Genomic DNA, 276,095 nt, shown 5'->3' on the forward strand with positions numbered 1-276,095 from the left:
AGACAAGCAGCAGCCCCTGCCCACACTTGGGAGTTTTGCAAATGTTCAACTTGTACTAATTTTTTTATGGCTGTATTCACAGTTGTTCTCTGTAAAAAATGGACCTGTGTTAGTTTATTAATAACCTAAACATTACGTATTAAAGACCTATGAGTGACACAAGATGACAAAAAGCTGTATTTTTCCAATATACACAAGCACACATTTAATAACCTTCTATTGCATCTCAGCTAGGCCTTTTCTCTGATGGTTCCCATAGCAACTGAGATAAAAAAGCAGCCATTTTCCATATCTCTATGAAAGTCTATTATATTGCAGGATTAGTTCATCTTCTGCTAAGGTCAAACACAAAGTCATACAACCTGAAATATTTAGAATCCATGTACATTCATTTTTTTATATGCCCTTTCATTTTCCACAAAAGACTGGGCTCCTCTAAGGTTTTATTCCCCAGAAAATGCTAAGCAAAGCAATAAAAAAAATCATGATTAGCAGCTGATGAAAAGTTCAATTGTTTTTTTTTTCCCCCTCCTTTTTTTTTTTTTTCCCTTTAAAAAAAAACCCACTATTGTTGGGCAGATAGTGCCTTCCCCATTTATCTCTATCAGCAGCCGTGATTGCAGCCGATACCGGCCGCCTAATTGGGCTGGGAGCGATTCGCAGGCGGACGGCGGCACCTTCTGGCAGCGGCGGGTGCGACGCGGCCGAGCCGGGGGTGCCGGGGGTGCCGGGGGTGCCGGGGCCGCCCCCGCTCAGCATCCCCCGGCCGCGGACCGCCGGGGATCGAGGCAGGAGCCCGGCTCGCCCGGGGGTCCGGGCGGTCGCCACGGGGGTACCCCGGGGTCGCGCCCCGGGACGGCACCGCTCGACTCTGCGCCGAATCGCAACAATTAATATAAAACCCCGCTGCGGGCTCGCACGCACGAGAGTCTGCCTCTGCTTTTTTCGGCGGTGATTAAACATTTTTGTTTAGTAGCGCAGGTTCCCAAAGCGTTTCACTGCAAGTTTTAGCTGTTGCACGCTTGCAGGAACAAAAAAGGCGTTGTACACATCGGAGTGGCTCCCGCGAGCTCTGATCTCCGCGTGGTGCGGGAAAGCAAAGTCACTTTTCTTTTTTTATGAAGGAGTTGGCAACGTAATTCAACCCGGTCTTGGTGACACCTCGAAAGGCAATAAACTAAAACCTGGGCAGCCTTCAGACAGTCTGAATGGTGACAAACATGTTATCACCCATGCCATGAAGAACTACGGCTCACTCTTCCTCCAAGGTCACTCCTGAAAACCTGGGAAATCAGGGGAGAGAACGTGTGCACGTGGCCATTCACACTTGTGGCTTTGTTCACAGATATATGCTGCAACGTGACATTTATTCCAGCCCCTTTTAATGTGGAAAAACAGACACTCTGGAAATATGTGGAAATGGGGAGAAGCTCGAGAGTGGCAAAAGGATGGAATAATATTTTTTTCCTTCTTTTCCCCATCCCTCCATCCTCAGGAGGCCCCACAGGGATGTCCCAGTGGCCCCAGCCATGCTGTTGGAGCAGCTCAGGGGGGCCAGGTGGAGGGGGTTAGCAGGGATGGTGTATCCCAGTGTATCCCTGGAGATGATCTGCACCTGCTGCAGAGAGGTGGAATGGGTCTGGGAGATAGGAGCCAGTGTGGGCAAAGCCAAACCCCAGCCTGACCCTCCATTCCCCCACTGCCTCAGCTTCCCCCAGCCTGGGTGAGGGCACAGAGGTGTTGCCAGAGGTTGGCACGCGCCCAAGGGTGTTTTCAATAAACTGCTTGCAGGTAGAGGTTGTGCAGCAGTGGCCAGAGCTGTGCTCACCTCCAGAAAACAGGGAGCAGCCCTGCTCCCAGCAGCACACCTGGGAGGGGGATGCCGGAGTGGCTTCCCCAGCTGGGCACCCACTAGCCTGAGGTACCTGTGCGCCCATAAAAACCCACACCCGCACCTTGCCTTCCCCTTCCTTTGCTCTCTGCTTCCTTCTGCTCCTTTGTGGAGAGGGCAGATGGCCGCATTTTTAGGGCTAATACAGATATATGTATTTTTAAACTTTGGATCCTGGGATTTGGATGTTTGGTGGTTTGTTTTTTTGGTTTGGTTTTTTTTCTTTTTTTTTTAAGGTGGCTGTATTTTTAGGCTCGAGGTTTGGACTAAGGAGAAGAAGGCTGAAAGAGTGGCCTGAGCTGAATATTTGAAGGAGGTGTTTAGAGCATCACCAAACACAGGTGGGTTTCTTTTTTAAGTTTTGTGGTTTCTTTTCTTCCCTTCTTCATCCTTGCCATCCTAGTCAGCAGCTGTTCATGGTGGTTGCACACCTGAGGTCTGCAGTCCTGAGAAAGCCTTTAGAAATCTGGGAGTAATTGTGTCCTGCAGCTAAAAGAAGGTGTTCCTTTGCCTAGGGTGTTAGCACCCTCTCCTCGGGGTAGTGGTGTTGATCTTTTCTTACAGCTCTGGCTCTCTTGTGATATCAGGTAGGGGCTGAGCTGCCCCAGTGCTAGCAGTGTGGGTGTTATGGAGGGGCTGTGGCAGAGTTCACTGTGAGCATTCCTGTCCTCCAGCAAGTGGGGATGTTTGTGTGCTGGTGGCCACTGGGGCTGTTGGGAACTGGAACTGTGCTGGGTACCATGCCGAGTGCTGTTCAAACCCAGCAAAAATGGGAAAAACAAACAAGTCTCCTTTGGGCTGCAAATATTTAGATTATTTCCAGTGGCCAGTTAGTGCTGGGGGGAGCCTGGAGGATGTGGGTCTGCTGCCTTTTTCCAGGAGCAGGGTGGCTGTTCATGCTGGGAGAAAGGGGCTCCTTCCAGCCCCAGGGGCCTGGGGGGCTGGCAGTGCCCCCAGGGGGGTGCTCTCTTCTCCCCTCCCCAGTGAGCCAAATGCCATGTGGTTCATTCAGGGCCATGGTGAAATGCCCCAGTTTGGCCCCTGGTTGTTTTTCTGCCTCTCAGTGACATCTGGTGCATTGCTGTGAGTTCCCAGAAAGAGGCCCTGATGGAGGATGTCAGGGTAGGAAGAAAGGAGCTGACCTTGCTATTAAAAGGCAACAGAAATGGAAATGTTTCAGGCTGTTTCTAGCAGACATGTCTGAGAAGAAAATCTCCTTGCTCTATTCCATCAGGCCCTCGTGGGCAGCTTTTCTCTGCTAATTGTTCACTTGATGCTACACTGGAGATGCATAATTTATCCTTGTCCCCATTGCTGTGCCTGAAAAGATCTTGTGGAGTTTGAGAGGGATTTAAGTCCTACTGATCCCTCACGACTTTGTACGTTTCTGGTCTTACAGTGACACCAACAGCCCTGATGCTGTTGGATCAAAGATGCTGGTCTCGAATGAGAAGAGTTCGGGCCCCGATTCTGCTTTGAGTCCTAAGAAATCCTGTTGAATCCAGCTCAGCAACCCCAGCAACATTTCTTTAATGAGGGAATTTCTCACAAATCTCTGATCCCTGCTCTGAGCAGGGCCCTATGGAGGAAGGAAACCTTGCCATTGTACGGCTGCTCTCGTGATGTGGGAGGAATTGAGTAATTATTGAGATTAGCAAGAATAAGCTTTGCTTACCACTTGAGATGAATGAATGTTTTAAACCCTCTTGGCTTTTTTGGCTGAAATCAAATGTGGCATCAGTGTAACATCTGTATCCACGATCTGGGGAGTGGAAGACTAACCTTTCTTGATGCAAGGGCTTTCCCTCAATTTTGTTCCCCAGTGCTGAGCGATCCTGTGGGGAGCAGGGACTGCTCTGCCTGCCTGGAATGGACAGGGAGGAGGGAGGACAGTGTGACAGGCTGTGCTGGATATTTGGAGAACGATGAGAGCAGCGCCTGTGAAATGTGACTGGGGGTCAGCCTGTGTGCTAGAGGACAGTGTGGGTATGGTGACAGCACAGTGACAAAAGGCAGCCATTGGGAGGGAGATGTACAGATAGTCCCTGCTGGCCACAGAGCCATCGTCTCCCTGCTTCAGTCTCCTCTGAGCTCTTGTCCGCTGAGCCGTGGCTGACAGCCTATCTCAAAAAACCCGAACAGTACATCAGCAGCAAAGGCATAAATCATCCCAGGTGCCACCTACCTGTGCCCCTGTGTGTGGTGCACGACAGGGAGCTCGGGCTTTGCCCTGGGAAGCGCAGGGCCCGGAGTGAGTTGACAGCCAGCACTGGCCGAAGTGTGGGTGGTGCAGGGGGCTTGGTAGCAGTCACCAGAGCCAAGGATTTAAGTGAGTAAGGCCAAGAGCACAGGCAGCTGCTCTTGACTTCAGCCACAGTGCTTCTATTGTTCAGACCAACGTTTTCCAGCCACTGCCTGTGGACATGCCAGTGGTGCTGCCAACAGCTGTCTCACCAGGACCAGAGCAGTGGGAAGCATCAATGAAGCAGCTTCCAGAAGCTGTGGGCACAGAGCAGGGACAGCCAAAGGCTTTCTGAGCTCTGCCTTCAAATGCTTTTTGATGATGAAAGTGGCTCTTGTGAGATACCACGATCTCTGTGATGCTGAGAATGGGTGGGCACTGCTTGGGCTAGTGGCCTGTGCTGCTGTGGCAGTGGCCAAGGTTGGGCAGGGAGGTCAGTGTGCCCTAAATGGAGAAGACTGATGTGCCCCGTGCAGGAGCTCAGGGGTGAGCTCTCCTGTGGGGTTTCTCCATCCTCACTGCATTTAATCTGTACTGGGGTGAAAGCATCAGCTTCACCATTGTTTTCACTTGGCATGTTGGTCTTGGTCTGTTCTTACTTAACAGTGACAAATCCCTGAGCAGAAGAGCACCTAATGACTTTGTTTTCTATTCCACAGAGAGGGGAGATGGCATTTAAGAGAGCCCAGGAGCCTTTCACCACTTCAGGGGCCTGGCCTAGGGCTTGTTGGAATAAATCAGCCTGGCATGCCTCTGCCTGTCCCTGCAGAGTGAACCCCATGTGTGTTGGAAGGAGGGTTTTTTTGCTGTGCCAGAAAAAGTGGAACACAACCTGAGAGCAGGGTAGGAGCCCAGCTCACCTGCCACACTCAGGCAAGTGGCACATGAAGGGGCAGAGCTGCATCCCTCAAAGCCCCTGCACATCTGAGCCACTTGAAGGCTTGTTGCTCCAGCCCCACACAGGTGCCACTCAGGTCAGTGGGTGGATGCAATGTCCATAACTAGGGAGTCTCCAGCAAGGTCCTCTCCCCTTCAGGGACTAAGAGAGCTGATGCTGGGAGGCAGAGCACATTGCCTTTGACTACTGTAGGCTCTTAAGACCTGCTGGAGCATCTGGTTGAGCCACTGTTGGGGGCAGGATATGGCAGCAGGGGATGTTGGAGCTGCTCCACCAGCCAGTTCCTGTGCTGTGTGGATGTGTAATGCACACCAGCACAGTACACACTGTGCAGAGTGTGTGACTGGGGATGCTGTATTTATTTAGGTGGTGAAGGTGAAATGAATCTCTGCCATTTCCCTCTGGGCTGAATCTTTACCTGCTCTCCCAGCTAAAAGCAAACACTGCTTCTCTGCACCACGGGAACCTCCTCCCAGCTCAGTGGGATGTTTCCTGGATTTGGGGAGTAAAGCCCTTTTCCCCTCCACACCCCCTAATGCCAACACTCACTCCCCCTTCTCCCCCTTGCCCTTCTTCTCACTCACTTTTGCTTTCATTTCCACAGGTCGGTGGGGCTGCCACTGCTCTGCCTCTTTCCCTTGTTTTTCCCAACTGTTTTGAAGCCCAGTGGGTGGCTTGGGACAGAAACCTGCCCAGCTCATGAAAGCCATAGAAACACTTCCTATAGGGCTGATAAAAGCAGGGTGGTGTTTCTCCTTTTTTTTTTTTTTTTTTTTTTTTTTTTTTTTTTTTTTTTTTTTTAACCAGAGCCCAAAATAGCCCTTTCCACTGCAACAGGCTCATCACCACCGAGTCACCTTGGTGCAGTAACTGCAGATCCTTCTGAATGATGATGCTTGATGCTCTGGAGGAGGCAGCCAGGCTGCTGTTCTTCCCTGGCATGCACAGAGAGCAATGGCACTGGGATGGGTGGAGTCACTGGGAGCATCCTTCAAAGCAGTGCTTTCCTTAACCTGTTGATCTCAACCCTTGCCTGCTGGGCTGTTCTCAAGGCTCCTAAACAAAGCCCATCCTTCATTAGGTGATGTGGCTACATTTTCTTCAGAATTGGGGGCTTTCTTCATAAATCACTTTTTTTTTTTCGCCAAACTAAGAGGGGAAGAGAAGGGGAGGAAGGGAAACCCCACAGCTCTTGTCTTGGTGGCTTGTCATGCCTGCCTTTAATTGACAGACCTTGTTATTAATGTTTTCCAGCCGCCTCTCATCCAGGGCTCAAACCCCCCTTTTAAAGCCCTGTCATGTTAAAAATTGACATGTGTTGACTTTGGCCTGGGAGAAGCCAGGCCCTGGCTGTAGGTAGGAACTGCATGTGTTTAGTCTGGCTTACATTTTATTTTCCCCTTTCATCAAATTAGTTCAGCTGTATTTTTTTTTTCTGAAGGAAAGAAAAGAAAAGAAAAACTGTTTGACAATCCGAGGCTGTGGGTTAGAATTGCAGCATTGCGTTAAAACAACAAAAAATAGCTTACAAATGTGGGCTGCGTCAGGTCGGGTGGAGATGGGGCCACTGGAGCAGGGATGGGAAAAGCTGCTGCAAGTAAACACTATCTCTGAGGAAGCACAGAGGTTCCTCCTGCAACCCCTCAGCCCAGGCTGCTTGTCTGATTTATTCCAGTTGAGCTTGTTGCATTAGGCTTTCTAAAATTAGTGCTATCCTAACTGCACCAGGTTTATTCTCCCCCTTCTCCTCGCTCAGCCCAGTTAGCAGTCCTGCTGTGGGTACCCCAGTTCTCCACCCCAAAGCTCGGCCAGGGATGTGCTGCAAGCCCATAGAGAGACCGCTGGGCTGGACTGGGGCTGGAAAGCCAAGGAAATCCTGCTTCCTGCCCACTAAATATCTGGGATTAGGGGCTATCTGGCACATATCATTGGGATAGCAGTTGAGATGCAGACTGCATCCATCAGGGATGCTCCTGTCTCTGAATGTGGAGTGGAGGGGTTCCCAGATACTGAGGAGGGCATGTCCTGCCCCTGCTATCCCAGGTCTTTACCTAAACCTTAGTGCCTCGCTGTGGGAGGCATTTGGTTCTCTCTTCCTGTATTTCCCAGGTGCTTCAGAGTTAAATGCACCTGAAAGGTCCGTGGGGTTCATTTAACACATCTCTCCAGCCTCAAGTCACCGAGGAGCAGGGAAGCACCAGGTCCTGTTTTGGTGCCAAATGGAAAGAAATAGCTGAAGCTTCAGGGAGTTATTAATGTGCTCATGTCACTGTCCTGCCCACACTGAATCCAACCCTGCTCTGCCTGGGGCAGATGAGATGCCAGCCTGGGGCTGGGAACAGTGAGGGGGGAACCTCAGGAGGGGCTGCCAAGTGGTTCCATGGGGGTAAGGGGGAACACCACTCCCACCCCTACAGTGGCGTGTTCCCGTGCCCACATCAGGGCTCCTTCTGTGGAGCCTGTGGCGTTCAGCACCTCCTGTTTGGTTGATGCCACGTCCATGCAGAGCTGGTGTTGCTTCTGCAAGGAATGACTGTCCTATCGCACCCAAACAGCACAAGTGAAGTGGAAAATAAGCAGAGAAGGATCCTACTTTGCTCCAGGGCATGCTGCAGACAACCAATCTTTGCCTCCTGAGAGGTCTTGCAGGTAGGTGCTGGTTTACCATCTCCCCTCTTAGCAATTCCCCTGCATCTCCTTTTTTCCTGCATCTTGTGATTGTGTTTCTGTGCGCCCCATCAAGCAGCCCTGTACCCTCAGTGCCCACCAAAGCTATCCCACACTCACCATTCCTGGCAGTCCCAGGCCCCCCCAACCTGGATTATCTCCCCATTTTTTGTCTGTATGGGCAAACAAGAAAGAGGTCCCATCTGTGATGCTGGCTGCCCCACCACTGCCAGCTGGGGGACCTGAAGGGTTCCTGCCTCCCTGATGGATCCACAGGAAAGAGTTGCACGCAGGGACGTGTGAAGAGATTTGGCACCGAGGCCTCTTCTCCCCACAGCCCCAGTCCCTTTCCGAAGGGCCCGTCGGGGCAGCGTGCCCTTACACACGAGGACCTGACTCCTCGTGGGGGGGGGGGGGGCTGAAATATTTTCTAACAGTTACTTTTGTAACATTAGTGAAATCAAAGCAAAACGTGTCAAAATTCCCATTAAGACACATTTAACTTCCCTTGTTCCAAGACAAAGTGCCTTTGCCTGGAGGCAGGTTTCGGGTTTGCTGCACGGCCGTGGGAGACTATTGGATTACAGGCAGCACTCAGCCAGAGTTTGCTTTCTTCAGGGTAAAGGCTTTTCCTAATCAGGATCAGTTTAATTCTGTTATCTGAATTATTACCTTGGCTCTGTGTCTGGCCTGTGCAGGAAGGCGATGAGGGAAAGGAGACTGTTGCTGGAGAAGGGGAGGGGAGAGGGTCTGAGCCCCAAAGGGCAGAGTCTCTCCCTGCCTGGGGCTGCTCTTTGCACTACAAAAACTCTGTGTTCATGTTGTAGGCAATGATGGATGGTGGAATATGTGAAGGCCTCCAAGGGCTCAAGGACTAAGCAGCTCCAGGTTACGGCTCGTTGTCTGGCTCTGCCATAGGTGAGCATCAACCTGATTTACTGGTGGGGAAACTGAGGCACGGGGCAGCAATCAGGCATGTGGTGCTAAGCTGCCCTCACCTGTAGAGATGTAAGATAAATTCTTCATTAAGTGGAGGAGATGGCAAAATCCCTTCTTTCGTCCTGGAAAAAACAGCATCTCGGCATCCTGGCTCATGGGTCAGGGGAGCATGTTTGGGCCTTACCACATCCTTGCTTTGAAAAGGATCCTTCTTTCCCCTTCGTTTTTTTTTCCTTTCCTTTTTTTTTTCTCCAGGGAGTGAGGGTGTGTATGGAAATTTGAAGGGAGTGTTTTCCATGCTATTCCTCCAATGTCCTCACTCTGTGTGTCACAGGTTCTGTCTGTGGTCCCCCACTCCCTACTGGGTCTGGATGCTTGTGCTTGAGACAAACACAATTACACTGCTTTGAGCCCAGGTCCCCCAGGGAGCATTTTGGCTGTCAAACCTGCTCAGAGGGCAGCAGGCAGCAGCAACAAAAAATAACATGTTGGGTACTGCTGGTGGCATCATAAGGAGAGTGGGATGGGAAATGTTAGCATGGTGGTACTGGGAAGGGTTGGCCCTGGATGAAGGGTCTGGGCAAGGCATCCCAAGTGGCCAGGGAATGAGGTTTGTGTCATCTGTGCCTCTGAACGGGATGAAACCAGGCTGGACCGAGGCATCAAAGGAAAGCTGGAGCTTGCCCATGTGGGGAGCAGCCAGATTTGCTGCCTGAGTGTTCCAAGGTGGTTCCTCAAGATGAGGGTAAAGTTGCTACCATGAGGATGATCCCAGTTTTGTTTCACCCATGCAATTCAGGGGAGAGGGGAGCCTCACTTCAGCCCATGAGCTGGACACCTGCTTGCCCAAAGGTGGCACCAAGACACTGAAGATGAGAGAACCCAGGTATAGGTGATGTGGTCAGGACTGACCAGGTCATCAAGGCACCATTGGGGCAGCTGAGACTTACAGGAGCATGCAAGGACTCCAGTGCATCTGATATAAGAGGTACTTCATGAAACCTTCCCCATCCCACAGCAGTGAGACACCTCTGCTTAATAAAATATCTGCTCTTTGATTACACTCAGGCCGTGGTTATTCCAAGGTCTGAGCCCAGGTGGGACTGAGGGTGTGTCTTGGCAAAGCTGTGGAATATGGATGAGCTGCAAAAGACTTGGGGAGCCCTTAGCAGATCTACCACCGAGTTGTGTCTTACTGGGTTTTTATAAGGTTTCCTTAGCACCCATGAAGAAGAAGCTGCTTGTTCCCTTGGGAGTGGGAGCAGGGAGATCCAGCACAAGGCAGGGGAGTGATGTGAACAGCACCAGTTCTCATCAGTGATGGGGAACCTGTGACTGGACCTATATTGGTCAGTATTTAGTGGTCCAACACAGGGCAGAACTCAGCTCCAAGGAGATGGAGGCACTGCCATTAAGTTTTCAGCTTTGTTTTTTGCTGGCATAATCAATCTTTTGCATGAGATGCTCTCTGCTTGGCTTTCTGACATTATCTCATTCCCACTGTCAAGTGCAGGCTGAAAAAATGTCCCAGAACTTTAATTTTCAGCCACTTAAACTCTGAGCATCTTTGAAGCCTTGGCTCTGTGCTCCTCTCTGCATCCACATCTCCTTGCTGATGAGAAGCTGTTGCACAGGGAATTCAGCCCCTGATTTTGATGTCCTGTCCCTGTAAGTTGCTCCTGTCCCCATGGCCTGCTTTGGTCTATCAAGTCTTACAGGTTCTCTGTGTCAGAGATCATCTCTCTCCTCCTAAATAAGAAGCTGATGGTTTCATGTGTGAGTCCAGGAACACAGTGATCCTGGAGTTCTCTTTGCTTGGCCTCCTTAACCTGATGGAATCAACAGGCTGGCTCTTTTGCTGGGCCCAGTTTTTTTCCAAGGAAGGTAATTTTGTGGGGATACTGCTGTGGGGTGCAGTAGCTTGCATTTGTGATTGTGCTGTGAATGTTAAGCTTGTTGAGGGTTTTGAAGCGTGGTGCTGATGTGCAGCTTGGTGTTGAGAATCACTGTTACCGTCACTGCTGGGGGCTTCTGCCATAGAGCTGCTGATGTCCAAGATATGTGTGGTACCAGCTAGGCTAGTGTCAATTTGAACATCTTCTCCAACATTCTTCAGTCCAGTCATGTGTCCTGAAGTCCTTTCTCCTCCTCTGAAAAGAGGACAAGAAGATGGGAGGTGGCATGAGCTCAAGTCGTGGGAGTTTTGACCCTCAAGTCATGGGAGCTGCTGAACCTGGATGACGAGGATGGCACTTCCAGGGCCATCAGCTGGGACAGCCCACAGCCACCCTCAGCAGCTGTCCCCATGCTTCAGCAGCACTTCTTCCCCAGGGAGGCTGGTGCCACCTCAAGCCCTGCCCTGCAGCTACTCCTGGTGAGCACAGTCTTTGTCTGCAGTTCCTGTCTGGGTGTTTCATGGTGCACTGCCACCCACTCATGGGAAAGGGACCTTCTCCCAGCTGGGGGTGGGCAGAGCTCTGAGCAAGCTCGCTGGGCTGTTGTGCCTCCAAAGCTGGCTGGTGCCAGCCTCTCTCACCCCAGGGTGCCCACCAAAATAGCTGCTATGGAAAGAGGTTTGTTGACTTTTTTCTTTGCCTTTTATTTTTCTCTTTTTCTTCCTGTGCTCAAACTTCCCCAGACCTCCTCAGAAGACCCTGGCATATCATCCTACAGATGTGGCATAGAAGCCTTGGTTGCAAAATATATCCGGCATGGCAGTTGGCAGTGTTGTGCAATCTCCATCAACTTACGGAAACCACTGTGAGATACTCTTAAAGAGGGACTCCGGCCCCATCCATCACTCCAGCCACAGTCACATGTCCTGCTGTCAGGCAGAAGGGCACAGGCAGCACAGGGGCTGTAGGCACCAGGAGACCTTTCCCTCGCAGTGAGTGCTCTTGTGCAGGAGTGGATGGGATATGAGCTCTCTTCCGGCACCCTTTGCTTTTCAGACCTCCTCTGTTGTGTTGCCACCAATATCCTACCATTAGATATCCTCCTTCAGTGTCTGTCACTGCTGCTGGTTTCACACTAGCAGTCAAAATCTGGGTGGTTGTGAATGGCCATGGAAAGTTCAACAGTGAGACATGGCAGAGATGATGGTTATAGTAGCCCTGAGAGGCCAGATGTGGGATGGCAACAGGAAAGCTGCTGTTCAGATCCCAAGTTTCCCTTTTCTTAACCCAGCAGAGACTTTCCCACTGGCTCCATGGCCCAGCTGTCCCCTGTGGCAGTCAGGGCAGGCAATACAGCACCCTTCCTCCCAGAGGTCCATCCTGCATCTCTGCTCTCTGGGGCTCTTACTAAATGCCCTCTCAAATAAGCAGGGCCTTGACTGCAAGGGGGCACTTGTGCAACAACCTGGTTCTCCTGGATTGCCAGGAACGTGAGCATGGACTGGCAGCATTCAGCTGTGGCCAGGCTTGGGCAATGGGCTGCAGCACACAGCTCTCACCACCTTTACCCATCCTTGTCCTTGGGGCACCTTCCTCAGTGCCAAGGGCTGTGGCAGAGCACTGGGGAGGGACTCAGTGCTGGTGCAAGTGGCCGCCACTTTCCCTTTGCTGCTGAACCCTGCTCAGCCTGGCCAGCTCTTAATCACTGTGGGTTTATTGCTGGCACCTCCTGGCCCAGCTCACTCTCTCCTCCTGAGCTGCCTCTTGCCCTTCTCTCTCTCTCTCTCTCTGCAGGCATATTAAATCACCAAGGTCTGCCCAGGAGAAATTGCTGCTGCTCCATTACCCTGCTGTCAGCATCCACCGCACTTGTGAGAATCAGGCTCCACATCAGAAAATAATAAAGGCAATATTATGAGCAGAGGGGAGAGGAGATTAAAAAACCTGTTTAAAGAGCCTTCTGGTCCCCATGTTGTTTATTGCACTTCGTGACTTTGGGTTATTTTTGTTGTCACTGAAGCTGGACTTTTAATTTTCCTCTGATCATCAAGTGACGGGCTTGTAATTTCCCTATGGCTCCAAGGATTAAAATAGGCTGTTCTTAAAAATACCAGTTGCTCCCCAAGATCAGCTAGTGATACTTTCTTTGCTAGTTGGAGTGCTAATTAAATCCTTTCTTTAGCCCAGCCACAGATGTGGCGTGCACGGAGTCCAGCCCTAGGGCTGAGCCAGACTCTCAGTGGCAGTGACAGAGCTGCTTGGGGAGGACTTTGTGTCCCAGTGCTCAGCTAGTTGTGTTCTCCTTGGGATCTTGCTGCCACTCTCATGTTTATCCAGGATTTTTTTTTTTTGACATGATTTACTTTCCAGGGTGTTTTGGTCAATTTTCACCCTTAATGCCTTTGACTAATGAGCCTGTTGAATTTCACAGAATGATTTTCATGCACTGACACATTTGTGCTGTGGATTGGCAGCACTATAAAGGGAAGGTATTGAAGTCCTCCAGCCAAAACTGCTGTCTCTTTCACCCTTATGCCAAGTGCTTTATCTGTGATAGGACTTCTTTGGCAGTAGTAGTGGTGGTTTTTAATTAACGGATAACTGCATACATAAATCCCATGAGCTGCAAAGCAATGCTGGGTGATGGTTATTGGGACCATGGGGCTGTAAGGGCACGTGGCAGCCCTAGTCCTGGAGATGGTGTGGTGTCCAGCATGGACATGTGGCTGCTGCTGGGTGCTGCCTGCCTGGATGGCAGTGCCAGTCTCTGCACTGGGCAGACTGGGTGGATTTGTGTTATACTTCCCGAGCCAAGAGGGTCAAGGCTACTTGGGGAGGTTTAACTCATTTTATTGCAGTGCAAGTCTGTGGCAAGCCTGGCGAGTTTCACTGATGTGAGTCTGGGATCCATCACATAAGCAGCTCTGTCTGCTGCTCCAGGGCAGGCATTGCTCCAGCTGGCATGGCCACAGGAGAGGGGGATCAGTCTTGGAGATGTTGCCTGGAATCAACTCCTGGAGGGCTCCAGACCGAGAGTGCAGGACTGTTGCTGGTCCTAGATCAGCTCAATGCTGGCTTCGCTCAGCCAAGGCCTGAAAACCTCCAAGGATGGCTCTTCTCAGCCCCCTGGGGAGCCAGCCCACAGCCACACTCTTGTCCTGCCAGCTGCAAGAAGGAGCAGGTAGAGACTAGAGCCATGTTTTGCACAGCGCTTGGGCATGGGGTGAAGGCAAACACTATTGATGGGAGGGCCTGGTGGAGGAAGATGGGCTGTGAGAGATGTAGCCACTGGCCTCTACATGGCAGAGCTGCTGCAGGCACTGTTGGGGTGCCCTGGCCATGTGTCTGTGTTGGATTTACTTATTGCCTGAGATATGAGTGCAAGTGGAGCTGTGCTGTGCATGCTCCCAAAGGGAGCAGGTGGTGAAAACCCTCCACAGGAGGGTGCTTCATTTTGCTCTGCCATCCCCTTTTTCCCCACCCTGCTCCTTGGGCATTAGTGTGGGCAGAGTTCTGCCACCTTCCCAAGAGCAAAGGTGCTGCCTGGCTTTGCTGGAGATTAACCCAGGTCCAGCCCCTGCTCCCCTCCCACTGCTACCCAAGTGCCACCACGGTGCTTTGCTTGGCTGGTGGGAGGAGAGCAGAGCCCTGTCTCACCTCTGGTCTATCCCTCTCCCTCCCCCCAACGCCAGGAAGCCACGTTTGAGACCACCCCAGCAACAAGTCATGCGGAGGCACCAGAGACTAAAATTAAAAAAATTATTAAAAAAAAAAATTCCACATGTTTCTAAAGAAAACTCCAAAGTGAGCTTTCCCAGCTGGAGGGTAGGGGACGGTTGCTTTGTAATCACTCCCAGCTTACTGTTGAAAACATCTTGGTCAGATTTTTATCAGTGCCTGAACAGGAACAGCCTTGGAGGACTGTCTCTGGGGAGATTAGGTGGTTGCCTAGTGCATAGTGAGACGCTCCTGCCCAGCTGAGGCGCATTTTAGATGACACTGATTTGATGTGTGGCTGGGGTCCAGCATCCCTGGTGTCCCATGGCAGAGCCAGGTGCCTGCTGTCTGGCCTGGGAAAGGCCTTTAGCTGTCAGGTGATGCCCACAGTGGGGTGTAAGCATGTAGTTAACCTCTGTTCATGGTGTGAAGGAAGGGCTGGGAATACCCAGAGTTTATCCATCCTCAGAGTGTTGTGAAAGGACAAAAGGGCAAGAAGGCTCAGGGCTGCCTTGTAGGAAGAAAAGTGATACTGGGGATGCGACCTGAGCTGTGCAGAGAGAACCCTGCAAAACACCTGACAGGGAGATGTCTGCGCTGCAGAAACAAGGTCAAGATGAGACCAAATGGTGTGAGGAGGGCTGGGCTGGAAGTGGTGAGATTTGATCTGTGGTGTTGCTAAGTAGCTTTGGGGCTAAGGTGGGTCTCAAGAAGGTTGTAGCATGTGACAGCAACCAGGGCTGGGAGAGGAATCTGCACAAGAGGAGATGGATTTGAAGAGCAAGAAAGCCTGCTGGTGCAGGCTGGGATAGATGCATGATGGGCAGAGAGGAGGTGAAGCCAGCTCCCTGGAGGGCAGGCTGGGTGTGGGTCTTCGGTGATGAGAGGGAGTGTGGGTGGGAAGGCAAGGAATGAAGAGCCGTGTTCCCATCAGGCAGCACAGCTCTGTGAGCCCAAACCCTGCAGCCATGAACCCTCTGCCTGGCTGATGCTCCTGCAGACTGGGAGAGCCTGCTAGAGGCTCTCCATGGAGAGTGACTGCCCCATGAGCCCAGGCACCAAGTGGGGACAGATTGGCTGACACTCCCCATGGCCCCAGTGCCAGTGTCATCTCCCACAGCCAGGGTTTGTGCCATTCCTCCCCTCTGCTTTCACTGTCCCATCCTCTTCCATATCCCCATGGAAAGAGCACAAGCACTTTGCTCCAGCAGCAGCACAGAGTAGAGGGGAAGGGTGAGAGCAAGGCCATGGCTCGCACCAGCCCATGGCCACCTGGGCAGCGCCGGTGACAGGGCTGGGAACACTGAGCAGCACTCAGGGTTTCCAGTAAGGCTGAGGCTGTGGCGGGGGGCAGGGATAGGGGCAGGAAACATGCAGCAGGAAGCTGGCTGCTCCTGCCCGGCATTCCTTCACGCTGGAAACCCGAGTCATGCTTCCTGTGGCGTGCCGGGACAGCCTCCACCCCAAGCAGCGCCTGCCACCGGGCTGGATGCCACAGGAGACAGCGCATGTGTGTTTTAGACCCCTTTGGTGTGGAAATGGGCAGTGCCCCATGGCAATGAGCTCCAGACAGAGCCCTGTGACCCCGGGGCAGTGCCCTGTTGCTCCTGTCCTATCTCAGACTCTCACAGTGTGTCTCCTCCATGCCAGGCATCCACGCTGCCCACAGAGATCCCCTTTTCATGTGCACCTCTGCTCTGCACCTCCTGGGCTTTGGCCCTGGAGAAACCCAAGCTGTTGTGTTTTACAGCAGTTGGCAACAGACCCAGCCCTAAGGGATGGTGTTGTTTCCTTTCCTCCACTCATGTGTGGCCTGCAGCTAGGCCATGGCCAAGAGTGGGGCTTGTTACCATGTTCCCTCCAGCTTTCCCCATTTCCTCCTGTCTGTCCTGCTGCCTGCAATCCAGGCAGGAGGATGAGGCTTTGGGCTTTTCTCCCAAAACTTCTTCCACACTTATGCTTTGGGTTATTTCCAGTGTTAAGGTGCATGTGTTTTAGCCAGAAAGACCTCAACTGATCAATAATTATCTTGATTCCTTTTGCTTTCCTCCTGGACCCCTGTGATTCCCCTTTACTTTTGTTCACAGATGCTTCCATTGATCCATCTGCCGATTAAGCAAGCTTGGGCTCTGTGCTGGCACATCAGCATGTCTCCAAGAGGGCTACCAGCTTTGTTCTCCTCTGCCAGCCCACTGGGTGAATTCAGTCCTCAACAAGAGGCTAATATCTGAGTTTACTCTTGCTCCAGAAAGTCCATGCAGTGGCCATGTCCTGGCTCATTTCTCCTGGCATCCTGCAGTCATGCAAAGCCACTGCTGCACCTACTTGCAGCGTTGCTGCTCTGTTGCCCTGTCCTTTCTTTCAGCGTGCAGGTGAGAGTTGTGTCTCGGTGTTGGTCTCCGTTCTGGATGGACTGTCTGTGGAAGTGTGAGCAGTGGGATGGCTGCAGGAGCCTCTGCTTCAGAGTTGGACTGGCGCAGCTGGCAAAGTGGGAAAGCAGATGGGCACAGGTGATAAGGAAAGTCTCATCGGGCAACTTTTTGGATAGAGAGTTGTGGTGTATGTATTTGAAGCTGATACATACCAACATGGCTTAAGGGTGCAAACTGGAGCTATTGAAACCCCACAGTTCACAGCAGGGGAAAATACAATATTCCCAGCCACCGCAGCTGAGACCAGTGCCATGATTCTCTAGGCCCACAAAGCCAATTTTTCTGGTTTTTTCCCATTACAATATAACTCTACCTAGTCTGGAGTATAGGACAAGTGTCTTCACTGCAGAGTTTTTCCAGCACAGCTCTGCCTTGGAGAGGGTCAGTGCTTTAGCCTGCAAACCCCCAGAATGTTTTCCTTGGCAGTCCTCGTTCTGGCAGCATAAGCCTGGCCCACCAGTGACCTCTGCTACCTTGGCTGCCTTTCACAGCACACCTGGAAGCAGACTGATCCCTGTTGGAAGGCCAAGCTCCACCTGTGACCTTCACCAAGCCCCCCCCGAGTGCGACCCAGCCTGCTGGCTTTGATGGCTCCGAAGCGACTCGCAGCAATCCACAGTGAGCGTGGTCCCCGTGGCCCTGCCACCTCCATCCAGCAGCAAGCCCCACTGGATAAGAAAACTCCCCAAACTACCTCCCCCATCCCCCCCCCAGCTTTCCCTTGGCCAGTTTCCCCCTGCAGAGGGATCAGCCCTCTGCCAACCTGCCGCTGTAGGAAGCGGGAGCGCGGCTGGTGGCTGCGGTTTCCCACGCGGCTGCTTTCCCAGCCGAGATTGCAGGGCTGGAGTAATGAGTTACCCAGCCCTCCGAGGAGAGCAGAGCAGAGAGCACCGTGGAGCCAGCGGGGTTTCCAGGGGAGGAAATCCCAGCGCTTCGTGAGCTCCACATAATCACAGGCAGCAAGGAGCAGGAAGCACTTGTTAGGAAGGAGCAAGGAAACAGAGCTGCTGCCTCGACCCAAGCACACTTTTTAGGACCGGAAAGTGGGAGTAGGAAGGCATAAAAGTGCTTTGAGCTTTCGCAGAGGATTGCAAAGGGCAAAGGGTGAGGGGAGAGGGAACAAACACCGGCAGGGCTCTCGAGGAGGGGGCAGCCAGTGTGTGCGTGCTGTGAAGGGGACTTCACGGTGGAGCTGCTAATTAAATAAGAAAGGCTCGTCTCCATGCTTGTTAGGTTAACTCAGCAGGGATATTGCAAAAGCAAATTCTTCCCAGCAAGTGTAATTAGGGGGCCGGAATTCCTCTGGTTCCTTGTCCTCCCTTCGAATCCTGCTAAAGCCATCAGGTGAGGACACCGGGTGAGGGGGGAACATGCAAGTCCTGTGCAATAACAACCCCCCTCCCAGCATGGCAAGGATTTCAAATCAAGGCTTGACTTTTTACTCTCTCATTATTCCAGGGTGGAAAATACACATTCAACAAAACAGGCCCTGTCTCCGGGCTGGGTCGTAGGGCTGCTTCCCCCAGGACTGCATGCTCACGTTGAAGATGGAAAGAGGACTGTGAGGGGTCTGGGCAGGGCACCGGCAGCTCCCAGCCCACAGGATTTGGGAGGTGTCCGCTCACAGCACGGTTGTCCTGGATGGTGCTGCTGACCCGCTTCATCTCCCTTGCCCACAGCTCCACCCCAGCACAGCGGGACATCTCAGGGTTTGCCTGGCACTTTGTGGCATGTGTTGCTGTGCTTGTGCCAGTGCTGCCTGTGCAGGCAAAGGAGGATGCTCGTGGGAGACAACACGTGAAGATGTGCCCTGCCTGGCACTAGGGGACACCAGGTATGTCTGGGAACACAGGGGCAGTGGGTGTTATGTGGCGTGGATGGAAGGGGAGAGCTGGCTGGAGGGGATGGAGGGCATGGATGGAGGGTGAGGGGTTGGGAGAGGAAATGTGGGGGGAGGAGAAAGGGTGAGCCTGGGACCTTAAAGAGCAATTAGTCAAAGCTGAATTGTTTTCCTAAACTCTTAATGAAAACAAAGAGTAGGGCATGGCCCAGATGGTGCCAGGGGATCAAATAAATGTCGCACTCAGGAAGCAGCTGCTACTGGGAATGTTTCCTGCCAGCCCTGCTGCTGCTCACAGCCACTTTTATTATTTGTTATTTTTCAGGACTGCAGCTGGGGTTTCCCTCCAGCTGTGTGGAAATATGCTTAAGGCTGGTCCATGTAAAGGGCCTGCTAGGGCTGGTCCCTAGCCCTTGGCAGCCCTGGGCATGCCACCTCCCTGCCTGGCATCTGCCACCACCCTTTCTCCATGGCAAAGCCTCTGATGGAGGAATTTCATCCTCCATCTCCTACCCAGCCTGGTCCAGCACCATCCTTGTCTCATACCTTGTGTGCCTTTATCTTGTGTAGGGTTTTACCTTTTTTGTCCCGTTTCCCTGCTGAACCCAAGCATCTGCCAGTGGGAGTTCAACATCTCTCTGTTCCATGTCGGTGTGAATGACCAGAATCAAGAAATTTGACCAAAATGAACATTTTGGATGTTGTTTTTATCTGTCTGCTGGGTTTTGGAGAGAGAGAGAGAGAGGGTTTTTGTTCCCCGTTGTAATTCCAAGTGCTAAAATTGCCCGTGTTTTTAGGTCAAAAATATGGATCACAACCGAACCAATGTTCTCCTGACTCTAGCAGCTGAGATTTAAGAAAAACACCAAAACCAGGCAAATGAGCTCTCTGGCCATGAGCTGGCAGCCATGTGAGCTGGCAAAAGATAGCTGAGACAGGACTTGTGCCCCAAGCGAATTGTGGAAGCTGGTGTCCCTTTGATGGAGAGGAGGGTGGCTGACTGGAGGGGGACTGTGTTCTGTCTCCCATGATGGCTGGTCTCATCCAGTCCACCAGCAGACCCTCTGCTCCCTTTTCTTGGAGCACAAAAGCCAGTACTATCCCACATGCTCTGTTTTGTGCACATCAGTTATGTAAGCTCAGTGTGCCTTTCTCACTGTTTTTCTGGGTTTTTCAAGGCCCCTGAAAGTGTGAGTGCAAAGAGCTGAACTGGTAGAGAAAAGGGCTTGTTAGTGCTACCACAGAGGGGAAAGAGCATGACGTGCACTCAACCCTTTATTAGCCAGCAGAGATTCTACATGGGCTGCGCTTTTGTGGCACCAAATGGTTGGACATTGCTTTGTAGGGAAGCTGCTCCCAGACCAACACACTTCTAAGACATATGGAACATGGTGGTTTATGTATATCCAAGTATTTTATTGGGAGATGAGGTATAGGGACCAACTCAGGTCCCTCCTGAGGAACTGTGTGCTCAGCTCCTGTCCCTTGCTTATTATATGTGGAAAAAATATGTCAAACACATAAAGTTGTGGTAAGCCTGATCTTTGAGAATCTAATTTTCCACCCAAGCCCTTCTTTGTGTGCCCAGGATGATGAGCATGGACACTTAACTGAGGCTGCCTTTCATCCAGGTTGGGGTCAGATACCACCGAGCTGGCTCTGCTGCTCAGGGATGGGGATTGCCCCATACAGCAGGTATGAGGGCTGTTTGAGTTCCCAAAGATGGGGAAGGAGCTGGGCAAAAGGAAGCAGCCGTGGAGCAGTCAGTACTGACTGGGATGGTGAGAAAACCCTCCGTGTGCCTGGGGCTCGGCAGCGCAGCGCAGCGCCAGCGCTGTGGCCCCGCGTGCTGGCAGGGCAGGAGTGTTTCCCTGCTGAGCCTTGTCCCAGGAGCTTTGCTCCAGCCAGACCGTCGGCTGTGGCCATTGTGGCAACCTGGAGATGCCCACTGGGGGTTTTGGGCTGGGTCAGGGTGGGGGGCTGTTTCCTGGCTGTGATGGCCAAGGCTTTGCCAGCTCATGCTGGAGACACCGCTTCCCTGCCCGTCATAGCATGTCCTGGGATTTGTGGTTACGTCCTCAGAGCTGTTTGATCCACTCAAATCACAGCTGATCAAAGGGGCAGTTTACGAGAACAAAACACTGGGTGACTTCCTCTGGTGGTGCCAGAGGCAGCCCTTTGGAGGCGAGATATAAGAAAATAAGAAATCTTTTAACTACTGAGTGTCTTGGCTCCTCAGAATAGCAGCTTCTGTGGGACAGCCCTGCCGCATGGCCCAGGCAAGACCCCAGTGAGGGAGGTCAAAAAAATATAAATGAGGTATGTATATTCTGACGGATGAGCTTGGATTTCTCTTCTACACATACACATTTAAAAAACTCTGAATTCCTGTATTTCCAGGTTTGTGAGCCAGCTTGGCTGCTGTAGTAACTTAAAAGTGAAAGCCCTCAATTGCTCATCTACTGGACGGGTGCAGAGCAAAAGTCCAGTGGGCCCATTAGATTTGGGGTTTGCACATCAGCTGGGAAAGGAAAATGACAGAAAAAGCAGGGGCACCTGCCAGCCAACCATGATCACCCCATTCCCTCTATTTTGATGAATGCTTTGCTTGCTAATATAGGACAGTGCTCTCAGGCACATGGTGGGATTCTTGGGGTTGTCCTGTGCAGAGCCAGGAGCTGGACTTGATGATCCTTGTGGATGACTTCCAACTCAGGATATTCTCTGACTTTATGATTTAATTATTTTTTTGGTCAGCAGAAGAAAGAGGTAGGTAGTGATGGCTTTCTTGCAGCAAATAAGCATGCAGTGGTGACCATACATTGCCATCCTGCCTGAGACTTTGGGAGTGTCACCAGGTGGGAAGAAGCCTGTCCCAGGTAGGTGCTGCCAGGCTGGATCTCAGCTGTAGACTCCCCTCTGGTCCCTGTGCTGGGTGACCCTCCAAAGCTTCGTGACTCTCTTTTTGACCTGTCCAGTGAATTGGGAGGTTTGCTGATGAACAGAGATCGTGTTAATCATCATTTCTGGAAGCTGGAACATCCTCTGGGATGGTCGCACTGACCCTGATGGTCAGGAGTAAATGGAATAAATGGACTTTTCAGTGGAATTTTGTAGGAGTGACCACCGCTCCAAAGGGAGCTCAGGTAGAGCTTAGGGACCTTTCTATGCTGGTCCAAGTGTTACCAGAACATCAAAGGCTGAAAACTGAATTTCTTGTTGCATGGGAGTGGGAGGAGATGGGCAGAGAGTGGAAAGTCACCCGGTGGTGGGAAGCATTAAAGAGGGCTGGGCAGAGGGGTGCTCCCCACCCACCCCCCATGCTCTGGAAAAAGCCTGCTCCCCAGGTGGAGGAGGAAACTGGTGGTGATGATGTGCTCCGGATGTCACTGTGCAATCAGGGAGGCTATTTATAGGTCACTAATTGATTAGGGCAGCCACAGCAGGAGGAAATGACTTTCAGGAGAGACAGAAAACCACACTGCCCAGCCAGCTTTGGAAAGGTCTCAGGGAGAGTAGAAAGTCCTGAAACAATCAAAATGCTTTGGAAAGAGGCATTTCTCTTTGTGCCATGGTGCCTGACTCAGGATATGGCCTGGAGAGAAGGTGCATACCTCCCTGTGCTGGTTTTGGGGACCCTGGGGTACAGCAGAGCTGTCGGTCTGGGAAGCCCCATGGAGATGCTGGTGGCTGTACTTGGTGGTGCTGGGGCATGAGATGGAGCTTTTGGCTCTCTCTGTAGCCATCCCTCAAGGGACTTTTTATCTCTTCTGAGCTCAGTCTAAGAGACTTTGTCCCCAGGAGTGGCTGTCAGGATTAATTAATTAAAAGCTGATAAGTAGAATGGACACCAGAGAATGCCTTAAATGCCAGTTGATGTCCTCCAAGGCAGGATGCTTTTTTTTGCTTGATTCCTTGAGACACACATATTCCCCTCCAGTCAGAGGCTGACCTCAGAGTTGGCCGTTGGGCACTCAAGCCAGAGCATCTCAGAGCAAGTAGAAGATGCCAAGCTGATCTCAAAAATAAACTTGGGCACTGTCCTGTGCTGTGACAAGGGAAGAGCAGGTTTCCTGGAGGTCCTGAAGGGAGATCCCAGCCTGCAGGGATGAGTAGTGGGGAACTGGTCCCTACATGCTGGGGCTGCCCGAATCGAGTGTGCTGAGCTGGTGAGAGTTGCAGGAATGCACTGTCTCCGAGTCTGCTTGTTTGGAAATGGTGCTCTTTTCAACGATTCTGTTATCAGATGGAGCATTTCCTTCATCAGTGTTAATATCCATGTAGTGAAACAATGAAAGGGCTTCCTATCAGTTCCAAATAGGACGTGAAAAGCTCTCAGCGTTAAGAGTAGAGGATGCTGGAATAGGGCAATGGGAAACGCCTGAGTCACTGAAATGCCTCTTTGATTCCATGAAGCTGATATGTTCAAAAGGGAAGAAGAAAAAAATAAAAAGAGAGAGAGCAGAGCTAGTTAATGATCTGCGGGACAGAGAACAGGAAGGGCCAGCAATTGCAGCGTGGGCTCTGCAGAGGAGGGGAGTCACAGGGGGATGTCTGGCAAAGGCTTTGGAAAGTGGAGAGTGCAGCAGGGAACTGAGCACAGTGAGCTGCCTAGTTTGTTTTTGGAAAGGGGGAAGGCATGATAGAGAAATCCTCTCCCTGTGCCCCTTGTGCTGCTGCCTCTTGGCCAGTGTGAGCCAGCTCAATGTGGGAATCAATGAACTGCAAAACAAACTTTCAAATCACTGTGATTTAATGGTGCCCAAAGCACTGCAGATGTGGAGTAGGGGAAGGGAAATACTGCTTTGCAGAGCACCCAAGGCCACCAGCCCACTGCTCAGAGGAACTGATCCTTTCCATCATCTGTTGTCCCAACTGGGGGACATGCACGGCTGCTTGTGCCAGAGCTGTACCTGCAGGCGGGAGAGAGGGATTTGCTGAGGTTGGGCAGCACCTGCTATCCTGGGGCAGAAGGAGCAGGATATCCTGAGCCCACAGAAATCCCTGGCCTGGAGTGCAGCAGGCAGCCAGGCCAACACAGACACTTTCTGCTCTTTGCTGGGACTGAAGGTCTCCCTGCCTGTCCCCACTGGCCAGGTGTGAATCTCAAGGCCACCAAACAAACACAGGGGCTGTGATCTGTGCCAGGTCAGAGGCTGCGGGCAGATTCTTTGCTGTTACAGGAAGAGCTGCAAATATTTCAAACATAACCTGTTTTCTCTTTCTGTTTTGCAAACCAACCCCAGTTGCCTGCAGGCAAACAGCCCGCTGGTCTTAATGGCAACTGCCTCGCTGTTCTCCCTGGGGAAATTCCTCAGTGGAATGAGTTGGAAACTGTGAAGAGGAGGAGGTCAGACTTGCTCCTTCATGGTGGTAGGAACCCTTGGCACTACAAAGCTCAGTAAAGAGCAAACCACACAGAAGCAGTTTTCTCCCCTCCCGGAGAGACACCACGGTGGGCTGTATCCAAGGCTGCTCCCTGTGCGGGGTGATGGAGCAGTGCACACCCAAAATCACTGCTCTCCTGGCTTCATGGCCACAGGTGGGACGTGTAGAGGTGTGCAGGAGTCAATGTGAGCCTACTTTTCAGGGCTGTGTCCCGTGCCCCATCCTGGCTTGCCCAGGAGATTCACCTGCCTCCCTGTTTCCCTCCCTCCGTGGGGAGCCCAGCCCCAGGGACACCCATCTCGGGGCAATGTGCAGCACACGCCATCCCACCACAGCTCCCATTCCCACACAGGACAGGGCTGCCCTTTGTGACAGGAGAGAGGGGAGGAGATGAAAAGCCGGGGAGAGACATGCCAAGGCTGGAGGGAGCCCAGCGCCAGGGGCGGGGGCAGCTGGGGAAGGCTCACACACAAAGGGCCGTCCTGTCTTCACACCTGCGGGGCGGCCGGGCGCTGACAGGGGGAACGACACCACTGACAGGGGCTCGTCGCTGGCACGCAGTGGCGAGGCGCTTCAAATAAAGGCAAGCGGCGCGGTGACAGGAGACAGGGGCTTGGCTGCAGAAGGGAAGGCAGCTGCTGTGGGCATGGGCTGGGGACAGGGACGGGTGGAGGTCGGGCACTTGTCTCTCCTCCTCTGTCTCTGCATGTTCAAGCCTGGAGAGTAATTTGGTGTGAATCCACAGCCACGCTGTGCCCTTGGCTTTCTGCGTCATATCCAGGGCACGTTTACACCCAGGACTGCAGGTGGGGCTGGGGTCCTGTGGGAATGAGTGTACAGAGTTCAGGTGGGTGCTCAGCAATGTTTTGCCCCTACCACACTCGGGTGAGTTTCAGCATGGGGCTGTGCTGAGCACCCATCACCAGAGGGGGATAAACCCGGGCTACCCAGCCCTTTCCTTACAGCGTGCCCCAAACCTCACCACTTCTAACCCCGAAGTACTAGTGTGGCCCAGCACTGTGAGACTTCTCTCACTCCACAGGAGCTGGGGGTCTGGTGCTGTGGGATTGCTGCCTCTCACTAGGGGCAACATCTCTTGGGTCCTGCTCCCTTCTGCCCCTTGTCTCCAGTGTGGGGATGCCTGTGACCGCTTATCACGCATTCCCCCGTGCCTGGGGTTGGGCAGAGATTAGGGGTGCTGGAGAAGGAGGGTCCGTGCGTTAGAGAGCAGGTTGTAGATGTGAACAGCTTTCGTGTACCTTTGAACAGCTTGGCGTCCCGGCTGCTCTGGGGACAGCCGGGCCGGGGCTGGTCCTCGGGAGCTCCAGGCAGCCGGGGAAAGCGGGCGGATGGTGCCCTCCGGTGGCCCCGGGGCCGGGCTCGCCGCCAGCCCGGAGCGCAGCCGCTGCTGGCGACCCCCAGGCTCTAGGCCAGCGAACTGGGATGCCACTTCTGTTCTTTTAGTCTGTAGGTGTGCTTTCCCTCCTCTGGGCTCTGCTTTTCCCTGGCTTCCCTTCGCTGGACTCCCCTCCCTGTCCCTCAGCCCGGGGAGATGCTGTGCGGGCATCAAGCTGCTCCTGTGCTGTGGGGCCAGACGCCTCCCTGGAGAGGAGCCGTGGGGTCCCTGCAGCCCCAGCCTCTGGATCGCCCCCAGGATCCCGAGCCTGGCCGGCTCCCACTGGAGGGGTGGTAACAGAGCCTTGTCCTTAGGTTCAGGAAATCTGGGAATTATCTGGTCCTGGGTGGGCACTGAAGGGGTTGTAAAGGTGTGGGGATAATCTGAGAATAATCTGGTGGGATGGACACCCCGGGGTGGGCTCTGTTTAGTGTTTGGGTGTCCCCATTGTGGCTGCCAGCGCACCCGACTTGGGCCCTGAGTGGGACCCAGAGTGTCTCTTTCCTGTCCCAGCTGGAAAGGGCTGGGTCCCTGAGAGTTTTCCTGTTTGTGTTACACCCCACTGTTCCCCAGCAGCCTGTCCCTCACAGGGTGGGTGGGGAGGGCAGCTCCCCTCCTGCTAGCACCGGTGGCATTCCCCAGACCTACAGCAGGAGGAATGGAGGAATATTTGGGCTGGGCAGATTTAGTCCCTTCTGAGGTCTGAGCAACCTCAGAGCCCCTTGCAAGGCTTCCTGAGCCACTGCCCCTTGGGTCTCTGGGGAAGGCACATCCCAAAGATGCCTTGGAAGAGCCTTTCCCCTCCAGCTGGATTTGCTGTGGCAGGGGAAAGGGGGGGCGAGGTGCCCAGAGCCCCCTCCAACAGGCTGTGCTGGCTCAGCCACGCACTCGCACCAGGCCAGCGGTGACAGATGTCTCCTGGAGCTGTCACAGGATGACAACAGAGGACGCAGGCTCCCAGCCTTGCCCCACAGATGGGCTGAGGCAGGGCTACCTTCAAAGCAAAGCGTACATGTTCTCCGGCCTGCTGGGATTACAAAGTTAAGGGCTGGCATTGTTTTCCCAGTCTCAGAGGGGGTGGATACCAGGCAGGATTAGTCTGGCAAAGCTTCCCAATGTGCTCAAAGGGGCACAATAGGACCTTGAAGAGAAGAAGCTGCACCGATGACAGGCAGAGGAGCGTCTCTCAGCAGCCTCTGCCTCCTGACGCAGGCAGGATGCGCTCGAAGCAGGTGCTGCTGCTTTGTGGCTCTGTCCCTTCCAGGACACCCTTCCTGTGTGCCCCGGGACCCCCCAGCACCACTGGTCCTGTGGGCAGGCAAACAGGGCACAGGGCTCTCTGCAGGGCAGAGAGGAGAGGTGAGGGAGTGGTGGTCTGGGCTTCTCTCTGCTGCTGGCAGTCCAGGTCAGCCCTGCGAGCCCCTGGGGTCTGTGCTGCCCACCACTCACTGCACACGGGTGAGCCCTTTGCCCCAGCAATGTCTGTTCACTGAAGCTGCCTGTATTGTGGGCCAGATGTTTGTTTTTCTATTTCTTGGTTTTATAAATGATATTTGGCTCAAGAGGAACTAAATTCATTCTTGGACTGGGGGACTCTGACAGTACCTTGGAGCAGGGGGAGCCCACAGTGGCAACCAGCTTTTTCCCAGAGCATCTGTGCTGCACAAGGCCATCACTGCCATCTAGGACCTCTGGAGACCCCTGGGATGATGGGATATGTGTGGAGGCACTAGGAGAGCCTGGGAAAAGGGGGGACATGCAGGTAAACAGCTAACATGTGCATGGGGGTTATTTTCTTTTATTTTTAATCATCTGCGATCAGGAGCAATCAGAAATAAAACCTGGAGAGCCACAAAACCCCTGTCTTCCTGAGCTGCTGCTCCCCAGGGCTTTCCTGCCCAGAGACCCACATCAGCACTGCAAGGGCTGCTCTGTGCTTGGTGCAGCTGTGGAAAGTGTGGTCACTAGGGCACCGGCAGCCTGTGCAGGCAGCCAGCACTGAGGCAGCACCTTCTGCCTGAAAATGGGTCCTCTGTGGGCATGGGTAGGTGGCTAGGCCTCCTCAGGGGGCAGGGGTCAGGCAGACTGGATGCAGCTCCAGGAGCAGGGCTGTAGGGAGGGTGTTACCTGCAGGGTGTTGTCTCCCTGGGGTGACAGGTGACTTCCTGAGCAGGCACTGGGCAGAAAGGAACCTGTGTCCATACAAAGAGTTTCCCCTGGCTGCTCTCCTGCTCCGTGCAGGCCCTTTTGTGCCTGCTCAGTCATGTTCCTTCTTATGAGATTTTTGCTGAAGTCTCAGTCCCCAGAAGCCAAATCTAACTGAGTAAAACATGTACCTGAACAGGGGTGCAGAGGTCAGCAAAGCAGTGCCAGGGGCATTTACTGCAGCACAAGGAGCTGCTCCCTCAGTCAGCTGCAGTGATTGCCTGGGCTTCTTGCTGAAACCACAGCCTGCCAGCACCAGCACCAGCTTTTGTTTGTCTGTGATAACCTACTAGCCCTGATAATGCTTTAAGTGGCAGGGAACTTGAGCATGTGCCATTACCTGCCTGGCCCAGCTCTGCCTGCACGGGTCACACGTGGGCTTGGCACCATCCTGTTCTGCAACAGCCTGTGCCTGCTGGAGGCAGGTGCTGTGGGTGCACCCAAGCTGCCACCGCAGAGCCTCTGCTGTGCTCATAGCCTGCCACGTGCTGAGACACTGCAAACCAGCCTGAGAACCAAAGAAGCTCAACACACCTCAGGCTTCCTATCTACCTCACCTCAGGATGACTAGCCTGGACCAGAGACACCAGATGCAGGCTGGGCTCTCTTTGGGGTGGCTGCAGGGGCTCTTGCTGTCAGCATGGTCTCATGGAGCAGCCGGAGCATCCGTTAGGCTGCATGGGGCTGGCATGCCGTGTTTGTGAAACCCGCCGCACTTGCGGTTGACCAGAGCACTGAAATAAGCCCGTCCGGAATTGGTTGTTTCTGCTCTGTATCCTGATGTGGTGAGCAGCTCCGACTGGTGAGGGTGGGGGCAGCCCCACTGGGGTGACTGGTGGCAGCGGGACTGCGGGAGCTTGGCAGCACCGGCACGAGGACCACACACTGGGCCCCGCCGGCGCCCGGAAAGCTCAGCCTGGCACTAACGGAACTGTGATAAAAATGAACGTGACCAGGACAGCAGCACTGGGGAGATTAATGTCAGATTGTCAGAGGGGAGGAAACTAAGGCAGACAGCACTCAAACAGATACTGGAGCACACTGGGGGGCCAAAGGGGGTAGATGCTGCTTTCCTCAGCATTGCTGCATCTGCAGATCTGCATCCCTCCTACAGCCTTTGAGGAGAGAGGAAGGGACAAAGGGTTTACCTGAAGTGTGTGCATCACCCTTGTCAACCCTGTCCTGCAAATCCTCCCACCTCTGTAAGTGGGGGACCTGCCCCTCTGTACCAGCCTGAACAGGAACCTCAGCAGTGCTCGCTGCCTGAGACATTGCTGCACATCTCTTGTGGATTCCTGCCCAGGCCAGGTTTGCTCTGCTGCCCACCAGCAAAGCTTTGACTCTGATGGGAGCACTCTTGGCTGCAAGAAGGTGCTTCTCCATGGCTTTGTGAGGAACAAAGCTCCCCTTGTCATTGGTATCAGCTGCTCCGGCCTTGCCCATGTTGCCAGAGAAGACTGATTGTTCAGTATCTCCCCCACTGCTTGGTCCCTGGTATCACCACAGCTTCTTCAGGACCCCACAGCTTCCAGCCATGCAGGTACAAGAGCCTCCCAGAGGCCTCTTTTCTCCATCACCTTTGGTGAGGTGGTTTTCTCTCTGCCCTCCTTCCTGCTCTGTCAGGGAACATTCATGTCTGATGGGTCACATGCTCTTTCCCACCCGAATGAGGCACTCCATGTCCTTACCCAGCCTCCAGTGCCTCACCTTCCCTCCCTATTCCTATCTGTGCCCTGGGCACTTTGTGTGTGTCTCCCAAAACGGTATCCAAGCCCCTTAGCACCTGTCCATGGCATCATGCCAAACAAAAGTCTCTCTGAGATAAATCAGAGAAAAAACAACCCCAAAGCAAGGCTTAAATAAGTAGTTACAGGAGCTGGGGTCCAGTGGGGCCATGTCCAACTCATTCACATCTTTGCCCTGTGTCCCTCCCTCATCCTTCCTATTTCTGCCCTGCATCCCTTTGCGTGCCTAGTCTGGCGTTCAGCTCCGTGCTGGCCCGGCTGAGCCAGCAAAACCCCTCGGATCGCCAGCCCAGGGTGGGCCGAGGCAGGGGAACCAGGTTGTCCCCGTGGCCCCGTGGCGGGCGAAGCGCGGGCCTGCAGGGACCCCTGGTGGCGGCCGGGAGCCGGGGGACCCTCGGGGGCGGCCCTGCGTCCCGCGGAGCGGGAGAGTGCCGGCATCCTGGGAGCTGCCGCGCTGGAATCTCAGAGCAAGGAGGGGGCTCCTACCCACAGCATCCCCCGAGCAGCCGCAGCTCCTGCTTTTCTGCCGTAAGAAGGGGAACCAGGGACTTTTCTCTCCCCTGGGCTGGATGAAGAGTCAGGGAGAGACATTTTCCATCTCAGTCCCCTTCTGGTCCGGTTTACTTCTTCCCTCCTCGCAGGTCAGCAGGGGAGTGGGCGAAGGGGCCAGCTGCAAGCACATGCTCCTGTGCCGGCCGAGCTATTGCAAAGTTGATGCTTGCTCCTAGCTATGAGGCTGGAGGTGGGCAGTGCCAGAGTGGGAGCTGACAGTCATGGCCATAGAAAGCAGGAATGGGTGACAAAATCTTCCGTGAGCAGTCAAGGTAAATCCTGCAGGAGCAAGGGGTGCAGCGCCTGTCTGGGCTGCCTTGTTCTCTCACTACATGTGTTGGGTATCCAGCGATGCTGAATACACGTGATGAAAATTGCAGTCCACTTGCAAGTCATCAGCAAAGTGAAAGAGTAACAAATTCCGGCACTGCCGTCTGATAGAATTGTTGCCAGTTCATAAAGCTGCCATGCGAAGGCGCCCTGTGGCGCAGCAACTGCTGTCCCAAAGGTAGCAAAAGCTGCTGCCTGTTCTACTTCTCTGGCATTGGAATGTCCCAAGGTGGAGGTTACACCAAATCTTGTGGGTAGAGCTGACCTAGGACCCCGCATGGGCCGTGCAAGCGAAGGCAGGGGGCACTGCGGGCGCAGGAATCAGCAGGGACGGAGTGAGGAGGGAGCGCAGGCAGGGTGCGATCCCAGCTCGCTGCCCCTGGGACGAGCATCCTCCTGTGCTCCCGGCTCCTGCGGCTGCTGCCCATGCTCTGCACCCACAGGGTTCTCTCGGACTGTTGGCTGGGATAAAGCCAAGAGGTTTTGGTATCCACCCACCTTCTGGAGAGCTGCAGCCTCGTTCGGAAGCGAGTGTCATTCATTTATCTGGATGATGAGGAATCCTTCAATTCCTGTAGTTTTGTCCCACGAGCTCCTTTTCAAACGAGCCAGGTCTTATATATCCCAAACAGTACCCCCTGATATGAAGGACCAATCTATCAAGGACACTCAGCTAGCATGCTTGCTCTGATGCTCTGGTTGTATTACTCCTTTTTAGCCTTAGCACCTCAGTAATTCACCTGTCCAGAGCTAGTTCTCACTTGATCCTCCATTCCTGAGCTCACACCTTGTCCCTGCTAACGCATATCACGTGGATGTGCTCTTCCATCACCAGCTTCTCTAAATCCTCCTCATCAACCCTCTCTGAATGCCTTGAGCTTGTATAATCTCCCTGGGTGCCAAAGGTTATGCTAGAAGTGTGTTGGCATGTACATTGAGCAGCAGGGAAATGTTGTTTTGGCTGCCTGGGACCCTGAGCAGCTGGATCTGGCTGAGGACACCATCCTGCCTTTTAGTGGCAGCAGCCCTGGGGGCTGGCCCTGAGCTCCTCACTGTCATTTCCTACACCAGTCCCTTTTTCTCTGCACAGCATGTTTACCAGAGAGGTGCCAAGCACTGCCATCACCTTCTCCATCCCTGTTCCGAACCATTGCCACTGTGATGCTGCTCTGTAGGCGATGAGCATGAAAATTTCACCATGGGAGGATATTTGGTTAGCCAGCATCTCTGGTCCTGGACCACTCTAGTCTGGACCAGTTCAAGAGTGAGAGGACGAGACATACCCACGGTCTTTTTGCTTGTGTACCTGGCTGAGAGCAAAATACTGTCCTAATGACAAGCTCCAGGCAGAGCCTTGCACAACCACCCACTCGCCTTGTACAGCCAGGAATTGTGAAGGATGGGGAGAGAGCACCAGGCTGTGTCCCCTGCAGCTGGATGTGGCAGAGCGTGATGTTCAGAGGCACAAAGACACGGAGGCAGCCAGCAGAGCCTGCATGCCTGAGCCAACATCTCCCCTCGGTGGGGAGGGACCCAACACAATGTGCAGTGTGGCTCCTGCTTTAGCTGTGAGCTCACAGCTTCTCTGCTTTCTGTCGCTGTGCTCTCCTCTCTTTTGACTGTCCCACGCCGTGCTGAACTCAGAGGTCTCTCGGGTCGCTCTTTGCTGGGGTCGGCTTTCTCCAGCCTGCGCTGTCGGGCTGAGGCAGCTGCATCCCTGCTGGCCAAGCGATGCTCTGCACCTCGCGGCTGTGCCTCGTGAGCCACTGCCATGCTCAGCCCTCGTGTCCCCATGGGAGGAGGATGCTCCCCACTGCCTTTGGAGCTCCTGGCACAGCAGAGGCTTCAGGCTGGGCACTACGGAGAGCCACGCAAGTGACACCAATGGAGGACATCCCCTGACACCAGAGCCATTAAAGTTGGGTCTGCCGTGGCAGGCAAGGCCCACACCAACCCTGTGGTGCTCCTCCAGCTTCAGCGTGCATGTCTGCTGTCCTTGGGAGGAGGAGGCAGCTCAATAGTGCAACTTGGAGGCCTGAACAAGATGGCAGTGGGCCTGGGCAGGGAGGACGGGGGTCCCAGCAAGCCCACCATGGCCCCAGTGGGGTGGGCTGCCTTGGCTGTGCCTCAAGACCCTGGAGCAGCCCCAGAGGAGCTCCCTGTGCCCTGAGGACGTTTCCTGTTTGCTGCCCGTGCTGAAGCATCGGCCCTTCAACCGCCACCAGTCCTCTGCTTCCGGCAGGGGCTCCCGCCCGGAGCCCCCCTGCACTATCAGCTCACCAGATGCCTTTTTCAGGATACTGTGGTAAAACTGTGCCGGGCAGGCGCTGTCATTTGGGGTTTTCTCTCATGTCAGCTTTGAAGACAAATTGGACAAGGAGGAGCAAGAGGGGGGGAAAAAAAAATAAATTTAAGCAAAAAAAAAAGAAAGAAAGAATGATGCTCGCCGCCATCCTAGGCCAGGGCTGGCCCATGTGCCAGCGTGGCAATGGGTCCCCCAAGCGGTGTGGCCAGCAGTGGCCAGGGACAGAGCAGGTGGGGGTGTCCAGCTTGGCAGTGCCACTCCCCTGGCACTGTCGGCCTCTAGTGGCAGTGGAGGCAGTGAGGTGCCGTGGCAGCACCCTGGGCCTCATGGGCCCCACCAGCACCATGGGGATATTCTCCCATCCCTCTGGGCACTGCCACCCACTGGGACATGGTCCTCATCTCAGTGCTGCTGCCTGGTAGGACATGGTCTCCCTCTGGGACATGGCCCACCCTGTGCTGGTGAGGGAGCGGGTGCTGGCAAAGAGGGTATGGGATACCCTTTACCTTTTGGCCAGAAACAGCTCAAACTGGCCAAACCACTCTCTGGGTCACTGGTCCACAGCCACCAGATGGTGCTGAGCAGCTGACAGACTGGGTAGACTGGGAGCCAGGCAGCACTACTGGGGATGGAGGGAGGGAAATGGTGAAACAGCATGTGGGAAGTCTGTCTTTCCATCTGTGGAGCCCTGCAGGGAATGTTCACCAGGTCTGCCATGGTGATGGGGTACCCAAGGTTGTGTGCCCCACTGCAGGAATGGTCCATGGACTGATGAAGGGGACAGACCATGGATGCTGTTGAACAGGAGAGCTTGCCAAAACTCCCTGTGCTGGTGCAGGGTGTGCACAGGTGCAGTGAGGGTGTGATCCCTGAGGCTGTAACACAGCAGGCAGCATTAAAGCATGGCTGCTTGCATGGCGCTTGGCATGTGCTCCAGCTCTGCTTCTTGCTGAAGTGGCAGGGTCAGGTCAGCTGGAAGAGACACTGCTAAACCAGGTGTGCTTTGAATGTGCTCCCCAAGGTGTACAGAGACGTGGCACCTTCAGAGCCAACCACAGACCCGCAGGATTTGCTCTGAGTTAAGCCCGGTGATTTTCTTCTGTTGGGTGAAAAATAAATAAAGAGGTGGTTGGTCCCTGCAGAGCAGAGGGGAGGTGTCAGCATGGGGAGGGGAGAAAGGGTCAGTGGTATGGAAATAGTACTGGGCTATCCCCACCCACAGAGATGAGAGGCTGGCTAGGGCCAGAGGCTGTGGGTGGGAGTTACCATGCACCTAATATAAAACCTGATTTTCTTTCCAGCCCTTGAGTTTCAGCACCCACTGGAGGATGGGTTGGAGCTCCTGGGCTGGTCTTCAGTTCTACAGTTTCCCTTGGAAGACTGTAAACAAGAAGCCAAAGAGGGAGAAGTTGTTCTCTGGCTGCCCAGGACTCCCAGAGAAGCTGTGGGTGTGGGTATCACCCTGGTGAGCAGGGGAGGTGTGGGGAGGTGGTGGGAGCAGTGAGATGCCCGTGCAAGGCAGGTGGCTGTGCTGTGCTGGGATCTGAAATCATGGCTGCTCGCTTTTGCCAGCAAATCTTGCATTTGTGTGGTTTCCTTTTCCTTCTGCTATGTACACTTTTTTTCTTCTCTCTTCACTTTGTTCCTTTTGCTGCAGAGGCAAATTTCAGCCCTTCCAACCTTTTGGTTCCAAACTCTGCAGAGGAATAAAACTAAACACGAACTCCCAGCAGGGCTCAGCTTTAATCACACATGAGATGTTAATCTGCTGGAGGGTCTCAAGTGCTCCTAATATTTGAGCCTTTCTTTTCCTTCTGCTGCTCTGCAATTCCCCTGGCAGATGCCTCCCAACTCATAAGAGCCTCCCCAGGCTATTTTTTTTGAGCACGATCACAAGTGAACTTTCTCGCTCAGAAAAACTTCTGTGAAGAGCAGCAGAGACAGTCCTTCGGCGGCTCCCAGCACTCTCTTGAAGGCCTGGCTATTTTTGGAGGCAGCAGGAAAATGGAGATGGTCCTCTCCATCAACTTGGGATTCCCCCTGCTCACCGGTCTCAGGTTAGATGGCCACGAGCATGGCTAAAAGGAAGAGGAGCCCTCATGCCTGGATTCCCTGGTGGCAGTGCCTACATCCCTGCTTAACATTGGCTGTGATGCATTGGGAAACCTGCTGGCTCCAGCTCCTCACACTTGATGAGCTGCCAAGCCTGGAAGACATAAGGGATATCCTTACAAAGCAGCAGCTGGAGTTCAAGGAGATCCCAAAGCCAGCCAAAAATGGTGCCTGCAAGGCCACCCCTGGCCAGGGACCTGCTGGAGTAGCCCTGGTGGCAGAAGCCTGCATGGTGACAGTGGCTGGAGGAATAAAGCAAGCCCCACCTGAGCCACATAGATGAGAGACTGAGCTCCCTGACAGCTCCATTTGGGCTGCCCTGCAGCAGCTCCTCCAGTCTTCAGTGGGCACCTTGGGTCACCCATCTGGCAAGGGAGAGTACCTGGGCATGTCATGGAGTCTGAGCAGGGAGACCATTTGGAAACCTCCTTGGATGTATTTATAGTTTGTAAAACCCAACCATGGGAGAGAGATTTTGAAGCCAGGCTCCTTTGAGCCCTCAGAGCTGATGGGGAAGACAGCAGCTGACCACCTTCCTGGCCCAATAACCCTTTCCCCCACCCCAGGGATTGGGAGCTGCTCCCTTTAAATTTGGCAGACACAAACAGCTACAGCCCTAATTGGTCCATTTGCTGCCATCAGGTGTTGCTGCTCTGTCTCTCCCCTGGCTCCTGGAGATTCTAAGCTCCTGGTAGGTGCTGTGGTTTTTCTTTTTTTCTCATTTATTCTCAGTAGTAAATGTGCAGGAATCCAGAAATGGCTCAGGTTTCTAGGTCACTCTGCTGCTGTGTGTTTGTTAAAAGGTTCCCTGATGTATGTACTGCTGCAGGAGCAGCACTGGGGCAGAAGGAGCTCAGGGAGCGCAGTGTGGGAGGCCGTGTACCCCCAGGGAGGGTGGCAGAAAGGAGCTGTGTGGAGAGGAGTGAGGCATCACTTCAGCACCGGCTGTTTTATTCTCAGCCTCAGGAACTGGGGCAGCTCTCCTTGGGGACAGGAGGCCTTTTTAGCTGGGGCTGCCTGTGTTCATCCTATTTAGAGCTGCTGTCTTTGCAGATGTGGTTTCCATTAACAAGCAGGATCTGAAGCTGTCCAGTAGCTGTGTGGGTTGAGGTGTGTGCTGACTGACCAGATCCCGTTGGGATAGAAAAGGAAAGACACAGACACCATCAACCCCTGTTACAGGGCTTTGTAACAGGTGCCACAAGCTCCACTGTACCCTCGGGGGTCTGAGCTGCCTGTCCAGCCAGGCAGAAGTGGTATGTGGGAAGGAAGGGTGGCACTGCTTTTCCTCTGCTGGGGATGTGGAAAGTTAAGGGTGACTTTGGGATCACGCAAGTCTAGTTTGATCCCTTTTTTCATCCTCTGGACCTGCCTGCTTTGGCTGGGTGCAACAGGCAGCCCTTGTTTGGCTTTGGATGCACCTGGTACTCCCTGAGTATGGTGTGTGTTCTGGCTCCATAGATTAATGACCATTTGTTTGATTTTAGCTGGTTGCAGCTGGTCGGGTAGGACTCACTGTCTCAGGGCTCCCCATAGCATCTGCACAGGGAGCAGTGAGGCAGGGATTTAAGCTTGCTCACTCTGCTGCAGGGTGAGGTTAGTGGGCATGGGACAGAGCTGGCACCTGGTGGCACTGTGTTGGGTGCCTGGGCTCAGGCCTACTGCAAAAAGCTCCTAACTAACAAACCACTTTGGAAGCTGTGTGGCCAGGGCAGAGGGCTTTCCAACTAAGTGCATCCTCTGTACAAGGATAAAATCATCACAGGAGAGGATAAAGACAACTTTTATCTCAGATAAGAGGGGCTAGTAAGGAGCAGAGACAAGTGTGTCTGTGACAGATCTGGGCTATGTGGGTCCAGGACAGAGGGACAGCAGTGCGGGTGGCCTGGCAAAGGGCTGGCAAGTGTCCTGCTGCTTGTGCACATCCAAGCACAGGGCTTGCAGGCAGCCCTGAGCCACAGGGGCTGTGTTTGCCCCAAGCCTGACAGGGGGCCAGTGCAGGTACTGTGGCAAACCTTCACTCCCCAGCACAGCCACGTTTGGCACTGGTTCCTCGTGAGCCACTGCTCTGTGGGGCAGCCCTGTGCTTTGCCGAGTCTGCAGGCAGCCTCCAGACTCTCTGCAGAGTCTGCTTCTGACACGAAGCTGCAGGTGCCCAGTGGAGAGGCTGCACACACACCCACCCTTGGGTAGCTGCCAACACCTGCAGCTCGGGGCAGACAGAGGGACACACAGCCCCTTCTGGTTTTTGCTGTATGAGGATCTCTAACCACTTTGGCCCAAACAACTGTGCCAGGCAAAGGCAGTTGGGGAGAACCATAGTGCTGTCCCTGCAGCTATGTCTGGGGTATTCAACAGTGAATTGAGGCAGCACCCCCCAAGGTATCCAAGTGTGAGTGAGGACCTACATGGGCAGCACAAGGGATGCAGGGACTTTTGGCACATGCAGCACACAGTAAGAGGCCGGCAGGGGTTCTGTTGTTTTTCTCCCCGTAAGGGTGTAAGTGCATGCACATCCCTGAGGAACAAGGGCTTGGCTTTCGCCCCTGTCTGGGTCAGGGCTTTGCGGGGTGGCAGAGCTCTGACCTCAGGGCACACAGCTGACAGGAGGCAGGAGTGGTCAGGGCTGAACTCTGCTCCACAGGGAACTGCACTTCCTGGCCATGGGCAGGATGGGGCTACCCAGCCCCTCCACCTCCCCCCAGCCCAGCACAACACGTAGAGGCGAGGCAGTGACGGTTTTATTTCAAAAGTAGAACAAAGGTATTTTTTATTCTTTCCAGAGCTGCAACATTCAGCTTTGCCATGAGCATGTCTGTGCTCAGACCGGCTCCTTATGTGCGCTTACTCAGGGCACATCTATACAGGGCAAACCAAAAGCAGGAGACTCTTTCATAACTTGGCTGAGTCTCACCTCTGGTAAAGAAACCCCATTACCCAGCCAAACATGATGGCGTGGTCCCTTGCACAGCACGTGCTGCTGAGCAGACAGGCTCTATAGAAAAATCTAAAACCAAAATGTACTTTCAGACATTCCATATCAACTTTTCCCCTAATTTTGCTGGGAAGGAGTTTTGACTCAAAGTGTATCACTCTCATCTCCCTTCATACCTCTCCCCTCGGCATGGTTGCTAAAGCAGAGTTACAGGGCATCGAGGATGTTGTCGATTTTGGAGACCAGGTCCTGGCGCTTGTTGGAATGCATCTTCTCGTTCTCGATGTACGTGTCCTTCTTGAGCTTGCCTGCCACCAGCCGCTCCGCCTCCACCGACGACTTCAGGACCAGCTCCTTCACTTGGCCATCCAGCTTCTGAATCTCACTTACCTGGCAGGGTGACAAAGCAAGGGAGTATTAGAGGAGACAAAACAAAACAAAAAAATCCCTACAGTGAAGCTGGAATAGAAGAGATGGTAGATGAAGTCAGTGCTAAGTAGAAACATCTCCGATCCCTGAATGTTGCCTCCTGAGCCATCACCTCTCCCTGGCATCACATTATGAAGAATATTCCATGAATGGGTAACTAAGCAGTGCAGATAAAAGGGGCTCCAAGGACCCAGGAGCCATACTGGCAAGAGACTGTTAAAGAGTATTTAATGACAGATTTTAAAGGCTTCAAGCTAAATCACAGCTCTAACAGCTGGAAGCTGTGTCCCTACACTTAACACTCATGGTGTGTGAGTAGCAGGTCTGCAATGACAGAGCTACTCTTAAGAGTTAATAACAGATTAACCAAGCTGGCTGTTGACTAAATGGACCTTAGAGACTAAAGTGTCCCTCACTTGGGGTTAAGTGGCTGTTTTGGGTAAGTGTTAAAACGTATTTGAAGGGCAGGACAGTGGGTGTACGTTCATTGTGCCATGGCTTTCAACATGGCACAGCAAAACACCCCCCGAGGAGCATCATGTTACCAAAATTCTGTCACCACCAAATGCAAACGTGCAAGAAAATAAGAGATGAGAGAGAAGATTTTGGGTTGACTGGTGTGAGTAGTAAAGTCAGAACTATTAATGTGTGGATAGTTGCCATTTTTGCCTAAATGTCACTGCCATGAGCTCAATGAGAAGCATCAGGATTGTGTTACAAACTCAATAATGTGTACAAATGCAGCTGGTTCAAGGGCTACTTAAGAAACAGCACAAGCAGCTGTTTACCAGCAACACTTACACAGCTGCATAACTGAGATTACTGCAAAAATAACACTTGTCACACCCCCTTGCAGAGATCAAGCCATTTTCAGATAAAAAAAACAACCTAGACTGGCTGCAGAAACTAAACCCCCAGTTAAAACTCATGCAGAATACTTGACAGAGCCAAGAACAGGAGAGCTTATAAAATAAATTTTAATTTCTCACTTTATCACATAAGTCAGAGCCTTCTGTCTTCAGTTTAGACTGCAGAGAGGCTATTTCATTCGTCAGTGCCTTGTGCTCCATCTCCAAAGACTTTTTGCCACTGTTCAGGGTGGAGATGTCCCGTGACTGCTTGTATTTATTCACTGCTTCATCAAAGTGACGGTACAGCCCAAGCCTCTTGTTCACCAGAGTAAGCACCTGCTCTGTGATGCAGGCAACCTTCATCCTGGCTTCAGCAGCTGGATCCTGCAACAGGACAGAAGGGAAGATCAAAGCAGTTGTATCTTTGACCTGCATCAAGCCATGCCTGCAATCTGCCACAGGACTGTTATAGAAACTGTTCCTTTTGCAATTAAGTCAACTGACAGTAATTAGGTGAATGGTGCAAGTGCTGATTAGGGCAAGCACCTTTCAGCACTTAGCCCAGCCCAACAAATAGTTTTAACAGTGAAAACACTGCAGAGGGAGATACCAGATCAGCCCTACATTGGAGTACCAATGCTCAGGCTGAACAAAAACAGGACTTCAAACAAGTAAAACATCTGAACAGTAGGAACATTCAGTGAGAATTACTGGTATGAAAAATCTCCATTCATCAGCTGAGAAATCTGCTTATACTCCCACAGGGCTCTTCATCATACAGACCTTGGTGATGGAGAAATCCAGCCTGACATAGACGATCACAGTGAAGAACAAGATGTAAAAGGCTCCAACCACCAAGAGAGGCTCTTGCAGCATCAGGATTTTGTTGAAGGTGTAATGAACCTACAAGGTAAGTTCCAAACACTGAGCAGAGTCCCATGTTACTGCAGGGGTTAACCCCTCTCCTCAGGCAGCAGCAGAACCACCCATGCAGTCCAGCAAGTGTTCATTTCTTAGGTGTTTTGACCATGCTGCTGAATTCAGAGGAGGCACAACTGCTGAGGCCACACTCACCACAATGTCCTGGATGTGCTGCTCCACCAGGTTGCTCTTGTGTGCCACAATAACAGGACGTCCAAAAGTGTCCAGATATGTGTAGTGAAGCTCGTCTGAGGCACGATTGATTTCATAGGGGCTGTCCACATGGATATTCCTGTGGATAAAACCAGACAGTTCCACATGACCCTATGGTGTTTGAGATGATGTAACCCAGGACTTGTCTGGCCAATTGTGGCCTCTAGCACAAGGTAAATTATGCACTTTAAACAAGGCTCTACAAGGAAGCAAAGCTGTGTTCCAAGATCTCCTCCATATGCACAGTCATGGTTTTGATTCACTGTCCCCAGGCCATTAGAGCAGACTGGAGAACTGCCACCAACACAGCACTGTCCGCAATAACAAGCCAGGAGGAATGACACTTACTTGGCACCTTCTGGCAGGACAATCTTGACAGTCAGAGAGTCTGTAACTTGCTCATCAAACACGTGGTCAACAAACCTCATCTTCAGGGCATACTGATCACCTAAGAGTGCAGAGCAGAGGGTGGTTACAGTTCCTCAGAGAACAAGAGACAACCTTGAAGCTCAGCTCCCACCCAAGGCAGGAGCACAATTTGCATGGATAATTGTGCAGCAGGGGGCACTAGCTCACTCAGATATAGTTTAACCAGATGTCTACAAAAACCTGAGGGAAGCATAAAAAAAGTGGATTTGCATATTCTAGAAAAAATAGCTGGCAACTGTTGTTGTTAAGGTGCAGTGTATCACAGCTTTCAATTCTTTACTGTACAGCAACCACCTTTCAACACACAAGAGGGCAGTTTTTATTCCCTTCCCCTCAGCCACCCACCAAGATTGTAGAGGTATTCGTAGCTTGGCAGGTTATAGCCAATGATGTAATGCGTTTTCCAGCCCCCAAAAAGCGGGAATCGGGGACGGATCTCCATCTCCACAGAGTCATCCAGGACAAGGAGGTGGCTGGTGGAGATGTTCCCAATTTCATCTCTGTAATAGACGTCCTGAGCAGCAGCTGGGAGAATGGTCTGTATGGAGAGAAGCAACAGTGAGTGCACAAGATGGGTGTTACTTTCAGTGAAACTGGCAAAACCAATAAAGGCTGGTAAGCATTGAGAAACTGTGCTCCCACGTGAGACATGACAAAATGGCCATTCAGTTGCACTGAGTGGTAAAATTGTGCTGTTACAAGCAATCCCACAAGTGGCTGCCAGCACTAAAATCACTTGGCCTCCAAATGAATGTGCTTTCTCCAGCCCAGTTTCAAACTCCCTAGACAGCAAGGATCTCATCATGCCCACCAGGACAGCAATCCCCTCTTCACTCCAGCCTGCTGCCCTAGCTCATTGGGCTTGCTGGCTTTGCACTCAGCAAAATGAGATTTCTGTTTGGCTGCACCACCCTAGAGAATTACAACAATCAATCTTCGAGGCTTCAAGCAGCAAGAAAGATTTTGGTTCAGATGAGAACACACAATATTTTTTACATCTGGCTAGCAGAGCCACAGCTTTAATTCTTGTTGAGTGCTTTGTGAGCAAGGAATGAATGGGTGAGTTTCCAATTAATACTGTTCAGCATGAGGAGGATGTGACAGAGAGGCAACTCTGAAAACAAGGAGGTGGGGACAGAATAAATGGCCCATGCACAGTGGAAAACCCAAAGCAGACATCTCAATACAGGGGGCTAAGGGGTTTAGAGGGTCCCTGAGATTGGAGGGGTGGGAGCATGGAGAACACTACATGCCCTGGTCTGTGCAGTCTGTTGGACCAGCAGATGCAATAAAGTGTATAACCTCCTAATGCTGCTTCTAAAGTCTATTCCTAAGCAGCACAAACTTTCTCTGAAAATAGACCAGAGTTTTAATATTCCCTTATTATTGGGGTATGGTTATTAAACAAAAGGCAAAGGACAACTGTATCTTTTTTCCTCTGAGGATCTAAAAAAAGGGGGAAGCCACAGTTACAAAAAAAATACATGTGCAAAATGTCAACCTTAAAAGACTTGACAGAAGAGATCCCACTGTCTGGCTGTCTCTGGTAGTCGTATCTGGAGAAAGGCCCTTTCAGCACTGCTCCTGTGTGCTTTAAATCAACCGTCTCTTCAACTGCAATGTTACCCCAGTGAGACACCTCAATGACTCGTGTCATGCTGGTGATGGTCAGGAATGGACTGTTATTTTCATAGTGCACCTTCAGAGTGTCCTAATGAGGGGAAAAAAGATAAACTGTCAGACCCAAAGTAAGGAGCAAGCTCCCCTCACAATGATCCACTCCATGTGCCACAGAGAACCCTCCTTGGCACATACACACGTTCCTGGCCTGCACACGGTCTAACTCGTGTTTGACCTGCAATTTCTACGTGAAAGCCTCTGCTTCCCACTCTCCAGCCTCTGAGACACATCTTCCATGTCTGGAAGATGCTCTCTGCAGAGCCACAACCCCTTTGCACAGACGTTTACCTGGCTGTATGGAGGTATGTCCTTGAAGGGGCCATATTCAATCATGTCCTCAGTGCGGGAAGGGTTGCCCAGCTTGGTGTAACTCTCCACATTCCTGGAGGCCAGTTTGACACGGGTTGTTTGGGTCTTGGTGACGTACGGTGAGTAAAAATAGTGATTTCCTTCAAAGACCACAAACTGCTTCTCGCTTTGGGTGATGTGGGTGGGATAGGGCTGCAAGACGTGCGTGAAAACCATTTCAACAGAGACACGGACCTTGGCTCCTGGGGCCAAAGGAGATGGCAGCTTCACGGAGAAGAATTTCCCACTGGAAGGGAGAAGAACAGGTAAGTTATGTGGGATCTCCCTTGAGAGAGCATTCAGATCCACCCACTGCAACATCCCCTGTGGAGGGGTGACCATGTATCACATGTATAATGTGTGATTTGGGCAAGTATTTTACTTGCTCCTCCAAGACATAGAGATGTCTTCTCCCAGCAGGTGTGATTACTCTAGACTGGGGAAGCAGCCCAGGGTGAACTGTGTCCAGGCACAGTTACAGTCTTTGCTTCACAAAAAAACCACCGCGTTCCCTTTTTGGAAGAGGAATGGTGAAACACCACTCCTTAATCCTGCATTTATAAAGCTTCAGCAAGAGTTTTTTCCATTCTTCTCCAGATGACAGGAGTGATCTACATCAAAGGAAGCATGGGCACAAGTCCAGAAGACTAATCACAAACATCTTAAGCACCTGTTCCCAAAAAGTCTGTTCATTCTCAGATTTTTGCCCAAAGGATCTGAAATTAAGGATGGCCAGAATAGGAGCAACGTTTTGGATGGAGGTTCTACAGAATGTTTTACAAATCTGTAAGGATGCACTGGACAGACTGAGGTGATGCCAGAAGTGAACATACTTCATGTCATGCCTGGTGGCCCAAGGGCAGGATCATATGAGACATCCGGGCACGTCAGAAGCCAAGGTCTACCCTGGCAACTTAACTCCACAGCCACTGTACTCTTGAAATGCAGCTGCACTGTGCTTTTGAGCCACTTTACAGGCACGGCTCAGCTCTCATGGCTCAGAAAACACCTGCGTGCCCAGCCTGCAGCACCCACATAATATTCCAAGCTTGGCAGTACAGAGCCTGATGCAAACTGCAGCATCCTCTCTCCCTGCAGCAGGAAGAGCCTGTGCTGGGCCATGGTACCCAGCACTCTGTGGTGCCCTCCACACAGGCACAGGGCACTAAGCTCTCTGGAGTCACCCCTGCCAACCATCTGAGAGCTCAAAAGGGAGTGATGGGTAAGAGCATGACCAAATGCTTGTCTCACCTGGTGTCCCTTAATAAGGGGCCAGGGCATTACTCAAAGCCAAAGCACTGAGTACAAGAGACTGAGCACAGCTGAGGAAGAAAACACTCGTGATCTCTAGGTACGTCGAACTGGGGTAGTATCTCTACTTCACTGTGAAGACAATTATGAATCCCCCATGCACAACTCTAGGTGTTGACCTTAGAGGGTGATACTCACGTTTTGCCCTTAACTTTAGTCTCTTTCACTTCCAAGGTGTTCTCCTCCTCTTCCTCACCTTTCACCTGTTCCCAAACAACAGATGGATCAGTGCGCTGCTATTTAATAGACTTAACACATCCAGGGCAAAGTGTACAGTCCCTGTAAGGAGTTTTTAGGAGGCATGTCCCCCGGAAAGTACAAGCTTATATATAATTAATTTATTAAGAAAATTCTTTTTAAAAGGCCCTTTCATAATGTTGTTCACGAATACAAACTGCAGTGTGGTCAGTGTGCAGAAACAGGTACTGGAGGTTTCTGGTAACTCTCATGTTCCCATGTTCTCTCAGCCTGGTTCCCAACCAGGCACAGTCACCATAATTTGCAGAAATGACAATATTGATCAAATGCTTTTGTGATTTCCCCTGTGACTGGGGAGTGAGCAGGCCGCGGGAATATGGCTTGACCAGTTGGGGTATACTACAGAACCCTGTATATAGATATACTATAGAGCGCTGTTACGTACGTCTCTATGCTGTATGTAAAATTTATATAAAGTGACAATACTTCTGGGGTTAGGACAGAAGTATTGTCCTACTTGCTCCTTCGTTCCTCCTGTGGGTAAGGGCCAGGTCCCCCGTCCCGGCACTGCCTGGGGCTGCCAGCCCTGCTCCGGCCGTGCTAGCGGCGACTCCCGCCCAGCCGTGACGGCGTGAATCGCCCTCCTCATCGCCTGCCAGGCCTCCCACCTCCGCCCTCACACCGCGACAGACAGCCCCATTCCCGGCCAGCTGCGGGATCCGGGAGCGGCGCTGCGGGATCCGGGAGCGGTGCTGAGGGCCCGGCAGTGCCGACGTGTCCCTCCGGGCGAGGGGCCGGGCAGCGCCCGCGGCCCCTCCGCGGCCCCCGCGGGAGCGGCGCTCGGTGCCTGCTCCCCACGCTCACCTGCACGCCCAGGTGGGCCAGGCGCGGCTCCAGCCCGGGCTCCAGCGCCAGCAGGAAGGCGGAGGCGGCCGCGCCACCCGGCGCGTTGGCGAGGTTGAGCTCGGCCGAGACCTTGGCCAGGTGCGTGCTGAGGTCCAGCGAGCGCCGCACCTCCTCCAGCACCAGATCGGCGCTGGTTGCAGCGGCCGCCAGGCAGAGGAGCAGGAGGTGGCACAGTAGCCCCGCCATGACCGGCACCCGCGTGGGGAGGGCAGAAGATGGCGGCGCCCGCGCTGTACGGGGAGGGCACAAGATGGCGGCGTCCAGTGGGGGAGGAGGCTCGCGATGGCGGCTCCCAGCGGTGCTGGAGGCCCGCCCCCCTCCTCCCCGCCTTCCGCGGTGCCTGAGGGGAGAAGCTGGGCGGGCGGCTCCGGAGTCCCGCGGATGGCTTCGGCTTCGCGCAGCCCCGGCCCTTCCTCGGCGCCCAGGTTCTGTCGGCGAGCTTGGGTGTTTCCGCGGGGAGCTGGGCCCGTGCTCTTGCTGAGCTCTCAGGCCTGGGCAGGCCTTGGGACCGGCCAAGGGCTGCTTGTTGGGCCCTCCTGGGGTCTCCCACTTCTTTTTCTGCCCGAAAAAGAGCAAAAAAACCAACTTTAACAAATATTCCGGGATGCTCAGGGCTTTTACGTGCTCCTCAGCCTCCTCTCCAGCCACGGCACAAAGCAGCTCTGTTTCTCCATGTTTTTAGCAGTGGCCGGTTCCTGCCAGGGCTTCCAGGGGCCAGAGGTGTCAATCCTTGTGGAAGTGCTGGGCATAGGATGGCCTGGAGGAGCTATTGGTGTGGGTGACACTGAGATCACGGAGCACAGCACTGGGAGCACTGCAGAGGGATGGACTTTGGTGCTTTTGATTATGCTGTTGAATTAATGAGCCTCAAATTGGGACAGTTCATCTCACTGGCCTGGCACACAGATCATTGTTGCTCAGGAAGGTGAGGTTTAACACAAATAGAGTTTAAGCTGAACCCAAGTTTTCTGCTAAAAAGCACAGATAATTGACAGCTAGGTGATGCCAGAGTAGAAGTGCTACAGGTAGCCAAGGCATGGTAACCAGCCCTGAACTGACTTAAGGCAGCTGGGGAAAGGAAAATGTTAGTGGTTTAACACATGACTGGGGAAGAGGTGATTGACACTTTATTCCCAAACATCTAAGGCAGATAAAAGCAAGGAACGGATGTTATCTGCTGTGATTGCCGGAGCAGGGCTTTTGCCTGTGAGCCCTGTGGGACAGCAGACCTTTCATGTTTGCATAATGGGATCCAGGACTCAATCTTTCAAGTTCCTAATATGAGTCACAGAGATAATTCTTTGATTTGGCCTGAGATTGCCAAGTATCGGAAGAGGATTTCCTAAATTATGTGTTTGGATATGGAGTCAAATAGCCCCTTGGCAAAGGCTAAATAGAATGGGATGTCTCCTGGTGTGCTATGTTCAAAACAGCATCATTTCTCAACTAGCTTTCTTTTTCTCCCCTTACCATTCCCCCACCCCCCCAAATTCCAATCATGGAAATTTTCTTGGCACATTACTTCACTTTCCCTTTGATTTATGTAGGCACCAGCCCTGTGAATTTGGCAGTTTGCCCTGTAGCATATCCTAGCACAAGCAGGTAGTTTGTCACCGTGTTTCGGGTGACAGTGGTGCTCTCTTCCAGCAGCACAGCAGGAGATGGCTGCAGGGGCGGGTTCCACCTCCTCAGCCTGATGCTTCCAGCCAGGGAGATGTTCCAGGTCCCTCTGCTCTCCAGGAAAAGCCTGTTTATCTTGGCCTTCTCCAAAGAGCTGGGCTTTGGGGCCTGGAACTGTGTAGGCACGTTCAGAGGGAAGCAACCATGAAACATGAGAGGCTGAGCAGAACAGACGTTTCTAATTTAAGGCTGGCCAGCAGTGCTACATCTGGGAACGCCTTCCAGTTGTCCAGGTTGGGTTTGCAAGTTCCTCTGCTAGGAACGGCTGTCACTGTCCTTCCATGTGTCACAGGGAATAAATGAACTCCAGTCGGCCTCTTTAATAAGACACGCAGCTACAGCTCTTATTTCCCTCTCTCCCTTAGGGCAATTTCTCCTGGTAAATGGAGGGAAAGAAATAAATGCATATGTCCCTTGTGTCTGGAAATGATTGGGCTTCAGTTGTTACATCCTGGGCCAAAGGTTGCTCTCCAAGGAGTTCATCCCATAGGCTGGATTTGAACTCGCTGGCAAATGCCAGTTTCAATATGTGACCCATCCAGACCCTGGTGAGCTCTGAACCATACTGTTGTACACTAACCCTGTATTTGAATCCATTTCTAATTGTGATAATTGAGTCATGCTAAGCCTGTGCATCATCTCTTTCAAGACTTCAGCCCTACCACATAGGCTAAATTTGTCCTTGGGTTGAAAAGCTGCTGCCTTTGGGCTTGTTCAAGGCTACGTTTGGCTCTGCAGGCCCCTCTTGCCACTGCTCTGTGAGCAGTGCCAAGCTGTTCTTCATGCATGGGGTCAGTCACAGCTCCTCGTAGCCCCTGGCTGGGTGTGCTGGTGATGGTGGCTGGGACAGCTCCAGGGACAGCTCAGGGACAGCTTGCAGGCTGTGTTCAAGCAGGGACAGGCTGCAGTGCCCGTGTGCAGATCTGGCCACCCAGGCCTGGTGCCAAGTAACAGAGAGAGCCAGGAGTTCAGAGCTGCTTTTTCTCTCTTTATGTGTTGTTTTTTTAGTTCCCTCATTGCAAGGAATGTCTCCCTCCAGCAGTAACGTCCCAGAGAGCTGCAGGTCAGGAAGCAGCATGAGAGAGGTTACCAGACCCTGCTGCCATCTGGCAGAGTGCCCCAGCTCCCCGTGTGCTGTGGAGGGAGCGTGTCACCCCCAGGGCCAAGGAGCAGTGGGAGGGGGACAGCCGCGATGGAGCCGGTGCCAGCCCAGCCGTCTGCCAGAGCTGAGGGACCAGAGTGGTCTAATAAATGCCTCTGGCAGGATAAACCATGGACAGAACCGCACCCCAGGAAAAGCCCTGCGTTCCTCTGTTTTTACAGGGCTGATGCCAAACTCAGAGCTGTGTCATCTGTCAGAGCAATTTGTTCTCAAGGAGGGAAGGAGAAGTTGTTTTCTGGAAGGAGGGGGTTGGCTGTGACCACAGAAGCACACTGAAGCCTGTAGCAGCAGGGAACAGGATTTATTCTGGTGTGATCCTCATACCAGTGGGGAGCTTGCACCAGGAATGTGCACGGACCATGAAACAGTATGTTGCTCTCTGAGGAGCCCAGGTCAGGGGCAGGAGAGAATAAACAGGGCTATGCATATGTAGCAGAAGTCATCCTGGCAATACCTTGAAGATTTTAATACAAATCTATCGGTGATCCTGAAAAAAAACCTCCCTGCTTCAGACTTTATTGGTGTTTCACCATTTAACCTTAATCCAACAGCCTTTTGGCTGCCAGTGGGAGGCACAGGGCACTTCTCTCTCTGTTTTCAATCCTGAGCAAGGTGTTACACTTGCCAGTCATGAGAGCACAAGTATAAGTTTGCTTAGCCTTGCTAAGGCCCTCAAAAAGCAGCTGGAGAAAAAGAAAAAAAACACTCTTCCAGTTTCATTATTTTTACAACCTCATTTTTTAGCTCGTCAGCACAACTCACACTGAGCCTCTGCCAAGCAAAGCACACCGTTATTCTTATTTGGGGTTTCCATAGAATGGTGGACTTGGAGGGGGCTGTTTGGAGCTTGGCTCCTACTCTTTGTTCAGCTACTCTGGAAACACATCCTGCCTTAGCAGAGAGACAGTGGTGATGGGGTACTGTCTTCCTAGGGGCTGCTCCTCTGGGTTTTTTCAAGTTAATTTAGTGATCTGCAGTAGCCCATCCCTCCTCCCTCCTTATAGTGTTCACCTTTCTTTAAAATAATTTCTTCCTGGTTTAAAAAAAAAAAAATCTGGTTTTGTCTCCTTGTCAGACCACAAGACTCAGAAAAAAAATAATGAAAAAACCTGTCTGTGCACAGCAATTGTCTGAAGCATTGGGAAACACACAGGGAAAACCTCCTGGAAGAATATGGGAGAGCATCTGTGAGTCCTGCAAGGAGGTGAGACCACTGTGTGATGAGTGTTGTTGAAATAAGGAGAAAAAAAAATGTGGAAAAGAGGACACTTCATAACTTTAAAAAGTACTTTTAACTCTTCTTAAAGCTTACTAAAAATGTAACTGAAATAGCCATAGGCAGGCACTGGCAGGCTGTGAATGAAAAAAATCTGCCACACATGTACAGTTGAAATGCAAAACCTGAGCAAGGTATGTGGTCCACACAAGGAGAGCTGCTTTGGGCTGGGAGTGTCTGGATTTTGTCACAGGATCAGAGCATGTTTTGGATAGAGGGAACAGTGCTGTTTTAACTATATAAAAAATTGAGGGTGTGATTAGCGCTGCAACTCAAGCACTTCACAGTTCACGTAGGACCTGGGTACCCCACAGCTTGAAAATGCCTTCGGTGGACTGGCATCTGCAAAGCCAGAGGAGGAAGAGAGGAGGACAAAAGTGCGTGTTTTGGAAAAGACAGACGCTGCCTGTCACTGAGAACCAAGGAGGCAGGGAAGCTGCTGTGCTTCCCGGCTCCAGAGGAGAAGGCTGGGGGTCCTAGCTGTGGGCAGAGGGGAGACCTGCTGGCTCCTGGGGCAGCAGCTGAATCTCACCCTTGTGCTGCAGATGAGGGCTGTGATCACCAAATCCTTGCAAGGCCTCACACAGAATCACATCTCTCCATCTGCTTGTTTGCCCCAGGGTTACAACCTCCCAAGGCCAGTGGTGGAGGCAAGAGCACCCGCGTTTGGCTGAAATCACGGAGATAAATACAGTGAAAGAGCCCCGCAGTGGAATCAAGGTAGGAACACCTGAGAGGCTGGTGCTGAGATCCCTGACCTGCGCTGGGCGTGCTGCGGTCCTGGCCGGCAGCTGCAGGAAGCGGTGCCACTTCTGTCCCGTCCAGACTGGGCGATGGAGCCGGTTCCCAGCTGTGAGGGGGGACAAAAAGCCTCACCGGCCCCCCGGCCATGTCCCTCCGGCCATGTCTCCCAGCCCGCCATGGCCGCGCGGCGCCGCCAGGGGGCGCGCGGGGCGCGGCGGGGTGGGGAGGGGCGGGGTCACCCCTTAGCCCCGCCCCCGGGCCCGCCCGGCCGCGGCGGCGCCGCCCCGATGGCTGCGGCCTCACCTCGGCAACAGCGATCCCTCCCGCAGCATCCCGGCTGCAGCCCCCGGCGAGGCGGCACCTCCGGGCTGTTTGTGATGGGCAAGAGCCGCCCGGACCTGCGGGGATAGCGGGCACCTGGCGCTGCAGGGATCTGCAGGTTTCACTGTGCCCTCCCGCTGCCTGCCGGGCTCTGGGGCGGGCAGTCCGTCTGCTGGGGTCACTTCAGGAGGTGGTTTGTCCCCGGGGTGAAGGACGGAAGGTGAGGGAAAGGCTGTGCGGTGATGCAGTGCCCGAGTGCCACGGGACTGACGTGGGATTTAGTGCCCATCTCTCTGATAAGTGCTGTTGCATTTTAACTCCTGACCCTTTAAGGTCTGCCAAATGTGATGCCAGGACCCACCTGAGACCAGTACAGTTCTGTGGTCCACGATCCTGTCCTCAGTGAAGTCTGGCGAGGAATTGTCACTGGCCACTCAGCACAATAAGGAAGTTTCCATCTTCACATAGAGCAACTCCTCTTTCTCAGCTTGTTTTTGGAAAGGGAAGCACTTGCTGGTGTATCTATGTAGGAGCCTGTTGCTCATGTAGTGTTTAACCTGGATTTTAAAGCTTCAGTTTTGCAGGATCTGCCACACACAGCAGGAAGCTGAGGATCCCACTGACAGCAACAAGAGGGGGTCATTTACAGATTGGCAGCTCTTTTGCTCCCTCCAGGAGGCCTGAGTTCAAGCAGTGAGATAATGCAGATTTCTCACCAGGTTACTAAATTTTTGAATCCGTCAGCAGGGACTTCCCTGAATCATGCTCTGTGAAGTGCCAGCTGGGATTTACATTTCTCCAGCAAAGGCACCCCTGAGCCCCTGCCTGGCTGAATCAAAATCTCTGACCCAAGCCCAGCTGTTCACGGACCTCAGCATGTGTGGACCTGGCGGTCAGCAGTGGCCCCTTCCCCATAGACAACCTCATCATACCCTGCCAGATGGCTGGTGGTGATTCCTTGCTATCGAAGGTCTCCCAAAGAGAAGGAGCATTAACCCCTTGTGAACAGCATTGGTCTGCAGCAGTGTATGCAGTCACTTTCCTGATAAGAAAAACATCAATGATCAAGGAAAAAAGAAATGTGAGGATCTTGTGATCCTTTGTTCTTATTTCTTTCTCTGAAGGCTTGGGCTCCTCACACGTAGCTCTCCTGCCTGCCTGCTAAGAAATATTTGATAAGACATTTGTGTTGTTTTTCCCTGAGTCAGAGAGCTGATCCACTCCAACAGAAAGGATGGCAGCCAGTGGCTCACTTAACCCCACACAGGTCACCCAGAAAGCAGCTAAAAGACAGCCTTAGCCCCCAGAAGGCCAGCCCCAGCTCTGATGTTGGTGTCTGAAGCAATTGGGCAGAACAGATGTTCCTCAGGCTGGTGTTGTCCTGGGGTAGATGGGATAATGCATCTTCTGTAGCCTCATTGCTCACAGGTTGGTTGAGAACTTCACTGAAGGAGACAAGCCCAGAGAGATCCTGTTTTTCTAAAAAAAGTAAGAGATGCTGATTTCTATTTGCCAGAAATTCCGGCAGCGATATGGAGCCAGTCCTGAATGCTGGAACAGAAAAACTGGGGCTGTAACACCCACTTAGAAGCATTTCAGTTTAGGATCATGCGAGGCATACCTTCAATTTGGTGGCTCAGAGATTTGCAAACAGTGAGTCATAACTCCCTGGGGTCAGAAATGCAGCTGCTGAGGCACAAGGCATTGAAAAGTGTTGTCCAAGATAAAAGCAAAGCAAACCTCACTGCCCACACACCCTTATCCTTCAAGGCTGAGTATCTTTGTCACAGTCTTTGAAAATATGCACTCAAAATTATACCAGCTTCTTGTGGTTACCATTGATACGGGATTTGCTTCTCCTTTTAGAGCAGACAAGAGGGGATTGCGAAAATCTGTCACTTGAAAAGAGTTGAAGAGATCTGAAGCTAATATGCAGAACCCCGTGCTTGCAGAGAGGTGCCTGGGGTTTGAGGTGGGAATCCTGCTGTGGGACATGTCTGAGTCCTTCCCATGGAGAGTCCCAGAGGAACTCCCTAGGCCTCTGCATACAACCCCTGTCTCTTAGGATTCAGGATGGACCTGCAGACCCCAGAGAGCATGCTGCATTGCAGCCAGTTTGGTTCCTACCCACGGAGAGCTGTCTTTGGGACATCTTTTGGCAATGACTCACTGTTAAGGAAGAGGCAGCATGCAAGTCACCTGTTCCACAAAGTGTCCCACTCACAGAGGTCACGTGGCACCGGGCTCCTGTCCCATGACACATTCTGGGTGCAACAACAGCATGACATGGCCACCTTTGCCACAAAACGCCTGGATGCAGAGCTCATGTGGCTGGTCCACCCCATCGCACAACACCCTGTGCAAAGAGGAGCAGTGGCACCAACTCTGGGTCCTGCTGAGTGTCCCAAGCATTGCCAGCCATCGGCCTGTCCTGCCTGTCCTCATGGCTTCAAAGGCACTAATGGCATGAGCTGACAGCTCTCAGGCTCTCTAGATGTTCACTGTGAAGGCTTCAGTGCTTGGTAACAGCTCACAGAACTTGCTGCTTTGGTAACACACTCCTCATGCAAAACCTCGATCCCTGAACAAAGGCCTGTGCAGTTCTGTGCTGGCTGTTCACCTCTCTCTGTACCTATTTTTATGCCATTCCTACGGTTTAAAAAGCCTTTCAGAAATGTCTGTGTTTAGAAGGACACGGATCTGACAAAGTAACTGACTCACTCTGGCCTCAGGGAAGTTACTTCACTCTCTGGATCATCTTCTCCACTTGAGTATGAGAACAATCATATGAAATTACCTGGCATACCTTCAACACAGCTGTAAAAAAGTAATTAGCTGGTATTTAGGACTGGCTGTAAAAGTGGGAAGGTGCTGGTGGTGGTGGTGTTGGAGAACCTCTGTAGCTGGGGACGCAGGACAGCTGTGAGACCTGCAAGAGGCTCAGGTGATTGTCACTATTTGTGTGACAGCTCGTGGGTTTATGGTTATAAATAGTTTGTGGATGCCTCTCTGGCCCTGAGCACAGTCTGGCACATGAAAACACCCCTTCCTCTGTGACACTTGACTCTTCCATGGGCTTTGGTTTCCACCAGTCTAGGCCCAGATAAATACAGTAAGCTCAAGGCCGTGTGGTGCCCAGCTTACACCATGACCAGCAGCATGGGGTTGTTTCTTCCTGCCTGTCTTGCCAAGGCCAGCATAGATACTTGTCCAAGGGTGTCCCCTGTACTCAGCATGTTGTCCACAGCCTCTGCAGGAGGTTAACTCAAAGGCAGAGCAGGTGTTTGGACCTTCTCATCTCAGGGAGTGAGCTGGCATCTAAGGGAAGATGCCAGCATTGCCACCTCCCAGTATCAAAGAGATGACAACTCTGCAGTAGTCTTGTGGCTGTTGCTATTGAAGAGAGGGAAGCTGTCAAAATAGTCCAAAGCCATTTTTTCATGTGTCTCTTGTGTCTGGTGTGAGGGGACTTGGCACAATCAGGCTTTGCAGCGCTGCAGGTCGGCCCCACCCTCCCTGTGGGGCTCAGGCTTCCATGGCTGCATTTAGACCCTGTACTGGTGCTTTGTCTTTAAGATGTTCATCCTCCAGCAGATGCATTTTCTCAGTGAGCACAGACGTAATCCCTGCACTGTGTTCAATGTCCTCTGCACCACAGATTGGAGATCTGCCATGAGATAACGTGATTGCAGTTGCTTCCTACAGTTGGTATCTGGTGATCTAGTCTTGTCCAGAGCTACCTTTTCATTTTCATGTGATGCTGCTCTATGACTTGGAACCTATCAGAGGATTGCAAAGGTGAAAGCATTAGTAGATTACCAGAGCAGTATTTGTACTGCAGGGAGGGATTAGGGGACAGGCCTGTGCTCTTTCAAGTGGAAATGCATAGGTGACCATGCAATAGCAGATTTCTAATGAACAAAATGCCAGCAGAAGCAAGGGGAATCTGCTTTAGACAAGATAAATCAAAGAATGACACAGCTTGGAGTACCAAAGCAACATTTTGTGTGTTTGCTGCATTTAAGTTCCCTTCTTTAATTTTCATATGTTGGATCATTATAATGACAGTTTGAGGAAGCTGGTCTGGAAGGCCAAAGGTGACAAGGGAAAGCATTGCACAGCCAGCTGAGAGAAGACAGCTACACACAGGGAGCTCTGGACAGTCAGTTTTCACTGAGGCACAGCCACTGTAGGCTGGTGCTACACCTTTCTGGGCACAGAGGCAAAGAAGGGTCCCAGAGACTGCAGGACTCTGAAGAGCAGAAATGTGCTGGACAAGTACCACGGGAATAAGGGGACCTCTCTTTTAATGTCACAGATGGCCGGGGGTGGGGGTAGCTGTGTGTCCACAGGAGAGGGGGAATACATTAAGCACTGTGGGGAATGTCAGATGCTCTCAGCTCACGTCAAGGATCTGTAGGTGCCACAGCTGAGGTGATGTCCTCCCTGGGCCTCTCTGCAGGTGTTTTTGTACTGCTGTTCACTCCGTCATCTCACAGATGAGAAGGGAAAGGGAGAGGCCCTTTTGGTCCAAGGACAAAAGCAAAGAGGTGGGTGAGACATATAATGTTTTATTGTCTCTAATTGGATCAGGAAGATTAGTAAATAGAGATTAGGTGACACAAAAGGAAGAAAATCAAAGCAGGAGACATTCTCACTTCCTGGTTTAGAGGAATGAGTGCATGAAATAGGTTGAGGTTTCTACACCAGTAAATGTCTAAAGACCTGTTATTATAACCTCAGAGATCCACTTAGCTGTGTGAAGGCCACTCAAGGATAGAGAATGGATTTCTTCAGAGCAGTGTTACTGATTGGGAACGATTGGCATTGGGTTTCAAACTGATCGGTTTTTATGGGTTTTCATTGGGTTTTGACATTCTACAGTTTCCTTCAGAGGCTGCTGAAACTCAGTGTGCTGGGCTGCTCACTGCAGCACGCTCTGGTGTCCCGCAGGACACGTGTTTATTTTGATTTGGGGGGTGGGGCATGTCAAGAGCCGCAACTCAATACTTCCATTTGCCAGCTCGTTACCACCATTCTTCCACTTTCACTCTGCCTCTGTGAATGTAGCTCCCATCGTGGATAGCAGGGACCTGTCTGCTGCCACTGGTCCTCTGGAGTGCCAGGATCTGTCTGTTCTTACAGGCAAGCAGGATGTCGCCTCATCAGCTTAAGAAAATGCTATGTTCCCACAGAGGGTTGGAAAACAGCTGTTGGTCACGTCAAGAGCAAGCGGCACAGGAACTTGATGTGAAGTTCTGCATAACAAAAGTCTGTAATAGGTGGTGCCAGGATTGCTTTGCAGTACAGGAGGAAATTTCACTCGCAGATTTTGTTTGCTTTTCATATTGTGTAAAAAGCAAATAAAAAAAGGGAAACTTTTAAGAGAAGAGAGCTGAGGAACACGCAGTAATTTGCCATTAATGTCTGCCCATAGCAGCCCAGCATGTGGGTCTCTTGTTAAAGGCAATTGGCTGGGACACGCCAGTGCTCTGCTCCACCAGCTGCTGATGTGCTGAGGGCTTTTCCTCTTTTGTCCAGTTTGCATTTTAACTGGTACCAGGTTTTTCTGCAGCTCTTTGCATGCAATGGGGCACCCTAAACGCACTAATAAACTGCTGCTACAAGTTCCTTCTCTGGAGTCTGGAGCATCTCTCTTACGAGGAGAGACAGTGGGAGCTGGGCCTGTTTAGTCTGGAGAAGAGAAGACTGAGAGGGGATCTCTAATCCATACAAATATCTCAAAGATAGGTGCCAAAAGGATGGTGCCAGACTCTTCAGTGGTGCCCAGCAACAAGATGAGGAGCGAAGGCCATAAACTAAACCACAAGAAGTTCCTCCTCAACATGAGGGAGAATTTCTTCACGTTGAGGGTGGCAGAGCACTGGAACAGCTGCCCAGGGAGGATATGGAGTCTCAGCAGACACTCAAATCCCACCTGGATGTGTTCCTGTGTCACCTGCTCTGGGTGACCCTGTCTGGGGCTGGGCTGCATGATCTCCAGCGATCCCTTTCAACCCCAGCAGGTCTGTGATTGTGTGATTTTCTTTTTAATGTTGCTGGAAGTAGCCTCGGTCCTTTATTGTTTTTCATTAGCTTTAAAAATACTTTTTTTTCTCCGTGGTTGCTTTCCTGAGGTCATGAGCTAACTAACCCACAGCAGTCACATGACTTGGATGACCACAGAAGAATATTCAAGAATGCCGAGTAACAAAATGAACTTGCTGTCAACAGAGAGTAGAAAATACGGATTTCTCTTGTATCACTAGGATAATTGTTACCCCATGGAATATGGTCCAGAGACTTCAAAGGGTCCCGTTTTACTTGCCTGCACTATTGATCTTGGTGCTGGCAACTGCCAGGTTAATCAATCTGAATATATATTCAACTGGCATCTTGTATCTTCTTTCCTGACAAGTGCTGTTGCTACTACCCCAATTTCGATTACAGCTGCGAGTAAAAATTCATAAATATTAAATATATGTAATCTAAAATATAGCCTCTTTATTTCTAATAGCAATAACTAAGGTATTTTTTTCCACCCACTAATTTAACTATAGACAACTCCCTGCTAGTTCTTCAACACATTTTAGAAGAGACCAAAGAACAGACTTGTGCCTGCGTGTCCCCAGCCTTTATTTCTGAAAACATGAAGGTTTCTCTGGTCCTTTCCTCCTCCCCTCAGCCCAGGGCGCGGTGTTCGCTGCCCTGCTGCGATGGAAGCCCGCGGGGGAGGCAGGTCCCTTCCCACCCCTCCCCTCTGTGCGGGTTCCGGTGGTACCTCAAACATTTATTTTCCCACAAACACAGAAACGGGGCCCGCACTGGGCCCGCGTCCCGCACACGGCCCGGCCTCGCCGGCCCAACATGGCGGCGGGGCCCTCGCGGTCACGTGAGGCCGGCGCGCGGTGACGTCAGGGCCCCGTGAGCGGAAGTTGTCGGGGAGGCGGAAGCGGGCGCGGGAGGCGGCGGGGCCCATTAAAGCCGACGAGGCGTGCGGGGGGCGCAGCGATTGGGGTCGGGCCGCGGCGGCAGCACCAGGTGAGCCCGGCGGCACCGCGGGGCCCGCGTGCTGCCGAAGGGGATGGGGGCGGCGGCCTCGCCCCGGGTGAGGGGAGCCGCTTGCGGCCCCTCCCCGGCACCGGGGGGCCCGCGGTGGGGAGGTGGCGGGGGCGGCGCTGTCTCGGTGCTCCCGGCCGGCTCCGCACCGGGGCCCGGCTCGTTTGCCCGCCCCGAGGCGGGCCCAGGCGGTCGCGCTGCCGGCGCCGAGCTCCCTGGAGCCGGGCCCGGCACTGCCCTCGGGACAATACAGGGGGGGGTCTCCCCGGGAAGGGGCTCCTCCCCGAGGGCCTTTCCCGGGATGCGCGTTTCGCCAGGCCTTTGTGGAGCCTCCTCTGCTGAAAGGCTCGCAGAGGCCCGAGCAATGCCTCCCGGGGAGGGAGCGCATTGTCTGTGGCGTGTGGAGCTGCTGTGTAGCTCCTCACGAAGCCTGAAGAGGCTCCGGGGCAGCCGGTGGCCGAACGAGGGCCGGGGCCGTGGCGGGGCGCTGGGTCGGGACGGTGAAGCGCTGCTCTGGGGGTCGGTGGGGATTGCTTTTAACATGAACCGGCAGCCTCGGGAGCAATTAATCGGACCAAAGAGGCGGCCGAGGAGACTGGCAGTTATTGCGAAAGTAGCTGTTGGTGTGTGTAAAGCCTGAGTCAGTCCTAAGAAGTATTAGAGTGGATGTTAGAAGTGCTTTTGTCTGTAAGTGTATAATAAAGTAAATTAACTGATAGCTGCATTATTAGTTTCCGTATATATATATATGTAGATTAACAAATATGGAAATGCTCGATGGTTGTATTTAAGACAATTGCACTCCTTGTAAATAGAGGGGTTATTTTAGTAGTAAAAAGGCGGTTTTAATCTGAAGTAGGATAGGTAACTTCAGCATCAAAATGAGTATGTCTCACTTAGTAACTCCAAGCCTTTTGTTCTCAAAGCTGGAGATTTCAGCATTATCTCCTGGAAAAGTAGAAGTGTTTGCTGATAAGCAGAGCTGTTGTGACCTGTGTATGAGGTTTTTATATGTAAACTGAGAACACATGACAGAACGAAGTCTTCCCAGCTATAAGCAAGCTGATCTTTCTTTGATACTTGCCAGCATGGAACCTTTAAAGTTTCCAGTACTTGTCACCGGCTGGCCTGTGCCTAACACTCTGTGTCCATGTAGAAATTGGGGCTGTGGGAAGTGGCGAATTCTCTTTTTAGGGGAATGGTACTTAAGTACCTATGCCACGGTGTTTGGCTGGCTGTGACTTGAAGGCTGTGGTGGTACCAGTGGTGTGTGAATAGAAGCTGCAGCCTGGCTGTGCTTCCAGTAGAACCAGGCTGCTGGAGTCGGTGTACCCTGCTCTCTCAGGAGCTGAATCTGAGGTTAAAGTGGGTGGAGTCATTTGAATATTCCTTGTTAAATAATCAAGGCTCCGTTGCTGTACTTACTCAGGAAGAACAAGTATACTTGTCTCTCCCCCTCCCCCTTGTGACTCCGACAGCTGACTGAACACATGACTTGCCCTCCATGCACTAATGAGTGGACCCACCATGCCTGGCCTGAGTCCTCAGAATTAAAGCAGCTCTAATACTGTTAACTTTCAAGCGCTGCCTTTTTTAGTTTTGTTTTATTTGTTTTGGGTTTTTTTCCTTTTTTCTTTGTGCTGTTATATTAATGCTCTACATCTGGTGTAGAAAAGCTGTTAAGATGGGTTAATCTGACCCCTCTAAAAGGAAAACTTCTGAAATCTGATAGCAGTTTCTTGTTCTCCCAATGTGCAGTGCAAAATATAACTGATAAGATGGAAAGGAGTAACTGTGTTAAACGTTCTTCTTCCCTGTGGTGTCATGCAGTGGTCCCTGTCCTCAAACTCAAATACCCTGATAATAGTTCAGCACAGAATCAGAATATTCCAAGTTGGAAGGGACACACAAGGATCATTGCAGTTCAATTCGTGGCTGTGTACAGGACACCTCCAACAATCCCACCATGTGCCTGAGAGTGTTGCTCAAGTGCTCTTGAGCTCTGTTAGGTGTGGAGCCATGACCACTTCCCTGGGGAGCCTGTTCCAGTGCCCAGCCACCCTTTGGGTAAAGAACTTTTTCCCTATATCCAGCCTAAACCTGCTTCAACAAAGCTTCATGCTGTTCTCTTAGTCCTGTCACTGGTCACCAGAGTGCCAAGTTAAGGATTTAAATAACTGTGTTGCAGAGTCTGCACTACAGGTATCTTGGCCCTCCTGCTAAAGCCAGGGAATCAGACTCTTTGAGTAGCACAGACATGTCACAACATTGATAAATCCTTAACTGAAGTGGAGAATGTTCAAGCTCTGCTCTGAAGTGACCTGGGGAAGATACAACTTTGCTTGGTTTGCTACTCAGAATGAAAGCTTGTAAGCAGGAGGGTTACCAGATTTATTTTCTGCAGCACCTTCTTAAAGCTCGTGTTTTAAGACAATTGTGTTGGAAGGTTGTGAGAATTACCTGTTGGAGTAAATCTCTGGCAAAGCTTGTCCTTGAGGAAACATGACAATTACAATCAAACCATCTGTGCAAAACTATAAATAGCTCTGTCTCTAACATGTATGGGATTTTGGTCTGACTTCTGTGTGAAAATGAGACTAGTTTATGCAGAACTTAACATTTGGCTGTAAACAAAATTGTCTGTGCTTGATTAGGGTGTGTTTTTAAATGCTGCATCATGAGAGAGGGTTTGCAGGTACCTGGCTTGAGAATAAGGGCTATAAATAGGGCACTTGGATGTTTGCATTCTCTGAAACTGGTAGATGATGTGGGTTCACAGGTACTCACAGGCATGTCCCTGCCTCTAGAATACAGCAATTTTGTTAGTAACTGAAGTAAATTGAGCCTTTGTGAAACAAGTACAGAACCCTCACCTTGTATGTTACCAGTGTTTCCTTATGTCTTCTGGTCTTCTCCTTAGCTATGACCTGACCTACTCTGAAGTCCCTGTTACCAAGGCCTGATGGAGCTAAGATTCTCTTGCAGAGCAGTAGAGTAGTTTAAAGCTTGTTGCTTCCTTAGAAGGAAGTCCAGCTAAGACCTTAGCTAAATGCTGAACTTGGTTGGGCACTAGCATGTGCTACTTGTCTGACAGCAGTCTAGCATCCTTCAGATGCTGAAGTACTTCATTCTTGCACACCATTGTCTTGATAATTGCAGTTTAATTGCCTGATGAGTTAGAGTTGAGTTGGCTTCCTTCTGCAGCTTCCTAAAACTATCTTTTGTAGTTGCTGTGTAACAGTCTGCCTTCAGATATAGCTGTGATCGGAGATTGTGGGGATAAAAGGGTCGCTCTCTGCAGCATCAATCCAAACACGTGCTGTGCATCTCAAAATGGAATTAGGTATGGATAATTAATGGAATGACAATAGTTAATATACCATGCTTAGCTCTGCAGTGAGGGGCTCGATCGAAGGTCCCATTTCTCTTTAAATGCACCTTGAATAAAGCTTGCAAATGAGCGCTCAAGGTCAGGAACTGCACATGTGCTGCTCAGAAATAGCAGGCGGTGAAGGGATACCCCTGTGTCACATGGTTCCCCTCTGGCTCCCGGCTTGTTGCTTTTGCTCTCTGTTGGTGGGGATGCAGCTCTCGAGCCCAGCGTGCTGCTGCATTTTGTGCTGGCGGAGATCTGCCTTGGTGATGTCATCGCTGCTGTGAGCGCTGCTCCTGCGAGGCTGCTCCTCCTCTCCGGTGCCAGCAACCAGCGCTCTGTCTGTGGGAGAGCTTTGTCAACACTGCTGTTGCTACCTCATGGTCAATGACCCTGGGGAGGGAAGCAAGCTCATCAAGGCCACTGGAGTGTGTTGATTTGCAGCTGATCTCAAATAGCCTTGACTTCCCTTACCAGGAAACCTGTTATTGGGGCCACGGCTGCCTTCACAGGGCAGTGAAGCTTCAGGAGGGGGTGCACTGCCTTTGAGATGGGATTGAAGTGTAAACCTATGGCACAGATTTCTATCTGTATGATTTAAAGGCACTTGATATAGTGAGTGATTTGCTCTTTCTTCTGTATAACCACTTAAAATGCCAATTTAAGGTGACTAATTGTGTCTCACTATACTTGCATGAGTTTCAAGCAGAAATTGTTAAATGAAATTGAGTAGATCCTCTTAATTTTTCTTGAGTCTGTCCTATATACTCTAACTTCTGTCATTTGACAGACAAGGTGGACTAGTGAAGTGGTGAACAAAAGTGGAGGCCAGCAGCTGGAGCTGCCTTTGGAGCCAACCTGCCTGGAGTACCTGGACCTTGGTTATTGGGGCTACCAGTTTATCTAACAAGTCTGTGCTGAGCCCTTGAACTCTTTCCAGCTGGAAGCAGAATCCTCTTCAAAGTAACCTGCTTGGTGCTTGTCTCCCTCAAGTGGGCTGAGTCACTCGGCTCCCAGACATGGGTAATGATATCTGGAGTCCAAACTGGCACGGTGGTGACAGTATCTCGAGCATGAGCAGTGAGATGGTTTTAGCTGAAACATGCCTAAGCCTGAACCTTTCCCCCTGCCTAACAAGATGGCATTTGCCCACAGAGTCCTCTTAATCTCACCATGCAAGTGAGGTTTTTATCAGACCTTTGTGGCACTTCATCAAGAGAATAGGTGACATGGCAAAGTATTGATGCAGGATCTATGCAAGAGGTATGAGGGTATGAAGTATGAGTGTGAAACTGAGTATCCGCAGTAGGAATTCCTTGTTAGTCACTGACTCAGCTGTCATGGCAAGCTACATGTTACACTCCCATCCTGGTACTGAAATACTTGTCCTTCCTGCTCTGCAAGCCACATTAGCATAGTAAGAGGTATTGAGTGTGTGTAGGATCAAGGGTTCTGCTCACAGATCAAGGTGTAGTTCTTAGATTACAACCTGTCCCTAGAGAAAGTTTCCTCTCTAGAAGACTCTTTACTGAGAACAGGACCTCCTGGAAGGAGGAGTGAGGTTTTTGCCATTAGTGTTGGTCTGGTACTTCACTACATCTGCTAGTCTGCTAGTAGGAGCTCCCATCAGTATTTGTCCTGTCTCCTCTATCAGGCTTCTCATACTGCAGGACACACAATATTCACTCTCAGATCTGAATATCAGGTGTAAGTTACAGGATCTGGCAGACCTCCTAAGGGCTGTCATTTGACTTGGTCAAAGTCTCCTTTCAGTCTCTTGTTTCCTGCCCAGCCTCTAGGAACTGTGGCAGCCAGGAGTGGATAAACAAGGCTTGTTTACCACTGACAAGGTCTAAGATCTGTGGTTTGCTTACTACTGCAAAAGTTATCTATCTGTGTTTCTGAAACTGAAAGCATGACAGGAATGTGTGGAAACTTAGAAAGCTGTAGTCAAAACTAGAAATTAATCTGAGCACTTAAAAATACTGTCAGATATGGTAAAAATCTAACAACTCAACTGTTTGTCAGTGGCCTGGCTAACTTAGAATATTTTGAATTGGGCAGCCTTATCTTCTGGACACACAGATTAAAACTCAGCTGCCTCTGGCACTGTGCTTGTTTTATGGAAAGCAGTTAAGGGAATTGTCACTCAGGGTATAGCCTGATGTGAGAACTGTGCTGGGTTCTTGGTATTCATGTCAGGGTTACTAAAACTGTTGGGTGGCTCCACTAGCTGGGTGGCTACATGCCAAAAGGCTGACAGACACCGCTGTATAAACTGGACTGTATGAGCACTATAGCTGTGTTCCAGTTAGTTTAAGATTTATTTTACTGATTGGAAAGCTGTCCACCAAGGAGGCCGTTGTGGTAGAGGCATCATGGAAGCTGTGCTGGTGTAGCTGCAGCACTTTGTGTAGGCAAGGCCCTTAGTCAAGACACATGGCTTGTTGCCTAGTGTCTCCCAGCAGCCAGCTATGTGCTCAACTCTCCTCCCACATCCTGAGATTGTCTCCCCCAGGGCAGAATAGGGGAAGTTGAGCTTGCTCTGATAAAGGGGGAGGGGTGTTAAAGCAAGCTTGTCTGTTCCTGTAGCGGCTTCATCCTTGGGGGAAATCTGCTGGGAACTACCTGAAGTCCTGTAGGATTCAACAGGGGAGCTGCTCCTTCCTGGAAGGTCAGGGCACAGCAATACTGATTCTTGAATGATGACATGATTTGAGCCTCCAAGAGAAGGGTAGCAGAAGATGCTTGCTATCAGTCTGTTAGGGTATGTCTGTCCAGTCCTGGGAGAAGGATATTTTGTGGTGTAAGGGCCGTTTAGCTGCTGGAGGAAAAGGTGGACTAAAACTTCAGGACTGGAAACATCCAGCTTTCAGTGAAGCTTCTGGGTATGGCTTTCTTGCACAGCTCTCTTCCTATAGCTGAAGCCTTCTACTTCAGCAGCCCTGGCTTTCTTCCTGGGAATCCTGGTCTTGTTAGTGTGTGGCATTAGCTCCAAAAGGATCTTCCTGGACTCCTCTCCTGCCACAGCTACAGTCTCCCATACCTGCTACCTGCTGTGAAGATGATGGAAATCATCCTCAGGTTATCGAGGAGCAAAGTGATCCACCCAAGGTGGCTGCCCAGCATAGCTGACTGCATCCCTGGGGACATTTCCTTCACTCCCTTCCCTCCACCCCTTTGGCTCAGGGTGCTTATCACCTGGAAGATCCTATGCGTGCTCCTGTGATCTTAGGCTAAGCAGCAGCCTGGGCAAAGCAGTGTTCCTGTAGACAGCAAGAAATGTCTTCCAGACCTTTCCCACTGCTCCTAAGCACACTGTTGGTCTGATTGAACATGGAGAAACATCTGCCATGGTACTGTAAGCAAAGGCATTTTCATGCTTGTTTTGCCCCCACTTGCAAACCATGTAGTCAGATCAACATGATGCCTCCTCGTGAGAAGGTGGCTGTTGTGATGTCTAAACCAGTAGAGATTAGAGATCAGTTTTTGGCACTAGAGGTGAGGTCTAGTCCTATGTAGTTTGGACTTTTCTAGCATAGAGTCACAATTCGTTATGGCAGCTTTACAGCCAAAAATCTTGTTCAGTTCCACAATTGGTATTTAAACTTTGTGCAGCATAGGACAACTCTGATCTGGAGAAATGCCAGGAGGTGTAACAGGGCTGTGAATCAGTGAGGCTTGGACTGAAGAGCTTGGCTTTGAGAACTTGGGCTTTGAGCGTGACTGATCATATGCATCAGTGCCTCTCAGAAATGCAGTGCTCTCCAAATCTCAGCCCTAGGGGAGCTACAGCTGAGCTGAGATCTCAGGCAGGGCAGACCCCCTCTCATGTGCAAGTCCTGTGATTTCATTGCAGACATGGCTCCTACCAGTGGCATTGCTTCTGCCTTCCCTGTGTTGTCTGGACTCTGGCAAGCTGGATGTTGGCATGTCCTCTTCCAGTGAGTTCTGAGTCCTTGCCCACATCAGGGATGTGTGGTAGAGCCTTCAGCTGAGGATTGAGGGGATGTCCTGAGGCAAGCTAAAACCTTACTACCACTGATAGGAGTGTCTTACCCAGCACTGTCTCTGGAGCTTCCTTGATCACACCAAGAACCTATTATGTTCAAAACTGTTCTAAAGCTTCTGTTTCCCAGCTGGGTTTTCTGCCTTTTCTCCAAGCTGCATGTTGCCCCATCATTCTCTTCCTTTAGCACAGAACTGTCTTAAGAGCATGTTACCCATGAACAGGATGCAGCAGAATATTTGTGTAGGCCTGGTGTCAGCTCCATCTGGGAGCTACTTCAGACCATGTCAGCTGGCTTTTAGCACTCACGCTGGTTTGGTGCCCATGTTGAAGCAGACAGTGAACAGAGCTTGCAGCCATGTTGCTGAGCTGGTGCTGGTTCCTGAGCTTTGCTCGGTTCTAGAGCAACCGCTCCAGCGCTGGAGGCTGCAACTCCACCCTCAAAAGGAGGTGCAAACTTACTGCAGACAGCTGTAGTCTAAAAAGCCAATTCCTCTGGGATACTGAAACATGTTCTGAGGTTCTATTTTGATCTGAGCCATGTCAGTGTGCTAGCAGGCATCTGAAGCTCTAGGGTGTTCTTCAAGAAGGTGAAGCTCTTGGCATAGAGCTCTCAGATGGGGGTAGGATATACTGGACAGCATATTTGCACCTGACAGCTTGCTATATAATGTTTTACACAAGGTATCAAAAATTAATTTGTAGCTGAGGCTTCCAGCTCTGTGAACAGAGGTAATTTCTGCCTCACAGGGCTGTCTGGGAAGGGTACCAACTGGACAGCAGCCTGCTCTTGGTGGAGCTGCAGTAAGTAGCAGGCAGCCGAGCTGCTCCTCTTGAGGCAGGAGTGAGGAGCTGTGCTTGAGCTTTTGGCTGGGTACCCGGAGGAGGGAATATATTGGTTAGAACAGCAACATAAATGTGTTGGGAAGAAGGAGGTGGAAATCAGTTTTGAGATGGTGTTGATAGAACAGCAGCTAGAGTGTACCCTTCAGTGAAGCTGTCAGAGGAATATCTTGCCAGCTGATTTTGGTGTGGGCTCTGCTTGAACTGACTGCTGCTCTGTGGTGCATCTGTGAGGCCTGAAGGCACCTCTTATTGTATGGACTGTAGGAGCCCATTGCCCTCACAAACAGCCTTTTTACAGACAGCAGTTCTTGCAAGTACTCAGCCTGAATGACAAGATGTTCCTGTTTTCTGTTTTAGACGCAAGTGTCCCCACTAAATGTGAGGCTTTCCTTGATGGTATCTTCCAGTGAGCTGGAGAAGCTGAGCTCCTAGTAGTCCTGTTGTGGGAGTGGAAGGGAGTACTGTCCTGCTCGTGCAGCCTTTGTCAGTGCAAGATTCAACCTACTGTTTAACTTCCTATACTTGTGTTGTAGTCATCAATGTGAGGATGCTGGATACATGCTCTACCTGTAGAGCACCCAAGTTTGGTAAGGAAAATATGCAGGCTCTGTAGCAGTCAAAAACATCAAAGGCAGACTTATTTCTAGTTTCTTCCTTGAAGGTAGCTTGGCATCTCTTAAGCCATGTTGATATGAAATTAATAGCCCCTGCTGATTGTCCTCTGGCTACTGCTGTGCTTTTGCCCAGCTGAAAAGATAGGACTTCTGTCCTCCTTGTGCGCTGTTGTGTCACTCTCAGGAGAATGCAAGTGACACGTTAAAGGTTGGTATCTGTTGGTCTCAGATTTGTGTTGAACTGCTCAGGCAGTTACTTGTAGCTTTGTATTGGCTGGCATCGTGTTAGCAATGTCTGTGTGACTGGCTAGTGGGAACCAAGATGTTGTTGAATTGTAACTGGTAAAGCATGTTCAGCCCAGTCTGGGGCTCTACTGCAGTTGGAGTTTGAGGCTTCAGTACTAAGGGTGTCTGTACCACTTGGACATTTTGCAACCAGGAACTGTGATTCTGGTCAACTAATTGCCATAACAGGCTATGCATTTTCTCAGGATGAGGCCTTGCTTTTTCAGAGTAGCTGAAAAATTGGAGCAAATTCGTGTATCTACTCAAAGCTTTAGCTAAACTATGGCAAGGTACAGTGTGACCAGGGGGCAAGTGGTATGTGCCAGGCTGTTTGGTGTGCTTTGCCCTCTAAAAACAGGATAAACATTTGGTGACCATCTCATTTCAGTGGCTGAAGATCTAAGACGACATAAGCCCTTGAGGGGCCAAATATGCTAGGGAACTTGCTACTTTTGAAAGGGAACTGGTTCAGTCTGACTGAGCTGGTCCTGAATCATATTTCCAGCTTCAGTTTCCTTGAAAAAATGCAGAACCCAGTAAAAGGGGAGGGAGGGAATAAAAATAGCTCTCTGTAGTACAGAGACATAATGGTCTGCAGCCTCCCCCATGCAAGAGAACATTTAGTAGAGGTGCTGTTTCTGTGTCAAAAGTGCACTTAGCTGCATTTTGGGACACTTTTCCTGCATTTCAGGGCAGAAGGTTCTTCCAGTCCACAAGGGCGGCTCTTGTCTGGTCACTGTGCTGAGTGTGTGGCAGTGTGTGGTAGCCCATAATGGAGACCTGATCTGTCCACATCAGCTTGTTCATGGTGGGTGTTTCTGCTAAAGGTCCTGTGGTATAGCGGGCTTATCAGCTCTGCTTAGCAGCCACAGCACCCAGAACAGAGCTGCAGTGCTTCTGGTTCAAATACACCTTTTTGTGGGACACCTGCTTACTCTTGTGCTGTATGCTGGGACAGGGGAGCAGAACTAGGCATCCATAAGTGCCACTCTGAGTTTAACTCTGCTCGATGCCTGCTGCCCTACCACTCTGTGCCTTGTTGGTGTGGTGTTAAATATTCCTGGCAGAGAGAGGACACAAGGCAAGAGGTGCTGTTCAACATCCTTATTTCAGTGCTGAGCTGGTTTCTGGTGGAAGGTGCAGGTGGCAGGCTGATAGCTGTAGGAACAGGGAACTCCTGGTCAAACATTCCAGCCTCTATAGACATGTTAGGATTGTGACTCAAACTGTTCAATAGCAAAGCTGAAACAGTAAAGACTGCTCAGCAACTTCAAAATTGGTATGGGTATGTTGCTGCTTAGGGAGCTGTGTCTTCCATGGAGGTGATATTCCCCTGAGGGCTGGATGCTTTCACACTAAAACTGTCCATGAGCAACTTAGAATGTTCCTTTTGCAAGGCCTGTTTCTGTAAAGCATAGCTAATCTGAGGTCTGGTGAGCCATCAATGCAAGCTACTACTGTTCTTTGCTTGTACCAACCCAATTAATATTAAAATGCCTGCATTGTGACTTGACACATGTGAACGTCTCTAAGGAATTCTTAACCATCCACTTCTGCTTTGAGTTAAAGCAGCTGTCTTAATATAGCAAGGGAAAGGATAGTTGTACTCTGAAGCAACAATTAGAGAAACCTAATTAGACTTGGCATAGGCTTTATTTGCTCTTGCATTTGAGCTGTAGTGCTATGAAGCTTCATAGGATGGGTTTTGACTCCTTCAGATCAGCTAAGCCAGTAACACTTGCAGGTCAGGTGTTAGGGATTTTCCCTTGCTGCTCCCACAGGTGAGCCTTAAAGGTAATAACAGTATTGTGGGAGAGAGTGTGCTATACCAGCTTAATTTTCTGAGGGTCAGCATATTTGTAATGGCTTGTTTGCTTAGAGGATAGGCATTAAAAATGGAGTGGAAGGACTCCTCTCCTGTTTTAGAGACAGCTGTGTCATTCCTTTGGCACTAGTTAAGCCAGGAGGAGGAATGATGCTGACTGGTCTCCTGGCTGATGTGGAGTGTCTGGTGGCTCCTGAGCAGGGCTGGCTGGGTGTGCTGCTGTAGGCTGTGTTCTGAGCAGTCATGCAGATGACCTCACTCCAAAAGATTTCATGCAGTGTGAAACAGAGCTGATGTCTTGAATCAAATCTTAACGAACAGGTTTTTCTTCATGATATCTCTGAAAAAGGAGGTGTTGTTCAGAAGTGCTCCCAGAAGTGGACACAAGCCCCATGTGAGCTCTCACACTCGCATCTGAAGGATGTGTGCCTCAAGAGGGTGCTGCTCTGGAGTAATTGTGTCAAATACCAGAGAGCAAGACAAGCTGCATTATATAGTGCAAAATAGTGCTGAGTCAGTGGGACCGCAGCCTATCTCAAGTCAACCAGTTTCTACATGACTTGAAGATGTGTTTCCTTGTTGTACTAAGCAAGGAATAACTGAAGCGTTCATCTGTTTATACCTGCAGTGAGAAGATTATTAAGAGGGCTTTGCCCATCAACTGGCTGGGCTTCAAGGCAGCATCAGTCAGGGCTGGTAGAACACGGGTGTGAGTCTGGTCAGTGTCCACTGCTGGTCCCTGGCAGGGCTGGAGTTCCTCACTGTCTCATGGCCCATACCAAATATGAAGCTGCAGCAGCTCCTCCTGTGCTGTGGCTCACATCCGTTGCCTCACCTGGGATGGAAGCCGAGGTTCTCACCTGACTGGTGCTGATGGGGCAGTGACAGCCCTTCACACTGCTGGGTAGCCTGTCAGCTATGACAAGAAGGCAGTGTCAGCTCTGACTCAGCCTGGCTTCCTATGTCTGCAGGTGGCTGCACAGCTGAGTTACTTCCAAGGCAATGAATCTTGACAGAGCAGTTTTCCCTCCCCTCATAGTGGGACTTCAGGCTATGTTGAACTTGGGAGATAAGCATCCAGTGTGATTTAGTGTTGCAATTTAGGGCTCTGCAAATCCCTCCCTAAGCATGAGAACTAATGCCAGCTTGTCCAAAGCTGCTTCAAATACCAGGAGTCAGTGAGCTGCAGCAGCAAGTGATACTGGAAACACTCCGAGGAAAATAGAAGCAGTTCCCAGAAGCATGCTGAGTTCTGGCACAGCCACTTCTGGGTGAGTTGTTTTCCTCTGTCCTGAGGAAATCAGGTGACTTGCACTGGACCTGAACCTATGCAGATGTTTGTCATGACAGTTCAGTGTACACAGCTGTCTTTAAGCAGTTTTAAAGCTCTGTGCACTTGCTTCTTGCTCCATCTGGGCTGCTTGTGCTGCAAAAGTCTCTGGCTTGGTTGGCAAAAGTGTCACTTGTTACATGCTTTGCAAATGCAGGAGATGCAGACTGCTTGAAGGAGCTTCTGTGGCCTGTTCTCCCCATGGCTATAGGAGAGACAAGCTATGGTGTGTGGATCTTGGCAAGAGCAGAAGCAGAACTAAATGTTGGTGTTGTTGACAGCTTTCAGCTGGTTCTATCTCGGTGAGCATAGCTGGGCTGCCAGTTGGATCAGTGAACTATGCAGTCCACTGGAAGAAGAGAGGTGTTTGCAGGAGAAATTGTCCTGCACATGCTCTCTGGCATCTGCTAACACCCATCTAAGGGTAGCATGAGCCCTGTTGGTGACCTGTCACTGCTGCTCACACCACAGCCCCTGGCTGTTATCTCCTTAGCACTGAGCCCTGTTTAGATGCATCTCAAGGATCTCATGAGTTTATGGAGGAAAAAACCCAGAAGGGCCAAAGACCAGCTAGCACTTATCTGGCTTCTGCTGTAAAAGGCAATAAAAAGTGTTTTTATACATTAGGGACAAAAGGAGAGCTAAGGGGAATGAATCCACATCCTTTATTGGATGTGGAGGGAAACATAGTGACAAAGGATGAGGAAAAGGTCTGCTACATGACTTAGACACAAACTCAAGACTCTGTGGGTGGATGCTGAGGGAACTGGTGGAAGTGCTCCCTGGGCCCCTTTCAATCCAGGTGGTCTAGGTCAATGGTGGAATCACCATTCCTGGAGGTGTTTAAAAGTCATGTAGTTGTGGCACTGAGGGACATGGGTTAGTGGTGGCTTGGCAGTGCTGGGTTAATGGTTGAACCCATTGGATGATTCTAGAGGCCTTTTCCAACCCTGTGACTGTGAGCTGGGTGCAGTCCAGCAAGGTGTAGCTGTAGGTGCATCACTACTACAGTGGCTGCAGGGGTGCTCCTTCAGCTTCTGCAGCATTCACTGGCAGCAAAGGCTAAAGCACTTCATGTCTTCTAACCCTCAAAGCTTGAGATTATTAAGATCTTTTGGAACTGGACTGCATCTAGTAAGAGGGCTTTTACAGCTTGGAGCCTCCTGTAGTAGTGGGGTGAAGTGGGTGCAGTTATCTAGCACCTTAGGCTGTTGTGTATGCCGGGAAGCACATAGGATCAAGCTGCTTGGAAGACATAAATCCCTGCTGTAGAAGCAAAGGCCTCCTTAGCTGTGAAAATCAGGAATAGCTCCTGAAGAGTAGGAGTTGTGTGCTGCAATGAATGTGGTGTAGCAAGATGGGAATTTTAGGGTAAGCAAGTCCATAAATAAGGGTTTAATACCAAAGCCTGTTTTCAAGGATCTTCGAAGTCAAGTAGCACAGCTATAACTCATCATCTAACGGAGTAGATGACCATCAGTAGGTTGAATGTTGACGTTTGTCACTGTAACCTTATTACACCAAAGCTGAGGTGGCAGTAGTCAGCCTCCTGTGCCCTCAGAGAAGCCACAGAGTCTGGTAGCAGTTTGCTTTGTAAGCCAGCTGCCCTGTGTGGCTGTTGCAGCTGCTTCAACCACAGCACATCCTTGGGATTCAGTACTTTCACAAAGCACAGCTGCTAGAGAAAGCTACCACTTATCCAAGCTCATGATGGAGGAAATGTTTCTCTTTTTTTGTTCCATATATTTTGCTGGGAAACTACTGAACAGCACAAAAAAGCTTGCGTGGTATTAAACACTTGCCTGCTTACCTCTCACTTTGTGGCATGTGTAAGAATTACTAGCCTATGGTGGGAGCGGGTATGATTTACTGCACTGCCTCAAGTCAAGGGAGATGGCCTGTGCCAGTATATCTACTAAAAGGCCTGGAAATAGGATTCAGAAGGGTCTTGATAAAGGACAGGCACTCAGCTCATCTCCCTCTTGGTATTAAATTGCCACTACTGGTCTGACATGGGCCAGCCTGTACAGTGGGCAGACACCTGGTTAGTGCTGAGTGTAGCCTTGAATTGGAGTCTGGTTTCAGGAGTGCTGGGCCCTGCCTGTTGCTGGCTCCTTGCTGGGAGTCAGGTTTCTCAGACTCTAAACTTGCTGCTTGCTTTCTTGAGGAATGACATAACTAATGCTTTGTGATGGGATTGTTCTTCCTTTCTAGTGTGAAAGATGACGTCTAGGAAGAAAGTGTTACTGAAAGTCATCATCCTTGGAGACTCTGGGTAAGTGGAAGAGCCTTTAAGATGCTAATCTGTATCTGGCTAGAGCAGTGCTCTTGACTAGTGGGAGCCTGAGTGCACTGTAAGAAATCAGCAGTGCTGGGAGGAGAGATTTTACAGCCCCTGATAGCTGTGTTACCTCACAGGTCTAAGAACTCTTCACTGCCCTCTGTCCTGAATGTGTCCCTGTAGTCTAGTGTCTTGAAGTCCTGCCACAATATTAAATGGGGAAAGTATGGTGGGCAGACCACTGGAGTAGCAGAATTTAATAGCTTTCTGCAAGGAGGACATGTGCTGTTGGAATGTGTGTTTCACTTAAAAAATCTTCTAAAAAATAAAAACCACAAAAAACCACTAGTAAGTGTTCTTAAGTGACTTCTTAAAACTGTCAGAGACATAGTCTGTACCAAGCCATCTGCTTTGCTTCTCTGGGCTGGCTGGAGCCTGCCCCTTGCAGTGAAAGGCTTTGCTCTGTGCTCTCAGCAAGGAGTCTGCTCTGCTGTCACAGGTTACTTGCTGTGCAGGCTGTAACCTGATTCCCATGACATAAGGCTTATTTATACCACTGTCCCCAGCAAGCTGTTGTTCAGGGAGTGTTTCTCAGCCACACAGAGGGCATGTGAGCCTCTAAGCTTGCTCTCTGGGGAGGATCTCCACCTCTGGGTGCCTAGCAGATGTGTCTGTGAGCTGTTGCCATCTGAGATTGTCTGTTCTTCCTCCTCCTCCTCCTGCAGAGGCTGAAGATTACTGTTTGTGATGGGTTTCTCTGAAGCATTTCATCTTCCAAAATTGCCTTTATGATCATAATGTCTGCTCCTTACCAAGGATCAGACTAGTGATGGGGGAGCAAGGTTTCTCAGGATGTAATCCTTTGTATCCTTGGGTAGCTAATGCTCCTACTCAGCTGGTGCCTCAACATCTCTTGGTGTGCAGGCCCCTTCTTGCAGAATTGGGTGCTTCTTCCCTGGTTGAAAGGGCAGGAGGTTATGGAAAGAAAGTGAAGGGCACTGGAATGTTCTCTTCAGGGTGGTTAACTCAAACATTGTTGTAGAAACAGCCTACCAAGTCTTTCTTTTTGTGTTCCTGTGCAGGGTGGGAAAGACATCACTCATGAACCAGTATGTGAACAAGAAATTCAGTAACCAGTACAAGGCTACGATAGGTGCAGACTTCCTGACAAAAGAGGTGATGGTGGATGACAGGCTAGTGACAATGCAGGTAAGGAGGGACTCTGCTCCCTGCTGCAAGGGGTGCCTTCACCCCACTTGTGTGGAAGCATCTGCCCTGCTGCAGCCCACAGTGGTGTAGGGGTCAGAGTACTGGGTGTGAATCTTGTTGACACTGAAATTGTTAGACATAAGTGCTTCTGGCCTTCTCTACAAAATTTTGCCTGGGCTGAACAAGGGAAGGCAAAGATTAATCTGGGTTCAGCCAAGAGCAGCTTTGCTAGGCCCTGTTTAAAAAGCTGCATTTGGTACTGTCAGTAAACTAGATCTTTTAGAAATATTCACTTTCCTAGGGTTCAAGAACTGGAAAGGGCTGGGAAAGGACTCCCTAGGTCAACCACTTGTGTTGCCCCAAGTCCTATGGGTGTGGTGTTAACCTGCCAGCCTGCTTATGTCTCTGGTATCTGAAGCTTTCATCTCTCCATGGTGAAACTGACTGCAAGGCAGCAAAAGCTGCAGCCATCAGAGAGTTGTTTGGACTCTGTTGGTACCCAGTGTGTCCAAGCACTTCAGGCAGGTCACCTGCTGACTCTAATACCCATGTCCTGCTTGCCCAGAACAAGGATATGTCCTCGGCTGAGGCTGAACACAAAAAGGGTCAACTATCTTTAGAAGGTGTTTCTGGCTCTTGATGCTTAGTGCCTACAGAAATTCCCAAGCCTTCAGGTGCTGCTATCTGCCTAGCTGGGGACTACATATGCCTGGTGGGGAGTTTTGGAATTAATGCCCTAATTGCAGACTGACTGTGTCAGAGCAGAGCTGGCTTATCTGCCCTGTCTTTTGCTCCAGATATGGGATACAGCAGGCCAAGAACGGTTTCAGTCTCTGGGAGTTGCCTTCTACAGGGGAGCAGACTGCTGTGTGCTGGTGTTTGATGTCACGGCCCCCAACACATTCAAAACCCTAGACAGCTGGAGGGACGAATTCCTCATTCAGGCCAGTCCAAGGGATCCTGAGAACTTTCCTTTTGTTGTGCTGGGAAACAAGATTGACCTAGAAAACAGACAAGTGAGTACTGGGCCTTGGTAACCTCCTCTTGAGAAATTGCTGGAGTGGGAAACCTTGTAGGAACCACGGGAGGGTTATCTGAGAAATGGGAGTGGGAGGTGCCTGAGAGTGGCTCAGATGTTGTCTGCCACCAGAGAAGGGTTTCCTGTGCCTGGAGAGGTCAGACCCCTGTGCACAGCATGCTCCTGCCCACTGGTGGAAGGATTGCAGCAGCTTCCTGGGGAGGTGTGGGCAGAGGAGCTGTTTGTCCTCCCCCAGATGTGCTGATGGTCCTATAGGAGCAAGCCAGTGCTCTGTGCTTTCATCTCCCTGGGGCATGGTGCTCCTTGCCCTGGGACTGGGTCTGTCTGGTGGTGGGCAGTGGTCTCCTATGTTCTGTATCAAGGCTGCAGCTTTGATGAGGTCAGAGCTGCTCAGGTTGGATATGAGGTGTCTTTGGCCTTGCTCTGAAAATAAAACCCCTCCCTGCATAGCAGAAGGTCGTGATGCTGCTCTCTGTCCACCCAGGTCACCACAAAACGGGCACAAGCCTGGTGCTACAGTAAAAACAACATCCCCTACTTTGAAACCAGTGCCAAGGAGGCCATTAACGTGGAACAAGCTTTCCAGACGATTGCACGAAATGCACTTAAACAGGTAGGGAGGGGGCCAGTGTGCAGCCCTGTGCTGGTGCTGTGGGCAGCCTGGGGTTCACCCCCAGCCTGCCCTAGCCAAGAGCAGCTCCTTGCATGCTGGGAACTGTCTGCAGAGCTGTGGCATTAACTCCTCCTTCTCTCCCACTAGGAAACCGAAGTGGAGCTTTACAATGAATTCCCTGAACCCATCAAACTAGACAAGACTGACCGAGCGAAGGCTTCTGCGGAGAGCTGCAGCTGCTGAGGGGAGAGGGAGGGGTTGAGCACAGTCCTTCACAAATGAGTATCACACTTAGGCCTTCAAACACATAGCCCCTCTTCTGTGTTTAAAATGAAATTAAAAAAAAAAAAAAATTGCATCTCCAGCTGCCAAAATCCACCCATCTCCCATGAGCATCTGAGTCCTGCACTTCAGAGCTCATGTCCCTACACCATCCACATCACACTTCATGGTAACAGACCTTTCTCTTAGTTTAAAATGGAAACTCTTATGTATGTTTGGAACTGAATCTAATTCCGGGTGTCCAATGGAGAGAAACTGTTTACAGGTAATCTGTGTAACAAGTTACATACATTTTTAACTGTCTCGTGTTTTCCCCTGTGAAGGCTGCAACTGGAAAGGCTGATTACCCATAGTTCATTGCAAGCTCAGCACTCAGTCTGACTAGGTTGAGTTTTGTATGTATCTCTGTTAATGCTTGTTACTTTTAACTAATCAGATCTTTTTACAGTATCCATGTATTATGTAATGCTTCTTTAGGAAAAATCTTATAGTACATGTTAATATATGCAACCAATTAAAAATGTATAAATTAGTGTAAAATTCCTGAATTACATGTTCAAGTACTGAAACACAGGTTGTGTAGAAAGTGAGGAGGACACTTGTGACCTGCAGTGTGCTAGCAACGCAGAGTCCAGATAGAGGAGGTATTCTGTACAGTAGAGATGAACCTATGTAAGCCTTCTTGTTTTGAGGCCAAAAAGGCTTCATCTTCTGGAAAAATCTGTCTGGCTTCCTTGTATCTAAATTCTCAGATTTGCATAACAGCATTGATATGCACACTGGATTATTGGATTTAAAATTAAATACGGCTATGAAATGACCTCATTTGTTCACCTCCCCTACTGCTTAACTCCTAACATCCTGGAGCGAGCGTGAGGAGCCGGAGCTGAGGTGTCCCTGTGGCTCTTTGTGCTGTGGAAGGAGCTCTTCTCCCACCTGGGGTGTGGTAGCTGTTTCTTGATGAATGACCTGGACTACAAATCTTCCCTTTCTTCTTACTGACTGCTAATCTGGATTTTTGGTATGGAAAAACTTGTCAATCTAGTCCCTTTCCTCTCTTCCTTTCTTCCTGGTATTTGTTCTTGCGTTTGTAGCTTGCTTAAATGGAGCCCTTCTACCTGTTTTCCAGAGGTCTACATTCTAGTACGTAGGGTGAGCTCTTATGTAAAGAGACAAACATGATGCCAATAAACTTAACAAGAACAAACCTTCTTGTTTATTCCTGTTTCTGACTCTCTTTTTTTTCCTCCACTAACATGCTTTCTTTCCTCTGTTCAGTCACCATTCCAGCAAGCCAATGCCTGCTATAACTGAAGGACATTTGTGCTTCTTCCTCACTATAAAGTTTGTGTCTTCCAGATTGCTTTTTGAGAGTGGGGTGAGCTGTCCCTGCTTGCTTGGCTGGGGCACTGCTAGAGAGTTACCCCTCTGCTTCTCTGGAAGCTGCTTGCAGGGACAGGAATGGTGCTGGATCAGATCCCTCAGTGAGCACAGTCCTTCGGCCGTGCTCTGGGCATGTCCTGGACAGCCTTTGTTTTTTGGGACAGGCTCTTAAAGCTCTTGCTGCCCTCCCCTGGGAGGGGTTGTGTGAGAAGAACAGGCTCAGCCCTTCCTGCTTACCAGCAAGGCTGGCCTGGGGTTTGTTGGAGTGAGCCTTGGTCCAGCCTAGTCAAAGTTAAGCCTGGAATTTCTAGATGATGGGCATGACCCTCTGCTTGCACTCACCAAGGCTGAGCTGACAACTGTACCCAGAGGAAGGTGGAAAACAGAGTTTATAGAAATGAGGGCAGTTATTTCAAGAGCTTTCTAACAGGTCTTTGTGCTCCATATCCTATTTTATGGTGCTGTCCTATCACGCTTTTCTCACTTGACTGCGCTTTTGCTGTCCACATCAGTCTCAAATAACTGCACTCACAATGTGTCCTGGTGGGACCACTTTTCTATCTACATTCTTTTTGAAAGACTTGGACCTTCTGCTCATATCCATTTAAAGCATTGCTCTGCACTTGTTTTCTGTGGACACAGCTGTGGTGTGGGGAAAGCCAAGCTGGGGGAGGGGGGAACAATAACCCTGAAGTTTTGGGAAAAGGGGATGGTCTGAACTTTGCAGGCTTCTGCCTGCTTTGGCCCTGGGTGGTGGAGCTGAGGCTGTAAGGGCTGTGGCTGAGCCCTCAAGAGACCCTGTGTTTAATGTTTTTCCAGTCAGATAAACTGGCAATAACCCAAGGCAGAGGGAGAGTGCTCCAGATGGGGTAGGACAGCTGTGGGGCTCCTTGCTACAGAATGTGATGGATGCTAAAGGGGAGGGGAGGTTTCCATTTGCCACCTACAGATCAGTGTTTTTACAGGTGGGAATACACACAAGCGTACAAAAACCAGTGCAGAAGGCAAGCAGCGTGGGAATTGGTGCCTTGCTGTTACACTCAGGGGTGGTGGTGTCACAGATGGGGACTGGTGTTTTGCAGGAATCACTGTGGTCTGGAGAAGCCGGCTGGACTGACTGTTGCTGCAGGGAACACACATGCTTAAAACCACTCCCTGCACCACTGGAGCCTCATGGCTTTTACTTCTCTGATGACCTCTGTTGCTGGTGCAATAAGGAGGGTGCAAGGGGATCTTGCTGCTGAGCGAATCCCAGAGGAAACCCAGCCCTGGAAGAGGCTGGGGCGTTCAGCTGGTTCATGGAGGCAGCTGAGCTCAGGCCTGGTTTTGCTCTTTGCCGAGGTCCTGGCAGGACAAGAGGGAAAGACCTGAAGAAGGAGCCTAGCTGGGCGAGGGGAGGGGGTCGGTTCCCGAGTCCACCGTACCGGCGTGTAACAGGAAAAGCTCCAGCCAGCTCAGGCTTGGTGAAGGGGATGAACCCGAGTGAGGTTGCGGCAGGGCAGGCGGGTGTGGGGCCTGGCGGCGGCGGCTGCTCCCAGCAGGGCTGGAGCTGCTCGAAGGCAGCTGTGTTGTGCGAGGTGCAAATATGAAAGCTGGGGAATCACACAACCCCATCTGTGCTGCAGGGGCTGCGTGGGGGGAGCAGCGTCAAAGGAATTCCAGGCCGAGCACCAGCGCTGGCACGTGGAGAGCGGCACGGAGACGCCAAGCTGCGAAGCCCGGGGCAGGAAAACTGCACGCCTTGGCAGTGGCGCCTGGCTGGGCTTTGGGGCCGGACGTGTCCTGCACTGCAGCCTGCCCTGACCCCGCAGCAGGAGCCCCCCTGCCAGCCCAGGGCCTGCTGCCGCAGCCACCGCGGCGGGCTCGGTGCCAGCCCCAGCCCCGCACACCTGGAGCCCCAAACGGCTGCTCCGCCGCAGCCCCAGGCCAGGTGTGCAGGGACCCCCGCCCGCACAGAGCCCGGGGGAAACGTGCCATACAAACACAAAAACATGCTCGGGTTTCTGTAGGTACACCAAATGTTTTTAGGGAAACAAGGGTGTGTTTGCTGTTTACATTCTCAAGCACATTTACACCAGCAGGAGTGTGTGTGTGTGTGTGTGTGTGTATTTATTCACCAGGACACATCTTCTGGAGAGCAAATCAGCAGGGAATCAGGAGAGCACAAAGAAGCACAGGCACGGAGTTGTGCGTGTATGAATTGCTGTATTACACAGGCAAATCTCCCCAGGCTCAGAGACAGAGCACGAGTCAGTTACAGGTTTCTATTTATGAGACACACGTGGTTGCAGCCTTACCCATGTACACACATGAAGCATGAAGTATTTCTTTCTTCTTATACATATATACACTCAGAGGAGGAGAAAAAATTACCTCACACATAGATCTGACTACACCCATATATACTTTATTTATATAAGAAAATCTAAATGTGAATTACATGGATATACACATATACAAAGGTGTGTATGCCCATGTATTAGTTACTGCCCCCATACATGGAGAGACAGAGATGATCACACACATTCAGACGCATTTTAAATTATCTTATACATATATGCTTGTATTTTTGTGGGTGTGGGTTTTTTCTCTTTGTCTACACACAGAGATTTTTCTTACTATTTATACACTTCTCTGAGTGTATTTCATACATATTTAAATATTTTATATAGTTGTATATTATTTTTTTATTTCTATCTGGTTTTTATATAAAAGGGTCATTTACATGCAGCTCTATGTGTGTAGTTTAGCTATTTTTATATTTCTTTGAGAAAGAGAGGAGGGGGAGGGAGAGAAAAAAAGTGAAAGAAAATACAGACACATAAATATCTAAATAAATTGGATATAGAGATGGATATGGGTATATTTGTGTTCGAGTTGGGAGGGGGAATGACTGGCTCCCTTGTACTTGCTCTTCATAAACACACATGCATGCAGACAGAGAATATATGTCTAGATCAATACATGCACACACACACACTGTATATGCATCCCAGATACCATGCATGGGGGCAGAAAAGAGGGTGGGAAAGGCCAAAGCCTCACACACACAGATACCCCACATGCACTTTTACAGGGCGAGGGATGTGATGGGGATATTTTTTACCATGCTCTGTGTAGGTCTTTCTCTCCCTCCTGGGGGGAAAAGGAAAAGACGGGAAGAATGGCAGAAAATAGACACATGCACAATTAGTTACACGTGTAATTAAATGTTTAAATAAAGTGTGTGTGGCTGGAGATCTGAGGAATGCTCTGTGTGTGAATAGTGCGTGTATGCTTCATATATGTATATATGCACGTGTGTGTGTGTAGCAAGAGAAAGACTGAGCAGCTCACAATCTCACTGTATGTATATATGTATATATGTGCATGCGGGGAGAGAAAGGGCATGGTGTGCCTTTAGGGATACAGTGTGTGCGTGTGAATATCTCTAATTGTATATGTAATAATAGATAGAATATATTCATATGGATGTGGACATACAGCAAAAGATATTGTGTGCTGGTGTGAACACTTGGCGAGTGTATATTTATATTTACATTTATATTTATATTCACACACATACATGCAGAGAGAGGTGAATGAAGAGGTCACTCTTTCTCCCCTCCATACACAGTATATATGCATATATGTGTGTATATTTGTAGAAAGAGAGAAGTGTGTGTGTGAGAACAACTCTCTCTCTGTAGATGCATATGTACCTATGTGTGGGTATATGTATATAAATATATATATTTCAGGTGAACTTGTATGCAAAGAGCTCTCATCCCTTTCTAAGCACATATCTATGTATATACATGTGGTGAGAGAATTATGCACATTTCTGAACAGCTCACATGTTCTTGCTCTGTATAGATATATATATATATATGAGTGCAAACAGTGCTTTCTCCAGTTATGTATGTATACATGCTTATATAAAGAGAATTCTCTGTGTGAACAGTTTATATATATACACAAATATATGTATGTATATAGGTTTATCTATTACCAAAAAAAGCATTTTGTGTGTGAGAACATACGTATACACATACAGAGAGAATATACATGTCAGAGAGTACTGTATGTGAGAACAGTTCTCTGAACAGCTGTTTCAGTGTGTGTATATATGCACTTCTATAAATATACAAATAGTCTATATAATATATAAATATAATACTTTGTATATTATATATACCATACCTGCTACCTCATCCCCCCAGTATCCATGTATATATGTATATACATGTATGGAGCATGTGCACGTGTCTGTAGCAAGAGAGAGTTGTGTAATTGCATGAATGAACAACTGTCTCTCTGCATATATGCATGTATATAAATATGTATATCTGTGTGCATATATAGGAAGAGAACTGTGAGGGTTAACAGCTCTTTAAGTATATCCATATATCTGTAGGGAGAGAAGTGCATGTGAGAGGAAAGCAGGCTCTCTGTATGTACAGCACACATGTATGAGTGTGTTTATATGCATACATATGTATCCATGTAGAAAGAGAGAGGAGTATCATGTGTGAAAACAGCTCACTAACTGTACATATGTATGTGTACAATGCAGAGAAAATAGTGTTTCTGTGTAAACAGGATGTGCTTTAATTATGTAGGGATATATGGACATATAGAGTGAGAACTGTGCATGAACAATCTGTATATACATGTATATATGCATCTATATATGCATATGTAAGGCAAGAGAGAGTACTGTGTGTGAGAATGGCTCTTACTATCTCTACCCATGCGTGTGCATACAGAGAGAGATTGTATCAACATACACACATAGATATGCATGTATTTATGCATCCCAGAGAATATAGATGGGGGGGAGGAGGGCGAAGAGAGTCATGGAAGCTGTGTTTGTGTGTATGAATTGTTCTCATGCATTTTGTTATTTATATATGTCTAAATATATGGCAAGAGGGAGAATGTGTGTGAACAGACCACTGTTAGAGTGAACTATTCACAGACTGTTGCAGTGTGAGCAGCTGTGTGTGTGTAAGAATGTATGCATTTATTTATATATAACGAGAGAATTGTGTGTGAACAGCTCTCTCCTTAATGATACATGTATGTATAAATACGTAGAGAGAGAAATATGTGAGAGAACAGCTCTATCTACACATAGAAGTGTATATATATACGTGTCACAACAGAATCTGTGTTTCAACAGCTCTCTTTCCAAATAAATGTTTGTATACCCACGTACTGAGCAAATTACGTGTGTGAACAGCTCTCTACCCTCTCTGTATACACATGTATATATGTGTGTATAGCAAGAGAACTGTGTGTGTGGACAACTCTCCCCTAACTTTATATATTCTGTGAAAATTACGTGTGAACAGAAAATTAAGTGTGAACAACTGAGTATATAAGAGTACAAATGTATATATGCATATATATGTATCTATACAGGAAGAGAAAGGACTGTCGTGTGAAAACAGCTCAGTATATAGGTGTATATATATGCGTATCTATGAACAGAGAACAAGGTGTGTAAGCAATGCTCTCTCTAATTGTATTTGTATAAATTCATATGTGTGTGAACACTCTCTGTACACGTGTCTTTACAAAGCCAGTCCTCTGTGTGTGAGAAAAACTCTTGCTCTCTACAATGTATCTCACACAGAGAAAGAATTATACAGAGATTACACAATTATATAGGGCAGGGAGAGAGAGAGTGATAGAAAATGTGTGTGTGAGAGACAATAGCTCTTGCTCTTTTCCTCAAGTATATATGCACATGTACCTATAGACAGCAAGAGAGAATAATGTGTGTGAACAGCTCTCACTCACCGTGTCTGTGTCTCCAGGCATATAGGGATGTACATAGTGAGAGAGAGTAGTGTGCATGTATTTGTGTGCACACAGAGAGGTCAGGAGAGAAGAGCATGAGAGCTTATCCCCATATCAATATATATTGCATACATTATGCATATATGTCTCTGTGTGTGTGCATAGTGAGGATGTTTGAACAGCACACTCACTCGCTCATCCCCCGTTTCTATATATGCCAATATGTGTGTATATATAGCAAGAGAGAACTGCCTCTGAACCTGTCACACTCTCGCTGTTGATATGTATGTATGTATGTATGTATGTATGTGTGTGTGTATGTATGTATGTGTGTGAACAAGGCTCCTGTCTGTGTCCATGTAAGTGTGGATGTTCATGTGGGGACAGAATGTTTGTGTGTTGGGGCTCTTTTTTCCCATTCTCTGTGTTTCTCTCTCTCTCACACACAAGCAGCCTCCCCCATACACTCTATTCACATACCTCCATACATTTCCACGTGTGTGTTCCATTCCCTGCCCTGTCTTTGGATGGGAGGGAGAGGAGCCCTCACGGACAGCCCTGGCTCTCTGTGGCGGGGGATTGGTGCCAGATCCCTCTGCTGCTCCCAGCCACACAGCCAGGGTGAAATCAGTGCACTCACTGCCCAGCCCTGCTCACACATCCACCCACCCACCCACACATATTGTTCTTAAATTTTCATATTTGTAAATATTTGTAAAATATATAGCTAGGTCTTTATGTGTATGCATGCACTTACATTTAATGTAAATTTACATGTAGTTATTACATTAAATAACAACTATTAGATATCACACATCTGTAACAGACACGTAGCATACATACCAACCCCAATCTACAGACGGCTTAGCTGCAAGCTTCCATCGGGCTACAGCCTTACATTTACACGGGAACAGGTGTGTGTTTGCATGTTACACACACGTACACACCATACTCCCCCCCCGCCCGGTGACAGCCGTGCAGGCGGTGGGTGCCGTGTCCCAGGGGTGGGTATTCGATGCTCCCGAAGCTCCGAGAGGCTCCCGATGGGGGATCCCGCGGCCGCTCCCCTGCTGCTGGGACTGCGTCCCCTCTTCGTGCCCGAGCGCCTCGCAGCCCCCAGAGGCTGGGCACAACTCATCACAGGGGTGCCTGAGCACGGCTGGGGGGGCAGAACCCCGCTGTTCTGGGGGGGCTGTCTCCTCGGGGTGGGGGAGCTGAGGGCAGGACAGGCCACCGCGCTGCGAGGTGGGGACACACACGGGGCTGGGCAGGATCCTGCTGCCCAGGGACCCCGAACACGGCGGGCAGTCGGGGCTCGTCCCCTCCGGCGGCGGGGGCTGGGGCGAGGGAAATGGCGGAGAGAGTCGGGGGATGGGGAGAGGGGGAGGAGGAGGAGGAAGGGGAGGCGGCGGGGCTGTGCGGGCTCGGCGTGCGTGGGCAGGGGGCGGGGTGCGACAGTGTGTGTGGGTGTGACCGTGTGTGTGTTCATGTATGTGCGTGTGTATGTAGGCGTGTGTGCACTGGTGTGTGTGTGCATGTGCAGGGGGGTGCGCACACCCGGGCACACCCCCTGCCTGTGCCCCGCGTCCCAGCACACGCGTGTGCCGGCTGCGGGGGCGCCCCGCGCACTCACACCCCCGGCCCACCCTCGGCGGGGGCACACGGATCCCACTCCCAGGGGGAGAGGGGCCCCTCCTGGCCCGGCCCCAGGGCTCGGCCAGGGAGGCGTCGTGCACTCACTTCCCCCCTCCCCCGAAGCCGCGTTCCCCCGGTGGGATTTAGGGGGATGGGGTGAAGTGGGGGCGTTCAGAGCACCGCTGCTGCCGCCCCCCCCAGCCCACACAGAGCTGCGCCCGCAGCGGGGCTCGATCCCCCCGCCCCGCTACCACGGCACGCAGAGGCTGCGGGGGTAACCACGCTTCCCACATTCCCCCCACACCCACGGCACTGAGCCAGGTCGGGAGGCTTCCCGGCCCCTCCCCAGCCCTACCCCGGCCCCGCCGCGCTTTCCGCAACCTCCGCTGCGGGGCGATGGCCGCCGGGGGGGGGGGGGGGGGGGTCACACCAGACACACAGGGCTCCCCCGGGGGCCTCCTCCCGTTGGCCACGGAGGTGAGAGTCGATGGGGGGACGGCCCCAGTCGCCGGGGCGGGGACCCCCGGCCTCGGCGCGGCGTCTCCGCGCTGCTGCCGGCGGCCGCGGGAGGGCGTCGCCTGTGTTAGTTGCCTCCGGAGAACCCAGGGCCAGCGCCGCCGCCCCCGCCGCCCGCCCCCCGCCGCCTCCCCCTGCCCGCGGCGGCCCCTCTTGGGCGGCGGGCGACGGCGACGGCGACGGGCGGGGGGGCCGCGGTGAGGCCCCAGTCGTCGCCGCGCCGGGCGCCCCCCTCCTCGCTGCCGCCGCTGCGCCGGCCGCGCCCCCAAAATCTGGGCGGGGGTCGTCGGGCGGCGCGCGGCGGGGGGCGCGGGGGCGGCGGCGGGCCCGGGCCGGGGGGCGCGGAGCAGGCGCGGCGGCGCGGGGGGGCCCGGCGGCGGCGCGGGAGCCTCGCGAAGGAGCCCCAAGAAGCACAAGTTGGGGCTGGCGGAGGACCAGGCTGTTGTTGTTCTCAACGTGGTCCGCCCCGCGCCCATATAAAGGGCGGCGGCGGCGCCCGCCCCGGCAGAACGCGGACTGAGGGGAGCAGACGCAGCGCGCTCGCCGGGCCCCGCCACGCCGCCGCTGCCCCCGCCCGCCCCCGCTTCGGCCTGCGGCCCGCGACTGCCCGCACCATGTCGGTTGAGGTAGAAGAAGCCGATCTGCCCCTGACCGAGGCAGAGGAGGCGCCGCTCTCCCCGGAGAAGAAAGCAGCTGCTAAGAAGGCGAAAGGAGGCGGCGGCGCCTCGCTGTCGCCATCGAAGAAAAGGAAGAACAACAAGAAGAAGAACCAGCCGGGCAAATACAGTCAGTTAGTGGTGGAGACGATCCGCAAGCTGGGCGAGCGCAATGGCTCGTCGCTGGCCAAGATATACAACGAGGCTAAGAAGGTGGCCTGGTTCGACCAGCAGAACGGCAGGACTTACCTGAAGTACTCCATCAAGGCACTGGTACAGAACGACACGCTGCTCCAGGTCAAGGGCACCGGCGCCAACGGCTCCTTCAAGCTCAACAGGAAGAAGCTGGAAGGCGGCGGCGAGGGGGGCACGGGCAGCAGCGCCCACAAGTCCCACAAGAAGGCGACGGCCTCCTCGACCCGGCGGGCGGAGAAGCCGGCGGCCAAGAGCAAGAAACCCGAGAAGAAATCGCACAAGAAGGGAGCCAGCGGTGCGCCGGCGAAGAAGGACAAGGGCAAAGCCAAGAAGGCCACCAAGAAGGGAGCCGCGTCCCCCGGGGGCAAGAAAGTGAAGAAGTCGGCAAAGCCCAAGGCGCTCAAGAGCCGGAAGGCATGAGATCGGGGCGCTGGGAGCCTCCCGCCGCCCCCCGCACTGTGAGCCCCGCGGCACAGACTGCTCTGAGGACGGACCCCAGGGGACCCGCTTTGTCTTTGTGTTGCTGACTCGCCTCCACAGCCGCCGCCGTGCGCGGTGAGCGGGGCTGCGGCTGCCCCAGCCCCCCTTCCCCTGCTCTGTCGCCTTATTTTTTTCCACCCCCTTTCCCCCCCCCCATCCCACTCCGCGGCTTTTCCCCGATCGCGCCCTTTTGTTTTCGGCCGTGCCCCTCCCCGCCTGTAGACGGTTCCCGGCCCCCACCCCCTCCCGCGTCCCCCCGGTTCTTCGCAGGGATTTTTCCCGCCCGGTTTCCATAGCAGCCATTTTGCGGCGGGGCCCCCCCCGCGCCACGTGGGCCGGCCCCGCTCCCGCCGCCCGCGCGCGCCCCGCCCGGCCCCGCCCCTCCCGCCGCGCGCCCCGTGCCTGCCCGCGGCCGCACCGAAGGGCCACGGCGCCCCCTGGCGGCCCGCGGCCCCGCCGCCATGGCAACGGCCCGGCGCGCGGGAATGGCCGCCCCCTGGCGGCCGCCGGCCGCACCTGCAATGGCCTTTAATGTTTTTTTATGGGTCTGGGGGTGGGTGGGTTGGGGAGGGTTTGGGTTAGTGGGGTCTTTTTTTGGGTTTATTTTTTTTTTTCCTTTTCATTTATCGTCGTTTCAAATAAATTGGTATAAAATGCCGCTCCCGTGTGCTCCCTGCAGCTGTCGGGGAACGGGCGGGGATGGGGCTGGTCCCAGCAGGGCAGTGGGGCTTCCGCGCTGGCCGGGATCGTCGGGGTGATGATGCCCAGAGCCCACATCCTCCTCCGAGTGGAGAACAGGAGCAGAGGAAGGAGGGTCCCTCGCCATGGAGGCAAGGGAGGAGCGCGATCCTTGCGCAGCTGCGCTCGGCTGAGCTCCTTGAGCAGTGGGGGAGGGCCCCGGCGGACACGGCAGCACAGACCCCTGCCCCAGTCGGCATCGACTCCACCACAGGGGCAGCTCCCAGGGCGCACCCCCGCCGCCCCTCCGGCCCGGAGCATCCCTCATCACCCGAGCCGAGTTCCTGCAGGCGGGAGCGGCAGCGGGGGGAGCCGCGGAGCCCCCCCGGCTCTGTCTATTTATAGCGCACCCGGCGAGGTTGCGTAAATCCCGACGGGGATCTGGGCCATCTTGTTCTGCCTGCTGCGGGAGGGAGCACGGGACGAGGGATGAGCTCCGGCTCATCGCCCTCCGTGCCCCGGGGACCCGGGGCTGCAGGAGAGAGAGGGGACAAGATCCGGCCCCCGGCTCCCTGCAGCGGGGACGGGAAGCGGGGCACGGAGGGCAGGAGGAGGTGGAGGTGCGCGGTACCTCCCAGGCCGGCTCTGGGTAAGGCCGTGGCAGCGCTGCCATCACCCCAACTCTCAGCCCCACACCAAGGCCCTGCCCCACTGCTTCTGCAAGCCAGAGAGAGTTTCAGGCAGGAGCATCGCCTGAGAGCTGCTCCAGCCCTGGCGAGCTGCTGTGCTGGAGCATCAACATGCTCTCCCGTGCCTCGGGAACACAGCATGGATCAGGCCCATATGCAACATCCCCAGGAGGAGGTGACAGGGACAGCAGCCAGTGATGCCTAGGGACTGCCACACCAGGCCATGGCAGGGCCTTTCAGCACTCCTGGGAAAGGATCAGCCCCTTCAGGCTCAGGCCCAGGCCTCGGGCAGCTGCTTGATTCCCTTTGTCCCTTGGAGAACAGTTAGGGAGAAGGGAAGCAAGTTTTACTCCCTGAAGAAAGGTCCTTCTGCTACACCTGTAACCTCTCCAGGTAGATCAGCAGGCATATTCTCTGTGGGCAGGTAAGAGCAGAGGGAAGGCAGTGACCCCCCAGCTGCCCAGCACAGGGAAGGCAGCAGGGTGACACACTGTGCCAATCCAGCTGGAGCTGTCTTACCTCACAGGCTTAGCCTGCCAGGAGCCGTGATGCTGGAGCACCCCTGAGTGAGCTCCCATGGGTGCTGCCAACCGTGAGGGCCAGGCTCTGGAGAGAAACCCAAGCCCTGGGGACTTCCAAGAGCCAGTGACTCATCTCATCAAACTGCCAGCGCTGAGGGACACAGCTGGCAGAGGCTCTGCTGCACGTGGTGAGATGCACAGCAGCCTCCTGCAGCAGGCACCTTTCAGCTCTCAGTCTGTGCTCATCTCACCCTCAGGTACCCAAGAGGAGGCAAGGGAAGAATCCTGCAGCCTCCCAGCCCTCTCCCCTTAAGGGAAGCACAGACCAAGACACACCTTTCCAGGCTCACTTGAGCTCTGGGGAAGGCTCTACTCAGCCAAGTCCTTCACATTTTATGAGCTCAGCTGCTCTGGTGCTATGAAGCATTCCGAAGAGCCAGGACCAGTAACACCCCTCCAGAAAGCGACACGACCCATCCCTGGAGCTGCAGGCTTGACAGTGACCACATTTATTCCAGCTTTATAATAAAGACCAAGACTTTCAAATCTCCTGGTCACAACAATGTTCAGCTGTGAAGTTCATGAGGTGATAAAGGCCAAGCACTTCAGCAATGCTTGCTGTGACAGACAGGATTTCCTTCGGTCTGGCTTGCAACATCCCAGCTTTCCCAGCTGGTCCGTCACATGCCAGCAGAGGAAGTTCAGAACCCAGCTGGAGCTCAGTGTTGAGGGCACTACATGTGCCACCAGCACCCAGTCATAGCACCCTCAGCACTCCACCAGCCTCAGCAGAGCCACACAACATCCAGGGTGACTGCAGAGCCCCTGGGCAGTGGCCCCCCCCCACCAGTGCTTGTTGCTGCCCTGTGCTGGCAGCACAGTTGGCAGGGCAGCAGGTGACACTGCCCTACAGGGACCAGCCCAGCACCCCCAGCCCGGACCCACACTACAGCCCTGCACAGACCGACCACACCCAACCCTAACACCACTGGGAGTCATCCAAGCTTCCCACAACCCTTCCTCCCTAAAAACCAAGCAGAGTGCAATGCTGGTTTGTAGAGTAGCCTCCAGGACAGCCATCTGGGAATGTCCAACAAAGGAGAGGGTGTGAGAGTAACAAACAGCCTTGCATCTCCAAGTTCCTTCCTTCTCTTCAAGATCACCTTTTCTCATCTCTGCCTACCTGCCTGCAAGGGCACTCAAAGGGTCCTGAAGCAGCCCACGGGGCATCTCCAGCACTGGGGGAGGGTCCTGGGTCCAGCCTCACTCCTCCTCCACTGCACCTAGCCAGGAGCAGCTGAAGCTTCCTGGCACTCATGACAGAGCAAGCAGGCAATGTGGCATTCCCATAGCAGGGAAAAGAGCCAGACAACAGTATTATCTGCTCCCAGGGTAGGAAAAGACTCTCTGTCTGAGCGAAGGGTAAACACACAGTCTAGCAGTGGTCCTGTCTGGTGTTTTACTAGTCCTTCCCCTTGGAGAACACAGAGCCCAGACACCAGAGAGCCTGCCAGATTCCGTGGGTTTGATGAGGTGACAACACACAGCACATTTAAGAGCATTCAACAGGGAACCAGTTTAATCAGATATCAGGTTTGCACCATTCTTTTCAGTATCACAAGTACTGCATTTTTCTAAGAAATACAAGCACTCTCAGGTTTACAGAATGCTGGTCCTGGAGAAAACAAGAGGAAGAGAACAAGACACTAGGATACAGACACATTGACCACCACACTGGGCAGCAGAAAGGAAACTGCTCATCCCCCCCTCGCTGATGGTAACAGTCCCTTTGCAGGAGGCAGAGAGATCCCAGGGGATCTGTGCTGCTGCAGTGGGGCTGTGCCCTGCTGCCCCCACCCACCGAGGTCAGGATACCCCAGCAGAACCATGGGACACCTCCACGCCCCCATCAGCATGACACCAATGAACACACCGCTCCCACGTGCCAGAGTGAAAAACCCCTGCATAAAGCCAGCTGACAAGCATCCAGATTCATCTACTCTAGATAACATTAAACTCAGAGCCAGGGTAAGTTACTTCATCCACAAGATTAACAGCTGATTCAATAGGTTGAACACATGCTACTTACAGCACATAAATAGAAGATGCTCTTTTTTACTTAAAAAACATGTGATGAAGGTCTAGGTCCGATTGCCTCGACACTGCCGCATGCACACGACTATTGGCCTCACAGAAGCGGCTGCGCTGGGCAGCAGGAAAGCTGTCTCTGCATCAGCTATTCCAGGGGTCACGGGACAGCTATCCTGCCCCCATGCTCGACACTAGCCACACAGCCAGGAAATAAACACGGCACTAGCCAGGAGTGCGCTTCAATACAAACTCTAGTGGTTTTCAAAAGAAATATTAATCCATAAAGGGTTACAGTTAACAGATATCATCATCACTTTATTTCTCAGAGCCAGAAATAGTGCTGAACAAACAAACAACAACAAAAAGGAGACACAGTATGTCATTTCCAGAAGTGAAACCAGGGTACAGGGTAGCTCTCAGCGAGACGAAGGGCTTCTGCAGCTGGGAGAGGAGGGGAGCCATGGCAGAAGATGGCAGCTCCCGCTCCCGGCGGGCGCCTGACCTTGCGACGCTCTCCGAGGGGATTTGTCACCGCAGCCTCCACCCCACCCCGCTACCAGGGCCCACAGCATGTGGGAACACCGAGTACCCCAGCACCCACCGAGCCAGGGAGCTGCGAGGAGGTGACTTTACAGGGAAGTACCCAAAAATAGAGACCTTAAAATAAATAGGACCAAAGCTTCTTTACAGTAGGCAATGCACTAGTTTTACCATGAACAAAACTAAGACTAACAGCCACTTCTTGCCAATGGAGAAACTTTTCCTCCTCTTCACATATTCCAGCCCCCTGCCCTCGCAGCTGCAGTGCGGCCGGGATGGCATTGCTGAGGATGGAGGCGGGGGCACGGCAGCAGCGAGTACACGCCAGGGCGAGCAGGGCCAGCTGGGGGGGCCCTGCACAGTCCCAGGGCTGGCGGAGGGGAGAGGCAGCTGGGGGTGCCTGTGTCCATTCCTGTGCCAACTACAACAATCCTCAGCAGCTACCAGCAGCTCTGCACTGTGACCTAACCACACGGCTCCAGATGTCACCACCGCAAACAGCTGTGATCCAGCTGCCTCCTCCAAAACCACTTCTTCCAGAGGGAAGAGAGGCAGAGTAGGGGCACAAGCAGGGCCTGACCTCACCCATGCTCGCCCAGCACCCTGCCGCAGCCCAGGCCAGGGGGGCTAGTGAAGAGCTGGTGGGGTGCTGCCAGGGCTCACCAGCCAGCCCGGGCTGAGAGGCAGGACGGGGAACCCCAGCCACGTTGAGAGGAGAGGTGAGGCAGTGGTGAGAAGGGAGCTGGGGGCAGGGGACGGGGGGCAGCGCTCACTTCTTGGAGCTCTGCGTCTTCTTGGGCAGCAGCACGGCCTGGATGTTGGGCAGGACGCCGCCCTGGGCGATGGTCACGCCGCCCAGCAGCTTGTTGAGCTCCTCGTCGTTGCGGATGGCGAGCTGCAGGTGCCGCGGGATGATGCGCGTCTTCTTGTTGTCGCGAGCCGCGTTGCCCGCCAGCTCCAGGATCTCAGCCGACAGGTACTCCAGCACGGCCGCCAGGTACACCGGCGCCCCGGCGCCCACCCGCTCCGCGTAGTTACCCTTCCGCAGCAGCCGATGCACCCGCCCCACGGGGAACTGCAGCCCGGCCCGCGACGAGCGCGACTTGGCCTTGGCCCGCGCCTTTCCGCCGGATTTCCCCCGGCCCGACATGGCCGGCAGGCAGCGGCCCCTCGCCCCCGCCTCTCAAGTAGCGCCGCGCACAGAGGGTCCCGGCGCCTGCGGGGAGACAAACGCCGTTACACCGCGCGGGGGCCGCGCCGTCCCCGCCCGCGCCGCGCCGCCCTTACCCGCAGGAGCCGCCGCCGCCGCTCCGCCCTGCGCGCCTCCCGCCGCCGCACTGCCCGCGCTGCCGCCGCCGCGCCGCGGATATCGCTGCCCGCCCGCCGCACGCCTCGTCCCATTGGCTGCCGCCGCTGCCGCCGCGGCGCTGATTGGTCACCGTGCCGATCCCTGATTTGCATAGGGCTCGCAGCGCCCCGGCTGCGCCGCGGGCCGGCGCCCAGGGCGGGCGGTGACGCGGCCCTGCCCGCGCTCCGGCCGGTCCCGGCTCCCGCCGGCGCTCCCCGCGCCCCGGGAGCTGCTTCGTGGCTGCGTCGGGCCGAGGATGTAGGGAGAGGGGGGGTTGGCCGAAGGCCCCGTGGGTGTCCCGGCAGCACTGTGCCCGTTTGTGCCTTGCCCGAATGGCCCCGTCCTCGGCCAGCGGGATGTCTCTCCTGAGAGGATACCAAAGTCTGCGGGCCAGGGCGACGCTACGGGGGAAAGATCCCCCGACAGGGAGGGCAACCCGCAGCAAGTACTACCGTCCCTTGTCTCCTCACGTATCAAAGGGGAAAGTTTCTCCCAAATCAGTTTCTGTGGACAGGCCAGGTTGATTGGGGTCATCTCCACACCAGGTTAGAGCAAGGGCCTCAAACAACCTTGGGCAAGCAGCCAGACACCAGTTTAAAGGTGATGTAGCTCAGCAATAACACCTCCTCAGTAAACACTCAGTCTAGGGTTTTTGGGGTTTTTTTGGCGATGCTGCTGCTGGTGCTCACAGTCTGGAGGGAGATAACCTGTACCCTGTGCCTTTGCATTGCCCCTGCATCCCCAGGGGAAGGATTATGTTCTCCAGAGCAGGGAAAGTTGAGCATCCCCCCACTCGTGCTCAGCATCTTCACGCCCTCCACAGCAACTGGAGACCTGAAATGAATTTGAGATGAGCTGGTGACCTTTAGAAAAGCCTGGTCTGCAGTCAGCACTGACTAGGCTGGGGCAGCTGAGCAGCACATCCTGGAACAGTGATGGGCAGGCAGGGAGAGAAACCGCCTCCTGTGGCTCCTGCAAGGACCATCAAGGTGACAGTGCCAGCAGCCAAAAATCTATTCTGCCAGGAGCTGCTACCACAGTGATTCTCTTGCCTCAAGTCATGGTGACAGCAATGAGGAGCCAGCTAGCAACAGGCTTTCTGGATAGAAATCCTAATCCCACCTGTTTCCCATAAGCCAGGAAACCTGGGCTCAGCTGCCTCTGTAGCACGAGAGGGATTCAGAGGCAGATTTCACTCCAAGAGCACTTGGGTCTCCCCAGGTGTCCATCCTGTGGCTCCTGCCCGGACCATCAAGGTGACAGTGCCAGCAGCCAAAAATCTATTCTGCCAGGAGCTGCTACCACAGTGATTCTCTTGCCTCAAGTCATGGTGACAGCAATGAGGAGCCAGCTAGCAACAGGCTTTCTGGATAGAAATCCTAATCCCACCCGTTTCCCATAAGCCAGGAAACCTGGGCTCAGCTGCCTCTGTAGCACGAGAGGGATTCAGAGGCAGATTTCACTCCAAGAGCACTTGGGTCTCCCCAGGTGTCCATCCTGTGGCTCCTGCCCTGGCTCTGCTGTCCCTCCCCAGGGACAAGCCTCAGCTACAGCCACCCCTGCAGCTCCCCAGGGACAGACAATTCTAGAAGAGCCCCAGAATCAATCCCCAGGGAGTATTTACCACTGGCAAATGGAAATGCTCCAGCAACACGGCCTTGCCCATACCCTCAGACCTCAGCAGTGGGTAGGTGGTCTCCTCCTCAGCAGATGACAGGAGGTACAAGCTCTGTCTGCAAAGCAGGACTGGGGCTGCAGTGGGGGAACACAGACGCGCACATGGACAAGGGCACGGCGCAGCCAGCCAGTGAAGCCCATTTTATTGCTTCCAACACAAAGAAAGTACTGATTTCTAGCAAAGATTTCACCGTGTAAGGCTTTTGGTCTGTAACATCTGGCTCTGTTTACAAAATCCCTGACCTCAAAAACAACAGCCCTATGTTGCTCTGGAATGGCACTTCGGTTATCTGGGCTTTAATGACTGACCTTTTCGAATAAGGCAGAGTGCATCCCTCCCCCGATCAAGGAAATCCTCTCTAAGTCTTCAGATCCCATTAACAAAATGATTGTACAAACAACGTGACAGACATACTGTTCCACCCTGCTGCCTGCAGGGAAACCCAAGCAAAGTCCAGCTCCTCCCAGGAGCCATTTGAACATCTCCCTGTTTAAGAGCTATGAATGCATGTAGCAATGCTGGTGCAGAGCACAGTGGATCTGGCAGATCTTCCCAGCCTAGGGTTTCCTCATAATACTTACTGCTTGTTCCTCTGTACTGCAGCCATCTTTTGAGGGCAAGAGTATTGGAAAGGAATTTGCACAGAATCAGTGTGGAATTAAGGGGAAAAGAGGTATCAGTTTAACACCAAAAAAAATGGAAGAGAAAACCAAACAGAAGGAGACATAAACATTGTCAGGAGGCAGAAGCTGTTCCTCCCTGGCAGGCTGAGATTCTTCTCAGGGCTTTATCTTCATTTGGCATGACTGGCAGAGAGGGGGGCCAATAGGTTATATTCACTCCTGTCTGCACAACACAAAGCCAAAATCTTTACAGACAAACATCAACCTTTAACAAAACACAAAGAAGAGAGACAACAACCTAGAGCAGCAGATCAACACCTGAGAGGCTTGGATGATCTCAACAACAGTCTGCAAAGCCTTCTTAAAAATACCATTTCTCACTCTGCTGAGGAAAATCAGGGGTAAAAGGGATGGCCAGCCATCCCAGCTGGTGCCTAAGCCTTGCGCTTCTTCGCAGCTGGCTGTCCCTGCTTCCCCAGCCACTGCTGCAGGACATCTGCGCTGGTTTTCTTGGGCGAAGGGCTGTGGATGAACTGACTTGTCCACTTGGGCAAATCGTTTTCTTTCTTCTGGGGAGAGCCCTCTTGGGAGCTTTTTAACCAGCCCAGCATCACTTTGCTGCTTGGGGTGGCTTTAACCTCCTGGAGAGACAAAAGACAGTGTGTGAGAAGTCAGAAGCACAGTGAGAGCAGGGCAGCCAGCCGGCTCCGAGAGCTGGTCCAGAGCGGGATGTGGAGGCTGGAGCAATGTGCAATCAGGCACATCTGTGGGAGGTTCCCCAGACTGCTGGGAACAGGCTTGTTCCAAGACCCATTTCACATGGAATTTGCCTCATTTGGCAACAAAATCCTGGCATGGGCTGACGGTTTATTTCTGGAAGCAGAGGGAAGGGAATCTGTCCAGGGCTCAGCACTCCAGCATCAAGCATGGGCATGCCCTGCAGACATTGCCTATTGCCACCCCCCCCGAAACCTGGCAGCTCTGACCCGCCTCAGGGACATCGTCGTGGCTGAGCTCCCCCTCACCAAGCCCCTACCAGCACCCACCTTCTTGGCTCCCAGCTCGATGGGTGCAACACACTCGGGTGCGTTGTTGCGGATGTTGTTGACAAAGGTGGACACTGGGTGAAAAACAATGTTCTCCGTGGGCTGGATGAGTTTAACAGCTTCTTGGGTTGGCACTTCAGCAAAGTCCAGCCATTTCCTGATGGCTTCATCCCCATCCAGGATGGCTGGCATCCTAAGGGTTAAGACAGACAGGAGCCAAAGCTCAGCACCAATATGGCAGAGTGTGGTGGCAAAAGCCAGACTTGTAAGCTAGCAAGGAGCTGGCAGCTTGGGGAAAACAGGGAAAACTGAAGCAGCAGGATGCTCTTCCACAAGGCAGTGTGCATTCACTTCACCCAGGTAGCTGATTTGCTGGAAGAGGCAGACGGGTCAGGCAGAGAGACCAATTCCAGAAAGTGATCCAATTCCAACTGCCACCCGTGGGGCACAAAGATGGTGATTTATGGAAAGGGCACGAGCTGGTGACCAGAAATGAGTCAGTAATGTTGTAGCACTTTTCTCTGAGAGCAGGAGGAGGAGGCTGCACTCTGTGCCTGTGAGCTGCCAGGCTGGTGTCTAATGGTGCAGTTCTCCTCCCTCATCCCCCTCCACCCTGAAACCCCCTTGCCTGCTCTCACTTGCCTGTGATGGATGAAGCTCACATCCTTGGAGGCATCCACGGTGATGATGGTGTAAGTGTACAGCATTTCTCCTCCTGATGGTGGCTCCCAGCAGTCAAAAATCCCAGCCATAGTGAGCAACCTCCATCCTTTCCATTCCTCATCTCCCTCTGTCTCCTTGTCCTGCAGGAGAGAGGCCCCATTGTCCTGGTCAGTGCTGGCCCATGCACAGCCAAAGCAGCACAGATTTGCCAGTGCTGAGGCACGTCAGTGACTCAGATCTAAGTCACAAACAGAACTACTCTTGAAGCTTTCCAGGAGTCTTTCTACTGATTTGAGGTAACTCCAGGAGAGGTACCAGACCCTCACCTTCTCACAGGCAAGCCAGTGCTTTCCCCCCCTTCTGAACATCCCAGCCGCTGGTTCAGCCAAAGGAAAGAGGTAGTGAAACTCCCAGCCCAGTCCCCTGTGAGCCACACTGCCCACCCATGCAAATATCCGGCACGTGGGGAGCAGTGACCGTGACAGCGGGGACGCTGTGTCACCTTTTACAGCCTGGAGACCGCTGCGGTGGGGACCGCCAGCCGCAGAGGGATGACAGAGTGCCGAGCCCAGTGCAGAACACAGCCCTACTGGGAAACAGACTCCTAGAAATGGTCACAGCGGGAGGGAAGTGGGCTGCTCCCCAGGCAGCTGGATGGAGCAGAGGCCCAGAGCTGGGTGCAAGTGCTCAGACACAGTGAGGGACTCCCTACCATGGCGTCCTTGGTCTGGGGGAAGTAAATGAAATAAGGTTGCTTCCCCCCACTCTGCTGCTGCCACTCATAGAAACCATCTGCCAGGACCACGCAGCGCTTGCCCTTGAGGAGAGCACCCTGAGGAGAGACAGCACAAGTGAGCAGTGAACAGCAGCCTCAGGCAGCCTGCAATGGAGAACAGGGCTCCTACGACCACCCGGCCCTCTCACTCCCTCCCAGGGCTTTCCTAAATTATCCCTGGGACGCACAAATGCCACCACTAGTGCTATGATGAGCTTTGCCAGTAACTGCCTTTTCAGTTCTTCTGTTTTAGTGAAACCCCCAGCTTTGCAGTACAGGGACTTGCTCCCCTGTGCAACAGCGAGTGGTGACCAGCACTCACACTCGGCAGATGTTTCAGCCCTGGTTTTGCCAACTATAACATTTCTTCAAGCAGGACACAAAGGTGGCAGCAGCTCACCTTGTAGGAGGACTTGCTCAGCATGGTATCGCTGCGGCAGTTGGAGGTGTTGAACTGCAGTTTGGAGGGGTTGTCCTGTTTAAACCAGGACGGCACCAGGCCCCAGCGCATGTCCATGAGAACCCGCTCAGAGGAGTCGGCATCCTTTCAAATGAGACACAGAAACACCTCAGGTCAGAGCCACGTCACAGAGACCACAAGCATCCCCACAGCTTGAGAGAGGGGCTTTGGGAAGTCCTGTGGATGTGGCCTTTCCTCCTAAAAGAGCAAATCCGGCCAGCATCTCTGCCAAGAGACAAGCTGGGGCTCACTGCCCCTCCCTCACAAGCCATGCAGAAATAGCCACTAATTATAACCCTTTCAATATTCTTAACAGCCTTCCTGTAGAATTAATCTTCAGTAGAAGGCACATGAATATTTTGCAGGAATAAAGAACTGTCTCTGTGAGGCTCACTCAACAACTTTCTGGAAGAAATAACACAGGTTGTTTTTAGTGGAAATGGCTGGACACATGAACTCCTGAGCTCTTGAGTAAACAGCCATGTCAGGCTGGTGTCAAAGTCCTCAAAACCTCCCCTGGTGACACCAAACATCCCAAAGGGGTAAAAGCCTCACTTTCATTTAATAATGTGATTTCTGCTGACCTGGTGCACTTTCACTGCTTGTGCTTTGCATATTACCTGCCTTTGGACAAAGGAAGCAGTTTGTGGCTTTCAATTCTCCCCCAGCTTGCTCTCACTTTCTGCCCACAGCCCTGGCAGCACCTCCTGGGCTGTTTGCTCCCAAAGGACTGCAGTAGATAGACACACACATACACCTACTATTGTGTGTATGCAGGGATGTGTATGTGTCCAGTTCTGCACAGTCTTTTAGAGCCTCCCTCAGGGCAGGAGTGGCAAAAAGGGACACCCAACACCGCACCAGCATCCCAACAACTTGAACAGTGATGGACAACTAAGCAAGTGTCTGCCTGTGACCTGTACCACATTCCCTGCCCCATCAGCTCTATTGCCTACTCTCGGGGGCATGTGGGACTCCCAAAGCAGGAAAGGAGCGCACGAGGGATGCCTGATGGCATTGGCCACGGCCCTCCTGAGTGGTCCCACCTGATCACCTGCGCCAGTAACGGCTGCAAAGTGCAGGTGCCCCACCAGCTGGGGAGGGAGAGCAGAGCGGGTCCAGATCGGGGTGTTCCGATTGAGCACACCCCGTTTCACCCCGCTGAACGCCAAAGAGCAGCAGTTGGCCGGGCAGCCTTTCTGTGTGAAACCAAACGAGCAGCACCAACAGCCGTAGAGGTTGCCCAGGTTGTCCGGGGGAGGTCGGGTGAGGCTTAAATTAGCCGGGACAACGGTCAGCACAGGTGTACAGCTACTGTACCGCTCCGGAGTTGAGATTTTTAATTTTTTTTCTCTCTCTACTCTCCCCTACTACCAACGTGACCTGGACACACGCCGCAGAATTATGAAATTAAAAAAAAAAAAAAAAAAAAAAAAAAAAAAAAAAAAAAAAGCGCCTCAGGAAAGCCGATTAAAACCAGCAGAGCAATTACAGGCCTTTGGGAAAAAAACTCTACCAAGGTTAAGCACTTATATACGCATTTTTGCAGAAAACATAAACACTGTGCTGGAAGCACGGTACCGATTCCTCTCCTCCTTCTGAACATGTAAATGTTAACAAGAAGCGACATTTTTGCAATTAGAAAATTCAATACCTGCCACGTACAGCAAAGCGAAACCAAACAAATCGCGCCCGCTCAGAGCGAGTCCCCCACCCCTCGGGAGGCACGGCCTCCTTCCCTCCGCTCCGATTTGAGCCGCAGGATGCCCAGCACCCGCCCCCCGCCGCAAATGGCCCCCGCCGGAGCCGGGATGCGGCCCTGCCGCCCGTGTGGCCGGTCCGCGAAGCCAGGGAGGAGGTACCTGGTGGAGGTGGCGGCGGGAGAGCAGCACGGGGCCGCTGGACTGCGGGCCCTTGTTGTAGGAGGGCTGGTACCGCTCCCCCCGCACCCACTCGGGCTGTCGGTGCCGGCCCCGGCGGTCGCGGTAGGCGCAGGCCCGGCGGAGGTTGTCGGCGCCCAGGGAGCAGGCGGTGCGCCCGCACATCCCGCCGGCTCTGCGGGGCACCGGGCGCCGCGCTCCGCTGCCGCCCGCCCGCGGGGAGGGGCTGCGGCCGGGGGCAGGGCCGGCCCGCGCCGCGGAAACGCCGGTCCCGCCCCCGACACAGCCAGGAAGAGCCACAACACTGCTTTATTGGAACGACAGCAGGAGGAGGACAGGGAGCGGCGGCCGCGACGCTCCGGTACGGGGGACAAAGCGCGGCGTAGCCAGAGCTTAAAAACATGGTGATTTTATAGACAGAGCCCCAAGTACAGCTGTACTGCAGAGAACACAAAAGCTGCTGTAGTGACCGTGATCCCTATTCTGCTGCCCGAGAAAGAAGCATTGCCCGCGGGGGCTCGGAGTCAGGACAGTCCTGGAAAGGGGGGTTTATCCGACGGAGGCCATGATCACATCCACAGGGAGTTCCTCTGCGCTGCGGGCCGTGACCTGCATCGTCACCGTGTCAGTGAGAACAAGACGAGACCGCACCAGGAGGTCATGGCCACCCCGGAACACACCTGGAGAGGAGAGGGCGAGGAAGGGGTGAGCACGTTGCAGGCTGCTCTCCTCTGCCAGTCTGAAGATGAACACTACTGCTTGGCACAGGTAGGTTTCCCACAGGTAGTCTGGCAGATCCTAGTACTGGGCCAGGGGAGACCCTAAAGCAGCTCAGTTCCCATTCATTGTAACATACCTGGGACTCCTGCTACTGTAAAACTCATGAAAGCAAAGCGTACAATAAACTCCAGGTGAGAAGAGATCCAGACATGTCTAAGAGCTCTGGTACTCATCTGCTGTGTAAGGCTGCTGTCTTTCCCACACCAAGCTTGCTCCAAAGCAGGTGCCACAAATCCCGAAGACAGCAAATTCCACCCAGCTGAGCCCGGGGCTGATCCCAATATCCCCACCACAGCACCCTCCCTGATCCCAAGACCAGTTGCTCTGCACCGCAGAGACAGAAATCATGGCAGGAACAAGCCTCAAAATCCAACCCAGAGCACAGTGGGCTCCATCAGAAACTCCTGCCCTGATTTTCAACAGGCAGCTCTGTGCAACCTCCCAGAGTTGCTCCTCACGCAGATCCTCACCCCACAGCTCACCTGCGAGGTACAGTGTGTGAGAGTTCTTGTTATCTGGCACTTTATCTGACCGCTCACAGGGCTGCATCCCCAGGAACTTCACAATATTGCTCACTGCCTCTGTTTGAAAAAATAAATAAAATGGGCTCTGTGTCACAGATATCTTAACTGGGGCACATAAAGAGCACCTAAAGGAGACTCAAGCCCTTCCTACAAGTTAGAGTTTATGTTCCTTGTCCAGAATCATGGTTTTGGAGGCCACAAGGATGCAAAGACAACACACAAAAACCCCCACCACCGTGGGAGAGTTCTGTTATCTGATGTAGCAAATGTGCAACAGAAAGAAGAGGGGGAACGAGTCAGGCAAGGGCAGAAGGAGAGTGCAGCTGGCTGCACTTACTGCACAGCCCTGACAGCCTGCTCGCTTCTCTGGGGACATGCAAAGGAAGGACATGTCTTGGAGGAGACACAGGTCTTCAGGAGAAATATGGAAAGGCCTCAAGGAGAGTATTTCAAACCCCAAGGGGCTGTTCAAGGGAACACAGAGATGGCTACAGGACAAGGACACCCTGTTAAGGCATCAAAAGAACTGAGTTTTGAGGCTTCTGAGTAAAAATAGAAGGACACTTTAATACATGATGAAAGAGAAGAGAGCTTACCCCAACCAGCCTGCCCACCAACCTCATGTCTTCTGCTGTTTTCATTTTTTCTTACAGGCCTCAAGAAGAATGGTGGGAGTTCATAACTGAACTATGGTCTGTCTGCTTGGAAGGGTAAAGTGCAAGAGCAAACCAAGATACTCTCTTGCCTCCACAATCCCGCCTGGTCTCCACTGGTCCCAAAACACTCATTTGCTTTTTTGAAACCTGAACTAACTTATCACAGTTACTGTAGCTCCCTATTTAACAGCTGTGGTGTAAAGCTTGTGAAGGGTTTTGCCCCATTAGCCTTTCTGTGACACATCTAAAGTGACCCAGACTGGGCCTCTGGACTCTGTCTGCTGGAGGGAAAATAAGAGCTCTGCTGTGCTCACACACCCTTCCTTACCTTCAAGGGTTTTAATAGCAGATAAAGTAAAGGTCTCTTCCTTTTCAAACTCATCACCCACTTCATCCCAGGCTGCTCCAAAGTTTGGCTTCAGAACTCGCTGGATGTGATCAGCCACTGTTACCTCCAGGTCTTCAAGCTGGTGGTAGAAGAGGTTAAAGTGAAATGTGGTTGTTCTTAACCCTGTTATCCCCAGAGTGAACTTTAGACTGGATTCCCTGAGATCAGGTGGATGCAGGAGATTGCCTCCACTTCCACTTCTGGTTTGTTACTGAGCAACTGCTAGGCCTGAGAAAGGCACCGTGATGCCATTTCCAGGGCTTACAAACCAGGTTCCTGCTTTGAGCACAGCCCTTGGCCTGACAAAGATCAAAGCACTGGACAAATGGCCAAAACAGAGGGAAAAACAAAAGCTTAGAAATAGCTGCTTGAGCATTTGCTTCCCTGGAATGCATGTATTGTCTTTCTGGCTTATCATTTTGTAGGCTGGTAAAGTGAGACACTGTCACATGTGTGTGATCACCTAACACTGGCACCAGGGTAGCTGAGCTGCTGCTGTGACTGCACCTGTGCAAGGCAGAAGCAGGCTTGTCCCTCCAGGGTGTGTAATGAAGGGCAGGCAGTGCCCTGCAGGACACCAGCCTGCATTCATTCCAACAACTGCTGCAGGAAAGAATCTCCTCCTGATTCTAGCTGAAACACATTGAAGAGTTTGTTTAAGTATCACTCAATTGCCTTGGTGACTGGTAGGAAGCTGAGAGAAGGGTTAACCTTGCATGTTCCATTGAGAAAAACCATCCCCACTCCTTCTGGGAAGACAGTGACTCACTGCACAGCAGCGCCTCTAATCAGATTCACAGCAGTGACAGGCAATGCATAGAAAACAGTCTCTGGAGCTAACAGGCCAAGCTGAGGCTGTGAACAACATCCCTTCCTCTCCAAGGAAGAGAGGTGCTTCTGCAGCACTGCTGCTTTCAGCAGTGTCAGTGCTGGGGAGGGAAGAGCTCCACCTCCCCCAGAGTAAGAACAAGGATGGCAACTTTCCTGGGCCAGGCAAGCTTCTAGGCAATTAACCACACCACCACAGGAGCAACTCACAGAACAAAAGATGCCCAACAGCCCTCTGTCTCCACAACCCTGAGTGTGCCATTGCTGGAGCCCATAGGGCACAGTCAGCCAAACCTGGAGGTTGCACCATGGCCTCCCAAAACATACATATCCTGCACAGTCAGGTGTCCAGCTACAGTGCAACAGGATAATACTCCAAATGAGACAAAGCAAGCTCAGCAAACTCCCATCTGCACCAGAGACAGCAAGAGCTCCCTCTACGTGATGCTGCCCACTTTAGTGTCAGTGGTCACATCACTGCTTGCAGGGATCCGAGTTCAGATCACAAAACCCCACAAAATGACAGCAGTTTCCATGATCAGGCACACGCCCAGCTCCTTACCACATACTCATCTTCGTAACCCTCGTCATCCGTCTCACCCGTGTTGGGATCACAGTCTTTGACAGTGAACTTCATCATGCAGCTGAATGTGCAGGCCACTGGAGACAAGAAAGTAAAGGCAAAGCTCACATTACCACCATATCCACACTTCCCTGAGGTAAAATGGGGCTGGGAGGTTTGGGGAAGCCAGGCTCTCCCAGTCACTGTCAGCAGCACAGGCTTAGCCACTGACCTAGAGAGAGCTCTCCAACAGTTTCTGTCTCTCAAGGACAAGCTATTTATTTATAATATTAAGCAAACAGTGATAAAGACAGGCTCATGATGGTTGTCCAAGACCATAATCCTCAGATCAAGTGCTATTACTAATGAACTTCACATTGTGTTGGGAATACTAACTAAACGTGTCCCACCAGCACCTTGTGAAGAGGCAATGCCCGTATCTAGGGATCTGTTCAAGCGCCTCTGAAATGAAAGCCCCTCGCACTGAAATCCTGCAGCTCTTTAATACCACTCAGCTGAGAGAGGAAGCGATGACTCATCCCTCGAAGATGGGTACTGTTGAGTGAAAGCAGCAACACAGCAGGAGAACAGTTCCAGAGCACAAACCAGGGAGACCAAAGCATAGGTAAAGCCTGGTTCATGTTCTGGATAGTGGCAAACAGGGAGGGGGATGTTCAGTTCAAACAGACATCACTGAAATTCTAGCGGTTTGTCTGAAACACCCCTTTGCTACTCAGAGCATCTGGGCACTCTCAGCACTTTACAAGCGCCAACCTCCCCATGTCTAACACAAAGAAAGGCTGAAGGACATGCCAGGATGCATGAAAGACAACTAATCTGCCAGCTCTCACAGCCCGACTTGGCAGTACTACAGCACAAGGGAACCAGCAGAGGAGAAGGAAGGCTTGACAGCCCCCAAAACAGCAAAGACAAGTCATGCTCAGCATCACTCAGGGCTGCACCCACACACAGGCTATAAATATCTGGCTGGGATGCAAGGTAGAATGTGTGGGGATAAGCAATACAGTAAGAAAGAGTGCAGACTGTTTACCTGCTGTTGGATCCTCTTCAGACAGTGCCACCAGTGTGTAGCAGGTACCTGGCTGGTTGTACACCAGGGTTTTGGCAGGTACGTAGCCAATGACCTCATATCCCTCTGTTGGCTCCATCTGCACTGTAACATTCTCCAGGATCTGATCATTCAGGGTGTTCGTGCAGTCAAACTAAACAGGAAAGGGGAAAGCAGCAACAGCTTGAAGCTGCTCACTACGCACCGAAGATCAGACTTAGCTTAGGCACAGTGGGAGTCTGGTGTCAGCCCATGAACCCCCAGCTCTCTATGTTTTCATGGTGCACCTCGCTATCAGCTGGCTCATTACAGAGCAACTTGACTAAAAAGTGCTCATTTAAATGCTTTAAGGGAGAAACTAAAACCCTGCTGGTGAGTTCAGTGCTCCAGCAAACTTTTTTTTTAAGGAAACAAGACTTAAAACAAACACCAATCCAAGGCCTGCCCTCTGCAATCCAAGCAGGACCACAAATTCAGTGAGGGCAGGGATGTGTCAGCTTCTGCCTGTTTCAGTTCACCAGTTAGTATGGAACTTTTTGCTCCAATGTCCTGGACAGTCATTCCTGGGTTAATTCTTTGCTCTATGGAAATGCAAGTACTGTGTTGCCTACATCATCCCACTTGAAGCTACAGGGACACAGTGCCTTCACAGAAGATAAAAGATGATCCTTTGCATGGCTAAAACTAGGGGCAGCTTGAGCAAGTTTCAGCAAGCTTGATGTTTTCAACAAGTCTAAACTTGCTGATTAGACTTCGTTCCAGCTGCAATGCCAAGTCTCTTAAGCTCATACAATTGCATCTGGTGGATGGACAACAGAAGCAAAGGTCAATCCCTGTGAGGGCTGTGTAAGCAGTTCTGAGCTTTGAGGAAGGAGCTGGCTAAAGACAAAACACAAAGCTAGCAAAGGACTCGCTGTGCCTCGACTCCCTGAGGTACAGGCAAGGGGGACTGGCACATCAGTCCTAACATCTCACACACAGCAGCAGGGTGGTACAGCCAAGGCCAGGATGTACAGAAGAAAGCACCTGTGCTACAGGCTAGAACAAAACATAGCGGGTGAAGAGCCCTCCCCCACTGGATCCCTTTCCTGGGTACCCTTTTCAGCTTCTCAGATGCAGTCACTTCACTCTTTCATGCCCAAACCACGTGCTTGGGGACTCTGAGGAAACAACACAGATCCCCTTGCCAACTGCTCCGTGAGAACAGCCCCATCTAGTGCTTGTTGGATTTGACTGTACCTGTAAGCATTGCTCAGACATACCCCCTCCCACCCTTATTAATTTTCTTTGGGGTTCTACTGCCATGGATAAGAAACTAAGGACTACTCATTGCAGTGTCATGCTTTGAACACAGGCTGTGGGTGCTGCATCTCTGGAAGTGTTCAAGGGCAGGTTGGATGGAGTTCTGAGAAACCCGGTCTAGTGAAAGGTGTCCCTGTCCATGGCAGGGGGGTTGGAACTATATTATCTTTAAAGTTACTTCTAACTCAGGCCATTCTAGGATTCTATGATATCCCTGAGATATGTCTTCACAATGAAGCTTTCAGCCAGTCAGGAGCTTATTTTTTAAGAGTCTTCAGCACCATACCCCATAGCTACCCACCTGGAACACCATGTGGTTGACAAAGGTGTGCTTGGTGCAACGAACCACATACTCTGTCTCCAGCTCTGTCAGGGCCACAGGCTCTGGGGAAGACTTGAAGAGTGGGCCCAGCTCCCGAAACTCTGGGATGGCCCCCAGTTGCTCTGAAATAGAGGACACAAATTACTGCCTTCCTCAAGACACAAGGACGTGTTAGCAGTTTCAAACCCCTTGTTTCAGCTGCCAGAAGCTGCTACAGCAAGGAACTATCCATCAAATACCCATCAACATTCCCTAGAGTCTTTTAAAATTAAAAAGAGTCATCCTTTGCTCACATCTACTGCAAGACAGAAAAAAGATGAGTGCAGGCACCCCCACCCTCCAGGAGTGAACAGTTGACCTTAAGTTGGGAGCCCCTGCAAGAAGGTGAGAAGAAGCCAGAGGGGCTAAGGCAGGCTCAGCAGGAGACTGGCTACAGAGTTCTCACACATGGACAGAGGAGTGGCCTTGCATCAGTTTACCTTGGAATATTTCTTGCCGTGTTGCTGCCACCTTCTCTGGCTGTTTCACTACAGCAATGGGGGCATTTTCTGCAAACAAAAACAAAACCCCAAAGATTTGAAGGAGAAGAGTAAGAAATTACTAAATCAGAAGACAGATCAGTGTCTGGAGAGGGATTTGATTAAGGAAAGGAAGGGAGCTCATTTTTCATTCGATATTGACTAGACACCCGTATTTGGCTTCCTAAGCAGCTTTAGAACTGCAGCAGCTCCAGTGAGGATTGCCAACTATTACTATTATTAGTAGTTGCACTAAACTGAAATATTAATGTGGGAGCAACCAGATTTGCAGGCCTTAGTCTTTCCAGAAGAAGCAATCTCACAAAATTCAAATAGGATGGAGCTCAGCAATTCCCAGCAAGCCCAAAGCAGGGAATCACTAGCATTCAGGGGACCCGGTTCCTCACCTGCTCTTTGCTCAATGATAGGAGCTGTTGCCAAAGGAACAGATTTCAAGTCAAAGGGTTTCTCAGAAGGCTCCAGGGTGTACTGATGCAGAGCCCTCTCCAGGCCAGGGATGGACACCGTCAACCCTGGGGACAGAAGGGACAGGTCACCAAAACCACAACAATGCCAGGTCTTTAGTCTCTTGTTCAAGCAGGAAAGAGGCACAGACTTGTTTTAAGGCCTTCCTACAGTACCATTCAGGATGTAGCCAGCATTGAGGGCCTTCTGCTTCTGCTCCAGAACATTTAGGTAGAAGGTGGCTCTGTCTCTCACTTCATTGTCATCATCCATCACACACCTGAGAGGAAAGTGGAAAACTTTGTTCAGAATCCACATGACTAAGACACATCACAGCGCCAGAAAAAACATGCCATTGGGGAGATCCAGCAATCTCCTAGTAATTGTAATAGAAAAGTAGTACTCTGCCACACATGGCTTCTGTCCACTTTGTGGTGCTGAATGCAGTGGTGATCCTATCACAGGACCACGGGTACCCCCTGCACCTTCTCAGACCCACAGCTAGAAGAGACTAGACAAGCTCTCAAACAAACAGGTTTTTTCACCTAGAATGTTGGAAAACTCTGAGGCACAACTGACCTTTTAAGTAACACCAAGATACTGGGTAACATCTCCTCATTCTGAGCTCCAAACTTGGCCAGGGCACTTACAGCACCTGTAGCAGAAGAATTAGAAAGCAAAGAAATAAGCTGAAGTTTGCTCCATTTCTTGGCCTTGATCAAATGCCATGTCAGAGATGCTACATCAGTAAACTGTGTACATTAGTAAAACTGACTAGAAAGAAGCAGGGGTATTACAGTGAAGTGCCTGCAAACCTCTGTCTAGTTTCAGAGCCAGTGCATATCCCTTCCCATTTCTCAGCCACAGGCCACCTCTTCCATCAACACTACTGCAGGATCTTTGCTGTGTAAAATGATCTGCTCAGGCCTAGAGGGAATCACAGCCCTCAAAAGCAGAGGCATTCATACACTATGGCTCCCTGAAGATCTGTCCAAGAGCAGAGAGCTTCCCAGGTCTGTCACTTACCTGCCCGGACTTCTTCATGCTCCAGAACGACCCTGTTGTAGATGAAGCGAATGTATTTGGAGGGGTTGTTGGTTTTGGGCCCTTCCTGCCCCAAGAGGTGGAGGATCCGGGTGGCCAGCACAGTGAACTCGCAGTCCTCGATGAATTCGCAGAGGTGAGACAGGCCTGTCTCTTTGCTCTCTGAGTTCTCCTCAATAATGCTGATGATGCAGTCCACAATGGCTCTCTTGTATTCAAAGCCGCCCTGAGGAGCAAAAGGGAACTGCTCAGCTGGAAATCTCAAAGTATTTTAGAGACTCTGAGCTAGCCAGACAGGAAAAACATTCCTTTGAAAAGGTCATTCACACTCAGTGCTTTTTAATGTGTGTTTGAAAGGAGGAGGGCAGTAATTCTGCCCTCACTTTTGACCCTCTTTACACCCAGAGGGCCAGCTAATATTCAAGCTCTCTTGCCAGCTCCCTTCAGAATGGCTGCACTGAAGAAAAAAACCCAAGTCCTAACCCAAGAGTAAAAGAATTCATCTGTCTGAAGGGCTTTTATCTCCATCAGAATCCTCTGCTGCTAGAATTAGTGCTTAAAAACAGCCATATGGGAGGAGAAAAAGCCCAGCCCTCTCCCCTTTAGCACTAGACATCTGAGGATGAATCACAAGAGAAAAATATGAAGGATCATATCTGTCACAGCAGGACGCAGCAAATAGCTCCATTAGTGTGGGGTGATAGGCAATCAATACCTCCCCAGGTACAGACACAACCTGATATGCCAGTAATGCTTGGTTATCTTCAGACATTATTTACTAACGTCCTCAATACACACCAGGGGATTAAACTGCACGCTACCCTCTGCCAATTACATGCAGAGTGTTGGGCATTTGGCTCTTTCTGGAGCTACTTCAGATTTAAAAAGCTTTAAAACAGAATGGTTTGAAGTACAAAACCACATTCAAAATGATACCATCCACCCACAGAAAATCTGGGAAACGAGAATGGTCCATTTTTCACAGGAGGAAAATGAGATGCTCTGGTTTGTTCCCAGCTGAGAGGCTGTAATTGGCAGAAAGTGATGTCAGCAAGCAGTGGTGCCAGCTGTGCTGCAGGCATGTTTGCTCTTTTAGAAACAGCCTCGGCAAACTCTGTAAAGCTGTCTTTCTGCAATTTATGTCTGACTGAATGCAGAGAATGGTTGTAGGTACTCGTGATCCCTTCACTGCCACAGCACAGACACCAGAACAAAAGTGGTCCCCTGTCATCAATAAAGAGGTTGTTATCGAAACTTCTTGGAATTTGCTGTCAAAGGATAAAAGAAAGCTGGTTCAAATGTGAAACACACACAGACTGCCAACAGATCTGCTGTTGCCTGCATTTGCTTGGAGAGTTAATAAACCCCCAGAAAAAAAATCACAGAATGAAAACCACACTAAAAATACGCCTAGCAGTATGCTTATAACTATTGTGCACAGCTGGGCATTTCTGCAGTTAGACTGCAAACCTTTTCGAGAGAGGCTTTCACTGCACAGCCTTATCAGGAAAAGCTTGACACTCACAGGGAGTACTGTTCATGCACACAAGCAAGGCACACATAGCTGTGGTGCAAACTTACCTCCTCCCGAAGCATAGTGAAGAGGAAGTTCATGAGGACAGCATGTTTGCGAGGGTACTTCTGACACAGAGCATTGATTGCCTGCACCACGACCACCTGCAGGAAAAGGGGGCAAGTAAAAAACAATTCTGTTCCACCAGGCAGGAAAAAATAGACAAATTGTATTAATTTTATTCTGGTCTCCCTAGTCCAGAAATCATGTTTTTGTCATTACTTACTCAACAAATGCAGTTCCAGGAGGTACAAGCCTAGGAACTGGGGGAGACTGATCTTTCTGCACTGGCCAGCCCCTAAAGAAAGCCCACACCCACTGGAAAGAAGGAGATTTGATCTCAGAAGGCATCTCCCCAGAAGAGAGCATGTGACTTTGGAGCTGTAGGACTGAGGCATGGCTTAGGCAGAAAACCTCAGATTCTTTCTCTTCCCTGCAAATATTCTGCTGCTTCTGGAAGCAGCTCCATGCAGGTTTAGAGCACACACACAAACATGGACATAGACTATGAGGTTTCTTCAGGAATCTGGGTGTTCCTTCTCCTCCCACTTACTTACTTTGAACTCATCTGAGATTTCTGACATGAAAGAGGAGATCTGCTTCATGAGCCGGTCAATGCTGCTCTCACTGCCAGTTTTCAGCAGTGTGGTGATGGCCAGAGTGGCTATGCTGCGGTTGGAGTCTGTCACAAGGTTCTCCAGGTCCAGGTTACAGGCAGTCACAGCAGATGGGTGCTTCATGGCCACCTGCAGCAGTGAAGGAAGAATGAAAATCCAACAGATGCAAAAGGCCCAGCTGGCAAAACCCAGCAAAACTCACTCCTTCCCATCGAAGTAAGTGGTATAGACTGTAGATGAGGGACATCTCAGACAAACAGCTAATCTGGAGTTAAGGTAACAAGCTCTTGTTTCCTGCAGAATTGCACCCCTTGCTGGAAGAAAAGCAGTAGTAATAAACAATCTTCTACTATTTTTAACTCTATATAGTAAGAAAAGCAAGCTATGAACTCCCAACAAAAATTCAGCCAGACTAGCTGTGCAAAACAGCTCCATGGGTGGAAGCACAACAGTTACCAGACACTGCCATTCTCTCTTTTCCTTTTGTAGAGTTTATAAGCGGAAGGGAAAAGCTGGAACGAAGACTGCCATGGAGTGGCAAGAAGCATCATCAAGGTTTGATCCCTGTTTTACAAGGAGCTTCCTCACCATGGGAAGCTCAGAAGGGAACGCAGTAGCACTAAGACCAGTGACATTCTAAGAGACCAGTGAAAATTATCAGGGTTTTTTTTTCCTTCTATAGAGTGTTCTTTGAGGTTTTATTCCAAGCAGCAAGCAATGAAATATAAGGTTGTAGCACAAGGAAGAGGTTATTCACACAAAATCATCACATAATCTGACCCCCTGCTGCTGAAGTCTGCACCTCCCTGCATATGAGACACTATTGGAGCTCCCAAGAGACTGGCTCCTACCTTGTTGAGGGTACGGACGGCTGCATATCTTAGTGCTGCTTTCGGGGAGCTGCAGAACAACTGCAGAACTGCAAGGTGGGAAAACCAACAAAGACATGTTTAGGCACTCTATTATTGAGAAGCATTTCATATCTAAAGCAAGAGCCTCAGTGAAGAGATAGCTGCAAGCATAAGGTAACTAGAAACATGCTTAAGAAGCAGCTGTACCTTTAACAGATTCCTCCCTTCTTCTTGTCCCCTTTGCCTTTGTCACATCCCTGCTGACAACTAACTCTTACCCACCTCCCTCTTCTTCCACAGTGCTGCTATACTTTGCTGCCTGTGAAAGCCAAATTCATCACCTTGTCATCTTTCCTATTAAGTCAATTTGAACTGCTGTTCTCCATTTCATGCAAACGCTGCTCCTTTTCCAGAACTGACCCATGAAGTAACCCACACTTGAACACACCAGGAAATACCTTTACAAGAACAAAGCTATTCACACACACCACAGGCTCTCAGCAGCAGCATAAAGCAAAAAAGGATACAGCAGCACAACAAGCCTGAAACTATACATGTTTCTTAGGACAATCAGCAGGTGTCACCACTGGAGGCTCATCATTCCCTCACCATGACCATGAGCACCCCACTTACCCGAGACAGCCGGAGCCAACTCCTTGGCAGTGCAGTTGGGCAGGTTAACGATGGCAGATGCAGCTTCATACACCACCATCTCGTGCTTGTTTCTTAGGCAGCTCTCAATGAAATCAAACAGGGGGCTATCGCGGCTAAGGGACAGAAGACCCCACAAGATTGAATTAAAGCAAAGGTACTAACAGAAATTAAGAATTCAGCAGCAGAAATGGGCAGGTCCCATAGCCCATGGAAAGGTAAAAGCAGCCATAAACTCACTCTGTCCCCAGATTTTGCACTGGTCATTATACTGTACTTCCAGCATGCTTGAAAGTCAGGCTGCCTTCTGAGAAGACACCCTCTGCCTTACAGGCTAAAGGGAATCTCCCTCAACTCTCACACAGTGAGAAATGACTGTACACACCACAACCCTTATCTACCAGGAAGCCACACTGCATACCAGGTGGATAAGCAATTACAGAAGACAGAGAAAATGAAGTAGAACAAAGAACAGCTATGCAGAACAGTCCAGAGAAACAAGATAGTATTTGATGTGCAAGCAAGACTCACAGAAGCCATCTCAAAACAACCACGAAGACATTCTGTATTTTCTCTGCTTTTACCCAACAATAAGAGGGTAGAAGGTGCATGCTGCTCTTCAAAGACAGAAATAATGAGATGACAAGTGAGCCTGCAAGAGGAGATGGAAGCAGGACCAGGAAATTCTTTCAGCAGGGCAAAGGAGCCTGCTCACCTGCCAGCCTCCTCCTCCAGCAGCTTGCTGGCTATTCGGATCATCAAGCAGTAGGCAAATGGGGACTTGAGACCGTGGCGTGTGAACTTGCTGAGCATCTTGTTGACTGCCAGGCGGTCGTTCTTCCGCACATGGTACAGCAAGCCCAGAGCATGATACTGTGCAGGGAAAGAAAACGTCACAAACTCATGGTGGGTTCTTCTCCCTTTTGTCCTGTCACCCAGAGGTGCCTGGTGCTCCAGCAATTTGCTCCATGCCCAGCTGCTGCTGGCTATTCCCCTGGTGGCAGTGGGTGTCCTACCTGCACCATGATATTGTCACTGGAAGCTGCCTCCTGAGCCTCGTTCACCCAGCGCTTTACCACATCATAACTGGTCTTCAGCAAGTGCTGAAAGGAGATGAAGCCACAACAACCCATGAGATAAGGATGGAGGAAGCTTTGGGAATTTCAGCTTATGTTAAGAAGCAATCAGCCTTCCCCATGAGTGTGCTGGCAGCAGCAACTTATAGAAGAACAAGGGATCAGCATGCAGAGACCTGGCCATTACAGCTGCAGCCTCAGGAGGCTGATGATCTCTTGCAAAGTGAGCACCAGTTAACAAAGACAGGAATAGTAACAAAACCCTGAAACTCCCAAGATGTCCAGTCCCACCACAGATGACTGCTTCCCTGCTTGACTGTCCCTCAGGCCCGTGCTTCAGGGAGTACATACCAAGGAAGACACAAGAGCAGAGCTGGACACACTTGGCACTTTGTCAACAATCGCCTGCTTCATATAGCGCTCAATGGCCTGCAACATGGTACTCTGCAGGGAGAGGGAAACAACAGCTGATATGGGAAAGCTGTTAGGAGTGTGAAAGGGGAGATGCAAAGGCATGAAATGCAGAGTAGAATGTGGGATGGGGTAAAGTAGGAAAAAGTGAAGGGCAGAGAGCTACCCCACAGGAAAAGCAGCACTTACATCAGTGATCTGACAGAGTGCTCTCACAGCAGGGCCTCGGTAATTGTCATCCTTCCCAGTCATGTCTTTGGTTAAGCTGGGAAAACAGGAAACTCTCAATACTGCACTCCTGAGCCAGCAGCTCTCAAGCACACACACAGTGCACACAGAGCAGCAGGCAGCCAGCATCACAGCTGAATGCCAAGCAGGCAGCTGCAGGTCTCAGGGAAATCCCACTGGGGTGGGAAGGCCGGAGGAAAAGATCAGTACTCAGGTCCCAAGCCCATCAACAAGTTGCATCAGCTCCTGTTCACCAAGTGAGTCTGGAGCATACACACACCCCTGAGGCATTTGTCTTTCTTACTGAACACTCATTCCTGCCCTTTTCCCAGGGTCCTGCTCAGTGTGAGACCATCTGCGAAGGGCCGGGAGTTCATCATATCACAGCACTTGAGACTGGCTTCTGCCTCAGCCCTTCACAGACCCTGTGCCCTCAGGCTCCTGACTGCCTGGCAGGGCATTTCACTGGGATGATCAGCAATTCAGGAATGACTCACAGAGGGAATTTTGTTCCCTGGTGAGGTCGTATTCTGTGCTGCTACAGGAGCAGTAAATCCTTGTCTACCTGTTGAAAGCCTTGAGGTTTGTGCCAGAATTCTTCAAAAAGTTTCAAGGCATTCAGTCAGGAGTTAATGAAAAAGCCTGTGCAAAAGGGGAAAGAACAGCAGTGCTACCATATCATGTGACCAAGAGACATTCCAAACACCCATGGGCATGGCATATGGGGACACAGCTCATTTTACATACATCACTATGAGTTCAGTGTCTGTATTTTAATGGTCTTTTATAAAGGAAAACTTTTTCCTCACCAAGGGCATTCCCTATCATCACCCTGCTTAGGGACTACAGTTATCTTCAAGACGCTGGACAGACATTACTGGAGGGCATGTCAGTATTACAGCAATAAAAGTGAAGTGACTGACCTGCTAGTAACAATGATCACATCTTCTGCAATAGAAGACATCTCTTTGATAGTCAGGTAACACATCCTGCGAAGAGTTGGCTGGCAAGAAAAAAAGCAAGAACTGCATCAGCTGAGATGATCCCAGATAGGAAAGGATCTCAGTTTTCCCTGCTTACATAATTTTATTGTGAAGATCACAAGAGCCTGATACCTTCAGAGAGCCCCACTCCCCGAGTGTAAAAGATGTACAAAATCCATATTGATTAACAAAACACCTCTTCCTCTTCTAAATCCCTCAGTCTTAGGGTGAGGCCATAGAAATACCAGATTTAGCTGGATCTACAGTTTCATCTTCCTCTTGTCATTCACATGAACAAGGAAAAAACCTTGAAACCATTTGCTGGTTTCCTGGTTGAAAGCCTTGTGTTGCTTCAAAAGCAAGAAAGCCAACAATTTATATTCCTGAGTCTGGGGATTTCTACACTGGTCTCATGATTTTAATGCCTTGCAGTTTGGGGGACAACTAATGACAGTGCTACTGCTGTGGGTAGGCACTAACTCCCAGCCTCCTCCAGGACACACAATTGTTGACTCTCAGCAGGCTCTTTTAATGCTGGGGACAAAGCACAGTAAATTCCACCAGTGTACCACAATCTCAAGAGTTAAACAACAATTCAGAGGGAGGAATCTTGCCTCAAGAGCACAGCACACTTCAGTTAAGCTGCTACAAGATCTGGGAAGGGCTAGGAAGCTGATCACCATTTCTAAACTTTCACCCTACTCTTCCTACTCAGATCAGGTAGCTTCAGACAGGACAGAAAAGTTGATTGTATAAAAATGCATTATCTCAAGGGACAACCTGTCCTACCAGGTAAATAAAGAAAACAAAAGGCAGACTTACATCATTGGACTGAAAAAGCTTGGTCATAGCAAAGAAGGACTCGGTAGCTTCCATGACACCAAGGTGCTCCCCCTGGTTGTTTGGAAAGAAGAAAGGAAATCCCAATTACCACAACCAGCTTTGGGCCTGATGCACATGTCTGTATAGATGTACATTTTCTCTCTCTTACCTGGTTTATGAGGTACAGGATCTTGGTGAGGATATGAGCACATTTTCGTGGGTTTATGGGAGTCTCATTAAACACTCGAGCCTGGAAACAAAGCACAGACAAGGACTGACACCAACACCCCCTTGCAAACACTGTCCTGCCTGGTCTTGGCCAATGATAGAAACAACACTTTTTGAGTGAGGTATGGCAAGATCTTCAATGACTTTGGATCAGATTTTCCCTTAATTTCTGTTAAACACAGGCCCCTTTAAACAGCTGGTTTTGTAGTCTGGGATTACAAATCCAAGAGCAATAAAGGTTAAAGGCCAAATTCTCATCACACTTTCACTCACACAGGTCTGGATTGTGTGCTAGCTAAAGCACCACTCTTCCAACAGATGAACTTGAGCTTGCCAAGGCTACAGGAGCCAACACCATTCCCAACCTCACAAGCAAACAGAGAATGCTGAAACAACAGGGGCTGGGGATTGAGATGTTCACCTGCTCTTGAAAAGAATGGCATTTCTTCAGAGAAAATTCAGAGACTATTTAATAACCACTCGCACCCCTCTCATTAATTTTGTCATCCACAAGACATTTGGGGTGTCCAAGGCCAATTTCCCAATCTTCCTGGTTCAAGGTGATTCCCAGATATTTTTATTCCTTTTATTTATAGTTCACAGTCTTTAATTTGTTACAGAGACCATTTCAACCTTCTCCCTTCATATGTCCAAAAATAAAATAAGAACTGCTGTCCATTTCTTTCAGAGCAAGCAGGACTGTAACAAACCCTCATTTCCTTGCTAAAGTTCTCCAGTGACCTGATCAAGAGAGGGAAAGACTCCATCCAGAGTGGGGTACACAGAGGACATGGTTGGAAGATTTACCTCTTGCAAAACTGCACTCTTCTCCAGGTGCTGGAATGGGTTGGAATTCCCACCTGCAAAACAAAGAGAGTAAAAATCTCTCCAGGGATAGTGCCATGGGAAAGCAACTTTTTAACCATGCCCATACTTTAAAAACAGTCTGAGCATTTTGGGGCGATTTTTTTTTCATGAACACCAAGCAATCAGAGCACCCTCTTTGAAGTTATTAACTGGATGTCCTCAGGGCAGTCAGGGAAGGCAGAACAGACAGTACATTCTTCAATTTGTCATCCCCTCCAGAAGTAACTGACTGTGAGCTGAGGTAGACTGATTATCTGTAAAATAACTGTGCTCCACTGTATCCCCAAAGACCTATTTCCACCCCTGGGCTGGGAGCTTGCTGGCAGTTAGAGCATCAATAGGACAGGCTTAGACAGAAAGAGGTATTGCTTGCCAGACTGGTGAATCAGGAGTGTTTTATCCCTCGCATATAAACCAATCAAGAATCCACCAGTAAAGTATTTTTGGCTCTATCACTAATTAAGAGTACAAGACAGCAGACTAGATAGGCTGGACACAATTGTGTTGTTGACTGTTGACACAATTGGCTCTCATTGTTCCACTTAACAAAGTAAATTACACTAAATAATTAAACCCCTGGCAATTAAGGATGAAATAATCAGAGGGAAAAGCACTATCATTCTGCATGGTCTCTATTAGATTGCCTCCCAAGCATTTGTGAGCTGCAGCTTTTCAAAAGCTCCTAGTTATTGATAAGCAGGTTTTAATTAGTACCTATGTTCAGCCTGGCCCTGGGACAAAATGCAGCCTTTTCCAGGGTTGTTTCAGTGTTTGTTCCAAAGCCTGATCCACTAGAGAGAACATCTCCTGGGCCCAAATCTGACCTGACCCAAGCTTGAAGCACCCTAGGCTGATGCCAGGAGCCCTTTCTAGAGTAAGCCTTACATACACAAGCAAACACATCTGCACTCTGGCTCCTTCCTGGTTCATAAACTGCCCTCCTCTGGCTCAGGAGAAGTTTACAAAGGCAGCAGGTGGCTGAACAAAGCACAGACACTTATGTGAGATTGAAGAGGTAAAGAAAACAAGGAGAAAGAGCAAAAATATTTTTAGTATGAGTATGAACCAGTTCTAGTATAAGCATGTGAATGTGCCCCAAAAAACCATCCCAATATTCCCGTGGTCCAGCATGTCTACAATCCTTAAATCAGCCATGAACAACACAGCATCACCTCTTTATGTTTCACAGCACACAGGATCTTGCAATACATTGTACATGGGGTCTCAGTCCTCACAGCACCCTGCGTCAAAGTTTCCTTCCACAGAGAGGGAAGATGTAGGGAGAGCAGAGGTTGTGTGTTCATAAAGCTCCTAATACTGGATACCTAACAATTTATTCTGATTTGTAGAGAAACATCATTTTGTGCTCAAAATAATATGTCAAAGGGAGCGGGGAGCAGCTCATCCAGGGCTAGCTAAACCATCTGTGGAAAGCAAAGACACAGAAGCCAATTAACTGGATACTTGCATCTCCTAGCCATAGGTAACATCAATATCTCGATGGGTGTGGCAGGTGCAAATGAAGAACAGCCCCCAAAATTAAAGCCAAGAGCAATTCCCTTCCAACAGCTGCCTCACTAAATTCTCTGCTTATCAAGACGTCACTGGAGGCTTTGGACAAGGGAAACAAGGGCAAAGCATTTAATGCACATTAAGATAAAAAGCAAGCACAGTCACACAGAACAATCACCAAGATTTAAGCTGAATCAATTTGCTTCAGGACACACTGATTTGTTATGCAGAGCAAGATGTATAGAAAGTTTCATAGGAAGATGAAAAAGATACCACAAGGCTCAACCGTGAAACACTGTCTTATGAAGCATCACTTCCATCTGAATTACACACCACATAAAATATCAACCTCTTCCTTACTAACCAGCCTAAAGTTTTGAAAAGTTGGGCAATCACTTTGTGTTTACTTGGTGCTCTCAGATTTTCTGATCCACTGAAAGTAGCAGTGATCGTGTTGGAAGAGCAGACCACATGTGTCAGAAAAAGGGCCAGAAACGATGAATTGGATTCCACCTGGCTTTAGCACCTGGTTTGAGAGCTGGGCAACAGTGAACAGGGCTAATATGGTCAATATTTAGTCTCAGGCTCTGCACCTGGTGATGTGGCAGGCAACCTCGGTGTGGTGTGCCGATGCCAGCAGTTTAGCCTCTGGGTGCAGCTGTGAGAAGGCGGCAGCACACTGCTCTAATGCTCCCACAGCGCTTCCACAGTGCTCCCACAGTGCTTCCCACTGCGCTCTGTGCTCACTAGCCAGCCCCCGCTGCCAAGCTGGCACCGAGCCTCCCCTCACAGCTCCCTCGGGGGTCCCCCCCCTCACATCTGCCCTCATACCCACAGGAGAGGTTCCCCCTTCACAGCTGCCCTCATTTCCAAAGGGGAGTCCCCCCTCACCGCTCCCCCCGTAGCCACGAAGGAGTCCCCCCTCACCAATCCGCTCCGAACCCACAGAGGGGTCTCTTCCCTCACAGCGCCCCCGGCCTCCCCTCACCCGACTCCTCGTCCTTCTTGTCGAACTTCTTCAGCATGGTGCTGCCGAGCGGCCTGTCGCTGCGGCCCTCCCGTCCGGTGGCAGTGGCAGTCCCAGTCTAGATCCCGGTCCCAATCCTGGTCCTGGTCCCGATCCCGATCCCGGCACCGCCCCCGCCCCTTCCTGCCCCCGCCCTTTCCTGCCAGCCTGTCACTGTCACCGCGGCCGCCGCACTGCGCAGGCGCGGGGCCGCCCCCCGGACGTAGCGCAGGGCGTGGCGCGGGGCCGTGACTGACAGGCAGGGGGCGGGGCCAATCGGCAATGGCGCGGCCTGATTGGCGGAGGGGCGGGGCTGGGGTCAGACCGGAGGGGTCTGGGACGGGGCCTGCTCTGGGGACACTGGGGCTGGAGGGGACACTGGGACACTACTGGAGACACTGGGGTGGGGAGGGCACTGGGACACTACTGGAGACACTGGGGTGGGGAGGGCACTGGGCCTGGGGCAGGAGGCACTGGTACCAGGGGAAACACTGGTGATGGGGGGTGGCACTGGGATCCCTGAGCTGGGCAGGGGAAGGGCGCTGGGGAGGTGAAGGGACGCTAGGGGTAGAGGACGCTGAAGTATGGGGGCACACTGGGCCTCGGGGACGACAGATGGGACACTGGGGTAGGACATGGAAAGGAGGAGATCCTCAGCGTCCCAGGGACAAGTGGGGGTGGCAGGGGAGAACCCCCTTCTTGTGGTGGACAGTTGTCACCCAGGCTGCCTGCTCTGGAGTGTCCCACTTGGATGCACCATCTCTGGCAGGTCCTCTTGTGACCCCTGTTCCCACTGCTCCTGGTACCCTGTCTGTACCCTGGACCACAAACTCCAGGCTCAGCCCCACAGCACACACCCAGTGGGTGCAGGGGGGTGTCTGAAGGGGCCAGCGCTGCCTGGGTGTCACCTGAGCCTCAGGTCAGGCAGAGATGGCAAAGGACCTGTTACCCACCTTACCACCTCACCCCAACCCACCATCTGCTGGCACATCCCTTCCTGAAATCTGTCCCTCCCATGGAACGTGGGGTCACCCCAGTTGCTTCTGCCCCTTTCCCAAAGCCAGTGCCCACTCCAAGCCGAAAGGGCTCACTCACCCTGCATCAAGTACTCTTCAAAGAGCATGGCTGTGTCCCCCACCAGCTCCAGTGGCCCCTTTGCAGGCGTCCCCCGGCCTCTGCCTCGCTCGCACCACCCTGTACTTTGCACGGGGCGGCCACACTCTGCTCTGCACTGCTCTTATCTCCCAGCTGTGCTGAAAGCAGCAGCTCCGGTGGCACAACACCGTGTCCCTGTTGGCCCAGAGCTGCTGTGGGCTCCCTGGGCCAGGGGCTGGCTCCGCTGTCGGTGCAAGTTCTGACATCCCTCGTTTGGAATTTAATGACCTCCTATGCTGACCCCCGCCCAGAACATGCCCTCACAGCATCTCTGGGGAAAGGGAACATAAAATGGGAGTATAAAGGGGTGCAGAACCTATATAAAGCACAACAAGTTGTGTTTGATGCTGCATTTTATTGTGCACGCTCACGCAAAACTCCGGCTTTGAGGCTTGGCCAAGCTTTGTGGAGGATTTTGGGTACTCCGGTCACCCAGAGAGAAGCAGCACACAGGAAAAGCTGCCTGGCTGGATGCAGCCCCTTTGGAGACATCTCAGTGGTGGATGAGCAGGGAGCAAAGCCAAGCATAAAAATCCCTGTAGTGCCTGGGGCTGGGAACAGCTGTGCTCCAGCAGCACTGGCCAAGGTAAACCCAGCTCTGTCTTCTCCAGTGGTGCTGAGGTGATGGTTATTAAACCAAATCCTCCCGTGGCTGCTGCTTGTGCCATGAGCTCCAAGACCGGGGGAATGAGCTGCCATGTCCACAGCCCCCTGTGGACACACCGATGCCGCTCCACGCTTCCCTCTGCCTGTGCCCCGGGCAGCCCCCTGCCCTCTCTAGCCCAGCTGTGTCCCAGCCAGGACAGTTTATCTCCTGCGCCCAAGGCGGGCCATCAGCTCGGCATTGGCAGCTGCCTTGGCCTGCAGCTCCTTCTCTCTGGCCAGGTCGAGCAGGATTTTCCGTAAGTGAGTGTGGACATCGAGGGACAGGGACACCTTCCTCCCCTTTTTCCTGGGAGCAGCTCTCTTGGTGGCTGGGCTCATTGGCCAGGGCAGTGCTTGTCTTTCTGATCCCTCTAGCAGTGGCAGGCTGGCTTTGTCTGGATGAGACCCTTCCCCAGAGCCATCGTTGCCCCTCCTCATTTTAGGGAGACCTGGCAGCATCTTGTTATCGCTGGTGGTTTCCTGCCTCATCAGCTTCCCTCCATCCACGGCTTGGGGTCCCGGCGGGAGCTGCTCATGGCTCGTTCCCTTCCAGGCTCTCGTTGGTGCCCCGAGGACCACCAGGAAGATGAGCAGCATCCTGCCTTGCAGCGTGGCTGGGAGTGCCTGTAGGGAGCACGTGGCTTGGCGCTGAGCATCACCCCCCTCACCCTGCCATGGCCCCACAGCCCCCCAGGCAGGACATGTCCCCACCAGCGTGTCACCCACAGAACCCCTCCACTCCCTGCACCAGCTGGTGGGGCTTCACCTTCTTTTCAGGAACCCTTCATTATTCCACCTTGATTTTAATCCTCTTGAACAGGATGGGGAGTTTTGTGGAGGCTGAAGGGGACGTGGGAAGCAAATCACCTGGGTGTCCTTGTCCTTTCATACAGCCCCATGCCAGATGCTGGCTGTGCCCTCAATTTCACCCCCTTCCTCTGTCACCCAGAGGAGGAGCCAATCCTGATCCAGAGGGTGTCTGCTTGGGCACTGTGGCTGCTCCCCAACCCATTCCTGCCCTTTGGCCAGGGAAATGTAACGTGCCTGGGGTTTCAGGGCTGGGCGGGATGTGGGGCTTTGTTCCTCCCACACCTTCCCTGGCAGATGTCATTCATCGCAGTGTTGCTGGGCTCTCTGGGGCAAAAGTCACCCACCAAGGAGGGACACGAGCCATTTGGCCTAAAATATGCAGCATATTGATCGCAATGGGGTGACAAGGGCAGGAGTCTGGCCACACGTGCTGAGTTGTGTCAAGCCTCAGCCACTTTCTCCACCCCATCCCTCACCCTGATGCAGGGAGGGCCCCAGGGATTGCAGGGTGCTGTGCCACAGGGTGGGGGTCAGGGTGCTGGGATATGGGTCAGGGTCAGAGCTGGTGCAGGGGCACTGCTGCACAAATCCTGCTGTATGGCTGCCTCTCCCCAAAATCAGTCACCCAGCAGGGTTTGTCCAGCTGGAAGCAGAGCAGTGAAACCAACCTCCTGCAACATATCTCTGGGGTGGAACCCTCTGGAAAGTACCAGAGTAGGCAGCCAGAGGCGGTTAACCTGCTGGGAAGTGGGGAATGAAAAGCATCCAACCCCCCGCAACCCATTTCCCAGCTAAAAGCCCCTAAAAAGCACTGCCGAGGGCACAGCCTCACCATTTGCAGCAGGTCCTCGTCTCCTCGATGTTCAGGCAGTGCTCCTGGGGTGCAGGGACCACAAGCTGGGGATTTGCTCTGCTCTCTGACAAGCCCTGGCTCTTATCCTGTCCCAGCTCCACCTCTGACCCGCAGAGGGGGTGACGGTGACGGAGGGGTGGAAATGCTTTTAATATATTTTGCCAAATAGGAGATGAAGTCATCCTGGGATGTGGGTTGGCGTGTGCCCCCTTGCAGCTCTACCAGCTGCATTTGGAGGGGATTGCGGGAACCTGGGACAGCTCAGATGCAATTGTTTCATGTCTGACTTGCAAGATGTTTTTTCTCTGTCTAATTAGGCCTCCCTGCTCCTGGGTAATTACTCAAGGAAGGGAGAGAACAAGCATATTGCTGCTGGCCAGTAACCATGGGCAGCTCTCTGGGCATTGTGCCTCACACGGCCCCCAAACATCTCCTGGTACCAGTTTGGCAGAGTGTCCTGACAGACTCCCTGGTCACATGGAGGACATATCTAGAGACATGTCACCTCCCTGCTGTGCCAAACCCAAGCATTGCTTTGGCTGCTGGTTTGCAGGACACCAGTGGCTTGCAGCTCACCTTAAGGCAGTCCAACTGGAACACCACTGGTTTGCAGGCACCTGCACCAGTCCAGCCTGGCCCAGCCCCTCTGCCAGCTGCCCAAGGTGGGTAGCAGCCTGTAGGCCATGCTGTGGGGTGAGCCCCATATACAAGGGTTTTGACCAAAAGTTCCCCCCTTAGGGACTGTGGGAGCATCCCAAGGCTCTCAGGCTGGGTGAGCACCTGCATGAGATGAGTTGTGGGCACTCAGCCCCGTGGGCTGGCCAAGGCCAGGAGTCAGGGTGCCCAGGGTTCAGACCGCTGGGGGTCTGCCCACCCCTGTGGCCACAGGGTGACCTATCCTATGCCACCCTCCCCGGGATGGCAGGGAACGGAAATAATGCCAGCTCTGTTCCTTCTCCCAGGGACAGCCAGGAACTCACACCCAGTAGCCAAAATTAGCTGGCAGCACTGATTCACACATTACATCATGCAGCACCACAGACCCACGTGCTGACACGTCAGGGCCTGGACAGGGGCTCATGGCCTGGCTTGTGTCAGCTGGGCACGTGCTAGGCATGGGGATGGGGCACTGGATTCCCTGGAAGGGGTGAGGAACAGTGGGCAGCTGGAAAGGGCAGCCCAGCTGGGGTGAGCAGGAGGCATGCCTGACTCAAGAGCTGTCCCCAAACTCCACAGGCAACTCCAGCAACGTGCCAAGAAGTGTGACATGTCCCTGTGAGCGCAGCTTTAATACACATCCCCCCCGCAGTGGTACACATATACATTCGCTGTATACAGATATACACAGAGAGCAGCGTACGTGTGGGGGCCACAAAGCCCACCCGGCAGCCCCTGCGGCTCTGGGGCAGTGAGGGGCATCTCCCTACTCAGCCCTGGGGCTGGGGGGGAACCAGGGGCTGTGACCCCGGCAGCCAACATCACTTTCACAAAGCCTTTGAGAGTAAGCGTGGGCGAGCAGGAACCTCTTCTAACATAGCACCATCCTCAGGGTTTCCCTGACAGGCCTGGGGGTGCAGGTGAGACTCCCCCGGATTAAAGACAGATGGGCTGCTGGCAGGCATGTGAGCTGGAGGATAGCACATGGAAAGAACCTCCAGTCTCCCCACAGGTCACTGCCAAACCATCGCAGCCACAAAAGGGGAACTGGGCCCCAGTTGAGGTTAAGGTGAAATTTATTCAGATGGAGTTGATTGCAGGATGGGGGTGAGTGGTGCTGTGCAGGGAGGCACTGCCCGGCACAAGGATGTGGGCAGCTCTCCTGGCAGAGAGAGGGGAGCAGAGAGGGAGTTTGGGGGTTTGTGGGGGGCAGGAAAGAGTACAAGGGTATTATGTGAGGGGAGGGAGCCCAGCTATGCCAAGTCCCATCTCTGCTTCCAGAGAGAGGGAACAGGGCTAAGAACTGTGCTGTTGGCAACAAATAATTTAAAAATCAAACTGAGAACAGCCCAGGAAACCTCCATATGGGAAAGGGGGTTCAAAGCCTTGGTGGGAGGCAGTTTCCCATTTGATATAAATTTCACCTTAATGACAATAAACTGATATGAAATGAAAAACCCATGAGCAGCATAAAGACAGGTTAGAAATAGCACCAGGTTCCTGCTGGGGCTGGTGGGTGCGTGGCCCCCGCCACCACGGGCAGCCCAGCCCCGGCCGGGGCGGCAGCTGAGCCCCACTTCCAGGCAGCCCTGCCTGCCGAGACACTGCCTGCACCTACACCTTTGGCTGCCCTCCCACCTTGCTGCCGGCACTGCCACGGGAATCTGTGGAGAGAAGCAAGGCGCCGTCAGAGCTGAGGTGGGGAACCAGCACTGTCCCCCCAGCTCTGCATTGCTGAGCCCACGGCACGGGGTGGGGATGCTGCTGGACTTGCCGGTGCCAAGCCGTGCCCAGCTCTGCCTACCTGCCCCTGGGCGCTGCCCGCAGTGCAGCTCACACTCCTCCTTGCTGCCGAAGCGGTTGAGGTTGCCCCGGCAGCCGCTGTACACGAAGGGCCGGCACTCGGTGACTCTTTGGTTGTAGTACCACCGCAGGGTGTAGCGCTGGCAGTCCCCCTCGTCCAGCGGCAGCCTGCAGGGCTCAGCTGCGGGAAAACGCTGCTGGTGAGGGCAGGCAGGGGCTGGCAGCACACTGGCGGCTGCCAGACCCACTTGGCAGAGGAGGGGAAACCCCAGAAGGGGAAGGCGGGGGATGGCTCCCAGCTGAGCATGGGAAGGGTTTGGCAGCTCCATGGTTTCCTCCAGTGGCTTCACCCTCAGTGCCAGGTGAGTGCAGGGAAGCTCACCATCCAGTGTGGGCTGCTCCAAGCTGTCCACCTCCCGGACCTCATCATAGTCCTCCTCCTCTCCATCCACGCTGTCGTACTCAAGGTCGTCATTGTCAAGCATGATCTGCCTGTCCTGCCCTGGGAGACAGCACCATGCATGAGCAGCGCACACCACACACACGGAGCACAGAAAAAGGGGGACAAGGACTAAAAGCACAGGGATGACACACCCTCCTCCTCCTCAGTGTGTGACAGCTTGAGCACAGGGACTGTGTGAGCGCTGCCAGCAGGGAACGGCTGGGTGGAGAAGGACCCTGTGAAGGGGACACAGGCATCAGGGAAGAGGCAAGGGAGTCTGGGGTGCTTTCCCCTTATTTCCCAAAGGAAAACCACCCCTTTCAGGTGTGGAGCAGTCCAGCACTGCCCCAACCCTGTTGGAGCCTGACAGGGTACACGGACAGGGATGATGGACCTGGAAATACCCGCTCCTCTCTCTGTACCACAAACCAGGGTTGCCATGGGGGCTTCTAGAGGAGGGACAGGCAGAGGAGGCCCAGAGAGACGGCACCCACTTGGAGCCCATCAGGATAGGGACAGGGGAGGGCACAGGGAAGCACACATGCCCATGGGGCCAGATCTTACAGGCCCTCCAGACTCTCCATCACCTGTTTGGTCATGCTCTCTCTCCTGGCGGACAATTCTTCCTCCTCCCTGGGCAGAGTGGAAGCTGCTCCTGGGCTGAGCCCCCCAGCCTCCTTGGAGAGAAAGCACCCACCTCATCCCAGCCCACCCCTTGCCTCCAATCCCACTCCTCCAGCCTACCCTCCCCTCCAGCACTGCTGACCCCTGCAAGACCCCTGCCCCAGTTCTGATACCCAAGCATAGATGGGGTGCAGTTCCTGTGACCCCTTCAGTTGGGCAGACCCTGGCAGCACCCAGACCCCACTGGCACCATCCCAAGCCAGCTGCCCCTGGGGATCCCTGTTGCACCATCACTTTTGCCACACACCATCCCTTCTCCCTGTGCAGGGTCCTACGCTGATGCTGACCCTGACTGAAGGGTCATGGAGAGTGCCAGCCACCTCCAGCTCCCCAAAACCAGTGGCACACCTGGGTGCCGGGGCCCCTTCAGTGCCACACGCGTGGGGCAGGGGGGTAGGAAGGAAGAGCCGCAACCTGAGTGCTCACGTGAATCCTGGTGCCGTGGGAAGTGGCCACCGCAGGCTGTGGGAGAGACAGGGTGGGGGTCAGGGGCAGCAGGTGCAGACCCCCAGCCCCAGGGCAGCAGCGGGAGATGCTCACCACAGTGCTGGCTCATCTCCTGCCTGACGAAGGCACGGATCTCCTCCTCCTGCCAGGCACACGAAGGGGCAAAGGTCGCACAGAGTAACGGGGGATGGTGCAATTAAAGAGGAGAAAAAACCCTTTCCCAAGGTCCAGAAGAGCCCAGAGGTGAGGGCAGCCCCTCCATCAGTGGCAGTGGGATGGATCCAGCATCCCTTCCCACCCCACTGACCTGAGTGCCACAAGCCTATGGGTCCTGGCTCCTTACCGTCATGCCTGGCTCCCCCTTCTCCCCACGGAGCCCGTGGCTGCCGGGACTGCCCTGGAGACAGCAGAAAGGAGGTGGGAAGCTGGCCCTGGCTGGAGCTCGTGCAGGCAGGGGCAGGCACCCCTGCACTCACCTGCTCTCCTCTCTCGCCGGGGATGCCGGGCACACCACGTGCACCCGGCACTGACTGTCCAGGGGGGCCTCTCTCCCCCTGCAAAGGACATGTGCTCAGGATCTGGCTGGTGGGTGCTGGAGCCTCTCTGCTCTCCCCAGAACCAGGGATGTGCTGCTTTTCCCACCCCTGCACCCCAGGGGTGCCATTGCAGGTGGGAATGGGGACAGGTCCAGCTCAACTCAAGGACAGGCAGGGTCCCAGACCCCTCAGACTCCCATCCCCTGGGCAGAGGGACACAAGGGAGGAACCCAAAGCCAGAAAGCTGGCAGGGCAGGACAGAGCTGGGACATGACTCCAGATGCTACCCACCCCTCACCCACTAAGGGGACTGGGTCCTCCCATCCTCACAGCCCCAGAGGGGGACCAGTCACCTGTGGTGAGGACTCACCTTCTGGCCCTGCATGCCCTCGGGACCTCGTGGGCCAACGCTGCCTGGGGGCCCGGGGGGGCCAGGAGCACCGTCACTGCCCCGGGGACCAGGGCCACCAATAACACCCGGGGCTCCCTGGAGGAGAGGCAGAGGGTGAGGCCAGAGGTGTCAGAGTCCCCAGCTCCAGAGCAGATGCCATGGACATCCTCTGACCCCACAGCTGGGCATCCCCAAAGAACTAGCACTGGTGCCTTCTTGTGAAGTGCAGGGAGTTGTTGTCATTCATTGTTTAGTGACACAATTTAGAGCAGCGCCAAATGACTCCTCTGGGAGCATCAGGCTCTGATATGCTTCCAACCAAGGCTGTATCCTGGTACAAGCAATGTGGTGCAATGCATCCCATCCCTTTCCAGCCTGCTCACCCGGTCTCCTTTCTCCCCCTGGTCTCCTTTGGCTCCCTGCTGCCCGTCAAATCCCCGGTCACCCTGCAAAGAGGAAGGGACAGGCAGCAGGGGACAGACAGTGGGGGGCAGGCAGCGAGGGAATGAAGTGCCAGCACAGCTTTTCCCAGCACTGCTCTAACCTACCTTGGGTCCCATGAGCCCTTCCTTCCCAGGAATGCCTGGTGGTCCTGATAGACCCAGCTCTCCCTGGGGGACAGAGCAGATGTCCATCAGCCACCAGCCATGGTTCCTGTCCCACCCCAGTGTCAGTGCAGTGCTTACCGGCTCGCCTTTCCGCCCTGACAGTCCTGAGCGCCCCGGGATCCCTGGCTCTCCCTACAGCGGGCAGGAGAGAGGCAGGGCAGTCAGTCCTTCACCCCTCAATGCTCACCCCAGAGCCCAAGGCAGAAGAGGGGACCCCATGACCCTGTCGCGGGGTCAAGGTCTGGCCTCAGCCATCTCCCTGCTCCCGCTGGCTGACGGAGGGGATCCAAAGGGCCACAGCCTCCAGGCAACATCCAGGCTCCTGCAGCACCCTACAGGCACCCACTCACCTTCTCACCCTTGTCCCCATTGAGGCCACAGGCACCTTTCATGCCCCGGTCACCCTGCAAGCATGAGGAGGGAAGTCAGAGTAATGCCAAGCCAGCACTTGTCCTGGCCAGGAGAGCACTGGCAGCCAGAGAGGCCAACCCACCTTGAGGCCACGCATGCCCAGGGGTCCCATGTCCCCCTTCTCTCCCCGGGCCCCAGGGATCCCATTGCGGCCAGGCTGACCCTGTGGGAGAGCACACAGCATGACGAGGGTCTGCTCCTGCCCTGCAGTGACGTGGCAGAGGCACCAAGACACAACTTCTCACCGGCTCGCCAGGCTCTCCCGGCACTCCAACCTCTCCCTGGGGAAGGCAAAGGCATCAGTCAGGGCAGGCAAGGGGGATGGTGCCACCAGCATCCCCCAGCAGTGGGGCTGCCCAGCTCCGTACCTTCTGCCCGCTAGGGCCACGTGCCCCAGGGAAGCCCATGGAGCCCTTCTCTCCTTGTTCACCCCTCATCCCCTGCAAGCAGAAACTCAGATCAGCACAGGGCAGGAGGGAGAGCTCCAGCCACTGCATGGCCACTGCACAGCCATGGTCATCTCCGTGGCCAGGTCTGGCAGCTCCCCTTGCACCATGTCCCCGGTGCCTACTAGCACCAGCACATAGGGCACAGGGATGCCATCATGCCCTGCTTCCTCTGTCCATCACGCTGTCAACAGCCCTCCATGATCCCTAACCCAGCAGCTCCCAGCCTGGCACAAGTTCCCCCAGCCCTGTACCTTCTCTCCGAGCATGCCTTGCTCCCCCTTGTCCCCCTTGTCCCCTTCTGTGCCCTTCAGGCCACGCTCTCCCTGCAAAGGAGGAAACACAGGGAGGGGCCAGGGAATGAGGAGACGCTCAGACACACATCAGGGTGGGGAGGACAGACCTCGCTGGGGGCAGGAACATGGGGGTCTGTAGGGTGGCTGAAGGAGAGGGGACAATATGTTTTGCAAGGGAGAGTCCCTGAGCAGGAAGAAGCTCCCCCAGCTCCTCCCAGAGGGACAGGGAGGATGGGGAGAGGGAGGACAGGGACAGCTCTTACCGGTTCCCCCTTGCTGCCCCGTGCTCCAGGCGGCCCCTCCACCACCACAGTATCGCCCTGTACACCCAAAGCAGAGAGAGAGGTGGGGGTGAGCAGGGGGGCCAGGGCTGCTGCCTGCCTTCCCACTGCCCCCCACCCCAAGGACTCACCTTGTCTCCTTTGGGTCCTGGGGCCCCAAGGTCCCCCTGTGAGGAAGGTGAGATGCTGCAAGGATGCACTGCAGGGAGCAGGCAGCACCTCCCAGTACCTGGAGGTGCATCATTCTCCCCCCAGCTCCTCGGCCCACAGAGTCCCTTACCTTGTCCCCACGCTCCCCCCGGTTCCCAGGCAAGCCCTGTGGAGGAGAAGAGAGGAGTGGTCAGGAAAGGGCCTGGATCAGGGTGCAGCTGGGGAAGGGGGGTACTTACTGCTGGCCCACGATCCCCTTCTGGCCCTGGGCGCCCATCTTCACCCTGCAAGAAGGAAGGGATGTGAGAAAGGGGTTTAGGTTGGGGGCTCCCCAGCATCACCCCATCCCAGGGACAGCTGCAGCTCTGGCGCAGAGTCCTGTCAGGGCTGGTACCATGAGCCTTCCTGTCCCTGGCTGTGGGGACCTGGGGGGACTGTGGCAGTACCTACCCGTGGTCCCGGGTCACCACGTTCACCTCTGGCTCCTGGCAGCCCGGCCCCCGCAGCCCCCTGCCAGGGGAACGCAAGAACTCATCCCCATCCTCACTGCCCACAGCTCCTCCCAGCCCTGCCAGGTACCCCCCATGCCAGGGAACACCCCACAGTCCCCACCACCTCTCTGGGTGCCTGGTGCACAGGAAGCTCCCATGTGCCACCGTCCAGAGCGGGCTCAGCACCCTCAGGGGGAGGTGGCTGCAGGGACACTCCTCAAGAGAAGCAGCCTCCCACCTCTCATGCTATAGGGCTGCCCTTAGTCCTACCTTGTCTCCCTTCAGGCCAGGGGCCCCTTGTATGCCCTAAAAGAAAGGAGGAGGGTGAGCAAGCCGCAGGAGGAAGGCAATGCCAGACACCCTTCAGACTCCCACCGCGGTGCCGGACACTGCAGCAATGCCCCGCCCCAGGGGCCAGGGAGCTGCGGCTGGGTCCCTGTCAGCCTGTCTGACACAGCGGGGAGGCGGGGGCAGAGCCTGCACCCCCGGGAATGCTGGGGCACCATACTCACGGCCGGCCCTGGGGGCCCCACAGGTCCTGGTGGTCCAACGGTGCCATCCCTGCCTGGAAAGCCGATCAAACCCTGGCAGAGAAAAAGCAGGGAGTGGGCAGAGGCTGTGGCTGGGAGGCAGTGGGGCTTGCAGGGGCCTCACGGACACTGCACAAGGGTCCGGGGTCACCAGGACCAATGATGCCACGTTCTGGTTGTAGTCTTTACCCTCTCTCCTGGGGAACCCGGAGGGCCAGGCTGTCCATTTTCCCCTCTCAGGCCTGGCTGTCCTGGCGTCCCAGCAATGCCTGCTAAGCCTGGGGGTCCTGGTAATCCTGGCAAGCCAGTGTCACCCTGAAGCAGGGAAGTAAAAGATAAAGCCCACAAAAGCAGCTCCTCAGGAGTGTGGTTTTCACTCAGGCAGCCAAGCTAGAGCATCACTGGGGCATTAGGGACGTGATCAGAGCCAGGGTGACACGAGGACCGAGGTTACCTTCAAACCTGGAGGCCCATCCTGTCCTGGTGGTCCCCGTGCACCGACACCCGGTGATCCCTGTGAGGTGGCAGTGAGTGTGTGGCACATCACCTGGCTGGTGGGCATGGGGGTGCCAGGGCCACCAGGCCAGCCACAGCATCCCCCAGGGTGGGGGATCCCCCGGGGGGCAGGGGACACGTACCTTCTCCCCTTTGGCTCCAGAGGATCCCTTGGCTCCCTGTGAAGACACCAAGCCCCCAGAAGACCTGGGCAGTAGGTGGCAAGGGCACAGATCCCAGCCTCTGCCAGCATCCACTGTCCCCAATATCCACCCACCACCCCCATATGCCTCCTACTCACATCTTCCCCAGGATCTCCTGGCTCCCCAAACCTTCCTGGCTCCCCCTGGCAGGGGAAAACAAGGAAAAAGCAGATGTGTGGGATTATGAGCTGGGGGAGCAGCTGCAGCTGGATCCCCACACTGTGGCCAAGCAGCCAGGGTGTCAGGGACCCCACAACCCAGAGGGCAGCGCTCACCTTCTCGCCCTTGGGGCCTGGCAAGCCTCGGTCACCCTTGGAGCCCTGTTGGGGACAGCAGTGTTAGGGGAGGGGGCAGCCACAGGGCTGGCTTGCTCCCCAGAAGGCAAGGGTGGTGGGAGGGGATGAGGTTAATGGTAGGGAAAGGTTAATGAGGGGAGATGGGGGTAATGGGGGTGTCGGGGTTTACGGGGTGACTCACGGGCTCTCCCAGCAGCACACCCTCCAGCAGCGCCGGCTCGCCCTGCAGGGACACGTGAGTGCTCAGATGTGCCTACAGAGGATGCCAGTGCCCAGCAGATCCCTGCCCATCCCAGCCCTCACACCCTGGCTCCTCACCTTCTCTCCCTTGGCTCCGGGGGGACCAGCGATGGCCTGGGGCACAGATGAGAGAGTGGGCAGGTGAGTAGGGCTGCACAGGGATGCTCCCCCTCATCCTGGCCAGGAACACTGGACAAGGCAGCTCTGCACTCACCTGCCCTGGGGCTCCAGCATCCCCTGGCTCTCCCTTGGGACCAGCAGGCCCCGAAGGTCCCGGTAAGCCCTGGGACAAGCGGCACAGCCCTCAGCCTTAGCTGCAGACAACCCAGGCTGAGCTGCGTGGGGGTTCCCCTGGGATGGGGCAGGGTGAGCATCAACATACCATCTTCCCAGGCATTCCTGCCTCACCGTCCTTCCCTGGCACACCATCCCTGCCTGGCATACCTGGCTTCCCACTCTCCCCCTGCAGGCAGTAAGAGTGGGGCTGGGGCGTGGGGATCCTACAGCCCCCCAGGCAGCCCCAAGCAGCCACACCGATGGCAGCCAGATGTGGGGGGCAGCACACTCACCACTTGTCCTGGCAGCCCAGGGACACCCGGTGGGCCCTGCAATGGAGACATGAGCAGGAATCAAGCAGTATCCCAGGCACCAGGAACAGCCAAGGGGCGGGTTTGGGGTGTTGCAAATACTCACCCCTGGACCGGGGGGGCCAAGGGGTCCTGGCAGGCCCATGTTGCCCTGGGGGCCAGGCAAGCCCTGCAATGGAAACAGCCACATCAGAGAGGGGATGGCACAGCCAGGACCTTGGCTGCCCCTGTGGGAAGGTGTATTGGAGTGTGACTGGCTGATTTTGGGGGGGTCAGGTGGGTGCTGGCAGGGAAGGTATGAGTACTCACACGGATGCCAGAGCCAGGGTCCCCCGGATCACCCTGTGAAGAACATGCTGCATCAGCCCCACCACCCCAACCCACCAGCTACTGTGGTCACAGCCATATCTGCATACCTGGATCCAGGAGAGGGCCCAGCCCAAATATCCCTCCCTCCAGCCCAAAACTTCCCAAAATGTGGCCCTCCCTCCAGTCCCCAAATCTGGCAAGGCACCATTTTCCCTCTGCCAGGCTGGACATGGCAATGCTGATGCAGATGCCAATGCCTCTGCCTTACCTTGGCACCAGCTGGGCCCGGGGTCCCTGGTGGGCCAGTGCTGCCCTGCAGGGGACAAGGGGACATTATTGGGGTGGTGCTTGCTGGTGGCACAGGACAGGGAGGGGGCAGCAGGGCCACTCAGTCCCAGCACTGCCACCCCAGCTCCACTCCCTGGGGGAATGCCCACCCTGGCTGACATTGCCCTGGCACGACAGTCCCCTGCACCTGGTGCAAGGTGGCTCCTTACCGGAGGTCCTGGGGGTCCTGGGTCTCCCTGATTGCCCTGAAGGGAGGAAGAAATGGGATCACTGCAGAAATGGGTTTTCCCCAGTGGGGGCATGGGGTGTCCCCAGGGAGAGCAGACCCTGACAGTGCCAGCGGCTCTTGTAAGCACCAAGTAAGACAAGCCTGACAGGTCCTGCTAAGCTGTGGGGGGCCAAGGACCCAGTCCAGCAACAGGGTGACCCCCATGGATTCAAACACCAAGCACTCACGGCCACGAGCCCCCAGCTGTGTGCTGAGGTGGTGGGGCACAGGGACATGGGGGACACACAGACACCTACCGGGCGTCCCAGCACGCCAGGGAAGCCTGGCAAGCCCTGCAAAGAACCACATCAGGGTCAGTGGACAAGCAGAAACCCACCACATCCACACAGCCCTGCCTGCCCCCCAGGGATGCTCCCCATTCCCAGTGTGTGGTAATCAGCCAGGAGAGGCCCCCTAAAGCTCTGCAGGCCCTGCATGGGGTGAGGGAGGTGAGAGGGGGCAGGGAAGGAGGTGAATGAGGCACAAAAGCTCCTGCTGGTGCTGGTGATGGCTCGTGTGACACCACAGGACCTCCCCCAATCCCAGCCTGCATCCCCCCACCATGTCCCCACTCACCGGCTTCCCCTCAGGGCCTGCCAGCCCTCTCTCACCCGGGAGACCCTGGAGCAAAAGACGGAGACAGGGAAGGGGTCAGTGCCAGGCAGGGGCCGGGGTCAGTGCCAGGCAGGGGAACAGTGCAGTACCCACCGGGGCGCCGTCCCTGCCCTTCTCGCCAGGCTCCCCTCGGTCACCCCGCGAGCCACCTTCACCCTGCAGTGGGGACAGGCACAGGGTCACAGGACAGACAGGGATCTTCCCATGACCTCCCAGGGCCTGCTGACACCCAAAGAGGGGTGTGCCCAGCAGTGCCCCCACGCAGGGCTTTGCTCCCTTTTGACATTGGAGACTTATAACCTCAGACCTTATCTCCTTTGGGTCCCCGCTCGCCCTCGGCTCCTGGCTCACCCTGTGTTGGGAAGAAGACAGATGCCATCAGCCCTTGCTGCCCCTCTGTACCATCACCATCCTCAGTCCCAGCTCATGATGTTGCCCCAGCTCGGCTGCCTTGGCTGCCCTTCTCCTTTCAGACCAGCCACACACCTTCACTCCCTTGGGTCCGATGGGGCCGCGTTCGCCTGGGAGGCCCATCAGGCTGCCCTCCACCACGTCTACCTGTGGGCAGGGCGCAGTCAGGGCCAGCACCCAGGGGACTTCAGGAAGGTCCCCTCAGGGGCAAAGCCCTCCCCAAGCCTCTGTGCCAAGGGACTGGATGTGGCCATCCATCCCCAGAGGGGCAGGCTGGCACCTTGATGATGGTCCCCAGCAGCAGCCATCACCTACCTTGGGCCCTGGGGGCCCTGGGGGTCCAGGCAAGCCATCCCTTCCCTGGGAAGGGTAGAGAAATAGGTTGAGTGTCAAAGGGCGTGGGAGAGCAGAGCCACCCTGGTATGGGCACTCCTGGCCTCTGCAGGGCATGCGCCTGCCCCACGGAGAGCCCTGCATCCCCTCAAGAGGGGCACAACACAAGAGGGGATGGAGGGCACCATGTCCCCATCCCAGCTCACCTGCTCACCTCGGTCGCCCTTCTCGCCCCGGTCGCCCTGTGAAAACACCACGGTGGCTGTCACAGGGCTGTCCCCAAGCCTCTAGACCAGGTCCCCCAGACTTCACCTCGCACCTCCACACACACTCACCTTCTCACCAGACCGCCCAGACTCCCCCAGCTCCCCGGCCCGGCCTGGCACTCCGGGAATGCCTGGCTTGCCAGGCTCCCCTGGCTGCCCGGGCGGGCCCTCGGGACCCCGCTCACCCACGGCCCGGCCCATGGGGCCCTGCGGGCCGGGGGTACCAGGGTCCCCCTTGTCACCTTTGGGTCCTCGCTCGCCAGGGAAGCCTAAGGAGCCCTGCAAAACATAAGCTGCACTGCCAGAGCCAGCCCTGAGGCGGGGCTGTGAGCCTCCCCCAAACACCCCAGGGCTGAGCTGGCTGCATGACCCCCGCCAGCCAGCCCAGAAAGCGGGAGTGGGGCAGAGCGTTTGGGCTTGGCATCGAGCCTGGCTCTGCTCACCTCTCGGCCTGGGGGCCCCCTTTCTCCTGGATCCCCCCGACTGCCCTTCTGGCCCCGCAGCCGCTCAGACACTGGCAGAAACGAGTCTGAGCTCCCGTCATAGGCACCCGTGAGCTCCTTCAGGGATGAAACCTGGGAGGGAGGAGAGAGCCACTGGTCAGGGCATAAGTGGAACCCAGCTGTGGCAGCACCCCACAGTCCTGCTAACCCGCCCTAAATTGCTTGGATCTCCCACCACTGCCCATGCCCTCTTCCTGCTGCCATGTGGCAGGAAAAAGCTCCAGCCTGACAGTCAGGAAATACACACCTTGATGCCAAGCGCTTCCAGGCTACGTTCAATGTTCTGCAATAGAAAGACATGAAATACAAAGCAGGTGCTCGTCTGTTCCCACCCTGGGGACTGTGGACAGTTCTCCATCCCCCAGGGCTGATGCTGCTGTCCCAGCACAGTAGGTCAGGGTAGGGACTCACCACTGTAGTCCCAGGGTCTCCACGTGCTCCAGGGTTGCCAGGTCGCCCCTAGGTTTACAGGAAAAGAGGGAATGAGAAGATGTACAGAGGTGCAGCCAGAGGGGTGAGCAGTGAGGTTTCAGAGTTAACCCTTTGGTGCTGCCTGGGCAGGGGCTGTAGTTGTGATTAGGGTGCTCGCAGCTTGCCAGGCTCAGTGCTGGGTACTCACCGGCTCCCCTCGCAGTCCAGGCTCCCCTGGGTCCCCCTGAAACACAGCAAAGGGGTCAAGGGGAGCAGTCAGGCTTCCCAGAACCAACTGCAGCACCAGGGTCCAGCCCCGTCATCATGGAGGTGGGGACTCCTGCCAGGGATTTTTTCCCTCTGGCATGTGGTCCCCCCAGACCTTGGGGGGCTGGGGGGCAGGGGCACACTTACCTTTGGTCCGGCTACCCCACGGAGGCCTGGGGAGCCCTGGAAGACATGGAGGTGACACAGTAGCACCCAGCAGCCATGGACACAGGGCAGTGCCCTGAGGGAGCCATGGATGCGGGTCCTGCCTGCCTCAGAGCAGTCCGGACGCCAGGGTCTGGTGCTGAGTGGCACCATGGGGTTGAGAACTACACACCTGCCCTGGGGGCCCGACCAGCCCTGGGACACCGGGAAGGCCAGGGGGGCCGAGGGGGCCTGGCACTCCTCTGTCCCCCTGCTCGCCCTTGGCACCGCTGCGGCCCTGCCGAGAGAGCAGTATCACCCCCAGAACCTGGACGCAGGTTTGTCCCTGATGGGGGCAAGTACCAGCACCCCCCATCACCACACTGCTCTCTGGGGAGTACTCACCTCTCTGCCAGGGACTCCTGTATCCCCTTTGTCTCCCTAACCAAGAGAGAAAGGAGTTTGAGGGATGCTGCCCCATCCCGTGGCCCGAAATGGTGCTCCTGGTCCGAGCAGGGAGCAGCCACCAGGCTTGTGGGGATCACACAGGGACCATGCAGGAACCACACAGGAACCACCCATGGATCATCTCCTTACCTTTCTCCCATCCTCTCCTGGCGTCCCATCTTCTCCCTGGGGACAAAGGCTGCCTGTCAGCACCCCACTCAACCATCTCAGCATGGGTACAAACCAGGGGATGGCTCAGAGCATGAGGATTCTTTGCCACTCCTCCCCTTGCCTTATGTTGTACTGGGATCACTATCCCTCAGCATCCTGGGAGAGCCCCAAAGTCAAGCCCTGCTTCCCCTACTCACATTCTTGCCATTCAGGCCAGGTTTGCCATCCTCACCGGGTTTGCCCTGGGAGGAAAAAAAGGCAGTGAGGCAGCCCCTCAGGTTCTCCACCAGCCAGGGACACCAGCAGCCAGGGGTGCCTGGGCCCCACTGGAGCCCCAAGGTGCAGGGAAGGGGGAGCTGGGCACAGGGCGAGCCCTGCCTGATGGATCCAGCTGGGATCCAAGAGGGCATGGGGCAGGATGTGTCCCCAGGCTGGCTGGTACTTACAGGGACGCCGGGTGGTCCCAGGGGACCCACAGGGCCAGGTGGTCCCTGCTCCCCACGCAGCCCGGGCAGCCCCTGTGGGGAAAGGAGATGGTGGGAGCACAAGGCAGCAGGGCACCCATCTGCCACAGCCAGCCCTGGGAGCAGGGAGTGTGTCTGGCAGTGGCACCCTGCTGGGGACAGGGAGGGTCGGGTCCTGTTGCACTGCCCTGGGCCAAGTAGCATGGGACAGGACATTGGTCCCTTGCAAGTCTGATGGCCCCAGCAGGAACACAACCTAAAGCTGCTCTCTCCAGAGGTACTTACATCCCGGCCAGGATCTCCCTGCTTTCCTGGGTCCCCCTGCAAACAAGGAGGAGGTGAGGACAGGGACATTCCCATCCTGCCAAAGGCCCCCCCTCGAGAGCATCCCCAGCCTGGAGCAGAGGGTGTGCAGGGGGACAGCTCCTCCCACCCCATCATCCCTCCATCCCACGTGGCACCCAGGGACAGACATTTCCCCCACCTTGGACCACACTCACCCGCAGCCCAGCAGGCCCTGGGGGCCCAGGTTTGCCTTCCAGCCCGTTGCGGCCATCCAGCCCTGGTGGGCCACGGTCCCCCTGTAAGAGAGCAGGGCAGGACAGTTGGAGTTTTGGGTGGGATGGGGGTGCTGTGAGGCAGCCCTTAGCCCCCAATCCCCTCACCTTCTCTCCTGGCAGGCCTCGGTCCCCAGGGTCACCCTACGGGGTGGGAAGAGAAAGTGAGCATCATTTCCCATTAACAGAAGCTGCACAGGGCACGGGTCCCCCGTTCAGACCCCCACAGGAAAGGGGACACTTACCCGTGTGCCAGGGGCGCCACGGGGGCCCTCCACACCCTGCAAGAGAGAGACATGCTCAGCAGTGGGGCATGGGGGGAAAGGAGGGGATCCTGGGTGCTCTGCAGGCAGTCCCTGTACACCAGGACCCCCTGCAGAACATCCCCCATTGTGCTGTCCCAGTGCCTCCCACACCAGGGACCCAGCACCTACCCTCTCTCCAGGCACTCCAGGGGAGCCAGCATCACCCCGGGCGCCCTTGGCACCATCCTCGCCAGGGTCACCAGGGTCCCCCTGCCAGGGAAGGGCACAGCGGTCAGAGGGCACTGCGCTGTGCCAAGCCTGTGCCAGAGTGCACAGTGCTGGTGCTGTGTAGTTTAGGGGTGAGGTGATAGAAAAGGTCTCAAAAGAAGAGGCACAGGCTGAAAAAGAGGTGACTGGGCTCGATGCAGCTCCCGTTGGGGGAGTGGAGGCCAGAGTGTGGTTGCAGAAGGAAGGCACCAAGCAGCACTGCTGAGCCAGGAGCCAGCTCAGCCACAGCTGGGGACCACAGTGCCACCCAGCACAGAGCACTGCCTGTGGCCAAAACTGTCCTGAGCCTAAGCTGGTTTGTAAAAGCAGAATGCCCAGAGCGTAGGGTGCTGCCGTGGGACCCCTGTGGGGCTGGGGAGCCAGGAGCACACCAATTCTTTTGGAGACCTCAGCCCTACAGGGCCTCCTCCCAGCACCAGCAGGAGTGTCAGCCCATGTGTCCCTGGATCCCATGTGCCTCTCAGTCGTGGTGCACATCAGCTGCACATGGCAGAGGCTGTTTTGGGCAGGGAGGGCTTGATGGACAATGATCCCAGTGCCCAGGCAGAGCCCAGAGGACAGCAGAGGGTAGCCCATCACAGCATGCCAGGGACTCACTCATTACCTTCTCCCCCTTTTCCCCAGCTCCTCCGAGCCCAACATCGACCTGTGGGGCAGAGAGGAGCTGTTGGAACACATGGGGCTGGACACCAGCCCGTGGGCAGGGAGAAGAGGGAGACAGAACGTACAGTTCTTCCTGGGGGTCCAGGAGGCCCCTGAAAGAAGGGCAAGGAAAGCAGGTTAAGGGGAGCTGGTGCAGCCCAGGGGAGGGCACAGCTGGCTCCGGGGTTGGGGGGCCACACGTGGCCCAGTGTCACTCACCGGGTCCCCACGGTCACCCTTGCTCCCTGGTGCTCCAGGGCTGCCCTGCAGGAAAGAGGGGTGGAGTCAGAGGGGGAGGGAATGGGGGACCCACGGGGTGTGGGTCCTGTGGGGTGGGGGGTACCCCTGGGGTAAGGGTGGGTGCGGGGCAATGGAGTGTGAGGGGTGGTGGGTGTCCATGGAGCAGTGGGTACATACAAGGGGGGTACTCACATTCCTGCCTTCAGGTCCTGGGTCCCCCAAGTCACCCTTCTCCCCAGGGGGGCCACGGTAGCCAGGCAGGCCCTGGGTGGAGGGCAAAGGGAAGATGAGCATTAGCAGGAGCCACCCGGAGGCCATGGGTCTCTCTCCTGCCCCAGGGTGCCCGGCAGCCCTGCACTTACCCGGGGACCCCTGTCTCCAGGCTTGCCAGGCAGACCCACTTCACCCTGTGGGGAAAAAGGGGGCGAGTGGGGGCAGTGGGAAGAGGGGCAGTGGGAAGAGGGGCAGTGGTCCTGGGGACCCTCACTTACCGGGGTGCCTTCGTCACCTTTCTCTCCTCGCTCTCCCTGTGGCACAAGTCAGTGGGCACCAGCCAGGGGAGAAAAGCACAAGTCACCAGCATCCCCCTGCTCCTTGCCAGCCCCACCTCTCCTCGGGGCCACAGTGCCCCATGGCCCCTTGTCCCACACTACCTCCTTGCCTCGCATCCCGATCTGCCCTGGGGCGCCTGCTCGGCCTGGCTCCCCCTTCTCCCCTGGCTCTCCTGGGTCACCCTGGGCAAAGGAAGGGGCAACAGTCAGGGCAGCGTGGGGGCAGCACAGGGGCTGCTGGGGGGAGAAGGGGCACAGCCTGCAGGGACAGCCTCTCCAGAGCCGGACAGACAGACAGATGGACGTACAGATGGATGGAAGGGCAGTGACATTACCTTTGGGCCACTCCTGCCTGTGAGGCCAATGATACCCTGATTGTTGGAGAGGAAGAGCATGTGTCACTGGGAACCTCGGTGACTCCTTGACAGCGGAGGGACCAGGCCCATGAGCTGGTGCCCCCAGGGTGCCCCCAGACTCACCCGATCGCCCTGCTCGCCTTTGGGGCCGGCTGGCCCTGGGATGCTCAGGCCAGGGGGACCCTAGACATGAAAGGATGTAGCATGGAGCAATGGCACAGGCACCGTGAGTCTGGGGAGGGCTGTGCCATGTGCTCTGTGCTTCCTATCCTCAAGGCAGTACTCACGCGAGCACCTTTATCTCCTGTGTCACCCTTGGGGCCAGGAGGTCCTTCTGGTCCTGGGAAACCTCTGTCACCCTGGAGCAGACAAAATCAGCACCCCAAACCACCCATTTTTTTCCCCACTGAATCTGTGGACAACCAGGCCTGGGGCCAGGATGAGCCCAACTGTGCAGCTCATTGCCCAGTTGTGCAATCCCCCTCCCCAGCCCATGGCCATGCCCAGAGGGTGGAGGGCACAGCAGGGCCAGGGTTACCTTCTCTCCTCCAACACCGGCCACGCTGGGAGCCTGGGGGAGAAGCAGAGGAGACCATGCTGGGCACTGCCCATGGCTCCCCGTTCTGGGGCTGGGGCAGGCAGAGGTGGACCCGCTGGGCAGCATCACTTACTGGCTTGCCGGGTGGTCCTGGATCGCCCTGCAGAGAGAGGTGTCACTGCCAGTCCCTTCCCCAACAGACCCCTGCCACCCCACTGGAACCCCACTTTGCTCTCACCTTCTCCCCCCGAGGGCCAGCCGGTCCTGGAGCTCCCTGTGGCAAGATTAGAGACCTCAGGGAGCTGGCAGTGCTTGGGAACATGGGGCATGGCAGCTCCCAGCTCCACAGCACCACACCTACTACCCTGACTCACCTCTCTGCCCGATGGCCCTGGGCGCCCTGGGGCTCCCGTCTCACCCTGCAGGACGGGAGGGAGAGGAAGGTGTCGTGGGCATCCTGCCAGGCCCTGCCAGGGTGGCTGCTCCAGGGCAGATTAGGCTTCACTCCACTGTGCCACAGCTGCCCCACAGCACACCTACCTTCTCACCCTCGGGGCCCGGCACACCACGGTCTCCCTGCAGAGCAAAGAAGAGGAGGGTTTCAGGGAGCCTTCCTCCCTCTACATCACACTGCCCCCACCCCACACACTGCCCCAGAACTCTTCGTGATTCAGCCCTGAATCCCATCCAAGCCCATTGGGTTGAGACAGCAAGCCCCAGGCACAGCCACCACCAGGTCTCAGGGACACCAGGACCTGCCAGTGCTGGTCTGCTCTGGCACCATCTCACCTTCTCGCCCGTCTCTCCCAGCTCGCCTGGTGCCCCACGGTCTCCCTGGTGTAGGAGAAACAGGGTCAGGGGCACCAGGACCTTTGAGGGACATCCTGGGTCCTGGAGCAGAACCCTTTTCTCCCTGCCAAAGGCATGGCAAGAGTGTCCCTTCGGTCCCTGCACCACTCACCTTCCTGCCCTGCTCCCCTGGTGGTCCACGAGGACCCTGCAAAGAAGGATGGAGACGTTGTCACCTGTGGTGTGACAAGGCAAATGCCCAGGCTGTCCAAAGCAGGAGCCCTCCAATGTGCCCTCAGGGCTTGGCTCTTGGCATGGCCAGCTCCTGCCTGTCTTACCTCCTCTCAGGAAACTCACCCTGTCTCCTGGGTCTCCAGGGCGGCCAGGTGACCCTGGGAAACCTTCTGTGCCATCACCCTAGGGATTAGGAAAGGTGATAGCCATGCTCATGACATGGGGATGCCCATGCCATGGGAATCTCCACTGGAGAGTTGTGTGAGGTCTGGCCCCAGTGGGGAGCATCCCTGCCACCTTCTTACCTTCTCTCCCTTCAGGCCAGGGGGCCCAGCAGGTCCCCGAGGCCCGGGGTCCCCAGGCAGGCCCTGTAAGGGAGAACATCTCAGCCCCTGGGGATGCAACTCAGCCCTGGGCACACACAGCCATTGCAGCCCTGATCCCCTCTGCCAACCCTGTTGGCCTAGGGGCTGGACTCACTGGGGGTCCAGGCTCCCCTCGAGGTGCTGCCCCATCCACGAGTCCAGGGGGGCCCTGCAGAGACAAGTGTCAGCTCCTGTGTGGTTGCCCTGAGGGCTCAGTCCTCCCCAGCACTCTGAGGGGCTACAGCACCCTTGGACACTCAAGGGACCTCCGTCCAGGAGGGAAGAGGAGTCAGGGAAATGCAAAGCCACTCACCCTTTCCCCTCGGTCACCCTTTTCTCCCTGCAAGGGCAAAAAAAGCAAATAAGGGCAGTTCTGGGCTGTCCCCGTGACCTCCTTGAATAGAAGAGGAACAGACTGTGTAGAGCCCATCATCAGTGGCATTAGGGTGTGTGCATGCCATGTGCCTCGCCCCACACTGCCCAGTGCCAGCAACAGCTCAGGCATGTGCCTGTGTGTGCAGGCACAGCTGCTGGGGGGCACAGCCCACAAGCAGGGCCAGCAGGAGTCCACGGGGGAGCAGATCTAAGCTCCTGGCTGCTCCCCCATCCGTCTGCCCACACATCCCCCCAGCCATCCCCATGCAGCACCGGGCAGATGTACCTTCACAAACTCTCCAGGAGGTCCTGGTAGCCCCATGGGTCCGAGTGGACCGGGAGGGCCTGGATCACCAAGGGGCCCTCGTGGGCCGGGGATCCCAGGCGAGCCGGGGCTGCCCTGGAGGACGGAGGTGCTCCATCAGCTGAGGCTGTGGCATGGGTTAGGGGAGCTGGAAGAGACCCTTCACACCCATATTCCCACACCTACCGGCACACCTGGCTCCCCTTTCCGGCCCGGCAGCCCCTGTTCTCCATCCGTGATCATCCTGGGCTCTCCCTGCATGAGGAGGGGGAGGAGAAATCAGTGACTCCATGTGCCCTGTTGTGGCCACAGTGCCACAAGGCCAGGAGTCTGGCAGGGAGATGGGGAGACCCTGGGGCCAGGATATGCCAGGTGCCAAGATGTGCCCACCAGGGTCCCCAGTGCTCCCCAGTGTGGGGCAGCCCCCTGCCCTTCACCTACCGGTTCACCTTTCTCCCCCTTTGGGCCAGTAAGTCCCATGGGCCCCCGTGTCCCCTGGGAAGGGAAGATGAGAATGAGAGGGGTGTTGGGTGTGAGAAGGGCCGGGGAGGGCTGGGGCCATACTCACAGGATCCCCTCGAGGACCAGGGATGCCCTGGATGCCCTGGAAAACAACAGCTCAGGAAGTTAACACGTCCCTGCCAGCCAGGGGAGTGAGGATGGGAAGAGATGGAGTGGAATGGGGTGGCATGGCATGGCATGGGAGCTCCAGCCAAAGCAAGGATAGACAGTACACTTTGCCTGGGATACACACACCAGAGACAGCAGTGACCCTGCCAGCTGCTGAGACTCCTCCAGCACAGGGAACAGGGAGGCAGAGGCTGGCTCAGGCAGCAGGCAGGGTGATGGGAAGAGCCCATTGTGAAGCAGCAAACCCAAAGGACACCCTTACTCACTGGCTGCCCAGGTGATCCAGGATTCCCAGGGCGTCCTGGGCTTCCTGGTGTCCCATCAGCTCCAGGGAATCCCTGCAGGACAGAGGAGCATCATGCCAGCATCTGGTGTACCCCAGGACTGCCAGACTCCTTCAGTGCCCCAAGCAGTGCTGGTCCCAGTACTGGGAGCCCAGGGCAGCCCCAAGGCAGAGCTTTGGGTTCCAGGATGCCTTTCCCTTGTGTGCTGAGCTGGGGTATGAGGGGACAGTATGGGGCTGGACTGGGATTCTTCAGCAGGATTCCCCCTCAAGCATAGGTGTGGAGGAGAATGAAGGGACAAGGGGCAGTGAGAGGGCCCAGGGAGGCAGGTGACTGTGTCCAGGGATCCTGGGGTGCCTGGGTGAGGGGCCAGAGGTACTCACCCTGTCCCCCTTCTTGCCCGGGCGCTCAGCACTCTCTCCTGGTGGACCCTGTGGCCCTGGGATACCTGGAGGCCCAGGAAGGCCATGGCGACCCTGGAGACACAGCAGAGAGGACAGGTTGGGTGGCAGGTGCTGGTCAAGAGGTGTTCCCTGTCCACCCCTGTAGCAAGGGCTGGACACGTCCTTGCCCCACACCCACCCACCAGCAGGACAAAGGGACAAGGGAACATGAGGACATGGGGAGCACGTCACTGCCCTCTCTGGGGAGCTGCCCCTCTTTTGCCCCCTCATCAGGATATTACCGGCTGACCAGGGGGACCCGGTGGTCCCATACGTCCTTGCAGTCCCTGCAGAGACAAAGCCAGTGGTGAGCATCCCCTGTGAGCTGGTGTTGGCATGGTTTGGGGGATGCAGACTGCCCAAAGCCACCAGCTGGTGGCAGGGAGTCACCAAAGCACTCACTGCCTCACCGCGGTCTCCCTTCTCGCCCTGCAAGGGGACAGAGGGAAGGGGTTACGGGTTGGCACCCTTGTACTTGACTCCCCACTGGGCCTCTGCCATTGGCAACTGGGGGTCCCTGACCCATGCTGAGCACCTGTGGCACACCATGTCATGGCATAGCATGGGGAGGCTCACCTTGGGGCACTGCACAGGGCAGGGCTTCGGCTTTGGCTCTGGCTGGCAAGAAAAGACAAGCCTGTGTGAACCCAGGGATAAGAGAACCCCCTGGCTTATTGGGGCTGCTCCCCCTCCACACCCCCTGAGGTACTCTGGCCCTTACCCTGGTGGAGATGATGGTGCAGAGGTCATCGGTGAGCTCTCCCTCCAGCTCTGCCAGGCTGCTGCCATGGTAGACGTACTGCTGGTCCTCACTGGTGACCATGCGCCGGAGCTGCTCCCGGTCTGCCCCCTCCATGCCCACTGCCAGCACCTGGACCCCTGAGCCGAGAGCACCCTCAGCACCCCACAGAACTCCCTGCACACCCTGATGAGACCCCATTCATCCTCACCCCCAGCCTTGACATCCCTGGCCGCAGTGATGGCATCATCCCCGGAGGGGCCGTCAGCCAGAACCACCAGCACTGCTGGCACCCCGGGGCGGCGCCCTGCTCCAGGACTCAGCAGGTAGGTCCTGGCAAAGGTGATGGCTGCCCCTAGAGAGGGAGAAGGAAGAAGGGACAGTCAGCAGGATCCCAGAAGCCGCTGCCCCAGCTCCTAGTGCTGCCCCTCACCAATGGCGTTGCCGCTGGGCTCCTCGTAGCGCATGGTGCGGATCTGTTCCAGCACGGCCATCAGGTCACTGGAGCGGTTGAGGAGCAGCCAGGGCAGGCTGCGGTAGCTGTACGTGGCCAGGGCCACCTGCGAGGGTGCAGGGGAGCAGTGGGCACCACAGCCCACCCATGCCCCCCGTGCCCCAGTGCTGTGGCAGCAGCCTACCTGTGTGCCCTCGGGGCCCAGGCGCCCCAGGGCGGACACGGTGTTGGAGAGGAGGGTGCGGACAGCATCGGCACCAGAGGAGCTGTCGCGGGTGCCGTGTACCAGGAAGACAACGTCACCGAGGGCATCCCTGCAGACTGCAGGCAGGGAAGGAGTGAAGCCACCACCAGAGTGGAGACGAGCCCAGCCCAGCCCTGCAGTGACCCCACAGTACCTGTGCGCTCACTGACGGACGCCTCGGCACCCGGTGCGCTCCCCAGGAGCGGGCGGAGGGAGAAGGTGTAGCGCTGGCCCAGGCGCAGCCCAGAGACCTGCTGGGAGCTGGCAGTGCTGGGCAGCGTCCGCCCCTTCTCCCCACCAGCTGCCACCCAGAGGACAGTCAGAGGGATCAGCAAGGCCCTGCGGGGATGCTGCCCGCCGTCCCGGGGCCACCCACTCGTCTCACCTGCAGGAGGGCTCCAGGAGAGGGCGTAGCCGGAGGCACCAGGGACTGGGGTCCAGGTGAGCGTCACCGAATCTCTCTGCACCTCTGTCACCCGCAGGCTGGTGATGTGGCCTGAGTCACCTACCAAGGAGGAGGAAAGGCTGTCCCAGCTACATGGGGCAGCCCCCAACCTGCTCCCAGCTCCCTCCCCAGCCCAATGGTGGGACAGTCCAGTCCCTGGGTGCCCCTCTGGGCTCAAGCCATGTGTCAGGGGGATGCTGCCTTGGCCCCAAGCAATCCCTCACCGGTGATGGCAGTGATGGTGGCTGGCTCGCTCTCCCGGCTGCCAGCCAGGCTAGTGATGCTGATGTGGTAGCGCCGGCCCGGCTCCAGTCCCGACAGGTCATAGGTGCTGGAGGTGGCTGGGAGCTGCTGGCTGCGCTGGGGCCCCCCTGGCAGGGGCAGAGAGGGGTGAGGGGGTGCGGGTGAGGGCTTGCAAGGATGCAGGAGTGCCGGCCAGCTCTGCTCACCTTCAGCCAGGCGCCAGAGCAGGCGGTACCCAGTGCTGCCAGCCACTGGCAGCCAGGTCAGGCGCAGGCGGTGCTCCGAGGCCTCTGTCACCTGGAAGCCACTGACGGGGCGTAGGGGGGCTGCCTCTGCTGCAGGGCAGAGGAGCAGGCATTAGGGGCAGGAGTGCCCAGTGCCACCCTGGGGTGATGCCCCCTGCCCCAGCACTCACGGGTGGTGACAACAATGGAGACGGGGTTGCCCTCCCGGTTGCCAATGAGTGCCGCCACCTTCACAGTGTAGGAGACGCCTCCCTCCAGGTTGGGGATGTCAAAGGAATTGGTGTGGCCAGGAACTCGCCGGCTATTCTCCAACCCCCCTGCCAAAGACTGTGGCATCAGGCCCCCCGCCCTGCTGCCCTCACAGCCTGCCCCCATCCCCGTCCCACAGTACCGTCCCTGCGGCTCCACATCACACGGTAGGCAGTGGCTCCCGGCACACCGACCCAGGTGACACGGGCAACGTTGCTCCTGGATGCCTGCACCTCCAGCTGGGTCACCTTCCCCACCTGCTCAGGCACTGTGACACCAAGAGGGCCATTGTCACCAAGGTTCCCAGCAAATGGCACCAGACAGCACTGTCAGGCAGGGGTCACCTCACCTATCCGTCCCGTGGCAGTGACAGGGCTGCCCTCACGGCCATCCACAATGGCTGACACACTGACAGTGTAGACAATGTTGGCGTGCAGCCCCTCGATGGTGAAGGTGGTGGGGTCGGCAGGGAGGAAGCGAGATTTCTTGAGTCCTAAGACAGATGGCTGGGATAGGAAGGGCTCCAGCACTGCCACCACAGCATCCCATGGTCCATACACTCACCGTCACTGCCTTGCCACGTCAGCAGGTAGCCCCCGGCGCCCGGCAGCCCTCGCCAGGTGACCCGCAGCTGGCTGGGACCGGCCTCCATCACCCGCAGCTCCGAAACGCTGCCCACCTCTGGATACTCTGCACCACCCCACAGCACCACAGTGTCACCTTGGGGAGTCCAAAGGGACCCCACAGCCACACTGCCCCCCCAAGGGCTTGCGGGGGGATAGACGACAGATGCATGCCAGAGTGGGAACATGCAGTACCAGGACTCCTGGCGCCAAACCCTGATGTGGTCTTACTGAGGCGGACGGTGAGCGTGGCAGCATTGCCCTCCCGACTGCCTGCCAGCGCCGAGACACGCACCAGGTAGGTGATGCCCTCCCGGAGGTCACCAAGCTCCAGCCCCGTCTGGCTGCCTGGGATGCGCCTCGTCCTCTCCGTGCCATCTGCCAGGAGCAGGGCAGTGTGGTCACTCGGTGTCAGCTGGTCAGGGTCCCCCAGGTGCCACCCGTGCCCCTGCCCACAGACTCACCCTGGTTGTTGCGCACCACCACTTTGTACTCGGTGGCACCGGGGACACCGGTCCAGCTCAGCCGTACCCGCCTGCCCGATTCCTCCACGAGCCGCAGGTCTGACACAGCACCCACGGGTGCCTCCACGCCTGTGAGGGGACATGTGAGGCATGGCTGGAGCGGCACAGCCTGGACAGCATGGCCCCCATACTCATCCTGGGCTGTGACCAGACAGCTGGGGGGTCTCATGGCCAAGGCAGTCTCAGGCTGAGCAACGCCCCGCAAGACATCCCTCCATGCCAAAAGCTTGGGACAGTGGGGGACAACTCAGGGGACCCACAGCAGCACTCACCTGTCTGAAAGGTGGTGACAGGGGTGGCCACCTCCCCACCATCGTAGAGCGTGTAGAGGGTGATGCGGTACTCAGTGCCCGGCTTCAGCCCCGTCAGCTGGTAGGTATTGGTGCTGCTGGGGAGAGACACCATTCTGGGGGGCTCTGGTCCTGCAGGAAGGGAAGGGTCACAGCCAGCTGCTGGCATGGAGGGCCCAGAGGGGCAACAGGCACCCCGAGCCCACCTGTGGCTCTCTTCCACTCCAGACGGTAGCCACGAGCATCACGGGCACTGGTCCAGAGCACCTGGATGGACGTGGGGCCCAGGATGTTGGTCTGCAGCGTCTGGTCTGTACCTGCCTCTGCAAGAGGGACCCCATGGGCCCTGTGCCACTCTGCTGCCAGCCACCCAGCACATGGCAGAGTAGGGGCTATGAGGGCTGGTCCCTGCCTGCTCCCATGCACAGCAGCAGGATGGCATCACCTGTACCCAACACCTACCTGTCCTCTGCCGCACAGTGGCTGTGGGCCCCTCCAGCTGCCCGAAGAGTGGGGCCACCATCACCACGTAGTGGGTGTTGGGCTGCAGCCCCACCAGTGCATGTGACATCTGCCCAGCATCCAGGTCCACCCTGTGCCTGTCCTGCCCTGTGGGAGCCAGTGCAGCAGTCCCTTGGGGGGTTCAGGCAGCAGGTGCCACCAACTCCCTCCTGTCCTTCCTCACAGGGGCCACCAGCAGAAGGGGCACAAGCTCTGGGAGAGGCACCTACCTGTGAGGGTCGCCCAGGAGAGCCGGTAGCCGGTAGCACCACTGACAGACTGCCAGGCCAGCAGCATGCTTTGTGCTGAGACATTGTGGACAGTCAAGTGCTGCACGCCCACCAGGTGCCCTGTGGAAGTGAGGTGACTGTCCATCTCCCACAGGAGAATGGGGCAGGGGGCAGCACCTTCACCTGCAAACTGCCTTCTCCAGGAAGCCCCTTTGCCCCTGCTCACGGATGCTAACCACACTGAGGTCACTGAGTGCAGCCCGAGCTCAGGTGGCTCCTTCAAAGCATCAAACTCATACAAACTGGAGCTCAAATGTCTTCCTCTTAATGCCTTAAATACTTTCTGTGGGTTAAGACTGCCTGGGGCAGCTCAAGGAATTGGTTTGCCAAAATCTGATGCTTGCAAAGGTGTTGCCCTGGGGCCTCACCCCCAGTCCTACCCAGAGATGCTTTCCAGCAGCCTCTGCCGTGGGGGAAACCACACTTTCATCCTGCAGAGCGCTGTACTCACACCCTGCATTTTTTCAGTCAACATTTTTTACGTCATGGGAGGAAAGCTCTGGTGGAAACACTCCCAGAAGGCTGCAAAGGAAATTGGGAGCGCACAGTGCTGCACCCTGCCCTGGGAGCAACTTTTGGGGCCCAGAGCATCACCTTGTAGCCATGCTCACCTGCATCCCCATCCTGCTCCCACAGGCAGCAATGGGCCAGGCAGCCCCATCCCAATGGGGCACAGTGACTGGAGGGAAGCATCCATGTGCTGGGAACCCGTTCCTAACCCCAGCTGGGCCCAGGGCTGGGCACAGTACTTACGTGTCCGGGCGGTGAGGGTGGCAGGGACAGCGGGCTGCTGTGCATAGCGGGGCTGGAGCATCACCACGTACTCAGTGTCGGGCCGCAGGTTGCTGAGTGTGGCTGACTGTGCACTGGCTGCCAGGCTCTTCTCCTCCCTTTGGGGTGCTCCTGGAGGGGTGTGGGTGGGCACAGGGACATGGCACACACCAGACCCGGCAGGGAAGGGGTGTCTGTGGGCCTGCACCCTGCCCTGAGGATGCCAGTCAGTGCCAGGGGTGGGGAGCACCAGGAGAGGCTGGGACATGAGCCAGGGTAGGGGCACCCCCTGGAGAGCCTGAGGCCAGGGTGGGGCTGCCAGGTGTGCGGCTCCAGCCCTGTCCCTGGCTGGGATGGGGGTCTGCTGCCTGCCCTCTACGTGCAGCAGCCATGGGGGCACACGCCAGGCCCCCAGCCATTGTGCACACCCAAGCACACCCCCTGAGCCTTGCGCATGAAGCCTCCGGGTGTGGGAATACACAGGCTGCCTCCGCACCTCTGCACACACGCCCAGCGCACGCGTGCCGGCTGCCGTGGTGAAGGTGGGTGTGTACACACCCACAGCACTCTGGGCATGCATCCCTGCATTAACCCTCACCCATGCGCCCCTGTGCCCGTGGGGCTGCACAAAGGCACGGTGTCCGGGAGCACAGACCCCCGCAGGGACCGTCCCCTCACCTTGCACAGCATAGCTGAGGCTGTAGCCCTGGGGGGGCTCAGGACCAGGCTGCCAGGCCAGCCGCAGGAACGTTGGTCCAGTCTCCACCACACGAAAATCCAGCGTGGAGCCAGCACGGCTTTCTGGAGGCACACAGAAGCAGGGATGAGTCCCCAGCTCCATGTGCTGTGGGCACCCAGTGCCTGCACTCACCCCTGTCCCTACGGACATGGACACTCACGGGTCCGTGCTCGGCCAGACACTGACTCGCCGATGCTGTTGGCATACTGCGCAGTGACGGTGACCAGGTACTCTGTCCCCATGCGCAGTCCCCGTAGCACAGTGCTTGTGTCCCGTGGCCCCACGCTCACCTGGACAGGAACAGTGTCACCCCCTCATCTTCCCCAGGTCACACCTGGGGCCACCAGGAACCCCCTGGAACTCTGAGCAGTCAGGTGGGGGCACTCACCTCCTGCCTCTCTGCCATGATCGGCTGCCCTAGCCCTGTCAGTGGCACGTACTGCACCCGGTAACCGGTGATGGGACCGCTGGCTGCTCTCCAGCGGATCTGTAGCTGGTCAAGGCCCTGCTCTGGGATCTCCAGGTTGGAGGGGCCAGTGTGGCTTGGCCCATCTGTGGGGTAGCAAAGGGGCTGTTGGCTCCACAGGGCATGAAGCAGAGGGGAGGACTTGCTGGGGCAGCACAGATGTGTGCCCGATGTGATGGGATAGCCAGGAGGTCATTTTGGGGAGAGCGGATGGATGCTAAGGGTGCACAGTCTGGCACCCAGCACTATCAGCACCTGTGGCCCTCAGGGAGGAGGATGGGGGCCCATACCCAGCAGGCGCAGGGTGCCCCCGACACTCGTGCACACCCTGCGTGTCATCAGCGGCACCAGCGTGTCCAGCAGCTTGAAATCACCGACATAGAAGAAGAAGGCGTCAGTAGGCATCGAGGCCACACGGATCAGCTCCTTGTGGTCAGCATTCTTAATACCTACACAGAGGGAGATGATGGGTGAGGGAGGAACCTGAACCAAGTAGAAGACTCCTTCACGTGGCGCAGAAGCTTTGCTCACCCACGGCAAAGACCTTGATGCCCTGGCTCTTCAGCTTTGATGCCGGCCCTTCAGCATCATCCTGGGACTTGCCATCCGTGATGAGGATACAGATCTGCGGGGCCAGGCAAGAACTGTGGGATCCAGCATGGGGCCCATGGACCTGACACTTCTCCCCATGTTGCCAGGGACACTGCTCTGCACATACCTGGGGGACCCCAGGCCGGCGCTGCGTGGGACCGAAGAAGTTGTCAGCAATGTAGCGGAAGCCAGCACCAGTCCGTGTGTTGCCACCCTTGTAGCTCAGCTGCTGGATGGCCCTCCGGACACTTGTGCCATCATTGTGCTGGGAGAATGGGAACTCCACCCTGGGGAGTGCAGGGGACACTGTCACGTCCCAGCCCTGCCACCCTGCACCCCACATGCCCCCTCCCTTGGGCTCACCGTGGGTCATCACTGTACTGTGCCACAGCAAAGCGCACTGCCTTCTCGCCCACCACCTGCACAAAAGGCCCCACCAGCTCGTCCATGAAGGTGCGGACAGCACGGAAGTTGTTCCTGCCGATGCTGGATGAGCCATCCACCAGGAAGGCGATGTCAGCCTCCAGCACATCCTCGCACACTACTGGAGAGCAGTGACAGCACTCAGGGCACAGACTGGCAGTGCGGCGCATTGATGCTGGACCCCTCTTATTGTCCCACCCACAGTGTGCACCCAGTGCTCAGCACCCACCTTGGCTCCTCTTCTGTGCCATGGCAGCTGGAGGACCCAGGAGTGCCGGGAGCACAGCCAGGAGCAGGAGTTGGCTGCTCATCGTGGGAGCCTGCAGGAGAGGATGCTGCCACCATCGTCTCACACCAGCCCCACGCCCTGGGGACAGCAGTCCGGGAGATTCCCAGCACCACCCGTGTCAGAACGCCTGGCAGCGTTGGGAGGGCAGGGTGCCAGTACCGTCCCAGGCACCCCACGGGGCAGGGAGAGCCCCGCTTCGGGCCGGGGCAGGCGGACAGCAGCTGGTCCATGAACAGCCGGTGGGGCTGTCCGCGGTGCGGGGGGTACAGGGAGCTCCCGGCCCCCTCCAGCCCGGTCTCTACCTCCGCCACCCCTTCCCCTGCCCCACGCCACGGCAGCGGTAGCGGCGCACCCCGGCCGCTCCTGCACCCGGCCCCCCCGCCCGCAGGGGCTCCTCCCGCCCCAGGAAGGTGCTCTAAGGCAGCGGGGAGCCAGCGTGGGCAGCCCTGCCTGCCAGCCTCCTGCTCCGCCGCGGGCGAAGGGCACCGGGCCCGATCCCCCGCGATGGCTATGCCGGGTCCCAGCCCAAGCACAGCCCGGCCCAGGCGGTGCGAGCCCCGCCGCGGGAGGGTGGGCAAGTGCCCACGGGTGCCCGCGCAAAGGCCCGGTCCTGCCCCGCAGTGCCCCCCACCCGCGGCGGGACCCCCGCCACAGCCCCGCGCTCACCCGCCGCCCCGCGGGGCCGCTCCGTCCCGCAGCGCTCCGAGCCGCTCCGTGCCGAGCCGAGCCGGGCGCAGGCGGTGCCGGCGCGCACCGGCCCCCGGCGCTCCCGCCCCTTTATGGAGGGCGGCCCGGAGCACGGTCCGGGGGGGGAGCGGAGCGGCGCGGCCCCCGCCCAGCCCGGCCCCCCAAAGGGCTTTTCCTACCCGCTCCCAGAGAGGGAAGGAAGGAAAGAAAGCAGCTCCTCGGGCTCTTCCCCCTCAAGTGCCACCCAGGGCTGCCCCGCGGCTGCACGACGCGCAGCGGCTCCGGGATAGGGATGAAGCAGGAGAGGGCTGGACACCCGGGAACGGTTGCTGCTGGGTTTACCACCGAGACCTCCGTGAGGGGCTGAGTGGGCTCCAGTAAGGCTCAAGGCAGTTTTCCTCCCAGCATCGACATCTTCCAGGAAGGTGAGGAGCTCTGGCACCTGCCAGCCAGGAGCTGGCCACCCACATCCATCCATCCATCCATCCATCCATCCATCCATCCATCCATCCATCCATCTCAGGGGAATGTGTCCTGGAGACCTGGGGCCTGGCCCCAAGCAGAGCTGGATAGAGCTGCCACAGCAATTTGAGCCCTGGCACCATCTGGGTTAAAGCCTGGCTCTGAGCAATAGCCGTGGGAAGGACACTGGTGGTGAAGGGCTGGTCCCCATGCCAGCGCAGCTCCCATGAGGCTGCAGGACAGCCAGGCCTCGTCCAGGACCTTTCCTGCACCCATGGCTCAGGGTACCCATCATGTGGGACCCTAGCCACCCATGGTTCTAGTACGGGGGCTCGCTGGAACCAGCTGTGAGACATCATCCTGCTCTCCTCAAAACACCATCTCACAGCAGCTACCACAGCAGGCTTGTGGCTGAAACCTATCCCAGAGCTGGAGAAACTGGCTGGAAAGCCACTGGTGATGCGGCTGCAGTTGCTGGGAGGAGGCGAAAGGGAGAAGATGCCCAGCAAGGCAGGCAGGGACCTCGTATTGCCCTGGTCTCACTTCCTGCCCATCCTGTGACTGGTGGAACAGTCCCCTGAGGCTCCACCTCAGTCCAGGGTGCACCCCTGACCCTCAGGGTGCTCCTCATCCCCAGGGCACCTGTGGGACCGCACTGCTCCTTGGGGCACATCACACAGCACCCCATCCTCCCCACTGGTGCCTGTGCTCACCTGGGGTTGACCCTGGCTCAAGGAACCTGCCATGCACCCCATGCCACCTGCCCTCTGTCCCCCTGACCACCCTGCATTCCCCTGTCCCCAGCGCCCCACGTACCTGTGTCCTCCTGGCCACTGGCCCAGGAGCTCCCCTCCGGCTCCTGGCAGGGCAATGGACAGGTCCAGGGGCATCTTCTTGCGGGCAGCAAGGGGGGCAACAGTGGGGATTGCTGGGGCCCACGGCCACCTCACAGCTGGGGGCCCGGGGCAGGGCCACCGGCCACCGAGCAAAGATGCTCCAGGGTCGGCTACAGGCAACTTTCCCAGGCACACGCTGTTCCCAGGCAGGGGAGGAGCGGCGGTGCCCTCGCTCTTCTTAAAGGCACAGCAAGCAGTGCATCCCCTCCTCTTCATTAGCCTTCCTCTCCTTAGACCCCAGCCCTGGCCCCCAAACCTGGCGGGCGGGTTCCGAAGGTCGCCGTGGCCACAGGTTTCCCCCTGCCTGCCCTAGCCCTGTGGGTCCGGCCGTGAGTCCAGCATCCTCAGGTCAGGACCATCCCCAAACCCTCCTCCCGCCAGAGCCCGTTTAATGAAGACAAGGCGGCCTGTCCCAATTAGACAAGGGGCTTCGTTAAACAGGGAGCGGAGGGGCCTGCCAAGGGCTCTGTGGCTGGCCCCGGGCCCGGAGCTGGTGGAGCAGCCCCACGGGCGCGGTGCCGGAGACAGGGCACGGGCGGCTGGGGGTCACCCCGGCCAACGGGGGCAGCGCTGGGGCGAGCATCGCCCAGCGGGCACCGCAGGCAGCGGCACCGGGGCAGCGACACTTCACAGCCATGCCGGGGGCTCTGCCCACCATCTCGGCTCTCAGGACTGGGGCAGGCACTAGTTTGGGGTGGTCCCCAAACCCCAATCGCCCATGGAGAGCCCGGCAGCATCTTGACCATCTTGCCAGCAGCATTCCCCTTACATTTGCACTGGAGTGGGGCGCGCAGGGGTGCTGGGTCCCCAAAACCAGAGTGTCTCCCCCTCCGCGGTGTTTCCCAGCTTCCCTCCGCATACCAGGGCCAGGTATGGAATCTGCGGCCCCCGGCGCGGGACGGGGCTGCCTCTGCAGAGCGAGAGCACCAGGTGTGAGTGACTCACGCACACACCCCCGCGCTGCTGCACGCCAGTCCCTCCGGGAACATCCCGAAAGGCTGTACACCCTTCTTAAAGCCTGCAAGGCTGGCAGCCCAGCCACTAGTCATTCTCACAGCCCAGACTTGGGGTTCCCCGTCTCCCACAGGGCTCAGCCCCAAAGCATGTTGATTCCTCTACATTGACACTGACCAAAATGTGTAGGGCTGACCCTGACCCCAGCTCCTCGCCTGTGCATACCAGCCTGGTTCCCAAATGCCACTCAACAGCTGGCCAGATCACAAGACATTCCAGGACACCTCCACAGGTCCCAACAACCCTGGTCCTTGCAGGGCACTGCCCAGGCAAGCACTAACCCTGAGCCCCACAGGGGTCATGCCACCCCCAGGGAAGGGAGCCCCCTGGTTTGAGAGTATGCACAAGGGAAGCACGGGAGCTGAGCTTCTCCCTGCTTGTGCTTGCCGGGCATGAGGCCTCACAGCTGCCTTAGTGGGAAACAAGAAGGAAATCTTCAGCCCCAGGTGAGGTTTCAGCTCTCTGGGACGGGATGAGTCACGCATCACGGTAAGATACAGAGCCAGCTGCACTTGTGGTACTGTGGGGAGTGTGCCCCATCGTCTGCCCACCCTCTCCACCCCCTGCCTCTGGTGTTGGGAGCTGAGATTCAGCACAACCCTTACAGGATTTTAGTTTTCTGGCCCTACAGTGGTCCTGCAGCGCTCCTCGCTCCAGCACAACATGAGCATCCCCAGCCAGAGAGGATGCACGGGACAGCTCTGGAGCTGCTGAGAGGGAGAAGCCACCTCTCCCAGCACTTTGAAACTGGGGAGCTTTCCAACGGAGGGGAGCAGCAGCGGGCTGGTGCTGAGGCGGGTGAGGAGAGGAGGAGCTGGCCAGAGCCTGGAGGGGGAACCTTGTCTGCCACAGGGGCCAGTCAGGACATGCTCCAGGAATGTCTGCCAGCACCAGCCACCGCCAGCTCCATGCCCAGCATCCTGGGAAAGGGGCCCATGACCCTTGGCCACTATCACTGGTCAGCATGGGGAGAGGCCAGAGGGCCAGGGTGACACTCACAGTGCAGCCTTGGGGAACGCTTGTGCAGCCTGTGGGACAACCCAGCAACCCAAGAGACCACAAAATAGACCAGGGTGGGAAATGATCAGCCCTTACCACCTGCTGATCTAACCCAATGGGTCTGGGGTGGGAAAAAGCCATGCCAGCCCTCCAGGCTGCACTTCACAAGGAAAACAGACAGAAGCCCCCCAGCTTCTCTGTGCCAGAGGGGACAGCTTACAGCATCCCCTTTCCTGCTGCTGCCCAAGGCCACATCCCTCTGGCAAAAGGAATCAAAGTATGACATCAGGATGGAGTCACGATCAGTGAGCTGCCCTCTCTGCCCAGTGGCTCTTGGGATTTCTAAAGTGAAGGGGATGCTACCAGCTGTGGGAGACCACAGCTGCTGTGGAGACAGCAGCTGTCTGGTGACTGAAGGATGATGGAGGCAAGTGGTCCCATGGCAGCCAAGCTTGGGGTCAGGCTGAGCCTGCTGTGCCCCCACACCAGGGCTCCATAGGGTGGTTGTGTGTTCCAGCTCTCCCACGACTGCTGTGGAGGGATGGAAAGCTTTTCCTGCCCGTAAACTGTTGTGTCTGGAGGCTGCTGCCAGCACAGCCGCACACCAGCATCGCACGAAGCTGTGCTGGACTGTGGCCAGGCCCCACTGGCCATGCAAAACGGGCTCAGGAGGGAATGGTGACACCACAGGGATGTAACCCCCCCTTGGCTGAGTAGTACTGGACAAGGCAGCCCTGGTCAGCGTGACTGCAGAGGCCAGGCTGGTTCTCAGGGACAGCAGTGAGGGGAGAGCCAGGCACCACCAGGGCTCTGCCAAGGGCTGGCGGTGCTTTGCAATGGCATGGGGGCAGCGTGCCAGAAAGGGAAGGTGACGATGATGGAAGCAGGATAAGGAAGGGATGATGGAAGCAGGATAAGGAGCCAGCAGCACTGAATGGGGCTCTAGAGTCCCTAGTTGAAAAGCTGCCCTCAGCTGCATCCTGTGGCTGGGCTTTGGGTGATGCTGGGGATGCCCAGAGAGGCTGCACAGTGGCTGGGGCTGGGTGTCAGGTACCCAGGGGGTGGCAGGGGGAAGGGGTAAGCAGAGTGCAGGCAGGGGCTGAAGTGCCCCACGCTGCAGGTGGCCACACACACAGCCTGGATCTTCTGCAGGAATCCAGCTTCTCGACTGATTGAGGCACGAGCTGCTCCCCTTTGCTACTGGCCCTACAGCCTCCACTTGCAGCAGGGTCCAGGCTCAGTGAAACCAACCTGCCTTGCCCTTGAGAATGCGCATGTAGGAGATGGTAGAAACGCAGGGACCAGGTGCAGCAAAGCTCCCCCAGAACCCCTGCATGGGGCCAGTGCTGCTTTTCCTCAAGCTGACAGTCCCATGGGGTGCTTATGCCCCAGAGATGCCTCAGCCAGCCCAGCACACGCAGCTACGGAAAGGAAACTCCTGCTTCTTTGTAGGGGCAGATAAAAATTCCCTGCCTTGCGGTTACAAGGACTGAGGTGCTCCCAGCCCAGCCCTGGCTGCAGGGTTTGCAGGCAGCAGCAGGCAGTGGCTGGCAGCGCCTGGGGCACAGCCGGGCTTGAGGTGCACGAAGGGAGACCCAGGGACCCGTTGCAGCGCAGGAGCGGGGCCTGGCAGAGCAGAGGGAGCGGTTTCCTCTCGGATGCCTGCAGGAAGGAGGAGATGAAGGGAAGCCGAGGGAGAGCTGCCAGCCCACGTTGCACACACTCAGGGCATGTGCGGGCTGGGTCGGGGTGCGCAGAGCGTGACTTGACACGCCGGGCGGCTGAGCCAGCCCGTGCCCGCCTGCACCCACCAGCGCTGCGCAGCCTGCCCGCCCAACCCTGCGCCTCTGCGGGGCTCCCCAGGGACCAGCATTGTCGGCAGCGCAGCGCCTCGGGCCAGGTGAGAGATGCAGAGGTGAAAGGTGGCATTCCTACAGCCGGCCCCTGGGAGGGAAGCTCGGGGCAAGGCCAGGTCACTGGTGCTTCCCTGCAGTGCCGGGGAAAGCAAGGAGATCATCTTACCTGCAAACACCAAGGTGCCACACCTCTGGCTGCCTCGAGCCCTCACCAGCATCCCTTCAAGAAGGTGTGTGGCAGATGGGACAGCTCAGGCCCCACTGGGTGCTGGGGGGCTGTCACAGCAGGGGCTGCTCCTGGCCTTGCAGGGTGCTCTGTCCCAAATCTGGCTTCCAGGGGCACCTTGGCTTCAGGGGACTGGAAGGGCACACAGGAGCAGCCGAGCAGGGGTGTCTGCAGGAGGCCAGGACAGAGCCCAGCCCTGCAGAGAGCAAGGCCACTTGCAGCAGCACAGCAGCCCCTGTCACACGTGGGGACAAGCTTCCCATCAGATCCCAAACCCGGCACCCCCTCTACTCCCCATTAGAGTGGGACAAGCACCATGAAGCCATGGCTGCCCCATCCCTCCTTCCCACCCCATGCTGAGAGCAGATGGTACAGGGGTAGATGGGCAAGGCAGCACCACCTCCCCGGTGCGTGGAAGCTGTTCTGCTGCCTGATGTTGAGCTTTTCTGGGAAACAGCAGTTGCCCAGCTCTCAGAGCAGCACCCAAGGACACAAGGCCAGCTGCAGGCTAACCCAGCCATGGGAGCCCCCATGGACCCCAGAGAACCTGCAGGAGCAGACAGCAGCATGGTAGGGGGGTGCTGGGGGGGAGCAGGGCAGTGACAGGGGCTCACAGCAACTGCTGAGCAGCAGGGAGGAAAGGCAGGCAGGCAGCATGTGGGCCTGGGAAGCTGGAGCAGTTCCCAGGATGCTGCCAGCTGTGCTGCAAGAAGCTGCTCCTTGCAGGGGGTTCACACAGCTTGATGGGGCTGAGTATATTTGTTCCTCCTTTCAACGGCAACAGCAGATGCCTCCCTGGCTGCAGGGGCTCAAGATTCCCAGGGGAGGAGTGTTGCCAAGAGGAATAGCTTGGCTATTCCTCATGAGTCCGAGGAGCCAGTCCTCAGAGGCCCCTATCCCAACCCCCAAGGACGGACATGCTGGACCCTGCTGCTGTCCCACAGCTCACTGTGGGCTGACACTGCCTTCCCAAGAGATGGAAGTAACGAGCCACTAATGCCTTGTGTTCGGTCCCTCCTGCTGCCAGCCCACAGGCCTTGGTACCACTGGCCCTGGCACAGCAGCATGCCAGCCTGTGCTCACAAGTGACACCAAGAGACACATTCTGGAGCTGTACAGGAAGGAGTTTGCCTAACTCATCTTGCCAAACCCAGATTTCTCAGAGCCCCTGTGCCAGGGAAAGGCTGTCCCTTGCTCACACCTCTTTTGGATGATCCTGCTCTCACTTCTCCACTTCTGTATCTGAGATGCCGGTCTGACAGCTGGGAGGATGGGGTGGTTGCTCAATGCTTCCTCTCTGCCTCTATAAAAGTGTTTCACAACCTGCACCACCTCCCCTAAAAACTACCTGCAGCTCTATATAATTTCTGGCAGGACTCATGAAAGAGCCCTTATCCCACTCTTCCTGGGGCTCGGCTGCTCCTTGCGCAAGGGGAGCCCAGTGGAGCCTTGCGGAGCAGCACCCGCGGCTGGAGGGCTGGTGAGAGACGTGCTCCGCCAGGGAGGGGACGGCACAGCTCACACCCGGGCGTAGCAGGGGCCTTGCCTGGGATGGGCAGGGGCACAGGAGGGGGCTCTTACCAGTAGAGAGTTTGGGCCATGCTGCAGCCTCTGGGGAAAGGGCTTTTGCAGGCCTTGGGCACTGGTAAAAGCATGTGGATAAGCACAAAACTCTTCTACCCACACTTGCCCATACCAGGCTAACACAGCGGTGGATCCCCAGCAGCTGCAGGATACTGCCCTGAATGTTTCACACATGGCCCATGGTCCATGGGAAGGAGGATTAAGGTCTGGTTATCAGTCTGTTAGGATGGTCAGGAAGCTGCAGGGAGCCAGCACCCAGGGAATCAATGCTGCAGGAGGGGTCAGGCTCACCTCTACGTGTGGGGCAGCAGCCAGGCTGCAGGGGAAACTGTGCTCCAGAGGGATTCATGCAGCTCACGAGACCAGACTTGTCCTTGTGTCTCTCCCCCGCGAGGCTGTGCCATTGCTCCTTCAGCTCTTTGGCTGCATGCCCGACTCCAGAAGAAAGGAACAAAAAGGACGAAGTACCCGCCCTGCCCTGTCGGGTGAATCGCTGTCTGTCACCATGGGAACTCCTCCCTCCCCAGACCTCCCCAGGATGACTTCATATCTCCATCGAGCAGGAGGGTTCGTCACCAGCATGGCACGGGGCGGGTGGACATGTACATCCCACACAAGGACCCCACAGCTGTGGGGCAGGATGCTGTGGAGCTCCAGGGGGAAAGCTGAGCAGCACGGGACGGGGGGGGTCCCAATGGGGATGGGGTACGGTCTGCATCCACACAGTGCATCCCCAGAGCAGTGACAACTGGGGACTCTCAGAGCTCCAGGTTCTGGCAGAAAGCACATCACCAGCACCTCTGCACCCCTCTGTGTTGCCACCAAGAAGGGAAGACCACAGCATCCCGTCCCTGGCCCCTCACCACCTTCGGGACTCACCTTGAACCGTGACAACCTCATCCTCCATCCCCCTCAGCAGAGCTGGGCCAAGGTCACCTGTGAGTCACCGCTGCGCGTGCGAGGCAGGAACAGGAGATACTTGTGTTCCCACGTCATAGGGGCTCCTGCCAAGTGCTGCACATCTGGAACAGCTGTAAACAAAGCAGGGGAAGCCGGAGAACCACAGTGGACAGCAGCCAGGGGCAGTGGGGACCTCCAGCCTCGCAGCAGACAGTGGGGGGAAGGGGTGGAAAAAGCAGAACTGCCACGTGGAGTTGGGATGCCCAAGCACACTCACCTGCCATCTCCTCATCCTGACAGCCCCTTGGTACGCTGGGGCATCCTTCATGCCAGGGGAGCAGAGGCAGGAACTTGCCACAGACACAGGACCTGCTGCTCCAGTTCATAGAGCCCCTGCTCACCAAGCCTCCTGGGAGAGACCCCCGTGCTCATGGGTAGTTATCCCTACCTGGAAATCCCACCCTCGAGGTTCCATGGGTAGCACCAAGCCTGTTTCTCTATCACTACGAGCTCTGCTCAAGAGTGATGCGACCTGAACCAGGGGCCATGGGTTTGGTACACAGGACTCTGTACAATGGTGAACTGTACAGTGCACCCCAAGAAACTCGGAGTGCACTGTCCTGAATCTGAAATACATCCACTGCTAAATCTTGAAGCAACATCACTTTAATTCCCTAGATTAAACATTCAAATGTTTAATCCAAAAAAATCCCCCCCAGAAGAGTCAACTCCCTCTTCCCTAAATATAACAAAGATAAGCAGCACGTTCCCTTTATTGCATTATCCAAGTGCCTACTCTGAATAAAAGTCACATGCAAAGCAGAAAGCAGTGCACAGTACTGGGGCTGCTTTACAAAATGCTTTGCACACCTGAATTGCTGTGTGTGGAGGGCAGTGCACAGGGAGCAGCTTTATTTCTGTGCAATGCACCTGGCGTCAGCACCCACCTCGACACAGCGCCCTGGAAAGCTGAATGCTCCATGTCACACTGCAGGCTCTTGGTGGAACCAGGAACTCAGCACTCAGATATTCAGGCTCCTGTTTCAGTATCTTAAGCCTTGCTCAAACCAGGCATTCAACCCAGCTTCCTTTGCTGTCCTCATGCTGTCTCCGCTGTGCAGCTCTCGCACCAAAGCAGGGTATGGAGCCTTAAATAACCCCAGGTCATGGCAGAGGCTCAGCAGTGGATGGTGGGACACTGAGCAGGAGCAGTGTCTCCAGGGCACCTGGCAGATGACCCAGCACAGGTACTGTTGACACCTCTTTGTACAGAAAAAACCCCTCTTGCTCTCACAGATCAGGGCTGGGACCTCCCCAGGCTGCCACCCCAGCAACTCCATTTTCCATTCCTGAGCAGATCCTTCTCCAGGCCCCACACTTCAAATAGCTTTTCTGGGCATCCTCAGTGATGGTCTGAATGGGCAGCAAAGCCAAACCTCAGCCTGGCAGTCCCACTAAAAACCTCAGAGCCCTGAGGAAGGAAAATGTGTAAGGGGAAAGGACAGGAAAGCAGAGACTTGCATGGAAAAGTGAGAACCATCCAACCTCTTTGGATGGCGTGTGGGGTAAAGCAGCTTTTAATGAGGGTGTTCAGGGCTCCAACTCACCCCTTCCAGGCACACCACTGCAGACAAAGACAGCTCCTGCCACCATGCCTCATGCCTCACAGCAGCCTGGGATGGCTGTTGCTGGCAGTCAGGCCTGGATGGGCCTTTTGTCCACTGCTTTTCCACGCAATCAATACACTAAAGCTTTACACGAGGCATTTCCTTTTCCAAATAGGAAACAGGATTGCTGGGTATGTGTCCAGATACCACTGCTCACACTTCCTCTCTGCTGGTGTACAAAGTCTCAGCAGTGCACAGAAGGGCAAAGTGAAGTGCAGGAGCCCTGGTCAGGACTACCAAGAACCAGGTACCTCCCTCAGCCTGGCAATCCTGCAGCCCCACTGAGTGACACTTAATCACAGGGGGAACCCAATCCTTTCCTGAGCAAACCACACTATACAGGGGCCAGATGGGGGAGAAAGTCCCTGGTCACAGCCATGCCAACATCTCAGTCAATCCCTGCACCAGGGGTCCGAGCAGAGCAAGGCTCCAGCGACACAAGACACCACAGAGCTGCACTGCTGCCCTGTCTTCTAAACCCCACTCACCTATGGCTCCCACTGCCATTTTTCACCAGCCTTGGCAGGACAGCAGGTACAGGAGCAGGCCCGGAGGGCTGTGGGCTCTCCTCCCAAGAGCTCTCTGGCACCGAAGAGCGGCACAGCTCCAAGCCTCTCATTTCTGTGAAAGCCTCCCTGCAGCTCCCTGCTTCCCCAGGACAGGCTTGGCTCAGCACCCATGATGAGTATCAACTGTACTTTCCAGGGTGGGTAATTAGTTCAGGTGAGGCAACTCTGACAATTGGCTGCTCTGGCCCCTCTCTTGGCAAGCATTGGAATCTCAAACAAGCATCTCACATATCAAAGGGGCTGCCTGCTCCACAGGCAGATCCACCCTGTACATCTGCCGGGCCCTGCAGCCCTGCACTGGGGGTACCAGCAGCTCTCTCTGCAGAAACCAGGACAACACAGAGCATTCAGCACAGGGCTCTAGTGAGTGCTCCCCATTTTCACTGCTAGAGTTTATGCTCCCGGAATACCTGTGTGTGGTGGAGACAGCCACTGAAGTGCTGTGCAGGGAACTGCAGAGCCTTGCACAGGGTGCACATCAATGCACAGTATCCTCCTTTCCAAATCCTCCCCTTTTGCAGCCAACAGATGGAACGCCAAGGTGTCATGGAGGAAAAGCAAGTGCAATAGCTTGAAAGAGGGGACTTTATCTGGAGAGGGTAAAACTGTGCAGAAGGGGAAGGAGCAAAGGCCAATCCATATACCAGGCTAAATTTATCAGCACAGATTAATGGGATCCCAAGTAACCTTCCAAGTGAAGTAGCAAAATAAAACACTTAAGCCATTGAAAACTAAACTGGTCAAAGAGCCCCGCTGAACAATCCCGCATTGTCCATGGAGCCAGGAAACAGATTTATTAGGTCACCCAGGCCATCTCCAGTTACAGTGAACTTGGGATGCTTCTAGGGATGGTTCCAGCTCCCTCCTCTGGCACTGTCCTTCACTGGGCAGCGGAAACTGCAGGAAGGGGAGAGGAGAGGTCCAGCAAAAGATCTCTTTCTCAAGGTTCAGGAAAAGCTGAGGTAGGACACTTCCGTCATGCCAGACACTTCCCAGTTTGGATTCCCTGGGACTGAGGCTACTCCGGTGGAGGAACAGAAACACCCCCATACAACTCAAACAGCAAGAGACCTGCCAATGAGATTAGAGCTTCAGTTCCTCCAGTATCAAAGCATTCAGCTGCCAAATGCTTAATGACTGCATCAATTCCAGGTTACACTTCCCAAGTCCCTGATAAGGCGCAGAGCACGGGCGTCTTTGCCAAGCCAGAACACTCTCGACTCCTGAATGGGTTTCCCTTCCCCACCTTTTAGATCCCAAGTCTGAATGCTTGTTGTTTACCAAGGAAAAAAAATTGTATGGCAAACCTCTCAATCCTTGGAGCTGGTGAGACACTTACGTTTCTGGAGGCATGGATTGCCACAGCACACTAACACAACATGCACTACAAGGCAGAGTGCCATCACAACTGCAGTCTGAAAGTGCCAACATCCTGGGCACAGCTCAGCCTTGACTCTAACAGGCACCCAACAGTCCTCTGCATCCAGTGCCACTTACCAGGGCACAGGTCCTAGTCCAGATCAGCCCAGATACTCAGAGTTCTACACGGAAAAAGCATCTACAAAATCCATTTAAGGGTGCATAAGCCAGGCAGCCTTGCAGAGCTGCAGCCTTTGGTCAGGAGTTGCTCCTTGCTGAAGTGCTGGGAGCAAAGCTCAGCACAGCCAGATGCTTTTGCAGAGAAACAGAGCAACTTGGAAAGCATCTGTTGCTGAGCGGTTTGAATCTGTTCCTAGAATAAACTACTAGAGAAGAGCCTGAGGAATTAATTACTCAAGGAAAACAGACATTCCCAAAGAGATACCGCCAAAGAAGAAAACTTGTAGGAAATGCTAAGGCGAGGATATACATCTCCTGTTCCTTGTACTTCTCACCAACTGCAAAACACTTTAGAAAATCACCCGTGAGGGGAAAATATATAGCAATGGAAGACAAAAGAGGATTAGTCTGATTGCAGTCACAAAACCAAGGCAGAATAATTTACTGGTTCCACAAGGCTGGAGGCATAAGTGAGCTTGTTTAGTTTTTCAGCCCTCAGTGCACTTGTAACGAGCCAGAGCTTGTGACGATAGTTAAATCCAAATTGCATCAAGAACATTTAACAGTTTCAAACTTGCCTAGTGTACGCAATGGGTTCAGACACACTGACTCTCTGATCAAGAATCCAGATTCAGCACAAATGATTTAGCACACTGGATTAGTCTCAAGTGTAATGACTAACTCCGAGAAACTTTTACACTATTTTTAAATCTCACTTGTCAGGGCAGACCCTGGAAACTAAATGAGAACCTCAGAGACATTTATCCCAAAGAGAAAAATCAAACAGGAATACCTTGCAGCTTCCAAGGGTAGCTGTGACAGGCTAGTGCCACCTGGTGGGAAACTTTTCTCCACCCCCCCGCCTTGCTCCATTTCACGGTTTCTGTTCCATGTTCCAATTTCCCAGAGGCAAGACAAGGGAGCAACAGTTTAACACCAAAAAAGCAGAAAGTGCTGGGTAGCTCTTCCAACTACTCAGACCTAGAGATTATCTTATGGGCATAGGCTAGTCAGCAGCTTCTCAGTTATTGCACAGCTGAGCCTGACTGCATGGAGTCGTGTACAAGAATGTGTAGCCCAATACTACCACCACATAATAATCTCTGCTCATTATTGAGCTGGTTTACAGATAACCAGGAAGCTTAAGGTGAGAGGTAACACATCTCCATATAAAAACATATGGGTTGTCATAACATAGCCCCTCTGGAAAGATGTTTGTCTATCAACAGCCCCAGCTCCTCACATCCTATCTCCCCAATCTGGCAAGATTAACAATGTCTACACACACCACCCAGCAAGACACAGTTGACTCCCAGCAGAACCAACTCCACATAGGATGTATTTATTTTTATACATTTAACACCGAGAAGACAGCTGCTTTGAATGGACTCAGCTTGCCCATGGTGCCCAAGACATTCAGTGCCAGAGGGAACCTGTCACAGTCCACAGCTCCATTATTTCCAACCTGCAGGCAACACATCCTAGAGACGGATCCAGTACATGGCACTGCGGATGCGGTTGTAATCCAAGAGCTGTTCAATGGGACCTGAGTGAACAAGAGAAAAGTCACTTGGAGACATACTTAAAAATCCCTGTATAATTTCTCATGGTCTTTAAAACAGATGGTGGCAGAGCAGCCTGTGCTTGCAATCCATAGCAGCTTTGCACAAAACCAGGCAACTACAGCTCAAACTTGCATCAATAAAACTAGCAGATACCAGCTCCTGACAAAATTAGGTGTTTCCTCACACTGCTCCATAATGCTCAGTACAGCTCCCCATACAGGTATCATACAGGGAGCCACCAAGTCATTTCAACTTCCTGCTCAAAAACTGTCTCCCTTTTCCAAACTGCTCCACTTTGAAGGCCAGAGGAAACAGCTGCAAGGAGGAGGGGAATTCACAACACACAGGAAGGAGGCAGCAGAGCTGAGCTGCTTAGGCAGGTTTTCCGAGAGGAATTTGTCCTTGGCCAGACAGACATGCCAGAGCAGTACAGGAGGATCAGGTCCCTTCACTTCCCTTACATAAACCACCCTGACCCCAGGGTAAGGGCACCTGGCAGACGTGCTGGGCCCGCACCCAGCTACAGGACTCCCAGTCTTAGTCATGGCTCCACAGCAGGCAGAGGTGGGAGGACAGCCAGCAGCTCACTGCCACTGCATCTCCATCACCTGCAGGTCTGATCTCGTGGCAAATGGGCCTTGGCACACCTCATGTGCAGAGGTAGGAGGACACCAGTAAAGAACCAGAGTGGTTTAAGGAGTCAGGACAGACACATCAGGACTGCCCACAGCTCACTTCCACTCTGCTCTTGGCCCCATCCTGTTTTTGAAGTGTGTACTGATTGTCACATGCTACTCACCAACTGCTGCAACTGCCGGGCATTTGTCATAAATGTATTTACTGCAGACATCTCTCACCATTCTTGCATCAACGGCCTATTAAACATCAAGCAAGCAATTAATGACTCTTCCAGCAGATCTGCACTTCTCAAAGTTGCAAGTTACTGTTGCCATTACATATCAAGATCATTAAAAGATACAATCAGACCCTTGGGGCCATCTGCACCAACTGCCCAGCTCTGCCTGCAAGTATGGCTAATGTCCCTACACAGTGCATTCTTTTGTGGGTACAGATGACAAGCCAGTCCAAAATCAGAAGTCTCCTAAGGGATAGAGTGGCTGCAGAATTACACAAACTAGGAAAACTGTTAAAGGAATTTCAGGTGGTGCTTCTTGACACAGTTGTATGCCCTTTCTGGGATGGACTGACTCCAGTCACAAGGACACAGGATACACCACTGCGTGTGTGCCAGAGATTCTGACAGTTACATCAGTGTCAGCAGGATAACCGTCTGGACTCCAGGCAGTCTGATTAAGGAATAAGTAAGCCACGTGTTACTGCAACAGACCAAGGCCAGACAATACTGACACCAACCATGCTCAGGTATCCCAGCCAAAACAAATGGATACTCACAGAAATCCTGGCATCCCACTCCTCCAGAGGGATACGGCGTCCGTAGTGCAAGAGATGGCTTCCAATATTCTCACACACTCGTGTGGTACCTGGATGTTGAAGACATCACATTGTCAGTGCACCAAGAAGCCTTCCAGAATTGCACAGCATGATCATCAGCCAAAGCACAGAGTAGAAACTCTAACCATTAAATCATCTGCTAACGAAGCACAGTCTTAATTCCCAGTCTGTGCAGCTCCAGCAGGAGCTATGCAATACACAGATCGCTTCACTGGTCTCCAAAATGTTACAGCCAAGGCAGACGAGTCTGAGGGTCTCAAGTCTTAGGTCACCAGGCAGTATGTCACTCGTGGGAGCACAGCAGGCTGGGGTCAGCTGCTTTGACAACATGGCAGGAGGAGTGTGGAGCAGGAAAAAGAAGTTTTGCCCAGTGCCTGCCAGCAGAACTGCAGTCTCTAGCACAGGTCCTGCTCCCCAAGAGAAGCACAAGCAGAAACCCTCTGAAAGCTGCACAGTGGTCAACCCATAAACCAGAACATACCATCCAGCTGAGCCACCATGGCATTTCGGAGATAGTTCTTGGCTCTTGTCACCTCTGACTCTGTGGTACTGGTGCACAGACGCATCCTGGAGAGGACACAGAAAGACCATGAAAGCTCTTAAAGATGTTTGTCTGCTCAGAAAGTGAATTCCTCCCTTTCCCAAGCCTCCTCGAAAATAAGCTGTTATCAACACTGCTTGTCTTGCAGGCTGACATTCATCCTTGATCTCCACAGAGCAGCTAAGAACTGGGGAGCACTGAGCAGCAGGAGGTAAGAGCTCCAGCACACAGGCAGGGGATTCAGCTAGCAGGATAGACACTGAGTTTACACTCAGAGGTTCAGCAGCCCTGGTGCTGGCTCTGGCTTGCCCAGCAGCATGTGCTGTGCATTGCCCTGTCACAGGAGAAGGAAGGCGTGTCATCCATTCCCATGCATGGAAAGCTGCTATGAAAACTGATGCTGAAAGAACAAGACAGCTCCACAAAGTCTGTTTGGACTCCAGCTGCTAAATCCCTTCTTCCCCTGCCAATGGCCACGTCTCTGGGGCAAGGGCTCACTCCACCTGCTCCACACACAGCATGGCTTGTAGCTCAGATGTAGCATTGAACCATTACTGGTTCATGGACACAATAAGATGGACAGCCAGAAGGCTCCCAAACGCTGGCATGATTCCAGCAGCAGGTCATTCATCAGCCACAACACAAGGACCTGAGCAGCAGGAACTCTGCCTGCTTTGCTCAGGCTTAACAAGACAATGGAGATACATCTCTTGGGCACCTAGGAAAGACTTGTCTAAGGAATGATCTCACTTGTATATAAAAAACCCCAAAGCCTCGGTGCTAATACTTGAAAGCATGAACAAAAGACCTGAAAAGCCCTAAGAAACTAAAACAGCTCCTCAAAAGCCATATACCCTAAGAGATTTACAGAAACCACTTACAGGATCACTTAACCAGAATGCAAGTCACCAAGAAGTTCATAAAGAGACACAGTTCTCTGTAGACTTAATATGCTCCCCCAGCAGCTCAGTCTCCCACAAGAGGCTCAGATCTTAAACAGCACCTTGTGCCACAGTTGTACTTACCACTCCCCCTGAGCACAAAACATCATATCATCTATGGACAGAGGGTCAGAAACAAAATGGAAACCGAAGAGGCCGGTGTCTGAGTAAGAGGTGTTGAATGGCTCGAAACTGTGGCAGAGATTGTGCTCCGCAGCAAGCGCAGCCACCCTGTTAGACTGATTCTGTAAATAAGGAGATATTGTCAGCCATTTCACTTTCAGCTTCCTCACAGCTCAAATTCTTTCCCACTGAGCTGTTTTCACAAATACCACAGACAAGACAGAGCGGAACACTTTGCTGAAGGAGAGTTTAATTTAGAGCCTTCATGTGGTCAACAGATGAGAATCACTGCTGGAAAAGCCACAGACAATGGGCTAGGAGTCCATTCAGCAAAACCATTTCCTTTCCCAGCTGCAGATGAAAAGCTGGTATGCACACCATCGTAGGAGTGGGAGAAAATGGGGAGGACAAGGTCTCCCAGCAGCAGGGGTTAGCACAGTTACACAGGCCAGACAGTTTCCAGACGATAACGGATGCAATACCGAGGTTTTAAACAAGTTCCATTTGCTCTGCAGTGGTAAGGCAAACTTGCATCATGAGACTGTAGGGTATTCTGTCCTGCTTCCATCACCACCCCCACAGAGTGGTTAGTTGTGAGGGTGGGAATAAGCTGCTGAGAATTCACCAGCTACACCTCTTCCAAACTTAGCAGAGAAGGTTCAGTTCATTTGCCAGCATCACCTCTCAAGAAGTGTCCTGGATTAACCTCGATTACACTTCTATTCTACTTTCCAGGCTCCTAACCCCTTTGCAGTTGGAAGTCAACCAGAACAGCCTCCCCTAAAGCACATCCACCTAGGGTCTCCATAACACTTCACATTAAAGTGAAGGCTCTCCAGGCTCTCCCTGTTGCACTCCCAAGACTCTTACCTTCCCACCTCCAAAAGTGCGGTCGTAGCGCCCTATGATAGCATTAGCCACATTGAGGACCACGTTGTCGGGATCAGCCCATCCTGGCCCCTCCACGGCAAGAGCAATATGAGCAAGGGGCAGAGCATCATCTCTGGCACGGATCTGGAAAATCATCAAGGAGTGGGGCAGAACTGAATGAACACTGTGATCTGTCTGCAGCCTGCTGCCATGCCAGGCTGACAAACTGGGGCACTTGATGTTATTTCAGTGAAATCAAAGAATCCCAGGCAGAACTAAGCACAAACCAGCTGCTCTGATGTGAGTTTTGCAGCAGATCATATGAGCAACAGCCTCACTCTCCTAATGGATTTGGGTTCCATCTAAAACCCAACACGTGGCAATAAGCCTCAAGAACAGAACGTGGGAGCAGTACCAAGATGGTGCATCATCAGCTTCTCCGAGATACACAGACTTTTCCACTCAGAAGCAGCTGTAATTGGTTTCACATTCATTCAACAGTTAGGCAACAGCTGCTTGCTTTGATGGGAACCAAAGCAACTTTACCTCACTCCCTGTGAAGCGACAGTGTGCAAGAGCAGGCACAGAACCCTCCTTGGATGTAACAGGCATCCCAGTGAAGTGTTGCTTAGCTGCATCTACCAGCTCTCTGTGGGAAATACCTGGCAATGATAAAGAGAGAGATTTGCTAAATCAGACTAATTTAACAAAAACATCTGATTTTACATTAGCAATGTGTGACAAGTTTGATTGCATGCTTAAAAATACCAAGGCTTCCCAAGATCACAAGCATCTAGAACTTACCTCCAGCAGCTGCCAGGACCATACGAGGTGCTCTGAAGTAAGTATCAATATATGAAGCCAGATCTGCTCGAGTCAGCCGCCTGTAAAGAACACAAAGACCCAGAACATCAGCATCTCCAACTTGGGAGCAAAGAGAGGCTTAGGAGAAACAAGTTCACAATGCAGAGACAGCAGTGATTCTCTTTGTTGTGGGGTAACAATACTTTCTAGAAGCAAGGCTGCACTATGTACTGTGTTTGACCTGTGCTCTAATTGTAGAGCACAAAGAATGGGAACCAGCAGCCAAGATGGAGAGTTAAGGATAGACTTCAGTACAGACTGGAGGGTACAAGGCCACTGCTTTAATGAGCACCCCAGCTCTCCAATTTCTCTAACAGTGTCAAACTGACAGGTATGGGAGAAGGTTCAACCTGTCCCTTCCAACCTCAGGAAGGGCTTGCAGGAGGTGGTTCTAAGGAATGCATGCAGCATTACACTTTCACCAGCCCCAATGGGGAAAACACAGTCAGGGCAGCAGGAGAAGCCCATGGACTCAGATCACCTCCATGTACACACTGTGCAGTCACCATGCCCAAGAAGCAGCAGTTGTGCACCCCACAGACTGCACCCCTGGGCTGTGCACCACACCCAGCCTGTTACTCACTTGATGTTCTCTGTGGTCCCTTCAACAGTGTGGGCCAGCGCAGTCCCCTGGTAAGCAGTGGCATGAAGGTAATCAAAGGTGACATCTGCCAGATTGCTGTCCATTTCCTTCAACTCCTGAAGGATGACACCACGCTCCCTCTCGATCTGAGAATCCTCCAGCGCACAATTCTGCACAAGGTCGCTCAGAAGCTCTACAACTGCAACACAATTCCTACGTTAGCATGCCACTGCCTGACTGCTACCCAGTGCTGCTGAAAGAGCAGTGAGTGCTGAAAGAGAGTGAGAAGAGACACACAGCAGTGAGCAAAAACCACGCTGAGGAGGGGGGACAACATAACAGAGCTGAGTGCTACCCATTCCCAAAGCATCTGGGAGGGACAAACAACACTGGTTTAGCAAGAAGTCTCCAAGTCAGCTTGCCGAGCACCCCTGCCAGCAGAGTGCAGGCAACATCTGCAAAAGGGGAAGTATGTCAAAAGCAGGTACTGTTCCAGATACACACTCAATCCTTAGAGAGAGTTTGTGGCACCTACAGCATAGCCCATGTCCGCAGTAAGGCCCCGACTCAAATCACTGCCTCAACCCAAAACCGACTCAGAGGAGGCAGCACGCGGCAGTACAGAGCAGGAGGAGCACCTGCAAGAGCTGCACTGAGGACTCCTCCTACAGCAGCTGTCACTAAGCTCCATAAAACAACCATAAACTAGTGAATCCCTCCCATCCTCCCTCCTGGCAATGCAGTGCAGCCTGACATAACTAGAGCACTTGGGTTAGGGACACGTGAACATACAGCCTTGAAGCACCACATCACTGCACTACTCTCTCCAACTACCAACCAGGACCTCCAATTTACTGCTCAGCTACTTCAGCCCCTGGTCTGTTGGTAGAAAAGATGCTTGGGGGTGAGAAACACAAGCACATGCACTTAAACTTAATCTCCTAGTCAGACTTTACCCCTGGCCATCCTACCTTTGGGCATGTCCTTGGACAAGGCTTTTATGTAGAAGGCAGTCTGCTCACGGGAGGTGTACCCGTTCAGGTGAGCACCCAGACTCTCCACTTCCTTCTCAAAGGCTGAGCCAGGACGCTTCTTAGTGCCCTAAAGGAAACCAGATCAACTCAATTATGAAATGAACAAACTTCCCTTCAGGGCAGAATTAAAGCAATGAAAATAACAATAAAGACCTAAAGCAATAAAAACTGTCATGTGATTCATAAAAGCCAAGGGCAGGTACACAAGGCAAGACATTTGAAACTTGGTTTATTTTCTCTAGATAAAGGATGGCTGAGGTGTATTTTGACAGACCAACACAAACTTTCAATAAAGGTTGTGTTTATTGATACACAACAAAGCTGCCTGAAAAAATAAAGGCTGTCATCACCACTAGCCAACACAAACTCAGCAGCTACGCTGAGACAACAGTGTTTGAACAGCACATCCCTGGAAAGTAAACCAAGAAAAAGCCTAAACCAAAACTAAGCAGATTTCTAGCTATCCAAGCAGTGATATTCAGAAGAAGACAAATAGAAGCAGAAGACTACTTCTAAATACAGGGCCCATCACTTAAGGAGCGAGCCAGGTGCTGCAGTTGCCTATGAAGGCACAGGCTGAACTTGAGTCAGCAAGTCCCAGGCTTAGATGTCTTCTGCCCTGTCTAGCAGACATCTGCATAATTTGAAAAACAAGAACTGTAACCTCTAAACTTTGCTGGACCAGTAAGAAAAGCAAAGAAAAATAAATGGTTACAGGAAATGCTGCTTTGAGCTCTCTGTGCTAACCTAAGGAAACACGCTTCATAACACAGTGCTCTACGTGTGTTACACTACTTAATTACATTTTTTCCTTAAAGAGGAAAAATAAGCAAATAGTAAATAAGACTTAATTCATGCATGCTTGCAAGTTGCTGCACACTCAACCAATGAGCACCACATGGGCTACATGCCTTTTGAGATTTATTTTCATACTGTGTGCAAAGTCTCTAAGACTCAGATGACCTGATTTACACCCTCTTTCAACAGCTACAGCCTCCGAAGCGAGAGGACAATGTATGGACAGAGTACTCAGGGCAGCTCTGTGCAGACCTAGGACACATCCTTACCTTAAAGGCCATATGTTCCACAAAGAAACCGGCCCCGTTGGTCTTCGCATCTTCATAGCGGCTCCCAGCCTCGATCCACAAACCCACCTGGCAGCAAAACCAGCAAGTACCAACATCAGAGAAGAAAACTATCAGCATCCTAATGACACAAATGTAACAGCAGGGACAAGAAGTCTGCTCCACAAACGTTATGCTAGAAGAACTGAAATAAGAACAAACTAGCAACTGTTTCCTGCACATATTTCTGCTTTTTCTCTCTTGGCTTCACCAAAGCTGGTTCTGCCAGAGTGATAACTTACTGATCACTTACTGCTCATACAAAAACTGTGAGGCTGAACAAATTTGTAGAGCACAAAAGCTTGTCTAAAGACAGCACAACACCAGGCCGGGCCTCCTGCTGCTATATTAATCCCACCTGTTCACAAAGAGAAGCAGTGAACAAGTAGGTCTCTGTCAAAAGTGCTGGTTCAGACAGGGGTCTGTCCCTTTCAGAAGACTAGCTGCAGGCTAGACAAGGCTGATTGTTTCAAATAAGCCCCTAATCAATGTTAAACTTACCGTGCAGGTTGGCTGATTGGACTCCTCTGAGGCTACACGGAGGCCGTTCTCCAGGGTGGTGACCTGGGTTTCAGGGATGTTCTGGAGTGTCTGGGCATAGGTGGCAGCCCCTCGCTTCCTTGTCAAAGTCAATAAAGCTGCCTGAAAAAATAAAGGCTGTCATCACCACTAACCACCTGTTCCCCTCGGCACGGCCGGGAACTCAGAGCTTTGAAGAACTGGGAAACCCCAGGGAAGAGCCGCACGAACCGGTCACACTCCAGTACCGGGGGCGGAAAGCGGGCCGGCGGCAAGCCCCGCATTGGATGACAGTGACAGCCACCGCCGCCCCCACCCGCCCGGCCCGCACCGCCCGCCGCGTCCCCATGACCTTCCCGGCCGGCGCACAGGCGGGGCCCGGCAGCCGCTCCGCACTGCGGGGCCGCCCGCGGCCCGGCCGGGCTTCCCCCGGCGCTGCCTCCGCGGGGCGCGGTGACTCACGGAGGGGCGCGGGCCCCACAGCAGCGCCCGCCCGGCCGCGCTGCCCGCCCGGCACACCGAGCGCGCCGCCATCTTGTTCTTCCGCCGACCGACCGAGCGGCAGCGGCGCGCCTGCGCGGGGGCGGGGGCGGGGCCGGGGCGGCGCGTGCCGCGGCGATAAGCGCGCGCAGGGCGGCAGCGCCCCCTGGTGGCGGGAGGGCGCGCCGGGGGGGGGGGCGGGTACGCGGCAGCCCGGGATGGGGGTTGCTGGAAATGGGGTTCCCGGGAGATGGGGATCCCGGGGATAGGGATCCCAGAGAATGGGGACCCTGGGAATGGGGGTCCCGGGAATGGGGATCCTGGAGAATGGCGGGGACAGGTCCTGGGGAATGTGGGTCCCATGGATTGAAGGATTCCAGGGGTAGCGGTCCAGGAGAATGGGTATCCTGAAATGGGCATCCTGGGGAATGGGGATCTGAAAGGAATTGGTTCGCAAAGAATGGGGATCCCCGCCCATATTGGTCTCTCGGCTGCAGCCCCACCGGCCCAGAGCAGGTCATGGGGAGGGAGAAGTGGCAGAAAAGAGCCGGAGAGACGATGCCGGGGAGCCCACCTGCAGGGAGGCTGTTCCCAGCAGTGCCGGGATGCAGCCAGGCGGTCTGGCCCAAAACCACCGTTATTGAGGAAAGCGCATTGAAACCAACCCTGAGAAACACCACGTAGCTTTATTCATGATGCCAGCCTGCTGCCAGGAGCGGGACCCCTTTGGCCCCTGCACCACTCCCCAAACCGCGTGCTGGCCCAGTGGGACAGGCCTGTGCTGGGGCAAAGTGGGGGCAGCAGGTGGCCCCTCGGAATGACAGCAAGCAGCGGCTCCGTCCAGCAGCAGCCCCATCACAGCGGGGCTCATGGACGGGGCAGGGCCGCAGTGCTCAGAGTCCAGAGGGGCTGGTTGGTGGGGTTCAGGGCCTCTAGGCCCCAGGATGGGCGAGTTGGTGCCATCAGGGTGGCAAAGCCTTCCTTGCCCGCCCGGCTCCTGGGGGAGACATGTTCCTCTTGAGGGGCTACATTCTGGTGCTGTGGTCCACCTAAGGGGGGCAGAGAGGGAGGGGGTGGTGTCGTTGCCCTCTCCATTGCCATGCTGGGGACAGCAAGGGGACGGCAAGGCTGGGTGCTCACCGAGGCCTGGCGCCTCTCCCTGCTGATGTGCACCACTGCATCATGCACCGAGGGAAAGAAGGAGTGCTTGGTGATGGCTGAACTGAAGAAGTTGCCCCGCTCCAGCTGGGCCAGGACGGATACTGTGTGGAGGGAGAAGTATCTCAAATGATGGCACCTAGCTGAGCCCCACCACCCCCATCCAGAGCAGCCTCCTCCCGCCTCCTGTGTTGCGGGGGACACCAGGGTCACTACCAGGGACCCGACTTTGAGGCTCAGACTGGATCCCTGGAGAAATCCTAGAGATGGGAGCACCCAGGCTATCAGCTGTGTGCCATAGAGCTGGCTATGCCCAGCCAGGGCTCATGACTCTGCAGATCCCCCTCACCCGGGCAGCTGGCAATGAAGACGTCGACTTCTATCTCATGGAAATCTCTGAAGATCTGCAAATGGCAAAAAAAAGTTTTACCCAGGAAAAGGAATGGGCAGCAGCCATCAGGCCACCCCACAGGGCCCTGGAGACACCCTCAGCAAGGCTGCTGTCCTGCCTGTTCCCCAGCTCCTTACATTCTTCAGGATCTTGATGGAGACAGTGTCCACGAAGCTGACAGGGCTGAAGTCCAAGATGACGGTGTGGAAGCTGGGCTGAGGCAGCCCTAGGCTGTGCAGGGTGGGTTCTGAGGGGGCACTGCTGTCCCCCGCACTCAACTCAATCACTGACACCCCTGGACCGTCTTCTGTGTTCTGGGGGAGGGAAGGAGACCCGGCATCAGTGCTCCAGGGCTGGTGCCACCCTGGTTGTGGCAGTGTTCCCCCGGGCTCACCTTGGTGAGGCTCTTTGGCTGTGTGAGGGCACAGGCAGTGGGTGGCCCCGGGAGTGGGTGCCCCTCTCACACCTTCACCCACTTTTGGGCTCTTTCCAGATGTGTCAAGATCCACCCCTCTCCCCAGCACCACTCTCCAGAGCCAGGCTCATTAGCTGGCACCAGGCCACCCTTTGTTCTTGCTCTTAATTCTGATTAACTTGCCGAAAGGTTAATGACTTGTTGGCTCTACCACATAATCATTAACAGCCCAGCTTTCCCACCAACCTTGGGTGTGACGCTGTGACCCCAGTTCAGTCCCAGTGCTTTTCTCACCCATTGGCCCTAAACTGAACTGGGAACCCCATGGGCCACCAAGCCCCACCAGTGCACTGACAGGAGCGTCAGAGTCAGGCAGGGAAGAGGTGCAGGATGTCACTGGAGGGGTGGTCTCCTGCATCAGGCAAGCACCTTTTTCCTCTTTGCCTTTTCCTTCTCCAGTTTCTTCTGCTGTTTCTGGAGCTTCTTGAGGGCCTTCTTCTTCTTCTGAATCAGGCGGTCCACATTGATGCCACTCTGGAAAGCAGTGTGGCCCTGTGTCCCCAGCTGCCCCACCACCACCCTGTTGCTGGCAGGTGGGGGACACAGGAAGCACTCTGAGGCTGGTGGCTCTCCTACCTTCTTCTTCAAGGCCTCAGCGTACAGCTCCACATTGGCAAAATAGATGGTGGAGGAAGAGCGGAAGATCTTCACGCCAGGGACCTCCTGTGCCTGGGGGCAGATTGGGAGGGTGCTACCCCAGGGATGGAGCCACCTGCTCCTCTTCTGTCCCCCCCACCAAAATGCCCCCAGCCTCTTTTCCCAGTGAGCCACTACTGGGGGAGCTTTGAACTGCCCCCCTGTTGCAGGCAGCTCTTCTCCCACCCCTGGTGCTGTTACCATCTCGTATTCCGCCACATCCCGGTAGACATCAGTGTCCGATATGCGCCCCAGGACGGAGTAGTGGGGGCTGCAGGGAGCAGAGCAAGGGGCTGAGGTCACCACGGGCTCCTCCTGTCCTTGGGATATGGCACCGGCCCCAGCCCCAGGGTACTCACAGCTGGGTACGGAAGATGACCGTGAGCAGCCCAAAGGCCACTGAGACCGCCAGGCCGATGTCCAAGTTCAGCAGGAGGGTGGCCACAAATGTCACAATCCAGACCAGCTGGAAAGAGGACACAGTCAGCTGCAGCACAGTCTCCCCGCTGGCACCCATAAGCCTCAGGAAGAGCAGAGAAACCCTCTCCAGGAACAAGAGCACAGCCCCAGGGCTGGCCAGCACCTTACCAGGTCCACCCGGTTGGACTTCCAGAGAGTGCAGAGGTCACTGAACTGCTTGAACATGCCCTTGAGGTTGGCGATGATGATGGCAGCCAAGATGGCCTAGGAGAGAAATCTCTGCAGCTATGAGGAAGCTGAGGGCAAATCTGGGAGTGTCTCTTAGCTCTTCCCCTACCATGTCACCATGGCATGGGACAGGCACAGGGGTGGGACATGACACAGAGGCTGTGGGACTAGATGTACCTTGGGCAGGTCCCGGAAGAGCTCTCCAATCTTCAGGATGGTCACCAGGATGACCAGGGATGAGATGACACCAGCTACCTGTGCAGAAGGAGAGCAGGAGGCAAGGGGTGAGCCCCCACTGCTCACTGTGCTTCCTGCCCCTGCTTCAGCCCTGGAGAGGGAGGCAGCACTGCCCAGACCCACCTGGCTATTGCCCCCTGTGCTCTCCTGTACCAGGCTCCTCGACATGGAGCAGCTGATGGCAAAACACTGGAAGAAGCCTCCCAGGAAGTTGGAGAGGCCCAATGCAATCAGCTCCTGCAGGGACAGAGCAGTGGCCGGGGAAGACCATGCTTTCATCTGGCTGCAAGAATGGCAAGCTAAGCTTTCATCCAGGGTGAGGGCCCTGTGCCTCAGAGCATCACCTGGTTGCTATCCACTTTGTAGCCATGTTTCAGGGCAAAGATTTTTCCCAGGGAGATGCAGATGGCGTAGCCTACCACAGCAATGGCAAAGGCATTGCCCACCACCTGCCCAAAGTAGCTGATGTTAGGGGCCACAGGTGGCTTCAACCTACACTCAAGAGAGAGATGGGGTTCAAACAGGGGTGCTGTGGGCAGCATGGTGCCCTGGCACAGCCCCCTTCACCGCCAGGCCCTGCTCACCCGCTGGGGATGTTGCCCACCACGGAGATGCCAAACTTGTCATTCAGGTTGACACCATAGGAGATGCCGGTGGAAACGATGATCTGGGGGAGAATGACTGGAGTGAGGCAGGGCCTTCCTACACAGGGACTGTGGTGCAGGAAGAGGAGGAGAGCACAACATATGCCCTGGAGCTGCACTTGCCAAGGAATCCCATCCCTCCTCTCCCCACTCTGAAGGGGACAGGGATGCACCAGGGATTCCTGGCTGCATCCCCACAGAAAGCTGGGGCAGCTCTGGGTACCGTGATAAGCTCGATGGGGATGGGCATGGGCAATTTGGCAGCAAACTTGTGGTTGAGCTCTTTCACAATTAAGATGGCCACAATGGCAATGATGGCAGTCACCAGGGTGCCCACATTGGTATCTGGCAGCTTCTTGCAGAGATCGATGATGGTCTAGAGAACAGAGGAGGAGGGAATGTGCTCAGGAGAGCAGATGCCTCCCCAGCAGGTTTTTGGAGGCCTCTATGTGCCCCACAGGTGAGCACCAGGGGTCTTTGGGTGCCAGCAAGCCCCCACTCACCACAAACAGTGAGAGTGGTCCTGACTGCTCGCTCTGGGAGACTCCAAAAACATTCTTGAGCTGGGAGACAAGGACGTGCACAGAGGAAGCAGTGGTGTAGCCACGCACCAGCGGGTCTGAAAGGTAGGTCACCACGAATCCAAACTGCAGGAGGCCCAGGGCCACCTGGAAAGAGAGATGGCAGAAATGACCCACAGGTTATGGTCTCCTGTTCTCTGCTAGACTAGGCCGGGACCACCTTACCTGGAAGACACCCGTCAGGACAGTGATGGTGGCCACCAACTCCACCCTGGAGGCGTCCCTCAATTCCTCATTGACCGTCGCATTGGTGCCATTGACGGACTCCAGGAAGTTCTCACTGGGCATCAGGGACTCTGTCAAGCTCCCGATCATGACGGAGATGACGGCGAAGGGACCTGAGAACAGGTAGAGTGTGGGCAGGGAGCCCAAGGTGGGCCCCAGGACCTCTCTGAGAAGACCTCTTAAGGGGTCAACTCCTCTCTCCTTAGGCCAGGCTCAAAGCATACACTGCACTTCGGCTCTGGCTTGGCCAACCCCCTTCCTGGTGGAGCAGAGTAAAGGCAAGAAGTGTCCCTCCCAACTGCTGATGTGGTGATGCTGTGCCATGGACATCCCTGCTCCCTCCCCACCAGGGCTGTGCAAGCACATGGTCCCTCAGCTCACCCACGGAGTTGTGCCTCGACGTTCCGAAGAAGAAGTAGAGGAAGACGGGGTAAAAGGAGGAGTAGAGACCCGTGACAGGTGGCAGCCCAGCCAGCAGTGCATAGGCAAGCCCTGGAAGATGGAGCAGGGAGAAATGTCACCAATGGCCAACCCTTGGCCACCCCACCTGTGGGGAGCCCCTGGCAGCCTGGGCATGGCATCACTCACCCTGGGGCAGGTGCATGATGCCCACACTGAAGCCCGAAACAATGTCCCCCAGGAGCCAGTCCTTGATAGGGTAGCGGGGCAGCCAGCGCAGGAAGGGCAGGAAGCGAAACAGCAGGGACTTGGCAGCAGAGCCCGAGCATCTGGCGGGAAGGGAGCAGGAGCCAAGGTGAAACACAAGTGTAGGCGGCTTGGGGACATCAGTGAGGGTGGATGCAGCCGCATGGGAAGCAATGGGACCCTCAGCTCCATCCACTGGAGCCTGGTGTCCCCTCAGGCAGGAGGACAGAGTGGGTACATGGGTATTTGGGCAGGGAAATGAACCCCCGGGTCTGCAGCTCTCTGTGGTGGTGGGGCTGAGGTGCACAATGGCAAGGTCCAGGCACATCCCACTGGCCACCTGGTCTTACCTGGTCTTGTGGAGATAGCGACGCAGAGAGAGCTTGGCGGGAGGTTTCCTCTGCGCCACCTCCTCCAGTTCAGCCTCACTCAGCACCTCGCGGGGCGCTCGGTGGCTCAGGGCCATCTCTGCTGCCATGCCCACCTGGCTACCCGGAATGCCAGTCCACTGCAGGGACACAAGGGACAGCTCAGCCACATTCCCACGGCCAGGGGCAGCCAGCACCCCACCCACCCCAAAGCCCCTCCTCCAGCTCCACTTGCCCCACAGAACCATCCCATCCTGGCAGGAATGGCCCTGAGGATAGGCACGAGCCGGGTTTTGGGAGTCCTGAAGCAGCAGCAGCAGCAGCAGCTCAAAATGGAGAGCAGTAGGCAGTCAGCAGGTGGGTAGGGAGGGAACTGAGGCTTCGGCAATCAGTGCTGCCCACTCCTGCCCCACAGCAGCCCTATCCACCCCACTGGAATGCACCGGTGGGGTCTGCCAGCAGAGCTGCCCCGGGGGTCTCCCCCTGCACCTGCCCACGCAGGACCCACCTCGGTGCCAACCACCCTTCCCCTCTGTGTACTGCAGCAAGGCAGGGCAGTGGGCAAGCACAGCTGCTGAGCAGAGCCCCAGCCATCCCACAGCCCTGTCTGCAGACTTTGTCCCTTTACACATGAGGGGAGCAGGAATGTGAATCCCTGGCAAATGTCACGGCTCACCATCCCTCCAACAGTGCCCTCCCCTGATCCCTGCAGTGCAGAGCAGGATGAGCCTGTGAGTGGAGGAGCTGGGCTGAGCTGGGGTCTCACCCTTCACAGGGCTGGGATGGTGGGACTGAGGAATCCCTGTACAAATCCACAGCTTGGCCTTGCTCAGGGCTCATGCTGAGAGCTGCACCATCCTGCTGGGCCCACCCAGCCGGTGGCCTGCTCAGTCTTATGGTGCTCACCCACTTGCAGCTGGACCCAGAATCCCCTCGCTGGGTGCCCTGCCCAGTCCTAAGGTGCTCACCTACTTGCAAGGACCCTGAGTGCTTGAGGCTGTGCCAGCCTGAGTCCCTGTGTAACCCCCGACCCTCTTATCTGCTGTGCTCAAGCTGGTCAGGAGCCATCAGTCAGATCCATGCTCTGCTTCCTCCTATTTTTTAAAACCAGCCTGTGATCTTTGAGACACCGTTCCCTGCCTCCTGCCCTTCCTCCTGGCCTGCCGAGAAGCTGCCCCACTTCCCAGCCCCACTGCTGCACAGCACCCACCATGCTCCCCTTGGTGCTCTGGAGTGCTGGGTTCCAAAGCCGTGGCAGACCCAGCACTGTCACCACTGTGCCCAGAGCCATCCCATTCTGGGGACTGTCTAGTACAGTCCCAGCTCCTGGTCTGCAGCCATATCCAGGATGCTGCCATGTCTGAGCATCCATGCCACATGCAGGGCAGGGGGGCTTCTTGCCACTGGGCACAAGCTGGTGCCACCCTCCTGCCAAAAGCTGCCTCCCCAGGGCACTGCTTGGGATCCCACCATCACCCTTCTGTGCCCCCACAGCTCCCATGGATGCCCACTCCCCAACCCATGTCCTGGAGCAGGAGTTGTGACCAGGACAAGGAGGGTTACCCACAGCCTCTGGTCATGGCATCCAGGGTTTTTTCCCCAGACCCTTGCTTACCTGCTGGAAACAGGTGTGCTGTGCTCTGTGGACTGCCCTGGTCTCACACAATTCACACAGACCCAGTTGTTATCTTGTTCCAAAGGTCCCCCGCGGGCACTATAGTCCCACTGAACCCATCACACCTCCCTGGGCTCCATCACAACCTAGAATTGGTTGCAGGGAATTTCTGAGTCACGTTTGGCCCGGGACCACGGGGACATGGCAGAGGAAATCCAGGCTCACATGTCTGACTGGTAGCAAGGTGTGGCATGAAGGTAGGGCAGGGCCAGGCATTAAAGAGTCCTGGGTCCCAGCGGTGGTGGGATGGGGCTGATAAGTGGCAGGAGTGGTGACATCCAGGACCACAATCTCCGGGGTTGGGGCAACTTGTCTCCATCCCTGGTGCCTGGTGGGGGCAGCCTGTGGCCACCTTGGCGCCCTCTGTGGTGAACACAACCCAGGTCCCACAGCTTTCAGGCAGTGGGGCTGAGCCTCTTCCCTCAACCTCTCCCACATCCCTGCCCCTCCCTGTCCACCCTTATGCCCATCAGTGGTCAGGTAAAGGCATGTCCAACACAGGCACCCCCACATGCGACTGCTGTCTCCTCGTTTATCCACTCCCCATCATTTATCCACTCCCCCAGTATGGAATGAGAGGCCATCACAGGGCTACTGCTTGGAAGCAAATAGCACCCAGTGTCATTTATTACCTCCTTATCACTGTTCCCTGTCCCCACCCATGCCATTCCTTCCTGCACTCCAGCCTCCAGCCCCCCACCTGCACGCCAGGCTGGTCACTCTACCTATGGCCCCCTCTCACCACCCCAGCCTCCCTGGCCCTCACCCCCCAGCCAGCCTTGGGAAGGGCTGCAGGACAGGACCACAGCTCCTGGCACTGCCAGTGCAACTCCTGAAGGCTGCCCTGAACTCAGCCCCCAACTGACAGGTGACAGCCCAGAAGGGACAGAGGGGTGACAATTGATGGTGACCCTTGTTCAGGGCGCTGTGGATCAATGCTGCCCTTTGCTCACCTGCCCTTTCCTCTTAACAAAAGGGGAGGGACAGAGGGCACCAGGATCACGCTCAACCTCCCCTCCCCACACTTCCTTCTGCTTGCTCGCAGCCAACTTGACCCTGCTGAGGTCATGCAGCCTTCAGAAAATGGATCTTCCCTTGGCCTAGGTCAGGCTGGGGGTGCTGGCAGCTGCCAGGCATGAGCCCCATAGCTCACCACAGCCACTGTGGCATTGCAGCCCTGCCAGCCAGGCCTGGGGCCACTGGACACCAACACAGCTGATCCCATCTCTGGGTAAACCCAGCCTGGATATAGCCCAGTTCAAGCAACTGACAGCCCCTGAAGTCCCCATCCCCTCATAACCTTGCCCCAGGCCACAGCGACTCCCAGGCAGCCTAGGAACTGGCTGTGAACTCCTGCCCAAGCCCCCTCCCAACATCACCTCAAGCCCAGGTGCTGCATCCATAGCCCCAGCCACGGATCCCCAGCACAGGGAGAGACAGCACAGAGCCCAGCACCGTTTTATAGACTTTTATTTCCAAATCTGGCGCTTCCATGATACACTTTTACACAGCCAAAGGGGAAGCGTGAGCATTTCCCCACTCCCTGCCAAGAGAGTCAGGAGACAGAGAGAGGAAAAAAAACCCAACCAAATCCCCCAAAGGAAAAAACCCAAACTCAAGGAGGATGCTCCCCAGAGCCCAGGTCACAGCACTACAATCTGGGACCAAGCTGCAGATTGGTCTGCAAGAAGCAGATTCCTGCTTTTTGACTGTCCCAACTCTGCAGGGATGGCCACCAGCTCTGCAGGGATGGCCACCAGCTCTGCTGCTCTCTTCTTTTTGGCACTTGACGCTTGCTCTCCATTTGGCAGCATAAAGAGCCCTGTGCCCAACTTGGCAGAAACATGGGCCCTACAGCGCAGCAGGGACAGGATCCCAGGACTCTGGTGCTGGCACTGCACAGCCGGAGAGAAACTTGTAAACAAGCTTGTTCCCAAAGGCAAAGATGGGCAGCATGGAGGGGCCTGGCTGTTCCCAGCATGTGGGGCCAGCAGGCTTTCCCTCTGCACACTGGTCCCGAATGGCATGTAAACATGTCAGCAGGCCCTTCTCTCCTCATCCCTGGGAAAAGGATGACAGTGAGCCTGCCTTGTCAGGGCTGTGCTGGGGACCCATGGCACCCCCAGTCACCAGCCCTTCTGTTCCCTCCATACTCTCCCCACTGACTCAGGGATGCAGCCAAGAGGCCTTGGCCTCCCCAGAGGCCTGGAGGATGGTGGCACAAGTCCTCTCCTGTAAACATGTAGGCTGGGCTACAGTAAGATGCCATGGCAGTGTGGTAGTAAGGCAGTAAGGAGCACATGGTAACGCAGCCCCGAGAGCACCATGGGGCTGAAAGGGAACACGCTGCCCCCCGAGCCAAATGCCCTGCCCTGAGGCTGGGGTAGGCACAGAGGAGTGTCATCTCACAGCAGGGCCAATAGGAGCCGGGGTCAGGCCGCAGGCTGAGCAGAGACACCATCAAGATAGCCTGAATTTCCAGAGAGGGCAAAGTGCTGTTTATCTCCATCTCCCAAAATTCAGGCCACTCTAAGCTGGGGTCCTCTGCTACTCAGAGGAGAGGAGGTGTATACAGAGCCCATAGGGAACCAGCTAGATACAACTTTTGTGGGCAGTGCTGGACCCTGAAACTGGAGCCACATCATGCTCCTGTGGATGCCAGTCTTCTGCAGAGTGAGCACTGGCTCTGGGAAAAGCCAAGCCTGCTACTAAGCAGGGAGAGGGTCATCCAGCTCCTTTACCAGACCCACAAACCAACACTGGTTTGCTCTGTAACATGCAGGTTAAAGAGCCCAACACCCACTGGGAAAAACACAGTGCTCACTTGCTGAGAGGAGGAAACCAGCACTGATGAGAGTGGGACCATCCTGGTACAGGACAGGACTGCACAGCAGAGCTTGTCTCCTCCCCAGCAGGCTCCCGGTGCCAAATCTGCTGCCCCATTCACGTGTGCTCTTGCTGGCACACAGCCCCAGCTCACAGACAGGGGCAGCCCCAAGGGGTGGTCCCACGGGAGGGCAGAGGGAGGCCTGGCTGCAGGGGGCTGAGGGACACCAGGCGGGAGGGTGGCACCGAGACAGGTGGAGCTGCACAGTGGGAGGGTGGGGGGCAGCAGGGCCAGCTGCCCTGCAGTGGGGATGGGACAAAGCAGTGCCAGCAAAGCCTTAAGGACTGCCTGGCACTGTTCCTCCAGTCCACTGGGATTGTGGTTCTGGTAGCCCCAGGGAAGCTGGCAAGGGGCTGTTGGTGAAACAAATGCTCCAGGTCCTGGGAACAGACCATCCGTAAAAATAACCATAGAAATTTCTCTTCTCTCTGATTACAAAGATACAAAAAGGTAGAAAACCCTCCCTGCCCCCATATCCTGGGCTCCATTTTCTGTCCCTCTGCCACTGCCCACCCTCCACACACACACAGGCACACCCCACACACAAACAGCTCACAGAGAAAGAGCTTGGCCCCAGGGAGTTGGAGATGCCACCCTCGCCCAGTACTACCTGTCACACCAGGCAGGTGACGGAGAGCACGGCAGCAGCCGAGAGCCTGGAGGCTCCTGGCAGTGGGTGGTGTGGGCTGCTGGTCCCACAGCCCACAGCGCAGGGGAAAGGAGGGTTGGTTTCAGGCCTCTGACAAGCATCAGTTCTGGCCCCTGCTCCATGGGGATACCAAACCTCAGCTGGCAGTGCCTGGCGAAGGGTCCTGCTTCTTCCAACTCTCTTGTGGACAGCTTCGGCCCCTCAGGAATGGCCATCGTTTCTCATTATTCTTCTCAGAGGAAAGAAAAACAATATTAAGCCATGGCATCTCTCCTGGGCTCCAGCGTCCCTTCCCCGCTATGCCAGATGGGGACAGGGCAGAAAACCTCTCTGTGTCAGGGCAGGAGCAACTGTCTCCAAGTCCCTGAGATTAGGGAAGAGGGAAGGAGGGGTGGGGTGGGGTGGGGTGGGGTGGGAGCAGTACCAGCAGGGAGCAGAGCTAGAAGGAAAGAAATTACATACTGGAACAGGGTGCCTGGGCAGAAACGTGGCTGGGGCCGGCAGGGCTTCCCTAGGACTTGGGCTCTCTCTTCTCCAGCCAGCCTGGCCCTTGCATACATCCGTTGGGACTTAGCGCCAGCACTTGACCAAGGGACCAGCCAGGAGGCCAGCCTAGCTGCATAGAGCATCTTCCCTGAGTACCCACAGGCCAGAGGCAGGGGCCATCATCTCTTGGGCACAGGGACAGACTCATAAACAAAGGCTTCTGCTTGGGCTGCACTCAAGCATCTGGAGCTCTCACACCTGAGGCTTCTCCCTGCCCAGTCACTATTCAGGACCAGGAGACACCTGCCACTCACCTGGGGAGCTCACCCTTACACAGCCCTCTCCCTCCAAACTAAACCCCTTTGGGAAGAAGCCAGGCAGGCAGACAGTGCACAAGATCAGCTGAACAAGACCTGGCTGAGGAAGGAAGGAGTGCACTTACTCTGAGTCCGGTGACAGCTCTGAAATGCTGTGGGAGGTGGCAGAGCGAGGTGTCGAGGGACACACCACGGAGGGCGTCGAGGTCTGCATGGCAGAGGGAGTGGTGGTGGTCTGGGGGCCTGAAGGTGTGCTGGAAGATTGCACCGAGGACAGGACGGAGGAGTTAAAAGAAGCAAGGATGGAAGAAAGGATATCTAACTGTTCAGTGGAAGGATGCCGGCTGGGAATGGCCTCCAGGTTCTCCCTAGAAGGCTGTCTCCTTGACAGCGGCTCTAGGCTTTCCCTAGACAGCTGCCTCCGAGAGAGGCTCCCCAGGTTGTCCTGCGAGGGCTGCCTGCTAGGCACTGTGTCCAGAGGCTCTCTGGAATTGGATCTTCTGGACAGAAAGTCCAGCTGCTCCCTTGAAGCTTGTCTAGCTGACGCTAGCAGGTCCCTTGAAGGCTGTTTTCTAGAAAGCAAATCCAATTGCTCTCGAGAAGTATCCCGACTTGGCAACATGTCTATTCGGTCTCTGGACACTTGCCTACTTGGCAATGTGTTTAGCCACTCTCTAGAGACTTCCCTTACTGGCCCACAGTCTAGCTGCTCTCTTGACCCAAATCTGCAGGGTAAAGTGTCAAGGCAGTCTCTGGAGCCCTGCCTCCGGGGCAGCGTGTTCCCATGATCTCTCCGACTGGGCCTAGCAGCGAGTAGATCCAAGTTTTCCCTAGACGCATGTCTGCTTGGGATACTTTCCAGGTGTTCAGTAGACCCATGCCTGCTGGGGATAGTGTCCAGCTCCTCTCTGGACCCATGCCGACTGGGCACAGCTTCTAAGCACTCTCCTGAGTTGTGCCTGCTCAGCTGTTCCCGGGACATCTGTCTCCTCATCAGCATGTCAAGCTGCTCCCGGGACGAGTACCGGCTGGCCGGCTGTGACAGACTACCGGCCCCAGAGTAGATCCTGCCATAGGAGGCAGCGGGGACAGCCCTGTGACCCAGCGTGGACGTCTTGTACCACGTCAGCTCGTTGGTCATCCTGCCAACGGATGGCAGGCCCTGGAGAGTCGGAGGGTACTGGAGGCGGTTCTTCAAAATCCCTGCATCAGACAGAAAGAGAAGTCAAATATTTGCACAACAGCAAGAGGAGCAGGAAAACCAGGGAGATAAGCCATGCCTCCCCAAGGGCATGGCCACATAGATCTGATGCTGAGCCTTCAGTCAACCTGAGAAAGGCAAGGCCACCCTTGCCCACTTGCTCCAGATTGTTACCTTTTCTCTGCCGTTGGGTCTGGGTGAGGGAGTTCTCATCCCCACTGGTCAAAGCCAGGTCTGGCTGATTATTGTTGGCTGCATCCTTATTGATGTCAAATCCCAGCTTCCGCTCGGAGCCCCACTTCTGCAGGGAGCAGGGGTGAACCTCACACTCGCCCAGAGCTGGCCAATACGACATGAGGTCATTGCCGTCCACATCTGATGAAGGACACAGCAAACGAGGCCCCAGAGAAGATGGAGAGAATATTCCATGAGCAGCAATTGAGCCATCACAAGACAAGGCCTGACCCCCAGGGAGCTGAGCTCATCCTTTTCCCTGCCAGAGCCCTGGGACTTGCCTTTGGGAGTGGTGTTGGCAGGGTTAGTGAGGAGGCGTTCGCTGTGTGCCGCCCGCTTGAGCTGGCGCTGGAAGCGGCCCCGCAGGCGTACGTTCTCCTCACTCTCTGAGGATGGGATGGAGAGGCTGCGCTCTTCATCCAGAGACAGGTCACTGTCCGAGTCTGAGTCCTGGTCTGTAGGAACATGATGTGGCAGGGAGACATTTGGAATGAAGGTGGGAGAGGTTCCTGCTGGCAGCACCAGGGAGGCAGAACCACCCCAGGAAGACCACACTCGTGAGAGTGCCTTACCCCTTACTGTCCCTCCCTCAGCAGCAGCCTGTGCCAGCTCCTCTGGCCCTATCACCACGTACTGTGAGAGGAGCCCAGCTCCATCTCATCGCACCTCCCTGTAAGGCAGCTGCAAATAGCCCTAAGATCCCATCTGCCTCTCCCTCCTATGCTCCATGTGATTGGAAGTTGCAGCTGAACATGGGGTGGAAGATGTAACCATACAGCCAGAGCCTGCACCGGGAAGAACTTCCCAAACCCAGGAACAGGGCTGAGCCTTACCTCCCCCAGCATCACGGTGGAACATTGCCACGTCGATGTCCGTGGGGCCGGCGTGAGCCAACAGGCTGTGATCCAGGGCCGAGCCCTGACGTGCTGCCACATTGTCTCTGAAAGAGAAGAGGCCCCAAGTGTCACAGTGGCAGGAGCCTCTGGCTCCACCCAGGCCCTGCTGGCCCCCAGAGCCCCGGCTGCTCCCTACCTGAGCCCCGGCTGCTCCCTACCTGAGGTAAGCACGCTGGCTGGAGTGGGTGCGGGCAGAGCGCACGCTGCTCACCGAGGACACTGTGGAGGCCCCCAGGGTGATGCGGATGAGCCCACTCTCCTCAAACAGCGCTGTGTTGTTATAGGCATTGGGGCCCTGCGGAGGAGGGAGGAGGGAGAGAGCGTGTGCCCTGTTAAGGAGTTGCCACGGCAGCCCAGGGGAAATGCGGACAGCCAGCTCCTGTCCCAGACATGCAGCCTGAGCCCAGCGCTCTGGGCTACTCTGCTCTCGCCCACCTGTGTGCTCCTCGTGGCCTCCTCACTCTGCCCCTTCTTGCTGAGGCAGGCCAGCTTCCATGCCTCTCGCACCTCCTCATTCAGTACACAGAACAGGACCAGCACTGCCAGGCCCTGTGGGGAGAGAGATGCCATGAGAGACAGCCCTTCACCACCATCTGACCTTCTTGCCAACAGTGGGACAGTCCCCGGCTCCTCCAGAGTCCAGTGTGGCCACCGGACTGGGATGCACCAAAGACCCCCCAATACCAATGAGAGCTAACACCCCTAGTGGCCATGGATGAGGGAGGAAAGGGTGGGGTGTCCTCCTGTCTGGCAGTGGCCAAGGAGCAAATGGCAGGGTCCCCTGCAGCAACACCAGCCACAGTGGTGGGAGAAGGTTGGCAGGGTGCTGCCTTGGATCATTTTGGGTGTCCAACACCTCCATCACACACTGTTGTCTTGCTCTGCCATCTCAGGACATGGAGGTGCCTTCCCTCCAGATGGTCCTTGCTACCCCTTGGATGTCACCTCTGAACCAAATTCCTTGCAGCCACCTCCTGCTCCATGCGACTGCTCACCACAGGCACAGCAGCAAGGACTGGCAGAAATCACTCAATGCCACAGAGGTGACAGCAGAAGGGACAAGGAGCTCAGAGAGATGTTGGGAGCTCAGCACAGGGCACCCACTCTCCACAGAGTGTGGCCGTGGGGACCACAGGGATGCTCTCCCGGGCTGACCCCTGCCCTCCCCAGCAGAGGCCAGGCAGTTACCTGGAGGCTGCAGAGGACAGTGTAGAGGTAGTGGAAAGCCAGGACACTGTTGTTGACAGCCAAGAGGCCAAAGAGCCAGGTAGTGCTAATAACTAGAAGCAGAACAAAGGAGCTCCGTAACGTCATGCTGGAGAGAGAGAAAGACAGACAGGGACACAGACACACACCGAGAGGTTAGTGCGTACTGTTAATCTACAGTCTAGTGCTCAGAGACAGAGATCCAGAGGGGAAAGTTCCTGCAGAGACCTCCCTGCTGCGCCCAGCACTGCAGGCACATCCCTGCACAGTGGCCCAGCTCCCTCTGACTCCCAGGCCTTCCCTTCTGGATTGCACGTGGCAAACACAGGGGCCCAAATGACACACGTCATTTAGAGCCACAGAGAGCTGTGCCACGCTCCAGGGCTGGCTCAAGAGGGAGTAGGGAAAGGTCTCAGGAGCATGTAGGAGAGGAAGAAGCAGGTGCTCATAGCTGACAAGGGCTGAGTGCTGAATCCAAGCAGACACAAGAGGTGGCTGTGAGGGCAGGTGGTGAAAGGGGACCAGCTGGTAGGTCAGTGTGGAGATGGGGATGTAGGAACAAGAGGAAAGGACAAAGTTTAGGAAGGGTTAATGTGGCTGGCAGGTGTGGGAGAGGAGAGTGGCTTCGAGGCTGACGCTGACGCACAGAGGGGCCCTCTGCGATGGTAGAAGGAGGATGGTCACTGAAAATGCTAAAAACCACGAGCTGCCAGAGCTCTGCTGGGAGTTTGGCCACTAATACTCACAGAACCGATTTCTTCTTGGTCTCCTTTTGGCCTGGGGAACAGGACATCTTGGCCACAAGCAGGAACATGACCCCATTCATCTGAAAGTGTTGGCACTGATTAGAAGCTGGGCCAAAGGCTGGCTCCGACCTGACCTCCCCAGTGCAGACTTCAGGTCTGCCAAGCCCTGCAAACATCCCCTCCTTTCCCCTTCATGCCCGAGCCATGGCTTCCCCCAGGTTTGGCTGGAGTGAGGAGGGACAAAAAGAGGGCCTCTAACTGAGGGAGAGGGACACAGAGAATGGGACAGGCAGTGGGCAGCCAAGGAGGGGCGAGTGCCCATGGTGCAGAGAAGGGACGTAGGAGAGGGTTGTGGGTGAAACAGGACAGGGTTTTACCACAATGACGACAGTAATGGGGCCTGCAAAGCTCCAGACCAGCTTATCATGAATGGAAATCCAGCAGAAGTCGGGGTTCCCGTAGCCCTCGGGATCCAGGCCAACGGCCAGCCCTGCAGGAGGAAGGGAGAGGTCAGGTCCAGACCCAGCAGGCTTGGACTTGTCCAAACCATGTCAATCCCATGCCAGCATTGTCAGCAGTGAAGGGGCTTTCTTCCTGCTCCTTGCCTTGTGCACAGGCTTCCCCACCACAAGGGGAAGGAGTCAGGACTGTGAGACTCAGCAACAGGGACTTTATTTCCTTTTCCTCAGGTGTCCCTGACACAGCCCAGTCCAGGAGGCATTCACTGCCAGCAACAGGTCACCCAAGTATGCAGGCTTGGGAAAAAACAAGAGACTTTTAACTACAAGTCCCGAGGAGATGTGCTGAGAAATTACTTCTCCTTAGGAGGCAAGATGACAGCCCTTGATACATGGTCCCGTGACCACCACAATACTGCTGTGGGCACTGCTGTGGGGACAGCTGGGGCTTGCACTGCTGACCATAGCAAGCCCATCCTCAGCTCTCCACACTGGCTGAGTTGGGCAACACGAGGTGGTCAGGAGGCTGCTGAGAAGCAGCATGGCTGGTTTGGGCACGGCTGTAGCACAAGCAGCTCTTACCAGTGATGATGGCAGGCACTCCCCAGCCAATGGCGTAGTAGAAGCGCATGGCCCCGAAGTTGACGTTGCGGGCTTCAGTCTGCATGCGGTAGATGTGGAGGCCCTGGACAAAGAGCCAGGCGAAGGTGGAGAGGAAGAAGCAGTGGAGGAGGATGGCAATCACAGTGCAGAGAAACTGGGGAGACAAAAGCTGCTCAGAGATGGTCCCACTGTGCCAATACTAATGGCATCATCCACACGTCACCCTCACCCCCATGGTTCAAGTCCACAGACCTGGTTCTCAGTGCGGTTGATACCCAGGAGAAAGAGCAGCTCAGAGAAGAAGAGGGTGACTGTTATGTTGGAGTGGATGCCACGTGTGTTGGACTTGAGGCCTTTGAGGCAGGTCAGAAAGGAGAAGGTCAGCAGCAGAGACACCAAGGAGAGAGACACCAAGGAATAGGTGACAATGGCCAATGTCTCCAGGTCACCTTCCAGTTGCTGCAGCAGCAGAGAACCAAAGGCAAACAGCAGTGTTAGGGGCAAACACAGGAAGCTTGCAGAACTCTCAAACTGTGTTTGTGTCCCATAAGGAATTTTTTGCCTGTGCCCAGGACTTTTTCTTCCTGTGCTGGCACCCAGCAGCTAACAGTCCCCACCAGGGGGAGGTTACCTCTCGGTGTGAGCTGTCCATCAAAACCCCAAAGGTGCCAAACTGGGAGCACTGGCAGTGGACGTGAGTGGTGTTTCGGTACACGAGCTCGCAGTCCCTGGCTGTCCAGAAGCCAGAGGGGTTGGTCCTGCAGCCACCAAAAAGCAGAGTGCACTTAGGAGAGAAGACACACAAATGTGTGTGTGGAAGGAACTGCAGAGAAGACGGGTAACCAACAGATACAACTGCACTCCTACAGCTGAAGTACTGGAGCCAGAGAGTGGATGTGGCACTGAGGGAAATGGATTAGTGGGAGACTTGGCAGTGCTGGGTTAACAGTTGGACTCAATGATCTTAAATTAACTCAATGATCTTCCAAATTAAATGACTCTATGACCCTGCTGTGGCCTCCCAGCGGAAACAAATCCCATGGGAGAGGGAGGAAACCCCCACATCCCAGTGCTGCTCAGGGAAACTCAGGGAACGAGGAGGTGTGTGGGGAAAGCAGCTCAAAGAGAGTGACATGCTTGACTCACGGGTTGGAGTGATTCCACTGGACACAGAGAGGTTTGCTCCTGTTGGCTGTCTCCAGCAGGTAAAATTCCAGCACGAGAGGGGTGTCCAGGGGTCCTCGCAGGAAGGTGTGATTGCTGAACACAGACACACTCACGATGGGGGAGTTCATCACAGGATTCTTGGGGAGCCTGCAAGGAGCAACAGAGCTCCACCATCACTGTCACTGTGCATGGCAGCTGCAGACCCCCAGACACTTCTCAGGTGTCCCGCTCTGACATCTCAGAAGGAAGAGCTCTGCCCAGTCCACAACAAGGGGCTGGGAAACGTGGCACAGAGCAACACCAAGGCTGGGAATCAAACCCTCTCCATTGCAGACAGACTTGGCAATTGACAGAGGTAACAGAACAGAGTCCAGCCAGCCCCTCTCCATTGGTGCTTGTGGGGGCAAAGGGGAGGAGGACGTACCTGACGCTGCGGCGATCCACCTGGTAGCGTGCGGGCAGCAGCCCCCCGAGGGTGCGGTACATGATGAGGATGACCACGGTGAGAGTGGGCTCGGGCTCTGGCAGCGCCTGCCTTGGGGAGGAGCTCTCCACAGTGTAGTTCCCTTCACTCCCAGCCAGTGTGGGCACTGCTGTGAGGACAGCTGGGGCACACAAGTGGTGGTGAGAACACACACACACAAACACACACACACACACACACACACACACACACTGCTCTGAAGACAATTTGCAAGGCCTGTGGTGAAGACTAAAGTTCAGGCTCTCAGGGTTTGCTCTTGGACCTCTGACAGAGCCAGGTTCAGTAGGGTATTTGCAAACTAAATGGCTTTTAAAGGTCCATTCGAACTCCAACCATTTTATGATTCTACATCTTTCCTGACAGCTGTACCCTCCCATGTTGTTTCTTGAGTGATGCTCACATGCTCACCTTCAGCTTTCGGAGGGCTCAGCACCGACAGTGGCAGCACAACGTGGGTGTGAGGGTCCCAGGCGGGCTGGCCCCGGAAGAGGCTGCTGTGGTAGCGAGGGTAGCGCCGGCGGATGTGGGAGTGGTTCTCCATGCGATCGATGCTCAGCACTGTGGAGGAGCAAGGCAGTGAAAGTCAGCTCTAGGGTGAACACATGGAGAGCAACTGTGCTCCGGGGCACCCCAGGATTCAAGTCCCTGGCAAATGGACCATACGAGCCCAGGTGGGGTTGGGGCTACGACATGTGTTTAGGCATGACACAAAAATCTCAGTACCCACAGTGCTCCTTCCCAGACCAGATCCTTGCTCAGCCATAGGGCAGACTACTCCTGCCACCAAGGCCAGCTGCTTTTTCACTAGAGACTGGGAAGTAACTGGGAGCAGGCAGCACACTCCTGGCTCTGCTGGCTCTTGGAGGTCAGCTAGTCCAGGCAGGGACGGGACCAGGACATCTCTCACAAATGCCTCCCCAAGTTTAAGAGAGCCACCAAGGACATTATCAGCACGCTCCCTGAGATGCAGTGAGATGAGAAGGGAACAAGGTGTGATGGAGGAGTGTCTCTGCACCACTCAGCCAGCCCCAGCCCCAGCCAGCTCCTACTCACTGATGTTGGGGGTGACGACACCGACGGGGTTGAGGTAGGTGAGTTTCATGTTGCTGGCCAATGTGCCCGAGTAATCCCGCAGCTGCTCCATGAGGCTGGCGCTGCCGTGCTCCCCATGTGGCAGCATGGCCCAGTGCTCCCGGTTCTCGGGCGCCAGCACAGAGCTGCCTGCACGCAGCAGGTTCTGAATGGGAGAGACGTGAGGGCAGAGGGCGAGCATGGCCTTTGGGCCTCTCCTGACCACCCCCAGAATGCAGCACTGTGCTCTCTGCACAAGGGCTCTGGGAAGAGAGGTACTTTCTACTATGATGGGCCCCCAGCCTCAGTGCTCATCAGCCAGTGCCCCGCAGAGACATCTTCCCTGCAACCGTGCCATGAGGGACTTGCCAGCAGCAGAAAGACCTCCCTTTGCCTTCCCAGGCTGAGCAAACCCAGTTCTCTGCCTCTCCTCATCCACTCTTTGCTCCAGCCCTGACCACACAAGTCTTGCTTCCCTGAGCCACTATTGGTGTGGACTGAGGAGCCCAGTGTTCCTGACAGGATCCCTCCACATCCTCAATCCCCTCAGAAACACAGGGTGGCTGCTAAGAAAAGCAGCATTAGAAGCCATGCTGATCTGGGGGAAGGACTCACCTCGTTGAAGTGGGCGTCCTGTGTAGCTGTCAGGCCAAAGCCGCGCTGCTGGCTCTCGAAGGCCATGAGGCGGGACAGCAGGCGGAAAGCAATGTGCACGTCATTGCCAAAGTAGTGGTCCATGTGGTCAGTCACAGCCCGGAGCCGGTGGGCCAGCTTCTTAGCTTCAATTGTGTTCAACTCAGTCTTGTTCCTCTCCAAGCCCTCCAGCTGCCAGTGGAGAGAAAAGAGAGGGTTAAACAATTCAACAGGCTCCTTACCAGCAAACTGCATCCTTACCAGGAAACTGGGATGCTGCAGGCCCTGCTGGACACAGATTATTTCTGAAGCCATGGCAGAAGCCATGGACACTCACAGTGGTGGTCACTAGAACAGGGAGCACATCTGGCAGACAACCAGCCTCCAGCAACACACCAGGGTCTGCAGTGGCCCACCTAACCCAGTACCCTACACAACAGAGGCCAAGGAGATGAAAGGACAGAGCAAGGCCCTGGCAATACTTCCCTGGAAACTCTCCTGGCTTCAGTTTCAGGTCAGCATAGATGACATGTAAGTGTTGAATACACTTGCCTGGATATTTCAAAGGGATTTGTCCCTGACAGAATCTGGGGGCTACAGAGGTCCCATGGAGCAGACATCCCATCAGCTTCAAACCACTCAGCCCTGCTCAGGGTTATTTATTTTCCTCTCAAATACTCTGGCAGGACACAGGTCATTTCTGAGGGGGACAGAGATTAAATGAAGCCAAGTGAACTTAAGCTCAGACCACTGCTCCCACAGGATGGATTTGGGGGAAGGAGATGAGAAGAGAAAGGCACTGAGCACTGTGGCAAGGCCCTCTTGTACTCCAAGCACCCCTGGAGAGTTAAGTGCTTTGAATTCTGGCTGTGAGCCCTTGTTCAGAGGGCTCCTGCTCTGTCAGGGCTGCAGAGCTGAGAGCATTACCAGCACAGACAGCTCCTTGAAGGCAGGTGAAGTGCAGTTGAAGAGATCTGGCTCCAGCCAGCCCTTCTCCTCATCACAGTGTCTGATGGCTGCACCTAAAACAAGGAGGAAGGGCTTGTTGGAAATTCAGCACAGGAGACATGGCTGCCCTGCTGCATCCCTCCCAGCAGGGATCCTCTGCAGCAGCTAATCCCAAAGAGCGGCACTGACAAGTGATGGGGAAGGCCTGTAACACCCCAGGGCCATCATCCTGCTTTGCACCAGTGCAACCCATTCTACTCTTGGTCTGTAATACCTCAGCAGGCTGCTGCCACCCCTCCCTGCAGGAGCTGGGTGCCTGTGTGTGCTTTGGGGCTGCGTCACACCGGGTGCCATCACACAGGATTGCAAAAAGGACTAAGTGACTTGGCAGGACCCAGGCTGGAAAAGCCCCAGGGGACACGACTGTGTCCTTAGGCACATCTGACCCCAAGCTACGGAAGCCCAGGCAGCTCTAGGCATCCCCCAGCTGAAAGCCTGCAATGCCTGCTGAGGTCCTGCTCTCTCTACAGGGCAAAGCCATCCCAGGAGCACAACAGCCCTGCTGTTGGGCTGGAAAACCAGCCCCTGAGATGAGCCACTTCAGTCAAGGGGATTGGAGCAGTGGGATGGTGGACCCCAGTGGGGAGGATCCAGTAGTGTGGGTTCAGTATCCGCCGCCAGCCCCCAATCCCTGGCTGGAGCCCAAGCACTTGCACACAGCAAGGGAGTTTCCAAAACTGAATGGGATGAGATGTTAACCACCACCAAAAACTCTGCTAAAGCCAACACAGAGAAAAGTGTTCTTGGCTGGGAGTATCACCACAAACACTTTGAGCAAGAGAAATGGGGCAACCCCAGTGTACCCAGCAAGACTGTGGAACAGGTCCTCCTGGGGACAGCATCAGGGCACAGGAGCCCACGCAGGTGCCCACGGCTGCGAGAGGGTAGCAGGGAGACGGCAGAGAGAGGAAGCTTGGAGCAGACTCCAGTGCTACTCAGAAAAGCCCCAGTGACAAGCGTGCCCCCTCCCACCACCTCCAGCTCCTAGCAGTCCTCCCAGCCACCCTTCTCCCAGCCGCAGAAGCACAGAGACCAGTGCCATTGCAGCAGGGAGCAGGAAGAACAAGGAAGTCTCCATACTGATGGCATTCCGCTTGCACAGAACAGAGACTGACTCAGATGCAGATCTGGGCAGGATCTGACCCCCAGGTCCCTGTGCCTTCCCCTGCCAGCCAGGCAGAAGGAACAGGACCTTGTGCTGTGCCTGCCCATCAGTTCCTGCCCCCATCCTACCACCCCCCACTCACACAGTTTCCCCTTCCTCCACCCCACGGCCATTCCTCCCTGGCCTCACCACCCATTGTTCACCACCAGCTCCTTTTCCCCGCCCAGCCTAAGCAAGCGAGAGCCATCCGGGAGCCAGCATCCATCCCAGCCAGGGAGCAGAGCACAGACCCCCAGAGCCAACACTGCAGGCTCAGCACAGCGGGTGGCAGGGGCTGCATGCGGCAGCAGCTGGGCTTGTACTGGTTAGTGAGCTGGGAGCAGGGAACAGTGTGTAGGAGCAGTGAGGCCAGGCAAAGCATTGGGAAGACTCTTGGCAGCTCCAGAAGCGGTGGGGAAAGCGCAGGGGTGTGCAGGGTGTCAGGCAGGGAGCAGGGAGGGAAAGCCATGTGGTGCAGCCCTTACAGCACAGGGGGAAGGAGATGGGAACAACCTTACCTGCACCCCTCAAGCCTGAGCACGGAGGGCGAGAGAACCGGGGAGAGAAGCGACAACAGTTAGGAGCCGAACCTGCCTCCTCCTGGGGCGAACGGCTGGAGAAGGACAGGGTTTGTATTGTCCCCTGGGGCTCGCACTGCCCTACACTCCCAGACACCCTGCTGACACCTTTTCTGTCGCTGAGGACAGCTTTGCCTCCTCCAGCTTGGGAGGCTGACTCCTACCCAACATTCACCTGACCGCACACTGTGCCCTGTTTCCCTTGTAGGGCACACGGGGATGGGGCTGGTGGAGCCACAGCAAGGCACTGCGTGTGCTGTGCCCGGCCTGACCTCAGCCTCAAGCCTGGTGAACCCAAAAAGCAGCAAGAGAAGATGAGGACCAAGACTGAGGGAACAGCAGAGCCCCATGGCTGGGTGATGGGTCTTACACCCCACAGCTTGTACCCAACCCTAGTCCCATGGCCAGCACCCTCTGCTCTCTGCTCTTCCCCAGGCTGTGGCATTTTCTCCTCCAACTTCCTTCTCCCAAACTTCAAGCCCAGCTGAACGGGACTGGGGCAGTGCAAGAACAGAGTGATATTGCCAGGGCTGCTACAGGACAGCCAGGCTGCCCCCTCCCCTCTCCATCACGTCCCTCACTCACCCAAGGAGCCTTTGGGACACAGCACTGCAGCCGAGAAGCCAAACTTGGTCTGGGGCCACCACACACCCGCCTTCAGGTTTTTGGGGCAGCCGTCATAGAGCACTGTGGAGACACACACTGGTCACAGGGCCGGGCCACTGACACTGAGCCCCACAGCACCAGCTCCCCACACTGCTGTGCCCACACTCACCCTCGCAGCCACTGGGCGTCACCTCGGCAAAAGGGCTGTCACAGCTGTTGCACTGGCGGCCAATGACCCCAGGCCGGCAGTGGCACCGGCCCGTCTCCCTGTCACAGGAGCGCGAGGTGGAGCCCACAGGGTAGCAGTCACAGGGCAGGCACGTGTCACTGCCTCTGGGGCGGTAGTGGAAGTCCTGGGAGGAGATGGGGACAGTCGTCAGAGAGCCCACTGGGACAGCAGCTGGGGCTGGCTGGGGAACCCCTGGAGCCAGAGAAGGTCAAGGCTCTCCTAATTTGCAAACACCCCACTGCCCCCATCACCACCATGCTGGGGCAGGAAGGCTGTATGGAGGAGCAGGGATCCAGCCCAGAATCGGGCACACAAAGCAGGGCCTGGGCAACTGCCAGGCCTTTGGAGGGGACAAGGAACAGCATCAAAAATAAGCAGGGTTTCAGGCAAGCCATGGTCCATGTCCCCCTTGGCACAGCTGCCCCTCACCTTGCAGTGGCACTGCCCATTGGTTTTATTGCAGTCGGGGTCAAAGCCCTTGTTCACATCACAGTTACAGGGCCCACAGGTGGGGTTTCCCCACCAGCCCTTCGGACACTGCTGGTCCATCCTAGGGAGAGAAATACCTTTGATGTTACAACAACCAAATTCCACAGGCCTTGTTCTGCCACCAGTTCAGCTGCCCAGCAGCTCCAAGGAGGCAGGTGGCACCGAGAGGTCCCTGGTTACGTATCCAGGATGAGAGGCCAGCATGGAGCCAGGCACAGAGGCCATGGTTCTACCCTGTATCTTACCTGTGCTCGCAGTACTGCCCAAAGAAGTTCCCACTGCACTCGCACACGTAGCCCAGGGGTGAGCCTGGCTTGCGGCGACACACCGACTTGTTCTTGCAGGGGTTGAGGTGACACACATCCACACAGTCCCCTCCATAGTACCCTGAGGTGTGGACACAGAGCACCATGTAAAGCAAATAGCTTCTCCCTGAGACGTGCTGGAGTACTGAGGAGTGAATTCAGGGGGCTCAGGAGGGATTCTGCCCTCCAGAAAAATTGATGAGTATCTGACAGGGATGTGACTTGCCCAAGGCATGGACAGGAGAGCAGTCACAGGCCAGGAGGGGGTCACAGGGGGAGAGGAGAAGATAAGCGGGCATGAAGAGCAGAGCAGTGGCAGGGTGCTGCACGTCCTACCTGGCTGGCAGACACAGGAGTAGCTCTGCCACTCATCCTTGCAGATGCTGTTGGCTGGGCAGGGGTTGGAGTCACAGGGGCTTGGCACACTGCAGCCAGCCTCCACCCGCAGGGCATGGCTGGGCTTGGGCAGCACGGTCCCGGTGACGCTGTCACCCAGTCGCACACCCTGCAGTGCAGGTGACAAACTCACAGTGAAGCTAGGACAGACACATGAGGCTCCAGTTCTCCTGCCTTCCACAAACCCCCAGCAGCAGCCACTCCCCATCCTCCCTATTTAATGCTACCCCACAGCACCTCAGAGCCTTGAATGCCCAGAGGGAGAGTGACACCAGCAGGATGGATGCTGGCAGCAGCTGCCAGACTTGCATTTCCAACTCTCCATGTAACAGACCCGCTGAAAAGGGAAGGCTCAGAGCAATGGACTCACCTGTATGCAGCCCCTCAGCCCATTCTGCACCTCGCCAGAGCCCAGGACTCCCCCCACATGCAGGTGTTTCACCTTCAGGCCATGCAGTTCATTTCCCACCACCACCGTGTCCTGCGGAAGGAAAGGGAGTAACATGAGGCAATGGGCACCAGCCCTGTCCCAGACCTCTCAGGGGGTGCAGAGGCACAGCCCCGCCTGTGTTTGCCAAGCGTCTCCCACAGTTCTTGTCCTGGTGCCAGGGTCTTAAGCAGCATCTATCTACCTGGTAGAGCCCAAAGTCCAGGGTGAGGGTGATGACATAGCGTGAGTCTCGCCCGCTGTGGACATCCTGCAGCTCCAGCTGGAGGTCGTGCCATTTCCCATCACTGAGCTGCAGCTGGTCCAGGAGGAGGCTGGTGCTGCGCCCGGACCCCCTGCTCACCATGAAGGAGAGCAGGCCCCCAGCCAGCTGCAGAAAGGGAACAGCAATGCCAGCAGTGAGCAAAGACCTCATCAACTCTGGCTGCCTCCAGCCTACCCCCCATCGGAGCATGGGGAGGGGAACCCATCCCTGCTAGATGCCTCTCCCGGCAACTACCCTCTGCTTGGGATGGAGCCAGCAGGGAGAACAAGGTCCCCATGCTCTCCTGGGGCAGACAGCAGCAGAGGCTGGGCCATGGTGCTGTGGCTGAAGCTGTGGCCATACCTGGCAGAGCAGAGTGGTGTACTGGCCTGCGTGGGCCTGCAGCAGCACCCCATCCTGCTGGCGTGTCCGAAACGCCAGCCCCAGGTACCACGGCACTGAGATCTTCACATCCATCTTGAAGTCCCAGGTCAGGACACTGTTGCCCTGAAAATAGTGGGCATGGTGCATGGCTGGAAAGGAAAGTGGAGGTGAGGAGAAGGGATGGGCACTTCACAGGGAGCACTAGATGCAGGGACAGCAGCGTTAGTTCATCTCACATGGATCCATTACTCTGCTTCCACAGCAACCCCAGCACAGCCTTGCACATATCCACCCTTCCCGTGCCCAGCAGTGCCCACTCACTCACCATGGCGGCAGTCTTTGCCCCCAAAGCCAACAGGACAGAGGCAGGAGTAGGTCCCCCAGCTGACAGAGCAGGTGCCTCCATTCTTGCAGGGGCTGGAGTCGCAGAACGTGTGCTTGGCATGACAACCTGGAGGTATCAAAGTCACCTGCATCAGCCTCAACCAGCTCACCACCTCCCCCCAGCCCACGTGGAAAGGCATGGCTGCCTGCTGGCCTTTTCCCTGGCTGTCAGAGGGGCAAGCCCAGCTGCTCAGTCTCTCCACACAGGCCCTGCCTGCTCAAGGATAAGGGTTAAGGCTGTTGCTCCTCCTTATGCCAGAACAAAGATACCGCAGAGCTGGACTGATGATCCAGCATCTCCCAGGTCAGCCAGCTCAACAGGCTCTGCGCTTGGGATCAGGGGACATTCCCAGAACATTAGCTGAGGTGGGCACTGGATCATTTAGGAGGACCTGAAGGCCTTGTTCTCCAGTGAGAAGCTGCTCAGCTCCAGCTGTGGTGCCATGATGCTGTTACAGCCCAGCAGCACCGCTGTATGAGAAGGAGAAGCAAATCCCAGGGCAGGGGTTGGCAGGAGCAGAGGTGCTGGTACCTGCAGCAGTTCCGTTGTTGGCGATGTAGGAGGCCAGGTCGATGCGTTTGCTGTCGATGAATAGGTCTCTCATGCATCCCACAAAGTCCCGGTGAGTGATGGGGAAGTTTTCCGGCAGGTTGGGGACCCCTCCAAGGAGCAAGGGACCTGTGAGGTCCAGGGACCTACAGGATCAGAAGCCCAGGGCTTTAAGAGGTACAGCAACCTCACACTGGCCCAGCCAGCTCCCCAGTGCACGGGGCTGGGAAGCAGACATCCTCAGGGACAGGCACACACAGCCAAGGTCCCAGATGTGAAGGCCTGGCTCCTCAGGGGACCTCTCCCCACCACAGCAGTTCCAAGGAACTCACTTTTTTGAGCTGGTCTGCACACCTTCTGCAGCACAGGAGTAGTTCCCAATCTCATTGCCAAACTGCAGGGCCACTGAGGCATCACATTCATCTATTGTCAAGATGGCCACCTTGTCCTTGGAGGGGCCCTGCACCACCCCCAGGGTGCTGACCTTCGGCTGAAAGCAAATGCAGGGTGTCAGCAGCACACATGCCCCAGACCAAAGCACCCAAGGGTTCACACAACAGCAAGGAAAGGCCTGAGCATGACTCAGGCTCAGCTGTGCTCCTGGAAGCATGAGCAATGCAGGAGGGAAACCTCCAGCCGAGCCCAGCAAACAGCTCCAGAGAGGGACATGGGCAAGGATACCGCATGGAGCGCATTCCTGCAGCCTCCAAGTGAGGGCCTGAGTGTCAATCTGTCCCTGTACCCAGCTGTCTGCTCCACTGCATCCATCCCTGAGGGCTGAAAACCTCCTCTACCTTCTCTCCAGAGCCCCAGCTATGGGACACAGCCAGAAAACAGGAGAGTCAGAGCTGCTCACTTGTGGGGAGAGAGAGCCATGAGTGTTGGGGACAGCTGGGGCACACGTACCTTGTTGTAGTAGTGGAGCTGCAGCGTGTGCCACTGCCCATCACTCACACCCCCCGGCAGGTAGGGGCTCACCACCGTGCTGGACTCTCCTGAGGAGAAGGAATGATGGCAGGCTGAGGGAAGCCAGAGAGCCCTCAGACGTTCCCACCCTTCCTGGGCACCGAGGCCACTGTGCTGCTGATGGCCTTGTGAAGCTCATAGTGACACAACAGGACAGAACAGCAGAAGAGACACCAACAGGGTTTGTCCTGCTCACAAACCACACTCCTAAGCCTGGGGAGAGTCCTGAGACACACAGCTCATCCCCTGTGCTATCCATTGATGCTCACCAACACTTCTCAACCCTGCTTCCCTTAGCACAGGCTCCATCCAGGGCAGCACTCTGCTCTCCCCACTCAGCACAGGCCTTTTCACAGCTCCCATGACACAAATCCCCCGACAGGCAGGGCCAAGCATACCTGTGGAGTATTTCAACTGGACCTGTCCCTGGATGATCTCCACTGCCAGGAAGTCGTGCCTCTCGTTCAAGCGCCCATTGTAGAGCAGGAGGCCGCTGGGCTCCACAGTGCTGAACCTGGGGCAAGGGAGGAAGAAGGAGGGCAGGGTGTGCGCAAGGAGCACGTGGAGATCCCCTCTCTCCCACCGCATGCATCAGTATCCCAGCATGGCAATGCTAAGATCTGAGCATGGGGGCCTGGCATGGAGGCAGTGAGCTGGCAGCAGCAAAGGGCAGAGGAACCGCAGGAAGGGACAAGCTGATGCCAGTGCAGATTCAGAGCCCTTTGGCTAAAGGTGCCAGGGCAGCCCCATGGGGAAGCAGTCAGTAACACAGGGGTCTGGAGAGCATCAGGCAGTTCCTGGACTGGCCCAGCGTGCTGTGCACGACAGCCACCAGAGCAGGGCCAGGTGAACCAAGGATGCCGGCGTGCAGCAGAAGAAAGAGAGAACTCACGAGAGGGCAAGGGTGAGGTGGAAGCGCTGGCGCAGGCCCCGGAACATGATGAAGGATCGCGGTGGGAAGGAGCGCGTGGACACCTCGCAGAAGGGCGTCTCAAAGCCGCCCGCCGGGCACTGGCAGCGGAAGCCGCCGTCGGCGCCGTTGGTGCAGGTGCCGCCGTTGCGGCACACGCCGGGCACGCACCGCCCCGCGCGGCTGTCCACTTCACAGTTCTCGCCTGCGGGAGCAAGGCCACAGGCTTGGGACGCATACACAGCAGCCACCCATGTGCTCCTTGGCTTGGGAATGCAGACCTCAGCCTGGATTCAGGACAATGCAGCTGAGGGGAAGGCGTCTGTGGAGCAGCTGGTGGCCAGCAAAGGATATGACAACCCAAGTGTCACCCAGGTGCTCCCCACAGTAGCCAGTGAGCTAGCAACCACTGCCAGCCCTGCACGAGCCACTGGGCTGGATGTGATGCCAGCTCTGGCTGAAGGGGCCAGGAGCTCTGATGCCAGCTCTGGCTGGATCCAGTACGGCATGGGAATGGGACAGAAGGGCACTGGCCACAGTGGGGCTGCACATGCCTAAGGATGGAGAAGCAAGCCAGGGAAGTCCTGGTAATGCTGAGAGTGCTTCTTGGTGCCGTGCCACCACATGGACCTGGGACAGGCATCTCAGTCCTGTCTCTGGGATGTGGGGACAGCCTAGTGCCACTGAGCTCCCATCAATAGCCACAGAAGTAGTACCATGAGTCTCCAAACATTGCATGCAGGAGCAAAAGCCAAGTGGGAAACAGACACATGAGGACAACAAATACCCTTGCACCTTGCTGGCATGGGTAACAGGGATACGCCACGCCGCTCAACAGTGCAGTGCAGGGCCTCTGTCAGCCCCTTTTCCTGTGCTATCCCCACAGCACCCAAAGAACCACTCAGCTGCAGTCCTACACCCCAGGCCCTGCTCCCATTACTTGCTCCGTGATACACAAGGAGGATGAGGAGACAGCATGAAGTGACAGGCAAATGAGCTCATTAACCCTTCTGCTAATGGCTGTTCACGCTTCAGATGCTGGGGGTTAATTACCACTGACTCTGCTTATCTCACCAGGAGCCACCAACAGGAGAGCTCCAGGCAGCCATCTGCTGCCATGCTCCCTCCCGGCACCGAGAGCAAGGCAGGGGATCCCTCCTCAGTAGCCACAGGCCACCTCCCCTCACCCCCCAGTTGCCAGTTCTGCACAGCCTGTTGGAAACTTGTGGCAACAAGACACTGGCTGGACTGTGAATTCCCCCCCCAGCCCCCCCAGCTAGGACCAGATCTGCCTGGATCAGATCCTGCCTGGTGGGGCACCTAGGCCCAGCCTCCCCTTCTGTTCTGGGTGGGTTGCAGCTTAGCCACTGCACACGGGGCCAGTGTGGCTCCACACCTCTGCCAGACCAGCTGAAGACTGGCACAGGCTGAAACCAGCAGACAGACTCCAATGGTCCCAGAGCCCATCACCCTCCCTAGCATGGGGCACAGCCAAGAAACCTCCTGTGCCCCAGCCTAGCACAGCCGTAGTCCTTCTGCTCTGTGTAAAGGGGAGGGAAATGATGACCAGGGTCCCCAAGAGTCCTCCATGCCAACTCCCTACAAGACAGATTTCTATGGCAACCCCAGCCTTGCACATGCAGCACCATGGAAACACGGAGAGCTGGGAGCAGAGCCGGACCTCTGCGGACACAGAGATGCTCTGACACCCACTGCCCAGCTGGGAAGAGCACCTGCCATGGTGACAGCAAGGCCAAGGGACCCACCCACCTGTCCCCCAGGGCCCCAGCCCAGCACTCACCGCTGAAGTGCTGGCGGCAAACGCAGGTGTATCCCCCCTCCTTGCGGGTGCAGATCCCCCCGTTCAGGCAGGGGTTGGAGTAGCACAGGTTGATCTCCGTTTCGCAGTAGTCCCCGGTGAAGCCCTGGGGACAGCGGCACCGCAGGCCAGCGATGGGGTGGATGGGCCGAAAGAGGGTGGAGTGGGAGGCGATGAAGGGGGCGGAGCTGTCGAACTTGAGGACGGAGATGCACTTCATGTAGTTCTGGCAGGGCTCCCGCAGGCACACGTTGTCGTCGAAGGGCAGCACCTCCAGCATGGAGGCGCCCGTCAGCACCATGCGCTTCATGTACAGCTGCTCCTGCAGCTCCTCTGAGCTGAAGTAGCGCCCGCCCCGCGGCGCCAGGGCCGAGAAACTGACGTTGAGCACCGTACCACCCACGTCTGTGTCGTTCTGGATGTTGAAAATGAAGATGTCCTCCTTGGGCGTCGCAAGCACGGTGGCCACTCCTTCCAGGAAGGTGGACAGCAGTGGGGAGAGGAACCGCTCCTGCCACATGTTCTCCAGCCGCACCGTAATGCTGTTGGCCAGCATGTCCTCTGTGATGATGATCACCCGCAAGACGCACTGAGCTGTCACGCTGTGGATCCCGTCTGTTGGGGGAACAGGAACACACTGCAGGTCTCTGCCTGCTGCTTGGAGGGTCTCCTCCCTCCCACCCCAGGGCAGAGCCCTGCACCCCAGCGTGGCCCCCAACAGGTCTGAGTCCTTGGCTAAGGAAGCTTGGAGCCACAGCCCCAGAGGCTAGCAGGGGGCCACCTGGGATGGAGGGGGAGTGGCCAGTGTGGCTGCACCTTCTCCCTCCCATCAAGCTCTGCACTGAGAGAACTCTCAGGTTTTCTCCTTGTCCTGAATTTTGGCAGCAAACTGAGCTCTCAGGAACAAAGGTGCTCAGGAACAGAAGGAAGTCCCAGCAGGAGGTTTGGTGAACACAGGAGCTGATGCCAGGGCCTGGGGTGTGTTGCTTCCCTGCTGCGCCCTGGCTGCCTCCCCCATGCTGCCTTTTCCTGCGCTCTCTTCCTGCCATTTCCTTCCTCTCTCCTCCAGGCTTTCCCAGGCTTTTGTGCTGGTCTCCCTGCTTCCCCCCTTCTCACCATCTGCTCCGCATCTCCTCTCAGCCCATCTCTGGTTTGTTTAATTCTCTTTAATCTCTATTTTCCTTGGAAACAAACTCCTTCCCTTTGGGATCCCACACCACATGAGCAATTTCCCAGGCAGGAGCAGAGGAACATGCAGGGACACTCGGAGCATGCCTGCCTGCTCTCTCCCAGGACCTTTGCCAGCAGCAGCAGCACACCCACCGCACATCAGGTGCACTCCCAGCCAGCAGCTCAGGCTGCAGGGGCACAGGCAACACAGCACAGCCCAAATGGGCAATGGTGCAGCTTCCAGCAGATCTGTGATCATGGGCCCCTGCCTCACCCCACCTACCCAACTCCCAGAGACCCAATGGATTCTGATATCCCAGGATACCCCAGACACCTCTGCTAGCAGCTTTGGCTGGGGCAACCAGCTGGGAAAAGCCTGTCTGCTGACCCCCAGGAGGATGCCTCCTCTCAGTCCCCTCCTTCTGGGCTTCCAGCACAGGCTCCAGCAGGCAGACCCAGACTTCAGCATGACAAAGCAAGACTGTGCCAACCTTGGTGGCCCCAGAAATGCTCGACAGGGCTCATCAGGAACCTCACTGCTCTTGAAATGAGGCATTCCATCTTCCAGCCCACTGCCAGCACCCCAACGCTGGTGCCCCATGGGCATTAGCGGCACACAGCTGTCACCTGTTGTTCCCATCTCCCATCCCACATTCACCTGAGAGCCTCAAACCTCCACGCTTCCTCGGAAAACTGGCTCTCCATCATCATACCAAGACAACATTTACATCAGCACATCTCAGCAGTGGCTCCCATGACTAATCCTGGATCCCAAGCCTTGCTGTAACCTCCCCTATGTGCTTCACCTCCTCCAACCCGGTGCAACGAGGCGTGAGGAGCAGCAGGTTTCCTGGCACCCTGTCAGCCCCAGCCCTGATGAGGACCAGGTGTGCAAATGCCAGCCACTCATCCCTCATCCATGCCCCAGCTCCAAGCCTTATTTACAAAACTGCCTTTACTGTTCTTCTCTTCCCATGGCTGCTGCGCTGCAAAGCCTTTTGATTTCCCTCAGCCTTGTTTGAAGTTTGCAGTGCAGGAGGATTTACAAATTGAAACATCTCCCTTTCTTCCACCTCTCTCTTCTACTCTTCAGAAGGTGAAAGCTTTCTGGTGACCCTGCAAATTCCCGCGCAAGCAGCAGCCTGCGCGCCGGGACTGGTGCTCTGGAGATAAGGCTGGCTCCAGGCTGGGGGAGCAGCACGCCAGTGCAGTCACCCAGGAGCTAATCTCCCGCAGGAAAGGGGGGTTGCTTCTCTCTGAAGTCAAACTACTCCCACCCCACATGGAAGCAAGATGAGAAAGCACCCTTCTGTGTGACACCCTGCCTGCTCTGGCACAGAGGGCAGCACAAGCAGCAGCAACAAAACAGCCCCATCCAGCACCTGGCTGGACATGCCAGGGGATCTGTGCCTGCCTGGGCTCAGGGCAAGGAACTGGCATCATCACCTGCATTCCCCAAGGCACATTCTCTCTGCAAGAGGCTCACAGGGTACTGAGACCACCCAGACCTTGAGAGGCAGGAGTGAGAGGAAAGCCACAAAGCCACACTTGGCATAACATGCTCCCCAAGCCACCATCAGCCTGGCATCCCTCCCTGGGGAACCAACTGGTGAGACAGTACCCCAGGATGCCATCACTTTGCCACCAACTCCCTTCTCAGCACACAGCTGGGTCATTTCCCAGCTCCCTCTCCTCTCCCTTTGTCCCCTCCTCGCAGTTGGCCTCTCTGGTCAAGGCAAGCATGAGCTCAGCATGAGCCCAGCTCCCTCCCCTCTCCTCTCCTGAGCTCATAGCTCACCCAGAAGCAGCCACGAGGCCCTGGGGACAGCTCTCACTCTCCCCAAGGGCTGCTCAGTGCCCAGCAATAGCCAGGCAGGCATCTGCCTGATTTATGGCTGTTATTAGGCCTTGGCTGACACAATGCTGAGTCCTGGGGCAGGCTGGAGGCCAGCAATGCCTCACAAGAGCAAGGACCCTGTGCCTGGGGAAGAAAGTGAGCTGGAGGTTACCTGATGCCTTTGGCATTGCCCAGCCCACGGCAGGAAAGCCAAGCATCCACTTCCCAGTTCCCCACAGCAATGTGGAGCCAGGCCCAGCCCCACAGCCCTCCTCAGTAAGCTCCCCTGTAACACTGTCCCACCTCAGCATCACACCCAAGGCTGTCTCCCCCCCCAGCTCCGTGCAAAGGGAAGCAGATGGTTAAGAGAATGACCTGCTGCAAATGGGGAAAGAAAAAAAATAAAGCTACCAGAAGAAAGCCCAAAGCTGGCTGGAGGCACTGACCCCCCACGGGAGGTGTTTTAATCACGAATGCTCAGCCTTTCTGATTAAATCCTGTGGCTGGAGAGCTGGTGCCTGGTGAATATTCATGCAGCAGAGTGAGGAGTCCTAGAAACATGGCTACAGGGAATGGAGCAAGGAAAACGGACAAGGGGCTCTAACCCTTGTGCTGGACAGCATTGGACCATTGTGTTTGTAATTCCAAGACCGACAATTACCAGCTTCAAAAGCAACAAAGCTAAAGAAAAGATCTACGTCCTCTTCTGGGTGGCAGCAACAGTGTCCAAGAGAGCAAAAGCCACTATTAAAACTGCAATGGCCACCCCAGAGACAGCAAGGGCGCTGTGGGGACAGACAGGGTGGCTCTCATGCTTGCAGGTGAGGAGCAATAAAACAAGTCCAGACAGAGAAGTCAGGAAAAGAGACAGGTATGGGTACAGTGAACATTCCTCACCACTGCTGAAAGGCTTTGGCAGACCTCTCAACATTTTGATAATACTTTACCAGTTAAGAGATCTTGAAAGTATATCAGGCTCCCATTACCCAGCACAGAGGATGAATGCCATTCTGCAGCTGAGCCTCCCCCCTTGCCACCAAGCCCAGAGAAACCAGTCTGAAATGGTTTAAAGTCAACATGATGTCAGTCTCTTACACTGCCCTGATTTCACAGTGCTGCTGGCCAGGGACACAGCCCTTCCATCCCACTGTCCTGCATCCTCAGCAGCCAAGAGCACATTTTAGCAGCCAGAGGTGTCCACACGCCTATGAGAAGCTGGGGTCAGTTTCCAGGCTATCAGCCCCGCTGGAAAGGCACTGGGTTTGTGATGGCCCAAGTCTCCTGCCTCCTACAAGGGGCTGAGCTAAGAATACACACAGCTCACAAGCAGGCAAAAAGGCCGCTTGCTCTGTGTTTTAGGGGGGATTCAGCCTCCCTCAAATGGACCATAAAGACAGAGAAGCCACTCCCTCCTAGGATGCTGACCCTTGGGGCACCCACATAGGTGCTACTGCTGCCTTCCAGCAGCAGGAAGGTGCTCTGGCACGGCGCAGTGTCCGGGGCAGACAATGCAGCCGGGTCTGAATGTCCTGGCTGCCAGCTCTGCAAACCCACCCTCCCTCTGCACGCAGCGACAGCATGGGGCCGGCAGAGCTGCCAGCTGGGCGGGGGGCTTCCAACAACAAAGACCGAAAAACCAAACTAGACTTCCACCTCCACAGCCAATATCAAAGCCAACAAAAGGCCCGTTTTCCAGTGTCTCACTTCCCTTGCCAGAACGGCTCATCCCCTTCCATCTTCTCCCCTCCTTCGTGAGCACACCTCTCCCATTCTCCCTTCCCGCTGGAAGATGACGACATTCTAATTGCAAGGGCCCCCTTGCCGCGAGGCGGCTCGATACAGGACTTCAGGACGTGATTGTCTCCTGTCTTTGTGCAGGGTTAAGTGTGTGAGGAGGCAGGCCTTGCATAAACACACTGGGGCAGAAGCTGGAAAGGTCAAAACCACCCCTCACCTCCAGCGATGGGCATGTGTGCGCCTGCAGCCGCTCTCGGCCAGCCCTGCGGCTACAATTAGCCCCCACGGAGCCCCAGCCCACTGGCAGGCTGGTGCTGCTCATGCCAGATTGCCTTGAACAGGTATCCTTTTAAAGCCCTCGCTCTATATTTTGAAAGAAATCCTGCTCTCACAGAATAAGCCAGATCGAGAGAGCTAAAAGGGAAGGCAGCTGGTAGCCGATGGTCAGGGGAGCATCACAGTTCAGAGTACGGCTCCCCAGGCACTCCTGGCAATTCAGTCCTTGGCCCCTCCAGAGAAGGCTCTTGCTCTCCCTCCCCCAGAGCCGCTCCACGGTTCAGCGATGGACAGATGCCTCCATTTCAGATCATGCATCCGCCAGCTAAGAAAGGCTGATGGTGAAGGCAAAGCTCAGGCTCTGGGAGCTCCAGGTCCAAAGCCTGCTTGCTCACAGGCAAGCCCCTAGGTCCATCTTTGTCCTGTCCTCAGCTGGGCTAGAGGGGACCCCAACACTCCACAAAGCCACCCCTAGCTACTGCTAACATCTGCATTTGGATACTCCAGCAACACACACCGTGCTCGAGTTCCAGGCACTGTGCTCAGGTTTATCACAGCTGTCCCCTGCAACACTAAGTTGGCTGCAGAAAGGTGGTACCAGACTTTAGAAGCCACCCCACAAAGCGCAGGTGTTGGCAGGTGCCACAGCCAGGATCTAGACTGAGCTGTTTGCTACTGGCAGATGGGTGTTTAAAAGGGCTCCTTCTGCACTGAGCTCAATCCCTCCCTCCCTCCCACGCGGAGCCAGGGAAGCGCTCGGTCCCGGCAGAGAGAAGAGCCACCTGGGCTTGGGAGCAAAGCAGTGTACCAGCTGGCCATCCTGGGAACTGTCTCCTTCCCAGGCCAGCACCCTATGGCACACAACACAGCCCGGCTGGCCACAGCACCTCCAAAGGTGCCTCACTAGCAGCCAGAAGCGATCTCACGGCTCAGTAACGATGCTTTGTTCTTGCAGACCATTTCCAGCCTTTACGGAGCGCTGCTCGGCAGCCTGCCTCCCATGCCACCCTTCACACCACTCCAGTAGTATTCCCCGACTAGAAGGGACTCCCAATCCAGATCTTGTTACCAGTCCCCAACCCAAACCCCGAAGCACAATGGGCTGTCCCAGAGGGACCTCGCAGAGCCCCCCCAAAGGTACTGCACCGAAGGTTTAATGATTTACACTCCCTACCTGTGACAGTCACCAGCATGGAGGCCACAAGCGGACGGTTGTTGTCCAGCTTACGGCTCAGCCTCAGCTCCCCGCTCGATTGATTTACAATCAACAAGTGCAGTTCGTTTCCCCGCTCAAAGGTGTAGAAGAGGCGGTCAGATGCATCTGGGTCATATGCTGGGACCTTCCCTATGACCCCCGAGGGGAAGGTGTTGGACTTATTGGACACGTAGTTATTGAACAGGATTTGGAAGTTCTTCAGAACAGGGCTGTTGTCATTCTGGTCAATGAGTTTAATGTGGACTGTGGCTCTGCTGACAAGAGGGGCAGAGGTGGCCTGCACTACAATCACATACTCAGGTTTTGTCTCATAATCCAAGTCTATCAAGGCTGTGAGCTCCCCAGAAAAGATGTCCATCTGGAATATCTCAGGGATGTTGCCTTCCACAATTTGGTACATGATCTGGGCATTGGGTCCCTCATCCGGGTCGACAGCCGTGATTTGGGCCACCACAGAACCTACGATGCTGTTCTCTTTTACCAAGACCTCAAACTCTTCAGCAGGAAAGACAGGGGCATTGTCGTTCACATCCTGAATGGTAACCTGGATGTGGACAGGAGTTCGCTGAGGAGGGATGCCCCTGTCCACAGCGTAGGCAGTCAGTTCATAGACAGGAACGTTCTCGCGGTCCAGCCTGCGCACAGTGCGAATAATCCCCGAGGTGGGCTCTATGGTGAAGTCTCCATCCCCATCCTCCCCATTCTGGAAGGTGTACTGCACTCGCCCATTGGTGTGGGCATCCCGGTCGGTGGCAGAGATCTGGAGCACGCTGGTGAAGGGAGGTGCATCCTCAGAGATCATGCCCTGGTAATGAGGGCTGACGAACTGTGGGGCATTGTCATTAACATCATTCACCATGATTTCAACATATGTGGTGTCCGCCTTCTGGGGGATCCCATTGTCCTTGGCAGTGATAGCCAATGTATACGTGACCTGGTCCTCATAGTCCAGTTCTGCCTGGAGAGTGATGGCCCCAGAGTCTGGATCAATACGAAACTGAGGGACGTTGTCTTCCAAGTAGTATGTGATGCGGGCATTTTCCCCCACGTCATCGTCCGTGGCACTGATCACCACCACGGTGCTGCCTACAGGCCGGTCCTCATTGATGCTCACAGAGTAGTGGGCACTCTGGAACACAGGCCGGTGCGTGTTGGCATCGGTGATGTTGATGTGAACATGGCAGTTGTCACGCAGGGTGCGATCAGAGGCTGTCACAGTGAGCACGTAGCGCCTCTCCTGCTTGTAGTCCAGCGGCAGAGACAGAGTGATGAGCCCCAGCCCACCTTGCGTGCTGATGGAGAAGCGGTTCCGTGTGTTGCCTCCTGTGATCTGGTAGGTGATGGCACTGTTAATATCCCGGTCGATTGCCGTGACGCTGAGGACGCTGGTCCCCACAGCTGCATCCTCGTTCAGGCGTATGAAGTATTCCTTCTGGGTGAACTCAGGGCGGTTGTCATTGACATCCATGACAGTAATGGTGACGCTGGCTGAGGCAGATAAAGATGGAGAACCATGGTCACGAGCCTCTACCCCAAAAAAATAGTGCTCGACTGATTCCCGGTCCAGGGGCCCACTGACCGTGATCCATCCAGTGGCACTGTTCACCACAAAGGGTGTGTCAGCCGAGACCCCTGTCAGTTTGTACTCCAGGCGCGAGTTCTCGCCATAGTCTGCATCCACGGCCTGGATGTGGATAACAGAGTGGCCAAGGGGAGCATTCTCCAGGACGGAGATTTGAAAAGGGGTACTGACAAAAATGGGGGCATGGTCATTGATGTCCACCACCTGGATGCTCACCATGCCAGTGTTGTTAGAAAGAGGAGGACGCCCCGCATCCTGAGCCCGGATCCTCAGGGTGTACTCCCGCTCCACCTCAAAATCCAGTGGGGCCACCACCTGTATTTCCCCAGTTACACTGTCGATGGAGAACTGGCCCCGACTGTTCCCACTGATGATGTTGTAGTGCACCAGCGCGTTGTTGTCCTTGTCCAGATCCGTGGCGGTGACGCGCAGGATCTCGGTGTGGGGCCGTATGTCCTCCCTCACTTGGACAATGTAACGCTTCTCGCTGAACTGAGGGATGTTGTCATTCTCATCAAGAACTGTGATGTAGACCTTGACGGTGGCAGAGCGGGGTCCCGGCTCCCTGCCCTGGTCATTGGCTTCCACCACCAGGGAATACTTCTCCATCTTCTCCCTGTCCACCGGCCCGCTGGTGGTGATGAGGCCGGAGCGGGGATCGATCTCAAAGACGTCGTAGGCAGCCCGTTCATTGACAAAGCGGTAGCGGATGTTGGCATTGGGCGGGGAGTCAACATCGGTGGCCCGTAGCTGCAGAATGGGGTATCCCTCCTCCACGTTCTCCCGGATGGTCTCCCGGTACTCGCCCTGCTCGAAGACCGGGTCGTGGTCGTTGCGGTCAGCAACAGTGATGGCCACCATGGTGGTGGCAGAGAGCCGGGGTGCCCCGTGGTCAGTGGCCGTCACTCGGAAGTAGTGCAGGTCCATGCTCTCCCGGTCCAGGGGCTGGGTGGTGGAGATGAGCCCGGCCCGCGGGTCGATGCTGAAGAGATCCCGCGAGCGGCTGTTCATCAGCGCGTCCATGGAGTACACCAGCCGCCCCGCCTCGCCCCCGTCGGGGTCCTGGGCCGCCACCGCCACCACCGCCGTCCCCGCCGGCTGGTTCTCCGCCACCTCCGCCTGGTAGTTGTACTGGGGGAACAGCGGGTGGCGGTTCGGGGCTGCGCGCCGGCCCCGCCGCCCCGGGGCCGGCGCCGGGGACAAGGGCAGCGGGCGCGGCGGGGCGGCGCGGGGCGGGCAGCGCGGCGGGGACCGGCGGCGCGGCGCCGGGGGCAGCCCCGGGGGCACGGCCGCCGCCCGGCACGGCACGGCGGCGGGACAGCCCCGGCGGGCCGGCGGCCCCCAACCCGGCGGCGGCGCGGTGGCCCCCAGCCCGGGGGGGAACAAAGGGAGCAGCAGGAGCGGCAGCAGCACCAGCAGGAGTGGCGGCGGCGGCCCCCGGTGGCGGCGGCAGCAGCAGCGGCTCGGGGCGGCCACCGGCTCCTCCGCCGCCGCCATGGTACCTCGGCGGCCGCCGCCCGGCCCGGGCGCACGGCGGTGGGCTCGGCGCCACCCCCGCTAGCGCCGGCGATGGCCGCCCCCCGCCCCACCGCCCCGCGCCGCCGCCGCCGCTGCCGCTGCTGCTGCCGGGGGTGGCGGCGGCTCCTCCCGCAGCCCCAACATGGCTCCCGCCGCCCCGCCCCGCCGCGCCCCCGCCCGCCCCGCGCCGCCATCTTGAGCGCGGCCGGGCGGGCTGTGGCGGCTGCTCCGCGCCTCGGGGGCTCGGGCGCCGTGCGGGACACGCGTCCCCGGGCCGGCCGCGAGTGAGCCACGGCCGGGTCTGTGCGAGGGGCTGCACCGGCCGGCACCGGGCGAGGGGCTCCCGGAGCCTCCTTGCCAAAAGCGCCGGGCCCGGGGACACCGTGCACACAGCACGCACGTGCGGAGCCCCCCGACCCGCTGCTGCGGCACTGCCAGCGTCCGCACGGCCGGGCCGTGCCCCGTGCCCGAGGAGAGCCCGCGGGGACAGCTGCCCTGCTGCGGCACCAAGGGCGAGACAGGAAGGTGCCAGCGGTTAGGCAGGAGGCACTGCCGTGCCTGGCAGCCCCGCGGGTCTCTTCCACCCGCACATGTCCATCTGGAAGCGGCACCGCGTTGGGCATCGGCAGGGATGGATTTTACCGTGTGCATGAAGACGGTCTTCCTATGTCCCGCTCTTCCAGGCGGTGCAAGTGGGGTCACATCCCCTGCCAGCCGGCTCCCCCACCCATGGGCACACAAGTGCATGGCACAGATTTAGCTATCCCACTCTCCTTCCCTGACACAGACCCCAGCTGCCACCACATACCAGGTGTGGCATCATCACCAGAGGGTAAAGCTGCAGATTTTGCTTCCGGCATCCCTGATGCAAAAAAACCCCCTACCAATCCTACATCTTTTCCAAGGAAAATTCAGTTTGAGGCCCTTGTATTATGGTGATTCATTAACGCATCAGCCTCATAATTTAGTTGTTGGTTTGATTCAATCAACTAATATCTCATCCTAATCCACGGGAACTCATAACAGGCTTAGGAATAACAGGGTTTAGGTCTTCATTAGTGTTTCACATGCCACAGCAGGGGGACGTCCTTGGCCATGTCCTGCTGAAGGAGAGGGTACACTGGGGCAAATGCTAGGGAGTAAAGAGCCATGTCAGGGAGGAAAACAGCAAATCTGGGAGATGGGGGCAGTTTAGGAAGGGGTAGGGAAGGACAAGGCACACATGGGACACACAGTGCCTCCATGCACATCCCAACTCCAAAGGGGCTGCAAGAGCCCCCTCTGCTGCTGTGCTGGATGGGCTGTGGTTCAGGGCGCACAGGCTGGAGACTAAGAGGACCCCCATATCCACACCACAGCCAGGCTAGACATCGCTGGCAGCCCTTGTGTAGGCCCTACATAGCTCCCAAAACAAACTCACAAATTAATAGTGGGATGGATTCACACTGAAGATGGAGCTCCACTCCCAGCACTGCAGGAGCCATGCTCACTCTCCAACACACTCCCACCCCACAGGAAACAGCACGAGGCTGGGCGAGGTCCCACTGTCCCTTTGCAGAAATCCAAGTGGCTGCTTGGGAGCTGCACACTGCTTTGGCCAGCACAGGCCATCTGTACAGCAAGAAGGGCTCACAGGAGATGCACTGGCCCCAGGGCACAGCGGGTCTGGGGACCTCAAGGAGGTCCAGCTGCCACTGTCCTGGTGGTGCCCTCTGCTCCAGCTGTGGCTGTGGAATCCTACACGCTGCTGCTGCCACAGTGCTGAATCCTGATGCCACCAGTGCTTTGCTTCTCTGCTCCATGTTCTGGTGCTCTACCACCAGCTCTCACCCAGCTTTGGTTCCACCAATGGTGACAGATAGTCCCCTAGCAATTATTGTTAGTGTAAATCAGGGGCTGGGAAGAGTACATGCTGCCCACTGATCAGGGGTTTGATAGCAAGCAGGCTCCCATTCCTAGGGTGGAAACTGAGGAAAAACAACATGGGGTCTGCAGCACGCCCAGTATGTCCCCAAACCACTGGCTAGCCTCATGCAGGGCTGGTGATTCCCTCCCATCACCCCTGCAGAAGCCAAGGCCTGGCCATCACCGGGGAAGCCACAGGGTGGGCAGAGCAGGCAGGGCTTGTCCTTGCCCTGTTGCTTGTGCTGAGCACGTTTTAGGACCGCAATGGGAAATATGAGGCAGGCCCTAAAGTGGTGGCCAGTGCAGCTCCGCATGTGCCAGAGAGAAGTTCCCCTGGTGCTTACACAATGCTCAGGGCTGACACCCAGTGAGTGTGGATGTCTAAGCCCCTGGAGAAGCCAACATGTTAATTTATGAACTCCACAGGATGGGTAATCTGCTGTGATTAACTCCTCAACCACCACATAGCGCCTCTGGCTTGGGTGGTCCTGCACCAGCACTGAGAGGGCTGTAGCCATACCAGCCCTAGGCATGCTGTGCTCTTGGGGGATTTACCTTCTCCCCTCCAGACCCTTAAGCATCCACTTGAGCCCTCCCAGTGCTGTTAGGATAATGCCAGAGCAGCCCTGGCTCTGCACACAGCTCACCCTAGAAACCTCATTTATCATAGGGCAGCTCATCACCCATGTGCAACAGGAACATGCTAGCTGGATCATACATCACACCTCCTCAAACTGGGGATATGCCATCAGGAAACCAAATCAGGAGAGAGGCAATACTTTTTAAAAGTAATGAAGGCTTTCAAGTTTATTTGTTCTAATTACTCAGCTGACAGCTCAGGGGAGGAGGAGGAAAGTATCAGGGTATTACTGCCACAAAATAGTTGTAATTGAATCATTCCAGACAATAAAGCAGAAGCGCAGGTCACAGGCAATGCATCACTCCCCCCCACGCCAACCCCCCAACACCCCTCACTGTTGCACTACAATAAAAACACCAATACGAGCAGACACTGCTCTAATTGTGGCCTATTACAGCAAACAATCTCGAGTGTCTCACCTACACGGAGAGCAGGACCCGCTGAGCAGGCTGGGGGCAGTGAGTTTACACGCTGCAGTTTGATTCCCTGTGATGTGTGAAGGCCTTTCCTGGGCAGCAGCTGCATCTCTCCCCCTGGACCCCACAGCCAGCTGCCCCCCAGCTCTCCCAGCCCTGGCTGCGGGTGGTGGGGCAGAGGGTGTTACGCTACTCTGCAGCTGGGCCGGGGTGAGCAATCCCATGGACAGCAGTGGCTTGGGGATACCAATGGAAGCCACCAGCTCTGCAGTCTGGGCTCGTGGCAAGCAGAGCCACAGGTCCTGCTACTGCTGGGTTTGCCTGGCACAGCAAAGCCTGTGCTGCGTCACTGAGGGCAAGTGCCAGATGAACATCCCACCACAGCAGCAGGTCATGAGCCAACAACAAACCCCAGCAGCACTCAGAAGCAAGCCAAGGTTGGCTCACAGGTACATGCAACCATGTGCTGCACAGAGCAATGGGGCACAGGAGAACCACCATGGGGGACACACCAGTGAGCACTGGCAGCCCTTATGTGTCATGGTTGCCCCCAGGTGTGCAAATTGCACTTCAAGGCCACACACCTGGGGACTTTGGAGACAGGCCAGAGGCAGGAGCAAGGACAGCCCTGGTCCCAATTCTGCAGGCAGCTGTGTTTGATGCTATCCCTATGTTTGGAGTGGCACAGCCTGCACCTGGCATTTACACCCCTGTCCTGGCAGGGCTGTGCCTGTGGCCCGGCTGGCTCCCTTGGCACAGAGCCAGGAGCAGAGACCAGCTTCCTGCTGCCAACATAGTGCTCTGCCCAGTGCCTGCTGTCCTCCCACCATAGAACCCCTGCCATCCCAGGCACCTCAGAGCTGCAGGCGCAGGCTGAGGTTTGGGAGCACCGATCCGCAGCCAAGGCGCGATTCATTACACTCGCTACAGACCATTAAACCCGGCCTGCGCGGGCTCGCTGCCTTGGCAGCCGGGAGCCAGCTGAGGCTGCGCACACCTTGCGGGGAGCCAGCCGTGAGTCCAGCTCTGCCAAACCCTGAATGTGCAGCAGCGATGCTGGGCAGGCCCCAGGAATGATGGCTGTGGCCCTAGCAAGGGCTGCTGCCCTCCACCCTTCCTTGTCAGCCAGCAACATGGTAGAAGAAGACAAGGCCAGAAGCTCTGAGGGAAAATTACTGCATTACCCCCATTTGGAGATCAGCACCCACTGCTTTGCCTCCATAGGCAGCAGGCACCCAACCACGCCTGCTTTGGTGCCCCCATGACAGGATTGGGCAGGCAGGGCTACACTCACAGAAGTCCAGTTTAAGACATTTTTATTCTTCTGCAGGTTACACTTAGTGTTTAAGAAAATACAGGATCCCTTTTGACATTCATACATTTTTACAGGGAAAAAATAGGTTTTTCTACTAGGGTGGTTATTAAGCTTGGGCATTCCCAGGCTGACTTCCTTGCCCCCCTTGGCTGCCAGGCCAACCCTCCATTCTCAAGCATCACTGCCCCAGTGGCCAGTCCAGGCCTGCAGAGCTTGTGCCATCCCCTCCAGCTAACAAAAAAAAAAAAAAAAAAAAAGGTAAAGTAAATACAGTGCCCAGTATTTCCAGTTTCACTTTCCAACAGCTCTTACACTGGCTACTGCAAAGGAAGACCTGGGGACAGGGAGTGACCACACTGCGCACACAAATATCTAAGAGACCCACGTTAGTGTGTGTGACTATCTGGACCAGGGAAGCAAGTTAATCCCGTTTGCTAGAAACCTAGAGGAAATATAAATAAGGGTTCCCCACACTTAGCATAGTCACAAACAGCTACTGGACACCAGGCTCACGCTGCCTCTGAGCGCTGCCACAGGGACAGGGAGGGCAGCGAGGCAGAGCTACTATGAAGCTCAAGGCAAGAAATGCACACGCTGCACGAACAGAGCGTGCCTGCCCAGAGGCAGCCCCTCTGCTCAGGGCAATGCTGCAACAGAGGTGGCAAGCGGCAGCTTCACTTGGCAGGACACGTCTTTGTGCTGTGTCTGGCCAAGGGCTTCCTAAGGGCAGTGTCACCCACGTGGCTGTTACTTCTAGGCTGCCACAGTGTGCAAGAAATTCAGATTTAAACATCACTATAGAAAGCAGATTGAAAAGCAGCTGCTGGGGTAAGGCCTCCATGACCCAAGGTGGGCTGCTGCCCAGAGGCAAAGCTGAGGGCCAGGAGGGAGTGAAAGGCTCACTAGACGAGGCGTTAGACAGCGAGCAGCTACTTTCCCTTGGCAGGGCTGCAGCACATTGGCACTAGCAGCAGGAAACAAAACAGATGTTACAAAAGCTTCTTCCAAGCACCAGCGGACTCCACTTGGTCACTGCAGGGAGAGAGACGCACATGGAAAAGAAGTGATACTCTAAGGCAAAGGCCTTTCTCTTCAGGACCTCGGGACACCAGTGCAAGCTAAACATCCCCCCATGCTGGCTACTAAGCCCCCACAAGCTTTCTGCCCTTCCCACTAACACCAGCTGCCCAAATAGCTCCTGCTGAGTCTTGCAGGCAAACCACGCGCCAGCGCCCACCCCGCTCTGCCTGCCCCGGCACCAGGCCCCAGGGGCACCCTATGCTCTCTCTGCTGCTGGCACTTCCAAAGGGCCGGTGAATGCTGTCCCAACCTTAGGCCTCGCACAGAGGGATATAAGGTATGAGCTGTACTGGAAGGGAATGGGGAGAAAGTGTCAACAAAAGACATAGTCGATCCAAGTGGTTCAAACTCCAGTCCAAGCTGAGGAGCATTAGCTGGTACCAGAAGAGATTTCTGGGAACTCCTTGTAAATCTCCAAGATGATCAGTTTGTCCATCTGGCACTGCTGGTCCTCCTCCTCCTCGCCCAGGATGCGCTGCAGGATGCCCTGCAGGTCGGCGAGGCGGTGCTGGTGCTGCAGATAGGGTGTGGAGCGGATGATGGCGTGCATCAGAGACAGATACTCCATCCTCAGCTGCCAAGTGGGAGGGGAGACAAACCACAGAGCACCGTCAAAGATTTGAAGTGAGATAAACAAGTATGCCAGCCTCCATTACAGCATGAGCACAGGAACAGCTGCTGCTGCACCATCAACCAGAGCACAACTCCAGAGGCACCTGCTTTTCCTTAAGTATCATTAGTAACTATGGAAAACTCTGCTTTTCCCACAGCAACAGAGTGCTGCTCCTCCCCTTCCCTCAAACACGTGTACATCCCCTGCCTCTTGCAACACCAAGCGAGAGAGTCCTCCTACTACTATTACTCACAGAGGGTCTCTCTTCCCAAAGATCCATGGTCAGAAGGGTGCAAACCACCAGAAGCCTGGCAGATCTTTCTTCAAATATGCTGGTGTGCTGGGCAGGATAAATCCTCCCTTTCTCCTCAGCTCCCAAGTTTGATTTAAGCACCCAGAAATGTTGTGCCCACCCCAGAACTCCACTCTTGCCTGCACCAGCAGGCCCCATGGGGGCCAGGAAAAACACCATTGCTTTGGGACTGTGCTCCCTTCCCCAGTGCCCATGGGTTACTGTGAGCACCTTGTCTCCAGGGGAGAGATCAGCAATCTGCCGCACCAGGATGTCTATCAGGACCATCATGTCCGTGTGATAGAAGATGCTGGCTGTATCCTTGCTGGCAAAGATGTCCTGCAGAAACTTCAGCACTGAGTGTGGTGGCTGAGGCTGATGCTTGAAGATGCAAACTGGATCATCTGGGGGAGGTAGAGAGAAGAGACTGTGCTGAGCCACTGTTCCATCTTCCGTGCACTTCCCTTCATTAGACCCTCTGGCTCTGGAGAGGAGGCTGCCCTGCCCTCGGCCAGCCACTCCCTGCCCATGGATAGCTTTTGTGCCCAAAGACCTCAGTGCCTTGCACAAAGGTGTGTAATCAGGATGGCAGCTCTGCAGGCTACCAAGATGAGACCAAACTTGTTATGATTAGCCTTAATCACTGTTTATAGTTCACCTACCATGCCAGGTGAAAGCTCATTAGCACATCGCCTCTAAGTATCTCCCGTTTTTGCTCAACAGCCACCACTCATTTTCTCCCTGGTTTATTAAGAGGGGTCCAATAACCCCTCTGAAAAGCCCATCAGAGCCTGTACCAGAAACAAGCTTTCACCAGAGACCAGGCTAGTACTATCCCAGAAGCAAGAAAAGAAACACTTCCAAGTTTAAATGAGCCACCGCATCCTGTTCTCTTGCAAAACATCCCTGCAGACTCCAAGAGGGGCTCTGGGCCATGGCAGCTCCCTCAGCAGTTGTCAGGAAGGCGGGCAAAAGAGAAGCATCTTCATTAGGTTGTGGCCCCCCTCTTTCTTCTCCCAGCTCCTCACTGAAAAGTGATCCCTGCAGGGAATCTGGCAGGGAAAGGACTAAACAAAGGCTTTGGGAGGAGGCCAGACAGAAGAGCACTGAGGTGCCTGCTGCCCTCAAGCTGATATAGTGTGGAGACAGTGATTTGCAGCCCCAAAGAGAACTAAAGCCAGAGTAAGATGAGCTGCAAGCATCACAGGATGGGTTATTTCCAGCAACTCAACAAAATGAGTTCTCTCAGGCAGCAAAGCCTCTGTGCTCCAGAAGGTATTAGAAAGCACAATAGCGGCCTGCAGCACGGGCTGAAAGACCTGGCACCGCTCTTCCTGTGGAGATCTCCAGCATTCCAGAAATCTGCTCTGCAACAGCTCCACGAGTGCACTGGATTTCACTCCATGCCTGGAGCAGACACAAGGCTAACCCTCTGCTGGCAATTCAGAAATGGAAAGTTCCACTCTCAGCAGCATTTCAGAAGACAAAAGCTCCCTCTGCATCTGTCCCCCAGGGCAGATGTTTGCCAGCATGGGCAGAGGTTTGTGTGCCAGCACACATCGAGTCCTCTGCCTGTCCAAGGACAGAAGTGGCCCAGGACCAGCTTTCCTCCCAGACAAGAGCTTGCCACGGCAGCTGGTCCTTGCTCTGAGACAGAGCTGATCTGACCCAGAAGTATATGGAAATGGCAGCCACTCCTCTCTCCCTAGATGCCATCAGCCATCACCTCATTCCTTGTGCAGCTCCATCCTCAGCAATGCAGACTGTCACTCTCACAAACTCACCAGGAAGCAGCACGTCTTGCCTGAGCTGACCGCTCCTCAGCTACCTGCATCCCCGACATCCTACCCCCTAATGAGCATGGGGCTTGTCTCCCCAAGCATCTCTGTGCACCCCCTGCCAGGCACGTAACAGTGCCACACACACTCACCTCCTCTGTTCAGCAGCAGCAGCAGCTTCTCTGTGAAAGTCTTGACATTGGAGTGCTTGCTTATTGTAGTCATGATCACACTGTGTTCTGGAACTAAGGAAGAAACCTGTTCAGCATCTCCCTTTGTCTCCTGAAGACCATGGTGATAAAAACACATAATGGGTGGCTCCTATTTCACATCAGTGCTCTGGGAAGCTTTGGGGAACCACAGTCTATCAGGGCTACGAAAAGCTTCAGGCCCACAGAGTGAGTGGGCAGGGGGAAGGAAGGTGAAATAAATCTGGAAACAGCACATGAAACACTGGGGATTTGGTGCTTTCTCCGTATACCTGATTCATGTGTGGGTTCCCACCTTGCCAGCCAAACACTGGGAAATACCTTGCAAAGGCTTTATGTTGTCAAACATTACCTCTGCTCACAACCCTCTGCAGCCAAGGGCTCCGTTCTTTGGTACCTTCTAACTTCCTATCAGCAGTGCCCTTCTGGAACTTAGAGTCTTGCAAGCTCTCTTAAGAGGAGTCCCAGGAGCATCCCAGAAGAGAAAAGTTTTTCTCAGCACTAAACACTGTGCTGTGCAAGGGTACAGGCTGAAGACTTCTTCTAGGAACTGGCCCCTTGCCTGCTCTGGGGGTGATTTGCTGTAAAATACACTTACCCTAGCAGAGCTTATGTGCGTGCGTGAGCGTGCACACTCAATCACATGCACAGCACAGTGTGGCTACCTCTGTGGCCTGTAGTATTTCACAGGCTGAAAAATGTCTCGGAATCCTGAATGCTATCAATATAATATGCATTTAGGAGAGTTTTTGAACTAATGCTGCATCACCAAACTGCATGACAGATGAATCTTTCAGACAGAGGAATAAAAAATTCAATCCACTAATAAGCAACATGAACATCATTTACCATGTTCTTAGCATCAGAGAACAAGTCACTGCTCTTGGCTATGCCCCAGGTGGGCAATAATCCCCAGAAACACACTGCCTATCATGCACTACTGCCTAATTACTGCAGCCAGCAAGGATATGGGTAAGTGTGGGAAGGGGTAGTGAATGAAAGCAGCTGAGATATACTTAATCAGTCTCTGTGCAATCAACTTTCACATGGAATTAGAAACTTTTGCATAAATTTCAATGAAGCGCAACCCAAAATAACAGGTAAATAACTGGACATATCGTTGCTGCTTTATCCTCCCCTCTCTCCAAAAAGTCAAGGATGAAGTCATGAAGCAGATGAAGGGAAACTAATTAACTGAAGACAACTGGAGCAACAGGAGACTGGGTTAAGGAGTGGCTTCTCTTAGCAGGACCTGGAACTATGCTCCAATCTTCCAACAGGCTTCAAAATGTGCAGGCAGAGGGAGGGAAGATGCCCTTCCCTAGGGACCTGATGTGCTGTCTGTCCTCATGGAGCTCAGCAGGGCAGGGAGGACAGAGAACAATGCAAACAGGGGAGAGCACAGCTCAGGCCAATGCTGAAGGGCCTGACCCCAACAACTTGGCACTGGGTGAACTTCAGGCAGTGTGGACAGGGAAGCAGAAGCTTTGCCAAGACCTGCAGAAGGCAGAGGACTTTTCTTCTGAACTGGCATACCATTGCACCATATTTAAACACAGCGAAGTGCCAGAGACTAAGGGAGCTGGTTGGTGGTTATAGCACCATCAAGACCCAGCAAGATTCTCCCTCCCCATTTTTCACACCCTCACTCCAGACCACTGAAATCCTGCCAAGGCAGAGCAGCACCAGTTTAACCTGGAATGTGGAGATTGAAGGCCAGAAGGACGTTGACAAATAAGTCAGGCAGCTGGTCAGTGGTGTCCGAGGGCAGCCCGTCCTCAATCACATCCAGCAGGAACTGCACAAACTGAGAGTTGAGATGTTCTGCACAAGGAGAAAGGGGCATTTACAGCACCGTGAAAACAAACCAAGCCAACAAGGGACCATCCAAGCTACTTGTCTGTGCTTTTATGCTTAAAAACCATTAGTTGAGTGCTAGTGTCAGTCTCCAGGGAATGAAGGGCTCTTCAAGTGGACTAGACAGACCACTGAAGCTTCTTTGTGTGAGACACAGTGCAGGGGAATGCTGAAATTTGGTCCCCCAACTGGCAATTTTTTTTGAGTAAACAAAACACCAAATCCTGCTGTAGCTTTTTGCAGAGCCACTGCCACCAGTGAGGGCTTCAAGTCAGGAAGAGATTGGTATTCTTGACCACTGGTTTAGTTAATCTCTTTAAAAAAAAAGCCCTAATAATCTAGATCATTAGTAATAACCAAGTTTTCAATTGAGCTATTAGGAAAGCTCAGGAGCTCAGGCAAATAAGTCCACCTGCAGGAAATAACTGCCAGGGTTACACAAGGAGAGAAAAACAGGAGGTGTAGAGGCTCATTCCAGTCTCTACTGCACCAGTTTAAATCTTGTACAGGTTTACCCAGTGTTAAGGTAATGCTGCTGACAAGATACTTATAAAAATCTCTACTGCATTTCCAGGAAAATTAAGCCCAGAACTTCCCAAATACAACACAGCCTTGGGAAGAAGCAGGCAGGGCTTTCTGGCTGAAATGAAAGGACAGAGGATAAAACAGGGAGAATATTTGCACTTCATTATTGACTGTGATACCCTTAATCATCTCCATTTTCCCTAAGAGCCTGAACTACACAGGGCTGCACTATCCTGCTAGAAGAGAGACCAGAAAGAGGCCACATGATGCAGCTGACAGCCTTAGTGGGCGTTTGTGCAGGGATCTGGGATCTCAGCCTCATCAGCAGACGGTCTCCAAAGCAAGTAAGAGGTGTGTGCTTTCACACAGGCCAGAGGTAAAACAAAATGCCACTTAGTCACAGGGATGGGCAAATCCATGTTGCCTGCAGCATGGCATTCAGTCCTCCACTGCTCTAACCCAGATTTGTGCTGCTCCTTGGAACTCTGGCATCTCAGCCCAGTGCTTCAGCTGCCAGGCTCTATTGATAAACAACAGACCCTACTCTTGCTGGGCCTTCCCCACCTTGACCATCAGGAAAGGTCCCCTCCCTGTGTCTGCCAGCATGCCCCAGACATCCCACCAGCAGCTCTGCCATGAGCACAACCCACTCTTACCATAGTGGTGATATGGCAGGGGCTCCCCCATGGAGAACATCATGGCCAGCACCAGTGCAGAGTAACACATCTTTTGATGATCTGCAAGACAAAGGTCCTGTCATTAGTTCTTCTGAGGATGTGAAACCTTCCCCCGGCTGCAGCTGCCAAGTCACACATTTAATGCAGGCATTTAACACTGATTAGCCTGCTCCTCATTCCTGTATTGACTGAGCTGTAAGGGTGTTTTTCCCCATTTTAGCACACCACATGCCTTCTGTGCCGTGTGTTTCCAAAGCAATTTAAAAATAATCATAACAAGAGTCCTCTATGTTTTACCCCTCTACTTCAGAGGATCTGGGCAAACTTGATCTGAATAATTAAAAACCTCCCCTGCACAGTCCCAGGACACATCCCATAGTTATGTAATTACTGAACCCAGAAAAAGCATCCATCTGGCCAGCTCAAAATACTGCCTGTTCCAACCAACACCACCCCCAGACAGCCATGCTGCTTGTTACCATCTCTGCACTGCTCTACTTTTGCTACCTCAGCTCTGCCTGAAGGTATAAAAGGTCCCTGGGGAGACCAGATCACTGCTCAGGCTGTGCATCTGCCCACCTCCCAGGCCACGTCTCCAGCACTGATACATCTCAGAGCCTGCTAGTCCAACACAATTTTTGCTGGCAGCAGTTTTATGAGAATGCTCCAAAGGACCCCTGCCAGTGTCTTTCCTGAATTTTAATTAATGGATATCTCTCAATAGATATTTGCAGAACAAAAAAAAGTCATGGAATAGGATCTGTGCCCTCATCAAATGTAGCCTCTGTCCAGTTCAGCAAGTCTGAAGACAATAGGAAAATGAGTATTATTATATATAGGTTACCACACATACTGGCTAAATAAAGTTTGGCTACATCTTCCAGAAAGAGCCCTGGGGCACAAGGAAACTGAAGGTGTATTTATGAAAAACTGACCAAAACTACTTTTCATTACAGGAGAAAAAGGCCCCTTCAATCTATGATGCTTTTCCTGGCCATACTGCTGCCCTGCACAATACACACCAGTTCCATGGCCCCCTCCAAACCCTTTAAGGTATTTCACTTCTTTGTGCACAAATCAGCCCCTCTCTAAGCACCTGCACCCTGCAGTTTGGCTCTGACTGCAAGGGCTGATGCCTTCACTGTCACCACCTACTCCTGGACTTGGCCAAAGGACTTGGGACATTTGACAGCTCTCGGGTTTACTGTCAACATGGGGAACAAAATGCTACTAAATCATTCCAGCCCCTTGCCCCCTGGAAAGTCAGCTCTGTCAGCAAAGCCCCTCTACTCAAAGCACACACGGACTCTGTCAGAGCTCCACACGAGGCCTTGGTTTTCAATCAGCAAGTACTTTGAGTAAAAATAGATAATTTGCAGCTTAACCAGATACTACAGCATTAACAAGAGTTTGTAGACCATGTGGCAGCAAAGGAAGGCTGAAAACTGCTGTTTACTCTCTGTAAACAGAGAGGGAGGATATTTAATGACTTAAATATAATTCATACTTATATAAGAAGTTCTCAGCTATAAGGTGACAGTGATGCCAAAGCACACAGTAGCAAAAAAGGGGATCTGACAAACTGTTCACCACATGGTTTCTTCATTCTTTCCTCCATGGCTCCCAATGGGAGTTGGGTCTTGGAGGCAGGATACTGCAGGAGGTAGACACAGGGAGCTGCTGTTCTCATGTTCCTAGAAAGGCTTTCATCAACAAAACATTTTCTCTCATCACATCAGGAGCAATAAAATAAAGTGAGAGCCAGAAGCCAGTGATTAACATGGTTGTAGCAAACATGGAAGAACAGACTAGAGATGGGAGGGAAGAGAGTAGTTTTACACCTCCTTGGTCCTTCTGCCATTAACTGATGTCCCTTCATCCTGGTTGACAGCAGTCTATGTGATTAGGAGGCAAACCTTGTTGTATTTCCCTAAAGCCAACAAATCAAAGGATGCTGAAACCAGCCAGAAACCCGAACTTGGGGCAAATCCAGATTAACCCAGGACACTCACTCTGCACAGGCTCTACAAGTTTTTGGGAGTGTCCCAGATGCAGCAGGGCAAGACTCCAAGACTCACCATGCTGAAGAACAGAGTAACTGTCAGTCAAAACACAGCTTTTTTTGCTTTACCTTACAGAGCAGCACCAGTGGCTGTAGGAAATTAAATAGTACCAATGCAGCTCTCTTGAAGCAGAGGGACTGCTGATGACAGACTGATAAGCATCACTGAAGCAGCCATGACAGGCAGGAGAGATGCAGCTGTTTGCTCACCAGCCTGTGTTGCTGAAGCCTACTGAGATAGTGGTGCAAAACTGCTATCATGTATGAAAAGCATTTCTCTGAGGCCTTTGAAGGCCTTGCTTCCACCTTCTAGACACGGCAGTGTGAAATGTGGGCACTGGGAGCAGACACAATTGTCTAGGACTGACAGGAGAAGAGCCTGACAGCTGGCTTGCATGTACACTGTGCTGCAACAAGGGAGAAAGTCATGATTATAGACTGGATTATCCCTGTCTGTTTTCTTTGGAATTACTCTGGCTAACTCTGTCTTGCTGTGGCTTATTATAAGGTATTCTAACATGGATAGATGTGCAGGCAAGCCGTAGCAGAGGGAAGGAGCTGTCCAGAAGCAGTAGACCCAAACATCTGCAGAAGAACTGGCCAGCAGCCAACACGCCTGCATCAGTCCAAGGGCAAAGTCCTTCTCACCAAAGGCACCCAGCATCCACAAACAGAGCTTCTGCCTCAGCTGCTCTTCAATAATAAACCAGGAGGGACCCCACAGAGCTGCTGCAGCCAGTTCCACGCTCCCCAGTTGTGCAGTGTTGGCACTGATTGCTCTGGCTCCAGTCACCCACAGAAGGGATTAGCTATTCCACAGCATGTCATGGATCAGCTATTCCCCAGTTTTTAGTAGCAAAATAAGCTCAAGTCATTCTAGGATTCAAGGTCATGTTTTCACACAAGCTTGCCATTTGCTGGCAGCACATGAAGCAGTAAAGCACCAGAACGGCAGGAGGGAACTACTAATGCCCTGAAACACCTTTGAAGGACAGACACATTTGGGCCAAGGATGGTTACCCCCCTGCAGCTCCACTGTGAAGGCTGAGAGGACTGGATGCTGCACAGATGCCACTGCACAAGTGCCTACCACAAAGCTGAGCACAAGGAAAGCAGCATGGGATGAGGACACCAGTTTGTGAGGCTCCTGTATCCACACAGTGGTCTGTCAGCAAAGGAAGAGCAGCTTCTCACCCTCCAACTGGACCACCTTACAGCAAGGAGAAAAAAAACCCTCACCTTCACATGATGCTAGGGAAAGGGAGATGCTGCAGAGCTGCAGGTTGGCAGCTCAGAGGACACCGTAGAGCCACTTCTCACCCACTTCCACTGCCATGCTTTTAGGACCCCAAAGCAGAGCTAAGACTTGCTGAGAGACAGGCCTGCTCCAGCCTCAGTACTACCTGGACATCAGCAGAGGTGTGCAGAAGTCACACAGGTCAGAGCACAAAGCTCCACAACCACCAAGAGGCTGAATCAGCTGTGCTGTCTGACATGACACAGCCCCGGGCAAAACACAGCATCACTGCAACCAGGCAAGGAACAGCAAGTGTGACCAGCCCACCTTGCCTGCACAAAGGCAGCTCAGGAACAGGCCAGTAGACAGAACTCTGTTTGGGAAGGTGCACAGGATGCTCACTTGGAGACAGTCTTTGTGAATGGATGATGGAAGCACAATAAAGTTTATTTTCGGCAGCACAAAATCAGAAAAAATGTTGCTGCAGGAGCACAGTCACAGTCCCATAATCAAGTAGCATTTGTTTCTTGGGCAGTAAGACCTCAGCCTGGAGAAGATGCTTCTCATGCATAACCAGAATATGATAAGTTCACAGCACAGGATTTATAAGCAGTAGTAACAAAAGAGAAAGCGTAGCCAGCACAGGACTAATACCTGCAGTGCCACACCACCAGCCCTTCGCCCTGCCCTGAAATGCCACCATCCTCACCTTTGAAATGCCTGCACCTCAAAGCATCTAAGAGGAAACAAAGCCCTCTGCAACAGGCTTGATTTTCATCTCCTACAGCTCTTTCCAGACACAAGATGAGCCCTGTTAATGCTGCCCACCAGAGTCAGGTTGGCACAGTCTCTGCTGGGATGCTGGGGACAGGAATGTCTACTATGCAGGTTCAGAGTGGTCATCTAGGACATTTACTCGGCTCACATGAAATGGACGGGACAGTCCTGTTCTCTGCAGACCTGCCAACCCCTACAGAGTCTCATCACCAAATTATACCCCTCTGCAGCTTCATGACACCCACAACAAACCAACAGACTGCAACCAGGGCAGCAAGGCTGCAAACACCAGGCTCTTCTGATTTGATCCACGTGGTCACTCAACAGCTACTCTAATTGTGGGTCACAGTTAGCACAAGACAATGGATTTTCAGTGTCCTTTTAAGAGAAAGATGCCACTGCCAGCAGTGGTGGCCTACAGCCTGGCTTCAAAATGGGGAGCAAAGCTGTGACTGTGCAGGACCAGGCACGTGTGGGGAGCTGGAAGGTAATGCCAGGGGAGTATTACTACATGCTTAACTTACTCTTAGGCTTTTCCCCAGCATCTCCTTCTGGCTGCTCAGAGATAAAGGACACTGGGCTAAGCAGGAGCTCTGAGGGCACGAAGGACATTCCTATTAGTAGCAAGGACAGGTCATCCTAACAAATAGAGGTGTGTGAAGTAGAAGGAACATAAGGGCAAAGCCTGGGTACGGAAAGCAAAGAGCTGGGAAAACCTGGGCTGTGGCACTATCCTGCAGAGGACCAGGACTGCAATGTTAAAAACAGCACTACCATCTCTCTTGGCACAGTGGTGGAGAGAAGGCCTTTTCCTTTAACCAGCACACATCTCACTCACCAGGATGAAACACCACAAAAATTTGGTATAGAAAGCTGAAAAAAACTCTGTAAGAAACTGCAGAGATCTTCCTTGAGATCAGCAGGTATCTCTTGTCAGCATTATAAAACAAAACTGGTACAACTCAAAATGTGTTTTAAGACATCTGCAAGAAGTGACACAGATCATTTAATGGCATGTTCAATAGCTGGAGGGCCTCACACCGTTGGACTGAAACATCCCTTCCTGTGCATTCCTCAGTCACAGCTGTAATAACCTGAATAACTTTAAAGCCAGACACCATTGCCTCCCGAGCACTGGGCATGTGGAGTAGCCAGGCAGTGCGGGGCCACTGCTGCTGCTGCAAATCATGTAATGGGAAGACACTTTCCCAGGGCCCTGGGAACAGCAGCTCTGGCTCACCCTGGGTGTGAGTCTGCATGTCCCGGGCCAGCTCCATCGGCAGCACGGAATTCACGAGCGTTGAGATGACAGCAGCATCCAGGTTGCACATGGCTCCAAAGCACTTCAACAGCAGCAGGCGCAATGGCACCCTGTGTTCCTGCAAAAACAATTTGTTAGATCAAACCATGTCCCAGAGGAGGGCTCACTCTGAAGCAGAGACACAGCTTCTAGAAGTTCCTGTTGTTGGGAAGCCACAGACCTTCCCAGGGTGACAGTGAACCTAGAAGCTTTTAACAAGCACAGGAATCACTTTACAATAATGTTCACAATTGGGCTGGCTACGGGTTGTTGGCATATGTGGTCAGACGCAATGTGGCAGCCAGAGCTCAGATGTGAGGTGCCCCATTTCATCCACTAAATCTGGTGACACACCAACAACCCATACCTGTCCCCAGCGGAGAGACTGAATTTGCTGGGTAGCCAGAATTCTCTGAGCACACTAAGGTTTTGTGAATGCTGCTCTGATTAAGGTTTCCTGACAATGTAACATTGGCAAGCTCTCTTTAGGAAGTTTTGGGACATGCAAGGATTTCAGCAAAGATGATGCTCAGCCTGCAGCTCCCGTGCAGGAGCTCTGATGCTGAGGTGACCTTCATATTCTACCCTCAGTCAACAACTCCAGGCTTCAGAGAACACAAGTGAGCCAAGCCTTGGCACTGGGCATGACAGTAGCCAGGACAGGACACCCAACTGCTCCCTACCTGGTCAGGCTTCCTTGGAATTGTGGTCAGAGAAGAGCAGGCAGTGAAAGTCAGCAGGCTCTGGTATGCCCAGCCTGCCTCCCTGCTGCTCTCAGCTATGCTACAGACCCCTGATGCTGAGGTCTGGGTTCAGACACAGAAGTGCCAGATGAAAGCAAAATGCCACAAGACTTGATGTGCTGTAGCTGGGCACATAGGGACAAGATGGAGACAAGTTTTTTACTCCCACAGAGTCCTGCAACAGAACATTCCAGGAAGGAGGGGGCAAAGCAACACATCATAGGCATTTAAGACAAAACTTCAATCTCTTCCTCCGAATACTGATTTTCTTCCTCACTCCCAAGGCTTCTACTCACTACCTACTTTCCTAAGCGAAGTTATTTACTAATGAACAGGAGTGCATCAATTAAAAGAAGAGCAATCACAGCCTGTCAGATCTCCCAAGGCATCCTCTGAAATCCTTCCTCCAGATACCAGTGATACCAATGCTGTCCCTCAACGGACCAGTAAAAGCAGCAAGCTTTACCCTTCCCAGTGCTAGCTACTGCTTCAAAGTCTACAGCATCCTCTGCTCTTTCACACAACTTTCATGCGTAGCATTGACATTAGCCAGCACTCGAAAGGAATATGCTGCAATTCCAGTGAGACCACAGCCCTATCCAAGGGAAACATCTTATATAGATATTCATCATACCAACCCTGCTCCTTTGCATCTTCAGGGAAATCTTAAAAAGAGAGGTCTGGTGCATTCTGCCACCTTACCATCTGATAATATGCCACGAGGGACAGGACAGATTCAAACTCATTCTTCTTGCACATTTTCTTGCAAACTTCTGGGTCTGCATCTGTCTGGAAGAAGGAATGGACAGGTAACCCAGTGACACATCAAAGCAGAAGGTGCCTGCTGCAGGGACCTTGAGGGAGTCCACTTGCTTTCAGATGTCAGTAGCCCCAACATCTCACAAAGAAACTGAAGGCAGAGCACAAAAACAGGTCAAGAACCATCACCTTTCATATTCTGCATCAAAGTGGATTCTTGAGAAACGCCTCCGCCACAGAGCATGTCTCGGGCTGAAAACATCTAAAACATGACCTGAGCAGCACCTGATTGAGAGCATCACACAGTTACACAGGGCAGCTCCAGCACTGCTCCCATCCTGAGAAGCACATCTCTTCCCACCCCTAAGTGATGAGGAAATGGTTGCACAAAACCCCACTCTGCCTTGTCCTGCAGGCCCACAGTGAGGCAGCACAGGCTGTACGTGGAGTGACAAAGACCTTGACATTTATTACAGAAAATTTACCTGTTCTGTTTATGTCAGAACTGGAGAGGACTACAAAATAGTGCCAGAGCAAAGCCCACACCAGTACCCCTAGCACAGACCGTGTCACTGCACTGAGGGCAGCTCCCACATCATCCCCACATACAGACGGACTTGTACATACTGGTGAGAGTGTTGGGACAGTAATCCCACTGCTGCTCACTATGGGCCTGTTCCTTTCCTGTATGCACAGATGTGTCAGATGCTTTATACTTTCTCACAAAAACAGCTTTAAAGCTCACTTTCAAGGCAACCAAAGAATGTTCTTTGCATTTAATGAGCTTCACTCCACAAGTACCCACCAGCAAGGGAGGATGTTTTAAGTGGAAGATGTTTTAAATGGGCCTAGGAGTGCAACAACCCTCACCAGAGACTTCCAGGTTTTCTGTGGGAGGTTAGGTTTTTTTGGAGGTGGGGGTTTATATCCTCTTTTGATAGGTAAATACCACAGTTCCCATGAAGAACAGCTCAGTAACGCTTTTCAGAACAGCTTTGTAAGGTAGAATGGAGAGTAAAGGCAGCTCAAGAGCCCTATAGAGCCCACAGTGAAGGGTAGGGCTTCACAATGACAGTGAAGGACGCACAAGAAACCTCTGCCCCCTGAAACAGCAGATCCAGTGGCAACACCAGGGTGAAGGAAGTCAATAAAAGGAACTTCACCAGGGCTGTCTTCTCTGCTCTGCCTGTAAAGAGAGGAATTTACTCACCAGGATGCGAAGCAGCTCCTCCAGGTAGCAGCAGATGACATTCTCATCCTCGTAGAGTGCCCAGCTGCGCTGCTGAGCATCATCCTTGTGCCTGGCCAGATCTGCAAAGATCACCTCCAGACGCTGCTCGTCGTGGCAGATCTGGCCCGAGGGCAGCCCCGCACTCAGGTTCTGCACGACAGCAAAACCACTGGTTAGTGGGGCCCTGACAGCTGGCTGTTGTTTGGGTGCCTGTTTCCTGCAATCTTGTCTCACGACTGGCAGCTGACCTCATTCAGTCAAGAGCTGGCAGTACAAAACCAGTAAGTTTGTGACACATGTTATTTCAGGAGCCTCTACCCTCTGTAGATTCTGGAAATCATCCCAAAAATGGGAAAGGCCAAACCAGCCTGGTATGGGCCAGGACCACTGCCAGGCAGCAGCTGAGCACCCCCAGCAAAACAGACGTGTCCTGGACACCAAACCACACTGCACAGCTACCTCGAGGCAGGAGAAGTTCCCTCTGCTGCCCACTCCCCCAAGCCTGAAAGGGACAGATCTGCCTTTAATCCTTGGCTCCAGAGCAAGGACTTGTATGGTCCTTTCCATGCCAGCTGCTCTAGACCTGGATTTTCTGCAGCAAGAACAGGAACCAATTCATCATGGGCTGCTTTGGTTTTGCTTCATTCCAAACAGCAGAGCTCCACTGTTCACCACAGCTCTGAAGTGTGTAGCCACTCAGTAAATCTTACTGCACGCATTCCTTTCTCAAACTGCTGTCAACTGCATCTCCATCACTTCTGCCTCATACACAACCCTTGCCATGAAGGTCTCACTCTTCAGTTGCCTTTCCTTTGCTTTTCCTCTCCATCAAGAAAGACGGGAATGTTGAGGGAGCGTTCAACCTGCCCCAACAGCTGCTGTGCTCTGGGATTTAGGATAAGCCTCTAGGACCTAAGTATATCACATGAATCACTTGGTTTCCAGAAAGCAAGGCAAGAAGGGGGGTTCAGTACATGGAACTGAGCTGATCACAGTTGATGAGCCCAGGCACCATTAAGAGAGATAAGGACTAATTTGTGAAATAGCTTAAATTATATACACAAGGGTTTGGCAGCAGTGACAACAAGCAGCAGGAGATCAGCAAGGTGGAAGAGAATCAAGCTGAGAAATTCAAACAACAGTGAAAACCCACTCACTGAGACCAAATTCCTAAAAATTTTTGGATGAGGCTGTCTTATCACAAGCAGTAGCAAGGCACGATCACTCAGTGAGAAAAGGCCTTTACAGCTTAACAGCCAGGACATCTGTCCTGGTGCAGCTCCTTCCAACAGGCTGGCTGTGCAGGCAGGGGCAGCAAGCCTTTAGGCAGACTTCACTTTGGGACCAGAGCAGAAGATTTCATTTGGAGACACAAGCCCATGTCTTGTGCCAGGTGGGACACTTGCAGTTGCACACCTGCACGTGGATGGCCCTTCCTGCCCATCTCCCACCCTCCAGCCCTCTCTGGGGAAACCACTCCATGTTTAACAGTAATGTCTTGCCTGCTTTATTAGAGACAGAGTTGTTAGTAATTTGCTTTGGGGTATGAATTAATTTCATTAATTTAATGGACTTCAAGTCCATGCTTCAGTTATACAATAAAAAAGTTTTCTTGTTGCTGCTTCTTACATAATTTTTGTCAGGCAGGTAATGAAGGAAGGAGCATGCAGGTTTAACACAAGCCTCTGTACACTCTTGAAATTTTGGGAAGCTGCGGGTGGCCTAGCAGAAAAGCAGGTAACCAGCTGTGAGAGAGCACAACAGCTTTCAGGAGCTGAGTACAAACACAAGAATTTCCCTCTGAATGGTGATTTATCAGAAGCAAATACATTAAGAGACTTACTTCATCTTGTCATCTCTCTGCTTCTCCCTAGGAGGACCTACAGCACTGCAGTGTCACCTGCCTGTCCCAGCTGCTTGGGAGAGGGTTCTCCATTCATGTGCCTACTCACATCCTCCTCAGTGGAGCACTGCAGGGCCAGTCCTACCTCAATCCACTGCTGGGACTCTTTTTGGATGATCATTTTAATGAGTACTCGTTTTAATGATCACTCTATTCAGCCTCTTACCATTAATCTACTTTCTCCAATCCTTCATCTGCAGCCCTTAACAACTCCACTGAGCACCAAGCTCCTAATGGACTTGGATGAGATCAATCCATTAACAGGCTCTTCCATCTGACCATGTAACTACACCTCACACTGTCTCAGTGCACCATCAGCACCATTCTCAGCCTTCCCATCACCAGGGTCAGGTCTCTGCTTATTAAACATCTTGGCAGATACTACAACCTGCAGAATCATCATATGGTCATTTCCAGGAATCTGCTGGCGAGCCCATAAGCAGAAGGCAATTTCAGTATTTCTAACAATGCCACTTTGCACTATCTTGCTGCTTCAAATAGTTCCCTGCCCCCAACCCAGCAGAACAAGCTGCTGCAGGGATTTCATTCTTCCTGAGCAGCCCCAAACCATTTTGGGAACTTTATCATACCCACACTACTCAGAGGTGGCCACACCTGCCATGCAAACCCAGCTGCTATCCTGCCCATTTCTTATTTTCCCATTCCCATGCCTCCCTTCCCCCCTCCCCACCAGCAAGTGCAGTGGATCACCAGTGCCATGGGTACACACATCTTCCCTCCAGATGAGCCCCAAAACCATACAGCCAGTTTTCAGACACATTTCAGGCGGACTGCTCTGGGGCTTCCTCCACCCTCTGGGCAGCAAACTGTTCCCACTGCAACACCATCCACAGAAACCAGACAGCTAACACTGCTCCCAACACACACAGACCGCCAGGCTCCTCAGCAGCTGCTGAATGAGATGAAACGTGGTGCAAGAGAGATGCCTGACTTCAGCTGAGCCAAGTGTCCCAGGGCAGGCCTTTCACACACACTCTTTCAGCAGCAGCAGGTCAGCTCCCAGCTGACACAGCCCCATCCAGGGCAGGTCAGCTCTGCAGGGAGGCACTGTCGGCCATGTACAGACCTGTGGGTGTCACAGGGAGAGAGCAGCACTTGGCTTTCAACCCCCACATTAGCTGTGCCTCGGGAAGGTCTCTGCAGCCTTTGCTGTTCAGGGGTCCCAGCCACCTGCAGCTCAACACACATGGGCTCCACAGACATCCTCAGCAGCTCTCTGGAGGAGTGGGACCATTACAGCTGAGCCGGGATGGCTGCGTGCAGTACTCTGCCACAGACCTTCATAAAGGCTCTTCCAGAAATGACTGAGGAAAAAGACTTGCCTAGGCATTAATGCATTCCTCCCACCCTCCAGATTCGCCTTTGTTACACTATCTCACTGAGGAGGAGTCCTCCTAACAGCCCAGCCAAAGCACTCGCCTTGAAAGCACTCACCCTGCTGATCTTCCCTTGTCTCGGGTGAGTGTGGGGACAGAGCTCCCATGGGAAGTTGAGCCCCAGAGCAGCCTTTGTGTCTTGTCAAAAGCAAGTCTCCTTTAAGCAAAGCTGAATCAATGAATGAATGGGAAGGCAGCCACAGGGCTTCAGGACAAGGAGAGGGTTTCAGCCACATTAGCCATGAGGTTTGTCAGAGCTCGTTGAGGACAACAGGCACTGGTGATGGGCAGCTTGGGAGCAGGTCACAGCCCAGCACTACAAGGGAAACCCCCCCCCCCCAGAAACACATCACCTCCCACATCAACTTTCTGACTTGTTCCTCCATCTCCAACACATCCAAGAACAGTCTGACCCCACTCAGCAGCTCGGGCTCAGCTAGAAGACTGACCTACATTACACATCTTTGTCAGCAGTTTTCAAGCTTAAATTTAAGGCAACCAGAGATGGGTCTGAGTCACAACTACAACACAGCAATGCAATCTTAATAAAAAGCAGATAAGTGGTTTCTGAGTTCTCCCTCTCAAGGTGTAGCTAGCTTGTGCATTGGGCACTTCTGGTTGTCTCACACTAAGTTTAGTAAATCTGCAAAACTCAACCTCCTTAGACACGATATCTACAGTACTACCCCCTCCTCTCAGATGGGAGATAATCCAACAGACCTGAAGGCAATCACATATCACCAAAACCTACTAATCCAGGTGACTTTCTAGAAGCCCAAAAACCAGGCAGCATCTCTATCATCTTTAGGTATGTCTAAATTTCCAATGAGGTCCCATAAAAGCCAGCTCCAGTTTAGACAGTCACTGCAATGCTGCCTTTGAAAAGAGGTTTCAGTCACCTTGTGCATCTTACCTAGTCACTGTGACATTTATCAGGAGCCAGTTCATGGACAAGGAGAGGGGCCGTTTCCAAGGCCAGGCCAAATGCGGACACAGGGAAGCCAACCTGGCAGGTTTGCTCCTGCAGATCAGGGTTCCCCAAATAGTATGGTACCTCTGAAGCATCTTTCCTAAGGTGTGAGATCCTCAGCATCCTCCTTGTCTCTGCTGTTCCCCCAACTTAGCCTTAAGTCACCTCTTGAAAAGAGCAGCAGGATGATGTCCCAGCATCTTTTATTCTCTAAAAAAAAAATGTCCCTGTACAAACTCCCTGCTGGAGGAGCAGCAAGGTAAATAAGACCGAAGTGCTACCACTATTCAACCTTCAAAAGGCACTGGGGATAGAAGCAAGGTAATGGATTCTGGAATTGATTTAGTAGACCAGTGAGCTGACTCTAAATTAAGACTGGAATAGGAATAGAAAGGATATAACTAATTAAAGAACATGATACAAAAGGTTGAAGCAGGTATGGTACCTACTATGAGCGACCAAAGCTTTAAATCAAAGCTGATATCTTGCTCTGTTTTAGGGAGTTGAAGAAAAAACATTGAAAAATATGCAAGAGAAGAGTTGCCCGTGTATTTGCATGGATTGGGGAGTAGAGGGATTTCAGAAGTTACAAATTAAAGAAAAAAAGTCCTTGACCTAGAACTGACAACTCAGCAACAATTCTACACAGAAACCCCTGAGATTGTGGAATGATTTGGTATAATGAACAACACAAAGCCAACGATAATAATTTGCACCACTAAACCACACTAGTGAAGCTACGGCAGTGCAGCCAGCCCACAAGTACACATGACCACCCTCCCAAATGTTAGAGCTGATCTTCTACACCAGGTGAACAACCTCACCTGGGACCAGGCCCCCACATATCAGCAGAGCTGTATCATCTGTGTGGGACACAGAAAAAATGCACACCAGATCGACAACATTTACACCTGAGCACGCCCATCCAGGCTCTCCTTCTGAAAGCAGTACTGCTCAAGATAGGTATGAAGAGGTATAACAGGATGGCACAGAACGTCTGCTGTGTCTCCATACATTACTGGTCATTTTAAAATCCCACAGGTGTCCTAGATGACAGATACCATATCAGTTACCAGTAGATCCATACTCATCCCTGCACCAGCATCAGTTTCTTCCCATCCTTTTCAGGCTGGTCTGCAGCAATGGCCATGAAATCAAGGCTTTCAAATCCCCTCTGCAGAAACCTGGCACTAAATGACTTCTGTGGAATTAAGCTTATTGTATCCTGAGTACAGGTATTAATGAAAAAAATAATATTCAAATCTTGGACAAGGTACAAATATCAGAAGACTGAACTTCTCAGCATGCAAGACAGAGCCAGAACATTTGCTTGAAACAGCTAAACTTTTTTGCTGAATCTAGTTCACACATTGACAGGGCATTGTTACTGGAGAAGGAAGCAATTAACCATTGGGTTATGGCCACAAACAGAGACTTGATGATTGCTTACAGGGCCCTCTATTCAGTGCAAACAGTCAACCAGATTATGATTTGATGTAAAACGTGAATGTCATTAGCTCTCCATATTCGAATGCCTCTGAACAGTTCATTATAATCTTGCCATTAGCAATGGAATTCCAATCTTAGAAATTTTTATATGACGCACACTCCTCAGGGCTGCATTGAGCAAGTGGGAGCTGAAATTTATTATCCCTCCAGCTAAAGCAGAGGGCTGTCCAGGTGCACTTCACCATTTCAATGACTGATGCAGAAGGAGAAATATAGGATTATTTTGACATAAGGTTTATTTAGAACAAGCTCAAGCTACTGCTCCAACTCAAGACTATGTCATTCATCTGCAGCTCATCTGGGGAATAAACTCACCTGTTTTCCACTTCTCTGCTAACAGTACTCGGACCTGGCTTAGACCTCTGGCTCCCCTGGCTGGACACTTACCCCCATCTACCACCTTTCCTTTGGGATCTCACTGCATTTCTCATCCCAAACATCAGGAGCTCATTGAGCTCACAACACCTTGATGCTCGGTCTGCAGCAGTCCCCACTCCAAGCCCCACACATTACCTTACTCTCCACCACGGAGATGAGGATCTGCTCCATGATGCTGCTGGTTGCAGGGATGGAGGTCTGGATGTGGCCGATGACGATGCCGATGGCCACACGGGACAGCTCATAGCTGAGGTGGGTGTTCCTGCGCACCAGCTCGATCAGTTCGGCACCAATTGTCTTGGGCACGGAGGCCACCAGGCCACTGGGTTCTGCTGGCAGCGACTCCACCCCAGCTGCCTTCTTATCCTCCAGGCAGAGGTTGCTGAAGGCATCCAGGCTTGCAGGGGGGGCCACAGCAGTTTTCTTTACCTGAGAAGTCTTCTCCCCATCCATGTTGTGGGACCTCTGGCTCCCCCCTTCAGCTGGCGGTGCTGGGGCAGCCCTCTTGGACTGGGGAGATTTGCTGGAATCCTTTGGGGAAGTCCCATAACGGGAATGGGTCACAGAGCCGCTGTCCAAATTGCGTGTGATCGTGGTATGGACACTCCGGCTCGGGACAGGGGGTGGAGTGTTGGCAGGACTGGAGGTGGCTGTTGGGAGAGCGGTCTCGGACACAGAAGAAGCAGTGTACAAGGTATCCAGGGATGTCGTGCTTATAGAGGAGGCACTAGAAGCTGACCCAGGAATAATTTCAACAGCATCTGAAAGGGAACAATTAAACATGCCTTAGCAACAGCATCAAAGGAAAAGAGAAAAAAACCAAATTGCTACAGCGCAGTCCATTAAAAGGCTCATTGTGCATGCGACCAGAGCAGTTTAACTCCTCTTCCTGCCTCACTTATCTCAAAGCAAAATTGTACCAGTTCTCTCTGGAGCATTCCCACACAATCACCTCTTTAGAAAGGGGAAAGCTACTCTGTTGAGATGAATACCCTTCAAAGGGCTTAGTGTTTTACACAGGGGGAGGGAGGGAGGGACGGACAGAACTAAGAGACAGCAAAGTCTTTTCCCCCTGGGTTAGGCTTTTTCTGCATTAAGGATGTAAGCCCTCACTTTTGAAAGACGGTGTCTCAGAACTGCAAGACACAGAAGGCTTCACACACCAGCCTGCACCTCCCTCTTGCACACACCCCACAGTTAGCACCGACAGTGAAGGAAACACTTGACTGACAACCTCTCTAGTCCCTCCCTTTCAGCACTCTCCAACACTTGATCATGAGCCCTGCAGCCCTGCTAGCACCCCCTGATTTCACTAGCCTCCACACTATCTGCTCTACTGTATTTCTCCCCCAACCTCTAGTTTTTACTAGCTCTAGCAGTGGGAATTCCACCTTCCAAGGCAAAAAAACCATAACGAGCAAAGAGATATTAAGATTTTTCTTCCCTTTAACCTGGTCTTACATATCATTTTGATAAATCTTATCCGTTAGTTTCTAGTGGGCAGAAATGTATCTGAGTCCTTCCCTGACTATGAAAACAATTACTTGGGCAAACAGTGGGCTACCTAGAGCTTCCCAGAAGCAGCTGGTGTTAATGCTGGAAGAGAAGCAGCTGCACCCCAAGGGGAGCCCAGTTCTCAGGGAAGGCAGTTACACACCTCCCACCCGCAAAGGAAGGAGCAGTGGGACAGATGTGAAATGCCTTTGCTGCCCCTCTGCAGGCAACTCCAACCCCTCCTGCTCCATCAGTGCTTGCAGCCCTCCACTAGTCCATCCACCAGTCCCCCAAAAGTAAACACCAGCTAGGCAGAAAAACTGGGCCCTTCCCTCCCACACAGGTTCAGCATCCCTCTTTTTCCTCCTCCTCATAGAGGATCAATTCATGAATCATAGCTCCCCCCATGCTTCATTAAATCAAAATAATGAGTTGAATGAAACTGACCTTTGTGAACTCCCACTACTCCAGTGAAAAATGGCTCAATACCATTAAGTACCATTAAGGAAGCTGGTGCTGGTCCCAGGTCTCAATTACCTGCAAATCAATAGCTCTGCCCTGCTCCACACAAGGGGACACGAGTGGGCTTGAGATGGGCTGAGTGTCACCAATGGCATCACTGTCACAGCACAGCAGAGCACTTGGGCAAGCTGGCAGCAAGTCAGCAGGATGTACAAAGAAAGTGCTCAACAGATTGGGAGTCAAAAGCAAGACCTGAGACTGCATTAAAAGCCAGTGAGTCCCCCTGGTGAAGTATCACACTCTTCACTGCAAGGGAACACTCCCTCTGCCTTATTGGGAGATGGCCATGGTGTCTGTGGGAGAAAAAGGATCTTAAACCACTGCAGTTGTGCACTGGCCAGACTAGCCACAGGAGCAAGCAGAGAGTTGCTCCATGCAGAGCACTATGATTCCCAGGGCCATAGGCACTGAAAGAGCAGGAGGATGCTGTACCTGGCACCCATCCACAAGCTGCTCAGACCCTCCCAAATCAGAACAGGCTTGAAGGAGTACTGGTCACCAGCTCAGGACCATTAGCATTAAAACCTACAGGAATCTAGGCTATATATATTTTACAGATATATTTTTAAGGATATAAACCATATAGGACTTCAGGAAATGGATAAGGATGCTCATCTAAGCACAGACCAGAAGCATTCAGGTCTCATGGCTGTTACACTGCCCAGTGTCCATTTCATGCCCGAGACCTGGAGAGCAGTTTGTCCTTACTTTTAATGGGAGCAGCAATCTGTGTGTTCTTGCGCTTCTCTGGAGGTGGGGGGGTGACAGGAGCAGCACGCCGGGACTGTGGCGGGATCTATAAGGAAAGATTTCAGAGCAATCAAAGGAGGTTGACAATAAAGACATTTTCTTTTACGAAGCCTTCTTTCTCGCGTGCATGTGTGGATTTGTCCTTACATCTCTCTCGTCATTTGAGGCAGTTTTCTCAGGAGGACAAATGTTAATAGGCGGCCTCCTAGAAGAACAAAGCAGCACTCAAACTGACTTCATCCCCTCTCTGTGACAGGCAAAGCAGCCCTTGTTTAATTGCTGTGTTCAGCAGCACATGGCACATACGTCGTGTAGACCTGTCAAGCATTTACTCCTTTATTCCAAATGCAATCCCACACACTTACCATGTCTCCACATTACTCTCAATAGCTCCACAGAGGCTGCAAACAGAGTGCGTATTTACACACTCTTCTGGAGAGATCCATTACATCAGCTACAAATACCCTTGCAGACAGACAAGACCAAGGACTGGAAACATGTAAATGCTTTTTCCATGCTTTCAAAGCTATTTCTGCTCATGCAGGGAGAAAATAGGGCTTGACCCTCTGTGCAGTACTATGCTACCTATAGCAAGACGCAGTGGGAGAAGCTTTGCCAGGGAGTTGCATTAACTCTCCACATCTGGGATTTCTCCTGTAAGTCTCTTCTTCTAGGATTGCCAAACAAGCAATGTATGAGCCCCAGGCTCAGATTCCTACACTCATCTTTTCCTGTCAGATCTAAACACCATGATCACCAATATCACTTTCACCCACAATTACTCCAGGGAGGTGCAGCCTCAGGGTTAACCTCTAATCAGTAGGGCATCACTGAACACAGCAGCCAAGCTAAGTGGGAGCATGTTGCATCAATACTCCAGTCCCCACAGCCCAGCAGCTCAGGGCCAGGAGACTCTGCTTGGGACCTCTTAGGACTGCTGGGATTCAGAGCCTGCTGCCTCAAACGTGCCTCTGCTTTTATGGGATATTGCAATCGCTGTCTGGCCAAACCTCCCAGGGGAGTACAGGAAGGGAAAGGAGGTGATGGTCTGAATGCCTTGGGTCACCCAGCTTTCAACCATTTGGAATCTATAGTGACATTCAGTCCATCACAAGTGAAAATTTTCCAGGTTTGTTTAGCCCTGGAAGAAAAGTTTTTCTGTGCCCTGTCATTGCTGAATAAACCTATATGAACACCACAGAGGGCACAGATCTCTGCCACCCCACAGTGAAAATCTGAGACAGGCCCCTGAAGGGTCTCTAACTTACGTAGCTCAGTAGAAGGAGAATGAAAAATGTGCTTTTTTTCCCCCAGACCCAGGAAGGGCAAAAACCTCCTCTGAAATGGGAGCAAAGATATTTCTGTAAATAAAACACCTTCAAAAGCCACTTCAAACATTCAAGACTCGATGTCAAAAGCTAAAGATGTGCTCACAGCCCACGTCTAGATCCACTAGACAAGTGAAGACACAGCAGTTTGCACAAAGACTTTTAAAAAAAGATCTCTTAGTCTCTTTCCCACCCAACACCAAATACATCCAACCTTATACCACGTCATATAAAAAGTCACTCCTTTACAAGCACCTTCAGCTGGTGAATTAGCAGGAGCCACTGCTGCAGACTCCCCGCCTGCACGCCCTGCTCTTGTCAATCCACCCCACATTGTTCTCTGGGTGGAATGCTATTCGATACTTGCATACAGCTTCAAAAATGATCCGTGTCGGTCCAAAAAGAGACTGCACAGCTGAGAGAGGTCAAGCAGATCAGGAGGGGTCTCTGCATTGCATGGTTGGCAGGCTGGCCCCAAATCCAGAAAGCTCAGCTGTGCTAAAAGCAGAGCCCTGTCTGCAGAGCGCTGGAGCTGACAGCACGAGTCAGAGCTGCTTGGCACAGCACGGCCACAATTACTGAGGCAGTGGGATTTAGCAGACAGGCAGGCTCAGAGCTTAGCACAGATGCATGACATTGTTTGGAGATAGCGAGGGTTGGGTCATTCTGGAGTATTGCCATGGCTTCATTAGCCCTTCCAAACTTACCACACAAGTTTAACACAGTTACCACAGGCTAGTGCTTAACTTAATAGATGTACAGCTAATGCTAGCTCAGCACCTGCCAGTTTAGACAGCCCCACACCACAGTACAAGCGGCTGCGAGTAGAACGTGCAGCATCGCAGGAATTACCCTGTGCTTGCCCAAGCCGCATGGTCAGGAGCTGTGAGATATAACCGATGGCCATCCCCTCCCTCCACCCCATGTCCTAGCCACTGCTTGGGGCCAACAGGAGGATGCACAACATCCAAACCCCCAAAGGGAAAGGGAGAAAATATCCTCTGTGCAGCTGCCATGCACAAGCTGACCACGCAGGAGTCCTTGAAGTTCAGATCCCACCTGTCCAGAGGGGGGAAAGATGAGGGACCTTACCAAAGGTTCAGAGAAAAGCAACTGTACTCGTGTTGAAAGCCTCCCTTTCCCCAGGCCTCTATAAGGGCACTGTGAACTTCCCCAAATCCACAGATTTTACACATCTGCTTCCCTTCCTTCACCCTTTTGCAAGGACTGATAGCAGGCTGTGCTCCCTGTGCTGCTCAAAGACAAGAGCTGACTCAACCACAACACTCCCATTCCCTTCGCAACCAAGCAGGCAAAGAACATCACCACTCTGACTCCTGGGAACAAGGTTATTAGAGTAGTACCCTTTAAACAAAATAATAAAACAGTAAACCAAACTAACAATCTCCCACCCACCTCCTCCTCCAGGCAAACTCTGCCAAGCCAGACACACTGGACTGTAGCAAAGGTTTCCAGAGATGAGCATCACAAACTCACTGAGCACGCACAAATGCAGCAGACTGACTAAAATACTCCAAGAGCCCAACCTCCACTCTTGGCAGCTGGTATGGCAGCAGCCCCAGCCTCCCACCTTATGCTGACTGTGGAGGAGCTGAAGATAAGCTCAGCACAAGTGCCCTCACCAAGTACTGAAGCCAGTTCAGGCCTGGGAGCAAAGCCGCTGAGAGGAAATTTGCACTTCAAATTTTGCTTGAGTTTTCAGATGCAAACACTTGAGTGCACCTGAAAATCCCAAGCAATGAAAAGCACATGCCAAGACCCTTGCTCCTCTGGAGCTAGTGAGAAAGTTTAGATTTCAGTAGGTCTCCTCTTAGACTACTGCATAACCAGTGGAAGAAAGCAATGCTGCTTCCTCCACTCTGTATTTTCAAAGCGCACCGGAAATCCACCAACTGAGCTGTTAAAATCTCAAGGAGCCCTTTCAGCACAGGGCTAAGCTGGAAGCCCTTCAACTGCATTCTCAGTGCCACCCAGACAGAAACAGTTCTTTGTCAGCCAAGGAAATTTGTCTTCCTCCTTTTTGGCAAGCAACCAAACCACAGACCAGATAAAGACAGGGAACCAGCATGGAGAATGGGCTGTACGGTGCCCCATTTGCTCAGCCCATAATGTACAGGCTTGAGAATGGAGCTGGTTTGACTGCCAAAGAACAAAAACGAATACTGAGGAGAAAAATGGGCTTTGTAGGAATTGCTATGTTCAGCCAGAGTAAGCCAGAGCTACCTTTCATCTCCCCAAACTCACAGTTCTTCATGTGTAAAACAAGCCTCATCTGCTAGGGAAGACAGTGTATCAGTACCTTATAAACGCAATGCCTCCAAACACTCGGCCCAGAGAGATGAAGAAAAACTACAGTGCACGTGTTCATCTGTAGGAGGAATAAAAAATCTCCATGCTCATCCTTGCTTGGCGCCTTTAGCCCTAACATCCAGCTACACCTACACAGGGAAATCTGGCACATCATTCATCCCCAACAGCCACAGCCTCCGTCCTAGGCTGCTACTTTGAAGCCTCACTGACGCCACACTGTAACCTTGGAACTGCGTGTCGCTGAGATAAAAAAAGATCTGCTCTAAATCTGATTTCCTGCAATTTCCCTTTAATTCATCATGATAAGCAACCTTCAGACAAAGCAGGATCTTTGGGGTTTTTTTGGCTTTTTGTTTTGTTTTGAGTAGTATAAATAGGCAGCCACAGCAGATAAAATGCTTAAGGACCAATGATCTTGTGCAGACATAACAAGGGAGAAATGAAGCAGTGCTGAGTGCTTGGAGGGGGCTCTGCTGCTCACGTCAAAACTGCCTTTCAAAGCATTTTCCAGGGAGCCTGCAACTCTTTTAGAAAGTTGCCAAGAGATAGTCACACAGTATAAAGTGGATTTTGCATGTTCCCATAAAACTGTGGACCCTCAAGGATTCCAAAAAGCATGACAAGTGTAAATAGCAAAGGGACTGTTCCAGATTTCTTACACCGAGACACCAACACTTTATACTGCAGTAATCCCAGGTCAGCAACACAAACACTTGATTTGTAACTTCAGCTGCAAAGGCATTTTATTCAACAGGACAAGCAATGTCACACCACCAAAGGAGGAACCTAGCAAGTGTCCAGCCACTGTTACCTGATAGAGACCTTCATCGTCCTCCTCGAACTCGGTGTTGGGGAGGCTGTGGTGTCGCTCATACCCCATCCGGCACACCCCGTTGGGCTGCCGGGACACATCCAGGTGGTGGTCACTGGTGGACTGAGTCATAACTGTCCCCTGCGGGGTGGGAGAGTGGCTTTTACGGGACACAGTCTCCTTCCGGTGATGGATCAGTTTTCTGAAACGGAATGATGACATCAGGAAGAGCAAAGCTCAAGGGAGTGACCATGCTGCAACATTTAAATTATTTTTTAATGATTTATTGCATTTGGGCTATATATACCAGAATGGGCTGCATTACTCTGAACACCAACTCGTTTCATTAACAACTAAGGAAGCACTTCTGGGGGAGGAAGGAAGAGGCTTTGCAAGAGCCCATAATTTATTCATCAGTTCACTGGAGAAAAATGCCTCTTCCTCGGGCGAGAGTCACATATTGCATTGCAAGCTTCAGAAATTGCCTGCACTTTAGAATTGCTATTCAACTGAGATTAAACCAGCATGCCTCAGCACAGAGTGCGAGGTGTCAGAGAAAACAAAAATTCTCCTCACAAGCAATTATTTGAGAACATATTAAAGACCTTGTGTCACATGCCAACAACCTCTACAATTCCTGGCTGGTAAAGCAGAGAAAATGCAGCCAGAAAGGTTTTGGATTTCTCCTCCAAGCCTACAGTGGCTGAGAATCTCCTCTTCTTGGCATGCAGAGGGATAGAGAAGCAAGGCCAAAGCTCCACTTTGCTGGACACAGTTGTCAGAAGGAGCAGCATCAGCTCAAACACTGGGAAGCTGTCTGAATGCAGCAGCACTCTGCAGCACAGGGGCTCCAATCAACAACATCCAACATCCCTCAAGGACAGAATGACACTATGACCACCCTCCATCTGCCAGCTCTCCCAGATGCCCATCATACTTACTGGAGGACATCTCTCTGCTCCAGGTTGTATTTTCCCCCATTCTTCATGGCTGCATTGTGCACAGCCTCAATGGCACGGTCAATGGACTGGAGAACCACATCCTGCTCCAGCACCTGAGAAAAAACATCCAACATGCTACTGTGCCCTTCAGCTGAGGTTCTTTTGCACCAGAGTTTATGCCAGGAGAGACCATAGTACAGTAAACTCCCAGAGTTTATGTTTGGGAAAGAAAGTCAGAGTTACAAGCACCAAAGTCCAATGATTCCTACAGGGAGACCAGAGACAAAGCTTCAGGACCATGCAGCAGCCTTGAATATTTAGCCTCCTGCAGGGAGGTTTTAGAGATCCCCCTGGAAAGCCAAGCTTATCCCAAGCCCAATTATTCCTGCTCTTACTGCCCTACTATGGAGCAAATTCACAACTGTGAACGTGACAGTTGAAATCTGGTGGCCTCCAGAGTCTATTGACTCTGGATGGGGGTTTTTTTGCTCACTATTTCTTGATGGTTTTCATACTTGGTTTGTAACTTGAAGCATCTTTTCCAAATCTCCACCCAAGCTGTCACAGTAACATTTATTCCTCCCGCCAGCCAGCTTAGCACTCATTACTGCATTAAAATAAACAGCAGCCTTGAAAGAAGAAACACCAAAGACACCACTCCCTGAGCTCACACAGGAGGCTAGAAGGGGAACAGGAAGATAAAGCAGGTTTCTATACTCTATACTATATTCTATACTATACTCTAAAAGGCTATGTTTATTAACAGTTGACATGCCTTCAGGAGAAAAGACCTTTACAGGACTAAGGCAGAAGGCAAAGGACACACTGCTGAGTCTTCGACCCACAGGTCTCTCATAAGCTGCCACTGGTGCCAGCACCATCCGTTCGCTCCCGCTGCTCCAGCCTCAGCCCACGCACAAGGGGAGGAAGGGAATGCTCGGGCTCCAGTGCTCACTGCAGCTGTTTGAACACTAAATCCTCTCTTTATCTTCACTTGCTCACCCCCTCCCTGCATCAGAGCAACTATTTATCCAGCCAAGGAGCGGCTGGATTCTCATCAAGGATGCACCTTAATTGGCCTTAGGGGGCTGCAGAGCACAGAAGGGAAGCCCTCCCCGCCAGGGTGAAAGTGCCTGCCTCCATAGCACTGGCATGCAGTTTCTGATAACATGCTATGTATTATTTATATCCTGATTAATTGCTTAACCAAATGTGAATTAACAGCTACCACAGACTGTGGGGAAAAAACAAGGTGTGGATGGGGGGCCTCTTCTGCAATACTCAGCTTTGAAAAATGTAGGAGGGGTTTTTTTGTTAGTTTGCTTTCCCAAGAAAGACAGAGAAGAAAGCATGTGGGGAAAACTTTAAAAATAAAACCAAATTTATTAAAGTATCCGGTCAAGAACAAAACCAACACTCAGAACTCAACCTTGGGATGAAGCTGCAAGCAGCCCCATATGGCCTAGGGATATGGCCTAGGGAGCATTTTGCCACCTCTAACTACAGAACTAAGTAAGGAAACGGAGCAAAGTGTATTTGGACACATTCCAAGGGGGGTTGGAAAGAACAGCAAGTTATTTCAGAGAATTCACCTCCTTTTCTGAGAAGATAAGAGAAAATTACAGCAAGCTGCATGCTCTCTCTGGGAAAGGGGATCAGCGAAGAAGTCTCCAGCACTGCTGTCTCCAGGGGAATGCTAAGTTTTTCTGAGTGCCACAGACCCCTGCTGTCTGCACACCCCACCTGCCCTCCTGCACTCCCACATGAGTCCTCACCCCAAAATTCAACACAACTCCTGCTACAGCCTCCAAACACTGGCCCTGGTGCACTCCCTGGTCCCCTACTTGTAGTTCCTCCGCATTCACCACCACCCCTTCCAAAAACAGCCGCTCTACAAGTTGCACCCCTTTGTGCAGCTTTCTCCCACGCTCCCCAGTTTTCCAGGCCTTCACCCACAAGGGTTTAAGCCCTATCTCAGTCTGATCATCCCAGGGAAGATGGCAGTACAGAGCACTGAATCCTACTGAACAGCTCAACACCTCTGCCCTCTTCCAGAGGGCACATCAGCACAGTCCACGGGAATCCACAGGCTGGAATCATAGAATGGTTTGGGTTGGAAAGGATCTTTTAAATCTTCTAGTTCCAACCCCCCACCATGAGTAGGAATGTCACTCACTAGACCAGATTGCCCAGGGTCCTGTCCAACCTGGCCTTGAACACTTCCAGGGACAGGGCATCCATAACTTCTCTGGGCAACCTCTTCCAGTGCCTCACCACTCTCCAGTTAAAGAATTGCCCCCTAACATCCAATGTAAACCTTGCCTCTTTCAGTTTAAAACATACCTCCCTGTCTTAGCACTACCTGCCAATGTAAAAAGTCATTGCCCATCTTTTTATAAGCTTCCTTTAAGTACTGGAGGCAATGAGGTTTCCCTAAAGCCTTCTCCAGGCTAAACAACCCCACCCTCTCAGCCTGCCTCCATAGGAGAGGTGCTCCTGAGGAGCTGCTCCCTGCTGTGCAACGCCATTTATTATGGAGAGGGTGCTTTCTTTCTGATAAAACAGCATTTTCACACTAATGCAGCAGTGCTGTGACAAACTGGCTTTTAGCTGCTGTGCTCTTTCCTTTTGTTTCTGTTTCCAACCCTCTATTAACAAGGCCCTGTCAAAGGGCTGGAATAAAAAAGCAGCATTAACTTGCCACTTGCACTTTATGACATTGTTGATGCCGCTCATAAATCATCTCCCTTTGTCAGCTGAACTGGGTGGGTGCACGTTGGGTGAGGGTGAAATGGCAGGGTCTTCAGCACAGGGGCAGCCCTACATTCTGGGTTTGTAGGACACTCAGCATTAGGGATCCCCTGCACTGTAGTCATAAAGTTAAAAAATAGAAATCAATATCCTGGATAGATCACGTGATTCAAAGGAATCTGCGCATTCCTCAGGTTAACCAAAATGGCACTGCTTTGTTTGAGGAGGATGGATGAAAAAGCACATTGCAGTTGAAATGAGCACAGATTGCAAGGGGGCAAAAGTCAGGTTTGCCAAGGTCTCACCTATGAGCTCCTTATCCCTAGGACTCAAGGGATTACGTGCTCACAGCAATTCTGGGCAGTGCCTCGCTGTACTCTCCATGCAATCTAGGGAGATCAATCACTCTGCAGGACAAGGGAATCCTGCCTGCATCCAGCACTCATTCCTGCGGATGCTGGCAGCTGGGACACAGGCAGGCAGGGGTCCTGAGCAGTACATCCAGGCATCTCACACATTCACAGGCAGCCCTGGCCATGCACAGCTCTATGGCCTGCAAAGGAGAGAGGCCACAAAGCAGCAGCAAGAGCAGAGTCCTGGAGTGCAGGCAGGAGCTGGGTGTTCCAAAGTCCTGCAGAGTCCTGTGCTGCAGTCCTGCCCCATCCCATGCTCTGGGGTACAGAGATGAAACCCTGCTCATAAGCTAAGGCTCACATGAAAGCAAGGGAATGCATGGAAAGGCCATTGCTGTACAGAGGACTGTCAGAGGAGACGTACCAAGCAAAGCCCAGGAATTCAGCTGGATTTACTGAGGCTGCACGGTGGGGGTTGGCAGAGCCCCGAGCAACCATTGCAGCACACGAGCTGTCATCTGTGTCCTTCACCAGTTACTGGCTCGCCAGGCACAGGCACAGCCATGCCAGCCACTCTGGGCAGGCAGAGAAGGTGGCAAGGACAGGGCAGTGACACAGCAGTGATGGCAGTGGAAGGCACCGGCCCTTACGGTGTGAGCGCAGGGCTCTCCTCGGTCAGCACGGAGCGATGGTGCCCAGGCTGTGGCCAAGAGGCATCAACAGGACACCACCTTCTGCCCAACGTACCATGAAGATCAAAGAGTATTTGCTGAGGTATTGATAACACACTCCCACTGGTGCCTCACCCCAGAAAGGAGTGGCCGCCACCCACTCTATCAGATATTTCTGCTTTAATCAAACAAAACGCTGCAGCAGAGAAATGCTGGGCTCCGTAAGCAGCCTGTCTCCACCAGCCTGGCTACAGCCAGAGGCAGGGGAAGAGCAGAAAATGACCCTTGGTGATCACAGCCCATACTGGCTATGGGGCACTGTATCACAGAACCAGAGGTACCACCAGCACCCCACAGGCTGCTCTGTGGGAACATGGTACTGCTCAATTACAGCCTTGAATATCAGCCAGAAAACTGAATTTCTTCCTTCATAGCCTGGTGTAGGAGAAACACAGAAGCATCAATAAATCATTATTTCCTCGCTCCTTGCTAATAACCTGAGCAAACAAAGGGTCTCCCAAGAGCCTGCTGCCAATTTCCTTCCCACCTGATGAGGACAGAGCCAGACCTCAGCAGTGCCTTGGGGTGCTTTGCACACCCCAGGGTGGCTGGGGAAGGATGCCTTTCCCAGGGCCAAAGACAAGCTTTTAAGAAGTACCCTTCCAGAATGTCTTGTGGGTACCTAAGCACGGCCAACACAGGGCATGGCCCTGCAGAGGCAGGAATGCATCTACCCCCATGCCTCACACTGCTCTCATGCTCACTGTCCCAGGAGCACTCTCCCCAGAGATAGCACACCTGCACAGGATGTGTCGCACAGGCTGGTGAGAGACCCGAGCAATTCAGAAGACACTACACGTGTCTTTGTGGTACAGGCAGCACAACCTCCTCTCCTGTCCTCCGCGGGCTATCAAAAATGTTGCCTCCTCTCTTTTTGTTTTTAATCTTCCCACATGTACCACTGCTGTTGTTTAAATGCACTCACACAGAAGAACTTGCTCAACAGTCTAGAATAATCATACCTTTCAGAAAAGCATTTTCTAGACAAACAGGCTGACAGCTGCATCAGCTCAGACAGGCTGAGCCACTCTGCGTGAGTTAGGCTCCCACATTTATGAAAGTGGCCCATTAACGTATGGCAGGCTTTTCTTTGCCTCTGCAGGGGGCTGTTCCAAGCAAACATAGCACTTTTTTTCTCCTCCTGACTCCCCATTTTTTAGTGATCAAGGGCATTTGCTCTTCTGCATGTGCAGGAATTGGTGCTCTCATGCCTGCAGCTGCCTCTGCAGCCAGAGGAGAGCCCAGGCAGGGCTGCTCATCTTCACCCTCATCTCATTGCCCCAGCTTTCACAACACAACAACAAAGGACAGACAAAGTTTTGTCTCCAGTGACAGCTCAGTTTTCACGCAGCTGCACTGACACAGACCACTGGTGAAATTAGTATATCTATCCCACTGGCATACACAGGCACAGGCTGGTTCTTTGTTACTCAAATCAGAGAGGAACACCACCTCTTAGGTCACATGCCCTTCACCCCCAGTCACCACCAGACTGTCTGCATGCTTATTCCTTCCAGATTGAAATGATCACGGCACCAATTTACAAAAATCAACTATCCTTTGTCTGCGGCAGAGTGATGTGCCAGATCAGAGTTCCCCCTTCAGGACCACACAGCTCAAACAAATGGGCTGAATTTTGGTTTTTTGCAATGCTGAGGAAAATTCAGCTCCTTTCCCTTCCTGTTTTTGCAGCCCAAACCAGAAATTTTTAGTCTCCAGGCAGCTGGCTAAGAGAGACGCATTAACTTATTCTTGCCGGCATGAAGATATTGTGCCTGGCGGCACTTAAAAACACACAATAAAAGCACGAGTGAAACAATGGGCAACTGCCCTGGTTATTGAGCAAATAAGATGAGAAAAGCTCCAAACAAACCTGCAGCATCTCTGACTCGCTAGCGAGAAAACAAAGACATGGCTGAGCTCTTCTGACAAAGAGGCAGCCCAGAAGGAGCCCAGGAATTCCTGCTGATCTGCTAGAGTGCGTTTCTCACGGATCGGTGTTTTTCCACTGTGCACTGACAGCAGCCGCTCCAGCGGACAAGCCGGCACAAATGGGAAATGAAAAGAAAGGATAGGCAGGGAAAGGGCTTAAGCTGTGCAAATCACGCTAAAGCAAAAGCCAGAGCTCCTGGCGAAGAGATACACTAACTAGGGACAGCACAGGCACAGGAGGCATTTGGAACAAACAGAACCCTGAAGGCAGCAGAGAGATGCCCAGCAAGCAAACCTCAACCAATTTCTCTCCCGAAAGCACGAAGTCTCGGAGCCAGGGAGAAGGGGGCAGAGACAGGCTGAGGGACAACAGAATGCATGCAACACACCACTGCATGCTTGTACTTCCTGAGGTGGAAATGCTTCATCCTGGGTCTCTCCAGCCATGCTCAGACCCTGTTAACTGGCCACGATGACCAGAATCGGCCACTGATTCCTTCCTCTCGTAATTTTGCACTCTCCAGTAACCAGAACACATCTCATGCCAAAACACTCTAAGAGGATAAAAGCAGAGATAGAAATTTTTAAAAGAAAATAATCAACACATACTTACATATCTTGCTGCTCCGTGCTGCCTTAATTCTTACTGCTCTCAGAGCTTCAGGGGACTTCCCTGGCTCAGCCTGCCCCAGGTGCACAGCTGCCAGACAACAAAGCTGCCCCTCTCTTTAGGATCACCTGTTCAGCATCATTTTGGCACAAAATTGTCAAGCCAAGTCAATATCTGATATGATCAACGTGGCACCTGTGCAGGGAAAATTTATATTTCTACTGATACATACATAAACATTAAGTGTATATACATACACATACTAGAGTTATCATCTACGCTGAAAAAGAAAACAGTAGATAGCATCTGCTTTAATGAAAACTCAAGATTATGAACCAGGATGTATCAAGGTGGGAGGAAACATACTGCAGGGCAGCACTAGAAGTATACCAAGACTTTTGACATATTAGCATTTAAAGTTGAAAAAAGCCCAACAAAAGGGGTTTTGCCAGACTTTGTGTAGTCTTCAGTTTGGTAGCCCAAAAAACTGCTACAGATGTCCTTTGCTCACTGAGATTCAGCACAGCTTCAAGATCACTTGGACACAATTAGCACAGGTCTATAAGAAAGCCCCTGTATTAATTAAAAATGCAACTAATTTCTAAGTTTCCAGAGTGCTGGGAAGAGTGTAAGGTGCTAATCTCAGCCCACCTTTGTTTTGATGGAGTTGGCAAAAACATGGATGTGGGATGAATATCCAGCCACAGAAACTCTTTTTGCAGCTAATCAGATTGGCCAAGTGCTGCCAGACAAGGAGCAAGGTCAGAGCCCAGAGGAAAGAACAAGACTGGAAAACTGTGCAAGTCCTGGCTCCTCTCCTGGCATTCAAAGAGGAAGGCTCAGTTTCCCCCCACAATCTACTTCCATAGCAGAGATTGTAGCAAAATGCCAGAAAGGTGGCAGTTATATAAAATGTAGGATGAAAAAATTCAAATTTCTACTATCATCAAGAGAACTCTTTCCCTTGCCATTCACCCCTGCCTTGGAGCACATTCCAGTACATGAGGATCACGTGAGTAAAGGCTCCAGGGGTCAAGCAGGAAAAAATTGCAATTAAGTAGTCAATTCAACTGATGCCCAAAGACAGATGCAGAAGAGCCTGTATGTACATGTTAACCAAAAGGGACTTTCCTCCTGCATGCCATAGACTGGCACTGATGTAACACCTCGCAGTTGCATGTTTGAGAAAGATATAATAACTTGTGATTCATCTTGCACAGGAATTTATGATTTATCAGCTTTTCTTCCCAAATCCTCCCTGTTCCATGATCAGCACTCTGGCAAGAGTCAGAAGGCAGCACACTGGAGTTATGATGTGCTTTGGGCATAAAAACTTAAAACCATGGGTAACTTATAGTGTCTCTTATACAGACAGAAAATGGGGGAATGAAAAATTAATTGGACCTGCTGTCTCAGTCCCAGTGAACATGGGAAGACACATCTGGCAACAGGCACAGGTGTACAACCCAGGAACATCGGCCAAGCAAGAAGGAGAAGGGGCAAGGAGGGTGCACAGGTCGCTGTTCAAGGAAGTGCAGAGCCTGTGGGCTTGGCACGATGATTCAAATTTGCCACACAGAGAACAAGTGCCGCTTTCTGGTATCTGCTGGATGAACAGCCATATGTACTTCATTAAAGCCATTAATGAGGGAAAAGAGCTTCCAGCCTCAAGGGGCAAACACAGAAAAGTCATCAGCTAGTTTTAGTCCTGGACAGTTGTAAATTGCACAAAATTGTAAACCAGACATGAATCCCGAAGATCTTTCCAGCAGCACCAGGATCAAAGTTTCCAGGCCTGATACAGCCGAGGCTCTTTCCTGCTAAGCTGTCACTGTGAGATGAAAACCTGTCTTGCATTACTGTGAGCAAACCTGAGAGAGGCCCTGGAAAGTTCTCCCCAAAGATCATTCTAGTTAGGAGGATCAAAGGCAGCTTGCTGCTGCAGGATCAGTTAACAGTCTGGATAGAGAAGAATTTTTCTGTGTTTTGGACTCTACATGCAGAATAAGCATTGCTTCCTCTGCCATGAAGGGACACAGTTCCCCTGCACACCCAAAATAAAGCCAGCAGGGCAGGATCAGAACACACTAACTCATAGAAAAAACCCAGTGTTTTCCTCTGTGATGAGCACTTCCCTTTTACTGGTGCATCCTACCTGAAACTCAGCTTACCGTATCATGTGATCAGATCACATGTGTGACCTCCTCTGAAATAAAATGATCCCCAGTTCACCATATGGAAAAACCTGAGTATTTTTTTCCAGGAGTAGAACTGCGCCAAGCAAACACAGAAAGGGGTTTATGGTGCCCCTCTGCTCAAAGAGAGCAACTCCACATTCTCATGGAGCAAAACTCATTCCAAGGCAAAGGGATCACTTTCCAGCAGTACGCTTACTACCATCCCTACACACAACTCCTAAGCACAAAAGATAAACCAAGGTCCTTAAGAACTTCTCCACTAATGGTGTTTCAGGCCAGGGACCCAAGAGAGCAAGCATATTTACAAGGTTTCTCCAAAGCAGGTGCCCATATAATATTCCCACAATACGGATCTCACAAGCAACTTCTCTCCACAGCCCCCTCTGGGTCACAGGCACAAAGATTTGAAACGCCAGTACTGGGAAACCCCAGGATACCCAACCACCTTCTCCCCAGTATTTTCAAGCTGTACTGACCAGCTCCCACCAGTGTGGAGGAAACACAGTTCCTCTTTGGTGGGGACGTATTTCCCAACATGGGAATCCCAAACAAGTTCTCCACCCAAGCAGAACAGCATGTCCAGACCCAGCAGCGTTCTTCCAGCTGCCAGGATCCTTCATGACTTTAGCCTGGTACAAACTACTCATTCAGGGATTTAAACAGCGTGACAAACAGACTCCCAGCAAAAGATAAGCTTCACATGCTCATTTGCTTTCAGGTGGGCCAGAGTAAAGCTAAGGCAAGAAGGAATATCCTTTGAAAGAGGATCCCCTGCCATGGGTTTTGGTAGCTGTATATTTTAACATGTTCAGAGTAGCACTATGGAACAGGGGATGTTATTCATGCTTTTGGCTTATCAGTGCCAACACAAGAATTACACAGAGTTAGGTGTGCCAGCTAATTATAGCAAAGCCATTTAAAGACTGTTGAGAGTGCAGGTGCAGGGCAGCAAGGGAGGGGTATCAGAGGGGCTGAAATACTCCATACATGCTGCACTGTCAAGAGGGAGATCATGCTAATTGGTCACAGACAAAATACCCAAGTGTGCACACATCCTTGTTAGCTGAGAGCTGCTTCTGCAAGCACGTTTATTCTTGGTGAAGTGGATATTTCTGCTGATGTTTCTGTTCCTGAGTCTCACCAAATCCAGCAAGTCAACACAATCGAGCTTTATTGGGACAATGATAAAACTAAAGCAAATTCATACCCCAAAACCAATGAAGATGCAAGTGAGATATACAGCAGTGTCTTACACTGTTATATGTGTGATCATAAAGACAACAGCACAAGCCAAAATAAACCCCAGAAAATTGTGAACTATAGCTCCTGCAGTTGTTTTTGATGGCAGACAGCAGAACACTATTTTTCTGTGCTGCAAAACTTCGACAGACTGACAGTTTCCATTGACCTACAAAAGTAGCTTGAGAATTGCAAGTTTAGCTCTGTTTATCAAAGGAATGAGGCTAACTTACAGTTACTTCCAGATTCAGTTCAAGAACAAATTCTGGGGTTTGTTTAGTGGGCTTTCTTACCTTAAAAAAAGATTAAAGGGTTCAACTGGATTTGCTGACATTTCACCATAAGGAAGTAAGAGGTGAGTCACGGAAGAAAAGCAATTCATTAGTGTCCCACACTATCTGCAGGAGAAAACCAGCCTCTGCTTTAGCTGCAACTCATAATCCCATCTCCTTTCACAGCTTAAAGTGGCACAGGCTCCCCAAAAAACAAAAAAAAATGGGGACAGGAGGGGAATGTCCTCTTAGGACATTGTGCTTCAGGCAGCAATACAGCCATAATCCTGTTTTCCTCACTTCCTGAGGCAGTGAGCCAAAAACCTGCTAGATCGTTCATTTCCCATGTGCAAAAGTTGCTCCAAGCTCCCATGGCTCATTACAGGATCGATTTCTTGCATCTGCTGCTTCACATGCCACATTCACCTGTGTCATCCCTCATCTCACTCAGTAGCATCAGCGAGAGCAAACCACTGTATTTCAGGAAATCTTCCCTGCCCATATCACATGGGACAAATCCTGCAGGAATGGAGATGGCCAGGACTCAGCTCACCTCCTCCATGGAGGTCTGGAGCTGCCTAAAAGCAAGCAAAGGGTGACAGTAACTCTGAAGCTGCATGGTTTGCACAATTCATGTACACGTTTTCTCTCTCCCTCTAAACTCTTCCAGGTCAGGGCTGATCACCCTTCACCACTCCTAACTCCCTTCAGCCCAGCCATGAGGTTTGTGTGGTCCTCCACATCCAAACATTGCCAACAGGGTATTTTGTTGAGAGAACTTTTATGCTCATTCATTAACAGAATATGAATAGTATTTAAAAGTTTTTAAAGTGACTGGAGCTCAATATGATTTTGAGATCTCAAGCTTGAGAATACAGCCAGTTCACACGTGTTCATGCATGCAGAAGGCTCAGATGCTGTTCCAAGTCACTGGGCAATGCTTCAAAGGCAGCCCAAGACCACAGGCAAGATGATGCTTCCCAAAACTGGGTGTTGGAGGGGTTTCTTTTCATCTCTGATATAAAAAATTATACTGTGCAGGTCCCTTGATAACAACTGCACAATTATTTCAATGCTGCTGCTGCTATCTCGTCATCAAGGTAATGGAAGACAGACACACGAAATCTATTTAAAAAAACAAACTAAAAGGGGTGCATTTTACAGTTTAAGTCAATTAAGGTGATTCTAGGGCAAAAACTTCATTATTTAGAACTCAGCACTTCAATGGACATTGTTTTTTTCATGTCAAATGGAAAAAGTCTTCATCTATAAACACTTTGATTTGGCCAGGCTCAGGGAAGTCCCTAAGTTTCTGCAGTAAGTAGGTAATGAAATTTTATGCTCATCATTCTTACTTGAGGTACTGGGGTTTCATGCAATTATTCTTTTAACATGCTAAAAATGTGGACTTTCCTGATACTTGAGCTTCTCCCCAAATATTCCCCAGGGATAGCTAAACCTGAACACAGATGGAAAGGGCCCATGGACCTGCTTTCTGGCAGGTCACTTGGATGCAAATCATTGTTCATACCATGGTCAGGCCATCCCCCTGCAAACACACATCCTTTACTCAGGAAAAGGAAAAAGGGAATCTGGAAAGGCACAGAATTCACCGAGTTTACACAAAAAGGAATTGTCACCACATCATATTCAGAAGCCACGAAGGTTTGCATTTGTCTGCTCAGTGGAGAGATTAAACTTGATGTCTCTAGGCAGCCATCTGTTTTCCAAAGGAGCTGCCCTGGTTCTCATTGCAGCACATGGACACTGACTAAACTCGGCTGACAGAGAGCCCTCCACCCCAAAAACCTGTCCAACTACTTCCATCCCCCAGGTGGGAGTGGGTGAAAAGCACCTGTGTGGTCCATCAAGGCTTTCTTCCCACCTCCAGAGAAAGAGGATGAAACTCAGAGGCTGAGCTCAGCCTCCTGGCCACTGAGCTCAAGAGCAGTGGAGGGGGAGCAGGCAGCAGGAACAGTGGGAGGTGACACCCCAGCTACATTAGCAGCTGTGGAGGTATGGCCCCAGGCACAAACCCCATGGACAGGCATTCAAGACCTTTTCATCAAGACATCATCCCAGCAATTCCCGCCTCCTTGTGGGTGAGTGTCTATTTTTGCAGCTCTTGCCTCATCTTCTTCCTCAACCCTTCGTTTTTTATTCAATATAATAGAAGGTTTGGAGCTGGGGCCTGCCCTCAGGTTTCCATACTACAAGGACTGTCCCTACACGTACTACAAAAACCCCAAGAAATAATTAATAGTTATTACTTAGAAAAGATCTAATCTGAACTTGAAACTAGTGATTTAGCAAGAAACGACCCACAGCCTGGAATTATCTAGCATGCCTAGTCCAACAGCTTGATTCATTTTTTTAATTTTTTAATTATAACTCTTGAGCAGCTGAACAAACTAAAATATCAGCCTATGGTGGCATTTCCAGATCACAGAGAAAATCAACACCTTGCAGACCACCACCACCCCAACCTGAGCAGGCAAGGGGAACAAAGCAGCACAGATGGGACCCCCCCCCCATTGGCATGACAGGAGATCCCTATTCAAAAGCACATCCCACTAGCATGAAAGGCAGCCTGAGTCAGAGGAATGGGCTCACTGCACTTGGAGCTGGGTGACACTGCCCTTTTAGCTGGTCCAGATGGACAGGAGGAAGGACACGGGCTTCACAAGAAGCAAGCAGCTTCCAAGGAGGAAAGGAGTGACAACTTCTTCTAAACAACTTCAACAGGCAAGCAAATAACCAGGAAAAACAAACCCGTGGACTTCCCACCTCACTCTAAAAAGCACACCCTGACAAAATCTTACTTCCCCTTCTTGCCTAAGCCTCATGCTAAAAGAGGACAAGTTTTAATTCTTTGTTCCCTTGCAAGGGAAGCAAACAGCTCTGGCACGCAAGCTCTGCATTGCAGGGCATGAACAGATGATCTCACAGGAAGCTGAGCCTCCTCTCCCAAGGTGGTGGGTTTTGTCTTTTGAACAAGTCTATTTGCCCGTTAACACTGACAGAGCTTTCCCCAGAAGAGTGCTCAGTATTCCCGTGGTAAGAACACGATGGGGGCTGAAGGGGAGCAGAGACAAACAGATGCAGTCATGAATCGTGCCCTCTGTTCCACTTCTCACATGACAAGCTTCAAAACTCTGGTTTTAAAATCAAAGGTTTTGCCATGTGATAAAGTCAAGACAAATTAGGTTTGACAAGACCCTCTCTTAAAGGTCAAAATTTTATTTGTGAGCCACTGGCCGGGGAAGCAAAGTGATGCTCCTCCAGAAGCAGGACCAGGACCCACAATTCCTGCTGCGACTCAGACCTGAGGCAATGAGGTCACTCAGAGTCCACAGAAAGAATTTCCAGTGGATTGCCATTTCAAATGAGAACTTTTTCTCTAAATACAACATGCATTTTTCAGATCCAGATGCCAACTCACAGAAAAAGCACGAACTGGGGTCCTCCAAGAGGGCCAGCACCCACTTCTCTCTGGAGAGTGTCAGCCCTGGAAACAAGTCCTCCTTCCCACCAGAAGCTGGCACCCATCACACAGCAGTCTGCACACAGAGCAACAGCAACTCTGGGAGGCAGCGATCACCAGCCCTGCAGGACCAACTGATTCCCCAGTCCAACAACAAACACTTCCAGCCCTCACAACCCCTGCAAGTCTGCACACAAATACACTTCTTTAGTGAAATAAATTTAGCCAACTTTTACTGATATGGCCAAGATGAAAGCCTCAATTTAAGGCTTTGTCTCAGGAAGAAATACAATGCACATGCATTTTAATTTAAAAATCTCTGCACACAGAGCTCTGTTAGAACCTATGGCTTGTAAAATTTTGGTTATGGCAGTGGCCATGTAGAATGTTAGTATCTGTGAAGTCTAATTTTCTTGCAGACCATCTAATGCTACAGTTGCATACTAAGGCTGCTTGTATTTCCCTCCTTATAAAAACCCTTCTGGAATTCATCCTTCTTCCAATACCCAGGCTGACAGCTCACACCATGAATACATAATCCTGTCTGGGAATGACAAAGTTTAAATTGTTCATGAAGGGAGTAAATCTGGGATGCACTTAAAAATTCTGTTTGTTTTTATGTACATCTGAACTACAAAATGAACAAAATAGAAAGGAGGCTGCTTCTGTTCCAGAACCAGAGCTCTCCTCAACAGACAGGTTCAGCTGTTTTCTATGTTTCAACCACTGACAGATGTAAATACCCACTTTACACCGTGGGATTTGACCTCCCCCATGGGCATTAATGTGCCCATGGCCTTGCAAGGGATCTTCTTAGGTCAGCCAGTTACCATGATATAGTCTGCTTTTGTCAAAGCCTTTCCTAGTTTACAGGCTGTTCCGAGCACGGAGGTTACTCTTCCTTGCAAGGAGGAGGACTCTTCACATCGTCTTCCCATCATCACTAACAGAGCCCATTTTTCTCCAAGGACAAGCAACATGAATTCCTCCCCGCTCTTCAGTGTCTTGCTCCCTCTGTACTTCACACAGAGCAACAATCACAAGAAAATCAATTTCCATGAACTTTCTCGTTTATTGGTTTCATATTTCTTTCAATACAAATCTCTCCTCCTCTGTTTTTTTTCTGATGAGATGCTGGAAATCCTCAAAAGAAACACAAGAGTGGGATTGTGAGAAGTGATGCAGAAACACAAACACAGAGCAGGATGCTCCTAGTTCAAAGATGGCAGTTCTTCACTGTGCAATAAGAAGCCCATCATCATCCAGATGCAAACAAGGAAAGAAAGTCTAGCCATCTTCTTCTGATGAAAAGCATTCAAAAATCATACAGTAGGCAAAAAAAATTACAGATTTGATCAGTAAAATTGCAAGGTAACAGCAGGTGATCACCTGTGCATCACTGAAATGCTCACCAGCCCAGCACTAGAAAGCAGGGGTGCAAATGACCTGGCAGACACTGTGACCCCGCAGGGCAGCTGGGAACCAATCTGTGTCTGTCTGCTCTGGCCAAGAGCCTCTCTGAAGGCTGAGAAGAAAATGGCACACTTCTTCTTTCCAGTCTGCCCCCTCACCTTGCCCCTCCTCCAAGGTAAATAGAGCTGCAGTCACATTGTTCAGGAGTGGACATGGACTCTCAGACATGTCCCTACTGCCTGCTCACTTCCAACCAAAGCAGCCTTCATGTTGTTCAACCCTGAAACAGGCTTAATATTTCCAGACCACTGGAGCTATCCATGCATCCACCAGTGTCACTCCACCCATGACACAGGAGAGATAAGACCATGCCACCAATGCTGCTCATACATGGATGTCCAGGCCACAAAGGCAAATTTTATCTGATACCAAAAAACCTAATTATTTTTAATTGGAGTAGAAGTGAGAAGAACATGTCTTCACAGCCAAGGCTAAAGATCATTACCGTAGCTCAACTTTAATCATTCTGGACCGTGAAAGATTGTAGAACTTCTGGCTAAAATTTCAAGTGTTTAGCTACAGTAATTAGAAATGGTTATAATTCCCCTGACTGTGTAATTTAGTCTCAAGAATAAAACTTCATCTCAAAGCACGAGCAGCTCTGACACAACAGCATCTCTGCTACGGTGAGAGCCCAGAGAAAAATGCTTCATTCTTTCACTTTCTCGCATGTGTCAAGAAATGCAGCCTCAGCTGCAAAGCGTACCAGCTGGTTATTCTCCAAAATAAAACTTTATTTTTAGCCTAAGCACTTACTCAGGATCTGTGTGAGTATTGCGATTAAGCTCTCACGCCCATTGAAAGCTCTGTCAAACCTGCAGCAGATGACAAATAATGCTGCAGGCTCCAGCACAGGGGACAGTCCGTACAATATCTGTACAATCATCACCTGTTCAGGAACAATGAGAGCAACTCTGCCAAGGGTCAGGAGCACCAAGTTTAAAGATGGATTTTATGTAGATGGAGGAAGAGACTCTTACAGCAAACAATTGCCAAAGCTCAGTTTCCAGAAAGCCTAGAGAGGTTGTAGTATCTCCCTCTCTGGAGACATTCAAAACCCACCTGGACACATTCTTGTGTCACATGCTCCAGGTGGCCCTGCCTTGGCAGGGAGTTGGACTGGATGATCTCCAGAGGTCCCTTCCAACCCAAACCATTCTGTTACTGACAACGTACAACCAACTGGGGAGTTGGAACTAGATGCTCTTTGAAGTCCCTCCCAGCCCAAGCTATTCTGTGATTCTGTCTGTGTTCCACAACCATCACTGTCTCCATGGCAGTGTGGAAGGTTTGACAGTACCTGAGCTGCCACAGTGATCCTACACAGCACCAGCCTCGGCACGTGCTGTTCCATCCCCGAACCAATGCACGTGCGATCCTGGCAGAGAAGCAACACCATTAGAAACAAGGAGTTTTCCAGCAAGCCAGTGAACTGAATTAACTGAGAGTGGGGCTGACAAGAGCAAAAGCAGCTCAGGGAAGGCTGGACAGCAAGGCTGGGTGTAGGATGTGGGATCAGGCTGGAGGAGTGGCCATGAGCTGTCAGACCCACACTCTGAGCCCTGACATGCCCTGGTCTGCAAGGAAACGTGGCTCCTACAGTACCTCACTCTGCACCACACAATTCCAGTCCTGAACCCTGGTCAATGCTACAACACAAAACAGGACAGAACGGTTTGGGCAAACAGAGAGTGCCCAAATTTCACTCCGTCACAGAAACCTCTCTTTGCAGCTGGGGAGGTGACACACTCCTGTGCCTGCCTGGCCAGGACTACCTGTACTCTGCCGCTATGCACCTTGCTCGTGCTGCAGGATAATTTTAAGTTGTTGCTAGGCTGCACAAAGCAGTCTCTTATTTTTATCACATGCCTGTTTATTCTTGTAAAAAAAGATACTGCAAACAGCAATCCAAGGCATCCTCAAAATGCTTGTTGTGCTCTTTGCTTCACTCCATGTTCTCACCAGACAGTCCAAAGCTTCTTGGCCATCAGCATACACATCTTTGCACCCAGACCGACCTTTTCTTGCTCCTCCAGAGATACTATGTGAAAGTGTGAACAGATTCAAAATCCACGTTACAAACAATTCTTCAGTTATTCAAAATAAATTTAAGGTAATTTTGAAAAGATTATTAATTGTCATTTCAAAGCTATTTCCTAATGGCTTAATACAGCTGAGCAGCTGATTTGTAGCAGCCAGCAGGCTAAACCATTCCCACTTCATCAGGAAACATCCCCCTGCGACTTAGCACTTATTTTTGCACCCCTGACATTTACCGATACAGCATTTTAAAGCTGCCATTCCCCTCCTCGGCATGTAATGTTAACACTTCCATTGACAGGGCATGCAGCCTGGGTCAGTGCAGACATGAGACAAGACAAGATCAGTCATGGTGCCTGGTGAAGCTGAGAGCTGAAGCAGCCCTGCTGCTTCCGGACGTGGGTCCCACAGCAGAAGCAAACCACCACAGCCAGCCCCTGCCCTGCCAAGAGCAGAGCAGATCAGCTTTCCTGACAGGCCAAGTGTCACCCACAGCTCAGCATTCTCCAGGACAACCACTCACTCTGTGCTCCTGGTGCTGCTGTGCTACAGCCTGAAATCTTCATCCAGAGCTGGAGTAACGCCACACTCCCATAACAAAATCCCATGTTCCATCATAATAATAGCAACATATGGCTATTTATCCCACAGAAAGGAACGTTATTATTTGTTAGACAAGGCATTTGTCCCTTCCTGACACTGAGTGAACCTCCTGTGCCTAAGCAAGCTTTCCAAATTGAATCTTTTACAGCTGCACATAAAGCTTTGAAAAGCCTGTCTTCTGGAGTGACTGACTGACTCCAGAGGACACCCTAAGCTCCATTTTAATATCCACATTTTTCTGCCACTCATATATCACTTAAGTGTCAGCACACAGCTGGAGACAAAAGACCAACCTCATGCTGATGGGCACCTTGCTGTTCAATAGGGAAGCCTGGAACTTGAGATGACAGCTTTGCTGCAGCAGTATTCACCTGGCATTTGATATTAGCACATTTCTTGCTCCACCAGTAGCTGGAGGCAATTACCCTTGTGCTGTCACTGGCACAGTGCTAGGTACATGTTTTCACTTGTCTGGCAGCAGCACCCACACCCCCCACGTACACAACTTTGCTGGGCACCGTCGTGCCTGCTGGCATCGTGGCCACCTGAGATCTCCACCATGGGCATGCAGAGCCAGAGCTAAGCCACATGTGAGGCCAGTGTTTCAACAAGCAACTTGCTCTGTGTGCGGTCCACAAGCTGCCCCATTCAGCAGCACAGCCCGGTCCTCCCCTCTCGCTGCTTGATGGCCTCAGCATCTATCCCCAGAATGGCACTCGGCTTGACATGACTCTTAATAACCCAAACAGGAGCTAAAAGAGAACTACAGAAGAGTAAAATCGGCAGGAATATCAGCTGAAGTTGGGCGTTTCTAATTGACTCAAATTAACTTCACATCACACACACCTTCTGGTGCTCTGGTTGGGCCCCAACTTGTTTCTTAGGGGCATTCTAGGAAGGATTTGTTGGTGGAGCTTTTACCCCCCCCACTACAACTAACTCTCCTTTAACAGCAATGCTGAGCCACAAGGACTTCAGTACAAAATTCTGCAAAGACATTAGACAAAAATAAGCACTCAATAATAACTGGGAATTATTTTTTCTTCTAGAGAATTCACGGCATCAATATCCCATATATATGAAAGCTGAGAAAAAAAAACTCCTGAAGCTCAAGAGGAGCTCAGAAGAAAACTAATGCTCCTAATAGTGCACAGCAGCAACAGCAGCCCAAACCTCCCCCATGAGCATGCTCTCAGCAGGTTGCTGCAAGGGGCTGTGACTGTTCTCCAACCTATTGCTCACCTGGAACCTGACTGCACTGCTAAGGAAGGCCAAGCTTACCTTTACAATGGTGACTCCTGTTGGCCACCCTCTCTCCCTGCTAACACTAATCATTAGCGGTGTTTATTCCCTATTGTGATTGAGGCAGCATTAATTGCCTCCCAAAGCGCTGTCACTAATTGGTCTCAGGGCCCTTATTAAACCAAAACTGGGTGACAAATTGTTTGCACTCCTCCTGGACATTGAGCAAACAGTCTCAAGCACACTCTGAGTGAGCAGATGCTTTCTGCCATGAATAAACCCACGTTTTGACATCACATCAGCTCTTCAGATGCAACAGCAGAAAGTCAGTCACAGAGGATGACTGCAACTGCAGAGCAGCAAATTATATCCTGCTGCTTCACACATCATCAACAAGTCCAGGTGCTGGAAATTTAATGGCCAAAACACAGATGAGCAGATGCAGGGAAGACTCTCTGTTTCCTGCAACAAGGTCTAAAAAGCATTTGGGAAAGTTACAGCTGAACTAGAGGGAATGCTCACAAAGTCACCAGCAATGCTGCTTTAATATCAGTGCATTACTAACATTACTAACATGTCAGGAACTGGCCTGGCAGGCTGCAAGCTGTGTTGAGGCCATAGCAAAATATAATGTTAGAAATTAATGTAAAGTCATAGAATAAATACTTTTCCTGTAAGATTTTGAAATGCATACTAGCAAGGTACCTGCAAGAAAAACTGGTATGAGTGAGCAGCCTAGGAGAAGGCTCCTGCATCCACAGCAGCGAGAAGACGTCATGCCACACAAGCAAATGAAGCAAGAGACTGCAGAGAGGAAACTCATGAGCAGCAACCTGGAGCTATGCCACTGTGGGGTTTTAAAATCTAGCAGTTAATAAGGTCTTTGCTCTGTAGCTAAATAGCTCCTGTAAATAGCTTAAGGGCTTATTGATACACAAGATGTCCCCTCCCGTCAGGCCAGGCTGCAGAAGAGCCCCAGCCTCACAGGATGGACGGACCAAGCGGCCATCAGAGGGACCTGGTGTTGCCCAAACACACGTACACACTCTCCTGTAAATGCTTGTCTCACTGGAGTGTTCTGCAAAGCCCACACCCACGCTTACTTACAGCCTGAGTTACTGCTAATCAGAAATTCAATGGCATCTGAAGGAGCAGCAGCAGAACATTAAAATAAAGGGGATTGTCACCATTTTCAGACAGACTCCAAAAGGCCCATTTGTAACATTCACATGCATTTCTGTGCAGTTACCCATTCACTGATGCAAAGAATCTTCAGCATCCAGATCACACAGCTATCCCAAGGCCCAAAAGTATAAAAACCCCCATGAATTAGTTCCATATGAAACCCCTGTTTTAACTTCAGAAGCCATGTTTTCCCTCAGAAGCCTCCACTAAGCAGCCCCCGCACTGTACAAGCCACATTCAGCATCTTTCCCACTACACCTGTATGGGCACAGTGCTCACGCCCTAGCAGCCAAAAGTTGTACTTCATCCTCTGACCCCAGCTAGGGCCACAGCAGGTGCTCGGACCTTCTCTAATTCCCAGTATCACCAACTTGGCTGAAAGTGCTGCCATCGCAGGCAGCTGCCAAGGCTCCTCCCGGCCCCAGGACAGCAGGGCTGTGCTGTGGGTGCCATGGTGTGTTGGTGGAAGGAGGACAATCAGCCCTCCCTGTCCTCTCAGTGTGCGGGTACCACACACACAGAGCCCCCAGGCTGAACAGTCAGCACAGAGATGGCTACAGGAGTGCCGCTAACTTACACCAACGACAGCTGCTGGCCGGGAGATTCCAGGTTACCTGTAACCATGTTCACTCCAGGGAGGAGAATGCCCCTCAGCATCTCCCAGGGATTTTCCTATCGTCCTCTCCCAGTTGTGCAGGAGTGAACAGCCCACCAGACTTTCAGGCCCTGGGCTCCTGACTTGGAGATGGCACCCTGGGGATCCACACCCAGCCCCTTTCCCTCGGATGAGCCTGCTGAGCTCTCACTTTGTCCCTGACCCGCAGGGCTGGTGCTCCCCAAACCTGACACCACAGGAGACGTCTCCTGCCTCCCTGCAACCTCTGAATTCCCATCCCAGTGTCCCAGACTGTTCCCGCCTGCCGAAGACACTGCAGAAACGGCCACAGAAACCGCACACCCGTTTCGCCAGCCGGGCCAGCGGCTCCGAGAGGGGACACGCGAGGGACCGTAAGCAGCTGGGACTGGGCTGCTCAGAGCAGGGGGCAGCTGCTCCGAGCACCGAGCTGTGCTCTGACACCGCCCTGGCACAAACCCAGCCTGGGACCGCCAGGAACGCCCCGCTGCCTGCGAGGGGCCAGGGCAGAGCCGCCCAGCCCCGGGACCCCCGGCAGAGCCGCCCCCGCCCGGCCCGGCCCACCTGCAGCCGCTGGAGGTAGGAGGCCGGCGCGTAGCCCGTCTCGCCGGAGCCGGCGCGGGTGACGAGCCACCAGTGCTGGTTGCTGCGCTCCAGCAGCAGGAAGGTCTCTCCGGCAGCGAAGGGCAGCGAGTTGGGCTCGGCCGAGCGGAAGCTGTACAGGGCCCGGTACATGACGGCGACGGCGGCACCGGCACCGGCACCGCCGGCACCTCCGCCCGGCCCGGCCCGGCCCGGCCCCGCCCCCGCCAGCCCCGCCCCCGCGTCCCGGCCGCGCCCCGCCCCCGCACGGTACCGCCCCCTGGCGGCACGGCGGCGCCGCTCCCCCCGCCCCGCCCGGCCGGCCCCGCCCCTGCCCCGTGCCGCCCGGTACGCCGGCAGGGGGCGCCAGCGGCTCGCGCAGCGCCGCTGAGGCGGCGGCGACGGGAGCGGTCCCGGCACTGGCCCCGGGACTGACCCACGGGACCGACCCCCGACACCGGCACCCGGCACCGGCACCCGGGCACTGCCCCCAGGACTGACCCCCGATGGGCCGTTGTCAGGATGCATTGAGCACGGACGCTTCCCCGGCACCGACCCATTTGTGTCCCTCCTCCGTCACAGCGTTGCCCGGCTCACTGCCGGCTCCCGGGGTCACTGCTCCCGCCTCCCGCCCATCGCCCACCCGCGCCTGGCCGTTCTGCCCCCCGCCGTGGCCCAGCTGGCCGCAGGCACATCGCTTCCGCACTAAATCCGCCCGTCCCGGCGGGTGCCCCCGAGCAGCCCCTCCTCTCGGACTCCCGTACTGGAGCACCCGGCACCATTAAGTCCCCAAAGTCCCTGTGTGCCCACCAACCCCACCCTGGCTGCCACGAGCGGCTTCCCCCAGCGAGCTCCCCTGGGCCGGTCCCGTTCCCCGCCACTCCTCCAGCATGGGATCCGGGCACAACCAGGGCTGGCTCTGGCCCGCAGCGGACACAGTGACCTGGCACGCGGCCGTGGGGACACGGGACACGGCACATCAGGCCTGAAGCTCTCCAAAAAGACACAGCAGCCCCCAGCCCCATTCATCTCTTTGCCCCATTCCAAGAGAACAGCCCTTTGAGACACTACCCTAAGTGGCCCAAGGCCCCTGCAAGCCTCCCCCTCCCTCACCCGGCCCAGACATCAGCAGCTTCCCTTGGTCCCTGCTGCCCCTGCCGGGGGTCTGAGCCCTTCTCACTGTCCCAGGGAAGTGGGTGGCAGCCCTGCAGGGCACCATCCCCCCTCCCCCAGCCAGGGCTTTTTCCACGCTGCCCTAGGAACAAGACAAATTTTCCACCTGGGAAAGCCAGCACAGAGAGCCCCGGAGCAGGGTGGGTGGGGACCTGGTTACAGCACCCCAGTGGGACTGGTACATACTCCTGCAGCCAAACCCACCACAAAGACACCCCTCACCCATCCTGCCCACTCCTGCCATCCTGCCAGGTTGCAGGGATGCAGAGATGGAACAGTCCACAGATCCCTGCTCGCAGGTGCAGGGGGGCTTAATTCATCCAGAAATCCTCCACAACCCAATCCCGCCAGTGGCAATACAATAAAAACCAGGCTTGCAGCGGCCGCAACCCCCTGCTCGCTCCCAGCACAGCCCACCCAGGCCCCCGCTTTTCCCAGCACTGGCAGTGAGGTAATTCTGGCTGATCCTGGTTACGCAGGGATGGAGGATGGAGTGGGAGTGAGCGGTTGCCTAGGCTTCCCCACTGCGGCGGGTACCGGGAATCACTGCGGTGAGCTGAGGCTGGGTACACTCAGGCTGGAAAGACGACGGGGTGCTTTGATTTGGAACTGTGAAATGTAACCGGGGCTGAATCCTTTGGGAGCCTTTCAGGTCTGGACTTCCTGCCTGGTCACGGTCCGTTCCAGATGCCCAGCAGGGCACAGCATGACGGTGGGCAAGGGCTGGGCAGCCAGGGATTGCCACTGCAGGAGGGAAAACCTTCCCACTTGTGGAGTCTTGGTACTACCCATATCCCACAGGAACAAGATTCCCTGCTCGCCCATCCCCTGCCCGGTTTACCCTGTTGCTCAGTCCCCACTCCAGGTGAGCCCTGGCCACTCCCTGGCACAAGCCCAGCTGTTTGTGCTGGAATAACGGCGCTTTGTTTCCGCGAAGTCGGCAGCACAGGCTGTGCCGGCAGGCCAAGGCAGCTGAGGGGGATGCAGGCATCCACCACCCACCTCCCACGTGCGCAGCAGCAGCAGCACCCCAGCCTCTCCCTCTGTTCAGCACAGCATCCCAGCTCTGCCAGACAGCGGCTGGGAAGGATTTCCTCTGTAAAGGCTCCTGCAAACCCTTCTGCATCTGGGTAGAATGCAGAGCCCAGGACAAATTCCTGCTGCTGAGGAATCAGCTTTGAATTGCAAGTTCCAGGTGACAGGGACAGGACAGGGAGGGGCAGCAAGCAAGGATCCTGCTCTGTCACTTGCAGGTGACTTTTAAAGCTGAACTTGAGACCTCGGGAAATATCACTTGCATCCCTTGCCCTCAGAGCCTTGGGGACTGGGATCACGGTAAGCCATGAAGGGCTCAGCCCAGGCATTGCAGCCCCCACACTCCTGGTTTGTTTGTTTTTTTTTTTCTCCAGGGCTGCAGAGGGGAAGCGTTGCACAACAGCACTCATATGATTGGAACACAAACTTGCCAGCTCCACATACACTTATATAATTCTGCACTGTCTGCTCGTCAACACATTGCAAAACAGCAGTGGGATCAATCGCTCTACTTTTAGGTATACAAATATTTTTGCACTTCCACCAGCCCTCTCTGGGTGAAAAGTCATGGGGATGTGAGGTGTTGTGAGGATTCCAGGCCCACAGCTCCGGGGACAGTGTCTTCGCTGTGTCCTGGAGTGACTTGGGGTGTCCATGAGCAGGATGGCCAGGCATTGGGATATCTCTTGGACATGTCCCTATTTCCCAGTGTCCTGACAGCCTTACCTCCTTGAAAACCTCATTAAAGGGCTGTAGATAGGACCCCCCAACTGCACACATCAGCATCGCTTCCAGAATATCTCACCTCTCCAACTACATCTGCTCCCTTAGGGGAGAAGCCCCCAAACCAGTGCTGCCTGCCAGCAGCTGGGAAAGGTGCCCCACCCGGCAGGAGCAAACCCTGCTCCTGCCTCTTGCAAGGAACACAATGATCCATGCTGAGTCCAAAAACATCAGCGAGGGGCTGCTCTTTTGGCGGCCGTTTCCCCATGGAGCACAATACACGGAGAAGCCGACGCTGCCAGGGCAGTGAGTGGCTCTGGAACCGCTCTGCTCCGCCTGCCTGCGGGGCCGAGCTGCCCGCAGGGCTCCTTGCGCAACCCGTCCTGCACAAAGCCGGGGCTGGCGGCGGCCCAGACCCCTCCTGCGGCCGGAGGAAGGAGCAGCCAGTGCTTGCCAACAGCTGCACTTCCTAGAAACGAAGAAGACAGAAGGTCGGGAGAGTTGAGGGATGGTGGAGGGGGGCCGGGGGATGCTGCGGGAAGGATTGAGGCGCTGCAGCTTACAAGGCGAGCAGCACACAGCCCAGCCTGCCCTGTAGCTTCTCTTCAGGAAAACAAGTTCTTTGGCTTCACACAGCAGCTCCCTGTTCTTTGTTAAACTCCGCTCGCGTCCAGACCTGATGAGCCCCTTGCCAGCCCATGCACTCTGTGGGCCGGCACGGCCCCTTCCCAGCTCTCCCCGCCGGGGCAACCAACTCTGCAGGCTCCAATGCCGTGCTGCGGGAACGAGCGGGCGAGGACAATACCACTTTCTCTGCCACCAACACGGTAGCCAGGCAGAAGGCATTCGGAGGGTGAGGGATGTGGCGGGCAGGGATAAGGTGCTTGGCAGCGAGAGCACCACTCCCTGGGCTCCCCACGCCGTCCTTCCAGCCGCAAGGCTGCCGGGTGAAGGAGACTCCTGGCTTCACGTCTCCAAGCAAAACAATGCTGCCTTGCCCAACATCATCCTGCTCACGTTCTGTCCTCGTTGCACGTGGGAAGAGCTGCAAAGCAAGGGGTTGCCTGGGGTACAGCAGTGGATCCCGGCTCTGCGGGCTGCAGGACCGCCTCTGCTTCCCTTTCAAAGAGAAATTGAAAAGAGCTCCACGGGGCCAACGCAGCCTGTCACAGCTAAGCTGGTGGGGACACTGCTATGGTGCAAACCCAAGAAAGAGAAGACAGAGCCCATCACCTCATCTGGAGCTGGCAGCCCAGCATGGCAGGCACCAACCTCCACCGTGTGAGGATGCTGCCAGTGTCACCCTTTGCTACCCATATGGTTTCTGGGGCAGGAGGGACAGGGACAATGGCCCTGCTTGCATCCTTTCCGTGAGGGGGAGCCCTGGGCTGGTGGGTGGGTGCAGCGGGCCCTAGCGAGCAGGTGAGGGGTGCTGGGACAGGGATCCTCACTGATTGAACAGGGTGCTCACTCTGGTGGGAGTTGTCTCCAGGGTTTGCTCTGCTCTCATTCAGGTGTCTGAATTACAGGCGGTGAACAAAGGCCAGGCAATAGAGGGTGGGGGGACGCCCCTTAGCCAACCCTCATTTCCATACAATTGAAGGAAGGTGGCTTTGCTCCCAGCCAGGGACACAAGCTATTCATTCCCTGCCCCCTCTGCCCTGCCCTACATGCTTCCAAGGCTTGGGCACCACTGGAGCTGGCCACAGGGCAGTGCAGGACCCTCACCCTGTGCTGAGGATGGATCCATGCACAGGATGGACAGACAGTGGCCTCCAGCCCCACTACAGCATCACTAGTTTTGTTAATGTCCAGTTACACAAACTTAAGCCCACCACCATTAGAAACAGGGAAGGCACAGCTGCCGGGCCACACAGAGCACCCGCTAGCTCCAGTAGTGGGTGCCACAGAGGCATCAGGGCATCACTCTGCCCCTGTGCACTGAGAGCCACCGTGTCCCCAGTGGCTCGGGTCTGAGCCCTTTGCACGCTCAGGGCCATAGAGTTAACCATTCTCCCCTGGGCAGGGAGCACAGCAACTTCGGGCTGCTGCCCTGTGAGATGTCATTGCTTGGCCACAAGGAAATACTTTGTTCTCGCTCCATAAGAGGCATTTGTGTGTCCCTCCCCACTGGCACAGACCCAGCTCAGGGGAAGAAGTCCAGCAGCTACTCAAGAGGCAGCAGCACAGGACGGGACAGTGCAGGGACAAAGGTGCCCCCTCCTTCAGCAAGGCCAGGGGCTGTCCCCTGCCTCTTCTTGCTTCTGCCCTGCCCAGCCCCAGTGCCAGAGAAGCCACCTACCAAAACATCCTGGCAGGTCCACAGACCACTACTCAGCCCCCACCTCAGTCCCCAGTGCCCTGCCAGCAAGGCAGAGCTCAATTCACTGGAGAAACCAGTGCTAGCTGCAGGAATGTGTTTCATCTCTAGCCAGCTGATGTGTGGCAATTCCCATCAGCCACCCCAGTTTTAGGCTAGAAATGACCTATTTATGTAAGGCAAGCTCCCCACAAGCCTGGGGCTGCCTGCAGGGGCAGCCATGGGAAAGCAGGAGCAGGTTCCTGGGGACCTGGACCCAGCCTAGACCATGTGCTCTCACCCAGCCCCTGCAAAGCCACCGGTGCAGAGTCAGGCCCAGCACACTGCAGCCACCCTGGGCGATGGTCCTGCTAGGGCAGGGCTGGCAGGAAAAGGTGGGTCTTCTCCAAAGCATCAGGAAGCAGACAGGGAGGAGACCAGACACAGGGGAGCCTTGAGGAACAGGGACGTGCGCTCAGCATCCTCCTCCATGGAGCAGAGGCTGCAGAAACTACCGAATGGGGGGTCCCTGCCAGGCTGTCCCAGCTCCTGACCCCCATCCCAGCAGCAGGGCTGCTCTGGGGAGGTGCCTCTCACATGGCGCAGGGCCCCCCAGGACCCATCAGGGAGCCAACCCAGCTGCCCCTCCCCAGTGCTTCTCTCCTGCTGGCACAACCAGTGCAGAGGAAAGCTCACTGCCCAGGGAGGACCAGAGCTGTTGGGAGCCATGCTCAGAGCATGCGCAGGAACAAAAAAAGCCCTCGAGTCTATTCCCCAGCCCAGCTGCTGCTCTCCCATTATTCCATCACTCTGTCGTTTGCCATGGGCCATGAGGCAGGTGACCACAAACACTCTCCACAACCCCAAACCCTGCTCATCCCACTCGTGTCCCCCAGGAAGCCCAGGCTCGGGGGGAGGGTAGCATGGCCATTTACAGGGACTGTGGGAACCCTGTTCCCGCCCCAGCTGTTGGCAGTTACACAACTGCCTTTCCACAAACAAGGAATTTCTCTGAGGGATCTGTGCAGAACAGCATGGAAAGAAAACAAACCTGCTCTTGAACTTTGCAAGATAACATGCCATTTAGAGGTATGTGCACATGGGTTGCCCCCTTTTTAACCTTCGAGGATGTGGCTCAAGCGAGGGATTTTTCCTCCTGACGTTTTGCTCTTACATACCTCAAAGTAACTAATGAAAAAGGTCTTCACTGTCCCTGCTCCCCCACTCCCAGCTGCTGCAGCCCAGGAAATTCCCAACCACATTGTTACTTTGCAGCACTGGCACAGCGTCTCTTAATCCTTGGACAATATTAGCAAAAGGATTTTAGCAGTGCTGGCCTGAGCCCACAAGGGCAGGTCCCTCCACCTTCCTACAGCAGCACCAACCACACCTGGGGGCTTGCTATTATTCTATATGGACCCCCAAGTGCTCCAGGTCTGGCTGCTGACACCATACTGCTGAAATCACATCTGGACGGAGCTTACCCCGCTGGCAGTGTTTCTGCAGCTCCCTGCCTGTACCCAGGGCCGTGGCTGCAGGCAGCAAAACAAAGAGGGTTTGTTCTGGAGGCAGCTTGCATCAGAGCAAATGTGATTGTTCTCATCGGATTTTATGAATTCCCTCCAGAGTTCCTACGTAACACAAGTACATTAGGGCACTTTATCCCTGCTAATTTCAGACTACAAAGTCAAATCATGTATCAGATGAATCTGCACAGGGAGGCTTGTTCATAAGTAGCAGCAATGACAGGCGACCACAGTGCCTGCCAAGAGACTCGTCATT

At 53.8% G+C, this 276,095-nt stretch overlaps 12 protein-coding genes and 2 long non-coding RNA genes across 29 annotated transcripts; 4 read left to right on the forward strand and 10 right to left on the reverse strand.

Annotated features, from left to right (window-relative positions):
• Positions 1-37,277: 37,277 nt before the first annotated feature.
• On the reverse strand, positions 37,278-45,003 carry RPN1 (ribophorin I). The gene is made up of 10 exons (XM_032120490.1): positions 44,734-45,003; positions 43,810-43,874; positions 42,301-42,607; positions 41,834-42,043; positions 40,678-40,870; positions 40,252-40,351; positions 39,844-39,982; positions 39,553-39,672; positions 38,908-39,153; positions 37,278-37,879 (listed from the first exon to the last, which is right to left on the reverse strand). Exons 1-10 carry the CDS (start codon positions 44,959-44,961, stop codon positions 37,697-37,699), a joined length of 1,791 nt encoding a protein of 596 aa, XP_031976381.1. The 5' UTR covers positions 44,962-45,003; the 3' UTR covers positions 37,278-37,696.
• Positions 45,004-45,126: 123 nt separating this feature from the next.
• On the forward strand, positions 45,127-55,589 carry LOC116449224. 2 transcript variants are annotated; one of them, XR_004242277.1, is made up of 4 exons: positions 45,127-45,700; positions 48,693-48,821; positions 49,514-49,613; positions 51,825-55,589. It is a non-coding gene; the product is annotated as an uncharacterized LOC116449224 (long non-coding RNA). The 2 variants fall into 2 exon arrangements; XR_004242278.1 differs by having other exon boundaries at positions 54,421-55,589.
• A 1,304-nt stretch (positions 55,590-56,893) lies between these two features.
• RAB7A (RAB7A, member RAS oncogene family) lies at positions 56,894-75,930 on the forward strand. Its single transcript, XM_032120491.1, has 6 exons — positions 56,894-56,999; positions 71,514-71,574; positions 72,663-72,789; positions 73,587-73,805; positions 74,313-74,441; positions 74,589-75,930. The coding sequence occupies exons 2-6, from the start codon at positions 71,522-71,524 to the stop codon at positions 74,682-74,684; spliced, it is 624 nt and encodes a 207-aa protein (XP_031976382.1). The 5' UTR covers positions 56,894-56,999; positions 71,514-71,521; the 3' UTR covers positions 74,685-75,930.
• An 8,518-nt stretch (positions 75,931-84,448) lies between these two features.
• Positions 84,449-86,033, forward strand: LOC116449351 (histone H1x). The gene has a single exon (XM_032120800.1). It carries the CDS (start codon positions 84,659-84,661, stop codon positions 85,313-85,315), a length of 657 nt encoding a protein of 218 aa, XP_031976691.1. The 5' UTR covers positions 84,449-84,658; the 3' UTR covers positions 85,316-86,033.
• A 2,781-nt stretch (positions 86,034-88,814) lies between these two features.
• On the reverse strand, positions 88,815-91,226 carry LOC116449352 (histone H2A type 2-B). The gene is made up of 2 exons (XM_032120801.1): positions 91,182-91,226; positions 88,815-91,110 (listed from the first exon to the last, which is right to left on the reverse strand). Exon 2 carries the CDS (start codon positions 91,042-91,044, stop codon positions 90,664-90,666), a length of 381 nt encoding a protein of 126 aa, XP_031976692.1. The 5' UTR covers positions 91,045-91,110; positions 91,182-91,226; the 3' UTR covers positions 88,815-90,663.
• A 1,809-nt stretch (positions 91,227-93,035) lies between these two features.
• On the reverse strand, positions 93,036-98,582 carry HMCES (5-hydroxymethylcytosine binding, ES cell specific). Its single transcript, XM_032120794.1, has 6 exons — positions 98,350-98,582; positions 96,428-96,571; positions 95,965-96,084; positions 95,232-95,392; positions 94,590-94,782; positions 93,036-94,184 (listed from the first exon to the last, which is right to left on the reverse strand). The coding sequence occupies exons 1-6, from the start codon at positions 98,530-98,532 to the stop codon at positions 93,978-93,980; spliced, it is 1,008 nt and encodes a 335-aa protein (XP_031976685.1). The 5' UTR covers positions 98,533-98,582; the 3' UTR covers positions 93,036-93,977.
• Positions 98,583-98,661: 79 nt separating this feature from the next.
• On the reverse strand, positions 98,662-117,818 carry COPG1 (COPI coat complex subunit gamma 1). The gene is made up of 24 exons (XM_032120793.1): positions 117,633-117,818; positions 115,073-115,125; positions 114,207-114,287; positions 114,038-114,109; positions 113,156-113,235; positions 112,194-112,269; positions 111,945-112,037; positions 111,534-111,620; positions 111,233-111,390; positions 110,500-110,633; positions 109,867-109,934; positions 108,956-109,144; positions 108,407-108,502; positions 106,808-107,051; positions 106,361-106,436; positions 105,958-106,061; positions 105,724-105,849; positions 105,278-105,346; positions 104,778-104,920; positions 103,157-103,328; positions 102,106-102,203; positions 100,656-100,794; positions 99,630-99,728; positions 98,662-99,047 (listed from the first exon to the last, which is right to left on the reverse strand). The coding sequence occupies exons 1-24, from the start codon at positions 117,667-117,669 to the stop codon at positions 98,917-98,919; spliced, it is 2,625 nt and encodes an 874-aa protein (XP_031976684.1). The 5' UTR covers positions 117,670-117,818; the 3' UTR covers positions 98,662-98,916.
• Positions 99,047-100,538, forward strand: LOC116449346. Its single transcript, XR_004242351.1, has 2 exons — positions 99,047-99,135; positions 100,325-100,538. It is a non-coding gene; the product is annotated as an uncharacterized LOC116449346 (long non-coding RNA).
• Positions 117,819-119,150: 1,332 nt separating the features above from the next.
• Positions 119,151-122,287, reverse strand: LOC116449342 (urocortin-3-like). Its single transcript, XM_032120792.1, has 2 exons — positions 121,093-122,287; positions 119,151-120,074 (listed from the first exon to the last, which is right to left on the reverse strand). The coding sequence occupies exons 1-2, from the start codon at positions 121,093-121,095 to the stop codon at positions 119,613-119,615; spliced, it is 465 nt and encodes a 154-aa protein (XP_031976683.1). The 5' UTR covers positions 121,096-122,287; the 3' UTR covers positions 119,151-119,612.
• A 96-nt stretch (positions 122,288-122,383) lies between these two features.
• On the reverse strand, positions 122,384-153,287 carry COL7A1 (collagen type VII alpha 1 chain). 12 transcript variants are annotated; one of them, XM_032120780.1, is made up of 120 exons: positions 152,937-153,287; positions 150,912-151,002; positions 150,623-150,803; positions 150,387-150,546; positions 150,200-150,293; positions 149,959-150,117; positions 149,591-149,754; positions 149,363-149,492; positions 149,142-149,264; positions 148,446-148,595; positions 147,633-147,752; positions 147,364-147,510; positions 147,108-147,224; positions 146,884-147,033; positions 146,552-146,680; positions 146,319-146,465; positions 146,029-146,154; positions 145,814-145,957; positions 145,607-145,732; positions 145,386-145,532; positions 145,177-145,305; positions 144,952-145,098; positions 144,668-144,787; positions 144,437-144,583; positions 144,223-144,359; positions 144,018-144,144; positions 143,796-143,939; positions 143,567-143,724; positions 143,422-143,463; positions 143,248-143,274; positions 143,088-143,132; positions 142,786-142,878; positions 142,385-142,456; positions 142,057-142,092; positions 141,930-141,983; positions 141,675-141,743; positions 141,471-141,584; positions 141,123-141,149; positions 140,925-140,978; positions 140,750-140,812; positions 140,568-140,627; positions 140,383-140,418; positions 140,211-140,255; positions 139,962-139,997; positions 139,796-139,840; positions 139,660-139,695; positions 139,555-139,581; positions 139,422-139,454; positions 139,171-139,242; positions 139,007-139,066; positions 138,863-138,898; positions 138,630-138,710; positions 138,468-138,503; positions 138,339-138,383; positions 138,169-138,240; positions 137,956-138,000; positions 137,823-137,849; positions 137,699-137,740; positions 136,996-137,076; positions 136,807-136,842; positions 136,670-136,705; positions 136,505-136,585; positions 136,290-136,325; positions 135,987-136,058; positions 135,738-135,782; positions 135,520-135,555; positions 135,328-135,363; positions 135,116-135,220; positions 134,926-134,961; positions 134,720-134,755; positions 134,512-134,559; positions 134,348-134,383; positions 134,041-134,172; positions 133,667-133,876; positions 133,538-133,573; positions 133,314-133,358; positions 133,074-133,145; positions 132,895-132,939; positions 132,681-132,743; positions 132,549-132,593; positions 132,230-132,265; positions 131,914-131,949; positions 131,685-131,729; positions 131,417-131,449; positions 131,214-131,276; positions 131,090-131,125; positions 130,903-130,983; positions 130,735-130,803; positions 130,599-130,634; positions 130,462-130,503; positions 130,260-130,304; positions 130,083-130,127; positions 129,925-129,960; positions 129,741-129,800; positions 129,476-129,601; positions 129,269-129,340; positions 129,027-129,062; positions 128,716-128,775; positions 128,505-128,549; positions 128,396-128,431; positions 128,247-128,282; positions 128,098-128,154; positions 127,793-127,864; positions 127,461-127,532; positions 127,338-127,373; positions 127,175-127,255; positions 127,032-127,085; positions 126,760-126,813; positions 126,622-126,684; positions 126,457-126,519; positions 126,053-126,169; positions 125,623-125,700; positions 125,490-125,543; positions 125,240-125,288; positions 125,048-125,161; positions 124,603-124,692; positions 124,168-124,251; positions 123,956-124,075; positions 123,575-123,754; positions 122,384-123,434 (listed from the first exon to the last, which is right to left on the reverse strand). In XM_032120780.1, the coding sequence occupies exons 2-120, from the start codon at positions 150,991-150,993 to the stop codon at positions 123,385-123,387; spliced, it is 9,165 nt and encodes a 3,054-aa protein (XP_031976671.1). In that variant the 5' UTR covers positions 150,994-151,002; positions 152,937-153,287; the 3' UTR covers positions 122,384-123,384. The 12 variants fall into 12 exon arrangements, with proteins under 12 accessions (XP_031976671.1, XP_031976674.1, XP_031976675.1 ...); XM_032120783.1 differs by lacking the exon at positions 152,937-153,287 and adding an exon at positions 151,638-151,716 and having other exon boundaries at positions 150,623-150,800; XM_032120784.1 differs by lacking the exon at positions 152,937-153,287 and adding an exon at positions 151,638-151,716 and having other exon boundaries at positions 145,177-145,302.
• Positions 153,288-164,680: 11,393 nt separating this feature from the next.
• Positions 164,681-173,577, reverse strand: LOC116449448 (cytochrome b-c1 complex subunit 1, mitochondrial). Its single transcript, XM_032120982.1, has 13 exons — positions 173,470-173,577; positions 172,990-173,130; positions 172,432-172,518; positions 171,302-171,431; positions 170,331-170,529; positions 169,688-169,767; positions 169,430-169,545; positions 168,884-169,027; positions 167,975-168,135; positions 166,890-166,975; positions 166,349-166,437; positions 165,735-165,810; positions 164,681-164,916 (listed from the first exon to the last, which is right to left on the reverse strand). The coding sequence occupies exons 1-13, from the start codon at positions 173,539-173,541 to the stop codon at positions 164,852-164,854; spliced, it is 1,446 nt and encodes a 481-aa protein (XP_031976873.1). The 5' UTR covers positions 173,542-173,577; the 3' UTR covers positions 164,681-164,851.
• Positions 173,578-174,154: 577 nt separating this feature from the next.
• SLC26A6 (solute carrier family 26 member 6) lies at positions 174,155-179,655 on the reverse strand. Its single transcript, XM_032121056.1, has 19 exons — positions 179,478-179,655; positions 179,071-179,210; positions 178,864-178,974; positions 178,423-178,595; positions 178,180-178,344; positions 177,900-178,052; positions 177,617-177,699; positions 177,377-177,524; positions 177,156-177,269; positions 176,973-177,050; positions 176,736-176,831; positions 176,507-176,613; positions 176,349-176,418; positions 176,088-176,180; positions 175,881-175,985; positions 175,174-175,350; positions 174,995-175,049; positions 174,628-174,749; positions 174,155-174,536 (listed from the first exon to the last, which is right to left on the reverse strand). Exons 1-19 carry the CDS (start codon positions 179,603-179,605, stop codon positions 174,513-174,515), a joined length of 2,142 nt encoding a protein of 713 aa, XP_031976947.1. The 5' UTR covers positions 179,606-179,655; the 3' UTR covers positions 174,155-174,512.
• Positions 179,656-182,623: 2,968 nt separating this feature from the next.
• Positions 182,624-213,983, reverse strand: CELSR3 (cadherin EGF LAG seven-pass G-type receptor 3). Of its 3 annotated transcripts, XM_032121051.1 has the most exons (36): positions 210,863-213,983; positions 204,651-205,283; positions 202,832-203,054; positions 202,338-202,453; positions 201,880-201,968; positions 201,306-201,463; positions 200,956-201,119; positions 200,365-200,490; positions 200,019-200,188; positions 199,596-199,781; positions 199,334-199,444; positions 198,904-199,072; positions 198,508-198,649; positions 198,203-198,323; positions 197,714-197,897; positions 197,524-197,625; positions 196,879-196,893; positions 195,136-195,230; positions 194,191-194,400; positions 193,558-193,741; positions 192,913-193,062; positions 192,445-192,625; positions 192,000-192,167; positions 191,485-191,611; positions 191,106-191,312; positions 190,833-191,007; positions 190,170-190,282; positions 189,793-189,872; positions 189,029-189,155; positions 188,276-188,389; positions 187,999-188,135; positions 187,778-187,884; positions 187,226-187,399; positions 186,885-187,085; positions 185,635-186,712; positions 182,624-184,935 (listed from the first exon to the last, which is right to left on the reverse strand). In XM_032121051.1, exons 1-36 carry the CDS (start codon positions 213,981-213,983, stop codon positions 184,908-184,910), a joined length of 9,486 nt encoding a protein of 3,161 aa, XP_031976942.1. In that variant the 3' UTR covers positions 182,624-184,907. The 3 variants fall into 3 exon arrangements, with proteins under 3 accessions (XP_031976942.1, XP_031976944.1, XP_031976943.1); XM_032121053.1 differs by lacking the exon at positions 196,879-196,893 and having other exon boundaries at positions 210,863-213,691; XM_032121052.1 differs by lacking the exon at positions 196,879-196,893 and having other exon boundaries at positions 190,833-191,022; positions 210,863-213,691.
• A 4,281-nt stretch (positions 213,984-218,264) lies between these two features.
• On the reverse strand, positions 218,265-269,301 carry NCKIPSD (NCK interacting protein with SH3 domain). Of its 2 annotated transcripts, XM_032121055.1 has the most exons (14): positions 269,066-269,131; positions 253,911-254,075; positions 247,755-247,867; positions 246,814-247,015; positions 242,302-242,389; positions 239,713-240,338; positions 233,400-233,570; positions 232,133-232,219; positions 230,628-230,766; positions 225,291-225,371; positions 223,948-224,076; positions 222,196-222,288; positions 220,497-220,669; positions 218,265-219,934 (listed from the first exon to the last, which is right to left on the reverse strand). In XM_032121055.1, the coding sequence occupies exons 2-14, from the start codon at positions 253,947-253,949 to the stop codon at positions 219,731-219,733; spliced, it is 2,145 nt and encodes a 714-aa protein (XP_031976946.1). In that variant the 5' UTR covers positions 253,950-254,075; positions 269,066-269,131; the 3' UTR covers positions 218,265-219,730. The 2 variants fall into 2 exon arrangements, with proteins under 2 accessions (XP_031976946.1, XP_031976945.1); XM_032121054.1 differs by lacking the exon at positions 253,911-254,075 and having other exon boundaries at positions 269,066-269,301.
• Between the last annotated feature and the right edge of the window lie 6,794 nt (positions 269,302-276,095).

Source organism: Corvus moneduloides, chromosome 11 (genome assembly GCF_009650955.1).
Source record: "Corvus moneduloides isolate bCorMon1 chromosome 11, bCorMon1.pri, whole genome shotgun sequence".
Taxonomy (NCBI): domain Eukaryota; kingdom Metazoa; phylum Chordata; class Aves; order Passeriformes; family Corvidae; genus Corvus; species Corvus moneduloides.

Coding starts and splice junctions, on each gene's coding strand:
- RPN1 (XM_032120490.1), bottom strand. CDS start 44,961: ATGGCGGGGCTACTGTGCCACCTCCTGCTCCTCTGCCTGGCGGCCGCT. Junction 43,875..44,733: donor TGGCCCACCTGGGCGTGCAG/GTGAGCGTGGGG, acceptor GTTTGGGAACAG/GTGAAAGGTGAGGAAGAGGA. Junction 40,352..40,677: donor CGAATACCTCTACAATCTTG/GTGGGTGGCTGA, acceptor CTGCACTCTTAG/GTGATCAGTATGCCCTGAAG.
- RAB7A (XM_032120491.1), top strand. CDS start 71,522: ATGACGTCTAGGAAGAAAGTGTTACTGAAAGTCATCATCCTTGGAGAC. Junction 71,575..72,662: donor ATCATCCTTGGAGACTCTGG/GTAAGTGGAAGA, acceptor GTTCCTGTGCAG/GGTGGGAAAGACATCACTCA. Junction 74,442..74,588: donor CACGAAATGCACTTAAACAG/GTAGGGAGGGGG, acceptor CTCTCCCACTAG/GAAACCGAAGTGGAGCTTTA.
- LOC116449351 (XM_032120800.1), top strand. CDS start 84,659: ATGTCGGTTGAGGTAGAAGAAGCCGATCTGCCCCTGACCGAGGCAGAG.
- LOC116449352 (XM_032120801.1), bottom strand. CDS start 91,044: ATGTCGGGCCGGGGGAAATCCGGCGGAAAGGCGCGGGCCAAGGCCAAG.
- HMCES (XM_032120794.1), bottom strand. CDS start 98,532: ATGTGCGGGCGCACCGCCTGCTCCCTGGGCGCCGACAACCTCCGCCGG. Junction 96,572..98,349: donor CCCGCCGCCACCTCCACCAG/GTACCTCCTCCC, acceptor CTCATTTGAAAG/GATGCCGACTCCTCTGAGCG. Junction 94,185..94,589: donor TCGAGCTGGGAGCCAAGAAG/GTGGGTGCTGGT, acceptor TTGTCTCTCCAG/GAGGTTAAAGCCACCCCAAG.
- COPG1 (XM_032120793.1), bottom strand. CDS start 117,669: ATGCTGAAGAAGTTCGACAAGAAGGACGAGGAGTCGG. Junction 106,437..106,807: donor GCATGAAGAAGTCCGGGCAG/GTAAGTGACAGA, acceptor CTTCTGCTACAG/GTGCTGTAAGTGCCCTGGCC. Junction 104,921..105,277: donor ACGGCAAGAAATATTCCAAG/GTAAACTGATGC, acceptor CCTCTATTTCAG/AGCAACTGGGGGCCATCCCA.
- COL7A1 (XM_032120780.1), bottom strand. CDS start 150,993: ATGAGCAGCCAACTCCTGCTCCTGGCTGTGCTCCCGGCACTCCTGGGT. Junction 147,225..147,363: donor CACTGTGCGGCAGAGGACAG/GTAGGTGTTGGG, acceptor TCCCTCTTGCAG/AGGCAGGTACAGACCAGACG. Junction 127,374..127,460: donor GTGGCCCTAGCGGGCAGAAG/GTACGGAGCTGG, acceptor TGCCTTCCCCAG/GGAGAGGTTGGAGTGCCGGG.
- LOC116449448 (XM_032120982.1), bottom strand. CDS start 173,541: ATGGCGGCGCGCTCGGTGTGCCGGGCGGGCAGCGCGGCCGGGCGGGCG. Junction 169,768..170,330: donor GGGACCACAGAGAACATCAA/GTGAGTAACAGG, acceptor TGTTCTTTACAG/GCGGCTGACTCGAGCAGATC. Junction 168,136..168,883: donor GCACTTTTGGAGGTGGGAAG/GTAAGAGTCTTG, acceptor CCTTATTTACAG/AATCAGTCTAACAGGGTGGC.
- SLC26A6 (XM_032121056.1), bottom strand. CDS start 179,605: ATGGCAGCAGAGATGGCCCTGAGCCACCGAGCGCCCCGCGAGGTGCTG. Junction 177,051..177,155: donor GCACAGGGGGCAATAGCCAG/GTGGGTCTGGGC, acceptor CCTTCTGCACAG/GTAGCTGGTGTCATCTCATC. Junction 175,351..175,880: donor AAAAGGCAAAGAGGAAAAAG/GTGCTTGCCTGA, acceptor TCCCTCCCCCAG/AACACAGAAGACGGTCCAGG.
- CELSR3 (XM_032121051.1), bottom strand. CDS start 213,983: ATGGCGGCGGCGGAGGAGCCGGTGGCCGCCCCGAGCCGCTGCTGCTGC. Junction 201,969..202,337: donor CCAGTTGAAATACTCCACAG/GTATGCTTGGCC, acceptor CCTTCTCCTCAG/GAGAGTCCAGCACGGTGGTG. Junction 193,063..193,557: donor TGTCGTCACCCCCAACATCA/GTGAGTAGGAGC, acceptor GCTCCTCCACAG/TGCTGAGCATCGATCGCATG.
- NCKIPSD (XM_032121054.1), bottom strand. CDS start 269,236: ATGTACCGGGCCCTGTACAGCTTCCGCTCGGCCGAGCCCAACTCGCTG. Junction 230,767..232,132: donor TCGTGGCATATTATCAGATG/GTAAGGTGGCAG, acceptor TTGTTTTTGCAG/GAACACAGGGTGCCATTGCG. Junction 224,077..225,290: donor CCTGCCATATCACCACTATG/GTAAGAGTGGGT, acceptor CTCCTTGTGCAG/AACATCTCAACTCTCAGTTT.